Source organism: Vulpes lagopus, chromosome X (genome assembly GCF_018345385.1).
Source record: "Vulpes lagopus strain Blue_001 chromosome X, ASM1834538v1, whole genome shotgun sequence".
Lineage (NCBI taxonomy): Eukaryota > Metazoa > Chordata > Mammalia > Carnivora > Canidae > Vulpes > Vulpes lagopus.
This window is the reverse complement of record NC_054848.1, coordinates 15,253,349-15,483,255: the sequence shown is the minus strand read 5'-3', so window position 1 is coordinate 15,483,255 and position 229,907 is coordinate 15,253,349. Positions and strand designations below refer to the sequence as shown.

At 44.0% G+C, this 229,907-nt stretch overlaps 2 protein-coding genes and 1 pseudogene across 3 annotated transcripts; 2 read left to right on the top strand and 1 right to left on the bottom strand.

Moving 5' to 3' along the window:
• The first annotated feature begins 13,587 nt into the window (after window positions 1-13,587).
• MAP3K15 (mitogen-activated protein kinase kinase kinase 15) lies at window positions 13,588-127,431 on the top strand. Of its 2 annotated transcripts, XM_041740045.1 has the most exons (29): window positions 13,588-14,058; window positions 34,227-34,366; window positions 36,906-36,929; window positions 53,818-54,011; window positions 57,327-57,495; window positions 59,484-59,590; window positions 77,349-77,519; window positions 82,156-82,268; window positions 82,503-82,662; window positions 85,960-86,110; window positions 87,511-87,618; window positions 94,912-94,961; window positions 96,927-97,022; window positions 100,394-100,481; window positions 103,387-103,520; window positions 105,273-105,400; window positions 107,299-107,429; window positions 107,667-107,772; window positions 115,399-115,556; window positions 118,730-118,913; window positions 119,576-119,735; window positions 120,171-120,324; window positions 121,050-121,235; window positions 121,876-121,981; window positions 122,816-123,041; window positions 124,591-124,703; window positions 125,989-126,098; window positions 126,178-126,254; window positions 126,696-127,431. In XM_041740045.1, exons 1-29 carry the CDS (start codon window positions 13,719-13,721, stop codon window positions 126,820-126,822), a joined length of 4,011 nt encoding a protein of 1,336 aa, XP_041595979.1. In that variant the 5' UTR covers window positions 13,588-13,718; the 3' UTR covers window positions 126,823-127,431. The 2 variants fall into 2 exon arrangements, with proteins under 2 accessions (XP_041595979.1, XP_041595978.1); XM_041740044.1 differs by lacking the exons at window positions 13,588-14,058; window positions 34,227-34,366; window positions 36,906-36,929; window positions 126,178-126,254; window positions 126,696-127,431 and adding an exon at window positions 38,977-39,264 and having other exon boundaries at window positions 125,989-126,126.
• On the top strand, window positions 71,315-71,408 carry LOC121483735 (annotated as a pseudogene).
• Window positions 125,895-142,399, bottom strand: PDHA1 (pyruvate dehydrogenase E1 subunit alpha 1). The gene is made up of 11 exons (XM_041740054.1): window positions 142,228-142,399; window positions 137,180-137,239; window positions 136,238-136,411; window positions 135,341-135,467; window positions 134,563-134,654; window positions 133,448-133,540; window positions 132,453-132,608; window positions 132,206-132,277; window positions 129,996-130,063; window positions 128,312-128,420; window positions 125,895-128,016 (listed from the first exon to the last, which is right to left on the bottom strand). Exons 1-11 carry the CDS (start codon window positions 142,282-142,284, stop codon window positions 127,852-127,854), a joined length of 1,173 nt encoding a protein of 390 aa, XP_041595988.1. The 5' UTR covers window positions 142,285-142,399; the 3' UTR covers window positions 125,895-127,851.
• Window positions 142,400-229,907: the final 87,508 nt, after the last annotated feature.

Below are 229,907 nucleotides of genomic sequence, written 5' to 3'. Positions count from 1 at the left end.
AAGATTAAAAGCAAAACTACCAGATGATCCAGCAATTCCACTTCCGGAAATATATCCAAAGGTAATGAAAACACCAACTCAAAAAATATCTGTACTCCCGTGTTCATTAATTTGTGGTTAGCAGAGGTGGAGAGCAGATTTGGAGAAAGGTGGTCAAAAGGTACAAAATTCCAAATATAAGATAAATAAGTACTGGGGATATATAGCTAACACTGCCCTACGATATATAGGAAAGAAAAAAATTTTTTTAAGATTTTATCTTTTTGACATAGCACAAGCAGGGGGAGCAGCAGAGGGAGAGGGAGAAAGAAGCAGGCTCTCCACTGAGCAGGGAGCCCGATGCAGGGCTCGATCCCAGGATCCTGGGATCATGACCTGAGCCAAAAGCAGATGCTTAATCAGCTGAGCACCCAGGCACCCCAAGGAAAGTTTTTAAGAGAGCAAATCCTAAAAGTTCTTATCCCAAGGAGACATTTTTTCCTTTTATTCTTCTTTCTTTTTATTGTATCTATATGAGAAGATGGATGTTGGGGCCCCTGGGTGGCTTAGCGGTTGAGCATCTGCCTTCGGCTCTGGGCATGATCCCAGGGTCCGAGTCCCGCACTGGGCTCCCTGCATGGAGCCTGCTCCTCCCTCTACCTATGTCTCTGCCTCTCTGTCTCCCATGAATAAATAAATAAAATCTTTTTTTAAAAAGGAGAAGATGGATGTTAGCTGAACCCGGAATGGTAATTGTTTCATGATATATATAAATCAAATCCTCATGGTGTATGCCTTAAACTTATACAGTGATATATGCCAGTTATTTCTCAATAGAACTGGAAAAAAATATTCAGCCATATGGAGAAATCCCAGGGAAGGAAAACAACATAATGAAAGTATTTGTTTCATTAAGGTGGTGAAATTGTGAGCTATAAAATGATTTTCTTCTAATATTGCTATTATTCGATGACTAAAGATAATTATAAAAAATTTTTAAAGAATATCTCTCGCCTGATTATAAACACAGTTGAATGAACATTAGTATACAAAGGTAACTGACCACCCAGCTCCCCTTGAAGTTGTATTTGCCTAAACCTCTGTGCGTGTCAGGCTTGGATCTCTTCTTTCTGGCTAGTCACTGCTCAGATGTCACCTAATCAGAGAGGCTGTCCCTAACCCACTAAACAAAAGAGCACCTTTAGCCTCAATCGTCCCGCAGACCCCATATACTGATACCCTGCTTAATACACACGTGCACACGCACACATGTGGACACACACATCTGTGTTCTGTCTCCCCTCCCTAGAATGAAACCAACCAAAGGCAGTGACTTCATTTTCTTCACTGCTATATCCCCAGTACCTAAAAAAAATATACCTGAGTGCGTAGTAAGCATTTGATATGTATTTGTTGACTGAATAGATGAATTGGTAATTGTGACTGATGCCAAAAGCAATTGATTCTATGAATTTGAGCAGCCCAGTTTTACCTTTACAAAAACTCTATGTGCAAAAATGTAGCATTAGGGAAGATTCATGACAAAACAGTTACAAAGAATGCCTTCAGAGGCACTTTACTTGTATGTGAGTCTCAGCCAACACCCAAAGCCTAAGAAGAATGCTTATGTTACCATGAATCTTAAAACAAGTTCACATGATCTGCACACTATTGTCTCAAACTGTCATCCACTATTAAAAAACCATGGCTACCCCTGTTTTAAGATATAAAGCATTCTTTTTTAATTAGATTCACTCTGGGGGCACCTGGGTGGCTCAGTCAGTTAAGCATCTGCCTTTGGCTTACATCATGATCCCGGGGTCCCTCTCCCTCTGCCCCTCCCCTCAGCTCATTCTCTCTCTCTCTTTCTCTCTCTCTCTCTCCCCTCCCCCCCCCCCCCCGCTCTCCCCCTCTCCCTCTCCCTCTCCTTCCCTCCCTACCTCTCTCAAATAAATAAAGTCTTTTTAAAACTTAAGATTTACTCTGGAGAAAGAATGAATTCAAAGGTGAGCATATTCCTGACACTTTGCTTTTGACACTTCTCAGAGGTCACTTGAGAACGGAATTGCTGCCCCTCAGGGCTGGCCATCTGCCCTCAAAGTGATGAATAAGGAGGACATGCAGATAAGCCCCGGGCCTCCAAGATGTGCTATGGAGTTCTTAGAGACGATCCCTGGAAGGCAGTAGTAGCAACACTGACCAGGAACCTGGTAGAAATGAAAATCTGGGGGCCCTGCCCCAGGCCTACTGAATCAAACTCTGGAGAGGGACCCAGGAATCTGTGTTTTAACAAGTCCTGGGGATTCTGATGCACACTCAAGCTTGAGGGCCACTGTCATGGCAGGGGGGATTGTCTTATTCTCCGTGAGTTATGTGTAGGATAATCCATAGTAATCTTCTCCAGAGATCTCTATCAGATTGTGGCTACATCACAACAAGGTGCACTATCCAGAAACTATGCAATAGTGTATTACATTGAACCATATGGAGTTGACATTCTTGTAGGTCAAATATTATTGAATAGGGCTTCCAGCTTCAGCACAGAGATCAGAGAGCTATAAGGTGTCCTTCCCATGTTTACAATAAGAAAAAATCTGGACTGGAAATTAGAAGAGAATTGAGTTTGCAAGCAAATGGCTATTTCAAAATCTGTAGAGAGATAGGCATTTTCTGTGAGACATGGAACTTGACATTTGCTTACCAGGGACTAAAGCTACCAGATACCATATAGGTGGAAAGGAAGATCAAGATAGAAAACTGAAAACAAATTGCTTTCCCTCCAGGAACCCCAAGTGGCCCTTACATGGAGGATTGGGGAAATCCAGAGAAGATTCATGGTGCAGGCTGGAGGTGCTAGCTCAGGAGCCACTGAGAAATCTGCACAAACCTTTCTCACTTAAGGAACAAAAGGCTTATTCTGCAGAGGGAAGGACATAGTCTGAGGGCACTGGTGAAATAGCATTGCAGCTGGGAGAAGGGAATTCCACCCAACCCCAGCCCCAGCCCTCAACTCATCTAAAAAATGATTATTTCATCTTAAGGGCGAAGGGTCTCAAGGCTGTTGACCGCGAACACCAGTGCATCTGGGGGAAGAGACCAGCCTAGGGGAAATCTATCTCTGCAGTCAGAGGCACATGTGAGGGCTGTCCCCTGAAATTAAGGCTTAGAACATCAGAGACCACCCTCACTCTGTGCCCCTACTAGCACACTAACAAAACTTCAAGAATAATAACATTGGATTACAGCAGGGAGGGCTGCCAGAGACAGATCTTTTATGGAGAGCAGTACAGAGGGAAGCCCCAAAACCAAGAGGAGGAACACAAAAAAGATCCCTAGAGGAATTAAAAGTTTCTGATGTCTGTAGGAACAACAAACCTCAACACGGCCCAATTCCTGGCTAGGATAACATAAATTCCTCTACTAAATTCTAATTTAACACAGCATCTGCTGCCTTATATAAAATGTCTAGCTTTCAACAAAAAAATTACAAGGCATGCCAAAAGCCAATGAAAAAGCAATCTAAAGAGACAAAACAATCCTCAGAACCACTTAAATATGGCACAGCTACTGGAAGTATCAGAGAAGGAATTTAAAATCATCATTATGTTAAAGGCTATCATGGAAAAAGCACACAACATGCAAGATCAGATAGGAAATTTCAGCAGAGATGGAAGCTATAGGAAAGAATCAAATGGCTGGAAATTAAAAATGCAGTAACAGAAATGAAGAATGCCTTTGATGGGCTCATCGGAAGACTTCAATGTTTATATTTACATGAATAAATACCAGGACTGACAAAAAGAGAAAAGGAACAAATCACCAAGTTGAGAATGAAATGGGATAACACTACAAACTTTGCAGCCACCAAAGGGATAATAAGGTAATGCTATGAACAACTTCATGATCTAAATTCAACATCTTAGAAGAACGGAACTAATTTTTCCAAACTCACAAACTATCAAAACTCAACCAAAATAAACAAGCTTGACAGTTCTATAACCATGATGAAAAAAATCAAATGTGCAATTTAAAGACCCTGATAAAGAAATCGCCAGATCCAAATGCTTTCACTGGAGAAGTCTACCAAACACTTAAAGAAGTAACACCAATTTTATGTAATCTCTTCCATAAAAGAGAAGAAGACAGAACTTCCCAAATCATTTTATGAGGCTAGTATTACTCTGATATCAAAACAAGGAAAAGACAGTATCCCCAAAAATGAAAACTGCAGGTCAGTATATTTTATCAAGCTAGATGCAAATATTTTCAATAAAGTAGTAGGAAGTAAAATCCAGAAATGTATTAAAAGAATTATATACCACACCCAACTAGAATTTATCTCAGGTATCTCAGGTATGCAAGTTCAACGTTGGAAAATCAGTGTAAGCCACCATATCAATAGGCTAAAGAAAAAAAATCACATGCTCATATTAATTGATGTAGAAAAATTGATGAAAAAACATCCAATACCTATGCACATTATTGATTCTCAGTGAACTAGAAATGGAAGCCTCCTTAACTTGATAAATAGCATCTGCAGTAAACCCACAGCTAACGTCATACGTAGGGTGAAAAACTGAATACTTTCCCTTTAAGATTAGAACAAGACAAGGAGGGGATCCCTGGGTGGCGCAGCGGTTTGGCGCCTGCCTTTGGCCCAGGGCGCGATCCTGGAGACCCGGGATCGAATCCCACGTCAGGCTCCCGGTGCATGGAGCCTGCTTCTCCCTCTGCCTGTGTCTCTGCCTCTCTCTCTCTGTGTGTGTGACTATCATAAATAAATAAAAATTTAAAAAAATTAAAAAAAAAGAACAAGACAAGGATGTCTGCTCTCAGTGCTCTTATTCAATATAGAACTGCAAGTTCTAGCCATAGTAACAAAGCAAGAAAAAGAAACAAAATGCATGCAGCCTGGAAAAAAGAAATACAACCATCCCTATTTGCAGACAACATGATTGCACGGAAAGTCTCAAGGACTCACAAACTTCCTGAAGTGAGCTCAGCAAGGTCATGTAATAAGAAAAGTGTGGTGCACAAAAACAATTGCATTTCTACATACTAATAATGAACATGTGGAACATGAAATTGCAAACCATGCCATTTATATTCACTCTAAAAAAACTAAATACTTGGGCATAAACTTAATACATACACAATTTGGACGCTGAAGATTAGAAAATTCTAATGAAAGAAATCAAAGAAGTTAATCTAAATGAAATGAATACTATATCCATAAATTTGGAAGATTCAGCATAATAAATACATTAATTCTTTCTAGGTTGATCTATATGTTTATGTAATTGTCATCAAAATCCTAGCAAGGTTTTTTTGTGGACATAGACAAGCTTATTGTGAAATTTATGTGGAAAAACACAGGCCCTAATTCAGCTCAAACAGTCTTGGAAAAGAAAAAAGAGGAATCACTCTCCCTACTATTAAGGGTTAGTATATAACTTCAGCAGTCAAGACAGTGTGGATTGGTGGCAGGATAAATACATAGGTCAGTGGAACACAATAGAGAACCCAGAAACAGACTCATACAGATATTCCCAATGATTCAAAAATCATTACCAAGGGGTAAAGGCAATTTAATGAAGGAAAGATAGACTTTTCATAAAGTGGTACTGAAGCAATTGAACATCCAGAGGTGCAAAAAAAAAAAAAAAAAAAAAAAAAAAAAAAAAAAAAAAAAGGACCTCCACCTGAACCTCAGACCTTATACAAAAATTAAGTAAAAATGGATATTTTTAAAAGATTTATTTATTTATTTATTCATGAGAGACACAGGCAGAGGGAGAAGCAGGCTCCATGCAGGGAGCCTGATGTGGGACTTGATCTGGGACTCCAGGATCACGCCCCAGGCCGAAGGCAGGCACCAAACCACTGAGCCACCCAGGGATCCCCAGTAAAAATGGATTTTAAATGTAACATGCAAAGCTACAAAACTTTTACTACTACAATTATTATTTTTTTTAAGTAGGCTCCATGCTGGGTGTGGAGCCCAATGTGGGGCTTGAACTCACAAACATGAGATCAAGACCTGAGCTGAGATCAAGAGTTGGACACTCAACTGACTGAGCCATCCAGGTGCCCCTAAAGCAACAAAACTTTTAGGAAAAAACATAAGAGAAAATCTTCGGACCCTAGGGCTGGGCAAAGAATTTATTTTTTAACATGGAATTAAAAACACAATTTATAAATAGAAAAATTGATAAATTGGGTCTTATCAGGATTAAAAACATGTGCTCTATGAAAGACCTTATTAAGAGATGAAAAGACAAGCTACGGACTGAAAGAAAATATTTGCAAACCACCTATTTGGCAAAGGACTAGTATCTAGAATATGGAGAGGACACTTGAAACTCAATAGTAAAAGAGCAAACATTCCAGTTAGAAAATGGGCACAAGATATGAACTCACCAAATAAGATATACACTTGGCAAATAAGCACATGAAAAGATGCTCAACATCATTATCCATTGGGAAAATGCAAATTAAAACCATAATGAGCTATCACTACACAGCTACTGGAATGGCTAAAATGAAAAAGTAACTACACCAAATACTGGTAAGGATGTGGAGAAACCAGATCAATCCTAACATTCCTGATGGGAGCGCGAAATGGTATAGCCACGCTGGAAAACAACTTGGCAATTTAAGAAATTAAATATGCAACTACCATATGACACAACATTTGCACTCCTGGGCATTTATCCCAGAGAAATCAAAACTTATGTTCACATAAAAACCTGTACATCCATGTCCACAGCATTTTTCTCATAATAGCCCCAAAGTGGAAGCAACTCCGGTGTCTTTGAAAGGACAAATGGATAAAGAGATTGTGGTACATCCACACCATGGAATAGTGCTCAGCAACAAATGGAAGGGACTACTGAAATGTGCAACATCTTGGCTGCATCCCAGGGGATCAAGCTGGGTGAAAAAAGACAATCCTAAAAGGTTACATACTGTATGATTCCATGTATATAACATTCTTGAAGTGACAAAATTATAGAAATGGAAAACAGATTAGTGGTTGCCAGTGGTTAGGTATGGAGTGTGTGGGGCGAGATGGGTGTGGGAATCAAAGGGCAGTAGGAGAGATCCTTGTGGTGATGGGACTGTTCTGTATGCTGTCAATGTCGTCATGATAGTGTACTTGAGCTCAGCAGGATGTTTCCATTGGGGAAAAGTGATTAAAGGGTACACTAGATCTCTGCATGATTTCTGACAGCTGCATATGGACCTACAATTATCTCAAAATAAAAATGTTTAATTTTAGGGGCGCCTGGGTGGCTCAGTCAGTTGAGCCTTCAGCCCTTGATTTTGGCTCAGGTCGTGATCTCAGGGTCCTGGGATTGAGCCCCACATGGGGCTCTGTGCTCAGCAGGGAGTATGCCTGAGGATTCTCTCCCTTCCCCCCCCCCCCAAATAAATAAATAAGAGGCACCTGGGCAGCTCAGTCAGTTAAGTTTCCAACTCATGATTTCGTCTCAGGTTACGATCTCAGGGTTGTGAGATCAAGCCCTGTCTTATGCACTCTCTCTCTCTCAAATAATTAAATAAATCTTTTTAAAAAAATAAATCTTTTTTAAAAATGTTTAATTTAATTTTATTTTTTTAAGGTTTTATTTATTTATTCATGAGACAGAGAGAGAGGCAGAGAGAGAAGCAGGCTCCATGCAGGGAGCCCGACCTAGTACTCCATCCCCGGTCTCCAGGATCAGGCCCTGGGCTGAAGGTGGCGCCAAACCACTGAGCCACCTGGGCTGCCCAAAAATGTTTAATTTTAAAAAGTATTTTGCACACACAAAATAGCAATTGAGATAAAGAGGGAATCTTATAGAAAAGAATCATCAAGGTGGTGACTATCCTGGATATCATGTCATGGAGAAATGATTGAAGTGTCGGGGGCAGGGGGAGCAGGGTATCACCTGAAAAAAAGAAGACCTAAGAGCAGTACTTGGAAAGCTGCCATGTGTAAGAAGAATTCAATTAGAACTGGGTAAAAGAATTAAATTAGAATGGGTAAACGTTACAAGAGAAGATTACATTTGAATATATGGAAGAACTTTCTAGAAACTAGAGCTGTGGAAATATAAGATGATGGAATTCTAAATACCTAGAGATACCGGTACTGTTTGGTAAGCCTATCAGAATGCTTCAGGGCCTTTCTACCGGCTCTTCCCTCTGCTTGAAATGCTCCTCCCATACATATTTGCGTGGCTAATACCCTGATCTCTCACTCAAATTTTTGTTCAACGTCCATTCTAAGTCAAGTGGGTGCTCTGGTTCATGTTATCATCATCCTCCAGGCCCTAGGCCAATGAAGCAGGTACCATTTGGAATGTTGCTGGTAGCAGAAAGTGGATGGCAGGGAAAAAGAGCTCTGGAAGGTCTTGCACCAGTACCAAAATGCTCAGTTTCAAAGTGAGGCTGGACATTCCCAGAAAAGGGAATTAGAAATTAGAAGAGCATTTTTTAAAGATTTATTTATTCATGAGAGACACACACACAGAGAGAGAGAGAGGCAGAGACACAGGCAGAGGGAGAAGCAGGCTCCCTGGACTCGGATCCCCGGTCTCCAGGATCACGCCCTGAGCCGAAGGCAGACGCTCAACCGCTGAGCCACCCAGACGTCCCTGAAATTAGAATATGTTTGGAGAGAAATTGGTGCACTGGTGAGTTTCTCCCTGTCAGTGGGGTGTTGGAAGGCTGCCTATCACTTACCATGAGCCTAGGGAAAGGATGCACAGAGAGTTTGTTATATATGTCCCAAGAAGTTTTCAGGACACAGAGGACAAGTGTCTGAGTCATACCTCACGAATCTAGAGGTCGAGATGGCTGGCTGAATGCTCAAATGAGGGCAGCAAGAGAGGGGCTGGATAGGAGAGGCCAGCACCCCCAGAGGTTGTGAGGCAAAGGGGAGATGTTTCCCTGGACCGGGTGTGATCCCGGCACCAGAGAGCCATCAGTGGGGTTGTCTTAGATCCTCTCACTACACACCCCCACCTTAGAGGGGTGGCTAGCAAGGTGGAAGAGGGGACAAGAAGCCAACCCTGCTCCTCCTTTTCACATCATCAGTGCTCAGCTGGTACCAGGCTTAAGGAGAAGAAGTGCTTTGCTTTTAATTTTAAACTTTAAAGTTTTCTTATCTTTTTAAAAAAGATTTTACTTATTTATTCACAGAGAGAGGGGCAGAGACATAAGCAGGCTCCCTGCGGGGAGCCGGATGCAGGACTCAATCCCAGGACCCCGGGATCACGCCCTGAGTCGAAGGCAGACGCTCAACCACTGACCCACCCAGGCGTCCCTAAATCTTCTCATCTTAAAAGAATTTCAGACCTACAAAAAGGTTGCAAAAATCATAGAAGGAGCACAACACAGGACAGAGATCCTTGAGAAAGAACAAGTAAACAAGGTGAGCCCGACAATTTCCCCAGCTTTCTGCCTTGAGAGAGATTCCAGGCTAGAGAACAGAGAGAGGGAAGCCACAAGGAGCCTGGTTCTCATCCTGAGCCAACTAGATGCAGCCAGAAGGCCAAGGAGGCTCCAGTGTGAGTACTGGAGAGGAGACCGCTGCACATGGAGTTCCAGAGATGCGTCGATCTGGAATCTTCATCAGAGTACTGCCCAGCAGCTGTGTGTGAAGGAACCTCCCGAGGCTGGGAAAAGGACCACCTGAAGGGGTTGGGGAACAATCCCTGGAGGTCCCGTAGGACCAGAATAGATTCTGTGTCTGCGGGCCGGAATGGAAATGTCGGAACCCCCAGGACGTCAGGTAGAGTGCTCAGAGGGGTATTGCTCAGTAGATGGGATTAATTAACCTTAGCCTAAAGGCTGCTCTGATCCACCTGAAGCTCAAAAGCAATCCCCAGAAGAGTCAAACTGTTTCCAAGTAACTTAACTCTATCCTAGAATAAAGCTCAAGAATATTTACAGGAATACAAAAGTGTGCAGTATCCACTAAAGCAAAATTTGCAACGTGTGGCATCTAATTAAAAAAAATTACCAGGCATGCGAAGAAAGGAAAATATGACCCACAGCGGGAAAAATCAATAGCAACAGATCCAGGAATAAAACAGATGATCGGGATCCCTGGGTGGCTCAGCGGTTTAGCACCTGCCTTTGGCCCAGGGCGTGATCCTGGAGTCCCAGGATTGAGTCCCACGTCGGGCTCCCTGCATGGAGCCTGCTTCTCCCTCTGCCTGTGTCTCTATGCCACCCCACCCCCGTCTCTCATGAATAAATAAATATTTTTTTAAAAACGGATGATAGCATTAGTAGACAAGGGCATTGAAACGATTATTATAACCACATTCCATATGTTCAAGAAGGTAGAGGGCACCTGTGAGACGAGAATGGGACTGTACTGGGTGTCACCAATGGGGGGTCAACTTGGGGGTGAGGTAGCCATTAGTTCGGAGATTGCATGCCCATACCGACTGACTTGGTCTTTCCATCCCTATCTATCTTTAAGTAATACTCTTGTTTGTTCCATCAAATATTCCATCTGTAGCATGTCTTAGAGGAAAATAACTTAAAATTTTTAACACATCTTATGAAGTCCACCTTTTTCTCACAAGCTTCTTGCTTACTCATTATGTATACTTAAAGCATCCTGTGAGCTTCTCCTATATTTTATTTTTTTAAGATTTTATTATTTATTTATTCATGAGAGACCCAGAGAAAGAGAGGCAGAGACACAGGCAGAGGGAGAAGCAGGCTCCCCGCAGGGAGCCCCATGTGGGACTCGATCCCAGGACCTCGGGATCACGCCCAAAGGCAGATGCTCAATCACTGAGCCCCCCAGGTGCCCCTCAATCCACTGTTCTAGTCCAAACACTATCTCTGCACTGGGGCAAAGTGGTTTCCAAGACATGCACTTAGGACAAGGGACAAGGCAGGGGCAAGAACCGAACTACTGTTCAACTACACAGAAGAGACTAATCCAGCATTTTGTAATTTTCTCAGTGTGGCTGAGGGTGGGAAGCCAGAAGAACATCGAGAAGGGGCTGGGGCATGTTTCAGGTGTGCAAATTACTGGGGACAATGAGAAAGTGCACTGTGTGCACCAAATGCAGAGAAGGCGCTCATTAGCTAGGGAAATTCTAGATTTTTTACTCAGCAGGGTTTGTGTTTAGAGGAAGGTATTATTCAAGCCAGAATTGACAACTCCTGTGAGGCCCACTCAGCCAGCAGGGCTCTGGTGAGAGCTGAAAGGAACACGGAAGACTGAAGTGGGGGCAACAGCAAGACACCGGCAAGTGATTGTGAAATGGGCATCTTTGCCCTCTGAAGACTGTGCCAGTCGTTGGAATAATCTCAGATAAATAGCACATTAGGAAAATTACTATTATTATGCATTACAAGACTACAAGGAAAATATGTCCATTATATTTTTTAAAAGCTCAGAACAGAGGTGTTGAAAGTTTTCCCTAGCTTCCCTCTTCTCAGTTCTGGTCTTTGTGTTTTTACAGACCTCAGAGCCCATTTTCCATTCATTGGCCACAAAAGAGGGTGCACATTGATGTCATTTGTTGAAGTTCCTAATTTCTACCAGGACTAGAATTAAGGAGGGGTTTCTTCCAAGATTTATACTGGCACTTTCTGCTTTCTTTTGGGGGTGGGGCAGAGGCATGGACTGTATTATTACTGAAACATGAAGGCAAGCCAAAGCATGATTTTGTAAGGTAAGTACCATCCTGCTTTTGTCAAAATGGCTTGTAATGTGTTGCAAAGGACACCATCAAGAAAGTGAAAAGACAACCCACAGAATGGAAGAAAATGTTTGTAAATCACATATCTGATAGGGGATCTGTATCCACAATATATAAAGAACTTCTACAACTCAATAATAAGGACAAAGATATAATTTAAAAATGGGCCAAAGATGTGAATGGATATTTCTCCAAAGAAGTTCGACAAATAGCAAATAAGCACATGACAAGATGCTCCACATCATTAGTCATAAGGAAAATGCAAGTCAAAATCACAATGAGGTACCACTTTACACTCACTAGGATGGCTCTGATAATCAAAAAGCCAATAACAAATGCTGGTGACAGCGAAGAGACATTGGAACCCTCATATACTGTTGGTGGGAATGTAACACGGTGGAGCCACCTTGGAAAACAGTGGCAGTTTCTGCAAAGGTTAAGCAGGGAGTTGTCATATGACCCAGAAATCCCATTCCTAGATACATATTCTCTGTGCACACCTTGTATGATTCCATATATGTGAGGGGTCCAGAACAGGCAAATCTATAGATAGATTGATGCTTGCTTAAGACTGAGGGGTACTGGGGGGATCCCTGCGTGGCTCAATGGTTTAGTGCCTGCCTTTGGTCCAGGGCATGATCCTGGACTCTCGGGATCCAGTCCCACATGGGGCTCCCTGCATGGAGCTTGCTTCTCCCTCTGCCTGCGTCTCTGCCTCTCTCTCTTTCTGTCTCTCTGTCTCTCTGGGTCTCTCATAAATAAATAAATAAATACTTAAAAAAAGACTGAGGGGGTATTGGGGGAGAGGCAGGGAGAGCTAATGGATACTGGGTTTTGGGGGGAGCTGATGAAAATATTCTAAAACTGAGTGTGGTGATGGCTGCTCAACTCTGTGAATATACTAAAAAACACTTAAATGGGTGCACTGAATGGTTTGTGAATTATATCTCAATAATACTGGTATTAAAAATGAAAAACCAAAACCTAAAAACCTTGTGACAATGTCCAGTGCAACCCAACTTTTACATAAAAGCACTACCTCCGGTGGTAATATTTTAGTATTGGAGCCTAAAATTGTGAGGCAGGTAAAGTCCAGAGTAAAGATCCCTTTGGGTTCACAGCCTTTCATAGGTCAGGCGGGCATCCTTCTGGGAGTCTATTTCCCTGGCATACAAAATTTGTTGCTGGTGATTCCTAGTGCTTTGTCAAGGTCACAGTGGAAGTCAGGACGAGAGGGCCTGCAGTACTGGGCTCCGAGTACTGGGTCGCTCTCGGCAGCCGGGGACCGAGAGTACAAAGTCAGAAGGGAATGACTGATCGATCGATTGGTACCGGAGGCGTAACGATCATTGCGATTCTGGGTTAAAACTAATTCTGTGTTTATTTTTTTTTAATTATTTATTTATTTATTCATGAGAGACACCCAGGGAGAGGCAGAGACACAGGCAGAGGGAAAAGCAGGCTCCACGTAGGAGCCCGACGCGGGACTCGATCCCGGAACTCCAGGATCGCGCCCCGCGCCGAATGCGGCGCTAAACTGCTGAGCCACCCGCTACCTCTGTATTTAGTTTGAAATTGAATATTTACCTCCAGCCAGCGCTTTGAAAGAGTTTGTACCCGGCTTGAAGAGTTTCAGATTGTTTCGAGGGCTAAAACCGGGACTCCTGACGTTGGCCAGTCCGGCGGGACGGCAACCCCAAGGTCCTGCGACCGACGCCGAATCCGCCCTCGTCGGGCGCTGCCCGGGGGAGGCGGCAGGGGGCGCCCCGCCAGCTCCTGCCCCGCCGCCCTCCCAGCCCTCCCCCGCCCCGCGCTCGCCCTGACGTCCCCAGCCCCCGCCTCCTCTCCCCGGCCTTCAAAGGGCGCCCGGGGGCCGCGGGGCCGGAGTTTCCGTCTGCGGCGCGGGCTCCTGCGTTCACCTGCCCGCCGCAGCTTCCCGCCCGCGCCCCGGGAGCAGGTGCCGGCCCTGCCAGCGCCCGAGCGGAGGGGGCCCCCAGGAGGGGCGCGCGGGGCGGCCGCATGGAGAGCGGCGGCGGGGCGCCCCCGGCCGGGGCGCTCGGGGCGGCGGCCGAGTCACTGCGGGGCCCGCTGCCGCCGGGAGCCGAGGGCGCGGCGGGGCCGGCGGAGCCCGACGGGGCGGCCGAGGGCGCGGGGGGCGCGGGCGGGCCGCGGCGGGCCCTGCGGGCCGTGTACGTGCGCAGCGAGAGTCCCCCGGGCGGCGCGGCCGGCGGCCCCGAGGCGGGCGCGCGTCAGTGCCTGCTGCGAGCCTGCGAGGCCGAGGGCGCCCAGTTCACCTCCGTGCCCTTCGGGCAGCTCGACTTCGGGGAGACCGCTGTGCTCGACGCCTTCTACGACGCAGGTGAGGCGGATGCCCCCTTCGCCCCCGCCCCGCCCGCGGCCCCGTCGCGCTCGCGCTCCCCGCCGGCTGTCCCCGCGCGCCGGCCCTGCCCGCCCGCGGCGACGGTGCGGAGCCTCGTACCTTTCCACAAATGAGAAAATGGAGCCCGCCGGCACTGAGCCTCGTTACTTTTTGAGCTCCTTAAACCTCAGTTGAGCCAAGAAGCGGCCCGAAACGCAGAGGATGCGGAGCCCTCCGCGCTCGCCGCCCCTGCCGCAGTCAGGGCTCCGACCCTAGGCACACGCGACGGGCACCTGGGGCACTCTTCAAGCTCCTCATGCGCAGGGTGTATCTCAGACGAAAGATCCTACAGTCCGAGGGCTCAGGAGTTTTTAATGCTTTTCCAGGTGATTCCATTTTGCAGCCAAGAGTGGCAGTGCGGGTGCTACCACAGAGGGCGGGTATATGTGTGCAGCGGGAGGTGCTCTTAGAAACGCCCGCCGTTCCCTCCAGTACTGTGATTCCTACCCCCAAGCGCGCTTTGACGGCGTTGACAGGTGTATATTTTATCCCACAGTGCACAAGCGTTTGGGGGCTCGGGGTCTCCTCTGTTGCTGGAATGGGATACTAGATCTCCAAGCTCGCTGTGATAAGCGGGTGGTAAGAATCCAATCTTAAAATCAAGACTTTTCGGTCGGCCGGTTTCTCCAGGTGTGGAATGGATTGCTGCTTGGATGCGTCTCCTTACTGAACCTTTGGAATCTATGTGACAAGCCTCTGGCCCTTGAGTGACATTAATAAGCCCCATACATGAGACGGTAGTAACCTGGTAGTCCTTGTGCCTTGGTTTCCCCACCGGTCAAGAGGTGGTAACAGTGCCTCCCCTAAGCCTAAAGATGTGGGAAGGTGGGGGGAGCTGGACACGCGGCCGTGGGGTGCTGCAGCAGTAGCCGTAAGGGCCGTGTCTACTCCCGGGGAGGCAACCTGGATCTGCTTCCCGCAGAGCAAACGTCCCCACCTGGAGGGGGCCAGGGTGTCAGGCTTGTTCAAATAGGGCGGCAGTTGAGCCCGTTGAAAACGCTCTCTTGAGGTTTCTGACCACTCGGAGGGTGCTCCTCAGTGCCGTGTCTCTTCGGAACAGTTCCCGGGGAGCCCACTTCACCCAGAACCACTCCACTTTCTTGACTTCTTTTCATTCTCCTCTGAAATTGGAGTTTGCACAGCCTCTTCTCTGAAAGGTTAAATGTTCCTTTTGCTGTGGTGCAGGACTGTGGCCTCCTGCCTGCTGGCGCCAACTCTGAAGACTGGCGTGCCATAGCTTTCCTCTCTGGGGGAGTGTGTGTGTCTGTAACAAGCCTTCATCTACTAACCGGACCCCTTCTGGTTGGGTGCGAATGTTCTGTGAGTCAGAAATCTTTGGCTTTTGATTCCGGAGCTACATGACAGGCACCTTCTCTTGCTCTAGGTCCAGATTGCCTAGAATTTTCTGCATCATGTACCTCCTTTGGTTGACCTTGGCTTGGTCTTGAGTAAGTCATTTCTCAGTACGTCATTATCACTAATAAATTCTTCTTGTAGGTTTGACGGCAAATCCAGCAGTGGGTTCAGGACCCCTCCCCCCCTCCCCGGCTTCCTAATCTCTGCCACTGATGGACTTTGGGCATTTCCATTAAAACAAAACAAAACAACAGAAACACGGGAAAGCAAATCTGTCACTTTAGCTTTTTTTTTTTTTTTAAGATTTTATTTATTTGACAGAACTTGAGAGAGAATGAGCAAAAAACGCACGCACAGCACAAGCAGGGGGAGCGGCCGGCAGAAGGAGAGGGAGAAGCAGGTTCTCTGCTGAGCAGGGAGCCCCATGCAGGGCTTGATCCCACGACTCTGGGATCATGACCTGAGTCTAAGGCAGAGGCTTAACCGAGACTGAACCACCCAGGCACCCCACTTTGGCTTCTTTCTAAAAGTTCTAAAAGTACACTGTCCAACACGGTAGCTACTAGCCCCAGGTGGCGGTTTTTTGTTTTGTTTTTTTGGCAGTTTACATCGAAGTCCGTTTAAATGCTATAAGTCACTTCGTTATTTGCACCAGCTATATCTCAAGTGCTCAACAAGCATAGCGAAGAGAGCATTTTCCTAATCCCAGAAGGTCCCACTGGACCGTGCTGTTTGAGAAAAATGCTTGTTGGGAAGGGGACCACTGGAGCTGTCCTACATGTGTTTTGGGGAGCCTGATGTGAAGCGTGAACACTTCTGGTCTCTTGTCCTAGCAGGGCAAGGCTGGGTTGGATTGTGTTTTCCCACTCCTTGTGCAGTTATCCGTGGTCCTGTGTGGGTCTGAAGGGGAGGTTCTAGGTCCTCGGTGCCCGGGTGATTTGGTGGGGTGCGAGAGCGCCACAGGCAGGCCTTCAACCCAAGTGAGGACCAGGGACATTGGTGAAAGAACATGGCCGTGAGTACTTGAAAAAAATCCTAAAATACATGGTACATAAAATTTGCCGTTTAACCATTTTTAAGTGTGCGTTTCATTGGCCTTAAGTCCCTTCATCCTCTTGTGCAACCGACACCACCGCCCATCTCCAGAACTTTTTCATCAGCCCAAACAAAAACCCTGTTCCCCTTAAACAGTAATTCATCGTTCCTCACTCCCCCTGGCCCCTGGCAACTGCTGTTCTTTCTGTCTCCGTGAATTTACTTCTTCTATAGATTTGATGTAACTGGAATCCTACGGTAGTTGTGTTTTGTGTCTGGCTTATCTCAGCATAGTGTCTCCGAGGTTCATTTGCACTGTGGCACGTAGCACAGTGTCCTGGAAGCCTAATGAGTACGCCACCGTTGGCGTGTACCGCATTATGTTAATCCTGGCATCTGCAGGTGGGCTTTTGGCTTGTTTCCACCTTTATAGGCCATTGTAGGTAATGCCGGAATGACCGTGGGTGTCTGAATACCTGTTGGAGCCCCTGCTTTCACTTTCTGGGGTATATATCCAGATACAGAATTGCTGAGTCATATGGTCATTTCATGTTTAGTTTTTTTTGAGGGACATCCTGTTCACTTTTAGCGGAGGTGGTGGTCATCTCTGTGTGCCTTTGGTCTGTAGAAGGACTAGCGTTCATTTTATTAGTGTCCTCCGTCTTCAAAGATGAGAGTCTGGAATTTAGTAGAACTCTTAAGCAGTGGGGGGTCAATCCCACAGTTACTTCCAGTATTTAGAAAACAAAACAGGTGTTCTCTCTTTTTTTTTTTTTTTTAAGATTTTTAAAAAGTTTATCAGAGAGGGATGCCTGGGTGGCTCAGTGTTTGAGTGTCTGCCTTCAGCTCAGGGCATGATCCTGGGTCTGGGGATTGAGTCCCACATCAAGCTCCCCATAGGGAGCCTGCTTCTCCCTCTGCCTGTGTCTCTGCCTCCCTCTGTGTCTATAAAATCTTCAACAAAAAAGAAAAAGAAAAAAATTATCAGAGAGCGCATGAGAGGGGGGTGGGGAAGCGGAAGGAGAGGGAGAAGCAGGCTCCCCACTGAGCAGGGAGCCCAACATGGGGGCTCACCAGGACCCCGGGATCATGACCTGAGCTGTAGGCAGACCTTAACCCACTGAGCCACCCAAGGTGCCCCTTAATTTCTTTTTCTAGAAGAAACCTCTTCTGGGTTGGCCTTTACTCCTTTTGTTTAAGTGCCCATTTATCTACTGGAACAGACTTCATGGTCCTGACTCGAGGTCACTTACTGTGTGTGTGGACTCTATTTACACGGAGCAGCCTGTTCTGTTTCGAGTGTCTGCTGCTTCTCGGAGCTTCTCAGTGCTTGTGAACATAGCAAAACCTGAGACTTCCTGCAGGAAGGAAATCCGTGTAACTCTCTCTTGCTTTCCCACACATTTTGGGATGAAGTACTATTATCCCAGATACTATAGTCGAATAGGATTACTGTGGTATCAAATCTGAAACTGAGAATCTGGTTCAGTAGAATACAACACAGTTATCTCCGAGGAATGCACTGTATTATTGATGCCCATTTACTCTCCAATTGGTTGAGTGGTTAATGACCAATCTAGGTTAGAGCCTCCACCTGTGTGCTAATTCGAGGCCTTCCTGCCTTAGCTGGTAACTGGTCCAATGACAAGAACCACCGCTTTGATCAAGCCTTGTCCCTACCTGCCCTGGGCGCTGGTTCTCTTCCAGTGCTGTTGGGTCTGGCTGTGCCTAACTTTGCTTCTCTCTGAGCCTCATTTAGATGCTGCTTTCCTGACCCAGGGGCCCTACTTCTGAGGTCTTTTTCTTTAGTTACGTTCATGGTAATTTTCCAAATGGTGAGCTCTTGCCACCTGTGGTAGGAAATCCTTGCACTTCCTGAACATCTATTAAAAAGGCCACGGTCCTGGGCAGCCCGGGGGACTCGGCGGTTTAGCACCGCCTTCTGCCCAGGGCCTGATCCTGGAGACCCGGGATCGAGTCCTATGTCAGGCTCCCTGCATGGAGCCTGCCTCTCCCTCTGCCTGTGTCTCTGTCCCACCTCTCTCTCTCTCTCTCTGTGTATCTCTCATGAATAAGTAAATAAAATCTTAAAAAAAAAAAAAAGACCAAGGCCTAGGCTTTGGTCTCCAGATGAGCTAATCAGCTGTGCTCTATCCTGAGGACGCTCCTTTCCTGGCTGCCTCATACAGAATCATTTGCAGGTTGCAAAGTATGGCAGAGACTGCCGGGTTAGCGGAGATGCACGCTGCTAGTTGTTGCTGGAAAGCAGGCCTGGGTTTTCTAGCACCCTCTGAGCCTCGGTGGGAGGTATAACTAGCTCTGACCAATGAAATGGAAGTACAGGTGGAGTCTGTCACTTCTGGACCTAGGTGTGAGCATATCTAGTAGTCCTTCCCATGCTCTGTCACCCTTTTCCACAGTCCCCAGTGTAGATGATGGCAGTGGCACAAGATGGAAGGCACCTGGATCTCTGAACCACTCTTTGGATGACAGCTATTGGAGCAGGAGTGTTCGCTTATTTTGCATAAGCCAGAGAGAAGCTTTTGTTTGGTCAGGCTCCTATGATTTGGGGGTGGGGGGGTGTTCTCGTGGTAAGAGCATAACTTGGGTCTTGAAAATTGAGCACAAACGCTAGAAAGTTGTCGGCGAGGCATGTCTCTCCAAGAGGAGGTGGGGCCAGGTAGCCCCTCGTGCCCCGGATCCCTCCCAATCGTGATTTCCCCCACTGCGGAGCCCGCACCTCTGCTGCCGTGCATGAGGACGACAGAATTGAGACGCTGGCGTCCCCGGGTTAGTCCCAGCAGTGGGGGAGGAGGGGGGGACACGTTCAAGTTTGTTTTCTTTGGTTTCACTGGCTTTGGAGTCTAGGTTATTTTTTTCCTATTAAGTGCTATTGTAGTGATTGTGTTTTTAAGCTGATGGTAATATCAGGCTTTCTGCCAAAATAGAGCATGTAATGGTTTAAAGTGTGACCGGCTCTTAGCTTTTGCTGTCCTTTACGTGGGTTATGTCTAGCCTCTCCATCTGTGATGTTACTTGTGGATTATTTTTAGGATTTTATTTCTTTATTTGAAAGAGAGCATGAGTGGGGGGGAGGGGCAGAGGGAGAGGGAAAAACATGCCCCACCGAGCGGGGTTACCGACGCATGGCTCGATCCCAGGACCCTGAGATGATGACCTGAGCCAAAGGCAGACACTTAACTGACTGAGCCACCCGGGTGCCCCGTTCTTGCGGATTCATCAGTTTGATGTGTCGTGTGGCAGAGACCGTGCCCTGCCTGCATCCGTCTCTTCGTGGTTCCCAGTCTCCCTTGCAGTTAGCGTGGGCCCTTGTGATCAGTGCTGGTCACTGAGATTTGAGCAACATCAAGTATCACTTTGAAAGTGACTGAGAGGGATGCCTGGGTGGCTCAGCGGTTGAGCCTCTCCCTTCGGCTCAGGGCGTGATCCTGGGGTTCAGGGATCGAGTCCCACGTCGGGCTCCCTGCAGGGCGCCTGCTTCTCCTTCTGCCTACGTCTCTGTCTCTCTCATGGATAAATAAATAAAATCTTGGGGAGAAAAGGTGAGAAATTAGTGTGCCACCTCCATCTCACTTTGCCTCTATTTTGGCAGACTCAAAGGTCATATGTTCGAGTTGGTAGTTAGCCCCTGAAATTTTGGGGATTCATCTCCTGTGGCAGCATAGCCTAGCTTACGCTAATAAAGCTTGCAGTGCATTCTGCAGAATTGCCAAAATGCATCTCTCCGCTTTTGTGGACTTAATTCACAGGTGCTTCTGCTGAAGAGTGAGCTTTATAAATGCCTTAAGCTGGCTTGTAATTGGATGCACACTCTCCCCATCGCTTCGGAAAATGCATAGTGTTCTAAGGAAGACAGGCCTGTGGGGTGTGTGGGTTCGATGGTTGTAGAATATGCACTTTGCGTGGCATCTATACGTGGTCAGGAGACTGGCCAGATCTATTTCCAGCAGAATGTAAGGGCAATAGTTAGACACCGTCTTCTCTTTTATTTTTTTTTGTTTTTTTTTCTTTTTTTTTTAAATTTTTATTTATTTATGATAGTCACACACACAGAGAGAGAGAGAGAGAGGGGCAGAGACATAGGCAGAGGGAGAAGCAGGCTCCATACACTGGGAGCCCGATGTGGGATTCGATCCCGGGGCTCCAGGATTGCGCCCTGGGCCAAAGGCAGGCGCCAAACCGCTGCGCCACCCAGGGATCCCCCGTCTTCTCTTTTAAAAAAGTAAATATTAAAGAGCAAAATCCTCAACCTGGGAGTCAGTCTTGACCCCACGCCCTGGGTCATTGCTGAAGCCAGCCTATTGCTTCCAGAATGGTTCCCAGATCTGCTTGACTTCAGTCTGTGTGCCCCTGCTACCCCGGTCCAGGCGTTGGCTTTTCTCATCCACGTTGCTGCCCACGGCTTTGTCACTAGTCTCTTAATACTGGGTCAGTATTGGTGTGTTCCACTCTGTGTCGTCTGCTTTGATGCCACCATATCCTGGCACCTTCCGCCACCCTGCAGTCTTGCTCTGCCCAAAACGCCCTTAACTTTCACATCTCCATTCTTTAAGGGAGCCTTCACGGACTCCTCGCCTGCTCTCTGCCAGCTTTAGTCACACGGAGGTTTTCATTCCTAGCTAGTAACACAGTTGTGATTAAGTAATTACCAATTTAATGATCTTTTGCAAGACCTTGAACTCTTCAATGGTAGGGAGCCAGATGTGGTTTTCTTTGCTACTCCTGGAGTGATTCCTAGGAATAGCTATCCAGTTCCTTTTTAAAATAACTCTCAGTGGATACAGATGGCACTTGGTTTCTCCTGTTGAGATGAAGCAAGACTTGTTTGGTACCCTCAGATGGAAGTCAGAGTGTGGTTTCCTGGAGAAACCATGCTGAAAATGGTGGACAGGCATAGATAAAGTACAGTCGTGATTCTTACTAGGAAAGAAGGTACATCCTAATGACACATTTCTGGATCTGAACCTTTTTCCTCAGTGGTACATATCAAATAGAAGAGACCAAAACAACTCAACCGGAGGCCCTGGAATGAAAACAGTGGTTTGAACTCTCTTCTGGGAATACTGATTTTTTTTTTATTTGTCCACATTTTCGGTGATGTATATTTTTCATAACATAAACGTGATTTTATTTTAAACAAGTGCAGTGGGAGATCACAGGTAGGGTTATAACTCAGAAGTCTCTTCTCTCCCTACTGGAGACAGTGGCATGGCTTGCTCGGGCCACAGTGACTTTACTCCTGGGGACAAGACCACATGACCCCTTGACAAGACCTCAGCTGACCTCTGCTGGACCTGGCTGCTGGCTTGCCCATGGGGGCCATTGCCAGAGCCTCCTTCCTCTCTAGCTGCTGTTACTGCTACTGACTCAGCATTAAAACCTGGAACTTTCCTCAATTTTTCGTCACATGGGCTGAGTGAAAGAAGCATTGCACCTGCAGCATTTCCTTGCAGCTTTGCTGTTTGAGCTCTGAGTGCATTTAGGGTAGATAAAGTCTCGGGGCTGGCCTGCTGCATTGCCGGCTGTATGTTGTTATTGGGGCAAACTGTGTTTTGGGTTCCTAGCGGCCAACTTACATATTTTTGGAATGCAAGCCTTATACTCCTGTTTAAAGCTTGAGTGTATCAGGCTTTGCGATAGGATCTGTTTAAATCCCGGTCAGATCACATTGGTGGGGAAGGGGTTGAACTCCTGCAAAGCCAGCTGGAAAACTTCTGGCTTCCCCGATACCTTCCCGGCTTTCAGGCTATCGGGTGTGGCAGGGTTTGGCCCAAATACCTGGCAGTTGTCAGGGCTTGGTTGGTGGTAGGAGGTGCAGCGCCGGAAGGAGTTGAGCTGTGGACCTGGGCAGGAAACAGAGTTCACCGGAGAATCGGGGTCAGTCCAGGGGCCGAGCAGAATTAGAGGTGGAAGCAGGAGAAGAGTAGATGCATTAGATATAGATGAATTTTTTTCTTGAAATTTTATTATGGAAAATTTCAAGCATGCACATTATGCAGCTTCAACAATGATTAACGTTGTGCCACGTTTTTTTTTTCTTTACCACCCCACCCCCCGCTCCACACTTGGTTCTTAGTCTTAAACATTTTTACCGTATAGTGTGTATACATTGAAATGTAAGAATCTCCGCTATGCAATTTGATAAATGACTAAACCCGCAAAAACAGACTTTATCACAATAGAAGTCTTATCTGTCCAGAAAGTTCCCTCATGTCACCTCTTGCTCATTCCCCTTTCCACCCCCATTCCTAGCCCCCAGGAAGTGACTGGGATGCTGTCACCACCAGTTAGACATGCCTTTGCTAGAGTTTTGTATAAAAGGGCTCCTACAGTGCGTACTCTCCTGGGTCTAGCTTCCTTCGCTCATCGTGATGTCTTTGAGATTCACCTGTATCGTGCTGCGTATCTGTCGTTTGCTCCTTGTTGGTGCAGAGCACTGTTGGGTTGCGTGGACATACCACAGTTGGTTTAGTCATACTCCTGTTGGAGGGCATGTGGGTGGTTCCTAGTTTGGGCTGTTACAAATAAAACTGCTATGAACATTTGTATATAGGTCTTTTTTTTTTTTTTGTGGGCAAGTGTTTTCATTCCTCTTGGGTAAATAACCAGCAGTGGAATGGCCAGATCAAAGGGTAGGCGTGTGTTAAACTGTGTAAGGAACCTCCAAACCTTTTCCCCAGGCGGTTGTACTCTTCTCTGTTCCTAGCACTGATGCACAAGACTTGTGGTGGCTTCACGTCCTCACCGACACTGTGTTACTGAGCTTTTCAACTTTGGCCTTACTGGTGGAGCTGTAGTGGTTTCTCACAATGGTTTTTATTCCCCTTTTGTTGATGATTAATGATGTTGAGCATCTTTGCATGTGCTTTTTGGTCATGATAGATATCTTCGTAAGGTGTCTGTGGAGATCATTTACCCATTTAATTGGATTGTCCTCTTATTGAGTTAGAAGAGTTCTTTATATATTCTGGATTCAAGTGCTTTTCAGAAGTATATTTCTTGAGCATTTGCTCCCAGACTGCGGCTTGCTTATTCATCTCCTTGGGACTTTTGATGAGCAGAGAATTTTCATTCTGATAATGTCTCACAGACACTATTGTTCTATTAAGGTTGCCTCTGTGTCATCCCTGAGAAGTCTTTGTCTCCTTCCAGGTTGTGATTGTATGCATACTTTCATGTGTTCTTCTGAACACTTGACTGTTGTAGCTTTTACCCTGAGGTCTGTGATTGGACGCAGGTGACTTGTGTGAAGAACTCCTGACACCTGTGTCAAGCACCTGAGAGAAGGGTTTCACCCTGGATGTATGTTCCACGCACTTTGAGTCAAGTTGCTAGAACCACGGCTGCCTCCCTTTCACCTCACCATACAGGAAAGTGTAGGAAGTGCAGGTTATCCTTTGGGCAAATGGCCTTTCTGCCCTCCAGCATAAAGACCACCAAAACAGATCCATTTTTAATTTTTATTTTTTCAAGATTTTATTTAGTTATTTGTGAGAGACACACAGAGGCAGAGACATAGGCAGAGGGAGAAGCAGGCTCCCTATGGGGAGCCTGATGCGGGTCTCGATCCCAGGACCCTGGGATCATGACCTGAGCCAAAGGTAAACATTCAACCACTGAGCCACCCAGGCATTCCACCAAAATAGATCCATAATGAGGCTTGACCAACCTGTGTTCCATCATTGTGTCCCACTGCCCTTGGTAACACAAGTGGAAGAGGGGAAGAAACATTTAGTTTGGCAGATTGGGTTTCCTTTGTTGCCCTGTCCTTTTTTGGCTGTGTGGCCCTGGATAACTTACCTAACATCTCTGAGTCTCATTGAAAAAATCTCTAGGTAGAGATTGAAGCATAGTGCCCTGAATGTGGTAAATGCTCAAGAAATGTCAGGTAGTAGGGTCCCATTATACTCCTGCAATTGGGTCAGACCTTTTTTTTTTTTTTTTTTTTTTTTTGCCCAAAGTTTTTGAGGTTGGAGATTTAATCCTAGCTTCATTCCTGGTCCTGTGTTGAAGAATGGAAGTGAGGAAAAGGTATAAACCTCTGCTTTAATATCCTCTTTATTTTTACTTTTTATTGAGGTACAAAGCACATCCAGAAAAGGGCACAGTCTTAAATGTACTGCTCTATGAGCTCTCAAAAGCTTTACATGATGTGTAACTCCATGCTTGGATCAAAAAAGTAAACACCAGTGTGCTTGCTTCTGTTTTCCAGCCTAGTCAAGAGCACCAACTATCCCGATGTCTGCAGGGAGTAGTTTTGCCTGTTGGGGTACCTTTTTTTTTTCTTATTTTAAAAGTTTTTATTTTAATTCCAATATGGTTACCATACAGTGTTATATTGGTTTCAGGTGTACAGTATAGTGATTTGTCACTTCCGTCCATCACCCAGTGCTCGTCACAAGGGCCCTCCTTCATCCCCATCAACTGTTTCACTCCCCTCTGCTGACCAGTAGTGTGTTCTTTAGAGTTAAGAGTATTTATTGGTTTCTCTCTCTCTCTCTCTCTCTCTTTATAAACGGAATAACACAATTTCCTTTATTGTCTCTGGCTCCTTTCACCCACCATTATGTTTGCAGAATTCCTCTCTACTGTTAACACAGCAGCAGTTTGTTCCTTTCCATTTCTATGTAGTATTTCGTTGTAAGAATACACCACAGTTTATGTGCTCTGTTGAACGTCGAGTCGTTCCCAGTTTGCAACAATTAGGAACAGCCACCGCTGAGACTCTTCTACTTTAAAAAACAAAAACACGACAACCCAACCCACCCAGCCTTCATGAGGTATAATCGATCCAGTGCAGCGGACAGCCCAGAGGTTGTTGCAGGTCTGGGGAGCCGCGCAGCCGTCACCGTGGCTCGCCCCAGGCCCCTTGCATTGCACCCAGGAAAACCCCTGCACCGGTTAGCAGTCCCTCCCCGCCGCAGCCATGCAGCCCCGGAGCAGGGCAGCCTCTCCTCTCCTTTCCGTCTCTCGAGTCGTGCTTGTTCCCATGAACGGCCTTATGAACGTGTGGTCTTCTCACCCGTGTCCACAGCTCATCCGTGGCGCTGCACGGGACCGGACTGCGCCCCTTTCACTCGGCTGCGTGAAGTTCTGGATGTACTGCAGGGTGGTATCTCCCTGGGCATTGGGGTGGTTTCTGGTTTTGGCTTCGGGGAATAACGCAGCAACTTTTGCCGTGGACATCTGCTTCCATCTCTCTTGCCTGTGTGCCTAGGGGTGGGATTTCTGGGTCCTATGGTAACTCTCGATTTAACCTTCTTTTAAAAAAGAAAGTTGTGGGATCCCTGGGTGGCTCAGCGGTTTAGCGCCGCCTTCAGCCCAGGGTGTGATCCTGGAGACCTGGGATGGAGTCCCACATCGGGCTCCTGCTTCTCCCTCTGCCTGTGTCTCTGCCTCTCCCTCTCCCTCTCCCTCTCCCTCTCCCTCTCCCTCTCCCTCTCTCTCTCTCTCTCTCTCTCTCTCTCTCTCTGTCTCTGTCTCTCATGAATAAATAAAATCTTTTTTTTTTTTAAAAAAGATATACAAACAGCCAACATACACATGAAAAGACAGTCCTTTGTCGGGGAAATGCAAATCCAAACCACCGTGAGCTACCGTATTGGGGAGGCAGAGACACAGGCAGAGGGAGAAGCAGGCCCCATGCCGGGAGCCTGACACGGGACTCGATCCCGGGACTCCAGGATCGTGCCCTGGGCCAAAGGCAGGTGCTTAACCGCTGAGCCACCCAGGGATCAGTATCTCAGTTTTAACTTGTATTTGCCTTATTCTATGTGTAGTTGGACATACTTCCCTTTTCTTTTTTACCTGAGCGCTGTTTGTTCATGATCCTTCCCTGCACTTTTTACCTATTGGTTTATGGGCTTTTGGAAGAGAGTCTTAATTTCTAGATTTTTCTAAAGTCTTTGTTTTCTGTTGTTCAAATTAGATAATTTCTACTGACCTGTCTTTAGTTTCACTGACCCCTCTGTTACGTCCATTCTTTTTGTGAGCCCATCTGGTGAGTTTTTTTTATTTTGGTTATTAATCATTCCTAAGATTTCCATTTGGCTCTTCAGTTTATTCATTGGTACTTTCTATTTTTTTCCATTCTTTTCAGAAGTATCTTCCTTTACTTCTTGAAGAATTTTTTTTTTTAAAGATTTTATTTATTCATGAGAGACCGAGACAGACACACAGGTAGAGGGAGAAGCAGGCTTCTCGCAGGGAGCCTGGTGTGGGACTTGATCCTGGGCCCCAGGATCACGCCCTGAGTCAAAGGCAGACACTCAACCACTGAGCCACCCAGGCATCCCTTCTTGGAGAACTTTTATAATAATTGCTTTAAAGTCATTGTCAGTGATTCTGATTTCTGTGACCTCTTGTTATCAGATTCCATTGGTTGTCTTTCCCATGTGAGTTTGAATCGTTCCTGCTTTTTTGAATTCAAAGTAATTTTGGATTGTACCCTGGATCTTTTGAAATCCTATAAATGAGATCCCAGGCCTCACATATATCCTATGGAGCCTGTTGGTATTTTTGCCCTAACGGGTGGTCGGCCTGGTTGATTTAGGCTGCCAAGCTCGGGTTTAGTTGTGGTAGCCTTTCAAAGCGTTTTCAGTGCTGCTTGGCTTTGTACTTGGTGATTTACTGGGACTCCCCTTTTCAGTCCTGGGGCCGAACACCGGGAGATTTAGTCAAGCCACTCTGCCTCACACTTTGCACAAGTGCCCATGTTTGAGGCCAGGAATTTGGAGAGGGGGAAAAAAGCAATGGGGATTCGCTGCCCCCCCCCCCCCTTGGGACCACAGCTCCTCAGGTTAGAGCAGAGGCCCTGGTGACTGTAGGCCCTGCTGCCTCTGCCAACCTTGGCTGGTATGGCCGTGGGGGTCACAGGGGTCCTGGGGTGCAAGGGAAAAGAGAAAAGTAGAGAACTGCCTTCACTCTCAGCATTTGGAGGCCCCTTTGCTGCTTTCTGAGCCAGAACTAGGGAGCCTCTCCTGGTGCTCTCTGCATTGACACCCAGCACCTATTTGGAGGGTTTCGGGCTGCCTTTAGTCCTGGCAGGGGGAGAGTCTGAGGGGGAAATAAGGAACTTGCTTTGGGTTTGGCGGTACATTGGAATCAGGTCTTCTCTAACCTGCTTGCTTCCTTTCTAGATTATTAAACAGCTATTCGATCCTTTCTGCCAAGTTTTTATAGATGCATTCAGGGAGAGACAGGCTGGGATGTCTACTTCATCTGACTAAGAGCCAGAACTTAAACTCGTACCATTACATTTTTGACATGTCCTGTCGTGAAGCATAACCAGAATATAATATCTCTGTCTTACTGATCAACTCACCATGAGCAAAAATACCCTCAAGGCTAGCTGCATTGTATCAGGCCAGTTCTGTCCAGATGAGATGCTCTGTGTGACTGTTAAAAGTTGGGAGCAGAGGAAGTGGAATACATGAAACACAAAGCAATGGAAATGGTCGATATCATAAAGGTTCTTGATGGGCCTCCAACATAGCCCTCCAGTTATTTTGGTTGTGAGCTGGGAGCCAAGACCATTCTGATGTCTAGAATGACCCTTGGATTGTCATTGGATCTCATAAGGCTGACGTTCTAAGACTTGTTGGTCAGATTGACTTAAATGTGTTTTCTTTCCTGAGAATGAGAATCCTGCATTCAAAATACTCAACCTTGCTAGATACTTTTCATAAAGTCTGTGGCTAGTGAGGCATGCTCGATGGAAACCAGGAACTCTGGACATTGATTCTCAAAGAGCCACCCAGAAAAAAGGATTTTGGTACATGGTGGGGGGGAGATGAGATGGAATAAGGACAAAGAAAAAATGGCCCTGTATCCAGCAGTGGATCCTTGCTGCCATCACCAGATGAACTCTGTGCCCCTGCACAGGCTGTGGGGCTGACCCTCTCCGGAAGCTGGGAGCACAGAATGGGTGACATGAGTGGCCCGGCAGGAGTCCTGGCACCTAGAGTTGATCTTGAAGGAACAGTTGATTTTATTAAGGTAAAGGGGGGTAGGGTGTTATTTTTGAAGTGGATGTGAAAGCCATGGGTCTTCTTGTGTTGACCAGAGGTCATTTTTAATGAGCCAATCAGAGAACAAATTAAGGAAGGCAGTGCCATTTCCTGCAATTTTGTCACTCAGACAGAAAAGCTCAGCAGTACCGCCTTCACGGTGGGGTGCTGTGTGGTGCCAGTACATCAAGCTCTACTCCTCTCTGAAATTGCACACGTCTTGAAGGTGATGTGTGACACAGACCTTTTAGAAGAGAAAGTCATTATCTGCTGGTCAGAAAAGGGCTTTTGAGAACGATGTCTCGAAATTTGCTGAGGAGAGTTGTGTCAAAGCAGATCCCTTTATAAAAGGGTGGAAGGAAGCGGAAGAGAACATTCAGGTGGCAAAGGTGGAAGTATTGAGGTGGTAGATGTAAAGGCTACCAGGGAGCCCAGAGTTGGAGCTGTGACGCGTCCCATCATGCATGGTGGTGCTGGTACTGCTAGCGCTTTAAGCGATGAGTGCACCCTAGCGTGCAGGCTTTTTCCCTGTTAGCTCAAGAGCAACATAAACATGCGAGAGCTAAGTGACTTAAGTCCTGATACGTTTTCTATTGCAAATATTTCCTTGTGAGTGCTCTAAAATTAAGCCCAGTGAGTCCATTTACCTCAGAACATCATTTGCTTATATTTGGCATATGTCCTTGGAAAAACTGGTAGTGGACACATCTGAATCACACGTATAAAGGTATACACAGATTTTGGGGTCCTTCTTTAAAACAAAAATGCTGGGAAGCAAAAGACCGGGGGCCAGGTATAGGTTCCCAACATCCCCACTCTCCTGCACCCCTGTCTTCCCCATTGCAACGTGGTACTTGAAGCAACTGGCACCCGGCCCCTGTCAATGGTGTATTTGGTTGACTTCCTGACACCGAATTGGTAGGTTGTCTCCTCCTTATGTGATTGGAAAATTGGATTTAAAGTAGAAGTAGCCTCCTGTCTAGTAAATCTGGGCTCTGGTTTTTTTTTTTCTATTTATTAGAGCACATGTGCACAAGGAAGGGCAGAGGGAGAGGGGGAAGCAGACTCCCCACTGAGCAGGGAACCCAATGTGGGATTCGATCCCAGGACTCTGGGATCATGACCTGAGCCAAAGGCAGATGCTTAACCCTCTGAGCCACCCAGAAGCCCTGGGCTTTGTTGTTTTTAGGGAGCTTTTGGATGACTCATGTTGCCCTAAGTTCAGAGTTTTGAAATGTCTCCGGCAGTAAAGCTACTCTAAAATCTAGTTCATTTAGATATAACCAATCTTACTTATCTTCATTATTTCAGATTACCTGGAATATATTTAAAGGCTGGCATGAGCCAGTACAATCGCAGAATTACTATATGGTAAATCATTTACCATAATATCATTTTGTTGATAAATGCTTTGCTTTAGAAATCAGACCCTTTTAAGCCACACTAGGAAATTAGAGTTTTACTTACTACTTATAAAAACATTTCACAAAAAGAATATTCAAGATAGTGTTCAGAAGTTTTTCATGAACTAAAATCCTATATATCATCTTTATTTCATACTGTCACATTGTGAAATCATTGTAATTGATTCTTAAATTGTTTGAAGGGCACTTTGTTTTTAAATTCACACACTTAACTGCTAAGAGTAGATTTTAAGGGGAGCCTTGGCTTGTTGCGAGTTCCTGACATGGTATCCCTTTTGAAGGGTTGTTAAAGCAAGATGGGTAGGGTGCATAAGTGTCTCCATCAAGAAGGATGGTTTATTGTATACAGACTTCCCCCAAAGCTGACCTGTGTCATTAGAAACTGAAAGGTAATGGTTGCTCCAGAGCACAGGCTGTATTTGCAAATGAAAAATCAGCATTTTACCTCTTTTTATCTATGATCTGTTTGTCTAAGGTTTAGCTTGATAAATCAACTATTTAACGCCTTGTGGCTGTGTTTGAGAAAGTGAGTCAGGATAGTAGGAAACCTCATGTGGACACTTGGGAGCTGTGATTCTGTTTGTGCCCTGGCTGCGTGACCGTGACACAGGTGAATCTTTGTGCTTCATTTCCCCATCTGTGAAGTAAAGCCAATACCTTCCCTGCCGGTCTCCCAGGGTGGTTCTGAAATCCAACCTAGATGTTTGTGGGACTACTTTGTAAATGTCAAAGCAGATGACCATTGTGGTGATTGAAGCCTTATGATCTCTAGGGCGGGGGTAGGGAACAAACCTAGATGCCTCATATATAATAAAAATCCCAATGTGGTGTTTAGTCATTTAATATTTATGAATCTGCTAAAGTAATATCCTAGGAGTTGTAAAAATGAGCTAGTTGAATATTATTGTTTTATGAATCCTCAGCGTAATCTCAGTCTTAGTGGCCTGAGTGACAAACACCAGGTAAAAATGTCAACTTTGGGTGTGAGACCATCTTTCTATTGAACACGGATTACTTCGAATTTGGAGTAGCAGTGTCCGTCTGCTGTGCGTGGAGTAGGGACTGAAAAGTCTGTGTCCCAGCCCTTGGTGGAGCCGTGGAGGGGCCCTTGAGCGGAGGAGTGAGGCTAGAGGACAGGAGCCCTGACACAGAAGGGAGAAGGCAGAGGAAAGAAGGCGCTCGCGTCTCCTCAGCGACAAGCCACCCCCCCCCCCAAGTTACAAGTTGCGGGTTTCCAGTGAAAATGGCCCACATCAGTTGGGGGCTGCTGTCCTTCGTCCCTGGCCTCTGCCTGTTCCTGTCACTCTCCTTTGTCTTCAAGGAGCTTGAAGAAAGCAAGAAAGCCATGGCTCGCTTGCCTCAGTTAACTACACCTGTCTCCGTGGCCTTGGAATTAGCGTCTGTGCTGCCACCTAATAGCACAACTCTCAAACCCATGCTTTTTCACGTAAGTAGGTGCAGTCCAGGGAACCGTCCTATAAGCGGACTGATTCATTCAGCTGCGGTGTGATTTTTGACTCCGAGCAAATGTTTGCAGGGAACTGTTATCCGTTGGAGATAAATGAACCAGCCTGGGTTGTAAAGTGTTTCTTTAGCATATACGTTTGTCCTTTCTTGAGCAACAACCTCAAGAGGGGTGAATTTGGGCAGGACAGGCTCCTGTTTAAAACCTGTCAGGGGGCAGCCTGGGGGGCTCAGCGGTTTAGCGCCACCTTCAACCCGGGGTGTGATCCTGGGGACCCGGGATCGAGTCCCGCGTCAGGCTCCCTGCATGGAGCCTGCTTCATCTTAAATCTTAAAAAAAAAAAATCTTAACATAATCATGACAGGTTTTTTTTTTTTTTTCAGAACTGTTAGGTGAGACATTGATACTACAGTAATTTTCTTTTTAAGATTTTATTTATTAATGAGGGACACACAGAGAGACGGACAGACAGGCAGAGGGAGAAGCAGGCTCCATGCAGGGAGCCTGACGCAGGCTCGATCTTGGGTCCCCCAGATCACACCCTGGGCTGAAGGCGGCACTAAACCGCTGAGCCACCGGGGCTGCCCTACAGTAATTTTCTTAAAGATTTTATTTACTTATTTTAGAGAGTATGTGGGGTGGTGGAAGAGGAGCAGGATGGGGGCGGTGTGCAGAGAATCCCAAGCAGACTCCCTGCTGAGCCTGGAGCCTAATGCTGGGCTCAATCCATGACCCTGAGGTCATGAGCTGAAATCAAGAGTCAGACACAAGCCACCCAGGTGCCCACTATAGTGTTGTTGTTGTTGTTGTTGTTGTTTTCCATTTGCATTCTCCTTTTTGAGCAATACATACTGAAGTATTTGGGAATGAAATGATGTCTGGGGTCTGCTTAAAATAGTATGGTAAGGGGGTGGTTTGGTGCCAGTAGAAGTGAAACAAGCCTGGCTGTGAGTTGTTAGTTGTTGAGGGAAGTGAAGGGGCTATGGGGGGCTTCATTATACTATTCTACTTTTATGTATATTTGTATTTTTCCATGATCCAAAGAAAAACAAAAAACCACCCTACCATAGGTTTCCCATTGCCTCAGGATCGAGGCAGCTCTCTTAACATGGCCTTCAGACCCCTTCACCACCTGGCACCTAAGAACCCTTCCAGGCTCATCTCCTGAAATTATTTGCAGTCCCCCTAACACATGCCATCTTATGTCTGGCCCTTTGCCCTTGTGGTCTTCTCTTCCTGCAACACTTTCCTTCCCTTTCCATCACCTCACCCTCACACCGATTTGCCTGACTTTTCTGGGCCCCCAGATCCCAGACAGCATTCCTTTTTGCAGGCCTTCCCTGAATGACCTTTGTGCCAGTGTGGGTTGAGTACCCTTCTTGTTCTCATTTCTGTCCCTTGAACTCAGCATGATGCCTGGCATATAGCAGACGATCTGTAAGTTAGAAAATAAAAGGCCCACCTAGGGCTTGTTGGCGCTTGGCCTCAGGACTCTCAATGCTTCCTGCACAGAGCCAGTGATGCCTGGTGCTGATGTGGCTACTGCCTACCTTCTTGTGTCTTCTCGCTCCATTCACCTTGCCTCTGTTCTGTGTCTTTGGGATTTTCAGTGACTTTCCTATGAGTCACAGCACTGCAAGAGTAAGTTCAGATGTTCTTTCCAAAATCTCTGTATGTGGTAGGGAAGGTCCAATCAAACTTGGAGTTTTATACTTTCAAAAACGACAAGTTTTGAGCTGGTGTGCAGTACTGCTCGGCACATTTAAATACTCTCCTTGTTGATGTGATACGTTGCCTCCTCCATTTGGAGTAAGTCTCCATAGGACACACCTCCAGGGGCATTTGAGCTACATTTTCAAGTTAATGATGGACATTGAGCCAGAAGGAATGTTCATTACAGCAGTTAGAAATAGGAAAAAGGAAAAAAACACATATATTTAGATAGGATGGATAAAGAAATTTCTATCCAGGCCTCAGTCCTCATATAATGGAATGCTATGTTGAACTAGAGGTAGACATGCAAATTGGTGGTATCACACCAGTAGCAAGTCCAAGAATACATATGGTGTGATACTATATATATATATATAAGGTTCAAAGCCATGCAAAACTAAACAATATCCTGTTTAGGGATTCATACATTATAATATGCATATATGTATTAAGTATATACATGTGTATATAACATGACGTGCATATCTAATATATAATCTTGTGCATGTATGTAAGATACATGTGCATATATATACACATGCGTGGATATATATTTATATATATACATTTAGACATGTAGGGAACTGATAAATACAGAGATCAGGACAGAGGCATCCTCTGAGCAGGAGGGAGGAGATGTGACTGGGAGGAGGCACATGAGACTCTGACAGTACAGATGATGTTCTGGGTCTTGGGCTGCATGGCAGGAGCATTGTTTGACATTTCATTTGGCTTTATAATTTGTACATAAGGTGAACACACTCCTTTAGAGATCACATATTTCCTAATAAAGATAACAGCAAAACTAACTCCAACAGCAATTTTTAAGTGAGGCCACGTTCCCAGCACTTTGAGGAGGGAAGAGGTTTCTCTCGTTGCTTCTCTTCCACTGCTCATGGGGTGCTTCTAATCCAATTATTCATTACTTTCTGCTTTATCTTAAAGGCTGGTAAAAAAAAAAAAAAAGGCTGGTGGTAGAAACACCAATTGCAGGAGTTCCCCATTGGTGATCAGCGGGAAATAGATTCAGTAGACCAATCACCTCTCTTTCTCTCCCACACTGTGTCCTGTCCTTGCTGATCTCAGATGTTGCCGTGGTGGACATGAGTGAGATCTCCAGACAGCCTTCCCTCTTTTACCATCTGGGGGTCCGCGAAAGCTTTGACATGGCCAACAATGTGATCCTGTACCATGACACCGATGCGGACACTGCTCTTTCATTGAAGGTAAAGGGGATCATTTGTCTCCTGGTGAACACTTGGCTTCGGGAAAGCAGTATTATGCATTCAAAGAAAATGTACATGTAGCATGGGAGGTTGGAGATAAACAAAAAAGATTCACTTGTGCAATTCCTTCCTTCCTGCTACAGCTTCTCGCTCACACAGATGACTTCCTGACCACTGTATGAGCATATGCTCTACAGAGAGGTGCTTGTAGGCAACTTCACCATTTCCGGGCTCATTAGGGAAGTGAAGGCAAAAACTGTTAGCTTCCATTGGAGCAAACACGCCACTCTGAACCTTTCAGTGGGCAGTTTGATCCAAACCTACACATTAAAAGTTTCTCAACTTGAATGATAAGATGACGACACAGAACCATCACCAGAGTGGGCAGAAAGTTCTAGCATAGGCATCTTCCATATTTAATCTGTTATTCCTCCACCCTCCAACACCATTCAAAACAGAGCAAAACTGAAAAGCACAATGCTGTATTGAGGTTTTTACACCTGTATTCTTGCAAGTTTGATACAGATGTTTTTTTGAATAATAGTACTCCTAAGGGAAAAAAAACAACTCATATTTGGAACATAGGTGGGGAGATGGTAGTGGAGTAGAAGGCAGTGGAGTGGAGGTGTTGAATCACCATACTGTACACCTGAGACTAATACAACACTGTAAGTTAACTGGAATTAAGATGAAAATGTAAAAAAATGCTCATGTTTGTAAAATGTGAATGTCTAAGGTGAGTTGCCATAAAACTCAGGGAATATTAGTATTGTCAGATGTCTTAATATTGGTCAGGAAAATCCTGGTCTGCGTTAAATCATTTCAGGAGTGAAAGCTTAGTTTGTTTACAACAGTGTTACTCAACCTTGACTGCACTTTAGAATTACTTGGACAGCTTGTAAGTATCCCAATACCCAGGTCATACCCCAGACCAATTACATCACAGTCTCTGAGGGATTTTTTTAACCTCCCAAAAGTACAGCCACGGGTGAGAACTAGTGGCGTCAAATTCACATTCATGGACACCAGTTCTAAATGTCCATCTCCCTTTGTGTTAAAATCACTAGTGTATGTAAATAGCACAGTTTGATGATGGCAAAGTTGAACATTTTTGTGTTTCTTGAGATTTAATATTAACCAGATTTTTCTGGGTTCTGTAATAATCGGGGGTTATTTCCTGGTAGAAATCCAACCTGCTTCAGATGTGTAACCTCTGTGTGTTCTGTATCACATACACTTGACATAGATGTGTACTCTGTAATTAGAGCACAGTATTGTGTTTTAAGAAGTCATTCATAGGACATTGAAAGAAGAAACTGGTTTATTATTGTACTTTACATTGTATAATAGTTTCCCAGAAGGCTATAAACCAATCTATATTATTACTTTAGACATTTAGATACTGATTTTTTTTCTTTTACTGATTTTCGCTAAGGCAGTTGTGCTTGAAAAATATTTAGAACTAGAAAATATGAAAGGATAGATTATTAAGCCATATTTTGATGAGAAACACAAAATTAAAGTATTTTTTCCAATGCAATATATTTTTTCCCCTCAACAATGCCTTAGTGGTCTCCTCTGGAAAGTCCCATGACCTGGATAAGTTTTACTTTTTAATAATATGGAAAAATATTTCCTAAAGGGGAAATGTGACACCAGAAGAAGGAAGCTGCACTTGTCCTCAGAAAGCCAAGATCTCAGAACGTCTAACTGTATAAACCCCATTTTACAGCTGTTTTTTTAAAGATTTATTTATTGATTGATTGATTTGAGGGAGAGGGAGGGAGGGAGGGAGGGAGGGAGGGAGAAGCAGGCTCCATGCAGGAAGCCTGACGTGGGACTCGATCCCGGGTCTCCAGGATCACACCCCGGGCCACAGGCAGCGCTAAACTGCTGTGCCACCAGGGCTGCCCTACAGCTGTTTAATTACGTTTTCTCTTGTCTGCAAATGTTAGCTTACAGCACATGAATGCTATGGCCAAGGGCTGCATAACCATTATTTGAAGTTAACTGGCTAAAATTGTCGTCCTTGGATTTGAAGGTTCTTAGACAGTTCGAGTGAGGTGTGGGAAGTCCCCCCAGCAGTGCCCCTTCTGTAGGAGGGCTGCCTGGGCGGGGTGGCACTGAAGGAGCCAAGACATGGTCATGGACCTGAGCGTAGCGTGGTACTTCCCAGGCAGTTCTACGCTGTCCCTGACGTTCTTCACTGGACAGGCAAGGTGCAGAGCCTCAAACTTGAATCTCAGAATGTCTCTGGACAAGAGCATTGCCACTGCTCCGGGAAATCCTTAAAACTGTGTATGTCCCTCAGTCATTCCTAAAGCTAGCCAATCATGATGTGCTTTCCCCAGAATATGAATTCTCTGAGGCTCACCCTATTTGAAGTTGTTCACACAGGGGAAATGGGAGGTTTCAAGTGACTAACTCTTGCCCTGAGGTAGGTGCTGGATGATGGGGGGCAAAGTGCTTGTAGTGCTTCTGGAAGTTAATGGCTTTTTTAAAAAAGCTATATTCATCTTATCATTTTTTTTCTTTTCAGGATATGGTAACCCAGAAAAACACAGTAAGTACAATATTTTCAGATTTTTTTTTTAACCTGGTAAATGCAGAAGAGCTTGCCTGAAAATCCCACAGATAGCAAAGTGATTTCTAATGGTGCCTGTTGGAGTGTTTCTCAGGGGGCCGGCTAGAAAGCCCTGCCCTGCAGGCTGCCTGCTAGCTTAGGCCCTACTCCCACCCAGGGCACAGGGCGGGAGGTCAGGTCAGGCGAATGGCCTTGTTCTTCCATTGCACACTGGGACTTTGAGCCTGGAACCATCTGGCTGTCTCCCTCTGATCTGGGTTGCTCCCACCAAACACCAAGATCCTTTTTTGCTGGAGCCATTACCTCCCTCACTTGCCACCAAAGTTTCTCTAACAACAGAGAAACATGAACTTACACCCCCAGGTAATATGGGGACCTAGCCAAGAGTGGCCTGCCACAAGCTGGAAAGGAGGAGGACAGAATTTTTCCTGCTCTCTCATGTATGTGGTAAAGTCTCCCAATTTGGCTTCTCAGTGCCTGCTAGGACCTAGTGATAAAGGCATGTTGGTTTGAATCATCTAACGAAATCCCCACTTTAAAGACCTTCAAGGGGTTCCTGGGTGGCTCAGCGGTTGGACACCTGCCTTTGGCCTAGGACATGATCCTGGAGTCCGGGGATCAAGTCCCATGTCAGGCTCCCCGCATGGAGCCTGCTTCTCCCTCTGCCTGTGTCTCTGCCTCTCTGTCTGTCTGTCTGTCTGTCTGTCTCTCATGAGTAAATAAATAAAATATTTTAAAATAATAATAAATAAATAAAGACCTTTAAGTTCACATCCTTGGAAATTGTGCCAGGATTACCCTGTACCTTTGAATGCCCCTTAAAACGCCTATCTTCCTAGACCTATAGCACTGTGGTTTGTCCACTTTTGACCTAGACGAAGGACCTTCTCTTTGTCCCTTTCCTTTGGGCCCTCAGCTCACTTCTAGCCCTTCTAGAAAGGAAGGGCCTCCTACTTCTTTTTCTCTAGCAGTTGGGATTCCCAAAGGGAGGGCAAAAAGACCCAGGAGGTAGAGCTCTCCCAAGGGTTCCCTCTATAGGGAAACAGAAGCTTTGCATGACTTCACGGCTTTCACAGAAGGCCCCACCCTGTAGCTGTGGGGCCCAGTCTTATCTGGAACCCAGACAGAGCTCCCTTCCTGAGATGGAAGCCTTGACTCTCCTCATGCAAGCCAGAAGATGAAGTTCTAGAAACAAAACAAGTGGTGTAGTTTATGTAATTACCATTGCAGCTTGTATTTAACAAGCTGACCTGTAAAATTAAGGCATCAGAATGAGTTTGAGTTATTGGGGAAAAGAAATAGGAAGACCTGGGGCCTAATCTTGTCCCGTTTAGGTACTGATACTGTCCACTTATAGGAATCTTTCTTGTTCTTTCTAGATCTTGATTTCTTAAGTCCCCACCTCCATGGAGATAGTGGGGATCCAGTAAAAGGAGCCTGGGTCTGAGGCTGGAAGGCACAAGTTATAGTCCTAGCATTGTCTCTGGGTAACTTTGGGCAGTCATTCTGCCCCCCTCCTCAGTGTCCTCATCACTAAAATGAAAAGGTTGAACTCTATCACTTGGTTCATAGATAACTTCCAGCTCTCAGAGGCTCGTTTCACACTTGTTTCACAAGTAAAAAGGTGTAACTTGGATTTAATGTAAGGAATGTCTCAAGGTTATTCCTCCAAACAGGAATAACGTTAAGGCAAGGTGCCAAGAAGAAAACTATCTGTCCTGACTGTTAAGTGTTTTGGAGCCTAGAAATATTCTTGTTCACCAAGAGACTTAGTGTCACTCTGTTACCATTCCACTAAATGCCTCCCCTTCTGATACATTCTCCCTCCTTCAAACACCCAGGAATTCCTTCACATTCTTTGTAATTCTAATTCTATATCATGGCACCATTCTCCTTAGGGGTGTGTGTGTGTGTGTGTGTGTGTGTGTGTGTGTGTGTGAGAGAGAGAGAGAGAGAGAGAGAGAGAGAGAGAGAGAGATGAACTTATTCTAGAGGATTTGGCAACTAATCTTTCTGCTATATTTGCCATTAGAATTCTGTGTTCAGTGCTGGTTGTCATGCTTGATGGGGTGTGAAAACTTAGAGGATTCAAGAGAAGAAAATAAAGGACCAGAGGTGGCTGGAAGGGTGAAAAACACCTAAGAGGAAAGGTTGAAGGGAAACAAACCTTGAGAGGTATTGTTCATGGTCATTTCAAATGTTTTCCGTTTCTGGAAAATAGGGAGACAGTTACTGCTGCTACTCCAGGTGGCAGGGAAATAGGGCAAACTCAGAAAAGGTTGGCATCAGCAGAATGGTCATCTCACAGCTAATGGTGAGTAAACATTGAAAGAGAATGTCACAGTAAGTCAGGTGACTTTTAAGGAGAATTTGTTTGCTTGTCCCCTCAATATGGATTGGGCTAATGCTACTTGGAAGCAAGGGTCTGGATTGTCTAACTCTGGGGGTTTCAGGAAAGACTCTGATGAAATTGTGGGTCTGTAATAATTGGGCAGCTTTAAAAAAAAAAAAAGGAGGTACAATATAGTCCTCGCTAGTGGATTACAGAGTCCCAAGAATGAGGTATATAGATGAAATTCCACACATTGAATGTGCTGCTGAATGCTTAAAGTGATTTTTAAAAAGATTTTATTTATTCATGAGAGAGGGGCAGAGACACAGGCAGAGGGAGAAGCAGGCTCCCCACAGGGAGCCTGATGTGGGACTCGATCCAGGACCCCAGGATCACGACTGAAGCCAAAGGCAGGCGATCAACCACTGAGCCACCCAGGCCTCCCACTTAAAGTGATTTATGAAAACATGGAAACCACAATGCTTTTGAGATCTCAGGGAATTGTTTTGTACTTCTAGAATTATACCTATTATGTTGAACTTTGTTTCATTTGGTAGAGGGCTGGTGTATTAGGGCTCTCCAGACAAACTGAACCAGTAGGAGGGACACTTGGGTGGCTCAGTGGTTGAGTGTCTGCCTTTGTAGTCCATTCTTTTTCAGACAGTGCTCATGTTCTCACATTCTAGGGTTTTTTTTTTTTTTAATGCTTTATTTAGGCCGAATTTACATGCCATGAAGTTCACCTTTGTGTACACAATTCAGTGATTCTTATTTTATGTTTTTTAAAGATTTTATTTATTTATTAGAGAGAGGGAGAGAGAGAGGGAGAAGTAGGCTCCACATAGGGAGCCTGACGCGGGACTCGATCCCAGGTCTCCAGGATCACGCCCTGGGCCAAAGGCAGGTGCTAAACCGCTGAGCCACCCAGGAATCCTCAATTCAGTGATTCTTAATAAATTAGAGTTGTGCTGCCCTTGCTACAATCCAGTGTGAGAGCCTTTTTGTCACCCCTAAAAACACCTGTTTGGAGACCATCCCTGTTGCCACCCCCAGCCCCAAGCAACCACCAATTTGCTTTCTGTCTTGCGGATGTACTTTTCCATGATTTTTCATATAAGTGGAACCATACACTAATGTGGTCTTTCATGTCTCCTTTCTGTCACTTAGTATGAGGCTTTTGAGGTTCATCCATGATGTAGCCTGTATCAGTAGTCCTTTTGTATTGCCAGGTAGTTATCCAATTGAATGGGTATATCCCACATTCTGTTTCTCTGAATAGCTACACAAAAAGTTTATCTGGATGAAATGTGCAATACCTGTACGATAGAATACTAGTCAGTGATAAAAAAAGTGGATGGGTGCTTGGATTATTCCCACTTTTTGGTTATTATAAATAATGTTGCTATAAACATTCAGGTACAGATCTTTGTGTGGAAATATGTCTTCATACCTCTTGGCTAAAGTATCTAGAAGTGGAAATGCTGAATCATCAGGTAAATAAATGTTTAACTTTCAAAGAAACTACCAAAATAACAACAAAAGTGGCTATAGCATTTTTACATTTCTACCAGCAACTAAGGTCTAGTTTCTTCACATCCTCACCAATGCTTGGTATTGTCTGGTTTTTGGTATCCACTCAAGTGAGCATGAAGTGTGGTGTCTTTGTGGTTTTGTGTTTCCCTAGTGACTAAATGATGTTGAGCATCTTCCATGTGCTTATTAGCCGTTCAGTCTTTGATGAAATGTTTATTAGAATCTTCTCATTTTTAATTGAGTTTTTTTGTCTTATTATGGACTTGTAAGAGTTCCTTGTATATTCTGGAAGCAAAGCACTTAGCAGAGACTTTTATCAATTACTTGTTTTATGGATTGTGCTTTTGATGTTGTATCTAGGAACTCTTAGCCTAACCCAGGGTCACAAAGAATTGCTCCTATGTTTTCTTTTTAAAAGTTAATTATCTTAGACACTTGAAATTAATATAACACTATATGTTAATCACACTGGAGTTTATAAAATTAAAAGAAATTTTAGCGAAAACGAGTAGTTAAAAAAATAAGTTTTAGAGTTTTGGCTCTTACAGTTGTCTCTCTGATGAATGTTGAGTTAGATTTTGTGACTGATGTGAGCTAGGGGTCTAGCTTCTTTCTTTTGAGTGTAGAGACCAGTCAACCCAGCACCATTTCTTAAATACTTTTCTTTCCCCAGTGAAATAGCTTGGCACCCTGTCAAAATCATCAGATCATAAATGTAAGAGCTTGCTTCTGGACTATAAATTCTGTCGCAATGATCTGTATGTTTACCCTTATTCCGGGGTCATGCTATTTTGATTACTATAGTTTTATATAGTAAGTTTTGAAATTAAGAAATATGGTTCTCCCAACTTTGTTCTTTTTCAACTTCATTTTGGCCATCTGGGGCCATTTGCAAATCTCTGTGAGAATTGGCTTTTGCATTGCTATGAAACAGGCCATTGGAATTTTGATAGAGATCGCATTGTCTCTGTATATCCCTTGAGTGATATTGACATTGTAACAAGACTGTCTTCCAACCCAAGAACACAGCAGGTCTGTTTATTTAGTTCCTCTTTATTTCAGCATTGTTTTTATAGTTTTCAATGTACAAGGTTTTCACCTTCTTGGTTAAATTTATTCCTGGATATTTTATTCATCTGAGTGCTCTTGTAAATAAAATCTTTTTCTTAATTCTCTTTTCTTTTTTTTTTTAATTTTTATTTATTTATGATAGTCACACACACACAGAGAGAGAGAGAGGCAGAGACACAGGCAGAGGGAGAAGCAGGCTCCATGCACCGGGAGCCCGACGTGGGATTCGATCCCGGGTCTCCAGGATCGCGCCCTGGGCCAAAGGCAGGCGCCAAACCGCTGCGCCACCCAGGGATCCCTTAATTCTCTTTTCAAGATAGATTGTTTTAAGTGTGTTTATTTAAAGTAAGCCCTACACCCTGCATGAGGCTTGAACTCATGGCCCTAAGATCAAAAGTCTTATGTTCTACTGACTGAGCCAGCCAGGTGCCCCAGGATAGATTTTTAAAAATATTTTTCATAAAAATCTTAAACAGTTAACACGTAGTAGTTCATAATTCAGTTTTTAAAATTAAGTTTTTAATTTTAATTCCAGTGTAGCTAACATACAGTGTTGTTTTAGATTCAGGTGTGCAATTTAGTGATTCGGCGGTTCCAGGCCTTACTCAGGGCTTGTCAGCGTAAGTATACTCTTCGTGTCCAGCCCCTAATTCCCCCATTCCCTCCCATGTGATTCACCTTTGAATCCAGGTTCCGTAAAAATTACTTCTTTTCTGTATTCTTTTCATCTACTTTTCATCCTTACGCTATTTCCGCTTGCTTTACAGATACCAAAGATAGCCATTTTCTGCATTTTATCACTTCAGAAAACCTGTTTATGTGATGAAAGATCAAGGTTGAGCCTTTATGGGAACAGGAGTGAAAACGTAGCCAACCCAGAGACATGACTTTATCTGTTAAACCTTGGAACTTCCTGGTAGTTTGTTATTAGTGTGCATAGTCCATAGGTATTCTTTAACTGTTTTAATTTTCCTTCACAAAAAATAATATCTTTAAAGTTAAGGTATATTGGGCAGGTTGGTTCCCCCCCTGGAAGCAGACTCTGAGACTGAGTTGGGTGTGCAAGAGATTTGTTCAGGCATGCCCTTGGGATCAAGGCTGAGGAAGAGGAAGGAAGGAGGCAAGACCATGAAGCTGGGATCAGGCTCAGTGATGGCCTTGGCTAACCCCGTGGAGGGGTGAGGCTCTGGCACTCAAATGGGCTTGTACCCCAAGATTGAGGAATGTAACTCTAAGACTGTGAGGCACAGAAATCATTTTTACCTTTGAAACAGTGGGTAATTACCTGGAAGCTATACAATAGCCTCCCCAGAGAGGAAGCATGGGACCCACACCTCCCCTGCCGCCCAGGAAAGTTAGTAGAAGATGAGCCATTCCACCCAGTACTTAAAGAAGGAATTATTAAAAATACACTAGTCCTTATTTTCATTTGTCATGTCCTAAAGCTAGAGTTCACGGTTGGTTTTTTAAAAAGCAAAGTTAAATTTCCAAGCTAGGATCATGTTATTAAAAAGCACCTTATTAAAAAACTAATCTGGTTCTTGACCTCTGGACTAGGTGATTATTTTTTTTTTCCTGGAAAACCAATGAGATTTAAGAGAAACTAATTGTTCCCATTGAAATAGTTATCTCTGTAATCCCAGTAAATTAGAAATTCTTTGAGAGTCAGACATGGGCAGTATTGGGTGCACTTTCTACCATATTGGAAAGCTTTTACCTGGCTCATGAGCCCATTGAGGACTCAAGTTTTAGGGTAACAGAAGTTCTCTGGGTCTTTCTTCCTTCTCTTTTTCTTTTTCTTTTTTTTTTTAGGATTTTTAAATTTATTCATGAGACAGAGAAAGCGAGCGCACAGAGAGGGTGGGGGAGGGGGGCAAAGACACAGGCAGAGGGAGAAGCAGGCTCCATGAAGGGAGCCTGATGTGGGTCTCGATCCCCGGACTCCAGGATCATGCCCTGGGCCGAAGGCAGGTGCTAAACCACTGAGCCACCCAGGGATCCCCACTTCCCTTTTTCAATTAGCCATGGTTGGGATCCATAACTATCAAAGATGTTACAGATTGCTTAGGGACACTTTGGTAAAAAGTGATACTTTTTCCTTTAGATATCCTTTGGGTTTTCTGAGTTCAGATTACATTTTCTACCGCTTCTATTAGGAAAGAACCAATTTTGAACAAGAAGCCTACATCTCCTAGTTGATGGAGAGGCAGAGTTTTATGTTACACATAGAATGTGATTTATGTAAAAATCTGTCCTTTGAATATTTATTTTGTGTAGCTATTTTCTTAGTATTTCTGCCTCATTTAAATTCTCCTCTCTAGTCTTGATTGATGCCTTTTCCTCCCTACGTGCCTGTGGCCTTGTGCTCTCTTGCTAATTGGAATGTTGTGGAGGTGCAAACCATAAAACTTGGACCTCTTCCTCTTGAATATCACAGGAGTGAGGTCACCTTTCATAGGGCCAATGTCAAAACTAAAACAGAAATATCTAATTCTGGGGCACCTGGGTGGCTCAGTGGTTAAGCAGCTGCCTTTAGCTCAGGTTGTGATCCCGGGGTCCTAGAATTGAGTCCCGCATTGGGCTCCCTGCAGGGAGCCTACTTCTCCCTCTACCTGTCTCTGCCTCTCTCTATGTGTATGTCTTTCATGAATAAATAAATAAAATCTTTAAAAAATTATCTAATTCTGCCTGCCAACTTAAGTCTTTGGTGTCTGCCGATGCCCATTTATTTTCTTTAAACTGAGAGACAATGCACATAGCATCAAATTCACCATTCACCCATCTGTTTGTGTTGGGTATTTTGTTGTGTGTATCACAGCTTGCTTTCTTAAAGATCTTTAAGAATAAAGCTGGAATGGCAGTTACCAACAAGAATCCTGAGGAGGAAGGTGAGGGACCTGAGGTTTGTCTGGCTCTGTGGGCCACTTGGTTAACCTTTCTGGGTCTTGGTTTCCTCCTGTATAAAATGAGAGGTTGAATCAGATGATTACTGAGATTCATACAAAATCTGAAATAATGCTAGGACTTTATGATAGCCATTCCATTGTTCGAACAAAGCAGATGAACTGTTGCAGTAGCTTAGTTGGTGCCACATAGCGTGTTTCTAGCAGAGATCACTTCATATACCTTTTAAGTGGCACAGTAGCCTGATCATCTGGTTGAAATTGTTATTCAGCTTTGGTACATTTATTCCTATCCTGTCCAAATAAACCTAGAAAAGCAACAATATAGAATGTTGTTTGCATTGATCTTAAACCCCCCCCCCAAAAAAAACCCTGTACTCCCCTGATGTGCACGTGTGGTGATTTAAAAAATTCTCCTGTAACTGACTAGAAAAAGAATTGTATCTATTAGGCTTAAAACCTTGTAATCCTTTTTTTGGAGCAGCACTTGGCTTGGATTTTCTTTCATAATGAATTGACTTTTTCATGTGTGGTCATGTTAAATAATTTTGGAAAAAAATTACTGTCCCATTTTCATTTGCTCTGTCAATTTTCTTGGGAATGCTTTTCTGTGTTTTTCTGGTTTCCATTTTCATTTGTGTCGTGATTTTTTATTTAAAAAAAGTTCTCTAGGAGTTCGAGCTGAAAGTCTCATTATGAAGTCTGTTGGGATAAGTTTTTTGCACATTATATTTGCTCCAAAGAATTATCAAAATTGTGCTGTTACTGACACCTTTGCCACCTGCTGCTAGCCATCAATAAAAAATAAGAGCAGGTTAATGAGGCCCCTTCACGTGTGTTTCTGTCCCGGCCTTCTTGGACACTTGGCCCTCTCACAGAGAGTACCTGCAGAGGAGCTAGCAGAGGGGAAAGTCCTAGGTGTCCTTAGTTAGTGACCATTATTGAAACCCATGGAGGACAGGGAGGTTAAGAACCCAGTGTGCTCTGTTCTTCTGGGCTGTTTTGGAGAATCCAGGCTGTTTGTGGATGGCAATCATGCTGTTACTCATGGAAGTCTTCCTATATGAAGCCCATTGGGAGAAACTCCTTAGAAGGCTGCAGGTAGGATGTTCTATGTGAAACATCTGTTGGGACTCCAGCGCCTGGGGCTCTTAGATTTTAGAGGGCTTTGGGATGCCTTTGTCAATCTGGAGGAGCCTCTGGATTTCTTCTCAGAATATCTCTTAAAATGCTTCAGTAAATACAAAGGATTACAAAGGAGACCCATTATACTGCAACATAGATTACAACTTAAAAAATATTTTAATAACTGTGTGCTGCTTTATAATGTCTCAAATAATAAGATCAAACAGCAGGTCAGAAAAGTCATAATTTTAAAGGAATAATGGATATGAAAGTTATTTTGAGATTTCTGCAGGAAATATAATGAGATATGAAAAATTGTATGATTTCTGTTAGTGACTAAGTCCCAGGTCCTGCTAAAACTAAGGTGTATTACCTACGTTTCTAATTGAGGTCAACATTACATTTCAGTTAAAGTTAAATGGTGACAAAAATGTAATTTTTTTCTCATTCAAGTTCACAGGCTCCCAAGGATTAATAGACTCCAGGTTCAGAACTGCTGATCCAGTCCAGCACTATTGAACATTGCTAATACTTCATGCCCACTATGTGCCATGGCCACAGTGAGGCCTCTGTCACCTTCTGAAGTTGACAGTATTATTGTCCCCATTTTAAAAATGAGACCACTGAGATTTGGATAAGTACCTGGTCCAGGGTCATTTATCTGGTGTGAAATGGAGCTGGGATTCAGTCCTTGACTGTCCAAGTTCTCCACCATCTCACTATACTTGAGCAGAGGTGATGCTTCCTATTCCAATGTTAATAAGGTATTTCGTTTTTCGTTTTCCCCTAACTTAGCAAATGTTGGAGGGGGGGGATACCCACCCCACTACCCAGCTCTGCTGAGAAAATGATGAAACGGGAATGCCTCTGTGCATGATGGATGGGAGTGTAAATTGTTCCATCCTTTGTGACCATAGCACATAGCGACAACCCTAACTTCGGTCATTTTGTTCTCGGGAAGCTCCTCTTGGGAAAAGACCACAGTGTCAAATCACAAAGCTGTTGGTCTCCATGTACAGCCAGGAACTTGTCAGAAGAAAGTTAAACAACAGGAGAATGGTTACACGATAAATATACCCCACATGGTGTATTAGGCAAGTATTTAATTAAATGCTTGCCTAATTAAAAATTAGGGCATTTGACTGTGGAAGTGTTGAATCTCCCTATATCATATACTTGAAACTAACACTGTACCTGGAATTGAAATAAAAACTTAAATCGGTGACTGGCAGAGGGGAAGAGTTACGGCTCTATATAGAGCTGTAAGAGTTCAAGACTATATAATCAAACTTTTATGAGAGCTTTTTAAAAAGCACTAGTTCTTTAACTTAATGGTGTTGTAGGACTATCAATTCATGGTGGTGAATCTTTACATGACAGTAGTTCTAGAAATCTCCATTGCTAACTTAAGAACTAGGAACTGTGTAGGACTGATTCCTCCACTCTCAAACATCACAGGATCCGAGACCAGTGGCTTTTACTCTGCTCTCTGACCTTACTTACTGTATCAGAATCTTCCTTTTGGAGATACTTGAAGAGTGTTTGGAATAAGGGTTTACATATTAATAGGCCTAGCATACTGGTTCTAATGCCCCTTTATGTAGGAAACTAAGCTGCCTTTGTTGAATGTGTTTTAATAAGCTGAATTCTTGAGATGTTTCCATTTATAAATGTAACAATTACAAATATACAAGCTTGGTTCGCTATTGGACATGTGTTATGCTAATCAATGTTTTTCTTTTTAATTTCTCGTCTCCCCACCAACAAAAGTCTGAATGTGCCCCATCATTGGAAGATGTTTGGGCCTATTATTCTTCTTTGTAAGAACAAAAGAACTGCACTCAAAAGCCTGTGCTTTCTTTTGGAAGTTTATGAATTGCTTTTGTAAATGTAGCCATTGGTCCCAATTGCTTTCTGTAAAATTTCTTAAACTTTTATACACTTCATGAGAGATTTTCTCAAAGGGAGTATTTTTACTTTGCCAGGGCTCCAGATTCCTGCTGTCCCCTTGGTCCTGTTCATTCAGCTCACTCAGTTGTTCTCAGAGGTCACGTATTCCCTCTCTTTCTCTTCATTTTTCTCTAACTGTGGCTGAACGTTTGCCCGAAGGATCGGATCCCCTCCTGGCTGCGGGCAGGTCTTCACGAGCCTCTACTGCTCTCGCTCTGCCCACTGGAACCCTAAGCTGGGACAGCACATAGCATAGCTTTGTCTGAGTCTGATTTTTTTTCACACCTCGTTATTGAGGATTTGAGTAGGTTGGGGACAGAGTTTACTTTTGTACTATTGGGGAGGAATGGGTTTGCTGAAGAAAGACTGTAAACACGATTTCTGCAGAAATGTTCCTTTTGGAAATAGTTTTAAGACCTGTAATACTTGTATCCAAATAGGCAGGATTCTTGGACCTTCACTTACCTGCCTGTTGCAGAGCCGCAGGGTCACTTAGTTGTAATGTTGGGAAATATTTTGGTTAGAATTGGTACTCTGTAGAAGGTTCTATTTTTTTTTAAGATTTTATTTATTCATGAGAGACACAGAGGCAGAGACATAGGCAGAGGAAGAAGCAGGCTCCCTGTGGGGAGCCCAATGCAGAACTTGATCCCAGGACCCGGGATCACGACCTGAGCCAAAGGCAAAACGCTCAACCACTGAGCCACCCAGGTGTCCCAAAGTTTCCTTTTTTTTTTTTTTAAGTTGAGAGAAGAAAAGAAGCATAAATTGGGAGAGGTTTTTTTTGTTTGTTTGTTTGTTTTTTTTACTAACTTTTTCATTGGCCGCTTCTGGTTCTGTTTATTGGTTTCTGTGGATTCCAGTTAAGAATTGGTGCCATTCCTTGGGCCAGTATCACCTTCTTTCCACCTGCATCTTTTGTACTGTTAGTGTCAAATAAATCCCATTTCTGTAGGTTACTGCCCCCAACATAGGATCACATACATTGTTCTATGCATTTGTCTTTTAAATCGGTTAAGAGAAGAAAGAAGTTGACAGTCCTATCATCTCTTCCTTTACTGGCATATTTGTTTTTATCAAGTGAATTAGAATTAGTGTCTGGCATCCCTCGCTTTCAACCTGAAGAACTGTCTTTAGTAGTTTTTGTAAGATGGGTCTTCTAGGAACAAATCATCTCCATTGTTGTTCTGAAAATGTCTTCGCTTCACCTTCATTTTGAAAATCTAGTTTTGCTCCATAGAAGATTCTGGCTGACTTATTTTGTCTTTTGCCCCTTTAAATATGTCATCCTGCCGCCTCCTGGCTTCATTAATTCCAAAGAAAAGTCAGATGTTGATTTAATTGGAGTTCCCTTGTACATGCGAAGACATTTTTCTCTTGCTGCTTTCAAGATTTTCTTTTTGTCTTTGAAAATGTTGACTGTGACATATCTGAGTATGGATCTCTAAGTTTATCCAGCAGGAAGTTCATTAAATTTCTTGGCCATGTGGATTGATTTAATCACATTTAAGGAGTTTTCAGGAATTATTTCTTTGGATGTTTTTCTGTTCCTTTCTTTCTTCTTCTGGGAGTCCCGCAATGTGTCATGTATGTTGGTGCACTGGATGGTGTCCCACATTTCTTTGAGGTTCTGTTCCTCCTCCTTTATTTTTTCCTCTCTGTTCCTCAGATTGCATAATCTATTATCAGTCTGTGTGCAAGTTTGCGGATTCTTTCCTTGATGCAGATTTCCTGTTGGGCCCTTTCAGTGAATTTTTAATTTTGGTTATTGTACTTTTGAACGCCAGAAATTCCATTTGCTACTTTTCTGTGACTTCTGTCTCTCTGTTGGTATGTTCTATTTGATGAGACGTTGTCGTCCTACCTTTAACTCTTTGAGCAGTAGTGTCCTTTAGTTCTTGGAGCATCTTTATAATAGCTGCTGATCTCTTTCCCTCCTGTCTCTGGAGCTTGTTGCTCGCTGGCTGGTTTGTTGAGTGACGTCACTAGACTCGTTCAGTGAAGTCTCTGTGGCACAGGGTCCACGGCAGCTCTGACCCTACCACCCCCACGCAGGGGCAACGGTGGGTACACCGGGGCTCGCCTCAACTGTATCTTTCCCTGTTGTGTTCTTCCTGTGTTGAAAACACCTCTTCATTGTCAGCTACCGTGTTTTTGACTGTGCCCTCAGACGTCAGCGTTCTGCAGTTTGACGTCATGAAAGTGGGGCTCCTTGGCAGGCGCAGTCTTCGAGGCCGGTCTTAAAGCTTTCCTCTGACCTCATGAAGGCTCTTTTTAGTGCTCTCTGCTCCGTTGCTCTTGGGGAAACAAGCTGGTCTACCTTTGACCTATTGCTGCCTTGGGACTACCAACTCCCTCGTGGTTTCCTGCCACAAAAATGTCCCCAGTCATGCAATAGTGCCCATAGGTTTGGCTCTCCCCACGCTGTGTTGTGTGTACTGGTCCACTTCTGCAGAGCTCTCTGTTCTTACACGATGCCTCTGGCCCCAGGCAGAGCCCCGGCACCCCTGTTCCAGGACTGGGGACGGGGAGCAGCTTGCCTTTCTCGGGATGACACCCTGCTCTAGGGTGAGGTGCTGAGCGAGGGTAGCGGCACCCAATCTTCTCAGCTGGCCTCTTCTGATCTGGATCTTTGCTCTATGTGACTGGGGACAAAAGGTGGTCAGGGCCCAGTTTTCTTGGCCTATTTTGCCAAGCTGTGGGAACCAGGTAGAGAAACCGAGCTCTGGTTCTCTTGATTGCACTTGCCTGGAATAGAGCTGCTCCGGCCCAGGGCTGTGCTGACTGAGAAGGCTGCTGGCCTGGCCTGGCCAAGGAGAAGCTGTCATCCTAGACTAGAGGCTGTGGGGTAAAAGGGAACCTCTTCTTGGCTCTGCCCACCCAGAGTAGCATTTCTGTCCCTCTGGGCTGCAGGGCCAGGGAGGAACAGGTTATCAAATGCTAGAGTCTCACTGTTCTTACTAAGATAGGAGTTGCTTTTCTTGAATAAGTGTTTCTCTACTTGCTGTATGCTCTTCAGATAATTCATAGAGACTTAAAATGTTTTTTAAAAGTTTTTGGAGGGGGGTGCCTGGGTGGCTCAGTGGTTGAGCGTCTGCCTTCGGCCCAGGGTGTGATCCTGGGGTCCTGGGATCGAGTTCTGCATCGGGCTCCCTGCATGGAGCCTGCTTCTCCTTCTGCCTGTGTCTCTGTCTGCTTCTCTCTCTCTCTCTCTCTCTCTCTCTCTGTCATGAATAAATAAATAAAGTCTTTAAAAAAATTTTTGGCCAGCTAGGGCTATTTTTCTGGAGAGAGAATCTGAGAAGCTTCACCCTACCCCCTCAGGTCTAGCTCTGACTTTAAAAAAAAAAAAAAGGAAAACCCTCTACTTCTTCACAGATATTTTACCTTCTAGATCTCACTGATCCACACAGTCCTCTTTCCTCTTTCTGCAGTCAGAAGGCTTTTACCATAAACTTAGCCAATGGCAGGTGGAAGAACAAGCAGTTTTACCTTCTGATTGTATAAAAAGCATTTAACATGGCTTTTCTGTTACAGATGAGGGAGAAATTTGTCTCCAACCTATCAAAACCTTCCTTTGCTGGACAATAGGAGTGTAGCTTTGAGGATTTGAGGATATTACCAGGAAGGGAAGCATCTGTGTTCCCTGCTGCAGGCAGTTCCCAGTGATAGCTGAGAAGTAGCCAGAGTCTTCCCCTGACCCCAGTTATACCCACACACCTGAATTTGCCACTTCTGTTTATAACACACCCATCTCTGTGTTTCGAGGGATTTAACCCCAATATCTGGTGCCCACAGGGATGGTCTCCAGGTGCTATTCTGCAGTAGGGTAAGTATTCTCAGAAAATCCTTTATTTCAGGAATAATAAAACATCGAGATGCTTAATGTAAGATGAGGGCCATCCTGCTACCTGTTTTTCTGTGACCTATCAGTTAAGAATGGTTATTTCATTTTTTAAAAATTTAGTTATTTGATGGAGTGAGAATGCGAGTGCACAAGCAGGCAGAGCAAGCAGGCAGAGGGAGAAGGAAACTCCCTCCTGAGCAGGGAGCCCAATGTGGGGCTTCATCCCAGGAGCCCAGGATCATGACCTGAGCCAAGGGCAGATGCTCAACCAACAGAGCCACCTGGGTGCCCTGGTTATTTCATTGTTAAATGATGGGGAAAAGTCAAAAGATGAGTATTTCAGGATTTGTGTCAATAGGAAATTCAAATTTGTGTGTGTAAATAAACTTTTCTTGGGACTCGTAGTTATGCTCCTATGTTCCCATGTTGTCTATAGTTGCTTTGATGCTGCAATAGTGATGTGGAGTGGTTGCAGCAGAGACTGGCCCACAAGATACAAAATATTTCCCACCTGGTCTTTTACAGAACCAGTTTGCTGATCCAGTCCAAAATACGTTTGAATGGAGCAGCATGAGTAATTTTAGGGCCTAACAACATGTCTCACCAGGACTTAGCGGTGCCTGTTAAGGTTCAAGGAAGAGAGAGTGTCAGGATGAGTAGTTACTCTAAATCAGGTGGGAATGAGCATGCGGCCATTGTGTAAGCAAATCTCATTCACAAGGAAAACTTCAAAATGTATGTCACAGGGCAGCCCAGGTGGCTCGGCAGTTTAGTGCTGCCTTCAGCCCAGGGTGTGATCCTGGAGACTTGGGATCGAGTCCTGCGTCGGGCTTCCTGCACAGGAGCCTGTTTCTCCCTCTGCCTGTGTCTCTGCCTCTCTCTGTGTGTCTCTCATGAATAAATAAAATATTTAGGAAAAAAATGTATGTCACATAGGTATTTGAAATTAGTTCCCCAATGTGGCAAGTTTTCCCTTCTGTTTGATCTGAAATGGTAGCATTCTGTTTTTTTTTTTTTTGGAAAAAGTGTGCTTCCCAAAGTTAAGTCTGTATTATTCTAAAATACTCAGATAATTCTATTGGTCAAGTTTTAAAAATTCAAGAGAAAAAAATCAGATAAATTATTTCTGGCACCATATACATTCTTTTTTTAAAAAAAAATTTATTCATGAAAGACAGGCAGAGACATAGAGGGAGAAGCAGGTTCCCCGTGGGGAGCCTGATGTGGGACTCGATCCCAGGACCCCGGGCCATGCCCTGGGCTGAAGGCAGATGCTCAACCTCTGAGCCACCCAGGCATCCCCACCATATACATTCTTGAAAGCTAAGTGAAGGGCTAGGAGTTAAAAAGAAAAAAAAAAAAAGCCTGGAATTTTAAGCTGGTTGCTTTTGCAGCAATGTAGACAAAAGATCTGACTGATGGAAGAATGCCCTAAGGTGTATTTTAATCTTTCAAGTGTGCGAAAAGGTGAGCATGATTTAATGCTTTTTAGAGGTAGTATTTATGCTTTGCAAAGGATCATGATTCATAGTCAGATTGTAATTATTTCTTAGCGCTCAGGTAAAACAGTATTTTTTTTTTCTATTTGACAATATAAAACTTGAGCATCCCTTTTCCAAACATCTCTAAGACTAGTCCTATTTATTGGTATCTGTTCCCTGCAAGACAATTTTTCTCAACAGAGTTTATAATAGTTCACCTGTGGTTAAACGATCAAACAATAGAGCTTTTCCATCTATGCTGAAAGAAAGAAAATCTGCCTTTACATTGCAGTTCTTGGTTATCAGTGGGTTCAAGGTCACTCCAATTTGAGGGGCCTGAAATGATGTTGTCTCCATGACTTAAAACCCTTAAAAACTCTGCTAGTGAAGTTCAGAGACCTACACAGGTCAGTTTAGCAGGTGAAACGAAATTTTTGTTTTCGGGCTGGTGAAATTGAGTGGTTTCCCGTTTTGTGCCCAGTAGATTCCTCGTCCTATTGCACACATTGTTAGTCATTCTCAGGCACTTTCTCCTTCCCTGTCCTACTAGGTTTCGCCTGCCCAAATCCACAGCTGTGTTTCTGCATCAATTACTTTGTGAAACATTTTTGTTTCTGTTTTCCAGGCATCTAGTGGAAATTATTATTTCATCCCATACATTGTGACACCGTGTGCTGATTATTTTTGCTGCGAGAGTGATGCCCAGAGGCGTGCCTCAGAGTACATGCAGCCCAACTGGGACACCATCCTGGGTCCACTGTGCGTGCCCCTGGTGGACAGGTTTATTAGCCTCCTCAAGGACATCCACGTGACCTCCTGGTAATTCTCATTCACTGTTAGCAAATCTGGGAGCTTTGCCAAAATTTTCCCTTCACATTCACGGCGCAGCCGACTCCTAGGAGACTGTAATGCCCAGGGAATGGGGAATCCCAGCCCATCTGTTTGAAGTTTTTCTAGAATCCATTATTGTTCCTTGCTACTTCACTAGGTTGGGCCATTGAGGTGTAGCCAAAAGAGAATAGAAGTGGAGTTTTAGCAGGTGAGGGTTGAGCCTGTGTCTGGCCCCAACTCCCCAGGTGACCTTGATAAATAACTCTATGTAGCCATTTCCTAGAAAATAAGGACGTTAAGTCACCGTTAGTTTTCATGCTCTTTCAACTCTGAGATTCCATGTTTTAAGATCACTTCTGAACACGATTGCATCTCTCCCAGCCCCTAAGCCCACGCAGCTGTTGAGGTTGTTAATGTGGCTCAGCAAGGTCACTCTGATCATAAGTTCTTGCCTTGAGTCAAGCCACAGCCATCCTGAGCTCAGGATGTCTTGGGATATGTTCTTTGTAGATTTATATTGGAGAAGGTGAGGGATACTCATTCAGAGAGGTGGGCAGGTTTGGGTCTGAGTCCTGGCTCAGATAATTGTGTGCTTGGCGGCCTCATGAAAGTCATCTCACTTGTCTGGGCCTCTCTGCTTAAGAAGCCATGCCTTAAAATGTTCTTATTTGAAAAGCTGGAGGCCAAAAATCATCCACTAAACCAAAGGATCTAGTGTTTTGTTTTTTTTTGTTTGTGGCCAATTTAAAGGATTTACTCCTGTGAGTTATGTCACAAGAAGGATCTGTCCTTCCAAAACAAATGAAAATCCAGAGCCCTGGTGGAATTGGCTTGAAATGGAAAGGCCCACACGTCCCCCTGTGGCTCAGGTGGCAGCTGCCCGAGCCGTGATGTGGCCTTGTTGTGTTGGTATGACATACACATTTGCTAGCAGTCTGTTCTTCTTTCTATCCTGTCATCTCTTGTTTGGACACATAGTTTCTTCTACACACCTTAGTGGGGAAATAAGACTAGAAACCCAGATTTTGGTGACCAAATGCCAATACTGATGGGGGACCTTTTGTGGCCTGTTTCCTGCGCAGCCTGAATCAGGCATACCTTGCTGTTCAGTGAACATTTTAGTGACATTTAGGGAGAAAACTCTTCAAATAGCATCTTTGCAGGTCTGATGAGGAAAGAGGCTGGCTTGAGTCTAACATATGAACAAGGCCTTGCAAAAAGTGGGCTCAAGTTCATTTTTCATGAAATGTGTGTATCAGTAGGAAAGCACCTGCTTTGATTTGGTGTAATTTCAAAGGACTTGAAATACCTGTTGGGGGGATCCCTGGGTGGCACAGCGGTTTGGCGCCTGCCTTTGGCCCAGGGCGCGATCCTGGAGACCCGGGATCGAATCCCACATCGGGCTCCTGGTGCACGGAGCCTGCTTCTCCCTCTGCCTCTCTCTCTCTCTCTCTCTCTCTCTCTCTCTCTATCATAAATAAATAAATTTAAAAAAAAATACCTGTTGGTCGCTTCTACCCCTTGAAGTGAGAAGGTACTTGGGGCTTCTGGTCTAAAACACCTGTAAGCTCTTTGCTCAGGTGTGGGCTCTGATAAAGAGCTCTGGTAAAGGTTGCCTATAGCCTTGTGTTGAAAAGGGGTTTGAAGCCATTTCCATGTTGAGTGTCCCCAAGCCATACTCGATTCAGTGTTTCGTTTATTTACTTACAAGTTATAGCTCTTATGAGGTTTCTCAGTTTATTAAAACTATTTTTCAGAATTAGCCTTAAAAACAAGACTAAACTAAAGTATAACTTTTTACTTGTCAGGCTAAACTAATAACACTTTAATATCTTTGATGCCTTTATAGTCTACTAAATGGACAGTGGCTGTCACCCAATGTAATGACTCCTAAGATTAATGATGGAATTTTAAACACTGGTGGAATCTTCTAATTTGCACAACGGGATGATAAAAGACAAATAAGAAAAAATTTAAAAAAAAGAAAATAAAAAATTAAAGCAATACACTGATAATTTTATATCAGTGCATTCTTTAAATGTTGATTGAGGTCCTATTATACAAGGATTGGCACAGTCTGTGTACTATATTCACATTTCTTTCGCATAGCTTTAAAATTACTGAAAGTAAGTAACATTTGGTTTTAGTCTTCCGATGTATTTGTATTTCTCTAATGACTGTTAAATTGAGACTGCTCCTTTTTTTTTAAGATTGAATTATTTGAGAGAGAGACTATGGAGGTTGCAAGGGGAGGGGGGAGAGAGAATCTCAAGCAGACTCCCCCCTGAGCGCAGAGCCCACTGTGGGGCTCAAACCCACAACCCTGAGATCATGATAAGCCTGCTCCTTTTTTTGATGAGCAGCCTAGTTTTTCTCTCTAGTGAAGTCCTCTCAGCTACTTAATGGGTTGATTGTAGATTACTGCTTGGCAGTGCTTAGTCTCTATTAACACATTACTTGGAAAGTACATAACATATTTAATTCAGTCTACAGTCATTGTAAGTTGGCCTCTATACATCAAATTTGATCATTTGTAAAGATTTTAAACCAAGTACCAGATACTAGCATTGGTTCTCTGAGAGGCTGCAGTAAGAGATTCCAGTGTAGATTTGAATTGCTTTAGATGTCTTCATACATCCCTACTATTATCTGGATGCTCCCAGGAAGGAAGTTTTGGTTGGAAAAGCATTCTGGCAATTAAAAATGACTAGGGGAGTGGGAGTGAAAGGCAGAGGTTGTCCGTAAGGCACAGCTGCTGCAATTGCTCATGGACACACCCAGTTTCCGGCTCTTGGCCAAATGGAAAAAGCTTTGTGATTTCTAGGTGGGGATACCTGATAAATTGATGTTAAAGATATTCTCATTATACTGTGTTTCATGGCTTTTGGACTTGTATTTGGCTCTGTGATAACATGTTAATAGTGGGGGAAATAAACGGTTCAAGTAACCTTGAATCAAGCAAGGTAACTCTTGCTCTCTCTGTGTTGGAAAATCCCAGAAGGGATAGGGCGGGGTGGGTAGTGAGTCCTATGCGTCACCCAAATTTCAACTCTGAAAATATTTTTCAAAGGTCATAATGAACTGAGTTTGTTGATGTTGAGTGGTTAGTTGCTACAAAAGGTGACCAGCAAGTGGGACATGTCTCCTGTCTCTGTTGGTGCAGGGAGGCTCATGGCTAGGAGGGGCCCCCGTGTGTCCAGCTCAGTTGTGACAATGAGAACTAAGTTGGTTTGAGCTTCTGAAGGAAACAGGGTCCCAGATGCAGGTAGATGAGACCAGAGGTTTTCCTGTTTCCCTCCCCAGTGCTTATTACAAAGAAACCTTGTTAAATGACATCCGGAGAGCCCGAGAGAAATACCAGGGTGATGAACTGGCAAAGGAGCTGGCTCGGATCAGACTTCGCTTGGACAACACTGAAGTTCTGACCTCGGACGTCATCATTAATTTGCTGCTGTCCTACCGCGACATCCAGGTAGGAGCACCCTTGCTGGAGGCCAGCGTGTGTGGGGCTCAACCTCGGCCTGAGGAATTCATTCCTCACATGAAACACTCTTACACAGGCGTGTGGTTAGCTAACTGGTTTATAGGCAAAAGAAGTACGTGCCTAGGTCATAGGTCCCCTAGCATATCTGTCGTGCTGGTAACCCTGGAGGTTTTGTCTCATCAGATGGCCACTCTGGCCAAACCTCATGCTCGATAAGAGGAACTTTGAATTGAACAGTTTAAATGCCCTTTATGCAAGGCATTGTTTCAGGCTCTTGGCGAATCCTAATTCATTTAATCCTCTTGGCAAGCTTATGAGATGTATACTTCATCATCCCCATTTTACAAATGAGGCACAGAGAAGTTAAGTAAGTTGTCCAAGGCCACACAGCATTTAGCTTCACACCAAGGCAGCGTTGTCCTTGCTCTTTACTCCACTGCTGTGGTACTTTCTTCAGGCCTCTTGTCACTTTCTTCCTTGTTGACCCCTGCCCATCAGTGACAGGGAGAGCAGGAGTAGTAGAGGCACATCCAGGACCCAGGGAACGCAGATGCTTATTCTAAAACAAGCATCAGAGCCTCATGAAGAGTGCTTGACACCGTTTATGGGATGTGGTACCATGATGGAAATGATGGAGGGTTTCCTCCCTCCAACTTAAAGGCTGTTAAGCCATTTGTAAGGATGTCTTGATCTGCTTCCCTCTGGAGCGGAACACAGGACAGCGTGCCTTCCGCACAGAGTTCTACAGAGCTGTGTTGGAGGTTGTTGACAACAGGTCTTTAGATCTAAATGAGAAGGGCACCCAGTTCTGACATGAACAGAGGAGAGTGGACCGCTGAGGAATGCCCGCCCTGCTGATAGACTGATGGATCTAATCGACTTTAACAGCAGGTGCTATTTGAGATTTTGACAATGATGAAATTAAGGCCCAGGGGACAAGAGAATAGGAATGACCTTTTTTGAATTCTTTCTTCCATTGAGCTGCTGGCTTTGTTCTGTTCCTGCTTTCACGCCTCTCTTCTTTTTATAAGCTACTTTATTTGAAGGTAAGCCAGAAGCTTCTTGGGATACACTGCCTCCTTTTCTCAAGCAGCAGCATCAAGGTGTAGAGCCACAAAAACGGGCACAGGATTTCAGTGGGCAGTCCTCCTCAGCTAACTGTGGCTGGCTGTCAGCAAGTTGGCCAGTCATAGCGGTTGGAAGCCTGGCTGAAAGGGTAGCAGATGGCATTGCTCGGAGGAGACCCAGCTGAGACCAACGCAGTAGCAAATTTTCTCTGAGTAATTATGCAGTTTAGAACTATGGTTCTCAATCAGAGGACGTGTGGCCATGTCTGGAGACTTTACTGATTTTTCACAGCTCAGGGGTGAGGGGGAGGTGCTACTGACCTCTCATGGGTTGAGGCCAAGGGTGCTGCTTAACATCCCAGAATGCCAAGGACGGCCCCTACAACCAAGGATGATCCAGGCCCAAAATGTCAATAGTGCCAAGGTTGAGAAACCCTGGTTTAGATGAGTTCAATTATTTCTGGCAAAATAGGAAGGATCTGGCATGATTCCTCTCTTCCCATGGTAAGTGACTGTAGGATTTCATGTGTGTTAAGATCTCTCTTATGTTAACCCACAGCTCTGCTCGTGGTGGTAACTCTCCTGCGCTTACAGCGTGGTAGCTTTTTTCTGGGCTGCTGGACTCCCTTGCTTGCTTTTGTTGCCTTTGGATTTAGCCTCATCCCCTTGATCCTTTTGTGGCCTCTGATAGCATAGATTCTTTGTCTACCTTTTCTTTTATTCATTTTGGTTTTTTGTTTTTAAGATCTTATTCACGTTGTGTTACAGGCTGTAAGGTGACTTCACTAAATGCTGTCTGTAGGGAGAGGCTTGTATCCCGAGGCAATCTTAGGCTGATAACCATTGAGAAGAAGCTGTGAAAGGCTGTGTGTTTCTGGTCTTTCTCACCTTGGGACCTCTTGCCAACAGGACTATGATGCCATGGTGAAGCTGGTGGAGACACTGGAAATGCTGCCTACGTGTGACTTGACGGACCAGCATAATGTTAAATTCCATTATGCCTTTGCACTGAATAGGTAAGAGAGAGAGTAGATGTATAGAATTCTGAAACATGCTGCCTGTTAAATTCTTCTTTCATTCAACCCTCACTGAGTCTGAGCCAGATCAGGTGCTAAATGCCAAGGTTATGAAAATGGTCAAAGCATTTAGTCTTGGTGTTTCAGGACTTTGTCTTTGGAACATATATTCCAGCTGTGAGGTCAAGGCCCTAGAGCTCAGAGTGCCAAATGCCTTGAAAGTTTGCCCCAAATGCTGTGGAAGCATAGCAGAGGGTGAAAGTTGTTCTACTTGGGGCTTTTAAAGAAGCTTCCCTAGTCTTTGGGGCTGGGTTTGCAATTCACAGTAAGATTGACCTCATGTGCAAAAGAGTGTGGGGCAGGGTTGGTGAGAAGGCCATTGTACTTGGCCAGAGCAGGGGTAGGAGCTCAGTGTTCCTCATGTGCAGCATGCCTTTTGGGGGGCATCCAGGGCAACAGCATCACAGAGTGTGCGTGAAGCAAAACGCAGGCCATGAGGCTAAGCGTGCATGCTGGGACTGTGTCTTGAAAGGACCTTGTATACATGAATAAGGGGTTGGTAATGTCTTGTGGACTTTGGGGGACTGGTTGAAGCAACTGGAGGAATGTTGATGGATAGGAAAAGAGGGTGCTGTCTTCATTACTAGCATAATCTGAACTTTGCAGTACAAGTTATGGGGCTAGATAGAGTTCGTGAGACTTGACAATTCCTGCCTGGAGACCTGGAGCCTCAAAAGCTTGTGTGCAGGGAGTACCCATAAAGCAGGTGTAACCAAGAGACTCCAAATGCAACGATTCAAGTAAGACAGAAATTTCTTTCACCTAGCAGTGTAGCGGTGAGAGGGCCAGACTAGTGGCTTAGGGCTACTCCAGGAGTTGTTTGGGGACCTGGTTTTGGACCGTTTTGTAGCTCTTGAATTTGCAAAAATGTTGTCCTGATCTAGTTGAAGCTAGGTCACCGCTACTTCATATTACAGCCTATGTAAGGGGGAAAGACTAGAAGCTCAGGACAGTTTTCTTTAAAGCAAGTAGAATTAGCACAGGACACTTCTACTTCTATCCCATTGGTGAGAGCATAGTCACATGACCCCATCTAGCCAGAAGGGCAGCTGGGAAATGTAGTCTCTACCTGGGCAGCCACGTGCTCATTCAAACATGGGGTTTGGAGGGTAACGAGGAGTTGGCCAGGTTGAATCTCAAAATCCTAATGCCTCAGTGTTTTAGTCCTGCAGTCTCCCTTCTTCCCCGGATAAGATACAGGAAGGGGAGCAGCATTAGGTGAATATGGTAAGAGCCATGCCCAGATACACTTACTGCTGGACCTGCCCTCTGCTGGGGCCAAGAATTGGTCATATTTAATCAGGAAGCAAAAAACTCTGGGAGGGTATTCAGACTTAGCCTGAGCACCAGAGAGTCCTGACACTTCATCATCAGCCTTCCATGGCCAGTGTCTTCTATAGGGAATGAATACAGTGAGCTTAGGAGGTGACCTGAGTGAGAGGACTCTTGTGTCAGCTTTCTCAGAGTCTTGGTTTGGCTTCAGCAGCTGGATATATGTTATATAAAACATATATATAGTTATATGTTGTGGGCTTACCACTGGCAGCATCTGCAGGACAGCAGACATGTTCGGGAGCCCATGGCTTCAGGAGTCTCCTAACACACATGACATCACGTCTTTCTTTTATATTGAAGTAAAATGTACATGCAGTGATATGCATAGATCTCAAGTATACAATTCGATGAACTTTGATAAACCAACAAACACTGTAAACAACACCCCTCTCAAAATAGAAAACATTTCCATCCCCTCGGAGAGTTCCTTTGTGCTCTCCTACCAGGCAATCCCCACCCCTTCATAGGCAACCACTGTTATAACATCTGTCAGATGTTAGATTAATTTTCCCTGTCCTTGAACTTCGCATAAATGGAATCACAGAGTGTGTATTCCATTGTGCTGGTTGCCCTCACTCAGCATCATATTTGTGAGGTTCATTGGTACTGTTGGATGTATGAGTAGCACATTCATTCCTCTTGCTGTAGAGTAGTCCACTGTATGGATATACCACAATTGATCTATCCATTTCATTGCTGATAAACTTTGAAGGTGTTTTCAGTTTAGGGGTGTTAAGAACAGTGCTGCTATGAATACTCTTGCACATGATTTTTTGTACACATATGGCGCAGTTCTTTTGGGTAGATAGCATGTGCATGTGCCGTGCTGTAGTAGATATTGGCAAACAGTGCTAGGATTTTTAGTCTTTTTGGAGAGGAGGTTTCATGGTCTCTACGAAAATGGGCCTGCTCTCTCCCCACTGGTCTTTAAATTCGACCTCCCAAGGTAGGGAGCGCTGGGGAGGGCATCTTCATTAAGCCTGGGGTTAGGGAGAGAAAGGTCCCGTTACTCTGTTACGCTAAAGTAGTGTGTGCCACTTTTATTTATGCTTAACCGTACTTGATTAACCCTTGATTTATAAGGATTAAATGAGTTAGCACTGGTGACGTTTCTGGAAGAATGCCTGGCACACTAAAAGTGCCATTAAAAAAATGGTTTGTTAAATAAAAACTAAGTCAGTCGCCACCATGTCTTCTCCCAGATGGAGTAGAGGTGACTATTGTCAAACAGAACAGTCTGATTGCCATCCACTCGAAGTAATAAAAGAGAAAAACAATTTGTGAAGTGGAAAACCAGTATCTAAGAGAAATGGGTGTGGCAGGATGAAGTGATCCTAAGACCAGTGCGTTTCCAGTTTGGAAGCAGGATGGCTGGGACCGCCCACAGCTGAACCTTTGCTCTCTGGTGACGGCTCTTTTCCTTCTGGCTGCCTGGTAGACAGTGGCTCTGTATTACAGGCCGGGCAGGGTATAACTTGGCCAGCTGTTGGCATATTCACAGTTGACTTTCACACTAAGTACAGCTTTGAGAAACTTTATGGCATTACTTTGTGTCTATAAAGGTGAATATAGTGATGAACAGATAATTTTTCCTGCATTACAGTTGACCTTTATCTCTTTGGAAGCGGAACACATCATGGCCATGAATTAGTTACTCAGGGTTGGCAGTAATGAATGATGTTTGACCCTCAGATGGCAAGGGCTCTCTGTTTCGAGGAAAGCTGGCTTGATCACCTAGCTGTTCCTGGTAGCTGCCACTTCAGCTACATTCCGAAGTGCATTCAAAGATGCTTCAAGTTTCCTTCGAGCAGTTAAACTGCTTGCCACTCAGTGGCGTGGAATCCTGTATGAGTAATTTTCATTTGCTGTTGTTCTTATAGACAGGACTTTATAGACATGCAGCCAGAATAACCTGACCAGGGATCCTGACAGCAGGCTGAAAGATAGTCTGGAAGAAAAGTAAAGGAATCAAAGTAGTAGGTTAAGAACAATAACACTTGCCTGTCACAAAGTAGGAATGTTCTCATATTCTACTCCTTGTGTCTTCGGGTCAAGAAGTCAACTCCAGCAAAATTCCTTGATGTGGAGCGGAAGCTGAATGCATGACACGTTTATCAGAATATCTGATGTATCACTCTCTAAATGGGTTAAGGGGAGTGATAGAAGAAAGTACTCTGTGGGGCCTAGAAATGTGTGTAGGGGCGATAGTAGATGGATGTTACAGAATCCAGCCTGTGCCAGGGGGGCTGCAGGCTTGGTCCAGAACCTACAGCAGTCCCCTCCTCCTCGGCCCCTGGGGCTGTCCAGCCACATCATTGCTCAAGTGAAGGGACACATGCCCCCAGGAGGGCAGTGTGGGCTTCTTGTCTCTGCCATAGCCACCAGCATCCCTTTCTTCGTTTATGTTCACTGTTCGATCTTGCCATCTAATTTATACATTGATATAACCATTCTTTATTAGGTGTTTGGCAAAAGTAGAAAAACGTTGACCTTTCCTCACTTATGTAGTACATTGGTCTCCAAGTCCCTAAAATCGTGTTGCAAAAGGAGGACACATGTTTGTGGCGATCGTTTTCTGGGCAGTGAAGAGAAACACGAATCCTGTGACCTTAAAAAGGGGTCATCTGGTGCAAACCCTTCATTTCAGGAGGAAGACAGACAGGCAGGGGCCCAGGATCTAACAGCCGGGCGGTAAGAAATCTGGGGACCAGAACTCCCCAGTTTTAGCACAAGGCTCTGGATACACTAGTTTAATAATGTCACACAGCATAATCTGTGAAACTACCCAGAAGGCTTTCTCTTATTTTCGTTTGCCTGAAGGACAACCAGGAGAAACTCTGGGCCTCTTGGAACAATAGGGCTGTCCTTTTATATGTTCTGCTCTGTCCTATATGATGAGAGCATTATATGGTAGCTGAAGATTGAAGCCACTTTCGTACTATATACTTTGTTTTTTTTTTTTTTAATTTTTATTTATGATAGTCACAGACAGAGAGAGAGAGGCAGAGACACAGGCAGAGGGAGAAGCAGGCTCCATGCACCGGGAGCCCGATGTGGGATTCGATCCCGGGTCTCCAGGATCGCGCCCTGGGCCAAAGGCAGGCGCCAAACCGTTGCGCCACCCAGGGATCCCCGTACTATATACTTTGAATGCCAAAAGACCGGTTGGATTTCTTTTTCTGAGAAATAGACCATCTCCATATGTTCTGAGCACTGGCCTTGCCAATAATACATGTTTTCCTTTTGAGAAATATTTAAAGGACTTAAACCATTTCCATCAGTCTTCCCCCTGGCCTCCTTGGCCTAAGATATCTTCCTTTCCTGTCCAATTCCTGCTTCGGTTCCCTCTCTTTTGTCCTCACACTTGCAGACTTCTGTGTCAGGGGAGGCCTTTGTGCTGAAGAAGACAGCACATGAAGGGCGCCCTAAAGTTAACAAGTGATGGAAAAATGTAATCACATGTGTTGTATGTTACACACACAGTCTCTCTCTCTCAAACAGTTTGAGAAATCTTTCAAAACCACTCTGCTGTTAACAACCCATAAAACTATGGACTACACTGCTGTGGAAGAAATGAGGATAATGGTAATTAATTAAATGGAATGTTTTTAAATTGCAATTCCAGTATAGTTAACATACAGTATAATATTAGTTTCAGGGACCCGTGGGTGGCTTAGTGGTTGAGCGAGCATCTGCCTTAGGCTCAGGTCATGATCCTGGGGTCCTGGGATCGAGTCCACATCAGTCTCCCTGTGGGGAGCCTGGTTCTTCCTCTGCCTATGTCTCTGCCTCTCTCTGTGTCTCTCATGAATAAATAAAATCTTTAAAAAATTAGTTTCAGGTGTACAATAGTGATTCAGCACTTCTTGCAACACCCAGTACTCATAACAAGTGTGCTCCTTAATCTCCATCACCTGTTTCACCTATCCCCCCCGCCACACACACCCACTTCCCTCTGGTAACCATCAGATTGATCTCTAGAGTTAAGAGTCTCTTTCTTGGATTGCCTCTTTTTTTCCCCTTTGCTTATGAGCCAAATTATGGAAGCAGCCTGTGTCCATCAATAGATTAACGGACAAAAAAGATGCAGGGTGTGTGTGTGTGTGTGTGTGTACACACAATGAAATATTAGCCATAAAAAAGAATGAAATCTTGCCATTTGCAGTGACACGGATGGAGCTAGAGAATATAAGGCAAGGGAAATAAGTCCAAGAAAGACAAATACCACATGATTTCACTCCTATGTGGAATGAGATGATTTTAAGAACTAAATAAGAATATCTCAAGTAAAAAACTTATTAGCACAGTGCCTGGCACACCGAAGAAGCTGAATGAATGCGAATTGTCCTTTTATTTCCTGACAGAGAATCCCAGCCACCAGGGTTGTATCATCTTCAACGATGGTATTTGAGGAAGGCTTCTTTTTTTTTTTTTTTTTTTGAGGAAGGCTTCTTAAGAAGGGCTGCAATCTAGAAGGCCATTGGAAGTAAAATGTGAAATTTAGTGAAGAGCTTCTGAGTTCTTCTACTTCAAGTAGAAGTCCCTTGATTGAGGAACTTTGCTTAAGAGTTCTGGAAATTGTCCCATGTGACCTTGGGTCCTGCCCTGCCTCCTGTCTTTTCCTGGTTCACTGCCCTGTCTCTATCCTCACCTGCCTTTAGTTCTTAAGAGGGGGCAGGCTGTTCTCGTGGGTGTTTGCTCTGTCTGGAGTGTTCATTGCTTGCCTGACTGAATCTGATGATCCTTCAGGGTCTAGCTAAATGTCCCTTTCTTTAAAGGTTGGTGTTGCAAAGAATACCACATCAAAACAATGTCCCTGCTGTACCTCATTCTCATAGCACCTGTTCCTTTCCTTCATAGCACTCACATTTCTGTGTTACTTTCTAATATTTATCATCCTCCCCAGTAGGCTCAATCTGAAGGGGGCAGGAGCCATGGTCTACTGGGCCACTGTCTACCCTGTGCCTGATACTGTTGTGCCACCCACAGAGTAGGTGTTCAGTAAGTATTTGTTGACTGGGTGAGTGAATGAATGACTCCATGACCAGCTGTGGTCTGCAGTTGAGAGAGATCCATATGGTGATATCTGGTTGCTTACAGTTAAGGGCTTGATGTAATAGAAGGCAAGTCTATTGAATTTTTCTTTATATATGTGAAAACAAAAATATCTAAGTCATACATGTTCAGCATATACTGAAACACATAAAAGAATTCTTGGTAATGCCACCATTAAAGTGGGGCATGGCCCAAAGCAGGCAATCCAGAAAAGTGAAGGGCTGCATAGGCTAGGTCAGGGTCAGCAGCGATGGGTGTTTTCCTCGTGTGAGATCCCAGGTGTCAGTCAGGTGGGACAGGATATGGACTCAGAGGGGAATTGGTCTTTAGCACCAAGGAAACCCATGTCTTCTTGGCATTGGTGACTTGTGTATTAGGGTAGGTAACTGCTGTAACAAGTAGCATAACCATTTCAGTGCCTTAACATAATGAAAGTTTATTTTCACTTATGCATCATTCCAGTGTGAATGTATTGTGCTTGGGCAATCTCTTCTCTGGGTGATTGACATTCCACTCTCCTGCTATCTTGATGCTCCACCCTTTCTTCAATTTTCAGCTCTCCTTTCAGCCAGATGACAAGAAAGGAGAGACCATGGTGAATTGCCAGGGATGGTGCATACGTGTGTGCGAGCGCGCATAGCAGCTACTGAGATCTCATTTGCATACCATACAATTCACCCATGTAAAGAGTACAAGCCAGTGGTTTTAGTATATTCAGGATTGTGAAATCATCACATTCAATTTTAGAATATTTTCATCATTCCTTCCCCCAAAACCCTGAATCCATTACCAGCCTCTGCTCCCCATTCCCCCCAACTCCCCTCCCCAGCCCTAAACAGCCACTGTTGGGTTTTTGGCAATCCATTAGCAGCCACTCCATATTCCCCACCTCACTGGCTGGACCTACAAAACCACTCATCTGGTTTTTTGTCTCTGGATTTGCCTGTTCTGAACACTTCATATGAATGGAATACTACAGTAGGTGAGCTTTTCTGGTTGGCTTCTTGCACTTAGCATACTGTTTTCAGGGGTCATTTGTGTTGCAGCAGGTGTCAGTACTAAATTGCTTTCTGTGGCTGAATAATATTCAATTGTACTGATAAAACCCATATTACATATTCATTTGTCAGTCGATGGACAAAAGTGGGTTGTTTCCACTTTTTGACTCTACCAGGGAGGTTTGCTGAGCATGGTCAGGAAGTGATGTTCGTTACTTGTTTGCATATTTCATTGGCCAAAATTCAACCTCATGGCCCAACCTAACTGCAAGGGAAGTTGGGAAATGTGTTCTGGCTCAGGGCCCAGGAGGAAAAAAAAAAAGGTTTTAGTGAACACATTGTAGCCTCTACTGCAACTTGCAAATAAGGAGTAGAGTTGAACTGGATGCATCCCTGTGAAGATCTCTGACAGAGTGTCATCAGAACAAAGAGTGCGGGTGGGAATACTCTTCACCTCCTGTAGCTTTTGTGAAAATGGGAAAGCCAGCTCCCCGTCAGGGCCTGCCAGTTCACTATAAAGCCTAGCCTTCATAGATGTTGCTTTGTGGTTCCAGCAAACTAGGAGAGGTTGCAACGATGGGGGCAGGGATGGGATGATTTAATAATGGTTCTACCCTGATACAGCACTAGGTCCTCTTTGTAGAGTCAGAAAACAACCATTCTGCTTCGTGTGTTTCTTTGGCTCTGGGCATTGTCCACGCTCAAATACAGGTTGCCTCTAACCGTTCCCTTTTCCTTCTGTAAATAGGAGGCATCTGGCCAGACTAAGGCACCTGCTTCCTCGTAGCAGGTGTCTTTCTGTCAAGATCCAATCAGGAAACAGAAACCTCTCTAAGTATTTAAAATAGGGGAAATTGACTCTATGGAATTGGTTACACAGGTGAGGCAAGATCTGAGAAGCCAGTCAGGGAACTGAGGCCACTCAATTAGCATCAGCAGGTAGCTGCTTCCGTGCCTCCCTTGGCTGGAGGGACCCAGAAAAGAGGTGATAGGATCAGAATCTAGGAGCCAGGATCCCCTAAAACCATTACAAGTCAGCCTCTTGGGAACTGGATCTACAGAAGAGACGCAGCTGTCGCTGCAGCCACTACACAAAACACACCACAAAAGGGAGCAAGTACTCTGGCTCCTTCATTCTTGGCCTCCTCCAGGTGCACGTCCACCGTTGTCTTCCCCTGGCTGCTCATGACTGGTAATCGGGGTCTGGGAGTCTGGAAAGCAGCCTGGAGGAGCCCGCTCCCCCGCCCTACGGAGCAAAGCAGGTAGCCGAGGACTGTATCTGACCGCAGAGACCAGTGAGTGGCCCAGCAGGCCACCGACCTTTCAGAAGCACTGATCAGTTTCTACGTATTTTTATTTTTATTTTTATTTTATTTTATTTTATTTTATTTTTTTTTAAAGATTTATTTATTTATTCAGAGAGAGCGAAAGAGAGGCAGAGACACAGGCAGAGAGAGAAGCAGGCTCCATGCAGGGAGCCCGACGTGGGACTCGATCCCGGGTCTCCAGGATCACACCCCGGGCTGCAGGCGGCGCTAAACCGCTGCGCCACCGGGGCTGCCCTCTACGTATTTTTAAAGCCATCTTTATTGAGGTAGAAGGTAGAACCGACATACGATACAATGCACCCATTTAAAGCTCACAGTTCGATAACCTTTAGCCAAATAAATACACTTGTGTAACTACCACCACAATCAAGAGACAGAATGTTTTATCCCTCAGAGGTCCCTTTTGCCCTTTTTGTCACACCCCACACACACCCATCCACCCCCAGTTTGGATAATGATGATTGATTCATATTCCCAGTCACTGATCCTTTCTTTCATAATGTCCAAATCTGATATTAGGTCCTTTCAGTGATTTTTAATAAAGAATTCAGTTTTAGGACTTCTGTTCATTTGTTTTTTGAGAGTTTTCATTTCTCTCACAAAATACCTTAATTTTTTACACATACACATTATATATATATATATATGTATATATACACACACAATGTATAATAGTTTTAAGTTTTTGCCAATTTTAGTGACAATCATTTTTTATCTTGATTATGGGCCACATTTTCTTCTATGCACATCTCAATTTTATTCTAGACATTTTATCTAAAAAAACATAGAGACTGAAGTATAACTTGTTTATTATACTAAATATCTATATATGACTGATTTTTTTGTGTGTGTTTCTCTTGGAGGATGGCTGGGTTGGCCCTGGACTCTGTTTTAATCAATTTACTTGCGATTAGCCCAACCCCCACCTCTTGTCTCTGCTCCCTTTCTCATCTTGTCTGTATTTGAGCAGGGAGGATTTGAGGTTGCTGTTCCTCATATCTTTGGATTCCATTTTTGCAGGGATGCATGTCTGAGTCCTCTGATAAAACATGCAATATCTTTCTACTTGGAGCCTCTCCTATACAGTGGCTTTCTTGGCAAAATGTGGGGGTGGGGGTGGCTGTACTGCAAGAGAATGCTAACACTGAGCAAATGGTTTTGCTTGGGGACCCTTCCAGATTCCATGCCATCCCATCTAGCTCATGCTGTTGTCCAAAGCTTTGCAGATTTTCTCTTTGTCCTTGGGAAATGTTTCTATCAAAGACTTGTTCTTCCGTTTCTCAGTACCTAGAGCAGACCCCCTGCTGTGGAAACTGTCCAGGCTCTTTGCTCACCTCTGACCGGGTGTTTTTTTTGTTTTTTTTTTTTTTTCCTGGAATTACTCAGGGAAGTTCTTCCTCCTCTTTGGTATGGTTTATGGATTGTCCAGGCTCAGACTGTTGCTGTGGGAGTGGAAGGACTTTCTTAGTCTTCTCTAGGGAAGCAGGCAACTCTTGAAAGGTTTTTGATGGGCCACTGAAGACAAAGTTGGTTGTAGAAAGGACCCCCGGTCTAGTGAGACATTTTGCTTGTTAATTCTGAATGCTTGCTTTGGAGAAAAATGTTTTGGAACTCTGACTCCCACCTTATGAACTTTCTTTTAAAAATACAATACAGCAAAGATGGACAGACAGATGGGATGCTTAGTGACCAACGAGAGCTCTGGCACATCTGTAGCTCACAGTCACCTTGAGGGGTAAGCAAAATCAAACATACTTTTCACATGAAGAACTGAAGGACAGAAAGGGTGAGCAATTTGCTCGACTCAAATGGGTAATAAATGGTATGAAAATAACCAGAACCTAACTGTTATTAGAAGATTCCCAATCTGGTGTTGTAGGGTGTTTTGTTTTTTTTTTTTTTCTCTGTATATCTTATTGCATAAATAATAAATTTTGTTTTTGTGAAAAACGGGAGGGGAAAAAATTTTCTTTTTTTAAGATTTATTTATTCATGAGACACACACAGAGAGAGGCAGAGACACAGGCAGAGGGAGAAGCAGGCTCCATGCAGGGAGCCCAATGTGGGACTCGATTCCAGATCCCAGGATCACGCCCTGAGCCAAAGGCAGACTCTCAGCTGCTAAGCCACCCAGGTGCCCCGAAAAAAAAAAAAAACATTTAAAGCAATTGTCCCTTATAATTCTAATCTCTAGTCCTACCCATATTCCAGAAGTAATCTCTCACCACTTTGGTGTATATCCTTTCAGTTTTCTGCATCCTTACATACTCCTGACTACGTCACTCAGCAGGGTTCTACAATACAGAACCATATAGGAGATGCACTGCTGTGGTCTTTGTTCACTCAGCAGTCAGTTGATGAAGGTCTTTTCATGTTCAGTACTGCTCAGTTTGTCATCCATTTAACAGATGTTGAGCACCTACTATGTCCTAGATCCAGTTATAATCCCTGGGGCATAGCTGTGAACAGACAGAAAAACCTCTCCCTCTTGGAGCTTACATTCTTAAGCGGGGAGAGACTATACAAACTAAGTACAACTATTAACACAATTTAGGGTGCTAGGGAGGCTGGTGGGGCATTACAGTTTATAAGCTGAGTGCTCAGAGAAGATTTGACTTACGAGAGAGTGACATGAAGAAAAAAAAATGAGAAAGAGATGAGGGAGCATACCATGTAAATATATTGGGGGAAGGACATTCCAGAAGGTTCCAGGGAAGAGCATAGAATGGCAGGGAGGCTTGTAAAGCTGGAGGAGAGTAGGTGATGGTGAGTGAATAGTAAAATAACTGGGAGCCAGATCTTCTAGAATCTTGCAGGCCTCTGAAAGAAGATATTTGCTCTGAGATGGGAGCCTCTAGAAGGATGTTTTGTTGTTTTTGTTTTTGAGATATAATTGATATATAATATTAGTTTCAGGTGTATACATGTATACATGTACATTTTGTGTAAAGACTATACTTTCAGGGATCATTTCTATAGTTTGTTTTGTGTAACAATTACCACAGTAAGTTTAGTTAACATCCATCGCCACACATAATTAGAAATATTTTTCTTGTGAAAAGAACTTTTAAGATCTCTCTTAGGAACTTTAAGGAGGCTCTGCACCCAATATGGGGCTTGAACTCATGACCCAGAGATCAAGAGTCACATACTATACTGACTGAGCCAGCCAGATATCCCATGGAACTTTCAAATATATAATACAATATTAACTATAGTCACCATGCTGTGTATTACATCCCCAAGACTCGTGTATTTTATAACTGAAAGTTTATACCTTTTGACCCATTTTACTCCACCCCTGGCAGCCACCAGCCTGTTCTCTGTATCTTTGAGCTTGGTTTGTTTGGGTTGCTTTTTTAGATTCTACATGTAAGTGAGATCATATAGTATTTCTCTTTCTCTTACTTATTTCACTTAGCATAATGCCCTCAAGATCCATCCATGTTGTTGCAAATGGCACAATTCCTTTTTTTCCTTTTTTTGGATTCCTTTCTTTTTATGACTAAATAATATTTGGTTGTATGTGTATACCACATTGTTGATCCATTCATTCACTGATGGACACTTGGGTTGCTTGTAGGTCTTGGCTATTATAAATAATGCTGCAGTGAGCATGGGAGTGCAGATATCTTTTAGATTAGTATTTTTGTTATCCATAGATAAATACCCATAAGTGAGATTGCTGGATCATATGGTAGTTCTATTTTGAGTTTTTTCAAGGATCTCCATATTGATTTTCAAGAATCTCCATTTTTTTTCCAAGAATCTCCACAGTGGCTGTGCCAATTTGCATTCCCACCTACAGTGCATGAGGATTCCCTTTTCTCCACTTCTTTGCCACCACTTGTTAACTCAGATTTTTATTTTTTTAATCTTAGCCATTCTAAGAAGCAAGAGGTAATGTTTCCTTGTGGTTTTGAAATGCGTTTTCCTGATGATGAGTGATGTTGAGCATCTTTTTCTGGGTCTGTTAGCCATCTTTATGCCTTTTTTGGAAAAATATTTAGGTTCTCTGCCCATTTTTTAATCAGACTTTTTTTGCTATTGAGTTATATGAATTCTTCATATATTTTGGATATTAACTTATCAGATATATTATTTGCATGGAGAGTTTTGAGTAGTGGAGTGACATGGTCTGACTTAGTGTTTAGCAGAATCACTCTGCTCTGTTGAGAACAGATAGTAGAGGGGTGAGGGTGGAAGCAGGAAATGACAGTCACTTGGACCAGGGTAGTGATGACTGGGGGGTCATGAAGAGTAGGCCATTTTTGGCTATGGCTGAAAATAAGAACCAACAGAGTTTTTTGATTAAATAAAAAATCTTAGAGAAATGAAGCATGATTCCAAAGTGTTTGGCATGAAAAACAGGAGGAATGGACTGGGCATTATTAAATAAGGCGGAGAAGAACAGCTTCGACAAACAGTTGAGCTTTGGACACATCAAGTTTGAGGTATTAGACATGCAAGTGAGATGCTAGGAAGGCAGTTGGATATGTAAGCCTGGAGTTTAGAGGAGAGCTCTGGGCTGGAGATAGGAATGTGGGAGTCATTAGAATATGGATGGTTTGAAGAAGCATGACACTAGATGATATCACCAAGGGATCTGATGTAGCAACTGATAAAGAAGCAAGGTCCAAGTGTTGTGCTAAGGCCACTCCAGTGTTAAAAAGACAGGGGAGATGAATAGGAGCCCAGAAAATAAGACTAAAATAGAAGGAAAATCAGGAGTGTGTGTGGTGTCCTGCAAGCCAAATGAAAGTGGTCCAAGGAGGAAAGGAGTACTCAACGGTCAAGTGCCCCTGGTGGGGCAGATAATATGAGGGCTGAGAAGTGGTCCATGCGTTTAGCAGTGATGCAGACTTAAAGAGAATATCCAGGATAGGACCCACTGATGCCTGGATCCCATCTCCAGAGAATGATTTAAATGGCCTCAAGTGCAGCCTCAACATCAAGATTTTTAGTTTCCCAGGTGATTCTAACATGCAAGCCAAGGTTGTGACCCCTGCTGTCTTAATTCATATCTGTCAATTTGTGAAATGGCCTTATTGTCAGAAACATATGTTGCCAGACTAATGAAACATGGGAGTTTTTATCTATGGACCTATTCTTGGATACTTTGGCATCTGAAAATGATAAACAGATCTGAAAACTTGATGATTAACCACTAAAGGGATTAGCTATTTAGCACCTATCCTTAAGTTGCTTTTAAGCCGAAAATCACTTTTCTTTTCATTTTTTGGAAATGTTCAGTTTTGGGTATTTTTTTTTAATCCTGAGAAGACCTTTTGTTTTGATTAACAAGGGTAAGTTTCAAATTAAAAAAAATTCAAGGGAAATGTTGCTGTAAATGGTCCAAAGAAAACAAAACAAATGAGCCTTAACCCAGATCAATAATGAAACATTTAAAAGAGTTCAGGACATTTTTCTCTGAATCCTGAATATTTGACACCTCAAAAGTTGGCTCATAACAGATGTAGAAATTTTGTAGCTCATTAAAGTTTTAATCTTTTTCATTTTCCTGCCACAGACTGTAGAAATTATTTAAATGCTCCAGTAAATTTGAGTTGGGTTGATATCTGTTGGCTCTTAAAAATGAGAAGGTATCACGGGTAGGCTGTTTATTAAGATATCTGTTTTGCAGGCTAGTTAAATTGGATTCTGTGAACAAAGAGAGTAGAGATCAAATATGTGAGAATAAGACCAAGGCAGAAAATAGAAAAAGTCAGAGTTGTAATACAGGCTTAATTATTGCAGCCTTCTAGCAGAATGCCAAGTGTCTAGATTAGCCTTTCTCAACCTGGATTGGGTTCCACAGAGAATTAAACCCTAAGGCATCTATTGTATCAATTGAACAAACTCCCTTATGGATCTAGAATGGGGCTACCTAGGTACCATACTTGGGAGAAGGGAGAAAATAGTCACTCAAGATAATCATATAACTTTCTCTGGAGCTTAATTCATTCAGATCCCAGTTGAGAAAAGCTGTTTGAGATACTAATCTTTTGTATCAAATGATGGAATAGTTTTATGAGGTACAAGTCCTCCAGAAAAAAGCTTAAAAAAGCCTGTTGTAAAATTGCCAAGAACTTAAAAGGAATAATCTCTTTATTCATTTATTAGAATAGTTATTAGTAAAACATGCACAGGAACACTTTGTACAAATCCCAGCAATGATTTTTTTGAACAATCTAACGTGTATCCTTCCAGACTTTGTCTATGTACATGAACATATATGTAAATAGCTTTTACTGCAAAAAAAAAAATGGGATCATGCTATTTAGTTCAGCAATTTTTTTTCATGAACTCTTATGGGAATTCTTCTATATAATTACATACAGACCTGCCTCTGTCTAACGGTTACATGATACTCCGTAGTTTGGTTGTTAAATATATTCTGGGGCACCTGAGTGGCTCAGTGGTTGGGCATCTGCCTTCAGCTCAGGTCATGGTCCTGGGATCAGGCCTCGCATCAGGCTCCCCACAGGGAGCCTGCTTCTCCCTCTGCCTGTGTCTCTACCTCCCTCTGTGTTTCTCACGAATAAATAAATAAATAAAATCTTTAATATATATATTACCATTCATATGTTAATTGACATTTGGGTTATCTCCAGGTTTTTATTGTTAGGAGCAATGCCATAATAAACACCTTTGTTCAAAAATTCTTGTGTGTGTATATATAGGAGTTTTTCTATAGTACAGATTCGAGAAGAATTGTTGAGTCAGAATGGGCTTTGACTTTTTTTTGTTTCGTTTCTTTAATATAAATTTCAGACACAGTCCAAAGTAGGAAATACTGTAGTGAGCCCTCTTGTACCCCTTTCCCACTTCAATAGTCATCCCTGCACGTCCAGTTTTGCTTCCTGCTCACCCCACCTGCCCTGCCCTCCTACCCTAATGCCAGATTGATCATGAAGCCAGGACAGGCCATTTTACCCATAGTGATTTCAGTATCGTCTGAGGGAGCACTTTACAAAACACGGTCATGATTGTGCTGTACCTCGAGATGAGTAATAATTCCTCAGCAGGAGCGTTTACATTCTCCCAGGTACCTCTCTGCCTTTAGTTTTATGTGTACAGTGGGTTTGAGTCGTGATCCAGACAAAGTCTTATACATGGCGTTTGGTTAATAAGATTCTTAAGTCTTTTTTTGTTGTTGTTGTATAGATTTCCCCTTCTTCATTTTAATATAGTTGATAGGTTTCAATCCTTTATAGTTATTCTTCCTAAGGCTCACACTGTCTCCTCTTTGGCCAAACACCGATTCTTTTTGGTTCCTGAATCTTTCTGATGTGAGCTTAGTAGCTCCTTTGCATCTTTGTATTGAGATATTCCAGGATCATCTTAGACCCATCTGGAATTGGCCGTTCCTCTATAGAGTCCTGCTTCCATGTAGTTGAGACATGGTGTTTATAGGCCCCAGTCAGGGCCAGAAGTTCTCATTGCTACTGAATTGGTCATCTTTTGGTCCTTTTCAGTAGACACAACTAGGAAGACCACCTTGTAAATTCATACTGATGTTCCAATTCAAATTTGGGACCACAGGATTTTTACAGAATTTTTTTTAATTTTCTGTATCTCCTATGCATAGCTCTGGTTCCTAATGATATTAGCATCATTTTTTTGGTATTCTATACTACAAATATGTAATATTTTCAAAATACCAGTACCATTATTATCACTAACAATGTGATTACTGGAAACTATATAAGATTTCTTTGCATTTCTATTTTTTCCTTAGGTTTTTTATCCCTTTAAGAAAATAGTTAAATTGCTGTGTTTTAAAAATAGTGGATTTCTACTTGGTGCATAAGCCATGAGCCACATGCGGAGGTTCATTTGTTTTGTTTTGCTGCAGCCACAAATTCAGATGGTGTTTATTGGCAAACGGTGTTTTTAGGGAACACTTAAAATTTTATTTCATTTTCTTTCATAATTGTGTAAAAAAAACTTGCATAGTTTCAGTCGCATTACAAAAAAGGAGTTTCTTTTCTTGTCCCTTTCATCATGTTCTCTCCCTCCACCTATTGGTGGTAACTTTTATTACCTTTTGGTTTATCCTTTCATTTTGAAGAATCAAAGCAGATACATATCTCTATTCACTTCCTCCTTTTGCTTAAATAAAAAGGTAGTTTTCTGTGCACAGTATTCAATACATAGCTTTCTCATCTTAATGGTATATTTTAGAGATCACTCCATTGCAGTGTTATATAGAAATTGTTTCTTTTTACAGGTATTTAATATGAACATCATTAACCATAGTTGATTTCCTCAGTTTCCACTACTGCTGAGCATTTGCTTCCAGACCTTCATGGGAAGCTATAATATTTCACAGCCACAAACTCAGGTTATTTTGTGGCAAAGATTATTTTAAGAATGGTCTAAGGAATCTACTGTGTGGAGAATGAATTTTTTTACCATATAATCTAATAAGGGAGAAGACTGATCTATGAATATAGAAATAATTTTTCAGATCTTCTCCGGTGGATACAACATGAAACTGGAAAACAGATTGCCAGGGTCTTTGCCTGTTTGAGGACGGCAAGGTGTTCTCAGGTCAAGAAATAAATTTCTCTTGGCTTTCTGAATTTGCGGGCTCTGCTGCTTTTCCAAAAAAGCCTTTTGTCAAACTGTTATCATTACAATTCAGGCTTAGCTTCTGAAATCCTTGCTGTTCATCCAGCAACAGGAGCCTGCCGTGTTATTTTTTCTCTTTCCAGACACGTTGGTCTGCATCTGCTTTCATCCACAGTCTAGGTCTCATTGAGAGAAGGGACCAAGTAGGGACCGTGACAGTCTGAGATTTACTGGTGTGAGTCTGAAGCAATTGTTAAATTGGAACATGAAAAAAATGAGTTACAATGCAGACTTTGTTTCCTGCTAAAGCACAGCATCCTTGCACCAGCCCCTCACAGAATGATTGCATATATACTACTGTGTCTTGGTTCAGACATGTGTGATCTTACCACACAAATCTTTCAGGAGAAACCATGCAGGCGACCGAGAAAAGGCTCTGCGGGTCATGCTCCAGGTTCTGCAGAGCTGTGACCACCCAGCCCCCGACATGTTCTGCCTGTGTGGGAGGATCTACAAGGACATCTTCTTGGATTCAGACTGCAAAGATGACACCAGCCGAGACAATGCCATTGAGTGGTAAACCCTCCATCCTAATCAGTAGCACAAGCATCTCTGCAAAGAACAGAATTGCAGAGGCTAAGGATCCAGGTCTTGTCCCAATGAATATAAGTCGGCCTGCATGCCTGTCTGCTGGCAGTGGGAGAAAAAGTCGTTAAATGTGGTTTGGGAATTTCCAGATGCCTTTTTCTGAAGAGAAACCATTAGAAACAGGTTTTTGTAGTGGTGACATTCTTCTCACGAGTTCACTCATTTATAAGAGCAAGGAGGAGGGCTCAGCATGCTCCTTCCCAGCTACTGCTTCCAGAACTTTGTTCTACTGCCATCAGGGCGTTATCTTTTCAGTGAGCTGTTCATTCCTTCCTCCATTCGTTCATCTAACAAATGTGGATTTAGGGCTTACTGTATGCCAGAAACTTCTCTAGATGGTGGGGATAAAGACACAGCAGACATAGACACAAATTCCTGCCATCATGGACCTTGCCTTGCTGGTAAGGGAAGTCAGACAAAGAAATGGAGAAGAATCGGATGTTACCTGTTGGTGAGGGTTCTGGGGATAAGGTCCTCAGAGAATGGGAGGAGGAGGCTTGAGAGGAGTTGTATGCAGTTTCAGGTAGGTCAGTGGTCAGTGAAGGCGAGTAAAGATGTGAGGGTGGTGAGACGAGCCTTGGAGAAAACTGTGGGGAAAGTGTTTTGGGAGTAGGGGCCAGCAGGGGCCAAAACCCAGAGGGGAAGCTTGCTGGGCATGTTCAAGGATGGTGAGGTGTGAGCAAGTGGAGAGCAGCAGGGAAACAGGAGAGAAGACCCTTTGAGTGCAATGATATAACATTGGAGTGCTCTGAGCAGAGCAGTGACGAGATCCGACGTGGATTTTCACCAGCATGCCCTCGCTGTTAGGCAAAGAATACATTTCCGGGGGTGTATTAGCTATTGTTTGCTGCATAACGAACAACTTCAAAACTTAGTGGCTTAAAAATTTCTCATTTTTCATGATTCTGTGGATTGGCCAGGCCACTGCTTGGCTGTTTTTTTTTTTTTTTTTTTTTTTTACTTAGTTACTTACATCCTGCCCCCCCCCCTTGCCCCGCTTTAATGTCTTGGTAGCTTTTCCCCCCCTCAGAATCATCCTCCCCCACTCCAGGCATATTTTCTTCCCAGGATCCCTTGATTGGACTTTGGAGGCAAGAAAGGGCATGCAGAGAGAGGGAGCAGACAGGCAATTCTCAGCCACTGTACCTCACACCTGCCTAGATTTGTGATGTTCTCTGTCCTGTTTGCCACATTTGGTGTTAGAAAGCAGTTATTCAAAGCTTTGTCCCTCCAACCCCCCTTGGTCTTTCTGTAGAGCACAAAAGTGAAAAAAGCCCCGTTAGCAGGGGCAGCAGTTCATTAAAATATACAACAGTCTTAAACTGCTGGGCTCACTCCTAAAAATGAGGTCAGCTGAAGGCTCAGCAGGACTGGAAGGTCCAAGATGGCCTTACACACATTTGGTGGCTGGTGCTGGGTGTCGGTAGTGTGCCTCCATGCTCTGCCTGTGGGTCTAATCCTGCCAGACCAGGTTTCTTATGCGGTGGGCAGCATTCTTAGAACATGAAGGCAGAAGCTGCAAAAGCCTCTTAGGCTTAGGCTCTGGAACTCACACAAGGTTGGTTCTACCACGTGCTCTGGGTCACATCACAAGTGTATCGCATGGTTAATGATTCAAGGGTGTGGAGAAATGGACTCCGGCCATGGGCAGGGGCAGGGGCAGTGACAGAGGCACGCATCTCATGAGATGAGGAGGATCTGTGGCAATTAAATAATCTACCACACGGGCAAGGGCAGAAGCAGGGAACAGCGAGGAGACGACCACAGTAATGCAGGGAAGAGCTGATGGTAGCTGGAGCCAGAGTGGTGGCGATGAAAATGGGGAGATAGCAGAGCCTGGATGTAGGTGGAAGGTGGAGCCAGCAGCCTACCTCATCTGTTTCTGTCACAAGAGCTCTTGACATGGCTGCTCCACTCCATTCTAGCTGCTTCCCCTTCCCCTGTCCTCCTCTGGCTCCATCCTGCTCTGTCCTCTCCCCTCACCTCTCCATCCAGTCTCTTCCTTGGTGATCCCCCTCACTCCCACACTTTGGGAACCTGAGCCGGTCTCCAGCCCAACCTATGTCTGAAGCTTTGGCCCCACCCCCCCACCCCACCCCCGTTTGTTCCACCTGGGGCGGAGCTGCTCTGTAAGATGCAGGATGTCCGAGGCTAAAGTTCCCTCCTGCTCTCCATGCTAGGATGGCCTCCAGTGTCTTGCTTTCTTACTACCATCTTTCAGCCTCCTACGCTTAGACTTTTTGTTAATGTTTGAGAATTTTCACTCACTTACCCCCCCCCCCACACACACACACATGGTCAGGTCCCAATTCTAGCCCTTCTCTGCATCTTCCCTCACTCTTACCACTTCCACCTTGCTTGGTGCCTTTCCCCCGCCCCCCACTCTCTTGCCGGGAATGTTTTCACAGTATCCCAAGCATGCTCTCTGCTTGGTGTCTCTAGAGTCTATTCTTCATCTATTGAACCACCATTCCTTTTTCTTCCTAAAGCTTAGAGACCCACCCACAGCGGCTCTCCGTTCCCTATTAAATAACAATTCAAACTCTTAGATTACCATTCTATGTGCTCTGCAGACTTTCTCCAACCCACCCTGAGCCCTGTTCCCCCCTACCTGAAACATATCCAACTGAACCGAATTTTCCTGGGCGTACCACAGGCTCCCGTCTCTGCTTTTGCCTTTTTCTGTGTTGGGTATTTCCTTTCCAAATCACTGCTGCTGCACATCTGTCCATCTTCATACCATCGCTCAAGCTTCTAGAGATGGCCCCACATACCATCTGTGGGTCCCTCTAGACTTGGATTTGTGTGGTGTAAGGATACTTATCCCACTCAACATTAGTATTTTCCCTAATTGTACCAGCTTGTGTGGGGATCTTATTACCTCCACCGCAGTGTGGGTTTGTGGAGGGCAGGGACCCCATTTTATTCTTAGTAAATTCCCAGTAGTACCTGATGTACTATTGCGATAGGAGTCACTCAGGGCATTGAAGGGGAATTAATGTTGGGTAGAGCCAAAATAGGAAGCTGTGTTGCCACCACAGTGGCCAAGAATTCAGCCCCCGAGTCAGGAGATGACTGCCTGTGGCTCCTTGAAGAAAGTCTTAGGAGCCTTTCTCCATCCACTTAAGGAGGCGGGGGGTCCAAGGGCAAATGAAGCTTAGTCTTTCTGGTACATTAGCTTTGGTGAGACCTTGGGATCGTCTCAGCCAGGCTCTCTGGTACTGAACTGGACCATGTGACCCAGGGAGGCAGGGGGCTGTGAGAGGCAAACCTGGAACTGCAGTCCTGACTGCATGCTCAAATTTTGTCTACACCTAAGCTGGGCAGATGAGAGGCAGAGTGAAGCCCACCCTATGCTCAGATAACTTTTGATAGTAAAAGAACGTAGCAGGGGAGGAATCAAATACCATAAGATATGATTTTGAAAATCCCCAAAACATTTGGGGTAGGGTTCAATTTTATTGGAATTTTGTTGACTGGGGTTGAAACAACTTTCTTAGTGTTAGTTGGTCCCTCCGTCCATCTGAAGTGTGCTCATGTACTGCCCCAAAGTTCATAAAACTAAATTTTAACTGACTTATAGGATGGGTTCTCCCTTCCACAATAAATATTTTGTTGGTGTTTAATTCTCTTGTTGTCATGTGAGTGATCAAATTCCTCCTGGTTTACAAGCCTTTGGTATGAACAGTGCCACTTAAAGACATTTCATTGTCATTACTTCATTGATCAAATTCTTTTTTCCCCCGTCCATGATATTTCTACCCACTCATGGAAGGGAAAGAAGCTTTCTATGTAAAGAAAAAAGAGAATTAAAATGGCACTCTCTAAACTTCTGGTACTAAAATGGTATGCTATGTTTCAGATATTGTTCTTTATCCTAGTGGAATAGATCTCTGCTCTTTCTCTCACTTTATGCCACTATTTGCAGAGTAATCTAGAGTCCAGGATTCTGGCAACACTGCTTCCTACAGGAAAAACCGACTCCATTTTGTGATAAAAGCAAACAGCCTGCAGAGTAATAGCCTACAATTGATGGAATTCCTATGTAATGAAAAATGCTCTGTGTACAAATGGAGTCTAACTTTTAAGATGAAATTTGGACATCCAGTTGTGGTCTGCTTTATGGGGGTAGAGTTATAAAAGGTTTTAAATTTCTTTTGTATACTTTAATGTAATTTATTTTATACAGTGATTATATATATATATAAATAAAACCTGGGGCACCTGACTGGCTCAGTCAGTTAAGTGTCTGCCTTCTGCTGAGGTCATGATCCCGGGGTCCTGGAATTGAGCTCTGCACTGGGCTCCCTGCTCAGCAGGGAGGCTGCTTCTCCCTCTCCTGCTTGTCCCCCTGCTTGTGCTTGTGTTCTCATTCTCTCTCTCTCTCTCTCTCTCTCTCTTTCTCTTTCTGTCAAATAAATCTTTAAAAAATTTTCCTCATCAGTTTTTTTAACTACTTAGTGTTATGACATTTTTAAAGAAGAGTTCATGAGAAGGTTGGCTTGTGCCATTACTTACCATTTTTTCCTTGTACCATGATAATCTGGCGGGTCTGTCATTACAGGTACCGCAAAGGCTTTGAGCTCCAGTCATCTCTCTATTCAGGAATTAACCTGGCAGTTCTGCTGATAGTTGCTGGACAACAATTTGAAACTTCCATGGAACTAAGAAAGATAGGTAAAGCTATTTATGATCACAGGAGTTGATAGGCTTTGGTCACCCCAATTCAGCATTAAAAATTATCTTCAAATAACAAGCATTTTATTTCACAGGTAACAGTTATTCTCTGATAGCACACCTGAGACAGCAGCCAAAATAAAGTGCATGCTATTTCCTCTCTCTAAAGGCTTGCATAATAGGAGAGAAGCTAGAAATATTTTTCATAACTTCATTAAAATTCAAATCCTTCAGGTGTCCGGCTGAACAGTTTGTTGGGAAGGAAAGGGAGCTTGGAGAAAATGAGCAATTACTGGGATGTGGGTCAGTTTGTCACCGTCGGTGTGTTGGCCAATGATGTCGGGAAGGCGGTCCAGGCGGCAGAGAGGTTGTTCAAACTGAGACCTCCAGTTTGGTGAGTCGTGTGTGTGTGTGTGTGTGTGTGTGTGTGTGTGGTGGGGGGTCCTCACTTCTCTCAATATCTGATCTTGTTCTGAAGGGGAAAGTGGCAAAATTGCAAAAGACAGTAACACTTGCTGTGTTTGTCTTTCTGACTTCTTCATTAACATAAACAATATAATGGTAGCAAAAACAGCTCCGCAGGCTCACTTGGTTTTATGTGACAGGAGGGAAGGACAGACCCACTGGCACATACATGTATGGAATATGTCCCTGTGTGCTCTATCTCCAAGATGAGACTTTCAATCTTATTAATTTCTTCAGGTCATCTCGGTCATTGAGAACAAAACATTCTTTGGTACTAGCATGTATTTGTGAAAAAGTGGGTAGTAGAGCTAAAAGCACACCAAGAAAGCAATGTGCATCACAAATGGAAACTGGTACTAAAAAAAAAAAAAAAAAAAAAAAAAAAGACCAAGATACGGTCAAAAACATGGTGGCACAGCAGTGGCCACAGGTTAGCCCATTATGTAGCCATTAAAACATGCAAGAAAGAACACTGGGAAACATGGACATGTGTTCATGGTCTGTCCCAGAATAAGAAAAGCCAACAGCAGGGTATATTGTTCTCACTCAGCGGTTCTCAAAATTGTTTGTGTATCTGAATCCACTGTGTTGATTAAAACACAGATTGTTGGGGGATCCCTAGGTGGCTCAGCAGTTTAGCGCCTGCCTTCGGCCCAGGGCGTGATCCTGGAGTCCCAGGATTGAGTCCCGCATCAGGCTACCTGCATGGAGCCTGCTTCTCCCTCTGCCTGTGTCTCTGCCCCTCTTTCTCTCTCTCCCTGTGTCTCTCATGAATAAATAAATAAAATCTTAAAAAAAAACACACAGATTGCTGTGCCCACCCTTAGGATATCTGGTTCCAAAGGTCTAGGAAGGGGCCTGAGAATTTGCATCTACAGCTGACAGTCTGCTGCTGGTCTGGGAAATCACGCTTTGAGAACCACTGTTCTCTGTGGACTCCTTTTCATTAAAAAGTGGTGTTCGATGTGTAACTCAGAGTAAAGTCGGCAAGGGGTGGGCAATAGCTGACTTGCCAGTTGATGTGAAGCTCCATGAGAATCATCATTCTGTCATTGATTCCTGTGGTCTCATAATAGGTGCTCACTAGATATCTGTGTAATTATTTTTTAAGATTTATTTATCATTCATGAGAGACACAGAGAGGCAGAGACATAGGCAAAGGGAGAAGCTGGCTCCTTGCAGGGAGCCTGATGTGGGACTCGATCCCGGAACTCCGGGATCGTGCCCTGAGCCGAAGGCAGATGCGCAACCACTGAGCCACGCAGGTGTCCCAGTATCTGTGCAATCATTGAATGAGGGGTTCTCTCCAAAAGGGTGACAGTGGTTCTCTCAGAGACATAGCCTTATGAGAAGTTTTTAATCTTTTTTATCTTCATTTTTCTAATTTGTCTAAAATGCATTTGGATTACATGCATAATTTAAAATTTTTTACGTTTAATGATCCACTTTCATCTGCCCCCTGTTCTTGCCCAGCTCAGTAGGACAGTCTGGACTCACAGGGATCAGAATGTCTGTAGTCGTTTTCAGTTGAACCCCATTTCTTCCCAGTCTGAAAGACCCAAATGTGATCCCCAAACCATATCAACATCTTGGAAGTCTTTCTGAGGCTGCACGAACAGGGAGGCAGGCAGAGCCTCTAGCCCTCCTGGAGCAGCTGCTTTTTCCAGAACTTTTCAGGTGCTCTGCTGCACCTAATCCAGACAGAGCGGACTCCACAGAGGTGACAGCTGAGCCTTGGTGCATTCTCAGTGCATCCGCACCTACCCTGGCTGACAGTGTGGGCACCTAATATCGTAGCCCCAAGACCGCCCCGGGGTTCATGATTCACTAGAAGAACTCATAGGACTCAGAATGGCTGTTGTACTCAGGGTTAAGATTATTACAACACACGTATATACAGACGGAAGTCAGCAGAGGCACAAGGCATACAGGGTAGAGTCCGGAAGAGGCCAGGCACCAGCGTCCCGCTGTCCGCACCCAGTGGGGTGACTTACACAGTGCCGATTTCTCTCCACAACTATGGATGGCAGCACACACAAAGTATTGACAACCAGGGAGGCTCACCAAGGCTTGGTGTTCAGGGTTTTATGAGGGGGCTGTCGGTTGTACAGGTATGGAGCATCCATGTGGTTGACCTTAGTTACCGAGTCCCCAGCCCCTCTGGAGATGACACTGATATAGCATGGCCCAAGGCCCCGACCTTGAGTCCTATTGTTAGGATGGACTAGGTGGTGTGGCCCAAGGCCCCCGGTAAACAGAAACATTCTTACCAGACTGAATAGCCCAAGGACTCAAAGATGATGTTCCAAAAGCCAGTCAAGGGCCAGACCTTTCTTTGGAATCTGTAGAGTTTAGACAATCTAGGCCTACTGAGTTCATTGTTCAGTGCACAGTACCCAAGCAAGTCAGTCTGAGTTAAGCTGATCTGCCTTCCCAGGGCAGCTCCAGACTTGGTCCTCAAAGGACAAAATAATACTCTGATGCTTTCAACTCAACCATCTGCATTCACTACCAGAGAGGATGTGACCAGTAAAGATGTGGTGAGATTGAAGATCTCAAAACTTCAAAATCTACCTGGTCAGACCTAATTTTAAAAAATACAATGAGTTTCACATTGGTGACTGGCAGAGGTCAAGAAGAAGAGGAGGGATGGAAGGGAAATGGTATGACTGTATAAGGGAGACGGGAGGGGGAGGGATCCTTGTGACAGTGAAAGTATTTTTTATCTTAACTGTATCCATGTCAATATCCTACTTGTGATCTTGTTCTAGAATTTTATGAGCTATCATCATTGGTACAAATCGGGCCAAGGGTACATGAGATCTCTCTGTATTGTTTCTTATGACTATATATAAATCTACAATCACTTAAAAAGGTTAAGTTCAAAAAAGACCATGAGTTTGCCATTTTGTAATTGGTTTGAATTTCAAACTGCATGTTTTTGTTTTTAAGACAAGTTAGCAAATGTTTGCCAGTGTCCACACTTTGAATACCATTAACCCAATGTTGGTAAAAAGCCATGTTGTATGATTTCGTTGGACAGACTTATTTTGACCGCTCTTTGGATTTCTTTTAATTAAGTCTGTGGCTGCCAAATGATAAAGAAGCACTCATTACACAATATGATTTTAAGTAAATGAAGCTTTTGGGAAACCTTTTTTAAAGGGAGTAGAATTGATTCCATTTCTTGAAGAATCTAATTTATTGGTGCTCTTGATTTTTCCAGGTACCTCCGGTCGTTAGTTCAGAACTTGTTATTAATTCAGCGCTTCAAGAAATCCATTACTGAACATTCACCCAGGCAAGAACGGCTTAACTTCTGGTTAGATATGATTTTTGAGGCAACAAATGAAGCTACTAATGGACTCAGATTTCCAGTAAGTCATGCTAAATCCATTTCTTTCAGATAGAATAAAAGAAACTGGGGATTGGTGCTAATTATTGACTACTCTGAAACGTAGAAAAACCTTAGAGTAATTGAAAATATTAGATACCCATCAGTCTTATGTAGAATCAGCCAGTTGATCGATCAACTCACTAGAAAGTCGGCTATGGCCTCTAAAATAGTGGTCTTAACTGAGAGTCATTTTGTCTCTTGGCGGACATTTGGGAGTATCTGGAGACATTTTCGGTTGACACGACTGCAAGGAAGGTTTTGCTCCTGGCAGTTAGTGGGGTGAGGGCCAGGGGTGCTGCCAGCCACCCACAGTGCATGGGTTAGCCCCTCCCCCAGCACAGAAATACCCAGCCCCAAATGTCAGCAGTGCCATAGTGGGGGAACCCTGTTCTAAATCAGTGCAAGAGTAATAGTAAAATTTTGGAACTTGGTGCTGTTTGCTGTTGAGCTTTGGTTTGCCTCCAATGCCACTAGTTAATTTTTAAAATATTATTGGAAAGCAAAATGGCGATTAGCTTTTTGTGTCAAATTTAGACGACCACCTTACAAGGAATCTTAAGATATCTAAGCACCCTAGATATTGAGCTTCAGATCATTATATTTCATATTTATGCCATGAGATTTTTGTGAACGTGCCATGTTGAGGAATTTCATTAAACTTCTAATGGAGATTAAGTTGTTTGAAATGATTATGATAATGATTTTGTTCTTGGGTAATAAGTTTGAAAATTTTTTAATTATGAAATATTTCAAACTTATTGAAAGGTACCAAAAAAATAATGGAACAGACACTTGTGTAATCTCTACCCAGATTTAGCGACCTTAAATATGTTGTTTTACTTGCTTTGGAAATTCATTCATTCATTCTCTTCCTCTCTCCCCATCTCCTCTCTTCCTCCCCTTCCCTCCCTCCCTGACCCCCAGCAATAAAACATTACTGATGGAATGTCACCTCACTTAGCATAAGTCCTCTTGTATTTTTTACAGACTTGGGTACCTACCTGCAGATCATCCAGTTTCCTTCATTTCTCTAAAAAACTGTTGCTTCCCTGTTTCTTCTGTCACCTCCTTGGGCAGGCCTTTCTTGGCCACCCTGGCTAAAGTGACCCCGCATACACCTTTATTCTGTTGTACTTGGCTCAGAGCTGCCTATGTGACCATATTCCATATCCCTATGTGTGTATTTCTTATCTGCCCCATCAGAGCATGGACTCCCATGTGGGGAGGAGACTTCTGTCATGACTGGTGTCCATGGGCCCTAGAGCAATGTTGGCACACAGACTCAAATACTTGTGGAGTAAAGCACTTTCTACTTGCTCACTGGGCAGAGTGACCTGTCTGTGGTATGTTCCTGTGTGTCACAGAAATCTGTTCTTTTAGGTGCTGGTGATAGAACCAACCAAAGTCTACCAGCCTTCGTATGTCTCTATAAATAATGAGGCTGAGGAGAAGACAGTTTCTCTGTGGCATGTCTCACCCACAGAAATGGTAAGAAAAAAAATCACAGCTCTCTTTATTCTCTGTTGTGTCGTCACAAATTCAGTGTTCAAGTAAGAGAGTCTTTGTTGTAGTACTTGAAAGAACAGGCACCTGTGACTGACTTGTAAGGTAAGGTCCAGGAGTGTATGAGAGTATAATTACAGATGGGAGAGAGGATGCTGGTTTTCCCATTTTATATATGTTTATATTATATATTTGTGTATCTGTGTGTATGAATGAATGTGTGTATATTTATGTGAATGAATACAGGCTTGTTGAGAAAAGAAGTTAAGGGTGCCTAGGGTGGCTCAACCAGATAAGCCTCTACCTTTGGCTCAGGTCATGATTCCAGGGTCCTGAGATCAAGTCCCAAGTCAGAGTCCCTGCTCTGCAGGGAGCCTGCTTTTCCCTCTCTCTCTGCCATTCCTCCTGCTTGTGCGCGCTCTCTGTCAAATAAATAAATAAAATCTTTAAAAAACCATGAGTAGTAATGGGGAAAGTCCCTCCAAATCCCCCAAAACCTCCTTCCCATTCCCCTCCCCAGTGACTGGGTGGATATCCATCTTTACCATTCTCTAAACTCCCTTATGTATGTGTAGGTGGGTGTATGCATGCAAACGTGTGTGTGTGTGTGTGTGTGTGTGTGTGTGTGTGTGTGTGTGTGTGGAGAGAGAGAGAGAGAGAGAGAGAGAAGCATTTTCATTAAAGTGAGATCATACAGTGTATATTATTTTGCAACTTGATGTTTTGATTGATTCTTACATCATAGACAGTTTTTCAGATAGCACACAGTGATCCATCCACCTGATGTTTTTAATTGTAATATTCCCTATATTCTCATATCATGGTGATACCTTTCCAAGTATGGTTGAACCATAATTTATTTTCCTACCTGCCTGCAGTGCACATTCCAGGCTCACCCATGCACTCTAGCCAATGATAGATAGGAGGTCAGTGCCCATCCTGGTGGTTGCACCCTACATGCTCCCATAGATTGTTTCAGGAGCAGAGATTCCCCAAAACGGAACTGCTAGATTTAAGACTACCTTTGTTTAAAAGTTGATAGCTATGGGGCACTTGGGTGGCTCAGTCAGTTGAGAGTCTGACTCTTGGTTTCAGTTCATGTTGTGATCTTGGGATCCTGGGATCAGGCTCTTCACTCAGCAGGAAGTCTTCTTGAGATCATCTGTGTCCCTCCATCTCTGACCCTGCCCCCATTGACTCTCTAAGATCTTTAAAAAAGAAAAAGAAAGGGACACCTGGGTGGCTCAGCCGTTGAGTGTCTGCCTTTGGCTCAGGGTGTGATCCCGGAGACCTGCAATTGAGTCCCACATTGGGCTCCCTGCATGGAGCCTGCTTCTCCCTCTGCCTGTGTCTCTGCCTCTGTGTGTGTGTGTGTGTGTGTGTGTGTGTGTGTGTGTGTGTGTGTCTCATGAATAAATAAATCTTTAAAAAAAGAAATTTGATAGATACTAAAGATAAATAAAATTTGAAAGCTCCTGTCAGGTTTGTACCACTTCAATTTATATTGACACCAATGATACTGGAGAGAGAATACTTTAAGTGCCCACTTAAACACTGGGCCGTGCCTGGTGTCTGTGGTAGTAACTATGTTTTTGTCTGTGTGTGTCTGAAGTACTTCTTCAGCCTCTTTCTTTAATAAAACATTTTTAGTAATCTAGCACCTTTGGCAATTGCATTCACTAGGTAGATCTATTTGCTTTGTATATGTTTTCATGGAGTGTGGGGAGACGTCTGCCATTAACCTGGCAAAGAAGGATTTTTTTTTCCTGGATATAAGAGAGTGAGCAATTATGTCTTAATCAGGCAAATACAGACCATATCTTCAAAAATGAAATGCAACATTGTAGAATAAGCAGAGGGCCAGAATCATATAAGAAATTCCTTATCAGAAATAGTCCTAACACAGCACCCCCCCCCCATTGTTCAGGGAGTACAAGGTCTGACTTCTGCTGGATGAACAAGTTGCCGATGTGTGCTGTACACCATGGCCCCTATAGTTACTAGTATGCCATTGTGCACTTCAGAATTTGTTAAAAGAGTGAATCTCATGTGTCCTTACCTGCCCGCCACCCCCCCCCACACACACACACAAAACAAAGACCAAGGGACCAAGGACACTTGGGGAGATGTTGGATCTGGCCATTACCTTGATTGTGGTGATGGTTCCATGGGTGTCTGAAACTTCTCAGATTATGCACATGAAATTTGTGCAGGTCTTCGTCTATTATACCTCAGTAAAGGTATATATATATAAAAAAGAAATAGACTTGAAATCTTGAGTTGTGTAACAGGATACCATGAATTGGGGGCTTAAACAGTAGATATTTCTTTCTCCCAGTTCTGGAGGCTGGGAGTCCCAGGGTGGGATGCCAGTGTGGTCAGGTTTTGGTGAGGGCCCTCTCCCCCAGGTCACAATAGGCTGTCATCTTGTGTGCCCCCAGATGATGGGGAGGTATTTCCCTTGTGTCTTTTTTAATAAGGGCACTAATCCCATCGTAGGTGCTCCATCCTCATGACCTGATTTGCCTCCCCAAGGCCCTATCTCAGAATCCTGGCGCACTTGGGGTTGGGGCTTCAACAGCTGGTTTGCAGAGACCCAAACATTACAGGTATAAGCCAGTAACTTTGTCTAATATTTAACAGAGAAGCAGCCTTCTTATTCATCAGACTCAGCCAATAGTGAAGATGAGCTGCCCGAATGCATGCTTGGGGTTTTTTGTTTGCTTTGCTGTACTGTGTGTATTAATTAAATATTTGAGTGCAAAAGAAAAACCACAATAAAATTTACACATGGTGTTCAAACAGATCTCCTTTGAAGAATGAATATGTTCTCTATTAAATTTACCTCTTTGGCTGTTTTTAACCTTTTATGGAAGTATACACACTGAAAAAGTCTATCAGTCATAAATGTATAGTTCGATGGATGTTTGCCAATTGAACACACCTGAGTAACCAGCATGGTTAAGGAAGAGAATATCAGCAGACACCCTCCAACCCCAAAGCCTGGCTTCTGCCCCCTTGTGCCCCCCTCCAGGTCCCATGCTTTCGATGTTGGAATTCTTGTATTAGAAGCAAGCCTTGATGATTTTCTTGTGTCATTGATGTCACTGTGATAGGAGAGGATTTTCAAAATTCTGATCTGTAACTGACCATTCCATTGATGTACGTACTCAACTCCTCATGTCTTGACAAGTACTTGAGGAAAGAAACTAATCCTATTCAAGTGGACTCTTCAAACTTTTAGAACCAAATGTCTTTGGGCTTGTGGAATTCTATAAACTTTGTCCATTGTATTGAATCCTACAGTGCTTGCTGCCCTTAATGGGCATTCCCATGGGTACATATACTATCTCCCTAGTTGTAAATGTGTTACTTTGAACATAGTCCATAATAAGAAATGGAAAAGAATGGTAGAAGCAGCAAATGCTAGTTTTCATTGACTGATGAAATGTTTTGTACAAGTGCTCATAGTTGTCAGAACAAACGTCTGAGGGAAATAGAAATTGCCTTTTTTGCTTTGAGAGGAAGCTTTTGCTTTAGCCTTCATTTACATTTTTGAAATTCTGCAGATCGTGAAAGCAAGCAGATTTGTCTGGAGTGAGATGACATTTCTCTACACAATGTTGCATTTTTTCCTGGTGGGCTGTGGCTGGTGAGGGAGATCACACGCATGTGCGTGTTCACTTACATGCTGCACTGCTGTAAGAGTAGGTTAAGTTCTGGTTTGTTAGCCAAGGATTCAGAAACTTCTGCTGGTATATGTTTAACAAGCAGCATGGGGACGTGTAGTGTTTGCTGGTTCCTCCAGTTCTGTTCCCACCATGGCCAGTTTCAAGCAACCTCCAGTGGATGCTCCAACTTGGGGTTAGGAGGAGATGTGCACGGTTGGCCTTCCTAAGCTGGCTCCAGGTGCCCCCAGCACAACAGTGTGAGTAGGCTGTGCAGGGCAGGGACATACACAGCCTTGCACCCTCAGCAGCTCCTGTGCCCTGGAGTCGCCAACAGGCATCCAGTAGCCCCTGCCACTGAGCACACAGCTAGGGCTGCTTGTTAGGAAAAGCTGTTATTGTTACTGCTTTTTCTGCTTATGTTAGCAACAGGAGAAGCGCATATAAAGTCTACAAAATTGTCATAGACTCCCAAGATGCCTCCCCAGAGGCGCACACTCTAGGACCAGGAGGGCAAATGCTGAGTCGGCACCCAGGGGACCCTGGAGACATGCCCCTGCCTCTAGCCTCCTGGCCTATTGCTCTGTAGCCCACCCTGGCTCTGCTTCCAGTGCACGATTACTGGAGGCTTCTGACCCTGACATGGAAAGCTACAGTCTCAAGTCCATTTCCTCATGATTTAGATGTAGTAAAATAGCCATTCTCAGAAAGGGTAAGGTCGCTGCCTGCCGGGAGAAGACAGCCACCGCAGTCATGATGGAGGACTCTGTGCCAGTTGACCCTCCAGGACAGCAGATCAGAAACCGGGTGGGCAGTCCTGACTTCCACCACCAGGCGTTTCACGAAAAACCCCACCTGCAGATGCAAGGGAGTGTGGACTTGATGATTTCATTTACATGTTATTGCAGGGCAGGCAAAACTCTCCATGGTGGTAGAAATCAGAATAGCGGTTGCTGTTTCCACCTTTGGATGACTAGGTGCGTGGGGGTTTATGAGGGAAGCTTCTGGGCTGCTGTTCCTATTCTGTCTCTTCATTTAGAAACTGGCTACAGCGAGTCTTCATTTTGTGAAAATTTACTGCGATGATCACTGTGCCCTTTTCTGAACATATGGTATACTTCAATTCAGAAGTTTAATAATTTGAAAACACTTGTTCTGGTCCTCTTGTTCTTCCCCAAAACCATGACTGAATCTCATGGCTTTACAGATGCAAACTCATGCTCTCTTATGGAGTGTCAAGTCCCTGTAATCCTACCCTCTCGTCCCCTGAGCTGGCCCTGCGGGGTCCCACGTGTGCTCTTCTGTCCTCCTTACTCCATGCGATTTCTTCTTCCAGTCATCCAAGCCCTAACTTGTGCGGCAGCGTCTCTAACTACCTTTCCTCCCCTTTCACTGAATTAGGCTGCTTTCTTGCCTATATTGTGTCCACAGTATTTCCCATTGCTCTTTGATCACTTTTTGAGAACTTCTCCCCAAGTGCTTTGCAAACTCAAGTATGACTTCTATGTTTTCATATCCATAGTATCTACAAAGCAGGTCCCCCCCCCCACACACACACAAATGCCCATTGACTGTGATATAAAGGGAAAGACGGGAGTCTGTGTTGTTTACTTCTTAACCGGCAAATCTTCCTCCTAAATCAGGAAGTTCCCTAAAGCTACACTGTGGGGTAAACCTTCCATCTGGGGATACTTTGAAAGCTTCTGTGGCCAAGCTCTTTATATACATGCAGCTTCTTGCCTGTAGGTGACTTGGACAAGGTGCTCTGAAATCTGCCCTGGTTCATGTTTCTGTACCTGAATCCAGAAGCAGGTTCCTGCTCTCCACCACCGCCACCTTTCACTGACTTTGAACACAACTCCTCTGAAATACCCTCAGTCTTTGTACACGGTTGGGTCCCAGGTGGGGGCTTCCATGTTGATGTATGCTTCTATCTCTCACGGCCCTCACCTCATCTTCTACAGAGTAGAAACTGGGAGCCTGGTGATGGTCTCCAAGGCCCTGTGTCATCTTCCTCATGAGCTCTCCAACCTCCTCTCCTACTCCCTCTCTGCTGGTCCCCAGACATGCCCTGGGGACATGACTTTTCCCTTCAGCCCAGGACTATATCTGCAAGTCTCACTCCTTCACCTGCCTTAGCCTTCTGCTGAAGAGTCCTCAGAGATGCCTTCTTGGAGCACCCAGTTTAACATCATGACCCCTGCCCCACCTGAATGCCCTTCCCCGCTCTCTCTGGCTTTTCGTCCTCTGTCATGCTGTTCAGTTACTACTTAATTTGTTCTCTCTCATGCGAATATAAGCCCCACGAGGGCAGGGGCTTTGTTCTTTGTTATGTCCTCAGTGCTGGTACCTTGCCTGGCACATAGCAGGTACTTAACACGGTCAAGTGGACCTTCTCCCATTGAGGACCATCCTCCCACATCCTGTTGTCGTTCCTCCAGGATGGCAGGAAACTCATCACCCAGTTGCTCGTGGCTGTTCTCCTAAGCCATATGCCCAGTCTTCTGGCTCTCACATTTCTCTGGGGGAGGGGGGTGCTTAGCTGGTCAGTTAGGACATTCTTTGGGCCAACCAAATGTGTTTCCTTATTTTGAATGATTTTCTCTTATTGTGACATATTGGTATTGTACCTCGGATCTCTCTTCTGAAGCTTAGCTTTGTGCAGCATTTGTTAAGTACAGGCAGTAGTGGTGGAGGGAGGAAACAGTTATCTTTAAAAATGCGTCTTGTACAGATTGAAATCCAGGTTAGTCTTTGTGTTAGTTATGAAAAGCGATCTGCTGAAACAAATAGCCCCCAAATATCAATGTCTTAACATGATCAAAGGTTATGCCTTGTGTCATACCCAAGTTGGCAGGGTCCCCATTCCCTCTCATAGTGGAATAGAGGATTGCTGAGGTTATTATGAACCATACCCACAGTTGGTACACATCATTCTTCCTCACATCCCATTGATCAAAACTCTTCTTGCGGCCCCACCCAACTGCAGGGGAGGCTGGGAAATGTATGCTAGCTGTGTGCCCAGGGAGAAAAAAGAAAGATGGGAGAACATTGTTGTCTGCCACATTCTTCTGCAAATATTTTCAGAGGTCACCAACTTAGGTGGGCTGTCCCCAAACTCATTTTAGTTTTCCTGGTATGTTGACAGAAGATGAAAGTCCATTCAGTGGTGCTTACTCTGTGCTTATTCTGTTTCAAATAAATATCTTTTGCTCTAAACTGGATTAAAGATACAAATGACTTTTTGCAATACGTTAGAAAATGTTTCTGGGGGTGCCTGGGTGGCTCAGTTGGTTAAGCGTCTGTCTTTGGCTCAGGTTGGGATGGAGCCCCACATCAGGCTCCCTGCTTAGTGGGGAGTGCTCCTCCCTCTCCCTCTGTCTGCCACTTCCCTCCCCTGCTTGAGCGCACTCTTTCAAATAAATAAAATCTTAAAAAAAAGAGGAAAAAATGTTTTTGGTCTTCCAAGTTATATAAAATATATTGCTCTAACTCCTAAATCTCTATTGAAAGTAAAATAGCAGAAGTAATTGACCAGAGAATGAAATCAAAAGTTTTTTGGCATGGAAAAAAGTCAAGCTCTACTGACTTTTGTCTTTAAAACCTGCAGAAACAAATTCATGAATGGAATTTTACAGCTTCTTCCATTAGGGGAATAAGGTAAGAACATAAGGGAAAATGGCATTATTGTTCTAATACAAATAATGATGGCAGTGTTTTATTACTTTAATGTTTCCACTTGTTTATAATATGTGATATTCTCATTTTTAACATAATTCAAAATAGACCATGTTCTCTTTTGTGACCCTGCCTGAGCTTGTTCGTGTGCTACTAGTAAGGGCTTCTTGGCTTGTTGTGACAAAGAAGCTTTTTTTTTTGGTATCCAATAGACTAAACTCTCTCTTGTCTCAAACTTTTTAAAAAAAAAATACAGAAGACAAAGTGTTTCTTCTCTGAGCCATTGATGTTCAAGTGCTCAGGGAACCCCGGAATCCCAGTGACTAAAGGAGTTACGGTAATGACACATGGTTGGGGTCTCCTGAATAGAGTAATGGAGCCGGGGGCATTGTTGTTATCAGTTGGGGGAGCATATGGTGTAATCCAAGGAGAGCTATGGTGCTTGTTCTTTGGATCGGGGTAGTGACCATTTGGTGACCCTTGTGGCTACACTCTGAGCTTTACCCTGCCAGCACATCTAAGAATAGGAGCAGCTCTAAAGCAGATGGGAGTTCTAATCCTTCTTTCATTGTTTAACCTTGACAAAATCACTTAGCCTCTCCAGGACTCTGTTTCTTCATATTTTCCATTACATGAAGGGCTCAGATGAGAACTGTATGTCCTTTATCTGATTGGAAGACCACAGGCTTCTGAATGAATCCCCTGTTACCTCCAGACATAGTATGATCCTGTCGTAGGCACAGCACTGTTTAAATTAGAATAATATTTTTGTCATGTCAAAGGGAGGGAAATAATTTAAGAACAGTAGTGTATTTGAGTAATACTGCTTAAAAATATAATTAAAAGTCTTGAACATTTTCAAAAACTTAATACTCCAGAAACTAAGTGATATGAGAATATATAGTCAAGAACCTTTTGTTTGTGCCTCCTCATAGAGCTGCCTCTTGCTGCCATTCAGCCATCATCAGGGATGTGCAAAGGGTGAATCAAACCCTAGGACCAATATGCTATAAAGAGCACGTGTTGAACATTCCCAGTGCTACCCAACTAACAGTGATAGTTCCTTTACAAATTGGTTTCCAAAACTTATGCATAGCCTTGTTTTAAGTATTTTTAAATCACCCTGTACTATTGCTGTTTCAACTCCATATTTGTCATGTAATCCCTGACACAAAAAGAATGGCTAAAGAAGCTTTGACTCTCAGGGAGAGATGACTTAGAGGAACATAAAGTAGCATCATTTGTTTGAAGAGAATTTAGGCTTTTCCATAGTGCTGCCTGGCAAAATGAAGGCCATTGTGTAGACTTTGGCCCAGTGTAGGTAAAGAACTTTCTAGCGGTGAAATCCATCAGCAGATGGAGTATGGTAATTTTCTGTCACTGGCTATGTCCAGGAAAGCAGAACATTGAGTGAGATGCTGTAGAGTCAGATCCTGACCTTAGGTGGAAATAGACCAGATAACATGTAAAGGCCTTTCTTGAGCTAAGATGCCACATGGATTTCTACCTTCCTTGTGTGGCCCCAAATTCTGTGTCCTGTTATTTTTCAAGTCTAGAAATTCCTTAAGATGCCATAATACATTATTTCACAAATAAGTTTCCCGGCTTGTGTGTGAAATGATAAACTCTTGAGGGAGAGAGACCATATTTATTTTGCATTCTTGCTGTTCTATGCTTTGCTTAGCGCTGTATCTAATGGTAAGTTCTCGATACATACAAAAGTCATTTGATGAATACAAACTCAAAAATATGCAAGATAAATGTCCCTGCTATTTAAATTTGGTAGGGAAATAGAAGTCAAATTTGGAGAGTATTTACTAAAACATTAATAAATCTTGCAAATTTGTAAAATGGAAGAAAATCTAGGACTAGATTTTTCTCAAAAATGTAAAAGTGACATCATAACTTAAAAATAATAAGATTTCTTATGTTTTTCCAATTTTACAGCATATCCAAGTTTGATGAACGGTGTTGTTTTCTTTATGTCCTTGATAATTCTGATGACTTTCAAATCTACTTTTCCACTGAAGACCAGTGTAGTAGGTGAGTTACAGCTGATTCAGGTGTTTGTGATCTAATTATGGCAAATAAGTTTTGAAGGATCTTTGTTGGGAGAATATTTATTAGATGCACTGCCTTTCCTGAAATTTTAACTTACAGAAAGTTACTTTTATAATTTCACTGAGGTATAATTCACATACCATGCAGTCTGCCCATTTAAAGTGTTGTTCAGTCTTTTTTCAGTTTATTCACGGTTTTGCAACCATCACCACAATCTAACTTTAGAATATTTTCATGATCTTCAAAAGAAACCTAGTGTCCATTACCAGTTACTCCCCATTTTCCCTCAAACTAATCCCCCCAACCCCTTCCTTGTGCAAAAATGAATCTTCTCTCTCTCTCTCTCTCATTCTCTGTGGATTTGCCTGTTCTTGACATTTCATATAAATGGAATCATATCATATGTGGTCTTTTGTGTCTGATATTTTTTTTAGTTATTATAATGTTGTCAAGGCTCATCTATGCTGGGGTGCCTGGGTGGCTCAGTCAATTAAGTTACTGCCTTTGGCTTAGGTCATGATCCCAGGATCCTGGGATCGAGTCCTGCATCCTGCTCAGTGAGGAGTCTGCTTCTCCTTCTCCCTCTGCCCCTCCTCCTGCTTGTGCTTACTTGCTTGCTCGCTCTGTCAAATAAATAAATAAAATCCTTTAAAAAAAAAAAGGTGCAGCTATGCTGTACCATCATATCAGCACTTCATTCTTTTTGCGGCTCATCACTCTTCCATTGTATGGACATACTTGATTTATTTGTTAACTTGAAAGATATGAGTTGTTTCCACTTGTTAGCTATCATAAATAATGCTACTAAGGACATTCACTTGCCCTACTTTTTGTGTGGACCTGAGTTTTCATTTCCTTGGAGCTAAATTACTGGGTCTTACATAACTCTGTGTTTAACCCTTGAGGAGCTGCCAGACTGTGATCAGATTTTGCATTGTCATCAGCAGATTATGAAGGTTCTAATTTCTCCACATCCTTGCTGCATGCGTTATTGTGTATCCTTGTAATTCTAGACATCTTGGTGGGTGTTAGGTAGAGTCTGATTGTGTTTTTGATCTGCATTTCCCTGATGACTGATGATACTGAGCATCTTTTCGTAAGCTTACTGGCCATTTATATATTTTCTTTGGAGAACTCTCTGCTCAAACCCTTCACCCAATTAAAATAATTTTTTAGCCTTTTATTTTGAAAAATATTCAGAACTACAAGGAGGTTTCAGAGGGTCACCTGGCTGGCTCAGTCTGTAGAGCATGCGACTCTTAATCTCAGGGTCGTGAGTCCAAGCCCTATGTTGGGTGTGGAGCCTACTTAAAATTTAAAAACAAAATTTTTTTAATGAATAAAAAATTTGAGAAAAACAGTACAAAGAATTTCCATATATAGTTCACCCAGAATTCCCCAGTGTTAACCCTTTACATTTGTTTTACCTTCACTCCATACTCATGATTATTTTTGTTCTGAACTGCTGAGTGAGTTGTAGACATAATGCTTCATTACCTCTCACTACTTGTGTGCATATTTCCTAAAAACAAGATTCACTTACATAATCACAGCACAGTTATCAGGAAATTACGATTGATATGGCTCTGTAATCTACAAACCTTAGCCACATTTTATTTACTGTTCAACTACTATCCTTCACAGCAAAACACAAGATTTTTTTTCTCTGTCTTGCCATCCAGTCCAGGATCATGTTACATTTAAGGGTCATATCTGTGTAGTCCTCATTTATCTTCATAAGTGCCTCTTTGTCTTCACTCAGTGCTTTCAAAGAGCACAGGCAATTGATCTGGTGTAGCCCATCAGTTGGGGTTTGTTTGCTCTTTCCTCATGATTGCATTAGTGCCATGCATTTTAGGAAGGAATAGCACAGAAGTGATGTCCTGTCCTTCTCATGCATTATATCAGGATCTATATAGTATCTTGTTACTGGTAAAATTAACTTGGCTCACCTGGTAAAAAGTAGTGTTTACCAGGCTTCTCCAAACTGCCTATTTTTAAAGGGGTTATTTGTATTTTTGTAAATGTTTTTGAGAGTTCTTTATATATTCTGGATACAAGTCCTTCATCAGATGTGTGATTTGAACATAACTTCCCTGCCCTCTGTGGGTGGTGGTTCACCGTTGATTAACATTTTGATGCAGTTCAATTTGTTTTTTCTTTGGTCATTTGTGGTTTTGGGATCACCTAAGAAGGGTTTTCCTGACCCAAGGTTTTCTATGGTGTTTGTTTTCTTCTTAGAGTTTTAGCTCTTATATTTAGGTCTCTGGTCGATTTTGATTTTGAAGTCATTACTTTATATTTCCACCAGCAGAGTGTGAGGATTTCACTTCACATTTTTAGCAACGAGTGGTAATGTCTTGTGAATTTTAGTTACTTTGGTGAGTTCATACCACATGTCTCCTGACTGTTGTGTTTCCCAGCTTTCAAAGATTAGAAGCAAAGGTGGGATGGGATTAGAGAAAAGACCATTTTAACGTTTTATGGGAATTATCTTCAGATGTACAGTACTCTTCCCTGCCACCCTAAATTGAATAAAAATTTTGTAAGTCAAATCACTTGTATGTAAAGAAACAGCTTCACAAGTCTAAGATACCTGATGTGGCCCAGCAGCATTTGTGAGAAAGACCTGCGGGTAACAGTTGATAGTAAGCTTAATCTATGTCAACAGAATGATGAGGCCACCTTCTACGTTTCCTCCCTACACCCTCCTTCTACAAGACCTTATTTTGCACTTAGAACAAGAGTGTCTACAGCATTGAGGGGTGGGAGTCCCACTTTCCTTAGCACTAATTAGATCACCTTGGGAACACTGGTCATATGGCCAGACTTGAGTAAGACAGGGACACCTTTCAACAATTGCCTGTTAGTGGAGTAACTTAAAAACAAGTCCTGGAGGAAACATTGAAGGAACAAGGAGGAAAGATTGACAGGGATTTAATAAAATTGTGTACATTTCTAATGGGCTATTATGTAGAAGAGGGATTAATTCTAAGCAGTCCGTGGATGGGACCGACATGAATGAAGTCTTAGTTCAATGTAAATAAAGCACTTCTCATCAAGTTGTCCACAGAATGAGCAACCTTCTGAGGTAATGAGTTCCCTGTCACTAGAGATATTCAAGCCTCAGTTGACCAACCAATTAGCGGAGCCACTGTATATAGAAGGGGATTCAAGTATCACATGAGTATTTGAACTAGATGAGATAACCATTAAAGTGCTGTGTGAATCAAGGAGTAGATTGTTCTATGAACTTGTAAAAACTTGATGTATATTTAATCACAGTTTAATAAGTTAAAGCTAGGGAACATGAGTGATGATAATTAGCATCTTTGTGACATTTGCTGTTCTAGGTTTTGCTCTTTGGTTAAAGAGATGATAAGCAACGCAGCGCGCAGTACAGTGGAGCTGGAGGGGGACACTGATGGAGACACCTTAGAGGTGAGTCACTGAAGACCTACAACATGGAAAAAATTACTTCTTGTATCTTTTTTTAATTTATTTTTTCCATTACAAATATTTTTATATGTATATTTTTTTATTGGAGTTCAATTGTATCTTCGATGCTTAAAGAAAATGTCCCATTTTTGTGTGTGAAAATCCTTTATATTTAAAAATACTCTTAACCACAGGAAACAAACTGAGGGTTGCTGGGGGGAGTGGTGTGGGGGGGAATGGGGTAAGGGGGGGGGATAGGCATTAAGGAGGACACATGATGCAACGAGTACTGGGTGTTACATACAACTGATGAATCACAACTCTACCTCTGAAACTAATGAAATGCTATATGTTAATTAATTTAAATAAAAAATAAAAATACTCTCTTGTGGCTACAGCGGGGAGGTGGATGCTGGCAGTGAGCCCTGGGGCTCTGAGCGAGCAGGGCAGGTAGGGAGGCCCTGGGGTGGGCCTGCCTGTGGAGCTGGAGCTGGGAGCCCACGGGTCTCAAGCTGCTCTGCCGGGCGCCCCGTGGGCAAGAGGAGGCTGGAGCATGTGCCTGCTGCGGCCTTGACCTGTGCTCCATCCTACCTGAGCAGAAGGAGCTGTGCCCCGGGGCTGTTGCTGCTGCCCGGGCTGCTCCCCTCCCTGCGGCGCCTGCAGGACTTGGGGGAGGGAGGGCCGGAGCCCCGCGGGAGGAGCAAGACCCGCGTGTAGCGACCAACAGCATGTGTGATATTGTGGGGTAGGCCGGGACGAGACTGGCCCCTCACCTTAGAAGTGTATGATGCTGCAATCGATGCCTTAAGAAGTATGCCCGCACCCTGACAGAGCAGGTGAGGGAGTTGCCGAGTCTGGAAGAGCACCTAGAGGGAGGCCGTGGCAGTGTCCCACCCCGTGGGGGTGCTCAGGGCCTGCCAGCGGAACCTGGTGGCGGACCTCACCGTGGAGGAGCAGCAGGCCCCAGGCATCAAGAATGAGAATGCGAGCGGTAGAGGTGCCATCAGCAGCAGTGCGTGTCCCTGACATCCTGGGACTCAGATGGGCCCACCTTGAGAACTCCTGGTGACCCAGCTGCTCCCCTCCAGGGGCCCGAGGGCATCTGCACAGCCCGAACTTTGGTTCCCCCACCGAGGTTGACCAAGTGCTTTCCATGTGCCGGGGCTGTGAAGACCTAGCAGTGCTCCAGGACGAGGGACCCCAGCACTCAACACATGGCTGGCTTCTCAGAGCTGGCATTCATTGAACACTTACTCTGCCGGGTGGGGCTTTGGGCACCGTACAGATGCTCTCAACTATTCCTCAGGATCGCCCTTGAGAAGGGGAAGTTGTAAATAATGCTGCAGTGAAGTAGGGATGCATGTATCTCTTTGAATTGGCGGTTTCATTTTCTTTGGGTAAATACCCAGCATTGGAATTGCTGCATCGTAAGGTGGTTCTAGTTTTAATTCTTTTTTTTTTCAAGATTTTATTATTTATTCATGAGAGAGACACAGAGACGGGGGTGGTGGAGGCAGAGACACAGGCAGAGGGAGAAGCTGGCTCCATGCAGGGAGCCTGACGTGGGACTCGATCCTGGGACTCCAGGAACATGCCCTGAGCTAAAGGCAGGGGCTAAACCACTGAGTCACCCAGGCTTCCCTCTAGTTTTAATTCTTGAGGAATCTCTGTACTTTTTTAGAGCGGCTGCACCAATTTGCATTCCCTCCAACAGTGCACAAGGGTTCTTTTTCCCCTACATCCTCACTAACACTCATTTTTTCTCTTTTTGCTAGTAGGCAGTCTGACAGGTGTGAGAATCCCAAGCTCTTTTGGGCACTGCCGCTCTAGTCTAGTTATTACCTGATTATACGTGTGTTTATTTGCACAGTTATTCAGATTTGCCACTAATTCAGGTCCTCCCATTGATTATAATTTAATGAGCTTTTTACTATCAAGTTAGTTTGAAATTCAGTCTTTGAGGTTTCTTTCAGAAAAATATCAAAAAGGTTTATTTTAATAATTGGCTCAGGTACTTGAATTCTTAGTTTAGAATCAAAGTTTGTTGTGGAATTGAGTTGAGTGATGCACTTTGAAGGTGACAGATGAGGAGGCCGAGAAAGGTGGGAGGTAGAAGCCTTGTATGGAGAGGCTGATGTCTGGGTAAATCGGATGTGATGGGCACCTGTTAGTGATCTTGAGTGTCATGAACATCCTTCGAAGTACACGGGACCCACACACATTCTGTGCATTTCTGGAAGTAGGCACAGCGGAGCATAGAAACCACAGAAGCAAGTATTGCTCAAATGTAATTTTGAGAGTTACATTTATTTTAATCCTCGGAAAGAACCAACTAGAATGCAGCTGTACAACAACTTTTGATAATGAGATTGGGGGAACAGAATGACAATGGTGATTATAGGTAGAATGTATGTGGTGTGTTTGATGCTGGATCTGTCCACCTGAAAGGGGAAAGCCCTGCATACATGCTTTGTATTAAGACAATTTTAATTTTATTGACCTTCAGTTCTTCTCTGGGCTGTAGAAGGAGGTTGGTTTCCTGAGAAGCTAATGAAGGATTAAGAAGAAGGCACCTCTTTGGGATTCTTGACATACTTAGAAGTCTTTTTAAATTGCAGCATTAAAGTGGAACCAAATCTCCAAAAGCTGAGCCCACTAAGTTACATATGAGCTGTATTTTTAATTTTTTTAATTCCATCTCATAAAATCATGTTGTAAATATATGAGTGAGAATTCTACCCTTTGAGAGTAATTACTGAGTGGAAATTACATAAACTAAGGAATGTGACCTGCCTGGTACTCAAATAATGTTATTTATAAATTGAAAATTGCAGAACAATGTTTAGGCTCTTATGGGGCTCCACCAGGAGTGGTGTGCTTTTTGATCTTGTTGCTTTGCCTTCTTCAGTATGCGTATGAGCACGATGCGAACGGCGATAGGGTCGTGCTGGGGAAAGGCACGTACGGGATCGTGTATGCCGGAAGAGACCTGAGCAACCAAGTGCGAATCGCCATCAAGGAAATCCCAGAGAGAGACAGCAGGCAAGTTGGGGTGAGAGTAGCTCCGTGCTCCAGTGGCATGGTCAGGTGACATCCGCATGTTGCCTTCAGTGCCAGATACCGATGCACACGTGCAAACAGCCCTTCATCCTGGTGGTCAGTGAATTGTTAGGAATGGGTTTACAAGTGCTTTCTGGCAGCTGGAAGACCCTTCATCATTCATCCATTCATTTATTCACTCATTCAGTCATCTGGCCTTTCTTTTTTTTTATTTTATTTATTTATGATAGTCACACAGAGAGAGAGAGAGAGGCAGAGACATAGGCAGAGGGAGAAGCAGGCTCCATGCACCGGGAGCCCGACATGGGATTCGATCCTGGGTCTCCAGGATCGCGCCCTGGGCCAAAGGTAGGCGCTAAACTGCTGCGCCACCCAGGGATCCCTGGCCTTTCATTTTTAATGGGATTCTATATTACGATATTTGAGCTGAAAGGCCAGTCCTGAAATGAACTCATCTAGCTTCTTGTAAGGCTAGGAAAGATTAAATGACTTCTCCAAGGACATGAAGAAGCAAGACCAGGGTCCAGTCTCTTGAATTCCTTGTCTACTATTCTGTCTCTTAGGCTCATGCCAGATACAGTGGCACGGTTGTATTTGGGGGGAAATTGCTGGCATGTCCCATCTCCTTAGACTGGTTGCAGTAGTTCAGCTTTTCATCACCAGTAGTTTTTCCAGGAATTTTAGAGCTAGAGGAGACCTTAGAGACTGTTTCTGTCCCGTTTTCTAAATTTGTGGCTGTTGGGCACCTTTTCTGGGCCCTGGGACTGACAGGTGCCTAGGATGCTGGCCTCATGTCAGGGTGCTCCTGGTTTGGTCAGGCATGCAGATACCTTACCTAGGGGTCACAGTGACAAGTGCCACAGGAGAGGGGTGCACAGAATGTATGTGCAATAGAGGAGAGGAATCACTTTTCCTGAGTGAGTTGTAAGTTTGAGGAAATAAATCATCTTGGAGCTGGTTTTTGAGGGAATGAGTAGGAGTCCATCTTGCAGAAAAGTGGAGGCTAGAGCATTCTATGCTGAGGGAAGAACAGAGCTGTTCAAACCCAGAGTATATTCAGAGAACAACAAATTATCTGTTGAGACTTGAATGTAGGATGGAGGTGGAGGCACTCTTCAAATGAGGCAAACATTTCAAAAGATGTAGTCTGACTTGAGTTTGAAGTTCCTCATGTGCCATGGTGAGCAGTATGGTCTTTCTGTGGACTTGATGAAAAGAAGTGATCTGATGAGGCATGTGTTTCAGGAAGAGCAAACATAGCAGCCAGAGGAGAAAAGATAAAAGAAACCAGATGCTGGGCTAAGAGGTCCATTAGGTAGCTCTTGCTATAGTGTAGAGTGAGTCTGCTGAATGAGACTAGAAGGCAGCTGAAGACAGAACCTTCTGGAACACCACTCTTCATACGAGGCAAAGGAAGGAGGCCTGCTCAGAGAAGCAAAGGATAGTTGGAGAGTTCAGACCCTAACAAGAGCAGCCATTCATTGAGTACCTCCTGTATGTCAGGCACTCCAGTGGGTGCCTGAGACACGACACACCTTGGCCTTCAGCAGTGCTGTGTGGCTGGTATTATGGTGCCGTTTTACAGATGGGAACCTGAGTACTCTCATAAGAACCAAGGGAAAGACCATTTCTGGAAAGAAGGGATGGCCAGCAGGGCAGGTTCTGGCACAATGCCACGTGGACTCCGAGCCCCAAGGATCTGGCAGGTGATGCTGGCTTTGCCTTTCTTACTAGGTACTCTCAGCCTCTGCATGAGGAGATAGCCCTGCACAAGTACCTCAAGCACCGCAATATTGTTCAGTACCTGGGCTCCGTTTCTGAGGACGGCTACATTAAGATATTTATGGAGCAGGTGCCTGGGGGTGAGTAATCACTAATATTCTGGTCTCACACACTGAGAGCCACTGATGAAAATACAATGTGAACATCATCATCCATCTTGCCATTTAAAAAGTGACAGACCTTTTAGAAGTTGGAGAACATTTGTTTCTCAGAGGAGTTGGATACAAACTTTTCAATGTCACATAAATAGTCTGTTTGTGGTTTAATTCAGTCATCAAATATTCATTGAGGAATCTACTGAGTGCCAGCTGCTGAGCTGAGCACTGGAGACAGATGAATAAAGCATAGTCTCCAACCTTGAAGCCTTCACAGTCTAGGAGTTTAAAGACTGTTGGGAGACAAGGGGACAGCGGTTTTAAAAATGACACTGCAAAATAACATGTTTGCTGTGAAATCAAACACCATGGCCTTATCTACAAAATCTCCCAAATGCAGGTGGCATCAGTGCGTGGGTAGAGTGCCTCTGATCTGGAGCCGGAGTGTCCAGCTTGAATTGGCCCCTCCGTCTGCAAATTGTGTGACCTCGGACAAATTCTTTACCTCTATGCCCCCTCAGTTTTCTGATGGAATAAATGAATTGTAAAATTGGAGTAATAATAATTACTCTAATGTTTGGCGTTGTAATAATTATTAGAGCCATAAGGACCCTAGCTCAGTGAGTAGTTGGATGGATTACATGAGATGGTTGTATGTAAAGCTTTTAAAATGCTGCCTGGCAGAGAGCAAGAGCTCAGTAAGTTTTCATTAAAAAAAATAACAATGATAATTATGATCTGAATACAAACACAAAAACTCCCATTAGAAATCTATATTCAGGGGCCCCTAGGTGGTGCAGTTGGTTAAGAATCCGACTCTTAGTTTCAGCTCCGGTCATAATCTCGAGGTCGTGGGATCGAGCCCCACATCAGGCTCCATGCTCAGCATAGAGTCTGCTTGAGATTCTCTCTCCCTCTTCATCTGCCCCCGCAGCTCATGCACGCACGCACGCTCGCTCTCTCTCTCAAATAAATTAATCTTAAAAAGACATCTGTATTCATTTCCTTTAACCAACAGTTATTAAGAGCCTACTATTCTACCAAGAGGCTGACTTTATGTATTGAGAGCTGGGCAGTAGGCTATATCTTGAAGGTTACATTAAGGATAAAATACAGTTTCTTCTTCCCTCAAGTTGCTCCTAGTCTAGCAGAAAATATCAGTGGCTATTGACGTTCCAAGGGTTTAAGGCTGACAGCAAAATTGGAGAAACGTGCGCACATCTCCTTTGACAGATGGAAAAATTGAGGCATAGCAGGGTTCCTTTAGCACTGTGTAAGGTGTCCAGCCAAGGCTGGCCGATGCCTGAGGGCCTGCACAGTGACCCCTGGAACACATGGTCAGAATACAGTGAAGGTCGATTTTCTTCGGGCCCAGTGGTTCGATGTTTCATATAATAAGGGCGAGGGTCCTAAAGACGGTCCTGCCCTGTGACCGGTGCAGGGGCTCCTCCTGTTGAGGATGAACAGACCCAACCTCCTCTGATCCTAGTCTGTCTCCCTAAATGGCCCCTCATTCTGGTCCTGTCCCTCTGTGAGTTCAGGGCCAGGTAGAAAATGTGCTTCAACCCAAGTAGAATGGCCAAGACATTTGCGCATCATTGTGCTCTCCTGACTTTGTGCCACTTACCAGAGCTAAACCCAAAAGGAGCCCCATGGATTTTCAGAGCCCGCTGGAGGCTCCTGTTCACCCTCCCCGTGCGGGGCCTTCTCTGGTCACGTGGCTTGCATGTCTGGGAGTCCAGCAGCAGAGGGAGGAGAGACTGCACTTAGCCTTGTGCCGGTGCCCTGATGGCTGATGTGGGGGTAGGAACCTCACCTCGCTTCATGTCTTAACAATCGAATCTTCGTTGCCCTGATCCGTTTTTTGCTGTATCCATTTCCAGGAAGCCTCTCTGCCCTTTTGCGATCAAAGTGGGGGCCAATAAAGGAGCCCACCATCAAGTTCTACACCAGGCAGATCCTGGAAGGCCTTAAGTATCTCCATGAAAACCAGATCGTTCACAGAGACATAAAGGTATGTGCTTGTCTCAGCTACCGAGGCTTCGTTTGTGCCCCTCGGACTGTGTGAACTGCCGGCTGGCGGTGTCTGCAGATTGATCGGCTCAAAGGAGGGAGAGAATTGAGCACGCCCGCCCCCAGAGGGCCAAGTCTAGTCTTGCTAGAAGCTTGTGACCGTTTCTTAAGGTCCAAAACTGTTTGATGCTCGCTTGTTGAAATCTGTCTTTAAGCCCTTGATGCTCCTTTTCCAAAGGGTGACAACGTTCTGGTGAATACCTACAGTGGCATGGTGAAGATCTCTGATTTTGGAACCTCCAAACGTCTCGCAGGAGTGAATCCGTGCACTGAAACTTTTACTGGTAAGCGGGCCAAGGCTGGGGTGGGTGGCCATGCTGGAGTCGTGTCTCCTAAGCCCCTTGGTGCAGTGTGGCCGGTCAGTAATGAGACTGGACCGTGCATGGTCCCCAACGTCAGATGGTTTGAACTTTGTCATCATGGTGCACTGAGCCAGCTGCTTGGGGCCACGATACTGCCTTACTGTCGTCTCTGTCTTCAAAGGTTGGGTTAGGTGTGGTGCTCTCCTTGAGGTTTTTTCTGAGGGTTTCTAACCATTTAGCAAAATAGCATCTCTTTTAAGTGAACGTGGTGGATAATTCTGGATCACAGTAGTCCTCAGACAACTCATGAGGGTGCTTTACTGGTCTATCCTAAAAATAGCCTGTTATCTTCCTGCGTTCGGATCCGTGGTGCTTTGATACGGTTAGGTTTCCAAGGGAAGCTGATTGTTCTGGTGAATATGGTGTTGTAGGTGGGCTTGAGGGGTCGGCTTTTCTTCTCCGTGTGTCAGTGATAGAATCACGTAAGTGTCGAGAGGGACTGGATTCAAAGGGTGGCATGAAATGACCAACTAGCTTTCCATTTACAAGACCAGGGAGTCGAATGAGGTTCGAAAAGCTGCCTGTGGCATTTTGAAATTCCTGCTTAAAGGAATTGGTCCTTGGAAATAAAAAGTACTGATTCTGAATAAGTAAAGGTTTCTGGTCCCCTAAGGCATAATAAAAGGACCACAAAGATCCTGCTAGATGGAATTAAACACTGCTTAGAATATTATAGCTCTGAAGTAAGCTGTATAAAAGAAGCATGGCTGTTCTCTATCCCCGGAGCACCAGATCTGTGGAGTGGACAGATTTGGCCTTGGCTTTAGTGAATAATGTCTCAGCTTTGAAAAACTTTTCTTCAACAAGAGTGTTGTTGTATGTTGACCACTGGACGCCCACAGTGGAGACACATTCCCTATCTAAAGAGAACTTTTATTAGTCAGGAATGATATCTTGATTGTAACACCAGGGAGGTGCACACACCTCAAAATGGGAAAATATTACACCAAGGACCCCACCGGCATCTCCCAAAGGAAGAGTGTGTTGAATTTTCATTTTTTGTTTCTGATATAAATACACACGCACCAACATGTCTATGTGAGCGTCTATGCATGTATGATTGGCACTTTTTTTATTACCCCTATTGAAAATGACTTATATCCTCCTCTCTGGAAGCCACCAATTAGCTTGGCAGTATGTAGCAAGAGGGTCTCTGATATGACAAGGAGTTATTTCAAAACATCAAACCCTTGACAATTTATCTCGTAATTAGCATCCCCAAGGAGGAAAAAAAATTCACAAAGAAAATGCATGTATAATCCATTATCGCATATCACATTTTCCCAAGTAATTGGCTTGAGGAGGCATGAATTTTGCATTGCAAAATAATGCAGGGGTGTTTGGGGGATGATAAAGAAGGGGTCTCATTTGGGGTAGGAAATTCCCCTGCATATCATTACTCTTTGCAACACAGAGCTGTTCTGTAAAGAATTCTCAGCTGGTTCCTGCAGAGCCCTGCTTGGATGCCTGCGGACGTGGAGGGGCTTTTCCGTGCAAATGCCCAGAGGCTGTCTGGAGCCTGGAAAGAGCCAGAGGCTAAGGCAACTTCTGGCACTGAAGCCTCCCCTCCTGTGTGCCTCTGAAGGGTTTTCACTGTAGATGTAAACCAGCTAGAATGGGAGCAAGGCCATTATGGCTGGGGTCAACTGTCTTTGCTTCTGTTTTTTTTTTTTTTTTAACAGTTTTATTGAGGTAGAAAATGTACTCGTTTGAAGTGCATGATCCGGTGGTTTCTCATTTTCTGAGTTGTGCAGTCTTTGCCACAGTCCAGTTTTTGAAGCTTTCTATCACTCCAGAAAGGTCCCTGTGCCACCTTGCAGTGGTCCCTGTCCCCACCCCAGCCCCAGGTGGCCATGGATGTGCTCTCTGCAGAGATGAGCCTGCTCTGGAGATGTCATGCAATGGAAGAGCCGGTGGTCCTATGTACCTAGCTGCTTTCACTTTGCACCTGTTCCAGGGCCATCCATGCAGTGCCATGTATCAGTACTTCGGTCCTTTTCTGGCTGAGTGGTATTCCATGGTATGGATTCCATGCTTATCCATTTACCGGTCACTTAGATTATTTCCACTTTTTGACTATTGTGAACAATTCTACTATGGACAGTCACAGACAAGCTCTTGTGCAGACCTAAGTTTTCATCCCTCTTGAGTAGATGCCTAGGAGTGGATCTTGGGGCAGGAACTCTATTCCAGTCTATGGCTGTGAACACCTTTGGTTCAAATTCTGGTTCATCTGCTTGCTAGCTGTGTGACTTTGAGCATGTTACTTCACCTTTCTGTGCCATACATAGTTTCTCCAGAAATAAAATGGAGATCCTCCTGGTACTACCTCAAAGAGTTTTTATGAGGATTAAATGAGTTAATATTGGTAAAGTGCTTTGACCAGTACCTGACACACAGCAAGTGCAATGGGAATATTTGTTAATAAAATAAATACTAATTTTGTACTTAGAAGTCCCGGGTTATTAGGGCTGGCAGGAGGCTTTGAGAGAATCAAGTTTCTGTTGGTAACTAACATGTTGAACCTGTCAGACTCAGAGGCTATAATCATAAAAGTCTTCTCGTCTTCGTCTCCCGCTGCCCTCCGCGTCCTGTCCAGGGCAGGAGTCCTTTCCCGAGACCTTGCCAGCTACCCTTAGACAACTGAGAGAAAGTCTTAATGGCACTTGAAGAAGCAAACAGTCTGAATTGGGTAATTAAAAGGGGCCCTGATAATTTACTTGTCAACACTCTGGTCCTCGTTCCAGGGACAGAGCTCTTACCCTGTCACTGCGGGTCTGGCAGCCAGCAGCCCGGAGTGTCGCCTTTTAGCCCCCCCACTCCCACCTCCTTCCTGGCTCCCCAGCTGCAGGAAGGAGAGGTAAGGGAACACAGAAGGTTGTCACTTGACTGGTACTGTTCTAAGCTGCATTTGTGTGCTCGGGGACAGGCTTATGGTTACCGTCAACACTTTCCTGCTGGGTCCTTCTGAATGCAACTCCCATGTCCTGGGCAGAGACCTGTCCTTTAGCTGACTGCCCGCTGCCCTCACCCCTCACATCGTATCCACCCCTCCCTTTTTTTCTCCTGAGGGATTCAGGCCGTGAGATATGGCCTTTGAGCAGGATTCCTTTTAAAAAGACCCTAGGGGCGCCTGGCTGGCTCAGTCAGTTGGGCATCCGACTCTTGATTTTGGCTCAGGCCATCGTCTAGGGTCCTGAGATGGAGCCCCACTTCAAGCTCTGCACTGGGCACAGCAATGTCTAAAGAAGGAGCTTTCAGTACTTCCCACCTCCAGTCTCTCTTCTCAACCTTTTTCACCCTTTGATCCGAGTAGAAGGCCCCTGGGCTAGGGCCCTGCCAGGTGTGTAACCAGTTGTGTGAAACCCCCTTGGAAACATGGCCCCATTGCCAGTCTCTCACCCTGTGCCTTGGTGTCTGGCTTTTATCTTGGCACATCAATCAGAACTTCTAAGTTACTCTCCTGTGTCACGCATTTCCCTCACTGACAATTTGAAAAACCTACTTGGGCAATTGTTGAGGAGCTGCCGATCCATTTCATGTCCCCAGGGGGCTGGGTCAGTCCCTGCGGGTATCCTGTCACCATGTTCTGAACTCCACACCCCTGCTCCGGTGTAGATACCTGAGAGTCATGGCTGGCTGGCTGGCTGATGGAGTGACTTGTGTGGGCACACCTTGGGGGACATGCAGTTTAGAAAGGATATGATGCCCTTAAGAGAGCCAGATTAAAGGCAAGCAAGTTTCCCAGGATTTCTGCATTATTCAGATGCCTCCCCCACCCCCCTCTGGCATCTTTACTTAGTTTCTCAACAGAAGCCATTTGGTGCAGCTGATGTCCACCCACAGCATGCACATGGCTTGGGGACAGTCCTTTGACTATTTGAAGTAGTTGTGTGGATCGGTCTCCACAGGATGCTTACTGTGAGTGGGTGATTTTTCTGTGAATATGGTAGTCAATAAAACGGGGCACCCGGTTTTCTCTTACTGCTTTACACCTTCCAATTATATGGGAAGGAATCACATTGCAGCTTTGGAAATCCTTGCATCAAGTTCCCTTTTGTTCAGGCAGTATTTGCTTCACTTGTGCTCCTCCTAGCTTCCGTGCATCTGCCGGCGATGTCATGGTGAATAGCTCCAGATGGGAGACAGAAGCCCTGAGTGCTAGCTTGAGCGTATCCCCTACCTTCACTGAACCTCATTTTTCCTCATGTATAAAACGGGGAAATCACAGTAGATAGTGCCTCTGCCAAACCTTACCGAGCTGTGAGAGTCATGGAGACAGCGCTACGTGGAGAGGTTTTGTAAGCCGTTGTGTACTAACGGGAAGTCAGGCGTTGTGGCCAGCAACCTTCAGGTGGCCGCCGTGGCCCCCACCTCCCGCCATTCCCAGCCCTGTGTGATCCCCTCCCCTTGAATGTGGGCTGGACCTAGTGACTCACTTTAATGAACAGATGAAGGCCGAGTGGCGGTATGTGACCTGGAGACTAGGTCAGAAAAGACAGTGTGGCATCCTTCTTGCTTGCTATCTTTGGGTCACTTGCTCTGGGGAAAGCCATGGCTTCAGCAGCCCTTTGGAAGATCCCATGTGGTGAGAAACTGAAGCCTCTTCCCAAACCCCACCTGAGCTTGGAAGTAGATCCTCCAGCTCCATTCTGGGTTTCAGATGACTACAGTCCAACAGATACCCCAGCCACAGCCTAATGAGAGACTCTGGGCCGGATCCACCCGACCCAGCTATTCCTGGATTCTGACCCTTAGAAGCTGTGTGAGATCCTAACTCTTGTTTTAAGCTGCTGACATTTGGGGTAATTTATTGCATAGCAATAAATAACTAATATGGATGTCATTACTAAGTCCTTGCCTTTATAAAAGGTGATGTTCTGTATATGTTTCCATATAAAGAAAATCTCCAGGGACATCTGAGTGGCTCAGCAGTTGGCGTCTGCCTTTGGCTCAGGGTGTGATCCCAGGTCTGGGGATCAAGTCCCGCATCCGGCTCCTGCGAGGAGTGTGCTTCTCTGTCTGCCTGTGTCTCTGCCCCACCCCTCTCTCATGAATAAATAAATAAATAAATCTTTTTTTAAAATATCCAAATTTAGCATTATGCAGGGAGTTTATCCTCCAGTTTTGAAACAGTTGTGCTGAAGTGGACAGTTACTCGACCAGGGTCATTAAACCATTGCAGTTTGGCTTGGCACTATTTTCTACATCGCATAACTGTGTAAAAACTTATTCTCTTGCTTTTTTAAGAATTAACTTTTAGGGGCACCTGGATGGCTCAGATGGAAGGGTATGCAACTCTTGATCTTGGGGTCCGTGAGTTCCAGCCCCACATTGGGTATAGAGATTACTTTAAATAAACCAGGGCAGCCTTGGTGTTTCAGCAGTTTAGCACCGCCTTCAGCCCAGGGCCTGATCCTGGAGACCCGAGATCGAGTCCCACGTCTGGCTCCCTGCATGGGGCCTGCTTCTTCCTCTGCCTATGTCTCTGCCCACTGCGCACCCCCCCGTGTGTGTGTCTCTCAGGAATAAATAAATAAAATCTTTAAAAATAAACAAACAAACCTACCTTAAAAAAATTAACCTCGGGAGATCCCTGGGTGGCTCAGCGGTTTAGCGCCTGCCTTCGGCTCAGGGCGTGGTCCTGGAGTCCCGAGGTCGAGTCCCACATCAGGCTCCCTGCATGGAGCCTGCTTCTCCCATCTGCCTATTTCTCTGCCTCTCTCTCTGCGTCTCTCATGAATAAATAAAATCTTTTAAAAAAAAATTAACCTCTAGTGATTGTGTTAGTTGGGAATCCAGGCAGGAAAATCAAAATCACCCCAGTTATTTTTAGAGAGAATTTAGTAGAAAGAACTGTTCACTGGGACTGAGTTATCCTCCTCCGGCTTGGCGGGAGCACCAGGAAGGTAGAATTTGAACCTTTCAGGGAGGGCGTTACTGGACTGGAACAGATAACGGGGCGGGGCAAGATGCAGCTGGTTCTGAAACTAGGAAGGGACCCCCCAAAAAGCTAGAAATTGGAGCCAAGCACTGCTGCTGGAGCCATTGAGGGCCCAAGGGGAAGCTCCTGCAGACGAACAGCGGCAGATGTCGGGGAGCAGGTAACCCCTCCTTCCTGGTTCTGTGGGTTTGCGGGGGCAGGGCGCCGCTGCGCGCTCTGGCGCCCCCTGGTGACGGAGCCTGCAGGGAGCTGCGGGAGAAGCCGAGCGGCACTTCCCGGCCCAGCGTCCTGCCAGGCCCCGCCTCCTAGAGCAGAGCTGGGAGCTGACCGCTAAGCGCTTCCATGATCAGCGGGGTCGGGAGCTAGTTAGAAGGCACGTCCTCTGCCGAGGCCTCTCCCTTCATTATTCGGGCGGCGCAAGCCCGGGCGGGGGATTGTGTCACTGGAGGTTCCGGTCCTGGGGCTCTGGGATTTCCTAACCACGCAGCAAGTGCTGTGAGCCTGCAGGCAGCCGGACACTTCCCTCCCGGCTCTTCAGCCTCGAAAACCAAAGCTAGCGCTTGTGCCCTACTGATCTATGGAGCTCGCGGACCCGACCCGATTTATATTTGACCTTAAATTCGTTTGCATTTTTTAAAAATTAAGAGAAATTTAAATTCATTTCTTCAGTCTCCCCGGCCACGGTCTTGAGACAGGCACTTGAATTGCCCTGGGCATCAGTGCCCTCTCTTCACAGCTCGGCCCGTATCATCTGCAAGTTCTCGGCCTGCGATAAACCACTTTGCCAGCGTCTGGGGTCTTCTGCTCTTGCTTTCCTCAGCCTTAGTTTCAGGAAAAACCTAAAATTTGATTGCTCACTCCTGGCCAGTGACTGAGCATGGCGGAGATATTAGAAGAATGTGGGACTCCTCCAGGGGGCAGCTTGTGGTCAGAGACTCTCCAGTGGCCTGGGTGAAGTGGTCTCTAGGCTGTTCCTCTTCCCCCCTCTTCCCCTTTCCCACGCGTGGCATTGGCACTGAGGGTGACCGCTCCCCCTGCTCCTCCCGCTCCCTCCCTGTTCTCCCTCAAGTGCTTCTCCCCAGTAACTCTCTCCTGTATCTGATCCTGTCTTGGCATCTACGTCGCAGAGAACCAAGTTGATCCAGATACAGCTTTTCCCAACTGGCTGCAGGCAGAATCGAGCACTTTTTCATCCGCGTTCTCGGACCCCGCTCTTCTGAGGCTTACCCCCATTGTCCCACTGCCCCCACCCCCAGCATCGTCACCTTGTCCATCTCCTCCCGAGGCAGTTCCTAATGGTCAGGCGCTGTCTCTAACCTCTCATGCTTCCCTGCATCTGGTGCGCCCTACTGTGTGCTTATTGTATTGGATCGGGGCCCACTTATCCTTGGAGGAGCTGAGCGATCTTCTCTCCACGTGACTAGTATCAAAGGAAGGCATGTTGCAGGTCTCTGATGAGAAAGGATGCAACCATATCATGTAAGCCTGAGAGCAGGCTCCATCTGTAATTTAATGAGAGGTTGAAGTTCACACACTTGTTTCCTAATGTTCCACTTAGATTTTTGAGCAATAGGGTGCCCACGATCTTTATCTTTTCCCCATAGGCACGCTGCAGTACATGGCACCTGAGATTATCGATCAGGGACCTCGCGGGTACGGTGCCCCAGCTGATATCTGGTCCCTGGGCTGCACCATCATCGAGATGGCCACCAGCAGGCCTCCGTTCCATGAGCTCGGCGAACCGCAGGCAGCAATGTTCAAAGTAAGACCTGTTTGGTGATTGAGGTTGCTTGCGGTGGGGAAATAATGAGCAGAAAGAAAATTTGCCACTCTAGAAACCTCTCCACAAAGGGGAAGAGAAAGAAAAGAGTTTTGTTATTGAATAACCATTAAACCAGAATGTGGTGCATGTCACAAGGCCATCCACTAAGTGGCTGCAAAGACAGAAAGAACTTGTTCTTCTGTTGAGCCCAGCAGTACCACCACCCCTCGCACCCGTGTTGTCAAAGGAAATGATGATGAGGCCTCACATGCATGGACAGGATAGCGTCACTGGTCACTCTAGTATGTCCAGGGGGCACCTGGTAATTGGGAGGACCATTTGCATTAGCTAATTGGCTTTACTCAAAGGAAAATAAACTCCATCTTTAGGACAGGAGGTAGTTTTGGAGCAAGACACTACTGAAGTTGGGCTCGTCCCTTCCCACCATCCCTTCCCACTGAAACTAGGAGATAGGGACATATCCTCCTTGATGTTGACATTTCCGGGAGGAGTTGGCCCCCAGGTCCTTGAGACATTCTTGGCAAGAGGCTTATTCAGCTTTATTTTTTTAAGATTTTATTTATTTATTTATTCATGAGAGACACAGAGGCAGAGAAACAGGCAGAGGGAAAAGCAGGCTCCCCGTGGGGAGCCTGACGTGGGACTCGATCCTGGGTCTCCAGGATTAGGCCCTGGGCTGAAGGGGGCGCTAAACCGCTGAGCCACCCTGGCTGCCCGCTTATTCAGCTTTTTGAAAAGAGATTCACATGCATCTCAAAGAGACCAAGAACTTGGAATTAGACGTTTTCTAAAGTAAGTGCTCTAAGTAAAAGAGAGGGGATCTCTTCCCTCCTTTTCCCCAGGGAGGAAGAAGCCTCTTACTTCGAATGTGTATTTGCCCTTACACTAGGTAGGGCTCAGAGGCCACGCAGGTCTGTGTCTTTGAAGGGCAGGTTTCTAACTGGGTTTAGAAACCATAGCAGACGGTGTTTACTCTGTCAGCCTAAAGCCCTCCCAGAGCTGACAGGAAGGGCACCCCATGCGGTGAGGCCCACATAAGACTGGCCACTATGGGCAGGCCTGCTCCCTTGGGAAGGGATGCATTTGCCACACCAGGGGAGGCTGACACTGGGGCAGCCCCTGTGTCTAAGGTCAGGTCTGCGGCTTCTGGCCCTGTGTATGCTTGGAGAAGTTGAAGAGAGGCTGTGGCCTTAAGAGTGCATTGGCAGCACTGGCCTCCCATGGAGCATTTTTGTTCAGTCAAGGCTAAGAAGGAAGAGAGCGGGTTCACTGCTCACGGCCATGAGGTCACTGTGCACTGAGGCAGCTGGATAGAACAGGATCCAGAGGCCTTCCTGCCTCTCTGCCGGGCGTGGTGGCCTCTCAGCCTGTCTGCCCCGGGACCTGGCAGCCTGCATCTTGCCGGACACTCCAGCTCACTCTATAGCGAAACAACTAACAGGTGTGGGTGCAGGGTTCTGCCCACGGGCTGAGTGGAGGCCGCTCCGCAGCCTGGGTCCTCTGCGCTGCGGGTGCCGTGGCTACTCCCCTCAGCCTGGGCCCCGCAGAAGGTTCTCAGAGCTTTCCACCCTCCCAGCCGCTGTCAGGCAGCTCCGATGCCAACCCCTCAAGTCAACAAGTATCTTCTGGCACCCACAACCTCCACAAGACCCTGAGCACCAGGGCTGGAGGACAGCAGTGACTGCCCCCATCCCTAGTGTTGATCTGTGATGCAGCCAGCTGGGGTTTTGAAAGATCTTACCCACAGCTTCGCCCCAGGCCTCCGGATAGAGACTAGTTGGTACTGAGCAAAACTTCAGGGGCTGATGATAGGAAGGCCAAGGTGATACTAACCAAGCCCATGAGCATCCAAGTGTCTACACCACTGGAAGCTGAAAGAGGCGAGGAAGGATTCCCCATAGGTTTCAGAGGGAGTATTGCCATCACGGAGAGAGAATAAATTTCCACAGTTGTAAGGCACCCAGTTTCTGGTACTTGGTGCCAGCAGCCCTAGCGGGCTAATACAGGGAGTCCTGTGGTTAATAGCAAGGCACCTTTAGAAAGAATGCACTAGGGCAGCCTGGGTGGCTCAGCGGTTTAGCACTGCCTTCGGCCCCGGGCCTGATCCTACAGACCCGGGATCGAGTCCCACATCAGCTCCCTGCATGGAGCCTGTTTCTCCCTCTGCCTGTGTCTCCGCCTCTGCCTCTCTCTCTCTCTCTCTCTCTCTTGGTCTCTCATGAGTAAATAAATAAAAAATAAAATCTTTTTTTTTAAAAAAAAGAATGCACTGGCAGGGTGCCTAGGTGCTGCCCACATTTGTTCTCTGTTTTCTCAGAGTCTGGAGGCAAGCCATTCCTTTCTTCTCGGGGTGCTCGTCCTGAATCTCTGTCTGGGCCCCTAGTGCTCTTCCCTCCCTGCCCCTTAGGTGAGGTGTGCCACCTGGCATGTGTCCTGCGTTTCACATCTTGGGGGTTGTATTCCATCCAGCATCTGGTGTTCTCAAAATCTAAAATTGGACTTAAAAACTTTGATTGTGGTAAGAACAGTTAACATGAGCTCTGCCCCCTTAACAAACTTTGAAGTGCATACTACAGGATTGCTGACTGTAGGTGTGGTGTTGGAGAACAGAGCTCTAGAATGTATTCATCTTTTTTTAAGATTTTATTTATTCATAAGAGACACACAGAGAGAGGCAGAGACACAGGCAGAGGGAGAAACAGGCTCCATGTGGGGAGCCTGATGCGGGACTCAATCCCAGGACCCCGGGTTCACGCCCTGAGCCAGAAGGCAGATGCTCAACCCCTGAGCCACCCACATGCCCCTAGAATATATTCATCTTGTTTAACTGAAACCTTGGGTCCTTTAATTAGTAACTTGTGTTCCCTCGCCTCCAACCCCAAACTCTTGAGCCTCCATGCTTGGTGCCCTCAGGGCCCCAAGAGGACTAGGACAGAGGCCCCACGATCTCTTAAGGCTTAGGCTCTGAGACTCCTGTGATACCACTTTTCCTGAGACCTACTGGGCAAAGCCAGGTCCCAAGAGGCCAGGCAGGTGAGTCGTCGATGATAATCTCATCCACCAACCCCTCGAAGGATGGCAGGGGTTGGAGCTTCACAGGGAAGGTGTGTGCTTGAGGCCTCAGCGTCACATCTGTCACCTCCCAAATGCAGGTGGGGATGTTTAAGATCCACCCGGAGATTCCAGAAGCCCTTTCAACTGACGCCAGAGCCTTCATTTTATCCTGTTTTGAGCCTGACCCCCACAAACGTGCCACTGCCGCCGAGCTGCTCAAAGAGGGTTTCTTAAGGCAGGTGAACAAGGGCAAGAAGAACCGAATTGCTTTCAAGCCAGCAGGTGAGGTGCACCCGGATAGCTGGGGTGCCGTGCTGGAGGCCCGGGCTCCTCTGTTGCTCAGCGAGCGGGCAGCCCTCGATTTCCTGACAGGCACAGGGAGCCCGCCAGGCGACAGCGGTACCCTCCTTGTTAAAGTCTTTCCTTTGGGATTGTGCCAGGGAGGGAGGCCAGAGGTGCCCTGGCTGGGCTTTGGGGTCTTCTCTACGGCAGAGCCCGGCCTTTCCCCTGTGCGGCCCCCGACCTTGGTTTGCGGGGGCACATCAGGGGATTTGCCTGCGGCAGCTGCCCTACAGGCCACTGAAGCCAAGTGACCCCTTTTAGGGCAATAAGTCCTACCTGCGAAGGACATAAAAGTGGCCTCTGAAAAGGAAGCTGTTTGTCCCCCCCCCCCACTCCCGTGTGGATGGAGTCAGGACAGAGAGGCTCAGCATCTTGCCCCCAGTGTGGCCAGCTGTGTCAGCGGGTCCTGTGGGCTGGTTAGAAATGCGGTCGTGGGCCTCTCTCGGACCTGCTGAAGAGGAACCTACATCTCAGGGACCCCTGGGTGATGGATGGGCCTGCTGCGGTGGAGCAGTGCAGGCCTAGCGGGCCCCTGCGTGGGTCACCTGGCCTGGGGGGGCCATCTGAGATCCCCTCCCCCCTCCTGGTCTGTCCCCACACAGAGAACACCCGGGGCACCGCCCTGGCCCTGCCTTCGTCAGGGGAGCCCATGGGCAGCAGCAGCAGCGAGCATGGCTCTGTGTCCCCGGACTCTGATGCCCAGCTGGATGCGTTCTTTGAGAAGGCCCAGGCACCCCAGCACCAGCTCGGCCACCTGCTCAGGTACGGCCCACCCCTCCCCCCCACGGTGGGCCTGTGAGGGGTACTCGTGTCCACCAGGGGCCAGATACCTCCCAGGTCAAAGCCGGGCAGCCGCCAGGGGCTTTTGCTTGCTCTCTGCACCGTCCGTAGGCAGCAGTCAGGCCAGGGAGCAACGGGGAGGCAGCGGGGCAGCAGGTGCACTGCAGTCACTGCCCCGCCCTCCTCCTTCCCTCCTCACTCCCCCTCTGTCCCCTCTGTCCCTCCTCCCACCGGCCCCTTATATCCCCCCTCGCCCCCCCCAAACACTGGTGCTCCGGTTAGAGGAAACCCCTCCTCTGTCCACCGGCCTGCCTCCTGCAGCCTCACCTTGCCGTGGGGACTGCGGTGAGCGCCCCCAGCCCCTCCCCGCCGTCAGGCGTGGCTCCTTGAGCCATGTGCGCCTGCGTTCGTCCGCAGCGTGCCCGACGAGAGCGCAGCTCCGTCCCCGGAGGACAGGGACCCAGGATTCTTCCTGCTGCGCAAGGACAGCGAGCGCCGGGCCATCCTGTACAAAATCCTCTGGGAGGAGCAGAACCAGGTGGCCTCCAACCTGCAGGAGTGCGTGGTCCAGGTAGGGGCAGTCGGAGGGGGCGCCGCTAGTCCCGCCTTCTACGCGGGTCTAGGGCCCCAACAGGCCAAGCGGACCGAGGCCCCTGCCACCCCAGAACTTAGCCCAGTTACCAGAAGTATTTCCCAACGTCCTTCCCTCTTCCAACAAGACAAAAGAAAATAAAGAGAGGGAAGGAAAAAAAGAAAGACTCCCCTGAAGCCTGAATCTGCGGATCTGCGGTGAACCCGGGCGTGGGTGGAGCCGGGCCGCCCTCTGGCGGAGAACAAGCCTAATGCAGCACGAAGCTGGGGCTCCCAGCCTTTGCCCTTCACTCGCGTTAGTCCCCCGTCCTGAGACCCCCGCTGCGGGACCCAGAGTTGCCCTCAGAAGCTGGAGAGCAGCCACTGTAGGGAGAAAGGTTATGAACCAAAACAGTTGCATTTTAACTTATTTTGGAAGCGGGAAGGTCTTTTTAGGAAGAGGCCACTTGCTGTACTGTGAACTGTGCCTTCTGACAGGGGTGGGGCCCTTCTGAGGGCTTCAGCAGGAGGGCGGAACCGTTCCCAGGGGGCTTCAGGGGTGTGTGTGTGTGTTGCCCAGGGAAGAGGGGGCCACCTAAGGAAAGCTATGGAAGAAATTCCAGAAGCTGACCCCTTCTCACCTGGGGTGTCCACATAATACTTGAGTTTCCTCTCCCTCCCTGACTTAATAAAAGTGATTTTTTTGGGGGGACTGTCGGTAATCAGAGCTCAGAAGACTTGCACCTCTCGGTTGTCCACATCAAGCAAATAATTGGGATCCTGAGAGAGTTCATCCGCTCCCCGGAACACAGAGTGATGGCATCCACGATATCTAAGCTAAAGGTGGACCTGGACTTTGACAGCTCATCCATCAGTCAGATTCATCTGGTACTGTTTGGATTTCAGGATGCTGTAAGTGTTCTGTGTGGCTCTAGAGAATGTGCTAGAAGGCAGGAAGCCCACTGAAGTGGCTCACAACCCGTACTGTGGAGTTCAAGTACTATCTTCTCCCGTGGTCCCTGTTTCTTCTAAGCTGCTTACACCCGAATGCCTAGTTTCAGCAGTTCCTTCTTCATACCGAATATGCAAGTGCGGGTGAGTGGGCTGGTTGTATTCAGCTCCTCAGAGCAGGAGGGTAGGACTCACAGGGCTCGGGTGCAAGTGGCATCCGTTGGCTGAGTGGGAATGGGATGTCAGCTTACATGTCTGTGCAGATGTGAGTTGCTCCAGGCCTGTGACCGTGTCTGGTCCTGCTTTGTGTCCCATGCCCCCCAGCGAAGAGCCTGACCTCTCCTAGGCGCTCAGTTAATGCTCCTTGAATAAACGGTGAAGAGGCCCGGTGTGGGAGATCCCATCCCTGCCCATCCCCTAGATCCAGCATAACGCGGGGCAGCTTGCAGGAAGACTCCTTCCAGAAGAAACAAGTCAGGTGGAAACGCAGAGCAGCGTGGCTGACATTCTACCTCAGAGTAGTAGTCGTCTAGAATGAGTTAAGAACTCCGATTGCTTGCAAGTACAACAGCTGAGAAATCGGGATTTTTGTGATTTGTAGGTAAATAAAATTTTGAGGAACCACTTAATTAGGCCCCACTGGATGTTTGCGATGGACAACATCATCCGTCGAGCGGTGCAGGCCGCGGTCACCATTCTCATCCCCGGTAAGTGCCGCCTTTTCAGTCAAGGTCAGACTCAGGCTGTGGACAAGATCACAAGTATCCTCTGCACCCAGCAATCATCTTCTCTTTCCCATCTGGGCTGTATACTTCCCTGCAGCTCAGGACATGCTAAGACCTTCCCCTGGAGCCGTGCTGTGTGCCCCCTTGGCCTAACCGAGGAGACCGCACATAGAACCTGGGATCTGAGAGGGAGCACCGAACCTGCAGGGGGGTCCTGCAGCACCCCTCTTCCACACTCAGGAACGCCTACTGAAAGCTTGGTTTAATGGCTCCATCTCCTGTCAGACTCCTTGTGTGGTAGCTCTGGAAATCTTCGGCTTTTGTGAAATGCTAGAGCGGCTTAACACCCAGGGTCGCTCTCCTGTGGGGACTTCATCCTTCTCCTGTGCTCAGCTTGTTGGCATGGCCACTTCCTCTCTTGACTTTGCTCCGTCCCTGTCATGTCACCTGCCCAGCTTCTGCCAGCTTTCCTGAGGAGCTTGGTAGACCCCAGGACTTCGTTACACCTCACTCACTCCGCGCAGGCACCTTTCTTTAGTAAAAGAATGCAGGCCACGTTAGCCTGGTTGTACCTTTTTAAAAACTGTCCTTGGCTGATGTAACATTCAGCTTCAGTTTCATCATCTGTAAACTGGGGGTGCTCTCTCCTCTCCAGAGAACAGAGTAGGAGTCCCGTCCCCATTCACAAAGTCAGCTGTCCCTGATGGAGCACCACGCGGGCCGGGCTCCCAGCAGTCTTGTGTGCAGGCCCAGAGGAGACCCGCAGCCCTGGCCTCACTTAACCATGGTCCATCCTCTGCCGCCTTCCTTTGGCAGAGCTCCAAGCCCACTTTGAGCCTGCGTCAGAGACCGAAGGGCTGGAGAAGGACACGGATGAGGTAGAAGAGGACCGTCCCCCAGCAGACAGGCCTCGAAGTGGAGTGCGTGTGGCATATGGAAGGAACAGCCCCACGTCCGCGGGTGCCCTCGGGGCCCAGCCCCAGCAGCTCCAGCACCAGCACCTGAGCCTCCAGCTGGGCGAGCTCAGACAGGAGACCAACAGGTAGGGGGTGGGGGGCGGGTACCATGACCGGGGCCAGTCAGGGAATCCGTAGACTTGCTGAGTGTCCCCTCTCAGGTCTCAGAAGAGCATCTTCCCCAAGGAGGTGGGCAGGGGGTGTTCTCAGCTTCAGCTGGGGGAGATCGCCTCCCTTTAAGGGCAACACCCCTGAGTCCTGGTGCCTTGCCACCAGCTACACACACAGCAGTCAGCCATGCTAACGGCCGCAGCACCTCGGGAAATCTTTTTCTTTCTTTTCACAAAGATGAGGCCCCTGGCGTGGCCTGCAGGTCCAGCAGACTCCGCGGTGGGCGGCTGCAGCCTGCACCCACAGCAGTAGCCAAGCCCAGGGTTGGCTGGTGCTTCATCTGATGGACAGGTAGCCCATGACCCTGACCCTAAGTTTGCCCTCTCCTCTTTGAGCCTCTTGCTGGGATGCGTCAGGATTCCCCAGCAGGCGCTCGTGGACTGCCTCTGCAGCCAGGGCACCCTGGCATTGCCGTGAGGTGGCCCCCTAAGAGAGCTGGTTTATTTTGTTCACTTCCTGGCACATAGTAGGCATTCAAAAATATTTGTTAAATGAATAAAATGATTGTTCGCTCTGGGTAATCACATCATCAGTGGACTTATAAGATGCCTTGTTGCCACATGATCACTGCTAGTGCCAATTAATATTTAACAGGGAGACGTGGTGCCAAGTATTGGCATTCCACAGGTATTGTGGAAGAAACATTGTATATACTCTGGGGATCTCTGAAGTTTGACCTTAGGGCAGATCTAATCATTTTTTACAGACTTAGAGTGTTCTCTCATTTTTGAGAGATGTGCAGTTTTAGTTAACAGGTAGTGGCGGCAAAATTTTGAAAGCTTTTAAAATATGACACGTGAAAGTTGCTAGTGATACTTGGCACTTCCTTAAAATCTTTACTGGTAAGGTTTATAATCATCAAATATAAACTGTTATATATGGGCTCAGGGTTTTTATCTGCACTGATGATAGGCCTTCTGTGACCTTCCGGTCTCAGTAGCACTCGCAGCAGCTGTCACAGCTGCGGATGGCGGACACACACGCCTGTCCAGGTGTCCTGGAGATGCCTCAGCCATGCGCACACAGCAGGAGGACAGCACCTCCTGCCCAGAGTGCTGCTGCCTGGGGGCACCTGGTCTGTCTTGAGCATGTGAGACCAGTGCCTGTGAAGCATTTAGCACAGTGCTGGGCTCTCTCTGCTTGAGGCCGCCTTCCTCCCGGGGCTTTCCTGATACTGGCGTCAGAAGCTCCTTCGCTTCCTCCCCTGAGGAGGAAAGAGCCCAAGAGCTCGCTTCAGCCACTTGATGGGACTCAGGGAGACAAGCTGTCCTCACCAGATCCTCCTGGCTGAGCATGCACCCTCAGGTTATCTTCTGGTTTGTGATACACATTGAGACAAAATGCCCTGAGTGCTGGACTTTGTTTTCAAGGGCAGGGAACACAAGGAAGGTGCCCAGGCTGAAAGCAGGCAGTGTGAATGGTGTTAGGCTCTCTCTGAATAATGGCATTTTTTTTTTTTACCAGACTTTTGGAACACCTAGTTCAGAAAGAAAGAGAGTACCAGAATCTTCTACGGCAAACCCTGGAGCGGAAAACTCAGGAATTGTATCATCTTCAGTTACAATTCAAATCTAATGGTGAGAAATTTTCCACTTGCTTTGTGTGTGAGACCATTTAAAATGGCTAGTCAGCCTTGCCACAGTTGCAGTTACTCTCTAGTAAAGCAGTAAGTACTCCAGTATATTCTGGAATACTCCTCAGGAATAGAAAACCACTGGTACATTCAAAAACTTGGATGAATCACAAATGCATTATGCTCAGTGAAGGCAGATTCAAAAGGCTACATGCTATGAGCCCCTAAATGTGGAATATTTATTTAAAACTCTGTTAAGGGCAAAACTCTAGGGACCGAAAACATCAGAATTGGGGGTGGGGGGAGAATGATTATAAAAGGCTGCAAGAACTTCTGGGGGTGACAGAAATTTGTCATCTTGAGGACAGTAGTGGTTACATGACTGCCTGTCAAAGGGCACGGACGGCCCTTACATACCTAAAAAGGGTGATTGCAGATTTATTGCAGAAGTTAAACCTGATCCACTTCAGGCCACTTAGCAAAGAGCTGCAGGCACCTCCTGGAATCTGGGATGGATAAGCACGGGCACAAAATCTCAGGACTGAAGTCTATTTCCTCATTTGATTTCCAGTGCAGTTAAGGATGAGATTCCTTACAAAAGGCATTTTACAGACTGTAATAAGCATTTAAAGTGGCAGACAGAGGGATGCCAGGGTGGCTCAGCAGTTAAGCGTCTGCCTTCAACTCAGGGCATGATCCTGGAGTCCTGGGATCGAGTCCCGCGTCGGGCTCCCTGCATGGAGCCTGCTTCTCCCTCTGCCTGTGTCTCTGGCTCTCATGAATAAATAAAATCTTTATTTTTTAAGGTGGTAGACAGATAGCAAGCATATCAGATTCGCAAGTAACCTCACCCTTACCTGTGGTCCCTTTAATCTCTGGGAAGTGAATCCACCAACTAGGGAGTGTTGTGTAGTATGGATTAGAACACACAGTTTTTTTTTTTATTTTTTAAATTTATTTATGATAGTCTCTCTCTCTCACACACACACACACACACACACACACACAGAGAGAGAGAGAGAGAGAGAGAGACAGAGACACAGGCAGAGGGAGAAGTAGGCTCCATGCACTGGAGCCTGACGTGGGATTCCCAGGATCACGCCCTGGGCCCTGGGCCAAAGGCAGGTGCCAAACCGCTGCGCCACCCAGGGATCCCCAGTTCACACAGGTTTAATTCATTTTCTTTCAAATCATCTTTATGTTGTATAATAGTTTATTTCATCCAACTTGTTACTTTTGAAGAGTTTTAAACATTAACATACAACAAAATACATCTCACATCGTTGCAGATACTACAGAGAATTCAGCATCCCCTCCTGGGTCTCAGGAGCAGAAAACTGATAAAGAGCTTGTGGACTGGTTACAACTGCAAGGAGCAGATTCGAGTACAATAGAAAAGGTAAATTTCTAACAAAAAAGCATTCCTATGCCCTTCTTACAAAGCAGCTTAGCTCTTCTGTATTCAATTTTTGTTTCAGATTGTTGAAGAAGGTTATACCCTTTCTGATATTCTTAATGACATCACTAGGGAAGATCTAAGACACCTTAGACTACGGTAAGAATGGCTTCAAAACACTGTAATAGAAAATGACTTTTTTCATGTGATTGTGCTTTTAAATCAGTAGAAAACAAAGTGGTGGTCACTTTACTCCTTCACTGAAATCAATTCTCCTTCCTATGTATGGCTATGGCTTAGTCAGAAAACCAACTACCCAACCTCCTCTCTCACTCCAGAGTTTCCTTAGGGTAGAGTTGGGTACCAGTGGGAGGTGAAACCCCAGAGCTCTCTCCAGCCCCTCCTTCCTCAGCCTGCTTCGCAGAGCCACCTGGCCCTCCTACTAGAGCCCAAATACAAGAGGAAAGACCTCTAGTTAAGCAAGGAACTGCATTCTGGCAATCTAGACAGGTCTAGAGTTGTACACTGTAGCTTAAGAACTCCTAAAGAAGTACTCGGTGGTGTGCTTACGACTCTAAAGCAGCCTCATTTGTCTCCTAGTGGCGGTTGCCTCTGCCGGCTCTGGACAGCAGTCTGCCAGTACAGAAGGGCTCAGGGGTCTCCGGCCGCCCGAGATGAGGCTGAACTGGTCGGCTTAGGCCAGGGGACAGAGGGAGCGAAGAGCTGACATCCTTCTTAAGATTTCTGTTAACATATACCCGAATTCCACTAAGTTTACATACGGAAAACCCCGTTATTTAAGAGTTCGAAGTTTTAAAGAATTGCTGAAATGGGATGAGCTTTTTAAATCTCTTACCAACATGTCTTAAAGGTGAGTAGAACTTACGTATTGTGAGAACAGTGGCTGAACTCTAATTTGACATCCCAGAATATTATGGAATCTTTTAAACAAATTTCAATATATACCCTAAAGTAACAGGCTGGGCCTCACTGTTTTAGACCATAGCTTACTATAAACTGGCATTGTACTTAAGAATATGCCTTGTATTTAATGTTTGATATGAATGTAAATAGAAAACTATTAAGAAAATAGCTTTGTATTTAATGTATAAATGAAGAAAACTAAGTTATTTGGCCTTTGAAATGATTATGGTCTTATTTAAAAATGGCATTGTTGGGGCACCTAGCTGGCTCAGCTGATGGAGCATTCGAGTCTTGATCTCAGAGTTGGGAGTTTGAGCCCCATGTTGGGTGTAGAGATTACTTAAAAATAAAATCCTTAAAAAAATAAAAATGGAATTGTCCTTCTACCTCCCTGCCTGGAGATAATATACTTTTACTGAAAAATGATGGTCAGTGTGAAGAGGCTTTAGCTCCCACACGCACACTGAGGAGGGTGTGCATGTAGTATTCGCTGTTAGGTGAGGCACAGGGGCCCTTGCCAAGGGTCAAGGGAATGATCCCACTCCCCTCAAACGTAGGAATGAATGGCTTTTGATTTAGTTGTATACTATTTTTCAGTTATTAAAAGGAATAGAACTATTTTAAGGAAAAATCTGAATCTAAAATAACCTTATATAATATTCACACTAAGTGTGCAGTAACATCTTTTAATGCAACACTGTTGTACAGTTGTTGTACAAAACACATGCAATTACTACCTTAGCCTATATTCTTTTTACGGGTTTTTCTTAACAAATTTGAGAACACAGAGGCCCTTAGAGTTGGAGCCCACTGAAGGTGTAACTACCTATTATTAACTGATAGACTTAAACTTGATCCACTGATTTGCACCCCGAACTTCAAAAGGCGGATCGCTGCTGTAAATGTGATAGCCTAGTTCTTCCAAAGGCGGTTCCGGATCAGCAGTGGCAAACTGGGCAGCATCCTCAATTTCCTTCCTCACTTCAACATCAATTTCCTATAAATCAGATTACAGTTCAGGAGGTTACTGAGTAAACAGCAGCATAGATACAAGCAGGTCTACTTGGAACAGGTTGCTAGTACAACTAGAACTCTCCTAGGAATAGAAGTACTAACAGGTGCTCTTTATGAACCGAACATCCAAAGTATATTTTTAGGAAAAAACTGCTCCTGGGTTTCAAGGTTTTGCGAATATGACTGACCCATACTTTCCCACTGACCCAGGCAGCTCCCCCAGGAGTGGCAGCTCTCTGGGTGCAAAAAATACTGGTTGCTGGAAAAGGCGAGCCTACCTTTAGTTCCTCGACACTGGCCAGGTTGCTGTTCACCATTCTATCCTTGAGAAGCATGATAGGGTCACTCTTACTTCTTACTTCCTGAATCTCCTCTCGTGTACGGTAACTACAGGAAGACAAACAGTAGGTAAGGACAGCTCCAGTACAGCTAAGACAGTTGGACACGGAGCAGTCACTGGGAGAGGGTGCACATAGGATACAAGAACTCTGCCTCTAACATTCTAGTATCTTTCATGGAAAACTCTACTCTGGCAATTCCCCTGGCTTCTCAGGTGTTCTGAAGAGGAGGGGCCAAGCTTTTATTTGCTTTTTTTTTTTTTTTTAAATTTTTATTCATTTATGATAGTCGCAGAGAGAGAGACAGAGACACAGGCAGAGGGAGAAGCAGGCTCCATGCACCGGGAGCCCGACGTGGGATTCGATCCCGGGTCTCCAGGATCGCGCCCTGGGCCAAAGGCAGGCGCCAAACCGCTGCGCCACCCAGGGATCCCTTATTTGCTTTTTTGATCCAGATGTAGGATCTGAAGGAAGTGGTAGAGCCACTGCCTGTGCCCTCTCACGTCACTGGCAGGTAGCAGAATACCAAGCAGGAAATCAGGCTTTAGGAGCCCAGAGAAGTGAGGCCAGTGAACACTTGCACAGGTTTTTCCAATTCCTGATTCTAGAAAAGAAGCCCCACGGTGTTTGAGGGTCAGTTAAGAGCGCCAACCGCCCATACACACAGTTGAAAATCTGCAAATGTTGACTCCCGAAAAACAAGTCTTATGAATAACACTTGATTAACACGTATTTTGTATGTTACTTCCATGTATTAGTCTATAGTGTGCTCTTAACATAAGTTGGAAATAAGTGTTATAGTCAAGAGAAATGATGAAAAAAGAAAATCCCTGGGTCTGTGGGCCCATGTTGTTGAAACCTGTGTTGCTCAAGGGTCAACTGTACATACATCCTTGTCTTGTATCTTCCAACCACCACTAAAAGGGCTCTACTGTTTTTTTGAAAATACCAAGTACATTTTTCCATCTAAGTTGTTCTTTATAACATTTCTCTTAGAATACCAATCTACTGCCAGGCTTGTTAGGGCTTACTGACTAAATCTACTACTTTTAACTCTGTCACGCTCTGGGATGGCAGCATTACATGCCAGGGTCACTAAGTGGCAAGTAAAACTATCTTCCTAATGTAACTTACCTTTTTTTTGACCGATTGATTTCAATATATTGAATATCCCACGTGCCAGGTGGCCTCACTCCATACCAGCCAGGTTTTCACATTTCAACTCTATATTCGGCTAATGCCTACAAAAGCTACATGTCCCTAAATATATATATGCTATACCATTGGCCTGTTTTATCCAACAGTTTCTCTTTGTAAAGTAACTTCTACCCATAACATCACAAATCCCAAGTCACATGCTCTCCCCTCTAAGCCAGCCAGGTGCCCCCTTCTCTGCAATTCATTACTGCTCATGCTAACATGTACATACTACAAATAAGGATTTTCAGAATGCTTCCAGGCAAAGACTCAAATAATTACTCGATACCAACAAATTCACCGCATGAAGCCCACTGGTGTCTGGCTTCCAAAGCAAATGTTGAAATGCTTTGCTTTTTCATATGAGTAGCACCATACAAAGCCCACCCACCCAGGGACACCACACCCAGATTTTCCATGACCATACCTGACACCAGGGTCGCTCATGCTGTGTCCATGGTAACGGTAAGTCTGTAGCTCCATCAATATGGGCCCCTAAAACAGAACCCAGTGAGACGATGAGCACAGCACATCCTTTCAGAATCAAAGATATTCTCATTGGATTTTCTATAAGTTGGCTGAGTTGTCAAGAATTTCCTATTAGCTGACTGACTTAAGAATTATGTTCTCCTTTCTGATACCTGTATGTACTCCATGTTTCATCCTTCTAGTTTATATGGAACTTAGTTGCTTTTTATTTTTTTTAAGATTTTAATTCATGAGAGAGGGGGGCGGGGACCCCAAGATCACGACCCGAGCCAAAGGCAGACCACTAAGCTACCCAGGCACCGCAAGAACTTAGTTTCTGAATCAAAAAAGTATTCAGCATGTTCTAGAGCCCACTGATATTATTTCATCAGCACTGCCTTTGACATAGAATAATCCTATAAAACAACTGAGATTTAATGCAGAAAAACCCATTAGAAAGCAGGTATGACAGCAAGGAAGGGGGGATGGTTTATCTTCAGGGCCAATAAAGCTAGTTTTTCCCCCTCAGGCACATATGAATGATCTACAAGCATCTGGATTCTTTTAAAAAGGTACAGAAAAATACAATACAAAATCCCACAGAATATGACTAAAAGCAGACCTCTAGATGTGCTGGAAAGTGTGGAAGGGAGAATTAAAACTAGGCTGGGTAGGTCAATCTCCACCTCACCTATAAGGGCTGACAACCAGTCCTGCACAGATGCGGCTAGCGTGTAACAACGTTGGTGGTAACAGACAACACGTGATGATTAACCTCAGGACTCGGCTGGCCAGCCCAACCACACCCAGGACAGTTTGCTCCTCCTTCACTAGCCCCCTTCCAGAAGACAGCTTTGAACACTGAGGGGAAGAGGGTGGATCTAGGATCCCTGGGCAGTGTGGTGTAGTAGTTGGGGGTGGGGCACAAAGGGAGAGGCCCAGCTCTCAGTCCAAGAGGCTGGGATCCAATCTGGGCTGTCATGTATAGTAGCTACGTACCCTTAAACTGCTCTGTGCCTTAGTTATTGTACAGATGAGGGACCTAACTCAGGGGTTGTGTTGGTTCACACATAAGTGCTTACTGTATCACCTGACCCAGGTCAATCCCTCAGTAAGGATTTATTTTTCACCTATTTTTCTGTTCTGTGCCACCCAGGAGCTATTGGAAAACACAGTGGGCTAGGCTAAGGGGGTTTCTAGACTCTCCCCTAATTCCAAGATGAGGCTGAGAAAGTCAACACATATAAACCAGTATATATAAAATTATAAAATAAAGTCAACACTATAAACCAGTGATCCTGTTTCCATGTTAAGTTTGTATTCCACATGTTCTTTCAGGAACTGGGGAAGAGGGGAATGATATCCACCACTCAAGTCTATACCTCTCTAGTCTTGGAGTCCCGATGTAGACTGCTGAGCTCACTGCCACCTCAGCCATACTTGATTTCATTCCTCTGTTCTCATGTGCAGCACCCCCACATTTCCCTCCCTGCTCCACCCTCATTCCCCATTTGCATCACTGGTAGCCCAGTCTTCCCACACAGGGGTGTCACGGAAAGGTAAACCCTAGGGGCATGCTTTCTGGGCTGTGAGCACCAATTCAGGGAGAACATCATCCTTTCCACTTGCTCTGCTGGCATCTAAGCCAACCTCACTGTTCCCTTCTCCCTCTACTGCTCTACCTGAAAGGTCCAGATTCTCAGGACTGAAACAGCAAGGTGAAGATTACATATTTTAACCGTAATATTTAAATTATGGAAGATGAGCTTACACTGAATGCCTATTATCCTAGCAAAGTTCTGTGCTGAGCACTGGGAGGGGGGTCCCCAATATGCTCACTCAAGGGGCTTATTATGATTAACAGGGTGGCAGGTGGGGGTGGGTGGGCAGAGGTTGGAGGCACATAAATAACCAAACCACAAGGCAAAATACTGAGGAAGCACTCAAGAGGAAAGATTCACCCTAAACAGGGGCAATGTGGGATGTTTCCTAAGAGGTAAGCTATCAAGACCACAGTATTTACAAAGGGACCCAATTCACTGGACTCTGCTCCTGCCTTCTACACAACTAATTACCAGCAAACCCTGAAGAGCTATAATAGACACATGGGAGACATTCTTTTAAGATAAATGTCAATGGACATCTCTAGCCCAGAGGGTTGAGTCTTACCTTTCCAGATCTACAGTAGGCGGCTGCAAACCTTGTTGCCTCCCGGACACACAAGACATCCATTCCATCTACCTGTTCATACACAGAAAGGGCAGAGCATAAATCAAACCGTGTCAAACCAATTTTACAGGATCCATTCACACGCTATGAACAGAGAATGCCTGCGTGTGTCTGGGACTGTCAAGGACCCACAAAGAGCTATCACGCTGCGAAGGGGTAGTCCCGGCTGCACACCAGGCGCCCTTACCCGCAGCCCAGGAATGAAGTCGCCTCTCTTGTAGTAATCAGTGCTGGCTGCTGCTCTCTCAACAGACGTTCCCATTCCGTAGCGGTTATTCTCACAGATGAAGATACACGGCAATTTCCACAAAGCTGCCATGTTGTAAGCTTCAAATATCTGACCCTGGAAGTATGTATAAAAAGTTCAAGTGGTTTCATTTTGCTACTTTTCTCTAGACTTCTTCATCGTCCCCAAAACCTGCTGCTCTCCCTGGCACGAGACCTTTCATAAAACATGAAAAGCTTCCTTCACCTTCCACAGCGGAGCTTTTGAGGGAAAGGAGTGTGTTGGTGAGGGAGGAAGAAACGGCAAGCATCATCTCTTTTTGCAACCAAAGGAAGTGACAAACGAAGTAAATTCCACCACTTGTTTCGGTGGGGCCAAGGCAGTGGTGTAGAATATAGTAGGAAAAGAGAAACATGTAAAACTTTGTGACTACCTAGTTTTATGCTTTGTTATAAATCCTAGGAGACCCAATGGACAACCAGAGTGAACCAATGACTGAGAATCAGCATCCAGAGCAGGGCCTCAGAGTGTTGTCTGTGGAACGGTGAGGACTCCGACCGTGACAGGAAAAGTATAGAAAGAGCCAGGGCTCAGAAACCATGAGACAATGCCATGCCCTCCAAGAGAATGAGTCTGTACATTACAGGATTGGTATAAGAACAAGTCTGCACTGGGTTAAATTGGAAAAAGGTCCTTCACCCACAGAGTGTTTGTGAAGCACTGAGCTGGAGGCAAAGGAGAGCTCCTTCCTGGGTGTGCGCCCGTATGAAGCACTTGTGCAACGTGCCACAAAGTATACGTGTAATCTGGCCATAAAACCAAATTCTAGCTTGCCCCGATATGACTACTTCAACTACTAGGCAATAGACTACTTCGCTACAAATGAACTCTGACTACTCAACACTTTGGAGATAAAACTGCAATGGTTATTGCAAAGTCAAGAGACACATACTCACCTGATTAGCAGCACCATCGCCATATAAAGTCAAACAGACCTCATCCTTTCCATTATACTTACAGGCCAAAGCAATTCCTGCTCCCAAGGGCACCTAATATTAAGGACAACCAAGAAAAGAACCACAGAAATCCATGAGGGGAGAAATTAATGCTCTGCATTTCAAGTTCTCACCAGAACTTAAAACAGAAATTACACTGTCACTAGAAACTCTACCCTACCCCCAATATTATAATCAAACTGGTAAAGCAACATGAATAATTTTTCTATTTCAACCATTAAATAACACTTCTGTAAAGATTCAATGACTAAAGAGCTAAAATATGAAACTGTTTTTTAACATACAGCAAAGTCACATTACAAAGTGAGCCAAACAATCTAGTTATAATTTTATGTTGTTACTTCTTCGAGTTTTTTTTTTTAAGATTTTATTTATTTATTCATGAGAGACAGAGAGAAACACAGGCAGAGGGAGAAGCAGGCTCTATGCAGGGAGCTCGATGTGGGACTCAATCCCGGGTCTTCAGGATCACACCCTGAGCCAAAGGCAGGTGCTAAACCACTGAGCCACCAGTGATCCCCCAAGTTCTAGTTAATTAACATAGCATCATATTGGTTTCAGGAGGAGAATTTAGTGATTCATCACTTACATATCACACCCAGGCTGATACTTCATTATTCACTAACTGATGAGAACAAAAAGGACTACATAACCACAAAAGCTGAAGTGATGTCTAATGTGGCCCCTAAGATCCTGATCACCTGCCTTTCCTCCTCAGATACCCTCAACTGCAGTCTACAGCAGGGAGAGGAAGGCCTAAGTGGATGTGACAAAGCAATCAATGTACTTAAATATAATAAAGGTACAGGCCGCTGCTAGGGGCTCTTGCTTACATATAAAACTAAACACCTAAGAGAATTTTAAATCACTATCCAGATCTATTTATTAACTGATAAAATGGTAGGCTATGAAGCAATAGGTCTTTTAAAGTCCACTCAGCCTCCAAAGTACTAAAATATTTCAGAAGGAAGTTCTCTGGGGGATGAAATGTTAAGACATGATCCAGGGCCAGATCTAGGAAAGCATGCAATCCCCTCATCCTTGTCATGGATTACCTGAGCTCCAACAATGCCATTACCCCCATAGAAGTTCTTGGCATACATATGCATCGATCCACCTTTTCCTTTAGCACAACCTCCTCTTCTTCCTACAAATGGCAGCATGTGCACATACACATCAGAAAGCAAATAAACAAAAGAAAACCACACCCCAAGTATCTACTTAGAGGCTCATCAACCACTAGAACTCACAGGCTAGTTCATATAAGCACCCATCCCTCTAGGCAAATATATACTCCACCCTTATCTCCCAGTCCTTGAATGAAGGTCAATCCAGGCCAAAGTCTTTGACCTTCCCAGCTCCTTGACCATGGGGTTTCCTTTAAACATCAGCATGGTACCCTGGGCCCCCCCCCCCTTTTTTGGCGCTAGTTACAAACATCTTCCAATTTATCCTACATTGGTACACTGAACAGTTCAAGAGTCAAGGGGGACAAAGGGAATATTAAAAAGCTTCCTAGAAGATAAATTGCATACAATAGAATACTCCTACTCCACTTACTTTCTATGACTGCTAATTTCTACTGGCATGCTTGAGTGACAAACAGTATTACGATTTTACAAAGCTAACATTTTTAAACTTTTACCTAAAGGCCAAATGACCTCAAAAATGGTAAGTTTACTCAAAAGCACAACAGAGGTAACAGAGAACCAAAAGAGAGAGATTTTTTTTTTAACTCAAAACCGTTTTAATTAAGTTGTAATAGCATCTTAATATGAGAGATCTGCAAATGTATTTCACTGATTTCCCCTTTTTGAAAAATCAATAGCAAACCTGTAAGCTCTGCGAGAATTTCTCTGACAGAAAGGCCACGAGTAAAGGTAAAGCCATGAGCCCGATAGGCTGTGATAAGATGGTCTGTGGGATTTATGCCAGCCTCCAGGCCCACACAACAAGCTTCCTACATTAAAGGAAGAAGCAGCAATGAATCAATACAATACACATTTCTAGACAAAATCCTGAAACTATTATGAAAATTTAGCCTAGTAGAACTCTTAATAAGCACAAAAGGAGCTTGATTTTTCACTGCAAACAGAATAGAGGGTAAAGCTCAAGCCAGAAGCTACAAATTAATAATCCATAGATGTACTATTTCAAGCCCATGCAGTGATTTGGAGAAAAATCCTGAATATTAAATGTTACTTTGGGGGGAACATTAATATTAGGGGAATTTCATATGAAAATCAACACTCCAGTCCTCTCTTGAAGGACCAACAGGAAGCATTAACCCTGTATTTCCATATGGCACTAACTGGCTGGAACCAAATTATGGTGTCCCCTAGTGGGAAGGGCCTGGCCCACTCCATCCAGTTCACTACCAGTCCCACTTTCTTCACTAATTTATTCTACCCAGCTGGTCCCCATAGGCATTTTAATTCGTAACCCTTGGCCTAAACCCACAAAACAAAACACAAAGTGAAAAACCCTTTCCCCCATGAGTATATGCACTATAGGTGATCACAAAGTCATCAAGGTGCAAGACACCAGCAATGGGACGTGTGCATGAATTCCTTAGTATGAGCTTCGTAGCGGGCCTCAGCATGCTCATCTTTATTCTGACAGGCAGGCCTCAAATCCTTCAGAGGCATAAGGCAGGGTAAAAACCAATAAATACAAACCATACTTAAACTCCTACATCTAACATTGTTTTATTACAAAACCACCACTCACCTGACCATCACACAAGTGACAGAAACCACGAATAATTTTCTGTTTATACAGCTGATCTGCCTTTAACTCCATTCGGCGAACTGTCTGCATCATCCTATAGTACCTGAGCCCATCCTCCCTGGTGAGCACTGTGGTGACAGGAGGGCCCTCTTCTAGCCGGTGAAGATCGCATTTCTGAAATGGAATCAGTTAACTTCCAGTTACTGCAATGTAAACACTGACCACCCACTTAGAGATCTAATATCTTATTGCAGTAATATTTAACTCAAAAACCAGCAGAGGAGCACATAAGAAATGCTGCATATTACTTCTGACTCCTTTCATCATAAAGCTCATTATGCGAGAGGATCTAGTTTTGGAGGCAAGAAATCTAAGATGACTTTCACTGAAAACCCATGGAAGTCAAATGAGTTACAGGCTGAAAGACAAACTTTGAAAGGAATATTCTAAGAAAATTCTAAGATTTTATTTATTTATTTATTTATTTATTTATTTATTTATTTATTTATTTATTTATTTATGTGAGAGAGAGAGAGAGAATATGAGCTGGGAAAGGGGCAGAGGGAGAGGAAGAAGCGACTCCCCTCTGAGCAGGGAGCCCAATGGACCCCTGGGTCATGACCTGAGCCAAAGGAAGCCAATCAACTCACCACACTACCCAGGCACCCCTAAGAAACTTCTTATTGAAATGTTTTACTGAAACACATTCTAAATTTTAGATTAAGTCTTTGTTTTAGCCCATACCCTGTCCCCTCCCCAAAACACAAGCTGCTGAGAGTGAATTCTAATTTTTGCTAAACTTCTTTGAACCTCTGACACTAGAACATTTAGAATAAAATGGTGAAAAAGCATGAATATCAAAATGTTCTATTCCAAAGGTAAAACTGTGTAAATATGTTTACCTGTGGAAAAATTATTAACACAAAGCAAAACACCTCTTACCTTAATTTCAAATGTAGCATCATTTGCAAAATTACGGGAGGCCACCAACACTCTGCTTGCCTTGAAAAACCAAAATATACAAATATATCAGTATGTTTTATTGTCAGGTATTATAAATCAGTTCTCAGAATGCAGTCCTGGAATTTTCCTAAGCCCCAACATATTCACGGGTCTATCCCTCCATTCTCTTTACGGTGTTGGGATCTTGCCTTCAAAATGAATCCATGTTCTGGCCAATGAACCATGACCATACCCACCTCTAAAGGGTAACAGGAAAAAGAGAAAGGGAGGCAAAATCAAACCCATCCTCTTGGGCATTTTGTTTCCAAAGAAATTACAGTGAAAATAGAATAAATTTAGTGGCCAAATTAAAGAGAGAGCCTAGGTAGCCTGTGGGCTTTATTTCTGCTATTTGCAGTCATAACCAGACATTGAACAAATTATCGGAATTATTCTTCATATAAAACTATGATCCAATTCCTATTTCAGGCAAACCACTACTCTATGAAATGGCTCCATAAGAAAAATATTTTAAACTACTCAAAGTATGAGACACACGTGTTAGTGAGAAATCTAGAAGACAAAAGAAAGATACTCAATGGACTCTATGGACATTTTATAATTTGAACAGCTCAGATCTTGGACAGGCTCCTCCAGAAGCCTCAGAAGGGAGAGAGATTCTCTGCAACCAGCTTTCCCTTCTTGATGTTTGGGTGGCTGCTACCGCTTGGGTGGTAAAAAGCTGGGAAAATGTCTCTTTCCCTCTTTCAATTGAAAATACCTGCTCACAACAGAGGTACTCTACGTGACAGCTAAGGTCCAGATTAGACCGCAAAACAACCAATTACAATTACTGTACTGTCACATTGTGCCATGTTTTCAAACACTGATTATAAACTGACATAATGAGACGCCTGGGTGGCTCATCACTTAAGCGTCTGCCTTCGGCCGAGGGCATGATCCTGAGGTCCCGGGATGGAGTCCTGCATCGGGCTCCCTGCGTGGAGCCTGCTTCTCCCTCAGCCTATGTCTCTGACTCTCTCTCATATAAATAAATAAATAAAATCCTTAAAAAAATAAACTGACATAACTTCTTTTTATGAAGACTTGAAGCATATTCTTCAGATCCCATGAAAGGTCGTTTTGATGTGTTCCTACAGCGTATTACCTTACCATCCAACTTCTAGCACTGGACTTGATCTTGGTGAGAAGGGTTAAGAATGACCTGCTAAATACCCCGCCAGTGTATAAAAACCTATTATCTACTTGTCTCTTCACCCATCAATATACCATTATCTGATAAAGCCAAGACAATGACACTGCTGTAGGAAAAACACTTAAATACTAGAAATAAATGCGTTAGAGGCAGAGTCCATTAATATACCTAAGAATATGTGAAGAAAATTGAGGAATTTAGAAAGGGGAGGTGAGGTGACAAACTAAAGGTGATGTTTGGCAATCATGAAACAGACCTGTTATTTTTACCAATTAACAAATTATGTTGTGGGGCCAAAAATACTTCTTGTGACACAAAATAAATTTCCAAATACAGCTACAGAAACTGTAATTTTCAGAAATATTTAAAACTAAAGACCTAGAACGCCTGGGTGGCTCAGTAATTAAGCATCTGTCCTCGGCTCAGGTCGTGATCCTGGAATCCCGGGATCGAGTCCCACATTGGGCTCCCTGCATGGAGCCTGCTTCTCCTCTGCCTGTGTCTCTGCCTCTATGTCTCTCATGAATAAATAAAATCTTTAAATAAATAAATAAATAAAACTAAAGACCTTGTTGAAACACTGTATTGTACACCTGAAATTACAATGTATGTCAACTGGAATTCAAATAAAAACTTAATAAAACTAGAGACCAAACCCACTGAGAAGATCTTAAAGTTGAAACCAACAATGACAGACTATATATTAGACAGTGAAAGAGTGCTCCTTACTTTGAACCACCCCTCTTTCTGGCTATTTTGTTTTACCTATTGCCTGCATATATGGCATTAATTATACTAAGGCACAGAAAAATACTTTGAAGAATTATCTGTTAACTGTAGATTATGTGTGTCTGTGGGCCCAAACCCAGTTTAATAGCTCCCTATCCTTGCAACAGAGCAAATCAGGTAATCAGTGTTTCCATAAACTGTAATTATTGATGAGATGTCCCCAGAGTGCTCAGTGCACTTCAGGCTCTTGGGTCTAATGTGCTTATTTATCAGGTTTCAGTTGTGTTAACACAGGCTACTTAGAGTGTTCAAAGTGTTTGTTTTAAAATCATCAGAGACCAATACTTTATTTTTTGAACCTGTACTTCTTAATGCTAAAAAATCATTGTTAGATGAAAGGAAACACACTTGAAACTGTCATGAACTGGGTAAGTTTCTTATTCCACAGATTGCCAAGTTCCCATTCTGGGTTTGACACTTTGATTTGCAAAAGTGTCTTTAAAAATAAGTAAGCATACCAGATGTTACTCCCATCAAGACAGAAACAACCACTTTCTAAGCACAGGTGATACAAATAAGTTTAAGGAATTTGTCTTTCAAAAAACTCATTGTATAAAGTAGGTGTTTAATATCTTAGAGAACGTAAGGGAAAATGTTGCACTTTCACTGTCTCTAATCGTTTTTATCTTTTTTTAAGATTTTATTTATTTATTCATTAGAGACACACAGAGAGAGAGAGAGGCAAGATACAATAGGCAGAGGGAGAAGCAGGCTCCATGCAAGAAGCCCAATGTGGGACTCAATCCCGGTACTCTGGGATCACGCCCTGAGCTGAAGGTGGAAGCTCAACTGCTGAGCCACCCCAGGCATCTCTCTAATGGTTATTTTTAAAAAACTAATAGAAGAAATGTTATACATAGGAATCCATTTCCGCTGTAATAATCTTTTCTCTCAATAACAATTTTTGACTAAATGAAGTTTTCTATTCTACTCTGATCTTATCCAGTTAACAAATTACTAGAACTCAAAATTCATTTTTTAAAAAATATTTATTTATTCGAGAGGGGGGGGAGAGAGAGAGAGAGAGAGAGAGAAAGAGACAGGCAGAGACACAGGCAGAGGGAGGAGCAGACTCCATGCAGGGAGCCTGACGTGGGACTCGATCCCAGGTCTCCAGGATCAGGCCCTGGGCTGAAGGCAGCGCTAAACCGCTGAGCCACCTGGGCTGCCCTCAAAATTCATTTCTATTTGATTTGGGCAGTATTATATGATTTTTTGAAGAGACCAAAGTTTTATGGAGATGAAGTGCAATTTGCATTTCATGCCAACACATTGCTGGAAGACTGGAAAACACAACCAGAAATATTTTGGATAGCCGAGCAAATGAGCCTCTAATATTAAATAATGGCTTCTCTCTGTTCCTAGGGACACAGAGATGACAGTAATTTGAAACGCACACACTATTTTTTTTCTGTAGAACATCACCAATTCTATCAAAGTTTTTCCTTTCTACTACAACCCTTTAAATTTAACATGATACAAACTAAGATTCTCATATAAAGTTGAACACTTTTCCATTACTTACATTCAACTAAAAACTGAAGTTGTGGAGATTAAATAGCCTAGCATCTGGCACATATTAAGATCTCAAGAAATGTTGGATCTATCATGTGATATACAGAAATAACACTGAAATGAGCGTATCCTTTAGGTGGATCTAGTTGCAATTAAATGCTAATGACTGATGAACCAAATTGTGTTTTTTTTCCCCAAATTGTGTTTTGTAGTTATTTCAGTCAATGGGATTCCCAAAAGGGTATACTTCCTTTCAATGATTTCTGCCCACAGTAAGCAGAACTGCCACAAAGTCCTGGAAGTTACTAGAACCTGAACTGCAAGTCAAGCTTGGCTACAGTTCTACCCAGTAATACTACCTCCCCATACCTAGAGGTCAAAATGCTCGAAGGCTTTAGGCACATCTAAAAACTGGAGCCATAAATAGTGCTAACCTCTAACCCCACTCTCCCAAGCACCAAAGCTGTTTTCTTTAGCTACTTTTACCCTAAGCGTGTGCGTGTAAGAAGGGCAATTTCCTCCGGGTTCTGCTTGACTACTCTTGGAAGTGACTGCCAAGAAAAACTCAACACTGAGGGAAAGGAGGGGTGGTGGTTTCTGGTGAGCATGACCCGGACTTAACCCTCCAGAGCTGGGTGAAGGTGTTCCACAAATGTATACCCAAGGGGGCACTGAAATAACATTTTTAAAAAAAGATTTTATTTATTCATGAAAGACAGAGACATAGGCAGAGGGAGAAGCAGGCTTCCCGTGGGGAGCCTGATGTGGAACTTGATCCCAGGACCCCGGGATCACTACCTGAGCCAAAGGCCGACTCTCAACCACTAAGCCACCCAGGTTCCCCTGAAATAACATCTAACACAGATGGCACCTACTATATACCAGATGCTATTTGGCAAGGTTTACATACATGTCAAGAGTTTAAGCTTCAGGACAACCCCTTGGGGTGAATACTCGTATTATCTCTTTAGAGAGTTGGAAACCGAGCAAGGGAGATTTAAAACAAAAACCTGCCCAAGCTCACAGAGCTAGTAAATGGTGAGGCAGGTGTTTGAACAGGACCAGTTTCCGAAGTTCACGTTCTTAACACACCACGTGGCCTCTTAGTCAAGAAGAACGAAATTAGGAAGACTTCAAATGAATGGGCAGGATCAACTGGGGACTCGTGGATGCCCCAGGCCCCCTTTTATGTCAGCAGTAAATGAACGGGCATTTCTGGAGCACACCTACTGTAGCCGGCGCCGGGAGTCACAGCTGACCTCCCCGTGGACCTGGTAGAGCTCCCCTCCCCCCTTTTGCTGCTGATGGGCCCAGCAGCCGCTAGTCCCGGAGCTGGGAGCCGAGTGCCAGGCGCGAAGGCAGAACAAAAGGCCCGCTACCCTCCGGCCGCTCCGCAGCGCCCTAAGAGGCACCACACCACGCGCCCCCAAGCCCTGGCCGTACTCCTGCGTCGGGCCCCGCCTCGGTCCCGGGCCCCGCCTCGACCCCGCTCGCGCCCTACCCCGGGCCGCCCATGCTGCTGCCTCACCGGCTTCTGGGAGACGCCCGACAACACGCGGGAGACAGCGGCGAGCATCTTCCTCATGGATTGCCGGCAGCGGCAGCGGCGTAGGCGACTCCCAAGTACACAGGCGGCGCGGCCCCGAAATCTCCCAAGTCTCCTTCAGGCGCCCGGAGCGGACGCCACGCCTTAACTGCAGCACGACCGACGAAACGGAAATTCGTCACGCGCCGCGCCAGGCCGCAGGCCAACCAAGCGGGCTCCCAGTTGCGTGTCCCACCCACCAAAAAGGTCCGCGGCCGCTCATTGGGTGTTGGCGCCAGAGGGGGCGGGCGCTGGGGGCTCGTTGCGTCATCACGTCACGGGCGGGCAGGGATGCGGGAACTTGAGAGCGTCCGCCTGGGAAGGTGGAGCCCCGCCTCCGGAACCCCGCGGGAAAATGGCTTTTCAAGGAGTTTTGCGACTCAGATTAGGCGTGCACGGCGGGAAACCGTACGGGCCACCTGCCGTGCGCCCAGTCTCGCCGGGGCTGCACTTTGGCAGCCTTCGCTCAGTGCACGGCAAGATGAAGACTCATGGCGTGGTCGGAGCCGAGACGGAACCTCTGGTTTCTGTAAATGGTTTTGCTGCTAACTTGTCTTTAAGAGATCATGTAACAGTTGTAAAATGCTGCCCTGTGTACTTGAGTTACGATCTAAAAATCAATTCCCCAAGTAAATATTGAGAGATCAGCTGGGAAAAGCCTTTAGCTCTAGTTACTGGTTCGCGAGCTCAACGGGACAGCCGCATGACACAGCTGATAATAAAAGCACACACAAAGAAGCAAACACAAAAATAAGTCTAGGCTCGATTCAGTGAGTTCCCAGGTCAGAGAGCTGACTGTGGGCCAGTGGGGTTACACCTGGGATACTAGGTTCAGATTTGGGGTCCCCATGTAAGGGGAATGTTGTCAAAAATGGGTGGAATCCAGGGGACAGTGGTCAGAATGGTGAGGCTGAAACCACAATTTGAACTCCAAGAACTTGAACTGACTCAAGGACTCAAGTCACCTTGTTTACACTTCAGGTCCCTCACAGCTTGGCTGGGATCTGCTCCATGTCATCTTCACTCTGGCACTCAGACTGATGGAATAGCATCTGTCAGCAACTTACTGTACCGTAAAAGGCAAAGAGATCATTTAAACTCGCTCTCAGGGCAGCCCTGGTGGCTCAGCGGTTTAGCGCCGCCTTCAGCCCTGGGCGTGATCCTGGGGTCCCCGGATCGAGTTCCACGTCAGGCTCCCTGCATGGAGCCTGCTTCTCCCTCTGCCTGTGTCTCTGCCTCTCTCTCTTTAAAAAGATAAATAGATAAACTGGCTCCCAAAGCTTCTACCCAGAAGTGACACATGTCATGTCCTCTCAATTTCCATAAACCAGAGCTAGTCACACAACCATATCTGAGTTCAACAGGTTGAAGTATAATTCTCCTGTCAGGAGGAAACCCAGAAAAGAGGCTGAACAGTAAAACCATAGAGGATTAGATACATCTTTACACATTTTCATACCAGTCATGTTCCAGGAGGAAGAGTTATTGTGAGCATATGTGTGAATAAAATGGTTTCGGTTGAGTATAACTATTTTTTTCTAAAATGAGAATTGTCTCTCTCTCTATGTCTATCATAAATAAATAAATAAACAAATAAACAAATAAATAAATAAATAAATAAAATGAGAATTGTCCCAGGAGATGATTCCTTATAGGTGTCACCAAAAGTATTCAAAGCAAAAGTTCAAAGCAAGACCAGATGTCAGAATGGCTAGAAGAAGGACTTCAACACTATCAGGAGCCTGGACTGAGAGACCTTATTGATGCCTTCCACCTCTATAATTAGGTTACACTCCTAGGAGAAGAGCACTCCACAAAGGAGTGAACAGGGCCGTTAAAAGGTAGGGATGGAAGTGACATGCTGCCACTGTGAATGTGAAGGGTGAAGAAAAAGGAAGACAAAGGGTCAGAGATCAGATATTTGGGTCATGAGTATCAGCTGCCCTGGATGGCCTCTTGTTGGCCTGGAGGTGGTGGTGGAACACCTGTCTGTCTTTGTTCCCTAGGAAGGTGGAGTTGTAAATCTGGAACATGTGGCTAGAAATACGCATTTGGGAGTTATTTGCACAGGGGTGATGCTGATTTGTGTGTCCAAGAGCAATGTAGAACATATGGACATAAAGTCATTCATTCATTTAACACTTATTTATTGAGCATTAATTCTGTGTCAGGTACTATACTGGGCTTTGGGGATATAGCAGAGAACGAGTAGAATATAAGCTCTATCTCACAGAGTTTATGGTCTGATGGTAAATAACAAGTACATACATATAAATATATGAACATATAATAGCAACAATAGATTGTGTGAAAAAAATTAAACAGGGTAAGAGGATAGAGAATAAGGAGGAGGGTCAGAAAGGCTCCTCTGAGGAGGGCCATGTAAGCAGAGACCTGAATTTAATCGGGAAGCAAACTATGCAAAAATCCCAAGGAGAGCTTTTCAGACAAAGGGATCACAAATACAAATGCCCTGAAGTGGAAATAAATGAGCAAGTGACTTTGGTGACATAAAACAGGCAGAGGACCAGGAGAAATGAAGTAGAAAAGAGACCAGAAAAGGAGGGCCCTAGTGGGATTTTTCATCGTTGTTTTTCTTGGAAGGAAACTGAGTTTTGTTTTGAGTGGGATGGGAAGCTATTGCAAGGATAGGAGCTGGGAAGTGGCCATGATTTAATTTCCATTTCCACTGAACACTTAAGACCAGTCTGGTTGCTGAATGGACATTTGATCACATTTGAGCACAAGAGTTCCCTTAGTTCTTGTTCTTTGAGTTCTAGGTAGCTTCTGCTTCCTTTGGGGGAACTCGTAGATGGTAGCAGACTAGATGGAAGTTGTTCTTTGCTCTTTGCTTCATATTTGCAAGAAGCAGATCCTATGTCTTCTATATGTCGTTACTACCCAAACACTCTAAAGATTTAAGACGTAGGATCTTATAAGAATAATGAAGGGAAATGTGTACATCATTGTTTCTCAAAGTTTGGACCACTGTACAAGTCAAGTGAGACTGACCAGGCTATGTTGCCATAACACATTAACGTCAAGAATCAGTGGATTACTACAACAGAGGTTGATTTTTCACTCATGGTCTATGTCCAATATGGATCGTCCAGGGACTTTCTCCATGATGTCACTCAAAAACCCAGGATGACACTGTGATATTTCAATACATAACCTTTGTGGTCGATGTGGCAGGAAAGGAGAGAGTGCAAAAGGGTCTCACAATGACTCTTAAATACTTTGGCTGAGTATCCCCTGTCCCCACGACACAGTTCCTCTAGAGATGGTGACTCAGGGAACTCCTCTGACATCCAGCAAGCAACACTCCCTCCAACAAGCGGTCTCCTCCTCGGGTGCTGTTCAGCCCTGATGGGGAGAAGTGGCTGCTTTTCTATCTGCTATTCCTGTAGCCTTTATATTTCTCTTTGTCTTCTCCCTCCTACTCCAAGCCCCTATTATTTGAGCAATAAAATAAATAGCAATAGTAGTGGATTGTAACCCATTGAAGAAAATAAATCCCCATGAATCCATACAGACATATATACATAATTGAATAAATAAGTAGGGGAGAAGAGGCAACTTTTCCTAACAGTAGAAATCCAATTGACTGAGGAGGAAAATATGATGGAAATGGGGCGGGGGAGGGGAGAGGGAATCACCATCTGGCCAAGACCACAGTAGTAATTGTTCGGGCTCATTGGAGGCTAAAACTACTGGGTGCAAGTATGATGACAAACAACACATATGCATAATCTCAAAGTAGCTCCCTACAAGATACTAATCACACAGGATAAAATGGTAAATTCAAAATGGAGAAACAGGTAATCCAATTTATAATGAGTAGGATATTTTCTTTGCACTTTTTTTTTTTGCCCGAAATTTCAAAACTAGAGTTGAAAGTGACCTTGAAGGTGAGGGACATTCAGGTATTATATGAGTGGTGACAGGCTAAGGTTGCAGTTCATAGGCATTGCCTATGGGCCAGAGTAATCTCATCTGTGTTAGAACAGTAACAAAGGACTCTGGCCTGTGGAGGACGAAAGGCCAGGGAAATGGAGAAATAATAATAAAAGGCAGGAGCCTGAGGAAGAGAAAATCTTAAGAAAGAGAAGAATCATGGGAGCACTTGGGTGGCTCAGGTGGTTAAGCATCTGCTTTTGGCTCAGGTCATGATCCCAGGGGTCCTGGGATCAAGCCCCGCATCGGGCTCCTTGCTGGATGGGCAGCCTGCTTCTCCCTCTCCAATGCTTGTGCTCTCCTGCTCACTCATCCTCCCTCCCCAAATAAAATAGAAGAAGAAAGAACAGCATGTGTTAGGGAAGGTGTGGAGAAAAGGAAGCTGTGTGTACTCTTGGTGGGGATAGAAATTGTTGTAGCTACCATGGAAGACAGCAAGGAGGTTCATCAAAAAATTAAAAATAGGACTACCTGATCATCCAGCAATACCACTTCTGGGCTTCTATGTGAAGAAAATGAAAACACGAACACCCCTATGTTCACTGCGGCATTGTGTACAATAGCCATTTACGGAAACAACCTAAGCGTCCGTCCATGGACGAGTGCATCAAGAAGATGTGGTCTACAGGCAACATGGAAGATTATTCAGCCATAAAAAGAAGGAAACTGTGCCATTTGCGACAACATGGATGGACGTGGAGGGCATTATGCTAAGTGAAATAAGTCAGACATCGAAAGACAAACACTATATGATCTCACTTACCTGTGGAATTTAAATAAAGACAAAAACAAAAACAAAACCCAGGCGTATAGATACAGAGAACATATTGGTGGTTGCCAGGGGTGGGGGTGGGGGTGAAGTGGGTGAAGGGAGTCAAAAGGTACAAACTTTCAGTTATAAAATAAGTGAATCCTGCGGATGTCGTGTATAGCATGGTAACTATAGTCAATAATGCTGTATCGCATATTTGAAAGTTGCCAAGAGGAACACCTGAGTGGCTCAATTGGTTAAGCGTCTGCCTTCAGCTCAGGTCTTGATCTCAAGGTTCTGGGATTAAGCCCCATGTCTGGCTCTCTGCTTGGCTGAACTTGGGGGCAAATTATGGTCCTTACATGCCTTTGGTTTTCTTGGTTCGAGCTGTCTACCCCCTTGAATGACTTAGAATAGAATGATCATATACCCAGGTGAAAAAAGTCAGTGAACACTAGAGTGCCTTTGATGTGCTAGGCCCCATGCTGGCGGAAGGATTATGGCTAGGGGCTATTTTGACTTTGGAACCATATAAATGTTTTACATAATCATAAAACAAAATGGAATACAAATGGAGATGAGGAGCAACAAATGAATTTAACCATATACCAGGTTGCTAACATAATCAAAAAGAGAATGGCCTAGAGCTATTGAACAACACAGTAGTAAAAGCAGAACAAAAACATCTGCCAAAAAAATCTTAAATTTGTTTGTTATCCATGTTGTTGTTATTTGAGGCCACACACACACACACACACACACACACACAATGTGAATGTACGTTAATGTCATTGGGAACCAAGATTTTCTGCATAAAAGAGACACAAATATAAAATCAAAGAGGTTAGAGGCTGGTGGTCCTGAATTTGAATTGGAAATAGCAGTGCAAACCCATGTCTATCTTCCCTTTAAAATATATACATCCTAACTGTCCCCACTGGAAAGACCTAGAAGCAAAGACCTGCCCAATAGTAACTATTCCAAAAACCCGTGAAAGAATCAAGGATTTATCCGACCTCTCCTGTACAGACTGAATTTCACTGTAAACCAACAGTTAGTGAGGGCAAGTTCTTTACAGAACAGTTTCTGCTAACAAATACAGAAGGAATCCTCGAGTTTTCACGTCCCTGACATTAAATAATGGATCTAGCCACAAGGAACTTTAGAACGCAGGACTAAATTGAGAGCATCTGTTCAAGCAGCTGCCCTGAAGCTCCTGCCAGAGACCAGCCCAAGGCACCTCACCCACCTGCAGAATATTCTGGCCTCCAAATCCAAGCAGAATTCCAGCAAGCCTCCAGATTTTCTACCAGCCGGCAGGATGCAATCTGTAAAATCAAAAAATGGGAAAGCATTACAGGGGAGAAGACCTGGTGTCTCTAAAAACCAAATGGCAAGATTTAAAAACAGGACAAGGGAGGACAAGGGAAATATATGCTAAAAGATTTGAGAGGTTTGCTCGTCAAATGAAACCTGTAGATCATCCTGGCTGCATTTCAAACAAACCAACTGTAAAATCAAACAAACAAACAAACAAACAAACAAACATATATCAGATAATTTGGTTTAAACACTTACTAGACGGGTGTTACCAGGTGGGTGGCTCAGTGGCTGAGCGTTTGCCTTTCTTTGGCTCAGGTCGTGATCCTGGGGTCCTGGGATCAAGTCCTGCTTCAGGCTCCCTACATGGAGCCTGCTTCTTCCTCTGCCTGTGTCTCTGCCTCTCTCTCTGTGTCTTTCATGAATAAATAAATAAAATCTTTTAAAAAATAAACACTGACTGGATGTTTGATGATATTAAACAATTGTTTAGGGACACCTGGTGGCTCAGCCGTTGAGGGTCTGCCTTTGGTTCAGGGTGTGATCCTGGGATCCTGGATCGAGTCCTGCCTCGGGCTTCCTATGGGGAGCCTGCTTCTCCCTCTGCCTGTGTCTCTGCCTCTCTCTCTCTGTCTCTCATGAATAAATGAATAAATCTTAAAAAAAAAAAAAAAAGAAGAGCGCCTGGATGGCTCAGTCGGTTGGGCGTCTGACTTTGGCTCGGGTTGGATTGGGCGTCTGACTTTGGCTCGGGTTGGATTTCCGGCGTCCTGGGATTGAGCCCTGTGTCCCGCTCCCTGCTCAGCGAGAAGTCTGCTTCTCCCTCTCCCTCTGCTGCTCCCCCTGTTTGTGCTCTCCTTGCTATCTCTGTTGCTTTGTCTCTCCCTCTCTCAAATAAAAATAAAATCTCTTAAAAAAAATAATTGTTTAGGGGCACAAACACTATGAAAGTCACTTTTTTAAAAAATATTTTATTTATTTATTCATAAGAGACACGAACACACACACACACACACACACAGAGAGAGAGAGAGAGAGAGAGAGAGAGAGAGAGAGAGAGAGGCAGAGACACAGGCAGAGGGAGAAGCAGGCTCCATGCAGGGAGCCCAATGTGGGACTTGATTCCGGATCCCCAGGATCACACCTTGAGCCAAAGGCAGATGCTCACTCAATTGCTGAGCCACCCAGGTGCCCTGAAAGTCACTTTTTTTTTTAAAGTCACTTTTAATAGAGTTCTTATCTGTAACAGATACGGGCTGAGGTTTTTATGGTTGAGATCACCTGATGTCTGGGAGTGGCTTTAGAATAATTCAGCAACAGTGGTGACCTCGCTGGAGCACTGTGGAATGCCTCCAGGAAGCAAGGTGGGCCATCGAGCTGCTAACTGCTACAGTTAGTGGTGCCTCCATGGGACTTCATTCTTCTCTGCTCCTGTAGGTCTTTGACAATTTCTCTTTATGGAAAGAGTAGTAGAGGGATGACTGGGCGGCTCAGCGGTTGGGTGTCTGCCTTCGGCTCAGGGCATGATCCTGGGGTTCTAGAATAGAGTCCCGCATCAGGATCCCTGCGTAGACCCTGCTTCTCCCCTCTGCCTGTGTCTCTGCCTCTCTCTCTTTCTCTCTGTGTGTCTCTCAAGAATAAATAAATAAAATCTTAAAATAAAAGGAAAGAGCAGTAGAGATGCCAGACATTGGTGATTGTCTATTAGGCAATAATCTTTAGTCGATTTAAGGAAATCTATATTCCCACTTTTCAGTATTTGCTAAAGGGCACTGATGCTACCAAAGGACTTGCTATTGTCAAGCAGGTGCAAACATTTATAAACATTCAGTTCACAGTACTTATTGAACATCGATAAATGAGGCACGGGTGTTACAAGTGTCAGGGTGCACGATGGCCGTCTTTGAGCTTGTGGTCTGGGGGGGCGTAGGAGGGAGCAGGTATTAAACAGATAAATTACACATATAATTATATATTTAATGAACACATTTTCATTGTAATGAGTGTTGTGAAGAGCCGAGGGGCTGGGGATGGTCAGGGAATGCTGAGGAAAATCCTTGTAGACAATCTGCTAGTTGGGGGCTCATTGGTTAAGGTGAGGCAGGTACATAGCCAAGTAAAGATGCTTTTGAGAAATGGAAACTAGACAGGTGGTAGATCATCCTAGTCCAGTCAGACCTCATCAGGGATTTAGATATATGTCTTAAGAACAAGATGATGCCAGGGCGCCTGGGTAGCTCAGTGGTTGAACATCTGCCTTTGGCTCAGGCCGTGATCCCGGAGTCTTGGGATTGAGTCCCACATCAGGCTCCCTGCAGGGAGCCTGCCTCTCCTTCTGCCTGTGTCTCTGCCTCTCTGTGTCTCTCATGAATAAATAAATAAAATCTTAAAAAAAAAAACCCAAGGAGATGCCAAAGAAGGATTTTAACACTAGTTTTGCATTCTGTAAATACAGAAGATACCTATGACGGGACCCCAAGGGAAATTAACTGAAAGAGGCACTACACTGTTTTCAGAGAGGTGGGTTTCCTGAATCCACAGTGAGATGTGTGAATAAAGGTGGGTATGGTCACCTATCAGCCAACATAGTTATGTGGACAAATGGACTCCTGCATTGTCCATATTGCAGCGTGGGTGTGCTCAAGCTGGAGAGAATGTAAACCTGAACGCTGGGGCCACCGGATCTGGAACCCAGACGTAGCCTTACCTTTGACCTACACTGTGTGGCCTAACAAGAGCAAGGCGAGTCTTTCCTCTCTGGCTGAGGTTGCATCAGCCCGGGCTGGCTCTCCTCAGACCACAGATTGCATCACATCGCACACCCTTCCAAGCCCAGCCTCATTCTCCCACCACGCTGACCTCTGCTGATCAGCCTGGTCTTAAGTTACTGTCCATCATTTTCAGTGGCTGATCCCCCAACCAGAAGCAGCCTTTGGAAACCTAAGACGAGGCTGCTGGAGAGGCAGCCTTGCCTCTGGCCTCTGGAACCTGGTCTCAAATCCTGGCTCAGGCCCTTACTAGCTCTGTGACCATGGGTGGGGGTGTAAGCGGCTTTTCTCAGCACCTGGCTTTCCTTCTCTTTAAAAGGAGCATAAAAGGAGCATAATGACAATTTTTATGTCATAGGGCTGATATGAGGCTTATGCGGACTGGTATTTGTCAAGGACTTAGAACAGTGCACCTGACTCATAGCGAGCACTATACTGAATTTTGGTAAATAGGCAGATCTTTAAACATCTTGGTGCCTGCTGGCCTCATTAGATAAGCAACTTTTAGAAACTTTTCTCTTCCAGATAAGCTTTGAAAATTAAACAGGCAGGTACTCAGCAGATATAAGTGGTGACTATTATCTTAATAGTCAATAGTTAACTACTGTTTGGGGACCACCACCAAGTGCTATTAAATAAAGGGAAAAAATCTGTGTCACTGTAGAACTTGGCCAAAGGTGGTTAAGCAATCAGTCCACACAAAGGCAGACTGTCCCATGCCACATGAGGAGTGCTCAGTGAGCTCAGCACTTGATGTGACAGCCCGAGGCTTCTTTCTGTATCAAGTTCTCTCTTCACAAACATCCGCAGGGCCTTTGTTAGTTGTCTGCACAACTGGCTTAACTGTTGATAAATCTTGCCAAACTCTTTTTTTTTAAGATTTTTTATTTTTAAGTAATGTCTGAACGCAACGTGGGGCTCAAACTCATGACCTCGAGATAAAAAGTCACATGCTCTACCACTTGAGCCACCCAGGTGCCCCAATCTTGCCAATCTTAAAGAAACTAAAATGAGGATTTATCGCACACAAAGTAGGGGTAGTTATGGACTTCACCAAATAGCTGTAATAGGATTCTTTTATAAAGCATTTTCTCATAGTTTTATAACTAACATTTTTCTTATTGCAAAAAAGCATGTTCAATAAAGAAATCCTGGAAACTAAAGATAAGTCAAAACTAAAAACTGAAAATATTCAGAGCACTGGGTAGCTCAGTTAAGCATCTGCCTTCTGCTCAGGTCATGCATAATCCTGGGGTCCTGGTATGCCCAAGTCGGCTCTCTACTCAGTGGGGAGCCTGCATCTCCCTCTCCTCCCTGCTCATGCTCTCTCCTGCTCTCTCTCTCTCATAAATAAATAAATAAATAAATAAATACATACATACATACATACATACATACATACATAAAATCTTGTTTAGAAAATGAAAATATTAGGATGCCTGGGTGGCTCAGCAGTTAGGGTCTCCCTTTGGCTCAGGGCATGATCCCGGAGTTCTGGGATTGAGTCCTACATCGGGCTCCCTGCATGGACCCTGCTTCTCCCTTTGTCTATGTCTCTGCCTCTCTGTGTCTCTCATGAATAAATAAAATCTTAAAAAAAGAAAAGAAAATGAAAATATTCTATAATCATACAGCCCACAAAACTCCTATTAATAAGTCTGCATATCACCTACCAGTGATATACTTTTGATATACATTTACACATTTTAAACACTGTGTAGAAATGAGATCAGAAGATAACTCTTATTTTGTTAACCTTTTCCTCCAGGTGATGAAATATTTTTAACAACTTGATTTTCTTAAAAAATGTTTATTTTAGAGGGAGAGTACACACAAGCAGGGTAGAAGTAGGAGAGGGAGAATCTCAAGCAGACTCCAACTCCCTGCTGAGCAGCACACAGAGCCTGATGTGGGGCTCAATCTCATCACCCTGAGATCAGGACCTGAGCAGAAATCCAGAGTTGGCAGCTTAACGGACAGAGCCTCCCAGGCACCTCTTTAACAAGCTGGATTTTTTAAACTCTTAATTGTACATTGTAGCTACATTTCAACCAATCCCTTACTGCTGCATAATGATACGGTTTTCCATTTCCACTTTTATAATCATAAACCATGCTTGATGAGCATATCTGTAGCTATCACCTCATGCAGATTATTATTATTATTTTTAGAATAAATTTCTAGAGGTGAAATTCTGGGTCCAACAGTACAGATACATTTCAGGGATCTGATTCACATTGCTACCCTGCCTTCCAGGAAGTGTTAAACACTTCAGAACTCTGAGGCCCGTAGAGAACATTATACATATAAAAATGCTTTTCTGGATGTTTGCAAATTTTGTTTACTCTAAGGGCAGTGGTAAAGGGGCTAAAAAGCAGGACCTGGACAAATCAGGAGCAGCGTGCCAGGTTCATCTTGCTTCCTCGACACCATAACCGGAATTCAGCGCATGCGTGCCCCAGGCCCCGATTGCTCCAGCTGCCGGCACATGCGTGCCCGAGCCCACGTGAGCCTCGGCTGCTGGCGCATGCATGCCCGAGGCCGCATGAGCAGCCTGGCTAACGGTAACGGCGCATGCGTGCCCGAGCCCGCGAGAGCCCTGGCTGCCGGCATATGCGTGCCCACACCCGCGTGCACCCTCGGCTGCCGGCGCATGCGTGCCCGAGCCTGCATGTACCCTCGGCCGCCAGCGCATGCGTGCCCGAGGCCTCATGCACACTCGGCTGCCGGCGCATGCGTCCCCAAGGCCGTGTGAGCAGCCCGGCTGCTGGCGCATGCGTGCCCGAGCCCGCGTGAGCCCCTGCTGCCGGCGCATGCATGCCTGAGGCCGCGTGAGCAGCCCGGCTGCCGGCGCATGCGTGCTCGAGCCCACGTGCACCCCCGGCAGCCGGCGCATGCGTGCCCACACCCGCGTGCATCCTCGGCTGCCGGCGCATGCGTGCCTGAGCCCGTGAGCACCCTGGCTGCTGGCGCATGCGTGCCCAAGGCCGCGGGAGCCCCGGCTGTCGGCGCATGCGTGGCCGAGCCCGCGTGCGCCCTGGCCAAGCTGAAGCTGCAGCGTGGCGCGGCTACACACCCATCCTGAGGCTGGCTGTGCCTTTTTCCCTCTCTCCTCTCCCACTTCCCCTCCAAACCCAGTGAGTCTCGGTGGGAGTGGAGCTGCCCCCCATGGCTCACCATGGGCACTTCTGTGGGGGAGGATTGTCGCCATGATGGGCTTAGATGCCCGCCATCTTGTGTAATGAGAATGTTCTCTCTCTCACACAGGACTTTCACTTGTTCCTCTGGACATTCATGTTGGCGAAAAACCTACATCTAAAACCTGTATATGATATCTTGACCAAGACTCTCAGTTTTACAGAGAAAAAATAGCATTTGAATGAACTTTTCCAGGAAGACAAATGTATTTACCAAGAAAACTGAAGAAAGACTATGTCAATAATTTGTTGTGTTCAGGCTTTTTCAAGACTTGTTTACCATTGCAGGAAAAGCCCATCACCAAGGTTGACGCTGCTATTGGTATCTGAGTCACTGACCTAACACCGCACTTCAGACTATAGCCGCAACCTCACAGACGCAGATTCCACATTCGGGGGCAAACATCCAACCGCTCCATTGTACCTCTACGTACTGTCAAGGCCCGTGTACTAGTTCCTAACACGTCACTTTGCTTTCATTTCTTCTTGATATTATAGTCTTTAAAATACATAAGCTATTTTAAAATACGTAAAGATAAAAAAATATAAAAGTGAGATGTATAAGGAGGTAATATTATCTACGAGTTGCATTTCATAACGGTAAAGAGGGTGTTGAAAAACATCTATGAAAACGCGGCACGGGGCTGAGGTTGCGTTGAGAACAACTTCTGGCGCCCTCTGGTGGCACACTCGAGCATTGCTTCACTCAGCTGCTTCTTGGGCTTAAAAGCTTGTTGGCTCCAAAATGTGGCAACAACATGACCCTTTGGACAAAATTCTACACACAAAATTTCCTGAGTTGTCTTTGGCCATGTCACTCATTTGTCGTCGTTCGATCACCCCTCCCCCCGGACCACACAACCACCATTCTCTAGAGTGAGTCTTGCTCACCTCTGGGAAAGAAGATGCCGCTGAACTGGGCTGGGTGTGCTGAGGGCTGAGCCTGGAAATGGACAGAAAAGTCAGGAGCCAAGGGGAGAAACGCCAGCCTTATGTATCTGTTCATAACATTCTAATTCTCACCAAGAGAGCACATACCCCTCCTATTCTAGGTGTATAAGAAAGATTCGTTACATGCAATGGGTGGGGGTGATCCTCCGTGGGGCTAAGAAAGCCTAGAATGCGATGGCACTTGCCAGGGAGTCCTGACCTCTTTCTGAAAGAATGGGATTATGACAATTTAGAGCCGGGCTTTAGCTTTAGCTTGGCTTTAGCAATGGCTTTAGCAATGGCTAGTTCAGGTCTCTTATTCACAAATGAACAAGGTAAGGCCCAGAGAGGTTAAATAATTTGTCTGAGATCACACAGCTAAAGGCAGAGCTGAGAGCAGAATTCAGAATTCCTGACTTTTAGCCTAAATTCCCATTATGTAAGACATTTAATAAAGAGTGAGGGAATAAATGCATGAATAAAATGTTATATTTATTGGATTTATGCTGTCTGCAATTTATTTAAACATAATCCAGCATAAACAGAGTGTTATAAATCCATCTGTGAATTTACTCTAACCTTAGTTCTACCTTAGGGGCAGTCAGTTAACCTGTGAAGTGCCTGAATCAGGAAGCCACATTTCAGGGGCAGGTTACTAACATTTGAAGGACCCTAACCAGAAGTGCATATTTTAGAGGACCTGCAAATACCCTATCTAAATTTTCTTTTTTTAAAAAATAGATTTTATTTATTTATTCATGAGAGACACACACAGAGAGAGGCAGAGACACAGGCAGACGGAGAAGCAGACTCCACACAGAGAGCCCAATGTGGGACTCAATTCCAGGACCCCAGGACCACGCCCTGAGCTGAAGGCAGACGCTCAAACACTGAGCCACCCAGGCGTCCCCCCATCTAAATTTTCACTAGAGAGCTTATTAATTCACCTAGGAAATGTTAGAAATGATTTTTCAGCTGATGAATGGAGTGGCGTTCAAGACATGTTATTGGCTGAAAAGATGCTAAGGAACCCCAGCCCTTGCATGAACAGAGTATAAGAATCTGGGTTGCCAGTTACTGAAGACTCTGCCATGGATCACCATTTTGGGCAGAAGCTTGTGACAGTGCCCAAAAAGACCAAACAGGCCTTCACCTGCATATGGAAACAGGCCATATGGCAGGTTCTGTGCCTGCATAAGAACAAATGATTTAGACATATTTCTGTCTGTGGCCTCTTATTTTTAAAAAATATTTTAAAGAAGCAGACCCCCTGCAGTCAGCCCAATGTGGGACTCGATCCCAGGACCTCAGGATCATGACCTGAGTTGAAAGCAGATGCTTAAACACTGAGCCACCCAGGTGCCTCTCTATGGCTCCTTATATTGTAACAGGCTAGTGAGGTTATGGGGAAGGAAGGAGATAAGGTTTCTGCCTACTTTGGTTTCAGGAAGCTGTCATATTAATCCAAACAACCTGGCAAATTTGAAGGTCCCAGTTCATTCACTCATTCAACAGATATTTAAGGAGCACCCATTCTAGGACTCCAAGATACAAAAATAGACAAAATCCCACACTATATAGTCACTTAGATAAATTTGCAAAAGCATATCAAAAGCAACTGGTAGAAAAAAAAAAAACAATTGGTAGAGGGTGGCCTGTGTGGCTCAGCCAGTGAAGTGTCTGCCTTCAGCTCAGGTCATAATTTCAGGATCCTGGAATCGAGTCCCAGGTCAGGCTCCCCACTCAACTTGGAGTCCACTTCTCCTTCTCTCTTTGCCCCGCCCTCATTCATGCACAGGGCACTCCCTCTCTGTCACGTGTGCTCTCTCTCTCAAAGACAAGCAACTGAAAAAGAACAACAAGCAACTGGTAGATTTATTCAAAAGGCATCCTGAGGGCAGCCTGGGTGGCCCAGTGGTTTAGCGCCACCTTCAGCCCAGAGTGTGATCCTGGAGACCCAGGATCAAGTCCCGCGTCAGGCTCCTTGCATGGAGCCTGCTTCTCCCTCTGCCTGTGACCCCCCTCTCTCTGTGTGTGTCTCTCATGATTAAAAAACAAAAACAAAAGGCATCCTGAGTTCTTTGGAAAAACTCAGGAGAGCAAAGCTTCCTAACCTCTCCAGTACTTAAAAAATGAGACAGTTGTGGAAATTACATGAGGGAAAAAAACCCCATTTTTGTATGAAACTAAAATTTAAGGAGTATTTCATTCGTTCTCAAAGTGAAGTCCCAGCTGAGTAGCATCAACATAAACCACTGCTCTATTGGAAATGCAAATTCCCAGACTCCATCCCAAGGCTCTCGAATAAGAAGCTCTAGGGATGGGGACCTGCAGTCTTTCCTTTAAATAAAGCTCTCCAGGTGACACAGGTGCCAAGTTTGAGGATCACTGGTATACATTTTAACAAAGGTCAATTCCACCAGGTGGCACTCTTTCACAAGTTAGAAAAATACATTTTTCCTGTAATTGCAGGAAAATTCCACCAGAGGGCACCCTAACGAGTAGCAGAAAGAAACCTCAGCCGTTTTTTTTGCAATTACATACTTCCACTAGGTGGCGTTCTAACTAGAGTAATAGGAAAAACATGTGCTCTGCAATTACATGATAATTCCACTGGGTGGCACCCTAACCTGAATAGAGCTTCCCCTCCCCCCGCACTAACTGCAAGTGAGTTAAGACACCTTTTTTTTTTTTTTTTAAAGACTTGATTTAGAACCTCTTCCCAATGGAAAGAAATCCTAAGAGGATTTTCAATTTTTTAATACTGCAGTCACGTTTCTAATGTAGGACTTTCCTAATAGCAAAATGGTGTAACTCAAACTTTTCTGGAAGGCAGGGGACACTGCTTTACACCATTTCAGCTTAGAAAAGATTTCATATGAACGTTCTTTTCCATAGCAAGGGAAACTTGTACTAAGAAAGACAGATTATGCAAGTGCAAGATAATTCCACTGGGTGGCATTCTAACCTGAGTAATAGGAAAACATCTGATTTGGAATTACTTCAAAATCCCATTGGGTGGCACTTTAATCTGGGAAATATGAAAAATTTCTCAGATCTGCAATTGTATGATAAATCCACGGGGTGGCACTATAAATAACTAGCTAACTAGCCAACTACCTAATTAGCTATCTGAATGAATGGATGGATGGCTAAACAGATAAACGAATGAACACATAGATAAACCAGAGAATGAATGAATGAATACGGAAACAAACACGGGGCAATTGCATTATAAGTCCACTGGGCGGCACTATAACAAACAAACAAATAAATAAATAAATGAATGAGCTGCAATTCCATTATAAGTCCACTGGGCGGCACTAAAACAAACTAACAAATGAGCTGCAGTCGCATTATAAGTCTCCTGGGAGGCACTGAAAACAAAAATAAAGAAACGAACGAGCTGCAATTGCATTATAAGTACACTGGGCGGCACTAAAACAAACAAACGCGCTGCAATTCCATTATAAGTCCACTGGGCGGCACTGAAAACAAACAAATAAATAAATAAATAAACGAGCGAGCTGCAATTGCACTATAAGTCCACTGGGCGGCAGTATAACAAACAAATAAACGAATGAGCTGCAATTGCACTATAAGTCCACTGGGTGCCACTAAAATAAATAAATAAATAAATAAATAAATAAATAAATAAATAAATAAATAAATAAATAAATAAATAAATAAATAATCTGCAATTGCATTATAAGTCCACTGGGCGGCACTAAAACAAATAAACGCGCTGCAATCATATTATAAATCTATTGGGCGGTACTATAACAAACGAACAAATAGCAAAGAGCTGCAATTCCAGTATAGGTCCACTGGGCGGCACTGAAAACAAACAAATAAATAAATAAATAAATGAACGAGCTGCAATTGCACTATAAGTCCACTCGGCGGCACTATTCTAAGCAAATAAATAAGTGGTGCCGCAATTACATAAAAATTCCACCGGATGGCACTCCAACACAAGAAATAGGAAAACGCAATTGTGCAATGATAGGAAATTCCACACGATGGCACTCTAACACAAGAAATGAGGAAAAGTGGGAGCTGCAGTTTCAATAAAATTCCACCAGATGTCACTCTAACATAAGCAATAAAAATGTAGCGCGCATGCCAGCATCTTAGACTTCCATTACGGGGCACTCTAACATAAGAAATAGAGAAAGTTTTGCCGGTGTTGGGAAAAGTGGCATTTAAGTAAACTTTTCACAAAATATGTGGTGATAAACTTACAGAGTTTATTTACTCATTACTCAAAATGTGAATTAAAATTTGGCATATACACTTTCAGTGCTTTGAGCACATGTTAATTACAGTGCTTGTTTTCTGCATTTAAAAGAATTATTTATTTATTCATGAGAGACAGAGAGAGAGAGAAAGGCAGAGACAGAGACAGAGACAGAGACAGAAGCAAGCTCCATGCAGGGAGCCCGATGTGGAACTTGATTCTGGGACCCCAGGATCATGCCCTGGGCAGAAGGCAGACGCCCCATCGCTGAGTCACCCAGGGGTCCTGTTCTTTGCATTTTAATGACTTGCTTGTAGTCTTCCTACCGTGAGTGGGTCTCCGGGGCAGAGACCAAATATCGAAATGTTCTACCTCCGCAGCTGCTCCTCCAGTTACTGAACCATAATAGGCATTCAATAAGTACTTATGAAATAAGTGAAGGAAAGAATGTATAAAGTGTGAGAGGCCAGTGAAGGTCAAATACATGGAGGGATGAAAATATAAGTAGAATAAAATCTAATGTCTTTGGACTCTTCCCAGGGCTTCGGTACCCTGTAGTGGGATAGGTCAGGTGAAATGCAGAGGAAAATGTGATTGAGACTGAACACCGACATTCGTTGGTCTAAATGCCTTCCTTATTTGAGGGGGGAAATCAGTGAGTTAACAGATTCTTGTAAAAACTAGCAAAGTTTATTTAAAAGGATGAAGTTGGGGAGGCCCAGGTGGTTCAGCGGTTGAGCACCCGCCTTTGGGCCAGGGCATTATCCTGGGGTCCCGGGATCGAGTCCCACATCGGGGTCCCCGCGTGGAGCCTGCTTCTCACTCTGCCTGTGTCTCTCATGAATAAATAAATCTTAAAAAAAAAGGCTGAAGTTGAGTGAGAATATGAGGTTTGATTGTGTTTTCCATAGCCGTCAACTGTTTCAGTCCTGTAATTGTTCTGGAACTTGGTTTTTGAATTGAATGTTGGCATCAGTCCCCCAGAGTGGCCTGGGAAAGCAGCCCGTTGGGATCCCCTGAGGACTCCTTCCCCGGGGGCCTCGTGCTGCGTCCGGGCGAAGCTGAAGCAGCAGCCGTGGCGGGAGGAGGTCGCGGCGTCACAAGCTGCAGACCAGACGCAGAGGCCGGAGCTCACCCCGGTGGGTGTGGACGCGGGAAGAAGGCGGCTCGGCCTCCTGGCCTCCTGTGTCCCTTGGGTCCTCCGGGCTGCCGCCACCTGTGTGAGCTCCCGTCCCCCACGGGAGCCCCCTGCACACCCTCAGGGCTCCCTGCTCCTCCGCACCGGGCTGCTTGCAGACTGCAGGTCCCAGCCTTCCGGCCGCCTGAGTCCCGGGGCGCCGGGCTCCCTCCCCGCCCTCTGCTTGCTCTTTGGGAAGCGAATCTCTATTTTGTCCTGAGCCCAAACCCCAGCGTCTCAAACGGCAGCCTCCAGCGAGGGCTTTGCTCAAGGGAGGGCGCGAGGCCTGCACCCCGTGCTGCTTGCGCGGCTGGGCGCTCCGGGCGCCCCTTGGCTCCGACTCCCGGGGAAGTTGCAAAATGCCCTACTTCCTGGCTGGCAGCCTGTTTAAAAATAAAAATGGGTTTACGAGGCCCTGGCATCCCTGCCGTGTGTCATTAGTCAGCGTTCGGTCCCTGGAGCGGCAGCCTCAGCCCGGGCAGCCCCAAGTGCCCCCCAGGCCCGCGCTCCCGGCTGCCTCGACTTACCCCAGGCGCGTGTCCCACCCGGACAGCTGTGGAGACGAGCGGCAGACCCCCTGCTGGCCTCCTGCTCCGGGCCCTGAGGTGCCCGACCTTGTCCCCGCTGGCGACCGTCCAGCGCCTTCGGGGCGCGGTTAGGGGCGGCCCAGGTCCTGCCCAGCGTCCTGCCGAGAGCCCCCCTTCACTCCCCTTGTCTGCTCCGCTCCGGGCCGCTCTCTTGAGCTCATCTAATCATCTGCTCCGGGCGGGTGTCCAGGTGACAGAAATGTGCCCAAGTTTTCGTGTGCCCCCCCCCACTGGAGTGGGGGTCCCCCCGGGGATCGGCCTCTCCACATCGCGTCCCCGGCCGTGTCCGCAGACACAGCACAAGCTCAGGGACGCGTCTCGCCCGCGGCCGCCCGGCCGTCGCCGGGTCCAACCCCCGGGGCCTTTGTCCCGCCGCCCCGATGCACACGGTGGAAGCGCAGCTCAGTGACCCAAGCCGGCGCTGCTGGCGACGTCTTCGACCGTAAACATTTCAGGGTGTTCTGTTCATCTCATGTCCTCTGTCCAGCGTGAGGACAGATGGGAAACAAGTGACCCGTCAGGCTGGCAAGACTTCAGCTTTCCAAGCTCCTAGAAACCGACCAGGCGAGGCCTGGGAACCTCTTATGGACTCTTCTTTTCCACACCCGAGGAGGGGCCCTCTCCTGGAACAAATGCTACTTTCAGTTATGTGCTGACCATGACAGTGATTTCTTCAAGGTGAAAGAAAAAAATCATGCACCTCTGACAGATTTTGACAGATTTTGAATATTCTTACTGACAGATTTTGAATAATCTTACTTTATTTCCTGGCCATGAACTGCTATCAGTGGTTTACGATTTTTCCGATCTCTTAGACCGCTGATTCTCAACTGGGAGTGATTTTTGCTCCCGAGGGACACTTGGCAGCATCTAGACATATTTTTGATTGTCCCAGCTTGAGGGGGAAGGCATTGCTGGCATCTGCTACGTAGGTACCAGGAATGCGCAAGATGGCCCCACCGCAAAGAAAGTTCCATTCCAAAATATCAGTAGTGCTGAGACTGAGAAACACTCTCCTAGCCTATGTAAAGTAACAGTGCATCACCTTAAAGGTAAGAAAATACACGTTATCTAGAGAAAGGTTGGAAAATATAGATAAACCCAGAGACATGAAACTGCTGACAAGTGTTAACCCTTCGGTGTGTTAGCTTTCTATATATTTTTTCTATGCATGTATATTGTTAGTAGTGACAATGGTATACACCAAAGATAATGTTTTGCAATGCTTTAAAAAAATTTTTTTTTGCTTTTTTGTTTTATTTTGTTTTGCAATGCTTTTTAATTTAATTGTGCCTTATGAACCATGCCCCTGTCCTTAAGTAGTATTCCACAACATTGGTTTTAATGATGGCGTAGAGTTTTCAGTGGATGTACCACTGTTGATTTAATCATTTTCCCCACTGTTGGACATTTACATTTACATTTTCTAATTTTATCTACTATTCACAATGCTTTGATGAGAAATCTACATTCTGGTAACTAAGTTTTGGGCACAACTCTGATTATTTTTGTAAGATGTATTCTTAGAAGCTGAACTGCTGGATCAAAAGTTACATTTCAAGGCTTTAATGTCTACTTTATAAAAACTAGTAACTAGATTGTGAGCTTGCTGTAGGTGGAAATATATTTTATGCCCCTGGTGTGGCTCATTATACCTGGCTGTCCTGCATGGGACTTGCTCAGAAGCAGATCTGAGAGTAAGATTCGAGCGCAAGTCAGTTATCTGGGAGAAGCACCAGTTAAGGAGTGAGGACCTGAGACAGGGAAGGGAAAGAAGCCTGGGTGGACACCTGGAGCTCCACCCCACTGAGGAGCTCTAGGAGGACATGGGGAACATACCTCAGAGTTGTGCTCAGAGGAGCCAGGGTATTAACACTCCTACTCCCATTCATTGCGGCCAACAGCTGCTCCCAGGCCAATCTCTGTTGCCCGGCCTTCCTTGCACACAGGCGACGTGAAAGCCCCTGGCTGGGGGCACCTGGGTGGCTCAGAGGTTGAGTGTCTGCCTTTGGCTCAGGACATGATCCCAGGATCCCAGGATCGAGTCTTAGATCAGGCTCCTCACAGGGAGCCTGCTTCTCCCTCTGCCTGTGTCTCTGCCTCTCTCTGTGTGTTTCTCGAGAATGAATAAATACAATCTTTTTTAAAAGAAAAGAAAATAAAGCCCTTGGCTGGAGGGGAATGGGTGCTTGCAGGGGGAGGCCAGCCGTGAGCATGGGGGTGATTAGGGCCAAGAGTATTGCTGTTGGTGCACGGACAGTGACAGCGCAGTGACACTGGACCCATAGTAAACAGATGATAGCTGCCTACCCCGATTTTTTCAAACAAACTAATGACGCTTTGCATCTTTTTTCCTTAGAGGATGAAGAAGTCTTACCTTTTTAGAACAGGAGGTGAGCTGGGACACGACCTCAGTCAAGCTTCCCGCTTCACAAATGAGGAAACAGATCCAAGAACCGAAAAAGACTGTCAAAGCAAGGCTTCTTCACCTCACCTGAGATGAAGGACTCCCTGTGTTAGGGGTGGAATGATGGGTCTGATCATTCAGGTAATTGACACGTAACGACGCGTTCAGTTCTGGCCCTGGGATGCATTGCCTGTGCCCCAAGCAGTCCAAACGCCTTTCCATCTCAGAGATTCGAACTTGCTGTTTCCATCTGCAGAGAGTGGTCTCCCCTAGATCTTTGCATGGATACCTCCCTCTGATCATTCATGTCTTGGCTCCAATGTCACTCCCTCGTTGAGGTCACACTGATGATTAACTAAATGGGTAAGTTTAGGGAGTTGTCATCCAATGGTCAAAGCACACAAAAGGCACAGACATTCAGAGACTGTATGGACATCAAACATGAATAAAGAGGGGACGCCTGGGTGGCTCAGCGGTTGAGCATCTGCCTTTGGCCCAGGGTGAGACCCTGGGGTCCTGGGATCTGCCTTCGGCCCAGGGCGAGACCCTTGGGTCTCGGGATCGAGTCTCACATCGGGCTCCCTGCATGGAGCCTGCTTTTCCCTCTGCCTATGTCTCTGCCTCTCTCTCTGTGTGTGTCTCTCATGCATAAATAAATGAAATCTTAAAAAAAAAAAACTTGAATAGGGCAGCCCAGGTGGCTCAGTGGTTTAGTGCTGCCTTCTGCCCAGGGCCTGATCCTGGAGACCCGGGATCGAGTCCCACGTCGGGCTCCCTGCATGGAGCCTGTTTCTCCCTCTGCCTGTGTCTCTGCCTTCCTCTCTCTCTCTTTGTGTGTCTCTCATGAATAAATAAATTTTAAAAATCTAAAAAAAATACCATGAATAAAGAGTTATAAAATGTACAGGAAATGGGCAGATGGTTTGCGTGGAAGAAAATGAAAAAGGAGAGTCCCAGTAGATGGGTGTTCAGCAAAAGCAGATCTGAGAACAATCTGAATCATCTGGGTGCTGCCTACTTTCTGTTTCCACTCTCTGAAGTTCGGTCTACATCTCCTCTATCTTTCTCCATCCTGTGACCCAGGAGGTTGACCTGCACGAGTTGCATCCACAGACCCCCTTGCTCTCTGGCTTCCTACTGGGTCCAACCAGTGGATGACACCAGCGAGAGACGGGAGCTGAATGGGCTCAGTGTAAGTATCACCTGTGGAATTCCTTCCTGTGGAATCCAGTGGTGCTTGCCCAATCCCTTATGAATAAACCCTTCATAAACTTGTCTTGACTTACCCAGTTTATATATGTTCCACTTGTGTCTTGCTGGAATCTTGACTGATACAATGATTTACTATGTTTAAGACTCAGATATTCAACTCGGCACCTGTTTATTTCAGAGGCTTTTATAGTTATTTGAAATGACGTTATAAAAGCCTACTGTTTGGTTCTCTTCTTCCTTTCTTGAAAGTCATGTTTTCTCTACCCTTCTTCAACTTCATGACCATTAAAAAACTCCACCCAGGGGCACCTGGGTGGCTCAGTCGGTTAGGCATCCAATTCTTGGTTTTGGCTCAGGTCACAGTCTCAGGGTTGTGAGACTGAGCCTTGTGTCGGGTTCCTCACTCAGTGTGGAGTCTGCTTCAGATTCTTTCCCCCTCCCTTTCCCTCCTGCTCTCTGCCCCCTTATCCCTCGCTCACACTCTCTAAAATAAATAAATTTTAAAAATAAAATCTTGAAAAACTCCCCCCAGGTTGGTTTATTGAATGTGGCTCCTGAGTCCAGGGGGTCTAGCATCAAGCTTGCCTATCACAACACCTTCCTGCCCTCTGCTCTGTGGGCCACGAAGAATGAGAATCATTCAAGTTTTCTAAATGACAGAAGGCAGACATGGGAGATTGTTTGCTAATCTTCAGAGAAATTGAAGTTGTAAAACACCAGTAGCTCCTAATTATTTTTCTAAGATTTTATTTATTTATGAGAGACAGAGAGAGAGAGAGAGAGAGAGAGAGAGAGAGAGAGGCAGGCAGAGACACAGGCAGAGGGAGAAGCAGGCCCCATGCAGGGAGCCTGATGTGGGACTCGTTCCCGGGTCTCCAGGATCAAACCCTGGAGGCAGCGCTAAACCACTGAGTCACCGCGCTGCCCAGTAGCTCTTAATTAAAAAAAAAAAAACAACTAACAACCCACCTAGCAATGACCTTTAGGTGAAAGCCTGTGAAAGAGCCTCTTTAGATGAGAGGCTGTCAGGTATGGGGAGGGGGTGGGTCTTTATGGCACCATAGGATTCTCCCTGCCAGCCTTTCTCCTTTATTCCTGTCTACCCACAAGAATGGTCATTTTTGATGGAACATGGTATTTTAACTCATGCAAAGTAGGCTTTGAGAGATAATCAATATTAGAAAAATAAAAGGTCAATTTGGCTTATGGAAGCTCCATTCTGAGAAACATGAAAGCCGGGATCCCTGGGTGGCTCAGGTCCATTTGGTGTCTCCCTTTGGCTCAGGTCATGATTGTAGGGTCCTGGGATCAAGCCCCGCATTGGGCTCCCTGCTCAGTGGAGAGTCTGCTTCTCCCTCTGCCTCTCGCCTTGCTCATGCTTGTGCTCGTTCTCTCTGAAATAAATAAATTTAATTTGATTTAAAAAAAAGAAATATGAAAGCCTTCCTTCCATGACCAACCACCACAGGGCAAGTTGGAGTGGGCAGGAGTTTCTGGGCCCTGAGGATCTGATGGTGCTTCTCCAGACGGCTCTGGCAACCTCATATGTGTAGGGTTCATAATTACTCCTCCACAATGAGCACACTGAGGGTTATGTGTTCTTAATGTACCTTGCAGCTCAAGAAATTATTTTATTCATTCAATGAACATTTATTGGTCGCTTACAATATGCTAGACACTAGTGACAGAACAGTGAACATGACACAGGCTCTGTCTTTGACAAGGCGCTCACAGTTTGGTGGACAGACAAGCATAAGTAAATAATTACTCAGAGGTACAAGGGAGTGAGTTTTGTCTGAGGCACTTGGGGGAAGGCTTGCTGAGGAAGTGGTAATTGTGCCAGGTATTGAAGAAGCCATATGTATTCACCAGGTAGGAAGGAGGGATAAGACTGTTCCCAGAAGAAGGTCCGGCATGTGCAAAGGCACACTGAGGGTTGACAAGGCATGGAGGGTTCAAAGTATAGCCCTCTGTAGTTGCAGGGTAGGAGTCACAGGTGGGGGAGTAGGGGCAGAGTAGGATAACTCCTAATTAATGAAAAATATGTTTTGAAACTTCCAGAAGAGAAGTTCCCTTATTTTAGGAGGGACATGTTTTTCTTGTTAATGTAAAATTTAAAATTTTATTACAATGAAATGGATCTTTTTTAAATGCACATATCTATTTTATTGTTTTTTTTTAAGATTTTATTTCTTTATTCATGAGAGACACAGAGATAGAGAGAGAGGCAGAGACATAGGCAGATGGAGAAGCAGGCTCCATGCAGGGAGCCCGACATGGGACTTGATCCCGGGACTCCAGGATCATACCCCAGGCCGAAGGCAGGTGCTAAACCACTGAGCCACCCAGGGATCCCCTATTTTATTGTTTTTTTTAAGATTTTATTTACTCATGAGAGACACAGAGAGAAGCAGAGACATAGGCAGAGGGTGAAGCAGACTCCCTGTGGGGAGCCTGAGGCAGGACTCGATCCCAGGACCCTGGGATCATGACCTAAGCCAAAGGCAGATGCTCAACCACTGAGCCACCCAGGTGCCCCGCACATATCCATTTTAAATATAAAATAGGAATTTAAAAAATCCTAGAAGCTGGGGAATCCAAGTGTGTAACCCATTTCAAGCTGATTTTTGCATATGTGTGAGATGGAAGTTCAGTTTCTTTCTTTTGCATGTGCTTGTCCATTTTTCCCAACATTCTTTATTGAAGAGACTATCCTTTCCCCAAGGTGTTTTCTTGACTCCTTTGTCATAAAATAATTGTGATTTCTTTTTTTTAAACCTTTTTTTAAAATTTTTATTTATTTATGATAGTCACACAGAGAGAGAGAGAGAGGCAGAGAGACACAGGCAGAGGGAGAAGCAGGCTCCATGCACCGGGAGCCTGACGTGGGATTCGATCCTGGATCTCCAGGATCGCGCCCTGGGCCAAAGGCAGGCGCTAAACCGCTGCGCCACCCAGGGATCCCTGTGATTTCTTTTTTTGAGATAACTTATAGTAAAGTGCACAAATCTTCAAAGTACAGCTCAACGAATCTGTACATTTATATACACCTGTGGAACTACCACTGAAATCAAGATCTAAGAAGTTTTTTAGCATCCCTGAAGGCTCCTTCATGCCCCTTTCCAGTCAATACCACCCTCCCAGAAGTAACCACTCTTCTGATTTCTGTCATCATAGATTAGTTTTGCCTGTTATTGCATGCCATATAAATGCAATCATATAGTCTGTGTTCTTATGTGGCTTCTTTCCTTTTGTTCAGTATCTATGAGATTGGTCCATGTTGTTGAATGACCTCTGCTTCTAACTTTGATTTGACCTGGATTGAGATTAAAATCATGTCAGGCTTGTATTAACTTGGTTACTTATCTGGAAAATGAGATACATGACAAGTATGTCTTAGGACTTGGGGGATAATCAAATTTAGATGTAGCTGTATCCATTTTAGTTTTGTGATTTGACAAATAATAGATAATAAATATAATTGGAAACATTACAGTAGCAGAAGCAAACCCTTCTGTGCTTCCGTCAACGGAAAGCAAATGTTATATTGGGAAAGCCTTTCCATTAAGTTACTGGGCACAAGTTTTGTTGACCATGTTGCCCCTTTTACTGAGAGAAAAGGTTTACATTTCCCCACTCAGAGTGCCATCAATCCAAATGGAGACTATCACTAATGCTCAGTCAGCTCATGAGAAAGACATTATTTTCCACAGATCTCTGTGATCTGTGTGGTTTGGATCTGCTGAAAGGATAGACTCCCCAAAGCCCCATTCATGCATCCGAGCCTGCCCCACCAAGTCTTGGGAAGGCCAAACTCCATGTTAGTGATGCTCTTGGTTTCTGTCATTTGGACCTCCTCTCCAGCTGGAGGAGGAAGGATTCTCAGCTGCCAAAAAGAGTTCCATCCTGGCCACACATCTAAGACATCAAGAAGCTTAAGCAGCTCCAGAAGGAATCTGTAATTAATTATGTTTCACAAATGGCCTTTAGTGTGGGACCGGCTTTTTTTCAGGTCCTGGGTGAGGCACAATGTGTGACTTTGGCAGGTTTACCTAAGTTAGCATCCACAGGGGGAGTGGGGAACACCAATGTCATTTGGAAGAACCCCACTCTTTGCAGGAGAGGAGAGCATCACCAGCCAGGACATTTGGCAGTATAGTCACACCCTCCTGGGCACAATCAGCTCCATCTTTTAGTCATCCACAGTGAGGAAAATTTGGCTGCCTATTGAAAGGAATGGAATTAATGATTTTCTTGTGCTCTGTTGAGCTGGGCTAGACTTCTTGCATTTCTGTTACACCACAGAGTAGCATCTTCCCTTAATAAATCACAATCCCTATTCTGTAGTCTGGGAGCTAAAAGTGGCCATTGCTGCAGGGAGGACTGGCCCTGTGGATAGGTGGGTAGCCATCTACAAATATGGGGGAGGGGTGAAGTGCCTAGACTCGAGTCAGGCTGCCTGGGTTTAACTGTCTCCACCAGTTACTTGCTGCTTGACTTCAGGCAAGTAGTTAATAACCTCTCTAGGCTTTGGTCCCCGATTTGTAAAATGGGGATTATTTTACCTAAGTCATAGAGTTGTTGTGAGAAAAAAATAAAATGATCATTATAACACGCTTAGGCTATCCTATATTTCAACACATTTTATTTAATGTAGGAGGAATGACTCTGAGTCCAAACATTCAAATATAAAAACATCATTTTATTATTTCTTTGAACTTAAGTTCAACTTTGGATATCCATGGGATGGGGGAAATTTGAAGTCTATTGAGTCATTTTTTTTAAGATTTATTAATTTTTTTTTTAGAAAGAGACAGTATGAGTAGGGGGAGAGGCAGAGGGAGAAGGAGAAAGAGAGTCTTCAAGCAGACTCCCCACTGACCACAGAACCCGATGTGGGGCTCAATTCCATGACCTTGAGATCATGGCCTGAGCCAAAATCAAGTTGACTAAGCCATCAGGTGCCCCATTATTGAGTCTTCTCTATGCTAGAGCTGTGCAGCTGTTTTATAGTCATTGCCCATGTTCCTCATAATGGAGAGGGTCCTGGTTTCCTTTTAAGTCCAGCAGTTCTGCTGCTTCTAAGATATACCTGGGTCATAGGACTTGGGCAAAATCTCCCTGCCCCTGGGACCCAGTGTCCCTGAGTGTGCCACAAGGCCTTGCCCTCCAAAGTCTTGCCATCTTCATGAGGCATCAACAAAACAGCAGGGATCATGAAGCTGCAAGATTCTTCTCCTCCCTCAGGGTTTCATAAGAGAACATTCTAAGGTATTCTATGGAAATTACAAGTATTCCCAGCAGACCAAGTCCTTCTATTGAGTTGATAGAATATGCTAACTAAATAGGAGAAAGGATATTTTGCCTGTGTGATGATAAAATTAAGGAATTAATAAATCTGTTAAAAATTGTAATTCTGTCATTTTCTTCTATCTACAGTGCCCAAGATGACTATGGTTCCATGTGATGTGCATAACAGAAGATATAACTCGATTTTATCTGAAAGCAATTTTTTCTTGAATGTTCTAGATTTTTTAAAGATTTTTTTTAAATTGAGAGAAGCCTGGGTGGCTCAGCAGTTGAGTGTCTGCCTTTGGCTCAGGACGTGATCCCAGGGTCCCAGGATTGAGTCCCGCATCGGGCTCCCTGCAAGGAGCCTGCTTCTCCCTCTACCTATGTCTCTGCCTCTCTCTCTGTGTCTCTCATGAATAAATAAATACAATCTTAAAAAGAAGATTTTTTTAACTGAGAAAAATTTAATTCCTCCCTAAAAGTTGCAAGAACAATACAACAAATACTTTAATACCATTCACTTAGATTCACATTTTATTAACATTTTGCCCCATTTGCTTTCTGTGTGTGTGTGTGTGTGTGTGTGTGTGTGTATAATCTTTAAAGAAACTTTTGAGGGGTACCTAGGCGGCTCAGTTGGTTAAAGTTCTGCCTTTAGCTCAGGTCATGATCCCAGGGTCCTGGGACTGAGACCCATGTCAGGCTTCTTGTTCACAGGGAGCCTACTTCTCCCTCTTCTCCCCACTCGTATTCTCTCTTGCTATCTCTTGCTTGTTTGCTCTCTCTCTCTCTAATAAATAAATAAAATCTTTAAAAAAAATAAAATAATTACCATTTGAGAGTAAGTTGTAGACATGATGACTTTTCATTCTGCATACTTCTTGCATGCATTTCTTATGCAGAAGGACACTTTTATGAAACTACAGTATAATTATCAAAGCCAAGAAATTTACAAATGGTAGATACAATATTATTCTTTATATATGGCCTGTGTTCAAATCTCACCAATTCTCCCAATAATGTCTTTCATAGTATTTTTTTTTTCCTTTCCAGGATCCGATCCAGGACTGTTTGCTGTTATTTAGTTGTTGTATTGAAATCAACACTTATGAACACCACTAGAAAAGCATTAGATTAAAAGTCAGAAGCATTGAGTCCAAATGACCTTTTAGCCTCTCTGAAATATAATGGTAATGAAAATGAACCTTGCCCACCTCCCAAGGTTGTTGCAAGGATCAAATGAGGTACCCTGTTCTTTGTGAATGGCAAAGTACTGTGCGATTATGCAGAACTGTTCCATACATACACTTTCAGGCAGTTTCCTAGGGCTTAAATGCAAAAAATTACTTTCTGAAGGCATGGGAAGGTGTGAGGCAAAGTCCGGAAAGTGGTTGTCAACAACTCAACTTGGTGGAGATCATAGTATGCCACTAAAGTCACTTCAGAGCTTTAGGAGAGTTCATATTCCTCAGATGACTCTTCCTCTCTCTTTCTTTCTCTTATAGAAAATGTCCCTTAAAGCTGTAAGAATCTGTGATCTTAATTCTGTAACCCTTATTTTTTTTCCTAAAAATTGAGATATAGGTTTCACACAGTAAAATGTGTATCTTAGTACACAGCTTGAATTTTATAGGTATACACCCATGACAGCTTCACCTAGATCACCATTACAGAACATTTTCATTACCCTAAAAGCCTCCCTCATACCCCTTCTTAGCACCCCTCCCTCTCACACTAAGAAAAACTGCTATTCTGACATTTGGTCATAGATCTGTTTATTTGCTCTTAAGCTTCATTTAAGTGGAGTCATACAGGATGTGCTTTTTTTGTGTTTGGTGTCTTTCTCAACACTGCTGGCTAGATTCATCCATACTATTGTGTGTAAGGCTAGTTCATTGTTTTCTTGATTGCTGTGTAGTATTCCATTTTGCACATATTGCAATATTTATTTTTTACGCATTTTACTGTTGATGGATACTTGGGACTATTATGAACAACAACGCCATGAATACTTTTGTGCATGTCTTCTGGGGCACATAAGGACTTGTTAGGGGATCCTTGGGTGGCTCAGTGGTTTGGCGCCTGCCTTCAGCCCAGGGTGTGATCCTGGAGTCCCGGATCGAGTCCCACGTCAGGCTCCCTGCATGGAGTCTGCTTCTCCCTCTGCCTGTGTCTCTGCCTCTCTCTGTGTGTCTATCATGAATAAATAAAATCTTTAAAAAGAAAAAAAAAGGACTTGTTAAATACCAGGAATGGAACTGCTCAGTCATAAAGCATACATATATTCAGCTTTTCCAAAGTGGTTGTACCTGTTTACACTCCCACCAACAATGTGTGAGAGTCCTAGTTTTCCACATCTTAACCATCACTTGGTGTGTCAGCCTTCCTTTTAGGCTTTTGCCGTTTTGGCGGGTATGTAGTGATGTCTCATTGGGTTCTATTTGTACGTCTGACTTATTTGAGGTGCACAGTGACTAGGTCGCGTCTGCTGTATCAGGGCCAGCATTAGGCAGCTACTTTCACAAGGAAGTGATTGGAAGAGCACAAGGAAGGCTTCTCATCATTATGGATAACTTTGTGTGTATGTGTGTGATAGTGGCATTTCTCCATCTGTGGCCACCTGACACCTTTTGAGCACCCATCTTATGTTTGGAGAACTTCCTACATAGATGCTGACTTTTTAAAGATTGAAATAATAAATCTGCTTTCCCAGTACTTTTGCAGCTAATTCCCATTGATCAGGGTAAGACGTGGATTTGAAAGCCAGTAATTCATGGGAGCAGGCACTATGAGGAACTGTGTTCTGGTGAGGGAGGTACAAAGCTCTCTTTCCTTTGGAGGCAGCAGTGGCTGAGTTTCAGGCATCTGGTCCCCACTGTCAGGTCTGTCTGAGAAGTAGTCTACCCTTGGCTAGAGCAGGCCAGTGATGGTTTGGGCAATGTTCCTGGTTGCCCTGTGTTTGAGCATGACTCTCTGTGCCACACCCTACCCCCACCCCAGGTTCTAGGAGCTTCCTAAATATCTTTTTCAGAAAACTTTCTTTACTTGGAAATAATTTTATGCTTAGAGAAAAGTTCAGTGCACATTTCCTAAGAAAAAGGATATTCTTAAATAACCATAGTGCAATTATCAACATCAGGAAATTTAATGTTGATATAATATTTTTATTTAATTTACCATTTGTTTCATTTTATTTCATTTACCAGTTGGGTCAATTTCATTTGATCCAATAATATCTTCTACAGCATTTTTCACCTCTAGTACAGGACCTACTCTAGGGTCAGGCATTGTATTTAGTTTTGTTTAGATTATTTCACTGAAAGATAATTAGACATTTCTAGGTGAATGCCTACACTCGTGTTCTCTTTGCTATATACGTTCTGTGCTTTCATCTCCCATTTTTTTCACTCCATGACACATCATGTCAACTTCTCATCTCAATGAAATTGTCCAAAAACAATTTTTTTTTGAGAGAGAGAGAGATAGAGAGAATGAGCACAAGCAGGGTGGAGGGGCAGAGGGAGAAGCAGACTTCCCACTGAGCAGGGAGCCTGATGTGGGGCTCCATCCCAGGACCCCGGGATCATGACCTGAGCCAAAGGCAGATGCTTCACTGGCTGAGCCACCCAGACACCCCAAACATAATAAACTTTGTTTTTTCATAATAAACTTTAATAGTTGCCTAGAATGTATAATTTCACCAGTCACTGGTTGGTTGATGTTTAAGTTACTTCAATTTAAAGAAAATTATAATCAGCTTAAAGTAGTGGTTACTGAGCCTGAGGGATTCCACCTCTGAGCTCAGGCATTACTGTTTTTTGCACCCCACAATAGCACAGAAGAAATAAAATGCCTCTTGGGCTGATGTCAAAACTCCCAAACTTAGTGACTGCAAATTTCACAGCACCTGGTCTGAGAGGCTGAGTCATCACCTGCAGACACTTGAAGGGACAGCAGGAGGAGTCTAGCCTAACACATGCGTTTTTATAGATGAAGAAATGACTGAGTGACTCACCTGAGGTCATGTGCCTGGTTAAGGTGACAGTCTAGACGGGACCCACGACTCCTATAACGTCTGGGTAGTGGTTTCTGTCTCCCTCACTGCCCAGTTCTGAGTTCTCACAATCCTCGCTATCCAAAGCATGGATGGGCCTGCAGCTCAGGCCTCTCCGGGGAGCTCGTTAGAAATGCAGATTCTCAGGCTTCACCCCAGCCCCCCTGAACCAGGACCACGAGTCTTGCTGGAGTTTGAGAAACTGTGGTTTAAGTTTGGTGTCGATTTTAGGGTGAACGTCCGTGTCTGCCAGCCACAGGAGCTGGGGCCTTCAGTGGGCAGGATGAGGTGACTCAGGCAACGTCTCCTTAGAGAACTACGCAGTGTTCAGTGTTTCAACAGAACCCCAAAATACGATTCCAAGTTCTGTGAGAGGTGAGGCAGCGCAGACACCGACAGATACTGAAGTCAGCTTACAAAACCCTCTTAAGAAGCAAGCTGGCTATTCTCACCTCTGGGCCATTGCACTTGCTCAGGAACACTCTCCAGGCAGTCCCCTGGCTTGCTTCCGTTTCTGATAGTAGGTCAAACATCACTCTCCCGGCCTGGTCAACCTGGTTTGCTGCTTTGTGTGGTGTCAGAAGCAGCTCCCACAAGATAGCTGCTCCCACCGCTGCCCCCTGAGGTCCAGCCATCATCACTCTCTTCTTTGCCCTTCCAGCCCGGTGGGTACCGGCTCCCTGCTGTTACTCATTCTGCTGTAGTGCACTCTCCCTGTGATTTCCCTAGACCCTGACCACACCTCTCCAAAGTGTGCCTTCCTTAATCGCCTCAATTTCTCCTAACGGAGTGTGGCTTTTGTTTCCAGTCAGGGCCCTGTCAGTGGGAGCTGGGTGGGGAGTGGGTGGGACTGGTTGGTGGGCCTGTGTGGGAGGAAGAGCTCTCCAGGTGAGTCTAATTATATCTGCTTCTCTGCCTTCAGGGGACACTCTTCCTGACACCTCTTCAGAATTGGAATCAAGCCCAAGTCAGGAAGAAGCAAGGGTGGGGGGGGTGGAAGGAAAGGTGGGGCTGGGGCAGAGAGACAGCAGTTTACTAGAGCGGAGAATGCCTGGGACACCAACATTTTCCTTTCACTTCAGGGTCTTTGAAAATCCTGACTAGTCCGGAAGCAAGTACTGGACAGCAAAGACGAAACTTACCAATTTGTAAGACCAACTTGGATGTGGCCACTCATTAGACTACCACATATTCTGCTTTAAAAGAGAAAACAGTACACAGGAAACATTACTCTCCTTTTTCCCCTTGCTGACTATTTCAACTAATAGGCCTATGCATTAGTCACTTTGCTAATGAGTAGTTTTACCCTGGCTCTCGGTGAACGAGGCCAGAGAGGGGGCCCTGCAAACTCTTGGAACACCTCGTGAAAAGTCCTGTTCTTGTTGACCCATTAGCAGAGAGGTGAGACACACCAGGGACCAATGTTTATTTATCATAGCTATATTTGGAAGTTTAATTGTTTTTCTAAAAATCACAATTGAGAAAAGTTAAGGATTTTATAATAATAGAATCAAAATAGTACATTCTAAGACCTAATGTGTTCTTATTTTTCATTGGCCTCTGCCATTTTCATAGTCCAGAAAAGCAAACAAGGGAAAAAGTGTTTCACCATGTCCTCTACACAAGCGGTTCTCAACCAGGGGCAATTGTGCCCCTCAGGGGACCCTTGGAAGTGTCTGGAGACAGTTCTGGCTATCAGCACAGGAGTGAGGATTCTCCTGGCATTGAGTGGGTAGACACCAGGGATGCTGCTCAACATCCTACAGTGCACAAGAAAGCCTCCACAACAAAGAATGATCCAACCCCAAATGTCGATAGTGCTGAGGCTGAGAAACCCTTCTCTGCTTTCAAATTATAGCTCTATTAGCAAGGAAATGGGTGTTAAATAATCTTCATAACTTAGCAATTTAAAAACCACACTCCAGTGAAGTTAGGTACCCCAGTTTGCTGGTATTACTATAAATCACTCATTAAATATCATTGCCTTAGAATTTGTGGAGTTTTGAAAATGGCAAGTTTATTGCATTTTTTTGGTGTGTAATCGATGTTTTTCAAAATAGAAACCAGGCTAATTGGTCAGAGGGAACAAAATTGTTTTGGCACACATGGAGCTTTATTTTTAATTGCCTCTCTAATCAAAAGCAGTTTCCCTTCAGATTGTGGTTCTAACTAAAGAGATGCACAGCCCAAGAGGAAGTGGCCTGAGGTTCAGAGTACCCACAGCAAGGGTAGTGGAATTATCATCTTAACCATTAGCAATTGCAAGGAAGAGATGAGAATCTTGGGCTATTTGGGAAGGATTTAACCAGACAAAAAGGTCTCAAATGTCCTGTCTCCTTTGCACCCAAAATAGTTCTGGCCTGAACATGAGGTCTTCAAGGTGTCTTGGAGTGAGGAGGAAAAAATCTATTCTGGGCATGGACAATCAACAACCACAGAGGTTTGCTGGGGAAAGAAGAGGCCAAGATTGTCTTACTTATAATGCTTGTCACTGAGGGACATGGCATGCTTGTAAAAAAGCTCTTTTGTTAAATCTTATTCTGTGCTGGAGAAGCAGGTTGAGGAGGAATCAAAGAGCTATCAGAGAAGCTAAAAGCCTTTCATGGCAAAGAAAACTCAGCCTGGTATTAAAATTAATGAAGATGTTGGAAGAGCAGAGACAAGAGTGCTGGAAGGATGAAGATAGAGAAACTATTTTAAGGTCATTCTCCAAGAAGATGGAGAAAACAAATGTGGCCAGGTAGAAGGAAATGCCAACTTCTCCAAATTAATTATCCAAAAGAAAAACTACATTTCTTGGAAAAACTGATCCTATGCAAACTTGCAGCTCCAAATACCATTCTTCTGAGTGAATTACAAGAATCGGCTCAAGGGCCTCACCAATTCAGGAGTTTGAAGAGCGCTTGAGAGTTTATTGAAATTTCTACTCTTCTCCAAAGGAATGTTCCTAGAAGCAGAAAATGGTCTGCTTAGGCTGACAACGCTAAAATGATGAAGAGCTCAGATAGGCCCAAGCTGCAGGAATTTAACAAAGTTGTCCAAGGGATGGATAAATAGTGGATGAAGCTCCCTGCCAAAGTTGTGCAACTTGGCTTTGTGGACCATCCAAGCCCAGCTCCCTGCCAGGTGAGGGTATGGGGGAGTGTGTGGCTGTCATGGCTGGCTCCCTGCTATGAAGCCCGCCAGAAGTAGGCTGTTCCACTGATGCTTTAAGAACAGTTCTCATTTCGGAGCCAATGAGGGCCCATGAGAATATGGTGGTGAGTTGGGGTCAACACATGTCGGCAAGGCCAATAATAATACTGCATGATATGTAACTAAAAAACGCTAACAGTCTTCATTATGACCTCTACTTTTTGAAGATAAACCAATCAGGGATTTATCCTCATCGATGAGATGATAACGAAAGGTAGGGATTAAAATAGAAAGTATTGAAGTAGTCTTTGAAAGCACCAGAGTAAACCAAGAGGAAAAAAGAATTTAATGTGGTAGAAACAATTCTGACCAGGATTAGCAAGAAAGTAAAGATGCTCATGCCCCAACCAGAATGAAGCTAATGATGATAATCCCCAACTTAGTTGCCCCCTTACTCTGCACCGGACATTGCTAGGTGCTTTCATTAACATCAGCATAGTGATTCTCTCTCACAGCTCTATAAAGTAGGTACCATTACCTCCATTTCCTGGATGAGCTTCTGGCAGGCAAAGACTTTAAGTAACATGCCCAAGTCTCTGTAACTACAAAGCAGCAGAGCTGGGATTTGAATCCACGTCTGTCTGGCTGCAAAGTCCAAGCTATTAAACACTATATTCGGGCAGCCCGGGTGGCTCAGCGGTTTAGCGCCGCCTTTGGCCCAGGGCGTGATCCTGGGGTCCCGGGATCGAGTCCCACGTCGGACTCCCCGCGTGGAGCCTGCTTCTCCCTCTGCCTGTGTCTCTCATGAATAAATAAATAAAATCTTTAAAAAAAACCCCACACTATATTCCACCAGTATAAACTTTCTGGCTCTGTGGTGGAGTAGGGTGCCCCGGGGGAATAGCGGAAGTTTCATCACTTGGGTTTTCAGACTGAACAAAATATTAGTACGTGTGTCATAGGAAGTAATCTCTAATGGGTCAGGGTGGATTAAAATAATATCTGCAACTTCCATTTCTGAATGTTAAGGACTCTTAATCCACAGCACAAGCCATACTGGTGCAGCCCACTGCAGTTTTCATAGCACCTTCTCACACACACTCTCTCATTTGATGCTCACTGCAACCTTGTGAGGTGGGCAGGCCACGTATTACCCCGCCTCTCCTGGAAGATGTGATAGGCAGTCCCCTCCGAAACGAAGCCTGGCCCAGTTACTTATCATCAAAAGTATGTGGGAGGAGGGGGAAATGTGATTCCAAAAAAAGTTGCTTATTTCAATCCTGAGCAGTTCATAATTTATTTCCACAGCAGTGTGATTGCTTCCTTTTCAACAAGGCTTTGACTCACTCGGAGGAATGTATTCCATTACAAGTCCGCTGGCTTCAGGCTTTATGTAGAACCCGCTGGTTGCCATGACAACCGGGACTAACAAAATACAAACCATGAACTCTTTCAGGACCGGTCACTAGCTCACTTCTAACAGTCCGCTTCGGAACAGTGGAAGCTGATGTTGTTTCCGAGGGAGTGCATATTCATAGCGCCATTCTCTCTGGAGGGCTCCTCCTTCAGGTTTGCACGTAATCTCAAGACATCTGCTTTGGTCTCAAGGGAACCTTGGACATAAGGTTTTTTGTCTCTGTGGCTAAAGAGTGTTTGGAGAACAGTGTCTTCGGCCATGTTATTCTATTTTTTAAAAACTTGCATTTCTCATACCAAACAAATTTTAGCTCTGGTCAAAGCAAAAAAAAAAAAAAAAAAAAAAAAAGAATATACAGACTATACTAGTGGCTTGATATAGCACAACCCCTACGGCATTTATTACTTAAGCACCCAGCTCTTATCAGAGGGTGTTTATTCACTATACCAAAAGGTTATAGACAATATGTTCAAATTTTGAATAACAAAATACTTTCTAAGACATCATAAAACCTCATTGGTTATGGCTAAATGGGAAATTGGAAGAAAGAGAGGTGGGGGAGCTTCATTTGAAATAGTTTTTCTGAATTGTAGTGAACCTCTGTTTTTCCTTGCTCAGTAGCCATCCCTAAATCTTCTGAAAGCAATCTGACTCTCTTTGGGTAACCACCCTCTACCTCAACCTCAGTCATGTAATTCAGGTACAGCTGGCCCCACTCCAGTTCCAGGAATGTACCTATAACACAAGACTGACCAATGAGAGTAATGTGTCCCACTGAATATGGAGATTGGTTCAAGGAAAGGCACATGATCAAAGTTAGGCCAATCTAAGCCAGTAAGATTCAACACCACAATATTCTTTTTAAGATTTTAAGATTTTATTTTTAAAATATACCTCTTTACACCCCACAGGGCACTTGAATTCACAACCCCAAGATCAACAGATGTTTACTCCACTGACTGAGCCAGTTAGGCGCTCCAATTCCATAATTTTTGTTGGAGTTCTTGGGACAGAGGGATGTTCTGGAGTTGCTGACCAGATGTATGAAAGCCTAGAGATCCTGGCAGCCATCTTGCTACCAAGAGGAGACAGTCACCTGAGAACGGAACCTACTTGGAGGGAAATCAGAAGAGAGATGGAAAGAGTTAAGACCCAATTTCCAATGACATTGTTTGAGTCCCTAAGTCAAGCCTTGTCTGAAGTCTGTCTATGGACTTTTTGCTTATTTGACCAATAAATTCCTATTCTCCTTAACTTTAGCTTAATTGGATTTGTTATTTACAACCGAGAAAGTCCTGATTAAAAGAGAAAAAGATCTGTATTATTTTAAATGCAATGATTAAATCTAAGCTAAAAAGTACAAGAGATCTCCGGGGACCCTGTTTCAGTGATTAGATAATTATGCCATTCTAATAAGCCTAATTAATTCCCCTGAAATCAATCCCTTGGGGGAAGCTTATTTGCTTAAATATTTTAGAGATCTCCCCTTACAATCTTATTTATGATTTTAATTTGTGCTCCTGAGAAATAAGTTGCTCAGAAAGGGATACATTTTGACTCCCATCTTAACTAAAACGCATCAGTGGGATTTTACTGTAGAAGGCACATGATGTCTTTCTCAGCCTGACAAATAACTGGACGTGCTGATTTCTCATCATGGACAATCCTGAACTTCCAAAAGAAAAACAAGCCATACTATTTTTGAGTCTTCAGCTTCAAGGCATTATTACATTTAATTAGCTTTTGCTCCATTAGGCACTGTGTAGTTTTTTTTTTTAATTATAAAACATTTGGAGCCCCTGCCAAAAAAACTTTAACAACATATAATTATTATGTAATTTTCCTTTAAATATCTTTAAGAACTTTACAAATTTTCCTATTCATTATCATCCATCTTAGGGGGTTAATATATTTAGTAGATTTCTTGGAGTACCAATAAAACACTAAAAGTTACATTAGGACAGAGATTCTCAACTCTGGCTGTGGAATGAAATCACCTGGGGAGCTTTTCAAAAATACTAATGGCATGGCCCCACCCTAGACTAATTGAATTAGAATTTTTTGGAGTAGGGTCCTGGCATCAGTGGTTTTAAAAGCTCCCCAGGTGATTCTAATGTCCAGCCAGCGATGAGAAAAACTGCATTGTTGGAAATATTGACTACAATCTATGATCTGCTTCAGTAAGGATGCATTTTATAAGGAATCTTTTGGAAACACCCTTAATTTCTCAAAACAGAATTTTAAAAAATTATACACACACACACACAAAGTACATTATATATGTTTGAGAACTCACTTATGCTCTTGGGTATATGGAGACACCTCTCACCAAACCTGTTCCTTCAAAGTTATTTTCAGAGAAATGTGCAAGAGGCTACTTGCCATGTGTTAGAACACCATTCTTCCTTTCTTCGAGGTGAATTATTTCCATTACTATCCTTGAATATTGTCTATTTGACATTGCATAGTTCTGCAATTGTTTCTTTGTTAGCTTTCCCTAAGGGAGAGCTTACTTACTAATTCTCCAACTCTACTTAGTAGCATTTATACTTAGAGGAAGACTTGCTATTACTGCCCCAGGTGATATTATCATCTTGGTTCTGAATAGTATATAAAACCTAAAATGATCCAAAGAAACTTTCCGCGTGTGAGAAGAGTAAGGTCTTGAGATAAAGGTGACAGGATGAAGCCAAACACAGAATCTCTTTCCCTTCACGCAAACACAAAGTGATTTTTAAAAGTAGCAAAAATATACCAATAGCAAGTAGAGAAGAAAAGTGATATGAACTTGCCAAAATAAGAAATGGTAGCCAGAGGAAGAAATTGATAATTTGGATTTTTATTCTGACTCAGTGGTGTGCTGGAGCAGGTTCTAACAGGCTCATAAGAGCTGAGCTGAAAGTCCAAGTTTCAGGGATTTTTCAAGCCAGGTATTAAATGGAGCAATTATTATTATTATTATTTTAGATTTTTAATTTGTTTATTCACGAGACACAGAGAGAGAGAGAGGCAGAGGCAGAGGCAGAGGGAGAAGCAGGCTTCCCACAAGAAGCCCGATGTGGGACTCGATCCCGGGTCCCAGGATCATGCCCTGAGCTGAAGCCAGACACTCAACTGCTGAGCCACCCAGGCATCCCTTAAATGGAGCAATTATTAAAATTAAGTTATATATACTTAACAATTAAATTACATTAAAAATAATATTTAAAACAAAGATAGTAAATGCTCAAAAACACCACTTTCTAATTATTTCATTTTACTATTCTCTATGCTTTTAAGATTATTTACATCGACTGTATCCATATGGTGGAAATACTGTATAATGTTGTACTAAGCTATATAGCACTGCATGTTCCAATCCCGCATTTAGTAATGTCATATTGGTAGCTTGAAATTGGCTACAGTGGGAATATTTATGGTATTGGAAACTGGCATACATTATACATCAGGGATTTTTATTTTTGAGAGCCAGTTGTTAAACATTTACCACCACACCACTGCTCTTAATCTCACCCCCACATCCACTGATGGTCACCTGCCAGTTAACAAAAACCCAAATTCTCAGCAGTCACTCTCAATTTAGAGAGAAGTGAATTAATGAGGAAAGTAAGAAACCCTAGAAAAAATCAAGGAAAAGAGTTGCATATTTCATCAGGGACAGAAAAAAGCATCCTTGGAGTATGCCATTTACTATGGATTCATACAAAATTGGGGGCATAATCCCAAGCCTGAGGATATAACATGTTAAGAATAGGGTATGTTGGGACACCTGGATGGCTCAGCAGTTGAGCGTCTGCCTTTGGCTCAGGTCCTGATCCTGGGATCTGGGATCAAGTCCCGCATGGGCTCCTTGCAGGGAAGCTACTTGTGTCTCTGCCTCTCTCTCTTTCTGTCTCTCATGAATAAACAAATAAAATCTTGAAAAAAAAGAGGGTATGTCTCCGAGTATGAGATCTGAACTCCAGTGCAGATCACAGAAGAAATTCTTTAAAGAGAGCTCGCGTCCCCCACCAAGAGGGCACACAACTCCAGCTGAACTCTATCTCTGCCTCTACGGCCATATCATCAGTGCAGAGAGAAGTACATAGAGCACCTCATTTAGGCCTCAAACTGGAGCTGTAAGAGGAAGACAAATGAGTTTGAGGTAAGTTAGAATGGGGTGGAGATATCACTCATATGTGTCGGAGAAAACAAAAGGTCCAGTGAACTGCCAACATGGAGAGTGAGAAACTAAAAAGACCAAAAACCAAAATGAAATGCTAAAACAGCAGATGTGGTTAAAAAGGCTAAAAAGATGTCAGAGTTAAGAAAACAAGTTGAAGGCCAGCACGATACCATTGCAGGTTGAATAAATTAATTAGGAACAACAAGAAGAATGGACACCAGGTGAAATACCACATTATTGACAGAAAAGCTTTGAGGCTATACAAACCTCAGAACAAGGTAAAGACAAATGTTAACATTTTAGAATATTGGTAACTAAATAGAATTTGGTAACGCCTCGATTGGGATATTAGAATTAACATCACAAATGAGGGGCAGAGAGACATCAGGTGGATGTGACACACCCTGAGAAGGACCTAGCACTTAGTATTCTGGCTGCGATTGTACAACTGGAATCTAAGAAGCATTCTATTAAAAAAAGAAAAAGTTCTATATTCTTTTAAGATGTCAGTGTCATAAGAGACAAATAATGCTAAGAAACTGATCCAGATAAAAGGAGACTGAAGAGGATGATGACTGTTATGGTCTGAATGTTTGTGTGCCTCCAAAATTCATATGTTGAAAACCTAATGCCCGAGGTGATGGTATTAGAAGGTGAGGCCTTGGGAGACAATTAGTTCATGAAGGCAGAGCTCTCATGAATGAGATAGTGTCTTTATAAAAGAGGCCCCAGAGAGCCAGCTCACTCCTTCCATCATGGGAAGATACACGCCACAAAAGAAAAGTACATAATTTTGGTCCCATCAAAATTAGACTTGTGTTTCAAAGAATAGCATCCAGACAGTGAAACGACAACCTAAACGGGAGAAAATTTTTGCACGTCATATATCTGTTAAGAGATTTGTATCTACAATATATGAAGAATTCTTACAACTCAATAATAAAGAACAACCCAATTAAAAAGTGAGCAAAGGCTCTGAATAGACGTCTCTCCAAAGACGATATACAAATGGCCAATAAGCACATGAAAAGATGCTCAACATCATTGCTATCAAAGAAATGTAAATCAAAATTAAAATGAAATATCATTTCATACCTACTAGGATGGCTATACCCAAAAAGTCAGTCCATAGCAAGTGCTATGAGGCTATGGAGAAATCGGAGCCCTTGTATACTTTTGGGGGGAACATAAAGCAGTATAGGTAGAAATCAGTTTGGCAGCTCCTCAAAACGTTGCATACAGTGTTCCCATATGACCCAGAAATTCCACTCCTATGTATATACCAAGAGAAATAAAAACATATGTCCACACAAAAACTTGCACATCAGTGTTTACAGCAGCATGATTCCTGAGGTGTCTGGGTGGCTCAGTCGGTGAAGTGTCTGCCTTTGGCTCAGGTCATGATTATCAGGGTCCTGGGATCGAGACCCATGTGGGGCTCCCTGCTCCCTGGGGGAGTCTGCTTCTCCCTCTCCCACTGCTCCTCCTCCTCCTCATGCTCCTGCTCTCTCTTTTTCTCTCAAATAAATTAATAAAAATCTTTATAAATAAATAAATACACACCCCAAACTCTAAATATACATACAAAAACTCACACATCGATGTTTACAGCAGCATCATTCCTAATAGCTAAAAGGTGGAAACATCCAAATGTCCATCAACTGAGGAATGAAATGTGGCAAAACCATAGATGGAATATTATTATTATTATTTTTTAGACTGGAATATTATTTGACGATACAATGAAATGAAGTACAAATACATGCTACAACTTTGAAACATGCTAACTAGAGAAGGCAGCCACAAAAGGCCACATATGGTACGATTCTATGCATGTAAAATGTCGAAAATAGGCAAATCTGTAGAAATAGAAAGTAGATTAGTGATTGCCTAGGGCTGGGGGAAACTGGAGAGTGACTGTTGATGGGTACAGGGTTTCCTTTTAGAGGGCTAGGGAAATGTTCTAAAATCAACTGTGGTGATGGTTGTACAACTGTGAATATACCAAAAATCATTGACTCATGCTTTCAATGGGTAAATTGTATGGAATGTGAATTGTATCTCAATAAAACTGTTATTCAAAAAGTTTTGAGGGACACCTGGGTGGCTCAGCGGTTGAGCAGCTGCCTTTGGCTCTGCGTAATCCCAGAGTCCCGGGATCGAGTCCCACATCAGGCTCCCTGCCTGCGTGGAGCCTGCTTCTCCCTCTGCCTGTGTCTCTGCCTCTCTGTATCTCTCATGAATAAATAAATACAATCTTAAAAAAATAAAAATAAAAAAGTTTTGAACAAAGGGGGAAAGACAGCACAGAATTTAACTAGCATAAGAAGAAACTTTTGTGCTATCTTGGTATTTAACATATCAGAATTTAGAATCACCCCACCTTAGTGCTAGCAGATAGAAGGAATGACAATCCAGTTCGGCAGGCAGTTGCTTAGCAGGATGCTTATTGAGTTTCTATATGCCAGGCACTGAGCTGGGGGCTGAAGATAGTGAATGAGACAAAAATGATTACCAGACTTATAGTACTTAGAGTGTGCTAGGAAAACATACATTAAATTACAGATCACACAACTGAATAAATGCCCTAGGAGACAAATCCAGATAGTAGGAAAAGGTACACTTGAGGGCCCCAATCTAATCTGAGAAGGATGGGGTGCTTTTTGAAGAAGTGATGTTTGAGTTGAGCTCTTGAGGATCATTAAGAATGAACTAGCTGAAGGGGTGCCCGAGTGGCTCAGTCAGGTAAGCACCCAACTCTTGATTTTAGCTCAGGTCACGACCTTAGGGTCGAGATCGAGCCCTGTGTTGGGTTGCATGGTGGGCATGGAGCCTGCTTGATTCTCTCTCTCCCTCTCCCTCTGCTCCTTCCCCTACTCTCTCCTTCTCTAAAAAAACAAAACAAAAACAAAAAACAAACAAACAAACAAACAGAAAAACAAAACTAGATGAAGATTGGGTTTGAGCTAGAGAGGATTCCAGACAGAAGGGACTGGGCCTCCTCTGCCAAGGAGCCAGAAGACAGAGGACAGTGAGAACCCGGGGGCACCATGAAGGATGCTGGAAGGGCTAGCAGACCCTGAGGGCTTCATAAGCCACATTAGGCATTTGGTCTTTATTTCAAAGGCCATGGGAAGGTGGGGACAGATTTTAAAGGAGAGCTTTCAATTCGTGTCTCTAGTATGCTTTCCTGTTAAGTTTCTTCCTGAGTTTGTTATTTATTAACAAAAATATAACTACCTGATGATGTCAGTGGAGGTGCTGTGGATCCCCCCACTATTAACCAAATTTCCTAGCCCAGGCTTCTTAGAATTTGGTCCCTGGAAACAGCATACACAATGCCCAGACTGAGAAGGGAGAAGAGAAGGTACAGAGGAGCCCTGAGGAAATTAGCTGGGCCATAAGAGCTTTGGTGAGCTCAGCAACACCAGTAACACAATGATCCATAAGGACATATTGGCCTTCTTCAAGCTTTGGATGTATGTGAGGGAATGAGATCTCTCCCTATGACTCTAGGGTCTTGTTATTTACATCTGTGATGCTAAAATTGGCACCATAGGCACTTTATAAAATATGGGTGGAGTGGCCCCTGGCCTCTGTTATATATTGCCTGGGATAGGAGCTGGTATCCTCAATTGCGCACAGGTGAAAACAGATGGAAAATAAATTATCTTACAACTTTCAGCATGTTTTCATTGACTTAGCATCTGTTGGAAAATTTATTCTGAGAATAGCATCAAAGAGCTGATCTACATAGTGGGCAATGGCCAACCGAGGCCTCTGAGAGAGGATTTCTCCATTGGCCAAGGAGGGCTTTGCCAAAGTTCTTAAGGCTATGAGATTGCCTTGGCAACACTAACTAAAACAAGACACTGAGGTTCTTTAAATTTACCATAAGTCACAAGTTACACTTGCTCTTAATTCTGAATTTTCTGGTTGATTTATTTTAATTTTTTTATCTTGGCTGAATGTGGTGGGAGGATGTCTTCCATGCTGTTAATGGCAGCCGAAGACACTTTTTGATTCTGCTTGCTCTTGATCTTCCCTTCTTCTTTCCTTGTCCTCTTTTGTTTCTTGATCTCTTTCCTTTGAGTGACCTGCTAGAATTTTGAGCTCTTACATACATGGTTCCAGCTGGATAAGGTGAATTTATCGTTTGATAACCACCAAACGATACATTTTATTGAAAATAATTCAGGGGTGTCTGGGTGGCTCAGTTGGTTAAGCATCTGTCTTGGTCTTTGGTCTTGGGTCGTGATCTCCAGGTCCTGGAATGGATCTCCGGGTCCTGGAATGGAGTCTCTGTCTCCCTCTGCCCCTTCCCCACACTGTGCTCTCTCTCTCAAATAAATAAACAAAATCTTAAAAAAATAAAAATGATTCAATTCTAGTATGTGCAAGGTCTGCCCTCTGACCTCAATGCAGCATTTTGACTCTGTGAGTCACCCTACTTTCTTCTTTGGTTTCTCTGACACCCACCTCTCATGCTTCTCTTTTGTCATGGTCCCAATGATTAACACCTCAATATTCATTCAAACCCAAGTACGATCAATCTGAGCCAATCACGGTGTTTCTATTGTTTTTGACAATGAATGATTGCTTTAAGAACTCCTGCAGCCACTTTCCCTCCAGCCTGAGGAGGAAGCCAACACTATTCTGGACAAGTTACAGAGAAGTGAAGTTGGAGCTCTGATGCACTGTGCCTGGAGCCCATGCTAGTTCTGAACTTCTATTACACAACATAACATAATTATTTTCCTTATTGTTTAAGCTGATGTGAGCTAGGATATTCTGTTGCTTGCATCTAAAAACACATTTACTGACGTTCTTTCTTAGTTCTCTCACCTCTACTTCTCAGGCTTCTTGACTGATTTTGCTTCTTTCCATCTCACGGTTTTGTGCTTGGTCCTCTTGTTCTCAGATCTCTATGAGTGAGCTCATTCATTTCTTTTGCTTCAACCGCAGTTTACATGTTGAGGGCTTCCAGATCTAAGTTTCCAGCTTACCTTCTTTCTCAAACTCCATATTTATATTTTTTGCTGTTTGGGGTCACTAATGAAATCAGTCTTGACTGCACTTCACAATAACTGTAGAACTTTCAAAATGTATAGGTGTCCATGCCCATCCTTGACAATTTTGGCCCACTAGATTTAGATCAAGTCCAGTGATATCCACTAGAACTTTCTGAGATATTGGAAATAGTCTACATCTGCGCTAGCCAATACAGTAGCCACTAGCCACATGTGGCTGTTGAGCGCTTGAAATGTGGCTGCTATGACTGAGGAATGCAATTTTTACATTTAGTTAATTTTATTTATTTATTTTTAAAATAAATTTTATTTATTTATTCATGAGAGACACAGAGAGAAGGAGGCAGAGACACAGGCAGAGGGAGAAGCAGGCTCCATGTAGGGAGCCTGATGTGGGACTCGATCCCGGGATGCCAGGATCATGCCCTGGGCCAAAGGTAGATGCCCAACCGCTGAGCCACCAGGGGTCCCTACATTTAGTTAATTTTAATTAATTTAAATAACCACACGTTCTAGTGGCTACCATAATGGACAGTGCAGCTAGCCCTTGCCAACTGTACTTGATTACACCTGGGAATCTTTATGAACTTAAATCCAAGATAACTACTACTTCTGTCAGAGACTACTTCCACTCCACAGGCAATTCCTTTGTGATTTAGACCATGCCCCACAGGAAGAGATGTATTTTACCTAATGACCCAGTACATATGCACATATACTCACTCACATGTACACACACTCACATATACATCTACTTACTACTCTTGAGAAACTCTGATGCTTTCTATACTACTCTAGTCTATCAAAAAATTGCTGGCTATGACCCACTAATGCATCAGGCCCCATGAGTGGCCAATTGCTACTACCCCTGCGGAGCTATCTTGTCCCATGAGGTGCCTATCTTTCTAACTTAGGCAATGAAGTCTTTGAGGGGTGTGCGCCTGCTGCTTGGCCAGGCTCATCAGAGTTCCTGCGGTACAGAGCTGTGGTCTGCAGCAGTGAATGTCTCCTCTCTGTGCTTCAGTCTGTCAGAAGGCTCCCAAAGTGTGCAGCCAATATCTGAGTCCTTTAAAGCTTCTTACTGAAACATCTCTTTTGGCTTCCAATTACAGCCCTCCAGCTCGAGAAGCCTTGTTCCCACTGGGACTTTAGAGGTAAGAATCTGAGTGACAGACATCATGCTGTGCTCAGAATTGCTTCTCATCCTTTGGCTCTCAGAGTGCCCCTCCTGTCTGATGACCAAGGTTTTCCCATCAGTTCAACCCTTTTTGTGTCCAAGACTGAGTTCTCTCTCAGGAGGCTCCTTTGCCTGTGCATATCAGGCACCTGGTGGACCAGACTCCCACTTGACCTGACTTGCAGAAATTTCCTCAGACTCAAAGAACCTGATAGGCGTTAAACAACGGAAGTGTGCTGTGGGACCACGGTTGGATTCATTCTGTGCAGAGCTGAGGGAGCCTCAGAAAGGGATAGAGAGGAGAAGATAAGGAGGAGGTACCAGGCGAGGTGAGTTCACCTCAAAGGATAAGTAGAAGCTTGTAGGAAGAGAGAGACTTGGCGTGATGTCCTTCCAGCTTCCAAGTCAAGTCAGCTTCTCTACTTCCACAAAGTTTTCTCCCTGCCTATGTTATATTCTCCAACTTTGGCAGGGTTGTTTCTGTGTAGACTTTGATCTCTTCAGGTACAAAGGTCATATTTTCTTCATCTTTATACCATTACCAACTAACGTGTTGCTTTTTCCTGTTACAGAGAGAAATAGTCACTGAGAGAATGAGCAGTGTATTAGATGGGATAGGTGAGTAAAGTTTGAAGTGAATTTCCATGAGGGAATGGAGCTCTGCTGGTAATTGCTTCCAGAGGTTCCAGGCCAACCCCAGGTCCTCTTCTGTCTAAATGCCCTAGAGAGAATGGATAGATGGGTCCTTCTGGAGACTTCCAACGTAGATGTGAGATCATTAAGGGTGCTTTCAAAACCACTCCAGCAACCGTTATTTGAACAGGAAGGGAGTTCAGCAGCGAGGTTCCATTTCCTGCACATGGAACTCAGTATGACCTTAGTATCCTACTCCCAGGCTGGATCCAAATCCCCATCATATGTGCAGGCAAGAAGTTGAAGCATTTCAGATCTGAATGGGCCTCTGAGATGGAGTAGGAAGGTCCCCTCACCATACTTTGATGAGAATCAGACTGCAAGCCTAAAGCAGTCCTCCAATCGACTTCCTTTCTTTTTCTTCTCCTGGATTTCCATGGAAATCGGTAATGAAGTAATGATTGATGCACTGCTTCTTGCAAGTGTTCATGTTCTCACCTCTTAGTAATATCCACTGGGAGTACCAGCAGCTAGAAAACCCAGGAGGAGGAGGAGGAGGTAGTGTGGGCAGAGTTGTTGCTATTTTTAGGGGCTGAATCTGAGTTCTGGAGGCTGTTCTGGAGGTGGTTGAGGACCCTCGTCTATACCGCTTGCCCAGTGCACGGAGCCTCTGCAGGATGGTCATGGGAACCGATGCCCTGTGGGCAGTTGGAAGCCGGAGCACAGCTTGGAGAAGCACGGAAGAGAAGCTTTGGCACCGAGACCGATTCTGGAAGAGCACACTGCCGACCCAGTCTTGCTTTTTGCTTTACTTCACTCCTCAAAAATTCTGCGGCTGATCTTGGAGTTTGGAAGGAGCTAAATCTAGAGGGGAACAGGCATGTTGGCGACGGAGCCTAGCAGCGTTTGCCTTGCAGCTGCACTGCCCTCATAGCACAGGTGTACGGAGCATGATTAAGTGACCCCAGAAATGTGACTGCCTGGGGTGTGGTGCTCATTCTTTCACCCTGATGCAATTAGTTCAGGGTGTGGGGACTCTCTGCCTCACGCCCCTTTTCCCTTTCCCGCCCCCAAACACTGACTTTCACACTCTGGTGTCGCTGTGAAAAACAGAGACACAGGCAGACAGGTTTCATGCTGTTGTTGTTGGTTTGATTTTAGAACCACTCACTCTGGTCCCTTTCAGAAGCCTGCCCAACAAGCAGGAAGAGAGGCAGGAGGAACTTTTGAAAAATCTTTCATCAACTTCATTGATCCAGATTTTGTGTGATTTGGCAGGCAATGCCGGGTAACATGTTCCAGTGTTTTAACTTGCGCATAATTGCCAGATTAGCTATTGTTTGACTTGTACGATTATTAATGAAATGTGGAAAAGAAAGGGTGGTGCCTGCAAAGCCTGCGGGAATGTCTAGACATGAGGGTGGGGGTTGGGAGGTGGAGCACCAAGGGACAAGACACAGAATTTCCTTGACTTTGGTTTTTCTCAGACTCGGGATTTCTGCCTTAGTGTATCAACACCTAGGCCGAGATATTGACAGGTGAGAGATCGTTTTTTTGGTTAAAGTGAAAAACCAAGTTTTAGGCTATGTGCAGGAGACACTTATCACCCAGCTGTGTTAAAGAAAAGATGCAATCTCTGAGGCTGTAAGGTTAAGTCACACCGACACTTAGGTTTTGAAGAGCTACTACCTTGCCGGTCCAGCCGGGAGAGAGATGCTCAGGGTAACTCGGTTTTTGGAGGAAGAAGATTTTTGGTTTAGGAGAGCTTATGAATGTCATGCATGCGCTTTGCAACCTAGTGTCAGGGTCACATCAGGATGGGTGACATGGCAGCAGGGTTATAGGGTAAATATGCCCACCAACTCTGAGAACTGGGAGAAGGGACAATATATGGGATTATGAAGTAACTTTTACTCTTACTGTCTTGGTGTCTTCACTGCTGAGCAGATTCCCTTCCCGGCCCACAGTGGGAAGAAGAAAGCTGAGAGAGGGAATTAGACACGTGAGGATTTGCAGTGAGCCCCCATGAGCAAAAACCCAAAAGAAACCACTTAGGTAGTGTGCTTAGTTGCTCTTGATAGAAGTATAGATGCATAAAGCATGTATTATACTACTGTACAGAATGGATGATTATGTACATACATGCAACTGCATGTAATTTGTCTCATTCACATTAAATGTAAATTAAAATTTGAAGAGGCTGGATAGACTGATTTTTGCATATGTTGGAGAAAGTCCTTCCCTTTGATTTTATTCAAAGCAAGGCAAGCAGCTCCCTGTCCCCCACCCCAGTCTCTCAACCCACCAGGACCCTCCTTACAGACAGACCCACCTTAGAAGTGAGCACACAAGCCTCGGCTCTCAGAGAACAGGCTTCGGGCAGTGGAAAATAGGCAGCAGGACTTGCTCTTTCCCCCTCGTCCTGACTTAGCCACAGTAGCTCAAATCCTTGGCCTCGTCTCACTCAAGTCCATGAGTAGCATGGCCCTGGAACGCACGAGAGGGAGTTTTGATTTGGGTCCTTGCAGAAGAAACCTGGGACAGGTGCCGATGTCTAAAACAGGTGCATGTCACAGGGAATAACCCTGGGCAGTGGGGCAACTAGAGGCAGCAGGTGGCGTAGGAGCCTGGGATAGAGGAAGGAGGTGTGAGGATCCACAGGGGCCTCTCAAGGGGGGGGTAAGAAATGGAGCCATAGTATTCTTTTAAAATATTTTATTTATTTATTCATGAGAGAGAGAAAGAGAGAGAGAGAGAGAGGCAGAGACAGAAGCAGGCTCTGTGCAGGGAGCCAGATGCGAGACTTGATCCGGTGACTCCAGCATCACACCCTGAGCCGAAGGCAGACGCTCAACCTCTGAGCCACCCAGTCGTCCCTAAGCCACAGTATTTTAAAGCTAGAAGAAACCTTTGAGAACATTTTTTTAAAAATATTATTTATTTATTAGAGATACAGAGAGAGAGAGAGAGAGAGAGAGAGAGAGAGAAGCAGGCTCCAGGCTGGGAGCCCGACATGGGACTCAATCCAGGGTCTCCAGGATCAAACCCTGGGCTGAAGGTGGCGCTAAGTCGCTAAACCACCGGGGCTGCCCCTTTGAGAACATTTAAGCCCAATCCCTTCATATTACAGATGAGGAAACTGAGACTCAGAGAGATTAAATGATTTGCCCAAAGTTATGAGGTATGTAGCAACAGGTATGAAATTATAATTCAGATTTCCTGTCACGAGCCTGGTCGACTTCCTACTGTGATGAAATATTAAATATGCTAAAACCACAATAAGCTAAGTTAATTGGTAATTCAAAGGAACTGTTGTTTCTTAGCTGGCTAAATGCCCTATTGTTCTTCATTAAGAAATCAGATAATTCTGATTCCTGACCTTTCCATATTTCTCTTACAGATCCTGTACTTTATGCAGTTTTATTGTAATCATGCCAAATATCACAGGCAGATAATAAATTTACTAGATTATTTTAAATCATTTTCTTGGGCAGCCCAGGTGCCTCAGTGGTTTAGCGCCGCCTTCCGCCCAAGGCCTGATCCTGGAGACCCAGGATTGAGTCCCATGTCAGGCTCCCTGCATGGAGCCTGCTTCTCCCTCTGCCTGTGTCTCTGCCTCTCTCTTTCTCTGTCTCTCATGAATAACTAAATAAAATCTTTTTAAAAAAAATCATTTCATAAACCACATCTTCTTTATCCATTCATCTTTCGATGGACACCGAGGCTCCTTCCACAGTTTGGCTATTGTGGACATTGCTGCTATAAACATCGGGGTGCAGGTGTCCCGGCAATGGAATATTCCTCAGCCATTAGAAACAACAAATACCCACCATTTGCTTTGACATGGATGGAACTGGAGGGTATTATGCTGAGTGAAGTAAGTCATTCGGAGAAGGACAAACATTATATGGTCTCAGCCATTTGGGGAATATAAAAAATAGTGAAAGGGAATAAAGGGAAAAGGAGAAAAAAATGGGTGGGAAATATCAGAAAGGGAGACAGAACATGAGAGACTCCTAACTCTGGGAAACGAGCTAGGGGTGGTGGAAAGGGAGGTGGGCAGGGGATGGGAATGACTGGGTGACGGACACTGAGGGGGGCACTTGATGGGATGAGCACTGGGTGTTATTCTGTATGTTGGCAAATTGAACACCAATAAAAAATAAATTTATAATAATAAAAAAATAAATAAAATAAAAATAAAAAAATCATTTCCTTATACACCAATTTGTTTTATAGGATCACATTTAAACTCTTTTTTCTTCTTCCTCTTTTTTTAATTGCCAGGATTACTCTGTGATTTAAGCAGATAAACTTCAAAATACCAGGAGAAATTGTTTCTAGTATTTCCAGCTAAGACTTGAAAAGCCTAGGGGCTGGAAACTGTATGAAGAAGTCAGGTGGTTCTCTCGAGGCTTCCAATATAGTTTTGGCATTTGTCCCACAGTTGAAGTCTTTGTTTGGGCTGTGTGAAATTTCATGGCGGGTTTTCACAGCTAGGAATGAGTGATTTGCTAAAAAAAAAAAAAATCACTCCAACACTATAAGTAACATCTTTCTTGCTTTGCCTGCAAATTGGTCAGACGTGCTTCATTCTTTCAGAACTGCTAAAATACTTCTCAAATCCCAAACTTTGGTAATGATTCTACCCTAATCTTCATCTTTAGCTTCATCTTTAAGGATCTAGTGTCTGTGATTTTTGTAACCATAGGGTGCCTACTGTTGGAAACATAGGGCTTAGGACCCTTTATTTCTTCTATCCAACTTCTTATGAATAGGAATTTCAGGGCAGAAAAATTCAATGATCACAACTTTTTTTTTCTAAAATCTCTAATTTATTCTTGCTTTCCACTTTCTATTCAATCCCATTCGCCTTATGTCTTTCAAAGATTCCTATTTCCTAGCACTGACATGTATTCATCACTTTAAAAACTGTGTGTATTAAAAGTTAAAAGTTCATACTCATTCTAGTAAAGTTAGATGGGCCAAACCATCAACTTATTTTTATAGAAAAGTTATTGATAATAATCTTTCTTAAAAAATATATATGCACTTTAGATATATTGATATAGTTTGAGAAACTTTATTAAAGTTAGTCAAGTGCCTGAGTTTTTAATATTGGACTTGAGTATTTATATATTGTGCATCAACTCTGTTGGATACGAGAACACTGTAGCAGCAGACGATCTGTTCTAGCACCTTTGAGCATTTACTTTATGGAGAGTATGTAAGTTATGTATACACAAGGAAATCTATTTTATGTCATTGTTTAGAAAAATTGCGTGAAATCATGTAGTTGCAAATAAAAAGTAGTTTGAGGCAAAAAAAAAATTAAAAATAAAAACTGTGTGTATGTATTTTTCCTGTCTTTTCAACAGCTTTGAGGGTGGAAAGAGGAGACTGGCATGTAGGTTCAGCTTGCCACCTTGGTCCAATCACTGTAAGTCAGACATAAAATTATTATTATTATTATTATTATTATTATTATTATTATTATTCGAATTCGAAAGTGAGGGGGAAGAAGGGGCAGAGAAAGAGGAAGAGAGAGAATCTTCAGCCAGCATGGAACCTGACACAGGGCTTGAGCTCACGACCCTGAGATCATGACCTGAGCCAAAATCAAGAGTTGGATGCTTAACCAACTGAGCCACCTAGACGCCCCTAAAATTATTTTCTTAAATGATGATCTTGATAGGTTCCTAAACTGGTACTGAGTCGATCTGATACACATAATGCTAGAGTATGTGGCCTTTAATTTCAGAAATGAGTCCTTGACTTTCTAACAAGGTAGACCTGGTGATAGTTATCTCCAGCTAAGACTGTTTTCCAAGGACAATTGTTAATTAACCCCACTAGAAACCTTTATAGGAGTATTCTTACAGGGCAGTAAACAGCCATATCTGTCATGCCATCCATCTCTGTTGTGGATATGAGAAGATAATGTGACTAGAAACAGAAATCCCCATGTGGCCTAGGTCTAGTTCACAGTTATTCTGAAAAATCACATGTGAACTGGGGTTACACCATGATTCTGGAGTACATAAACTTAATCTTCAATAATGAGCGCACAGGAGCTAATTTTATATAAAAAAATAGGTAGAATTTTGGATGAAATATATTGTGTGAATATACTCTATTTCTCTTCATGTTTCTCCTCACCTCCCCAAAATCTTGCTGCATTCAGCTGACAGTGAGATGACAGGTCCTTAGTTGTAGTTTAGAAATGCAGCTGACTTTTGTGTGTTGGCTTTGTGTCCTGCTACTTTGCTGAATTCATGTATTAGTTCTAACAATTTATTCTGGTGGACCTCTAGTGTTTTCTACAAATTAGATCATATATTCTATGAACAGAGATAATTTTACTTGTCTTTTCCAATTTGGATGTCTTTTCTTTCTTTTTCTTGCCTAACTGCTCTGGCTGGAACTTCTGGTGCTGTGTTGAATAGAAGTAGTAGAAATGGGCATCTTTGTCTAGTTTCAAATCTTAGAGGAAAAGCTTTCAGTCTTTCACCATTGAGTATGATGTTTGCTGTGGAGTTGTTCTGCTTTTTTTTTTTTAAGATTTTATTTATGTATTCATGAGAGACACGGAGAGAGAGGAAGAGACATAGGCAGAGGGAGAAGCAGACTCGCTCTGGGGAACCTGATGCGGGACTCGATCCCAGGACCCTGGGATCATGACCTGAGCAGAAGGCAGACACTAAACCACTGAGCCACCCAGGTGCCCCTGCTGTGGGTTTTTCCTATATGGCTTTTGTTATGGCAAAGTAGTTTCTATTCCTAGTTTGTTGAGTGTTTTTTATCATAAAAGGGCATTAAATTTTGTCAAATGCTTTTGGGGTACCAACTGAGATAATCATGTGGTTCCCCCCTCCATCTTCATTTTATTAATGCGATGTATTATACCAATTTATTTTTTTTTATCAATCAATTTCTGTATGTTGAAACATCCTTGCACTCCAGGAATAAATGCCACCTCATCATGGTGTATAATCTTTTAAATATGCTGCTGTATTCACTTTGCTAGTGTTTTGTTGAGAATTTTTGCATCAGTGTTCATTAGAAATATTGTTCCGTGCTTGTCTTTTCTTGTAGTGTCTTTGTTTAGCTTTAGTATCAGAGTAATGCTGGCCTCATAGAATGAGTTAGGAAGTATTTCCTCCTCTTCAATTTTTTTTGGGGGAAGTTTGAAAAGAACTGGTATTAGTGTTTCCTTAAAATATTTGGTGGAATGCACCAGTGAAGCCATCAGGTCCAGGGCTTTTCTTGGATGCTTAACCAACTGAGCCACCTAGGTGCCCCTAAAATTATTTTCTTAAATGATGATCTTGATAGGTTCCTAAACTGATATGGAGTTGATCTGATACACATCATGCTAGAGTATGTGGCCTTTAATTTCAGAAATGAGTCCTTGACTTTCTAACAAGGTAGACCTGGTGATAGGAGATTTTTGATTACTGATTCAATCTCCTTACTAGTTTTATGTCTACGCAGGTTTTCTATTTCTTCATGATTTAATCTTGGTAGGTTTTGTGTTTCTAGGAATTTATTCATTTCTTCTAGGTTATCAAATTTGTTGGCATTCAATTGTTCACTATACTCTCATAATCCTTTTTACTTCTTTAGAATCAGAAGTAATGTCCTCATTTTTATTTCCAGTTTCAGCCTTCTCTCTTTTTTGATTAGTCCATCTAGCTAAAGGGTTGTCAATTTTGTTGATCTTTACAAAGAACCAACTTTTGGTTTCATTGATTTTTCTCTATCATTTTTTATTCTCTATTTCATCTATCTTTATTATTTCCTTCCTTCTGCTAGCTTTTAATTTAGTTTGTTCTTTGATTTTCTAGTTCTTTAAATTGTAAAGCCAGTTGCTGATTTGAGTTATTTCTTTTTCTTTTAGGATTTTATTTATTTATTCATGAGAGACACAGAAAGAGACAGAGACATAGGCAGAGGCAGAAGCAGGCTCCCCATAGGGAGCCCTATGCAGGACTCAATCCCCAGACCCCAGGATCATGACCTGACGCTCAATTACTGAGCCACACAGGCATCCCTTGTTTTTATTTTTTTACACATTTATTTATTTATTTGAGAGAGAGAGAGAGAGAGCGAGCTAGCATGAGCAGAGAGAGTGGAAGAGAATCTGAGACTCCCCATTAAACATGGAGCCTGACACAGGATTCCATTCCACGACCCTGAGATCATGACCTGAGCTGAATCAAGAGTTGGATGCTTAAATGACAGAGCCACTCAGGCTCCCTGAGATAAATTTTTAAGTAGGCTCCGTGACCAACATGGGGCTTGAACTCATGACCCTGAAATCAAGAGTTGCATGCTTTATTGACTGAGCCAGCCAGGCACCCTGAGATCTTTCTTGTTTTTTAATGTGTTTATAGCTATAAATTTCCCCTTTAGGATGGCTTTTGCTGCATCCTGTAAGTTTTGCTGCGTTGTGTGTTTGTTTTCATTTGTGTCTAAGTATTTTTTAATTTCCCTTGTGATTTCTTCTTTTCACCCATCAGTTTTTTAAGCATATGTTGTTGATCTTTCTTTCTTTCTTTCTTTCTTTCTTTCTTTCTTTCTTTCTTTCTTGGAGAGAGAGAGCGGGAGGGGGGGGCGAGAGCGTGAGAGCATGAGCAGGGTGAGGGGCAGAGGAAGAAGCAGACTCCCCACTGAGCAGGGAGCCTGATGTGGAGCTTGATCCTGGGACTCAGGGATCATGACCTGAGCCAAACGCAGACACTTTATCGACTAAGCCACCATGCACCCCTAGTATGTGTTGTTTAATTTCCACAAATCTGTAAATTTTCCAGTTTCCTTCTGTTATTGATTTCTAACTTCATTCTATTGTGGTTGGAGAAGATATGATATGGTATGATACCTTTTTGAATCTATTGAGACTTAGTTTGTGGGCTAACATATGGTCTATCCTGGAGAATATGCCACATGCACTGGAGAAGAATGTGTATGCTGTTGTTGTTGGGTATATTGTTCTGTACATATGGCTTTTAGATCTAATTGACTTATGTTCTCTATTTCCTTATTTTTCTTCTGTCTTGTTGTTCTATCCATTATTGAGAGTAAATATTGAAGTTTCCAACTACTATTATAGAACTATTTCTCCCATCAATTCTGTAAGTTTTTGCTTCTTCTATTTTGTTGATCTGTCATTAGGTATGTAAATGTTTATAATTATTATATCTTCTTCCTATATTGAAACTTTTATTAATACATAATGTCCTTCTTTGTGTTTTATAACCTTTTTTTTTTTTTCATTTAAAGTCTATTTTATCTGATGTTAGTATAGTTATCCCTATTCTCTTTTGGTTACTTTTTGCATGAAATATCTTTTTCCATCCTTTTACTTTCAATCTATTTGTGCTTGAGGATTTAGAGTGAGTCTCTGGTAAACAGTGTATAGTGGATCATGTGTTTTTATCCATTCTTCCAATCTCTGTCTTTTTGTTGTTGTTGTTGTTGTTAGAGAACTATTGATTTTAATTCAACATAAGTTAAACTGCAGGCATCTGTTGTCTTCCAGCCTAAAAATTAGCAAAACTGTTGAAACAAGGCACATTTTCCCCCATACTTGTTATGTAGTTCCAGTTACCCCCAAAAATTATGAAAATGTTAAAACATAAAAATAGAAGTCTGTGATTAAAAAAAAGTATATAAAAAATTCCCACAAAACCTGTCAATGTTACTCCTTACTCTACAAAATAGAACCAGTAAGAAGAGTAAAAGGTGTTAAAAACCATTACAACAGTACAATAGTATTTTTTTTAAGATTTATTTATGAGCAATATGAGGCAGTATGGCATTAAGGGCCAATACAATGGTAAAGGGGTTGGTTCAACAATGTTCCAAAATATGGATCTTGGATGGAAAGAAGAACAGGATTTAGGAAGACATCAAGATGGTGATGTATTCTAGGCAGAAGTGAAGATGAAACCTGATAGGAAAGTAGTATTTATTGTATGATGTGTTAAGCACATCAGTCATCTCATTTAAAATTTAAAATAGAGCACTAAAATATAAAAAAAGTAGTAGATACTAGTATTCTTATTTTACAGATAAGAAAATTGTTGTTAGGGAAGGTTGAGAGACCTGCCTGAGCTCACATGGCTAATGAGTGAATCTCATGACTAACAATTGACCAGGGAGTAATTTTGTTCATGCTATTACCATCCTATCAAGAGTAATAACATGAACAAAATTTGGAACAGTCAAGTAAATAGGGTTGGCTGGACCAAAGGGCAAGTGTAGAAAAGCAGTAGGAGATAAAGCTTAGACAAATGGGTCTCATTATTAAAAACTTCAAATACCAAGCTTGAAGTTTAGACTTTCTTTAATGGATAAAGGAGAAGTACTGGCAGTTGAGAGTAAAGAATTTTTAATTTCTTTCCAAAAGATGTTGTATAAATATGGAATGACAGTAAAAAGTAAATTCCTTGAAATCACAGATGTCTTTTTGCACTAAATTAAGGTGCCAAGGGTCATATCTGCATAGTTAGTCAACAAGTAGAGGGATAATAGATTCACTCACCAAGAGCCTTTCATCTTCTATTTATCTCTTAAGAAAACCTGAATCCATTTTTCTTTGAACATTTCATTTTCCTCCCCCAAATAGCAACTTCTGTTTTATAGATTATTCTTATTCTATTCTTCCTTTTGGCTTTATAAAATGAACATCTGGAATTTTCCTGGATTGTTATATTCTTGAAATAAAATTCTATTAAAAGATTTGGGAAAAAAAGATTTGTTGTGGTTCAAAGGAAAATTTATTATTTTGTTTGGTGTGCTTTCAAGTTGATGGAACACTTACTGTTGTCATATGTAAACTTAGAATTTCAATCCCAATTGAACCCCTTCGACGGACAAATATAATCTAGATGGGACAAGTAAAATTCATGAGGCATTTATGTAGAAATACTTTCTTTACTATAGTAGTAAATTGGGTGGGTATTATCATTTTCAAGATGAATTACTGGGAAACCTATTAGTCCATCTAGAAATGAAAATTCTTTAAAAGTCCCATCTGCTATTAAAATGGTTGAAATGCTTGCTCTTGCAAGGGCCTGATAAGAAATGTCACAGAATTGCATTTGGTTCCTGGAATTGCCTAGTATTTTAGGGAGAAGTATAATTTTTCTATGTGAGGTGTCTTACACAGAGCCTAGTGCACAGCAAGACCTAAATATTAATTTCTACCTTTTCCTCTGTGGGTGTGAGAGACTCACTATAAGGTCCAAATATGTCCTAATGTCTTATATTTTGGGGTGGTTCTTTTTTCTGATTTAAAAAAAAATCAAGATATAATTTACATATAATAAAATGCATAGTTTATAAGTACATAGTTAGATTAGGGTTTTTTTCTACTATATTTACCCATGTAACCACCACCCAGCACAAGAGAGAGGAAATTTCTCTTATTTCACTTTCTTATGTCTATTACCATAGATTAGTTTTGTTTATTCTAGAATTTCATAGAGATAGGATTGTACAATGTATAATCTTCTGTTTGGTTTTTTTTCATTCAGGATAAGGTCTGTAAGTGTCATTCATATTATGATGCTGAGTAGTATTTCACTGTATTTGTTTATCCATTCTCCTGTTGATAGACATACGGCTGTTTCTATTTTGGGGCTATTATGATTAAGGCTGCTATGATCACTCTTGTACAAGTCTTTCTGGGAGCATATGTTTTTATTTCTCTTGAATAAATATCTAGTGGAAGAATTGCCGAGTTACAGAATAGATGTGCATTAAAGTTTATCGAAGGGATGTCTGGGTGGCTCACAGGTTGAGTGCCTGCCTTCAGCTCAGGGAGTGATCCTGGAGTCCCAGGATCAAGTCCTACATCGGGCTCCTTGCAGGGAGTTTTTCACCTCTGTCTGTGTCTTTGCCTCTCTCTCTGTGTCTCTCATGAATAAATAAATAAAATAAACTTTTTTTTATTGAAGCCGTCAGTTTTCCAAAGTGCTTTATCATTCTCTACTCTTCATAGCAGCTTATGACAGTTCCAATTGTTCACAGCCTTGTCAGCACTTAGCACTATCAGTCATTTTCGTTTTAGCCATTCTAGTGGGTTCCCAGCAGGTTTTGACACAAAGGATATCTAAGTCTATGTGCAATGGGGTGAGCAAAAATACCATGTTTTTCAGTTGGTACCTGAGTTTCTCTAAAAGAAGGAACTGTCTTTGTTTGAGAAAGGCCCTTGACAAGCTGATTTGGGTGGACAGGGAAGCCCTGAAGCCATAGGTTGGAAGGAAGCACTAAAGAGATGGCCTACAAAGAAAGGAACAAGAGAAAAAAAAAAGAAAGGAACAAGAATTCAGGAGTGTGGTAAGAACATAGAACAGAAAAAAGACAAAATTATTGGGAAATATAGAGAGTAGAGCCCTGGACAGCAGAAATGGCCAAGGGACTTTTCAGAAACAAAGACATTTAATATTAAAATTTGCCAATCCGAATGCCTTTAATGTCTTTTTGTTGTCTGATTGCTGAGGCGAGGACTTCCAGTACTATGTTGAATAGCAGTGGTGAGAGTGGACATCCCTGTCTTGTTCCTGATCTTAGGGGAAAGGCTCCCAGTGCTTCCCCATTGAGAATGATATTTGCTGTGGGCTTTTCGTAGATGGCTTTTAAGATGTCGAGAAATGTTCCCTCTATCCCTACACTCTGAAGAGTTTTGATCAGGAATGGATGCTGTATTTTGTCAAATGCTTTCTCTGCATCTAATGAAAGGATCATATGGTTCTTGGTTTTTCTCTTGCTGATATGATGAATCACATTGATTGTTTTATGAGTGTTGAACCAGCCTTGTGTCCCGGGGATAAATCCTACTTGGTCATGGTGAATAATTTTCTTAATGTATTGTTGGATCCTCTTGGCTAGTATCTTGTTGAGAATTTTTGCATCCATGTTCATCAGGGATATTGGTCTGTAATTCTCCTTTTTGGTGGGGTCTTTGTCTGGTTTTGGAATTAAGGTGATGCTGGCCTCATAGAACGAATTTGAAAGATGAATGGATAAAGAAGCTGTGGTTTATGTATACAATGGAATATTACTCAGCCATTAGAAACGACAAATACCCACCATTTGCTTCAACGTGGATGGAACTGGAGGGTATTATGCTGAGTGAAGTAAGTCAATCAGAGAAGGACAAACATTATATGGTCTCATTCATTTGAGGAATATAAATAATAGTGAAAGGGAATATAAGGGAAGGGAGAAGAAATGTGTGGGAAATATCAGAAAGGGAGACAGAACATAAAGACTCCTAACTCTGGGAAACGAACTAGGGGTGGTAGAAGGGGAGGAGGGCAAGGGGTGGGGGGGGAATGGGTGACGGGCACTGAGGGGGGCACTTGAGGGGATGAACACTGGGTGTTATTCTGTATGTTGGCAAATTGAACACCAATAAAAAATAAATTTATTATAAAAAAATAAAAATAAAAAAAATAAAATTTAAATGATCTCCTCTAGCTAGATTCAGCCACACTCAGAGCCTCAGAAGATTCTTTTTGGGGAGTCGGATAGGGAAACAGAAGAAGGGTCTAAGACCTCTCTTTGGACCTTTGTCAGGGTGGAGATGAGAAAAGAATTCCAAGAAGCTGTCTAGAAAATGTTAATTCAACTGAAATTAGAAATTAGAAGCAGAAGTAATTAAAATAATTCTTAAAGAATTCCAGAAACCTTTAGATCCCCCAAGGTGTATGGAGCTTTTATATGAGCTTATCTTTTTATTCCTTTACAAATTTTAAGGGACAGAGTGACACCAGCTGACAGCCAAAACTAGTGTGACCATATGTCCAAGGGTCTTCAGAACTTAACTGGCTTATCCTATGGCCCCTGGGGTAATTAGTAATAGCATCGCCTTTCACTCTTAAAAGTGTCTTGCTTTGGACCATAAATTAATATTGTTGCTCTAGCTCAGCAGTTCTCAGCCTTGACTGAAGATTTAAATCACCTGAGGAGCTTTACAAAATCCTGATGCCTGAGTCCCATGTCTAGAGAGTCTGATAATTTGCTACACAGGCTGTGGGAATCACAAAAACTCTCGAGTGATTCCATTGGGAGGCCAAGATTGAGAATCACTGCTCTAGCTATAAGCCATGGAACTAAGGATCTATCGGCATAGAAATTGCACTCTTGGGAAAACCAGTCAAATGAGGACTGTCATCAAAAAGTGCTTCTTTGTTTCTGTAGCATTCCCAACATTTGGATCTGAAGGAAAGAAATATTGCAAAATTCAACTTTATATTCCAAAACAAAAAAACTAAATAGCAAATAGTCTTTATAAAAATAATAGACTAGCTATAATCTTTTGTATAGCATGACATTTTCATTGAAATTTAAAGTTAGAAATTCTACTTATGGGTTTTTATTAGAAACTTTTGTATAGTACTACTAAGATGTCCAACTTATGCAGGTTTCTCCTTTATTTGGCAAAGCAGAGATAAAATGTTTATGGACTGATCTTTTATTGTTGACACACTGTTGACATCTCCAAGGCACACTGATGTGTGTCTGTATCTTTAGCAGGGACACTATAAAGAGATTTGGGCAGGCATGGCTAAGATTCACATTGACAAGGGCCTCTTGTTTTTGCCACCTGGAGGATGTCCATTAACTTGTCTTATTCATGATAAACTGCTGCAGGCACAATTCTGACAGTTCTCTGACTCCAGTCCTGCCCGGTTTCCTCCCAAGTAGGGTCCATTGTCTCTCCTCTTTATTAAACCAGCTGACTATCCCTGCCAATTCTGACGTCTTCAGGAGAGATTTGAGGAAACGTAGCCTGCTTCTCTGGGACTCAGCATCAAGTCACCATGGCTGCTAGTGAATTTTTTTTTTTTTTTTTTTTTTTTTAGTGAGTTCTAGGACCGATGTGGGGCTTGAACTCATGACCCTGAGATCAAGATTCATATGTTCTACAGGCTGAGCCAGCCAGGGGCCTCATAGCTGCTAATTCAACCTGAACTTTATGTCTTGGTTCTGGTAACTGGGCTTCCGCCTGTGCCTGAGCCCCACTCCCCCATTCCCTGCAGTCGTGGCCCTGGATCCCATGCTCCCAGACTCCCACACTCCCAACTTATATCTCAATCTTTCTAGGATGCAGGCCCGCCTCTGGGCCCATGGCTAACTCCAGCCCTGCAAGTGAGCCCTTCTCTCAGCCAGACGCCTGCCTCTCAGATTCCTCCATTCCTCCATGTTACCAGATGGCCATCCCTGGGACTAGGTCTGGCCGGGCAGGGCCTGTCACAGCACGGTGGCCAGATCTGACTTCACACCCTGGCCTTTCTCCCCCTGTCCCACTTCCATGAACCCTCTGGGCCATGCATGACTGTGTCCAGGGAAAACACAGCATCCATCTGTATATCTTGTCTTTTGGTTCTTCCCTCTACCTCCCTCGTCTCTTTTGTCCCTCCCATGGCTGCTGTTGTCCCCACCTCCTAACACACCAGCATCTTGACCCACCTTGAGCCTTCAGTGACTCGGCATCTGGCAAGTCTAGTGCTTAAGACCAGACCCTCGACTTCAGGCAATAAATGGCCAGCAAAAGAATTGAGAATGGAAACAAAGATTGTTTCTTGCAGAAGCTTATTCCTGAACTAAGAACACCAACATGCATTATGATTTTTAAAAGTAATACATCTTTTTTGTAGAGAGGTCAGAAAGTACAGAAGCACCCTGAGACAATCTCTATCACTATTTTTGGTACATTAGGGATCTGTCCTTTCATTCCATTTGCTTTCTCTTTTATACACACCAACATGCACACAGACATTACACATGAAGGTACATATATACTGGAATCACACTGTACCTGTTATTTGTAGTTTATTTTTTTAAAAGATATTTTCTTTATATATTCATGAGAGACACAAAGAGAGAGGCTGAGACAGGCAGAGAGAGAAGCAGGCTCCCTGCAGGAGCCCGAAGTGGAACTCGATCCCGGGACCCCAGGACCGCGCCCTGAACCAAAGGCAGGCGCGAAACCGCTGAGCCACCCAGGCGTCCCTATAATTTATTTTTTAGTTTAATACTACATCTTAAATCCTTTTAGCAAATTCTTTTAAAAAACAATTTTTAGGGGCACCTGGCTGGCTCAGTTGGTGGCACATGCAACGCTTGATCTTGAAATGTGAGTTTGAGCCCCACATTGGATGTAGAGATTACTTACAAAATAAAATAAAAAAAAATCTTTTTTAAATAGATGATTTTTAGTGGCTAGATTTATCTCATAATGTGGGATATGTTATAATACATTTAATTGCTTCTCTACTTGGGGGTTGGATTGTTTTAGTTTTTTGATATTGTAAACAGTGGTGTGATAAACCTCCCGGTACAAAAGTATACATTTTCCCATGTCTTGTTGATGGTGTTATTAGAATAAATTTCAAGAAGTGGAATTTCTGAATTAAAGCTGATGCATGGGTTTAAGGCTTTTGACCCACTAGTGCCAAATAGTAGAAAGTATATTCTAGTTCCCATCAGAAGCATCTGGGGCTCATTCGTGTTCTTATTACCAATGGGTAGTATCATTTAAATTTTTTTTTGACAATTGCATACTTTTAAATACATGTGTCAGCTATAAAAAATGAGAATAAGATAATGCTTTGAAACAACAGTATGATAAATGTGAAAAAGGAACAGTCTTTAATATTCATAGCACTAAAGTAATATTCTTTTTAAAAATTTTTTAATTAAGTAATTAATTAATTAATTTGACAGAGAGAGAGAAAGAGAGTACAAGCAGGCAGAGAGGCAGGCAGAGGGAGAGGGAGAAGCAGGTTCCTTGCTGAGCAGGGACCACCCCCCCCCCACCATGCGAGGCTAGATCCCAGGACCCTGCAATCATGACCTGAGCTGAAGACAGACACCCAACTGACCTAAGCCACCCAGTGCCCCTGAAGTGACATTCTTTTATGCCTGTGACCAGTTCTGATGGCTTAAATTTTGGAATTTGGTTGAATCACATACATTCTTTGGACATAACTTTTAAGTATGTTTTATAAATCAATTTTTATAAGAAAATCACCAAACCCATTGAGACAGACTCAAATAGCTAAGTGAAATAGTCAATGACCATTTTATCCACTTGAGCTCTTGTTTAATTATATTATTATAATTAGATTTTCAAAAATATGATTAGACAGCAGCCTATCTCCAAATTCACTGGAGGTCTTGAAGCTGCTTCCAAAGACTTTTCACATACTAAAAAGGGGTCATCTTTTGCTTAGTTTGGCTGGCCGAGGAATTTTGGCTAGCTGCTGCAGGAAATAGCCACATTGTGGAAAGGATCTGAAGGAAGAAAGGAAAAGAAATGGCAGTTAATTGTGGGATACATGAGTAAGCTTCACTTGAAGGATTTACTCTGAAGTGGAGAGTTCAAAAAACACAGGAAACCCTAGGGATGAAGAAAGAGAAAACTATCAGTAGGCGGAATCATTTTCTTCAAAGAACAGAATTCCTTGCTGTATGGACGGCCATGAAAACCATCTGAATATTGAAATTACAATGCATTTGAGAATGTTCTCTTCACTCTGGATGCTCTTCTGGATAAAAACAAACTAGGTGTGCATCTGGAGCAGCTAGGAAGGCTTCAGATTTTGGTATTCAGACAGACCGTAGAAAAAATGCTTCAGATGCAATGCAATATGACAATATTTCCCCTGAGATTATGGAAGGTTTCTATGAGGGAGTGATTTGTTTTTATTTAATACTACAAATGAATGTGTTAGTGGTTGGGTATCGAAGTGGGATTTGGGATTCCTTTTCCCTGGTTTGCCATTAGTCTTTTTTGGTGGCATTGGGCATTGCTCTCTTTTTGGGTTCTGTAAAATTCTAAATCTTTTTTTGGGTTCTATAAAATTCTAAAACACAAGTAATTAAGAGTTGTCAAGAAGATTTTTACAAATACCTTACTGGCGGAGGACACGTATGATGCATCACATAGCTGAAACTTGCTTATTGGAAACATCTGATGATCGATTTTCAAAATGAGAAAAATAATTCTGCTCTTATATCTGAACAACCTTTGTCCCATACCCTGGCTCATGCAACTTAACACCATTTCTTAAGACTATAAAAGCTGCTGCATTTATTGAACGGCTTTCTGACACCTATTTTTAACATACGACAAGCGCCATACTTGGCAAGCCCTCAGCAGTGTCCCCAGTGGATGGTGCACCAGAGTAATTTGAGAGCAAATATTTTGAGGTATTAGCACCCTCAGAAAGGTTTTATTAATGAGCTGCTTATGTATAGTTTCATTTAAGGCTCTCTGAATGTTGCTTTAGACTTCATAATAATAATGCTATAGTGGGGGGTTAGAACCAAAATTTGCCTCACAGGGAAATGAGACCCTAGCATGCTTTCTCCATGTGGTTCCTGGAGGCACATGGTTTGACTCAAAGTAGAATCCCATAGTTGTGAAGAAATAGTGTTCGTTAGAGGGTAGGAGTTGTGCTGGTTGCTTCCCATTGGTCATCTCACTGAATGTGTGCAATGCCCTGCAAGGTAGGAATTATTACTCTCATTTGATGCACAAGGAAACTGATGCCACAAAGAAGACAGGGAATTGATCTGGAGTCCTGTGAGTGCTGGGGCTGGAACGTGAATCACTGCCCTCCAGAGCCCACACTCTCAGCCCTGACCCGTGCTGCTTCCCCAGTGCTGGGACACACCAATGCATATACGGTGCTCTGTATCATAGTGAGCTAGTTGTCCTGCTTTCCATTTTTTTAAATGATTTTATTTATTTATTTATTTATTTATTTATTTATTTATTTATTTATTTAAGAGAGAGGGGGAGAGAGAGAGAGAGAGATTTAGAGAGAGAGAGCACAAACTGGCAGAGGGCAGGGAGAAGCAGACTTCCCACTGAACAGGTAGTCTGATGTGGGACTCGATCCAAGGACCCTGGAATCATGACCTGAGCCCAAAGGCAGACCTTTAACCAACTGAGCCATCCAGGTGCCCCTTGTTGTCCCACTTTTAAAACCAGAAATGTTGGGCAGCCCAGGTGGCTCAGCGGTTGAGTGCCTGCCTTTGGCCCAGGGCGTGATCCTGGAGACCTGGGATCGAGTACCGCGTCGGGCTCCCTGCATGGAGCCTGCTTGTGTTTCTGCCTCTCTCTGTGTGTCTCTCATGAATAAATAAATACAATATTTGAAACAAACAAACCAGAAATGTTACTCTTCTGGTCCTGATGTACTCTCATCCTTCCAACAAAATGAGCAAACAGAATGTGGTTAGTGAATGGGTTCTTTCCTATTAGGCCCTGTGGCAGATAAAATAGTGGCTCCCTGAGGATGTTCATGTTCTAATTCCCAGAACCCGTGAATATGTTTTGTTACATGGCAAAGGGGAATAAAGGTTGAGGTGGAATTAAGGTTGCTATCAGCTGACCTTAAAATGGGGAGAGTGTCCTGGATTATTCAGGTGGGCCCAATGTGATCACAAGGATTCTTACAGGTAGAGGGGGGACAGTCAGAAGAGGGGTTCAGAGTGATGTGATGTAAGAAAGATTGACAGCCATGGCTGGTCTTGAAGATGGAGGAAGATGAGCCAAGGCAGCTGGCAGCCTGAAGAAGTTGGAAAACACTAGGAAAGACGTTGTGTCATAGAGCCTCCAGAAACAATATGGCCATCCACCACATTGATGACATGGCCCACTGAGACCCATTTCCCGCTTCTGACCTCCAGAACTCTAAGATCAATTTGTGTTAAGTCACTAAGTTTGTAGTAATTTGTTACAGCAGCAATAGAAAACTAACACAGGCCCTTTATTGGTAAAGCTTATTGGGGGCCGGCAAATAATAGCTTGCAGGCCCAACATGACCCAATGCCTGTTTCAGTAAACAAAGTTGTGTTGGAACCCAGCCACGCCCATTTGTTCACATGTGGCCTGTGGCTGCTATAGTGGTAGAGTTTCGTGGCTGCAGCTGAGACCACTGGGCCTGCAGATCCTGAAATACTTGCCTACGCTGTACACGAATACACCCCAATCTAGAGTGCAGTTACAAATGCAACACTATAACTCTGGATGCAAATTAGGTATAAAAATGTGCCAAATTAAAAAAAAATCTATCAAACTGCTTTGAGAAAAAAGGACAAGTCCTCCTCCACTATTTTGGTTAGTAGTCTGAATATTCTCCTGAAGAGAAAATAGAGCAAATTCCCAGTTAATAGAGGCCCTGATCCGTTTCAGCTAGTGAGTTGACATTTCAGTGTGTGTCAATACTATAGAAAGGTCAAACTGCCTGAATGTGAAGTCAAGGAATAAAGATTTTATGGGAGAGGACATTTATGTTGTTGAGGTAGGTAAGAACTTAATTTTAATTCTTGTCTTTCCCCTTAGGAAGAAAAAAAAAACACACAACAGAATAATTTCCAGCCTAAAAAAAGGTTGTTTTTCCGTTCTTTTCTTAAATCCCTCCTTCCTTGCTCTCAGCTGGGGAACTCCTCTCCGATTGGCAGCATGTACAGGCCAAGAGGCCGCCGGGCCAGTGCTCCCTGCACCGCCCGCCGTCTGCCTGCCATTCCCAATTAGCTTCAGCTGGGCCACTTCCTATTTGGGTCAACTCCCTTCTGAAATGGGTGACAGAGGTAGACACTGCTGGAATACTGTCATCCACTCGAACTTGACTATAGAGCAGCTTTTCCATTCATGCTTGGCAATAGTTCTTTTATTGCAACTTTAGAATATTATTTTGGCACGTGTTTCATTTCTACTAAATGCCCCTTTTTCTGCATCTTTGGCTATGGATCCTTTTTTTTTTTTTAAAAGATAGTATTTATTCATGAGAGACACAGAGAAGCAGAGACATGGGTAGGGGAAGAAGCAGGCTCCCTGTGGGAGCCCAATGCGGGACTCGATCCCAGGACCCCAGGATCATGACCTGAGCCAAAGGCAGATGCTCAACCACTGAGCCACCCAGGTGCCCTTTGGCCATGGATCCTAACATTTGTTCAGAATGTCTGTGGAAATTTGTTTCCTTAAAATGTTTCAACTTTTTATCATGGAAAACATCAACCATTTATCAAAGTAGATGGAACAGTCTAATGAACCCATTTACTAGCTGCCCTCACTGTGACATTGACTCCTGGCCAGTCTTGTATCATCCTCTACACCCACCTACTTCCTCTTCGCCTAAATTTTTTGAAGCAAATCCCAAACATAATGTTTTTCATCCATAAATATTCCAGTATGTATCTCAGAAAGATAAAGACTCTTTTCAGAAAGTATAATCATGTACCATTATCACTTCCTTTTTTTAAAAAAAGATTTTATTTATTTATGAGAAAGAGAGAGAGAGAGCGCGCGCGAGTGCACAAGTGGGGGGAGGGGCAGAGGGAGAGGGAGAAGCAGTCTCCCTGTTGAGCAGGGAGCCAACGGGTGGGGCTGGATCCCACGACCCCAAGATCATGACCCTGAGATCATGAACTGAGCTGAAGGCAGATGCTTAACCCACTAAGGCACCCAGGCGTTCCATCATGATCACTTCTTAAAAATGTTTAGCACTAATTTCTTATCAAATGTCCAGTTAATATTCAAGGAAATAGTTTTCTTTAATTATCTGACTCGTGAAGATTTTGAGTGGGTTATGATTTGTATTCCCCTCTTGAGGCAGGCTATGATGAAAGTGGTAAATACATAACTAACATGAACTCACACACCCCATCTTAAACACCACCCCCGCACAAACAAACCCTTCTGCACCTGAAAGACCAGCTGACCGTCTTCACTTGTGGAATTAGGGTCCCAAAGGGGGCAGAGAAGGTGGGTGCGAAGAAGGTAGCCATTGTACCTGACTTTAACTCTGACCAGCTGTATGCAGATAAAATATTGAAGATACCTTTTGCTTCTTTCTTGATTTTCTTCGTTTCATACCAGGGACGTTCTATGGAGTGAGTGTTGGTAGATTTCCTCCCTACTCACACGCTAGCTTCTCTCATAAAACTTAAAACATATTTCCAACATTGTGAAATCCTTTATTGTCCATCCTTGAAGATAAGTGGCATGCAGTTGCTTGCTCAAGGAGAGGCGTGAACAAGGATGTATGGGGTGAAATTTTGTCTATCACTTGTGTTTCTGGGGGAACTCACAGACTTTTGCTTTTAGTGTTTAAGAAATGTGTGTGGTGTCACAGGAAAACAATGATTTTTCTCACAAATGGAAACAATAATGATCCAAATTTCCTTTTTTTTGTTTCCAGTCTCTCTTGCTGAAGAGTCTGTTCTTTCCATTTAGGCCAGCTGAGTGAGTGCCTACATCTGTCCTGCTCTTGTGGGGTTGGGGCTGGAGTTGGTAAGAGGGAGGCTGGAAAGGGATGTGTGTGTGTGTGTGTGTGTGTGTGTGTGTGTGTGTGCATGCATGTGTGGCACTGTCTGAAGCTTTTCTTTAAGTTTGTTATGCTCATACTTTTTTTAAAACAGCTTTATCAAGATATGATTCATATACCATACAGTAATTCACCCACTTAAAGTATACAGTTCAAATTTTTGTGTGCTTTTTAAAAAGATTTTATTTATTTATTTGAGAGAGAGCACAACCAGGGGGTGAGGAGAGGGAAAAGCAGACTTCCCGCTGAGCAGGGAGCCCAATCCCAGGACCCTGGGATCATGACCTGAGCTGAAGACCACCTAGGTGCCCCCAGTTCAGTGTTTTTTAGTATATTCATGGAACTGTGTAACCTTCACCACGATCTAATTTTAGAACATTTTCATCCTCCTCCAAAGGAAACTATTCACCCATTAGAGGTCACTCCCCAGTCCCCAACCCCCCATCCTCCCCCCCACCGCCTCCCCTGCCCCTTATCCCATGGCCGGGAACCCACTAATCTTTCTGTTTCTATAGATCTGCCCATTCTGGACATTTCATGATTGATGCTTTTTTGGTTTTTATGGTTCAACTTTTAGGTCCTCTTTGGAAATTGGGGACTTAGATTTTCCATTGATGGCTAACATGCAGCCTTTACCACCCAAAATCTAAATTTATTTTTTTTTTAATTTTATTTATTTATGGTAGGCACACAGTGAGAGAGAGAGAAGCAGAGACATAGGCAGAGGGAGAAGCAGGCTCCATGCACCGGGAGCCCGACGTGGGATTCGATCCCGGGTCTCCAGGATCGCGCCCCGGGCCAAAGGCAGGCGCCAAACCGCTGCGCCACCCAGGGATCCCTACCACCCAAAATCTAAACTGAAGTGTGAAAAGGAAACTAAGAAAGGAGAATGCTAATTATATTTCCAAGGGAAAATAGAAATATGATATGTTTAATAGAAGCTGTTAGATTTTTTTTCCCTTGAGAATAGTCTTAACAAATTTCTAACCAAACAGGAACCAAGGTAAAATGCTCTCCTATAGCTCTGGGTCTGTATGGTAGGTTCTGCCTTCAGCTCCCCCAAATTGGGTAGTGTTATCCAGAGTTTTCATGAAATTAAACATAAATAGAAGATAAAAAGAGGTACCTGGATGGCTCAGTGGTTGAGCATCTGCCTTTGGCTCAGGTCATGACCCTGGGATACTAGGATTGAGTCCCCCATTGAGTTCCCCACAGGAGCCTGCTTCTCCCTCTGCCTATGTCTCTACCTCTCTCTCTCTCTCTGTCTCTCATGAATAAATTTTTTTTAAAAAAAACTTTAAATAGAATACAAATGTAACAGTATTCTCAGGCAAAAATATGAATCTTTTTAAACATTTGAAAGAATGGATTAAAAATAATAGATGATCATATTAGATAACCAAGCATAACATAAGAACCAGCCAAAAGATAATCATTTGGAAGTGGATGGAAATAAACATTAACCACAGATAATGGATCTTCTGACTTGTGTGTGTATGTGCTTAATTTCCCCTTCCTTTAAAAAACCCTGTCTTGAATCTCTTTCTGTTTATTTTCTTTCCTCTCATATTTCCTTTCAGTGCCCCCAGAATATTCAACAAGAGAGCATACAAATTAAAAAGTCAGTATCTCTAAAGAGTTTTGAAGCTCTTGCCATTTTCCAAAAGACCTGGAAAGAAGGCTTCAGAACCATAGATAAGTATCTCAGAATAATTTCCAAAAACAAATGTGCAATTGGTCTTATTACTAAAACGGATTCCACACCAGAACTCATCAACATACTGTGACTTAGCCACATACTCTCCAAAAAGGAGATGGGATGATGCCTGGATCTTAGCTATGTTTATAAAAATCACTTGAAGGGTTTGAAGTTTCAATCATTGCACCATGCATCGTGAAGAGCAAAACAAAACTCCCCAAACACCTCACTATTGTGTGTTTTAAATGACTTCAGCAAGCTTAACCCTTTGGAGCTTAATTCTCTGGGCTTGAGTTGTTGATCACTACAACAGCACCCATTGAGAATGTTAATACAAACCTTAGATAAATAAAGACGGGAGACAAAATTTGCAGTCCCATGTTTTGTTCCACTGCTTAGTTTAAATTGAAAATGGTGTTGGGATCTTTTTTTTCTCTTGAAGGAAGGAAACTTGTTTTCTGTTCCTGGGCTTCATGGTTATTTCCTCTCTTCCACTGTTGGAGCCCAACAGAGCCAACCCTTACATCAGAGGCATCTGTTTGCACTAGGAAACTTTTGGTAAAATACGACTGGCCCTATAAGGTTGTTGCAAGGAGCTTTGGGTTACTCAGTAGGTTTTAAAAAGCTATATTTTGAGCATTTGGAGAAAAACTGTTGTGTGAGTATGCTCTGTCTAGAAAGGTGGGTGAGCTGAAGAAAGATTCTGTAGGAGATATGAGAGACAGGAGCTCACTTTCATAGACCATCAGAGGCTTCCTCTGGTCACTCTCTAAGCTCTATGGATTATTTTAATTTTGATTAATTAGCAGGGCAAATATGCCCCATATTTAGGGGCAGGGAGCTGTATTTCTAATACAAAATTGTCATGTTAGGAAACATGGAACAGATACAGATTTCATAAAGTCCTGGATTGATGCAAAAACTTCTGACTCCTATCATCTGAATTACTGTAAGACATTGGTCTAGGACCCCCTACTGAAACACGGAAAACACTTCTCTTCCTATAGCCAAAGTCGTCTTTCAATATATAAGGGCCCTTTCCTGGGGCTGCTTGTGTATGACACTGGCAGATGTAGAATTTGCAACTGCTTCACTAGTGAGAAATCTTAGACCCCATTTCACTGAACGAAGAATTCTAAGCTCTCATGTGACAAAATAAAAAAAGCCAATGTCAAAAGGTGCCTGGGTGGCTCAGTCGGTTTAGCGTCTGACTTTGGCTCAGGACATATCTCAAGGTTCCAAGCTTTGCATTGATCCTGAGCCCGGTGTTGGTGTCAGGCTCTGCACTCAGCAGAGTCTGCTTCTCCTCTCCCTCTGCCCTCCCGCTGCTTCTGCTCTCTCTCTCAAAAAAAGGGGGGGCACCTGGGTGGCTCAGTGGTTGAGCATCTGCCTTTGGCTAAGGTCCTGGGATCAAGTCCCACATCAGGCTCCCTGCAGGGAGCCTACCTATGTCTCTACCTCTCTCTGTGTGTCTCTCATGAATAAATAAATAAAATCTTTTTTTAAAAAAAGTCAATCTCAGGTTGTCCTAAGGGAGATATGTTTGCTGTTGTAAACCCCAGGAGGAAAGCCTTCACAGCCACCATTCCTTCATTTATTCAACAAATATTCACCAAGCTCTTTCTGTGTGCCAGGAGCTATTCTGAGTGCTCAGAATATGGAAATGAGTAAGACCAACAAAGATCCCAACCCTCACGGAGCTCCTATTCAAATGAACACATTTTTCATGGTTGTCCACCAAAAATTCACTTTCCACCTGTCCCTTGGAAAATGAGTGCTTGGCTAAACTACATTTTCCAGCCTCCCTCAATTGGATGTGGTCACATGACTAAGTTCTCACTGACAAAATGTGAGGGGCACTGATTTCCACTACTTCCTAGACTGGGCTTTCAAACTTTGGCTGTGCTTCCGTAGTGTTCTCGTTCCCTTTTCTGCCAGCTGGAACCTGGATATGGTGGCGACCCAGCTTCAAGAATGCATATGAGAACAAGAGCCCTGGAAGATGGCAGAGCAACATGGTGGAAGGACCCCAGATCTCTGAATGACTGGAGCAGAGACGCTCCACTGGTCAGACTGTTCACTTCTATGTTCTTCAAGCCCTGGTATTTTGAGTTTCTTATTTCCAGCCATTTGGCAATACCTTAACTAATACCATAAGCAAATAAATATGTAAAACATGATCATCGAGATGGGATAAACGCAAAGGAGAAAAATAAAAGAGTAATGAGACTAGAGAATGCCAAGATGGAAAGTGAAGCAGCACTCACTGAGATGATAAGGCACGAAAAAGCTAGGAAAATCAAGCAGTACAGATATCTGGGAAGGTGGGGGGCACCTGGGTGGCTCAGTGGTTGAGCGTCTGCCTTTGGCTCAGCTGGTGATCTTGGGGTCCTGGGATCGACTCGCACATTGGGCTCCCTCAGGGAGCCTGCTTCTCCCTCTGCCTGTGTCTCTGCCTCCTTCTGCATGTCTCTCATGAATAAATAAATAAAAATCTTAAAGAAAAAAAAATTGTCTGGGAAAGGTAGTCCCTGGCAGGAAATATAGCAAGTGCAGAAGCCCTGAAGTGAGACTATGCCGGGCCTATTTGAGAAACAAAAGGAGGTCAGTATGTTAAAACACAGGGAGTAAGAAGAGACTAGCAAGAGACTGAGGCACAGAGGTGGTGAAGGGAGGAGGAGGGCGAGCAAGTGGACCATAGGTGGACTTTGGTGGGCCCTTATAAAGATGTGGCCTATTAATCTAAGTGGGAAGGGGAGCCATGGGAAGGCTTGGAGCCAGAGTAGAAATATGACCTGGCTTCTGTTTTAACAGGATCCTTCTAGCTTTTGTGTTAAGACTATGCTCTAGGAGATCGAGTATGGAAGTGTGAGACCAGTTACAAAGCTACTGTAATAATCTGGTTGAAAATTGATGGTGGCTTGGTTCAGGGTGGCAGCAGTAGGGGTGGGGAGAAATGGTCAGATCTCGCTTACATTTTGAAGGTAGAGTCCATAAAAGCTGCTGTGGGCTATAAGAGAATTAGAAGAGTCCAGAGTGATGCCCATGCTTCTGGGTTGTGAAATTAGCAGAATGGAATGGCCACTTAATGAATTGAGGAAGATCCTGTGAAGAGCAGGCTGGAGGGGGGAGAGTGAGAGTTAGTTTAGCAAAGGTTAGTTAGTTTGTTAAGTTTGAGGTGTCTCTTAGACATCTAAATAGAGATGCCAGGTAGGCACAGATGGATATGTAAATCTATAATGAAGGGGGGAGCATCAGCACCCCCAGATGATCTTTAAAGCTTTGAATTGGATGAGATCTCCAAAGGAGGTAGGTGAATGGAGAAGTGATGTGAGGATAGAGACCTAAGGCCCTCCAGTGTTTATAGTTTGGGGAGCTGAAAAGGAACCAGCAGACTGAGAAGGAGCCTTCAGTGAGGTAGGAAGAAAGCCAAGAGAGTTTGGCATCCTGGGAGCTGTGTGAAAAAAGTATTTTAAGAAGTTTATTTGGGGCGTCTGGCTGGCTCAGTCAGTGGAGCATGCCACTCTTGATCTGGAGATTGATCAAGTTGCTTGTAGAGATTACTTAAAAATTAAAAATCTTAAAAAAAAAGTGGGGCACCTGGGTGGCTCGGTTGATGAAGCATCTGCCTTCGGCTTGGGTCCTGCGATCGAGCCCCTCATTGGGCTCCCTGCTCAGTGGGGATCCTGCTTCTCTCTCTGCTCCCCACCCTGCTTGCGTGCTCTCACTCACTCACTCACTTTCTCTCTTTCAAGTAAATAAATAAAATCTTTTAAAAAGAGAGAAAGAGAAAGAAGATTATTCACTGCAAGGCAGTGAGGGACAGAAAGGGAGCACTGCTTGGAGAACCAAAAAGCCCAGGGTGCTATTTCCATCTGAGAACTTCAGTTAAAATGAAATGGAAGCCCAAAGAGTTTCTCTGTAGAAGAGGACAGCTAAGCACAATAATCTGAAAGCTTTCTCTAAGCTATACAATTGTGGAGGAAAAGAAACAAAAGCAAAAACTTCACTGTGACTTAGTCTCCATTCCCTGACTAGATTTTTTTTTTTTTTAAGATTCACTTATTAGAGAGAGAGAGAGATCAAGGAGGGAGCAGAGACAGAGAGAGAGGGAGAGAAAGCCTAAGCAGTCTCCACGCTGAGTGTGGGACTTGATCTCACAACTCTGATGTCATGACCTGAGCCAAAACCAAGAGTTGGATGCTTGACTGACTGCGACACCCAGGTACCCCTAGATTGTTTTTTTTTTTAAAAAACAGTTTTAGTGTCTTTTACTTTTTTATTTTTAATTTTTAAAAAAAATTTTTTAAAGTAATCTCTCCACTGAGTGCAGGGCTCAAACTCACAACTCCGAGATCAAGAGTCCCATGCTGTCCTGACTGAGCTAGTAATGCGCCCCAGTCATAAGTGTTTTTGAGGCTAGGGGAGCAAACCCTATATACCCGCACCCCTACATCCCCCACAGGCTAGAGGGTCTCATGGCAAGCATACAGTAGATCCGAGTATTTGATAATCCCACATGAAACTCTTCCAGCCTCATCTTTGTCTGGATGCTGAGGGTTAGAGATGCATCAACAGGAGAAACAGGCAGGTTCCTGTGAGAACAGAGTCCAGGAGGCCACAGATATAAGAGTTCCACATGAAGTGCAAAAACACCATCCATCCCTTGACACCTCTTAAGGCAGACTTTTCAGTCAACCCTTGAAACCACTCAGACATGTGTCTTAACTTTTTTCTTTTCCTTTCTCTAGTACGTTTCCATCATCGGAGTTGCTAAAGCAGGCAGCCAGAGGGGAAAATATCATGGAGACAAAAGTACAAATAGAGCCCAAAAATCCCAAGTGACTTTTTTTTAGGTGGTTTCTATTAGTCCTTTCATGGGAAGTGTGCAAATATCCAGTTCAGGGCTTGTTTCTGATTAGCTGTGACTATCATTCTCCATAGGTATTTCAAGTGACCAAAGCAAGATTTTGAAGCAGCTGGGTTTCTTTGTGGAGGAGTCTCTTTGGGGTTTGTATCCTACCACTTGATTGGTTTTATGCACACTGTCCAGTAGTGTATTTACATGTTTCTCCCAGCCATTCCACAGTGTAAATATCATGATTTTATAGTGTAAAGGGCCAGTGAAATTTGTGAACTCAAACCTTCATTTTTTTTTTTTTGAGAATTATCATTAAATAGTACTTTGGTTTAACCTTTATATCCTCAGCATAATTTTTGCTCAACTGTTGACTTCTCAGATATAATGAGTGAGATGGCAAAAATGCAGGCTATGAAATCATCTTAATAACAATGTTTTCATAATAAGCAAAGAACTAAATGATTTCCCAATAGCTTGTTGTCAAAAGACAATCAAAACAAAACAGAACAGGGGACAATCAACACAGAACACTGAAGGTTACTTTAAAAAAAAACTTGCAGAATTTGTTTGTTGAAGTTGGGTTTGGTTAATCATACTTAGTGGCCTTTTTATTCTAACAGTTGCTCGAACTCAGCGTAAACACAGAATGACTTATGAAATCGCCTGATTTGGGCAACCTCAAGAAACTCGAGTAGTCTTTTCAGGAATAACAATGCTATGAGAGTATCGTGTTTTTTCTTACAACATAGAATTATTTCATTTTGCGTTATTAATGTGTTTGCAATCTGGATGGGTACCACAATGACTCTTGATTAAGTACACTTATGAGGAAATCTGATATGTCTTACCGATCGAAACCAAATTAATGGTTTAGAACATTTTTTTTTCTATTGGTGCTTTGTTCTCTTTCCATGTCTTGCCCTGTCTGATTAGGTCAACTCAAGAGGTACAGCCTGCATTTTTAGTGAGTTTAAGAACTGTTTTCACTACCCCTTGAAGCCAAAACAGTGCATTTGCAATGTAATAAGCTGCTTCCTCTCTGTTTGGAAATAAAGCTGTTTAAAGAGCCAATGAGGGACACGTGGGAGGCTCATCTGCCTTCGGCTCAGGTCATGACCCCAGAGTCCTGGGATAGAACCCTGAGTTGGGCTTCCTGCTCAATGGGGGGTCTGCTTCTCCCTCTGCACCCCGTCCTGCCCCAGGCATGCTCTTTTTCAAATAAACAAATAAGATCTTTTTAAAATAATAATAAGGGGCCAGGGAACTTTCCTAATAGGTCCCAAACACTTGCATAGGTAGAAAACACTTTTGTCTTTTTCTTGCATCCTTTTCTTGGTGGTGATATGAAAACAAGATCTTTGCTATCGTTTTGTAAGACAGGATATCAGTTTGCTTTCTAGTTGACAATTCTAAAAAAAATCTAATTAGAAACAGCTTAAACCAGGGGTGCCTGGCTTAGTCTGTGGAGCATAAGACTCTTGATCTCAGGGTTGTGAGTTCAAGCATCACACTGGGTATAGAGATTACTTTTTTTTTTTTTAAGGATTCTATTTATCCATTAATGAGAGACACAGAGAGAGAGAGAGGCAGAGGGAGAAGGAGACAGAGAAGCAGGCTCCACGGAAAAGGGAGCCCAATGTGGGACTCAATCCCAGGACTCCAGGATCATGGCCCTAGCTGAAGGCAGACACTTAAATGACTGACCCACCCAAGCTCCTGGGTGTAGAGATTGCTTAAAAAAAAAAAGGGCAGCCTGGGTAGCTCAGCGCTTTAGTGCCGCCTTCAGCCCAGGGCCTGATCCTGGAGGCCAGGGATCGAGTCCCACGTCAGGCTCCCTGCATGGAGCCTGCTTCTCCCTCTGCCTGTGTCTCTGCCTCTCTCTCTCTCTGTTGTATCTTTCATGAATAAATAAAATAAAATCTTTGGGGAAAAAATTAAACAGCTTAAACCAGTGCTTCTCAAACTTTAATGTGGCTGGGAATCACCAGGGGCTGCAGATTCTGACTTAGTAGGTCTGGAGTAGGGTTGAGATTCTGCATTTCTTTCTTTATTTTTTTTTCTTTTTAGATTTTTAAAAAAATTTATTCATGAGAGAGAGAGAGAGAGATGGGGGGGGGCAGCGACACAGGCAGAGGGGGAAGCAGGCTCCATGCAGGGATCCTGACATGGGACTCGATTCCGGGTCTCCAGGATCAGGCCCTGGGCCGAAGGTGGCACTAAACCGCTGAGCCACCCGGGCTGCCCCTTTTTTTCTTTTTAGATTATTTATTTGACAGAGAGAGAGCAGCAGGCAGAGGGAGAGGGAGAAGCAGGCTCCCCGCTGAGTGGAGACCCTGATGTGGGGCTTGATCATGGCCTGAGCTGAAGGCAGACACTTAACTGACTGAGCCACGCAGGCGCCCTAAGATTCTGCATTTCTAACAAGCTCCCAGGCATGTTGATGCTACTAATAATCATACCATACCTTGAGTAGCAGGGGCTTAAACAGTAAGCACATTTATTACCTCATATAACAAGTCCAGAGGAAGGACGTTCTAAGGTTGGCTCATTCAGTAGTTTAATGATATCATCAAGAACCCAGGTTTTTTTCTTTCTTTCCGTTTTGCCATGCTTGGAATGTTGACATTGGCCTGCATGTTTGTCCCCTCAAGGGTGGAAAATGGTTGGCACTTACATGTGGCCTCTGCAGTCTTTTCAGGGGCTTCTTTTCAGCCATGTATCCTTCTCCACGCTAAGTTTCAACCTCTGGACAGTGTGACAGAGGAGAGCCCACCCTCCTAGGACACTTATAAATGTCAACATTAACATGGCTTCCAATTGCTTCATTTTCTACCTCTCTAAACCAATGTCTGCATTTTAACATTGGCCTTTAGCCACGCAATCCAGTCTTGAGGACTGGCCTGGTTTGTGAGGGAGGGTGGCCTTGTACAGCTTGGAGATGGATTAGTCATTTTAACATTTCAGAAGGAGACTGTAAATATCCAAGATTATTGATCTCTAGATTTCATAATCTCAGATTTCAAAGGACTGAACAAGAAAACATCTGTGTTGTTGACACAGGGAGTAGCACCAGCCCACTTTCTCTGTCTTGAAACTCCTTCCTCCTGTGACTCTCACTGATGCAGGTATTTGCTCATTCATCAAACACATACTGAATTCCCACTACATGACCCAAACTTACTATTCTTCATTTTCTCCTAAAAGCCTTACTGTTCAGTGAAAAGATACTAAATAAAAAATATTTCCATTAATTTCAATGGAAAAAAATCATAAGATAGCCTATCCTGATTCCCAGATGCTGAAACAATTTTTACAGATAGGAAAATTTATCAGTTGAGTAGTGAAAACATGTTTTTGTGTGTGATAACAATTTTATAGTAAATAAATCTGAATTCACAATATAAGGAAGGTTTAGGAAGGTTTCCAAAGGAAATGAGAAGAGCTGTGAGTGGTTCTGGTCAAGGGTGTGCAAGGGAGTCCTTCTTTGGAAGGGGTGAATCCAGGCAGACATTCAATATTGGAGTCAGATGTGCACATTGCTAATTTTCACCTACTCAAGGCTTGGACACAGAAGACATTTCTAACATGGTTGGCTTTGGCATAGCTACAGAAGAAATGGAATCTCTGCGTTGAAAAAAAAACCAAATGGAAGTTCACCCGTCTTTTCATAGTTGAGCAAACTATGAAGTCGAAAATCAGATAGATTCTCCATCCACTGCATAAGATGTTTCAAGCTTCTCAAATGTCTCACGATAACTTCTTGGGACATGACACAATTTCGCGGAACATACAACTGATTGAGAATTTATCTTCTCATGATTTCCAAAAATCATGCACAGTAGAGTCAATTCTTTTGCCTCTTCATCTAACACCCACTACTCGCCACTGGTTACCAAGTTAGCTTGCTAGATGATACTTACTCTCTGAGTTGTGTCTTTCATTTGTTTCCTATTTTGCAGGCCCTTGGGCCCTAGATTAGTCCAGCTCTGCCTCTTGGCTCATATCAACTTTTCATCCACACTTCTAAAAGGTCTCCCTGCTTAGAGGTGATACACATGGTGATTAAGAGCAAGGGCCCTGCATGTGGGCAGAGATGAGACATAGGTAAAATAGGTGAAGGGGATCAAAAGGCACAAACTTCCAGTCCTTGCATAAAGAGGTCATGGGGATGTAATGTGCACCATGGTGACTATGGTTAACAATACTGTATTGTGTATTTGAAAGTTGCTTGGGAAAAAAAAAAAAAGAAAGTTGCTTGGGCACCTGGGTGACTCAGTTGGTTAAGTGTTTGCCTTTGGCTGAGGTCATGATCCCAGGGTCCTGGGATGAGCCTCACCACATGGAACTCTCGGCTCATTGGGGAGCCTGCTTCTCTATTCCTCTGCTCCCTCTCCCCCGCTCATACTCTCCCTCTCTCGAGCTCTTTCTCTCTCTCTGAAATAAATAAATAAAATCTTTTTAAAAAAATTGCTAAGAGACTAAGTCTTTTTTTTAATTTTACTTATTTATTCAGCTCAACTGCTGAGCCACCCAGGCATCCTGCTAAGAGGCTAAATCTTAAAAGTCATCATAACAAGAAAAAAATTGTCACTGTGTACAGTGATGGATGTCAACCAGACTTATTGCACAGACCACTTCAGAATATATACAAATATCCAATGATTCTGTTGTACACCTGAAACTAATCTAATGTCATTTGTCAACTATACCTCAATTCAAGACAAAAAGAGCAAAGTCTCTGGAGCCAGACCGCCTGTATTCAAATTCTTCATCTACAACAGCTTCCTAGCTGTGTGGCATTAAAAAGTTACTTAATCTTTCTGTGCTTCACTTTCCTCACCTATACAGTGAACTGATCGGACCTACCTTGGAAGGTTGTGAGATTTCTTGGAATTAGTAAACAGAAAGTACTCGAACAGAGTAGCACATGGCACACAGCAAACTCTTATTGTGTTATTTTAGCTTCCCTTTCCCCTACTAAGCATCCTTGATGATGCTGCAGAATTATCTTCCTAAATCACCTCAATAACTGCTACCATGTATTGAGCACTTACTGTATGCCAGACATAGTACTAGGCACTTTATCTACAATACCCATTTAATCCCTGCCTGTTATCTCTAGTTTACAGGTGAAACTAAAACTCAGAGGACCCTGGGATTGGGACATACACACCAAAAAAATAGCATCTTAGTAATAAAAAAAAAATGGTGTAGGGGGACACAGGGGAGTTCTTTTGTTTGTTTGGTTTAGTCCTTATCTGGCCTGTTAGTAAGCTCTTGCTGAAAAATGCTATATAATAAGTAATCTCTAATTTTCTCTAAAATGTTTATGCAAACATTTTTTTTTTCTGGCTTGGACATCTGTGGATTGGCTATAGTTCTGCTGGGCTCAGCTCTGGATTATCAACTAAGTCACATCTACTCCTGTATTGGCTCATTATGGGAGCAACAGCTACCCAGGGCATCTTCTTCTCATGAAGGATAACAAGTGCAAGCACACAAGCCAAATGTCTAGCACACTGAATGCCTTTAATTAATGTCACATATGCTAACATTTCAGTAGCTAAAGCAAGTCATACATGTAGCCAAGCCAAAAGTCAATGGGGGCAGGGAAATATCATTTTTCTACAATTCTGGGAGGCACAGTAAGGTTACTGGCAGAAAAAAGAATGAAGAATCAAGAACAATCACCCAACCTAACTTCTTTCTTTCTTTCTTTCTTTCTTTCTTTCTTTCTTTCTTTCTTTATTTTTATTTGAGGGAAAGAGAGCACATACGAGTGGGGGTGGGGGTGGGAGGAGGAGAAGCAGAGGGAAAAAGAGAGAGAGAATCTTATGTAGGCTCAGGCCCAGCTTGGAGTCTGTTGTGGGGATTGATCTCACGACCCTGATATCATGACCTGAGCCAAAAGCCAGAGTTGGACACTTAACTCGAGGTGCTCAGGTACCCCCTAACCTAATACATTGGGGTAGAATCAGACTCATTCTTGGTGGTGGGGTGCACAGAAAAATATTGACCACTTAATTTTTAACATAGTGGCTGTCACATAGTAGGTGTTCAATAAATTCATGTTGAATGAATGGGTGGGTAGCTAGAGGAAGGAAGGAGGGAAGGAAAGAAGGAAGGAAATTAATAGCCAGTTGCTGGTTATAACTCAGGAGCCGTAAGAGAAAGAAGCTATGAGGTGGTGCATACAAGATTTACTGGCCCTTTGGGTCTAGGGGGTTATCATCTGAAGATAATGAGATTTTGTGGCCCATATGCTTCCTTCTCCTGGGATGTGGGTTCAGAAACCTGATACTTGGAATTTTGACTATTGCCATACTAATACATTCAACCTAACTATTTTTCTTTTATTCTGCCTTAATATTTATCAAAGTTCTTGAAAGTAGCAGCATGCTCCAACTTGCCAAAAGAAGCCAAGAAAGAGGCTTTTCTCCCTGCTGGGCCAGAGTTTTAAAGGGGAGAAGGGTGGGGGCCTGGGTGGGGCTGGGCAGCTATAAGGAGCCATGTGACAGAGCGCAAGGGAGAGGTCAGATTCAGGACTGGAAGCTGCTGTCAGAAGGAATTACTCTAACGCTGCCTCTTCCAGGGAGACTTTACTGATTTAAAAAGAAATTACCCTCCTTTGACTCCATGTTCACATTCATTTGTGTGTCTCTTACAGCACTTTGCTTGCTCTAGTTTTTGGTGGTGGTCTTTGTGTCTTTGCCTTACTCTTTCATGCAAATCTGGGAACTCCTGGAGACATACGTCTGGCTTACTTGTGTATCCCCTCCACACCAACCCTGCGGCTGGCTGCCTAAAGCCCCAGTGTGAATGCATTGACTTATCTCCCTCCTCATTGTCCTCTTTCAGCGTCTCTGCTCTGGGAGAGGCTGTGTATTGTGGGGGTTTAAAGGGCAGGCTGCAGAGTTAAGGGTATGGATCTCAGGGCTTCTATTTCTTGGCTGTGGCTCTGGACAATTTCCTGACCCTCTGTGCCTCCACACCCTCATCTGTGATACACTATTGTGTGGGGGATCCAATGAGTTTGCAAATGGAGAGGACTTAGTAAATTTGTGCCCAGAACTTGGTAAATTCTCAGTCCACCCTGGTGACAGTTACACGAAATCTCACTTTTTGGAATCTAGCTCAATTTCAGCTCAACTAATGAAAGAACAGCAGAAGCAGAGAGTTTACAAGCGCCTGGCACTTGGTATGCATCCTGTCATGTTGACTCTGGGGTTCCTACTGGTAGCCAATGGCCTGCTGTCCCTTTGTCCAGTGGGCTTGACATAGCTGTGAACCCGTGAGCAAAAGTGGGAGGTTTTCTTCTCCCTTTATTTTACTTTTGTCCTAACTCGAATGTTTTCAGATCTTGTAAATTCGATTGCGTACTTTCTGCCAAGTGCACATTAAGAAGTGTCTACTGTGGAAAAGATAAAAAAGCTGTCTGCCGTGTGGCTTCAGTGTGTTTCTTCTCAAGACTAGCTGCACATTACCATCATCTGGGGAGATTTAAAAAATCTTGCTGCCCAGGCTGCACCCCAGATCAGTAATATCAGACCCTCCTGGCATAGGGCCCAGGTATCCGATCTTTAAGGATCCCCTGGTGATTCCAGGATGCATCTGGGACTGAGGCCCCCTTGAAGGGAATTCTCTAACAGGTAGCCTGGCTTTTGAGACGCTTCACTGAAGGTCACCAAATGTAAAAACAACAACAACAACAACACAGCTAACAAACTCATTGAGACTTTCTACATTCCATAATATTGCAAATAGGGCTATGGAAGCCCCATATCCTTTTTCACCTTGGTTTGTGGCAAACGTTGAAGTGGCCCCGACCTGCAAACGTGCTTGGAGGCTCTGGTAATTCTGTCCTTCCTTCCCTCTTCTCTTTCTGGACATGAATTTTAGTTTCTTTTTCTCAAGTGACCTGGGGGTGGTGAATAGATTGTCCCAAAGGCATAAGGCAGTTCTGTTCATGGTGTTCCCTGCGCTCTTTTTCTAGGAAATCCACTTGTGTTCTAAGAAGATGATTACACTCACCTCTGCCCCCTAAGCAAGTCATTGAAAAGCTGAGCTAAGGCCAAAGCTTCTCCAAAACAGTTTTGTAGAGGTTCAGATGCATAAAATAAACATACAACTTCTAAGTCCTAAAGACTCTTATAAACAATTGATGGACAAGCTGCCTAAAGTCACTCACTTCATGTAAAGATGTATTTACATCATAACAATGCCTCATTTATATGACTTCTCAGGGAATGAGGAAATTCATATTCCATAATTCCTGGAAAATGGAAGCTAATTCCTTTGGGTGCCCAAATCTTTCATTTTGACCCTTTTATTTAAAAAACTGAAGTGCTCTATATTGGTTGGTTTCTTTAATAGAGAATATAGGGGACTTCTGAGTGGCTCAGTGGTTGAGTGTCTGCCTTCGGTTCAGGGTGTGATCCCGGGGTGCCAGGATCAAGTCCCACATCAGGTTCCCTGCATGGAGTCTGCTTCTCTTCCCTCTGCCTATGTTTCTGCCTCTCTCTGTGTCTCTCATGAATAAATACATAAAATATTTTTTAAAAAGAGAATATGGAAAATGATTTCATCCAGGGGTGTATATATCATTTCGAACTTCTACTCACCATGACTCAGCCTGAACACATCCTCCACCCGGAGCAAGCACCACTTCCAACCTCTTCTGTCACAGATGGGGGTGCCACCAACCACATGGCCCCTCAGAGGACCAGCCTCGACAGCTTCATCTCCCACTTGCTCACCCCAGTCAGTCCCCATGCCCTGATGGTTTTGTCACCTGAGTATTCCCCTCCTTTATCTCTCTCTCTCCTACCACTGCCCCATTTCCAGAGCTCACCATCACCTCTGCCTGGACTACTGGAAAAGTCACATGTCCATTCTGCACATTCATGATAGTCTAAATAAAATATGCACCTGCTCGTGTCATACTGTGGCTTGAGAATCTTTCAATGGCTTCCAATTGCCTGTAGGATAAAGGCCAAGCTTGGGAAGACAGCACGCGTGGTGACACACTTTTCCTCTAACCTTCCGTATCTCTGTTGAAGCTCTGCTTGGGCTCCTCCTGCATACAGGAGCTCCCCGGCCTTGCCCCTCCTGTTCCCAGACATGGAATATCTTTAGCCCGTCTCTTTGCCAGCTCATTTCTAGCTCTCCCTTTAGGGTACAGCGGGGGCTCAAGTCCCTTCTTTCAGAAAGTTCTCCTTCTTCCCTAGCCATGCTTACCGGCTCAAATAGATGCTTCTCCGTGGAGGTCCCAGAATGCCCTGTGCAGATGATGGGGTCAAGGCGAAGAACATGTTCATGTGTTCAATCATGGGGTGATGTAGTTCAGTGTCCATTCAAACTTCCCTACCCCTGCTTGGCTCCCAGCAGCCACTTATCAAGGCCATGTTTGGGTACATTTTTAGCTGCCCCATAACTCTCCTGATGTTCTGGATAGCAACTTCCAATCTGTAGTGGCTTGGGGAATTAGATAACCAGGCTTATTAGAAATGGTAGATCCAAAAAAAATGTCAAGAGTGGTTAGGTCTGGATGTTAGCACTATGGGTTACATACTTTTCTTTTTAAATTTTTATTTATTTATTCATGAGAGACGCACAGAGAGAAGCAGAGACATAGGTAGAGGGAGAAGCAAGCTCCATGCAGGGAGTCCGATGTGGGACTCTATCCCAGGACCTCAGGATCACAACCCAAGCCAAAGGCAGACACTCAGCCACTGAACTACCCAGGCATACCTCTACTTTTCCTTCTTAAACTGAATTTCCTCTAATGAATATGCAGTGTATTTATGATAAAGATGTTAAGAATATATATTTTATTTTTTTTTAAACTTTTTATTTATTTATTTTTTTAATAGTCACAGAGAGAGAGAGAGAGAGAGAGAGAGAGAGAGAGAGACAGGCAGAGGGAGAAGCAGGCTCCATGCAGGGATCCCGACGTGGGATTCGATCCCGGGTCTCCAGGATCGCGCCCTGGGCCAAAGGCAGGCGCCAAACCGCTGCGCCACCCAGGGATCCCGAATATATACATTTTAAAGAGTTAGTAAAACTTTTAGTCAAGGTCAGTACCTTAGGTTAATTCCATAGAATTCTTAGATTCTCAGTGTGGTCCCCAGACCAGGACCAGCAGCCTCACCTAGCAACTTGATAGAAATAAGAATGGTTGGGTCCTACCCCAGACCTACTGAATGAGAAACTCTGAGCCCAGGCCCAGTCATTTGTATTTTAACAAACTCTCTGGGTAATTGTGATACATACTCAAGTTTGAAAATCACTAGTTTCAGGAACAGAGCCCAGAGCATTAACAGAGGACCTGGTGACAACCACTATCTCGGGCATTTGGAGGTTTGTTACTTGTTGCTCATTTTAAAATTTAGGGCTCTGTGTTCTAGGGGGTTGGGGCTGCTGAAGATCTGCCCTCTGAACCCTCATGGGGGATTTCCTACAGCTCTTAGGCGAAGGAAGTGCTTAAACACACTTATTTCATGAGAGGGGAACAAAAAATATAATAGTTTCTTATGCTGGAGGTGGGGGTGGGAGGGCTACTGGATGGATGAAGAGTTAATTTTAGATTTCTTTGTAATGGTTCCAATAGTGGAGCCCCCAACTTCTACAGATATTTTTTAAACGTTGGTCAAAGAATTGACTGAGTGGAAGACAGTGAAAGAAAATTGCTGTTAACAGGACCCAGAGACCAGGCATCACAGTGATGAACTATGGCTTTGGGGCCTGGGTAATTATAAGGCAGGAATAGTGTCACGGGAGATAAACTGGGGGAGAATGAGGTGTTTTTTTCTCTCTGTTGCAGGAGAGTTTAGGCATTGTGCTTGCTCCAAGCTCTGGAATAACTTTTCAAATTTTTATTTATTTTCACTTAAGTAAATTTTAAATTAAAAATATAATACAGGGCAGCCCTGGTGGCTCAGCGGTTTAGCACCGCCTTCAGCCCAGGGCGTGATCCTGGAGACCCGGGATCAAGTCCCACGTCAGGCTCCCCTGCATGGAGTTTGCTTTTCTCCCTCTGCCTGTGTCTCTGTCTCTGTCTCTCTCTCTGTGTCTTATGAATAAATAAATAAAATCTTTAAAAAATAAAAAATTAAAATAATAAAATGAGAAAATAAAAATATAATACAGGGGTGCGTGGGTGGCTCAGTCAGTTAAGCATCCAACTCTTGGTTTTGGCTGGGGTTGTGATCTTAGAGCTGTGGGATTGATTACCAAGTCAGGCTCTGTGCTCAGCAGGGA

Excerpts from the sequence above, each read along its gene's own strand:
- PDHA1 (XM_041740054.1), bottom strand. The coding sequence starts at position 142,284 with ATGAGGAAGATGCTCGCCGCTGTCTCCCGCGTGTTGTCGGGCGTCTCC. Across the intron at positions 132,609-133,447 it reads GCGATGGTGCTGCTAATCAG|GGTCAGATATTTGAAGCTTA; the intron begins GTGAGTATGTGT and ends ACATACTTCCAG. Across the intron at positions 128,421-129,995 it reads ATGAGCGACCCTGGTGTCAG|TTACCGTACACGAGAGGAGA; the intron begins GTATGGTCATGG and ends GTCTTCCTGTAG.
- MAP3K15 (XM_041740045.1), top strand. The coding sequence starts at position 13,719 with ATGGAGAGCGGCGGCGGGGCGCCCCCGGCCGGGGCGCTCGGGGCGGCG. Across the intron at positions 54,012-57,326 it reads GACATCCACGTGACCTCCTG|TGCTTATTACAAAGAAACCT; the intron begins GTAATTCTCATT and ends TTCCCTCCCCAG. Across the intron at positions 105,401-107,298 it reads TATGGAGCAGGTGCCTGGGG|GAAGCCTCTCTGCCCTTTTG; the intron begins GTGAGTAATCAC and ends ATCCATTTCCAG.